Source organism: Miniopterus schreibersii (genome assembly GCF_964146895.1).
Source record: "Miniopterus schreibersii genome assembly, chromosome: 13".
In the NCBI taxonomy this organism is placed as follows: Eukaryota; Metazoa; Chordata; class Mammalia; order Chiroptera; family Miniopteridae; genus Miniopterus; species Miniopterus schreibersii.
Window position 1 is genome coordinate 29,341,874 of NC_138113.1, and position 234,366 is coordinate 29,576,239.

General features: G+C 37.1%; 3 protein-coding genes, 1 long non-coding RNA gene and 1 pseudogene across 8 annotated transcripts; 2 read left to right on the forward strand and 3 right to left on the reverse strand.

Annotated features, from left to right (window-relative positions):
• Positions 1–10,217: 10,217 nt before the first annotated feature.
• LOC308566234 (cytochrome c oxidase subunit 6B1 pseudogene) lies at positions 10,218–10,554 on the reverse strand (annotated as a pseudogene). Its single transcript has one exon. The product of its transcript is annotated as a cytochrome c oxidase subunit 6B1 pseudogene (transcript).
• A 44,698-nt stretch (positions 10,555–55,252) lies between these two features.
• On the forward strand, positions 55,253–72,195 carry CFAP36 (cilia and flagella associated protein 36). Of its 2 annotated transcripts, none has more exons than XM_081156085.1 (10): positions 55,253–55,565; positions 58,885–58,949; positions 59,540–59,641; positions 62,550–62,664; positions 64,240–64,327; positions 65,761–65,812; positions 67,392–67,494; positions 71,051–71,190; positions 71,382–71,531; positions 72,036–72,195. In XM_081156085.1, exons 1-10 carry the CDS (start codon positions 55,451–55,453, stop codon positions 72,135–72,137), a joined length of 1,032 nt encoding a protein of 343 aa, XP_081012211.1. In that variant the 5' UTR covers positions 55,253–55,450; the 3' UTR covers positions 72,138–72,195. The 2 variants fall into 2 exon arrangements, with proteins under 2 accessions (XP_081012211.1, XP_081012210.1); XM_081156084.1 differs by having other exon boundaries at positions 55,286–55,565; positions 71,081–71,190.
• A 2,536-nt stretch (positions 72,196–74,731) lies between these two features.
• PPP4R3B (protein phosphatase 4 regulatory subunit 3B) lies at positions 74,732–121,711 on the reverse strand. Of its 2 annotated transcripts, XM_081156083.1 has the most exons (17): positions 121,650–121,693; positions 121,208–121,464; positions 119,860–119,915; positions 110,664–110,762; positions 107,794–108,417; positions 103,677–103,754; positions 102,483–102,599; positions 100,741–100,857; positions 95,838–95,969; positions 94,383–94,485; positions 92,200–92,241; positions 90,389–90,547; positions 86,041–86,210; positions 83,962–84,101; positions 83,473–83,657; positions 81,520–81,722; positions 74,732–76,389 (listed from the first exon to the last, which is right to left on the reverse strand). In XM_081156083.1, the coding sequence occupies exons 2-17, from the start codon at positions 121,347–121,349 to the stop codon at positions 76,294–76,296; spliced, it is 2,463 nt and encodes an 820-aa protein (XP_081012209.1). In that variant the 5' UTR covers positions 121,350–121,464; positions 121,650–121,693; the 3' UTR covers positions 74,732–76,293. The 2 variants fall into 2 exon arrangements, with proteins under 2 accessions (XP_081012209.1, XP_081012208.1); XM_081156082.1 differs by having other exon boundaries at positions 121,208–121,711.
• A 218-nt stretch (positions 121,712–121,929) lies between these two features.
• LOC308565961 lies at positions 121,930–226,718 on the forward strand. 2 transcript variants are annotated; one of them, XR_014000096.1, is made up of 4 exons: positions 121,994–122,077; positions 123,552–123,660; positions 135,621–135,710; positions 226,604–226,718. It is a non-coding gene; the product is annotated as an uncharacterized lncRNA (long non-coding RNA). The 2 variants fall into 2 exon arrangements; XR_014000095.1 differs by lacking the exon at positions 226,604–226,718 and having other exon boundaries at positions 121,930–122,077; positions 135,621–136,369.
• Positions 129,642–162,857, reverse strand: PNPT1 (polyribonucleotide nucleotidyltransferase 1). Its single transcript, XM_081155828.1, has 28 exons — positions 162,644–162,857; positions 159,505–159,565; positions 158,584–158,658; positions 157,801–157,906; positions 156,105–156,154; positions 154,808–154,871; positions 154,673–154,720; positions 153,637–153,750; positions 151,592–151,778; positions 150,435–150,486; positions 149,994–150,051; positions 149,431–149,527; positions 148,869–148,971; positions 145,491–145,561; positions 144,159–144,195; positions 141,972–142,038; positions 141,789–141,878; positions 140,654–140,707; positions 138,142–138,248; positions 137,624–137,695; positions 137,474–137,537; positions 136,976–137,059; positions 136,379–136,462; positions 135,169–135,275; positions 135,030–135,085; positions 133,833–133,911; positions 131,736–131,783; positions 129,642–130,466 (listed from the first exon to the last, which is right to left on the reverse strand). The coding sequence occupies exons 1-28, from the start codon at positions 162,802–162,804 to the stop codon at positions 130,308–130,310; spliced, it is 2,355 nt and encodes a 784-aa protein (XP_081011954.1). The 5' UTR covers positions 162,805–162,857; the 3' UTR covers positions 129,642–130,307.
• Positions 226,719–234,366: the final 7,648 nt, after the last annotated feature.

Sequence of the window (234,366 nt, forward strand, 5' to 3'; positions counted from 1 at the left end):
CCAGTAACCTTTCCCTTGTCCACTTGATGACTCTCTCTTAATCACAATTCTTGGAAATGCAGACAGAGAGAGAGCAGGCACCAAGAAGGAAGCATTGCTTTCAGGAGCAGCCCAGTGCCTGACATGTTCACTTTTCTTTGTAATCCCTCAGGAAAAGCTTGACTAAACAACATGGAAGTGTTCATGCTTGTACTGCTTCATTCATACACGAAAAATCCATGAAGTATTAATACCAAAGTACAAGAAGTTAGGGGCACTTTGGACAGAAATGACTGAAGGGTTAGCTCAGGACTTGTACATTAACAATAGCATTGTTTATCCAGTTTACACTTAGTAGCTAGCCCTCGCAGAAATCTGGATTCCCCTCTAAAGCCAGATGGCCCCACATGCTTCCTGGTCTATCTTTAGGTTTTACACACACACACACACACACACACACTCAACAAAGAAACATGAGGAGTTAATTGTAAAAACAGGAAGCTTTAGACCAGACTGAGGTCTGGAGTAACTTATTTGAAAACCTACCAATTCACAATTCTCTAGTTTAACAGCAGCCTTAGAAATGCTTTATAATACCTCAAGAGTACAATCAGGAAACTTCTCTGTCTGGCAAGAGAGGGATTGTACATTTACACGATTTAATGGTCTTTGAATTGCAACATCCTGTAAGATTAAATTCAAACGTTTGTTCCAATCCTCCTTTCACTTAGGAAGAGATTTCTCAGCGTTTCTTCAAGGTAGTTTTGTTTTGTACTTTGTAGTCATTTATTTGTCTCGAATTCATAATTTCTTAGAATGTTAAATCCGGCAGGAAAGGACTTTGGAAAAATCATACCCATCTGGTTCGGGGCTAAGTTATTTGCTGTGTTCTTTTCTAATCAGAAGGTAAATGGTAGGAATGGACCATGATGGCCTTTAGGGGTCACAAGAGAAAGACTACACCCCCTCCCTCCATGCATTATAATTGAAGCTCCCCTGCAGGTTACGCATACATAACACTGCCCGTGTACCAAAGGCATGCATGTGTACCTCCGTCTTGATCTACACAATGGAAAGTGATACACTTAGCCGGAACCAGTCTCCTTGGTGATAAATATTTGCAAAGCTAATCACATCCATAAGCTAGTATACTAAAAGCAACAAATACAGCTGCAGAATGGTGCCATTCTTTATGATACCCAAAAAAACTGAAACAACCCAAATGCCCGACTGATAAATTAATAAATAAAATGTGGTATGGCCATACAATGGGATATTATTTGGCAATAAAAAAGAATGAAGTACTAATACATGCTATACCATGAATGAACCTTGAAAACATTATGCTAAGTTAAAGAAGCCAGTCACAAAGAACCATATATTACATGATTCCATTTATATGGAATGTCCAGAAGAGACAAATCTATAAAGACAGAAAGTAGATTAGTGATTGCCTAGGCCTGGGAAGTTTGGGAGGATATTGGGGGTTCATGGCTTAGAGTGTGGGGTTTCTTTTTGAGAAAATGGAAATGTTCTAAAATTGACTGTGGTGATAAATGCATAATTCTATGAACATACTAAAAAAATCATTGAATTGGACACCTTAAACGGCTGAACTGTCAATCATATCTCAAAAAACTTTTAAAAATTGGCACCATTGCCTCATAAATATATATATTTTTAATGCTATCGAAAAATCCAATCTCAGGCCCTGGCTGGGTAGCTCAGTTGGTTAGAGTGTTGACCCGATACACCAAGGTTGTGCGTTCGATGCCCACTCAGGACACATACGAGGATAAACCAATGAATACATAAATAAGTTGAACAACAAATCTCTCTCTCTCTGTCCCTCCCTTCCTCTCTCTCTCTAAAATCCATTTAAAAAATTCAGTCTCTTCATGGTTCCATTCCCAGTGAGGGCACATGTCCGGGATGCCGGCTCGATCCCCAGTCAGGGGTGTGCAGGAGGCAGCTGATCAGTGATGACTCTCTCATCATTGATTCTTTCTCTCTTTCTCTCTCTCCCTCCTCTCTATGAAATCAATAAAGATATATTTTAAAAATAAAAATAAAAAATTCAATCTCTCATGGATTTTTCAAAGGGGTCTCTAAATCCTCTTGATCTAATGAGTAAGGTTTTTAACTCACCTAAAACATAGAACGCATATGTTTTCATTATCCAACATAATTTTAAGAGGAAATATAATACACTGAGACACAGAGAGATTAGGTGTGTTGCTTAACTTCTTTGAGCTTCAGCTGTAAGATGGGCATACTACTAATGTCATTCCCTACTGGACATTTGCTTGGACAGTGGACTTGTAAAGTGCAAGGTATTTGACCTACACTCACAGGTCCCACACAACTATGCTTTGAATTTTTACTTTACTTTGAGTAATTTTTCTATTTTCTCTCTTGGTTCTTGGTTTTTGCCGCTGACAATATCTGTATCGATAGTCCCCATTCTAATTTGCTGCTTCTAATTTACTGTATGCAGGGAATTCACAGATTGTTAAAACAGTCTGAAGGAATTAATAATTTTTGAGTGAGGACCTGATGGCTCTTCTATGAATAAAGTCCATGAATTGGCAATAGGCCTAAAAGTGTCTTTTGGTGTAATGGTTTTGCTTACTGTCAGTTTCTTGGTTTTCTTTAAGTGAGGTGGTGCTACTCTGTTTCTTTAACTAGTTTGCTGTGGTATGAAATGAAATACTCTTATAAATTAATGGTTATTTACCGGGTATTTCCAAGACATGACTGTCCTATCATGTGATCAGTTCCTTGGGTTTGCAAGGTTCCTCCTTCAACTCAAATCTGTGCAATAGGTGGTGACTCGTTCCTATTTACAATGCTGCTGATAGGAAGATACTAAGCAAATGGAAACCTGGTGGTTGGAGGAGAAAATAACAACATGTATAGAAAAGGGCAAATATTATGAAATGGAATTTTAAATGGTGAAAAAAATCACTCTCCCATTCTGACTGTCAGCCTATTCCCAGACTCCACTGTTTCCATCCTGGAGACAGGTATTAGCAATACCTAGTTAAAACAGAACCTCACCTAAGTGAGGACAAATGATGGATCTCTGATAAAGTAGACAAAAATTTCATATGGCAGGCACTATTCTCACAGTGAAGACCACAGAAATATAATTGATATATGATATACTATGATACACAAACTTAAAATCTTCTAATAGAAGAAACACAAGCTGGCTGTTCTTGGGTATAATGATACCATGTTTAGGGCATCATTTGAATTTGCCACACAGCTTTCCCTTTAAGGTAAATCAGCAAATAGTTTTCCACGGAAAGCACCACTTATACTTTTAGGCTACTGAAAATAAATGTGGGCTAGAACAATGAAATATTTCTAATCAAAGAAAAAATGTAGATCTGTTTCCATATCAAAAAATACAAATTACAAATGATAATAAACATTACAAATGGGGAAATATGAAGACATTTTACGTCTTCTGCTGAATAGCAGTAGGGAGATATATTTAAAAATGCGTATTCTGATATAAGACTAAGTATTTGGTGTTCTGCTGTTGAAAATTAAAATTTTCATGACACTTTAAAAAATTTAAGCGTGAATGTTTTTATTTCCTAATTTTCAATCAGCATGTGACAGTTGAATCTTTTCTTAACATATTAGCTTGAGAAGCTTCTCAGCCTCAATTTTATTCTATGAATCTTTAACCTAAAGACCAGTCTTTGGTTTCTTAAACTAAAACAGCAGCATAAAATATTCAGTTATGTGAAACTGAACACATTTCATATTTTTAAAATTATTTTATGTTCTCATTATAAAAATAATATGTGTCATGTCATATCTGGATAAATCAACAATACATAAGAACAGAATATCAAGAGGTTAATATATTGCTGCATTTATTTTATATTATTTTTAAAAACTGTACCACTGTCATAACACATTAGAAAATACAACAATGATTAAAATTTGGACATGCCACTCAGTTTAAATTAATCAATGAATGGACTTCACAGGCATTTTTAATAACAACATTCATCATATATTAAGTGAGTAGAACTACCATATTACCAATTTTTAAAACATCACACTCCAAATTTCCATAACCATATCTAAAATTTTACTAATAAACCTTGCAAAAAAATAAAGGTATAGTTTCTGGATTTTAAGTAAAACTGCAGTTATGAGTTCCATATTTGTCAGTGCATTCTCACTTTCTTCATTAATCAATATTTATTGAGCTACCATATGTGTGATAGAGCATATTGAGCATATAAGACACATAGAAGATTGTATCTAAATGAAACCAAAAGAAATAAAATGGCAAATATATCATTCGATCAATGTGTTCAGAGGTGAGCAAACTTCTGTAAAAGGCCAGATAGTAAATATTCTAGGCTTTGTGTGCCATAAGGTCTTGTTGCGACTGCCACAGTAGCCTAAAGCACCCACTGACTCTACACAAAGAAAGAGGCATTGCTGTGTTGTAGTAAACCTTTATTTGCAAAAAGAGACGGTGGGCCAGTGTTCATTGACCTCTAAGCTAGTATTCAGTATATTTACACTGGATGCAGCAAAACAGAACAGGGCTGAAGTTTTTTCCAGTCAGTTAACTTCATAAACAATTAAAGTAACCATCCATCTACATTGCATAAGTATACAATATGCAGAAGAGTTGGTCCACAAGCAGTTTGGGAATTGATTCTGTTATTCTAGTGTACAAGGGATAGTTAAAATTGTTTTCAGTTTCTCATGTTACCATTGAAAACCTTTCCCCTGGGTAAAAAGCCATTTTGTGGGGAATTCTCTTGTGCTTCTGCAAGAAACAGGGGGCAACTTTGGAGTGTCTAACAAGAGCGTTTAACGAAGGGATGCCTCCAAGAGGTATGAGGAGTTAGGTGAACCCACACAGGGTGGTCTAACACCCAGAGAGGAGTAAAAGTAGGGACTGTTTTCACCCTTAGTCGGGGTGGAAGAGACAAAAGGAGGAAACTGTATTCCGAGAACCCTGAACGCTCCTAGTCTCAGAAGAGGAGCCACTGAGTAGGAGCTGTGTCCGTAGAGAATGGGGCCACTGCCGTCACCGTGATGCAGAAGAAGAACCTGGAGAGGAATGTGCCAATCCCTCTGCCCTTCTCACTTATGCTGCTGGCCAGTGCCCCCCCGCTCCTCCCATGAGCTGCAGAAAGCAAGAGAACACCAACACAAATGATGCAGTCCGCGGGGGCCAGCCCCGGCACAGAGAAAGGCAGAGAGGTCAGAACTCAGAGCCCCCAAAGAAAAAGCACAGGGCTGCATGTGAAAACTGTGGGTAACCCCTAGAATCACTTCTGTGGACTCTCTGACAGTCATACAAGATGGAAATTCTTTTCAAAATGCCATGATGAGACAGAGGAAACTGACATATGTTGACAATAAAGTGCCATAAAATCGTGGCATTTCGTTTGACATATGTGATCTGTTAATGAAGGTATAAATCAGATATATATTTTTTTAATCCTCACCCAAGGACATGTTTTTATTGATTTTAGAGAGAGAGGAAAAGAGAGAGACAAACATCCATGTGAGAGAGAAACATCACTTTGTTGCGTCCCACACACTCCTGGACTGGGGATCCAACCTGAAACCTACGTATGTGCCCTGACTGGAACTAAACCCCAAACCTTTTGATGCAGGGGACGACACTCCAACCAACTGAGCCACCCAGCCAGGGCCCAAATCTTTTTTTTTGTTTACTGACAAATATAAAATATCAGCACCTTACAGTGTCTTGTCAATAGTATTTGCTCTATATTAGTTGAATGAATAAATTTGTGAAAATAATAATTTTTATAACTTTATTTAAAGGACTTGATTTTTAAGTTGTGGGAAATGTAACTTATTAAAAGACATTATTTTTGAAAAATAACAAAAGTAAGTTAACATGACTATGGGGCACTTGTGATTCTCTGATCTGTGTCCCCCACTCATAGCAAAAACTGGAACACCCATTCATGTAACATTTATTTGGAATGTCTCCCCATTCGAAATCAGTCATCACTTTGTTTAATAAAAGCAAAATTGATAACAAATTGGAGTTATGCCCTTTACTTATATTTGAGAAAGTTCTAATAATCTCTTCCAAAATCACTGTGAAATCAACATAGTAGACAGCCATGGTACTGACTGAAATACTGGTAGTAGGTCATACCAACGAGATTGCCCATATTTCACAATACACTAATCATGTGAAGACTTTGACTCTAAAATAAGAAGAAATCTTTATGCATAAATGTGAACTTTCACAAACTCATACACACCCTCTGCGGAATTTACTCACATAAGTCTAAAAAGACAGGTTTTCAAGTCCTGGAGTGGGTATATTATTATCCCAGAAGGCTTTAGATCTCATCTCCCCTCTTTTTGGTTTAAGACATGGTAATAGTACATCAACTATACTGCAGCTACAATTTTCAAGTTTTGGTAATTCTGAATTAGTTACGCAGCTGTCTCTGTCTCTTTTATTTTCTTTTATTTACTATGGCCCTATCTAACTCATACTTGAATTTTTTTGAACAAGGGTCATAAGAACAATGGCCATATTTTTCCTGTAGCTCAATGTGAAAGCACTTTTCTCTCACTCATTTTGCAGGGGCCTATCAAATTACGTGGAATTGGCAAAAATCAACATGATTTTGTGAAGAGCAAATCCTGCCAAACTAATTTCTTTTTCTTTCTTTAACCAACTGCAGACCCTGGCAGATGGTATAGCAATGATCACCTCTGCAAAACATCATCTGTGTCTACTTACTGGTATATATATCATGTGTTTTTAAACAAACTGTGGTGCTCAAGTCAGAGGTAGAATCATGAAAGGAATGTTTCTTCTCCCCTCATTGCACTCTTGAATGCTGATTTCAGCATAAAAGTGTAAATGAGACTGGAATTGGTTACTGAGTGTGCCAAGTACACAGATTGTATCATCCCTGTCTCCAGAGAAACAGGAAAGTGGAATTCCACCTGGCCTAGAAATCAAGGGACCTGGTGCTACCAGGGTTTCTCCAAATTATGAATAACATGCTATTCCTGTACTTTTGCACTAAAGGACCCCCATTTTGACAACTAAAAAAAACTCCTGTATATTTCAAAAACAATCTCTTAGTAATATCTGATGTTTCCTGGACTTGTGAGAAGCACTATCCACATGCCTTGGCTGCAAACGTCAGTCCAAAGTTTTATTGAAGGTGTTTTGTTCAATATGAAGTTCCTGTTTAGTTACTTTCTTTTGTCCATTCAGTGAATACGCATTTTGAGTATTTATTACACACCAGGCATTGGAGTTACAAAGATAAATAAGATGTTTCCTTTCGACACATGAACCCTCAGGGACCTTATGATCAGGTAGGAAATACAGACAAACTGGTTGTTCTCTAACAGGGCAATGCATGATGTGATATTTGAGGGAGGAAAAGGAAAGTCTTAATGGAAAGCCAAGAAAGTCTTCACAGAAATGTGGCTTTTGATCTAGGCCTTGAAGGAAAAGTAGACATTCAATGTGGAGGGGAAGTATAGGGAATTTCAGGCGGAAGATCAACAGAAGCAACACATAAAAGTCCAGAAGAGTGTGATAGGTTTGGGGAGCCATGAATAGCTTTGTGTGGCTAAAGAATAGTTTCTGAAGGTGTGGAAAATGGTGAGAAATGAAAGTTCAAGTCATAATGTGAAGAAACTCAAGTATCATTTTATTCTATAGTCAGCAGGGTTCAATTAAAACCTTCAAAAAAGTCAAGAAAATATCAGATTTTTATTATTATTTTTTAATCTTACCCAAGGACATGTTTCTATTGATTTCAGAGAGAGAGGAAGGGAGAGAGTGAGAAACATCGATGTGAGAGAAAAACATGGATTGGTTGCCTCCCGCACCCACCGTGACTGGGGACCGAACTCACACCCCAGGTATGTGCTCTGACCGCGAACCCACAACCTTCCGGTGCACAGGATGATGCTCCAACCCACTGAACCACCCAGTCAGGGCCACATTGCTCTTTTAAAAAGGAAATTCTAGTGGCACTGTAATGGGGGAATTGGGAGGAGGCGAGACTGCAGGCAGAGAAACCACCCAGGAGTTCCTCCTACTAAAGTTTTATAGATTCAACTTGTGTTGCTTTTGTTTGTTGCAAGTTTAACACTGAGTTCCTCACATTTTGTTGATAGGAGGCTATAAACACTACCATCAACCCAGCAACTTGGTAATTTTGCCCTCTATTGGCAGAAAGGAAAAGAAATTACTGTTTAGAGCATTATTTCACATTTCATTTGTGGGCAGTATTTCAATCTCCCTGAAATAATGTTTGTTATTTTGGTGATGTAAAAAGACATGCCAGCATTATGTTACAAATATATATGTGTTCCACCACTGAGGTTTTAAATCATTCTCTCCACATTATTAAACACAACTACATACAAAATGTACTCCTTCCTTGAAACTCAAGTCAGTCATAAATTTTATTACAACTGTATGCCAGTAACTGTGCAAGAGCAGAGGATGCAGAAAAGACTCTTAAGAAGTTTGCAATATAAGAATAAAATAAAATAAAAATAGCATTAGTGTGGTGGTCTCAATGCATAAGTAATATTAGCATGTGTTATACAAAATATGGTAAATACAGCTAATTCACATCTGTGTCTTGAATACTTATACATCCTAATATATTCAGTAATAAGCACATTAACAAAAACTATAACATATTTATATAAATTAACTTGTAAGAATATGTCGTCACTGCAGGAAAATCAGAATAATGCTTTCTTTCTTCATTCATCTGCTGTCAATGGACACTTAGATTGTTCCCATGTCTTGGCTTTGTGAATAATGCTGTAATGAACATGGGAGTAGAGATACGTCTTCAAGACACTGATTTCATTTCCTCTGGATATATACCAGCAGTGGCATTGTTAAATCACATGGTGGTTCTATTTTTAATTTTTTGAGGAACCTCTACACTGTTTTCCATAATGGCTGCACCGATTTACATGCCCATCAACAGTGAACAAGGGTTTCCCTTTCTCCACAGCCCCACCAACACTTAGATCTTGTCTTTTTAATAACAGCCCGCCCACCTGGCTGGCGTGGTTCAGCGGTAGAGCATTGACCTAGGATCCTGGAGAGCGGGGTTCGATTCCTGGTCAGGGCACATGCCCGGGTTGCAGGCTAGGCAGCTGATCAATGACTCTCTAATCATTGATGTTTCTATCTCTCTCTCTGCCCCCTCCTTTACTCTCTCTGAAATCAATAAAGATATGTTTAAAAAAAAAATAGCCATCTCAACCGGTGTGAGCTTATGTATCACGGAGGTTTTGATTTACATTTACCTGATGATGAGTGATGTTGAGCTGCTTTTAGTGTACCTGTTGGCCATTTGTATGACTTCTTTGGAAATGTTTCTATCCAGATACTTGGTCAATATTTTAATCAAATTGTTTGGCTTTTTCTTTTCCCTCCTTCTCCCTCTCCTCTTCTTCTGCTTCTCCTCCTTGCTGTTGAGTTGAATGACTTTTTGTATTTCAGATATTAACTGCTTATTTCAGATCTATGGTGTGCAAATATGTTCTCCCATTCCATAGGCTGCCTTTTCATTTTGCTGATAATTTCTTTTGCTGTACACTCTTTTAGTTTGATATAGTCCCACTTGTTTATTTTTGCTTTTGTTGCTCTTTTGGTATCATATCCAAAAAACCATTGCCAAGACCAGTGTCAAGGAAATTTTTCCCTATGTTTTCTTCTTGTAGTTTTATAGTTTTAGGTCTTACACTGTAATCTCTAGTCATGCCAGCCAGGCTTCATTTCTGATTTGGATGCTTTTATTTCATTTTCTTAGCTAATTGCTCAGGTTAGGACTTCCACTACTATGTTGAATAAGAGTGATGAGAGCAGGCTCCCCTGTCTTGTTTCTGATCTTGGAAGAAAAGCTTCAAACTTTCCACCACTGACTCTAGTGTTGGCTGTGGACTTGTCCTGTGGGGCCTCTACTATGTTGAGATGTGTTTCTTCTATACCCAATTTGTGGAGAGCTTTCATCATGAAAGGATGTTGAATTGTGTGAAATGCCTTTTCTGCATCTATTGAGATGATCGTAAGATTTTTCTCTCTCACTTTTCCAACAAGTATTTATTATTAGTTAAGCCATGATTCAGGACCTTAGAGTGGGATGTACCCAGGTCCCCCCCTTCACCTCCCTGGGAGAAGGGATGGACTATAGGACAGGTGGGGCGCAGCCAGTTCAGATCTTCCCAGGAAATGTGCCTTCTGCCCGGCGATCAGCCCAGGTCGACACCCAGGATATGGGGCAGAGGGACTTGTACACGTGCCGGTACCATTCACACATGGAGACATCATCCCCTTTAGCAGTCACTGCCTTCTCACAGCGGTGGAAGTCCAGGTAGTTCTGCCAACAGTTCCTGGCCTGGTTCTGGTTGGGAAGCAGCTGTCAAAAGGAGCAGTCCGGTAGTTCTTGATTTGGGTCTTGATGTCTTCTGCCATGTTGCTGACTCCTAAAGCTGCCCCTGAAGCCGCTCGCAGCTCAATGTGACCCTCAGCAAAGACTTCTCTCAAGATTTTTTTAAATCTTTCATTCTATTAATGTGAGAAATCACATTTATTGATTTGCATGTGTTAAACCACCCTTGCATCCCAGGAGTAAATTCCACTTGATCATGGATTTTTAAATGTGGTTTTTAATGTCTTTATTGCGGTAAATAGAAATAATATAAAATTTACCATTTTAACTATTTTTAACTGTACAGTTCAGTGGAATGAAGTACATTCACATTGTTTTACAATCATCACCACTATCCATCTCCAGAAATTTTTCATCATCCTGTTGAGGATAGTGAGAACTGGCACCAGGCGTTAGACCAGAGGAATCAGACCCCACCTGGGTTCAGCAACCTCAGTACTTGAGCCTAGCTAGGAAAGAATTCAGAGCCAAGACTCAAACTGTAAGAGAACACTTATTTGGAAAATCAGAGGTAGAAGTAATTTGTAGAAGAAATGGGCTTAGGAAACAAGTTATAGAGGTAAAGGAAGGGCCCTTGGAGCTTAGAAGTGAGGAAGGTAAAGGTGACATGCCTGGGGGCATGGGGGTGGAGTGGGGGAAGGGAAAGGGAAAGGCACAGAGTGTGCTTCTGGGAGGGAGAGAGTCCTGGGTCCTCTGTCCTAAGGGTTTTAAGGGTGGAGTTTTTAGGGAAGGTCCTAGGGGCAGACCTCAATAGAATATTCAGCTTTCCAGGTGCGTCCTTTCAGGGTAGGGGCCTCCACTGATTGGTGGGTGCCAGCTGATCCTGAGGTCAGCCTTGGCATGGCATTGCTTGTCTGGTTTTGCTGCTTTTCTGGGCCTGGAGCTGAAATATAACTAAGGCCTAGATGCTATCTCTAGGGAGGAAAGGTCAGGGGGTCCAAACCACATACCAGCGATATGCTAGGGGAGGATAGGTCATCCTGAGGACCAGGTCCCACCCTACAATTGTCCTTTGCTAGGCCCCGGGGGTTTTCCACCCTGGTGACCTTCTGTACCTGGCCCTTCGTTCTTGCTCTGCTCATGTCTGTCTAACTCCCTAAGACAATCCCAAACTGAAAACTCTATGTCCATTACACAGTAACTCTCCATTCCTTCCTTCCCCCAGCCACAGGTAACCACTATTCTTTCTGTCTCTATAAAGTTGACTATTCTAGGTACCTCATAAATGAAATCATATAATATTTGTCCTTTTGTGTCTGGCTTATTTCATTTTCCATAAGGTCTTCAAAGTTCATCCATGTTGTAGCATGTATCAGGACTGCACACTAGGAGTATGAAAGCCCAGCTCCCTTGTCTCAATCTGGGACAAACTCTGAGGGGTAACATCTCAAAGTTCCCCGGTGGGATCAGGCCGAAGCTACCCTCGGTGATACTTTGCCTGAAGTCACACCTGTGCTTGGCTTCTTCTCCTTCCTTATCCTGCTTCTCACACTCCCCATTATTTCCTCCTGGGAGTACTTTCTGAAAATCATTCGCACTAGGATACTTATCTCACGGTCTCCTTCCAGAGAATTCAAACTGAGACATCAAGAAACAACTTGGATCTATAACATTTATTTATTTTAAAAGTCCTTCAAAAAATAGAAAAATGCAAGCCATCTAATAGGAAAAATGGCTAAAGATTTAAACAGATACTTTATAAAAGAGCATATCCAAGTGATCAATAAACATAGGAAAAGGTAATGTACTTCATTAGTCTCCGGGGAAACGCAAATTGAAATCACAGTGGTGTAACCACTACGCACCCACCTGAAACACTCAAACGAAATTACCGTGTGTTGCAAACACTTGCGAATGTGAAGCAGACGAGTTCTCACATTGCTGGTGGGAGTGTAAACTGATCCTTTGAGAAACTATTTGGCAGCAGGTACTAAAACTAAATGTGCTTACTCCATAATAGAGTGATTCCACTTATAAGTAAATACGCAACAGGAATGTATGTCTGCATACACCAAAGATATGTGCTGGAACGTTCATGGTGGCTCTATTTGTGGTAGCCCCAAACTGAGAACTACCGAAATGCCCATCAACAGGAAAATTGATACATAAATAGATTACTAGACAGCAAAAAGAATGAATAATCTACACAGGCCAATATAGGTGATTCTCACAATATAATGTTCAGTGAAAGGAGACAGACACAAATGAGTGCATACTGTATAATTCTATTGATATGAAGAACAAAAATAGGAGAAACTATCTTTATTCTTAGTAGGATTGTGGTTAGTTACCATGGGGGTGGGGTAGGGGTAAGTAATAAGAAGGAAGCAGCTCAAGGAGGGCTTTGGGGGCACTAATAATGTTGTTTCTTGACCTGGTTCCTGGTTACCCTCGTGTGTTCAGTTTGTGAAAATTCACTGAGCTGTACACTTTGATATGTGCATATAGTTTGACATGTGCGTACATGTATATTTCTATTAAAATTTTTAAAATATATATATAATTAAAAAAATAGCTCCTGTTAGAATAATAGAATAAACGATTGCACAGCAACACAAAGTCACATCATACAGCTGTAAAAGAGGGTGAGGAAGAGCACTATGAACTAATTTCAAGGGGGGAGAGGAGGGGAGGGGAGGGGAGGGGAGGGGAGGGGAGGGGAGGGGAGGGGAGGGGAGGGGAGGGGAGGGGAGGGGAGGGGAGGGGAGGGGAGGGGAGGGGAGGGGAGGGGAGGGGAGGGGAGGGGAGGGGATAATAAAATGGTTAGCAACCAGGAACCCGGGAAATGCCTTCTCATATCCTGTCCCTGCTTCTCTATTTAATTCTCATTTCTCTGCCTAGCAACTGTCTCTGCTACTCAGTTCACACGTCAGGTTATGGCTGTGGTCCAGCTCTGAAGTTTTTATATTTCCTTCACTCAAGATGTAGCTCAATCTGAACAAGAATCTTACAGACCCGATTTCAAAATCCTGGTAGAAAGAATCCAATAGACCCAATTTTTGTCAGATCTCTACCCATGGTCTGATCATCTGTGACCAAGGAATGAAGTCGTATGTAATAGAGATACAGTTGTTTGGGGCCCATCTTTAAGGAAAAGGAAGTTACAGTTAAGCTAGACCATTGTGAGATGAGCCAACACCCAAAAAAGAGTTGACTACAATTGTTAAGTGGAAACCAAAAAGAATCATGTATAATAAACCCCATTTCTGTAAAAACAGAACAAAACTATTTATATACAAATATATGTCTGTTGCTAATGTATATATTAGAAGAGTCTGGAAAGACTTTAGTGAACAAGAAAAAAACATATTTATATTTTAACTTTTCATTATGAAATAATTTCAGATTTACAGAGTTGCAAAAACAGCACAAAGAATTCCTGTATACCCTTACCTCAACTTCCCCAAATGTTAAATGTTACATAACCACATTAAAATGATCAAGACCAAGGAAATACCACTAACTAATCTATGGGCCATATTCAAGTTTTGCCAACAGTCCCACTAATGTCATCTTTTTCCTTGACAATCAGCATCACATAATGCATTGTTATCATGTCTTCTTAGACTCTTTAATCTGGGATACTTTTTAAATCTTCCTTTGTCTTTCGTGACCTTGACACTTTTTCTTTTTGCCATTAATAAGTATCTTCTATGAAGATACTTTCACCTTACGTAAAAATCCCATTTCTCCAGACTTTAGCCAAACAATTTTAGCATTCATTAATGATTCTTGCCTGAAACAATTTTTACTATAGTGTTTGGCAAATGGTTCTTTTTTTATTATTTTAATATATCCTTATTGATTTCAGAGAGAGGAAAGAAGAGGGAGAGAGAGACAGAAACATCAATGATGAGTGAGTCATTGATCGGCTGCTTCCTGCACGCCCCCCACTGGGGATGGAGCCCGCAACCCGGGGGCATGTGCCCTGACCGGGAATCAAACTGCGCTCTCCTGGATCCTAGGTCGATGCTCAACCGCTGAGCCACGGCCGGCCAGGCGCAAATGGTTATTCTCTATTTCCATTACTTCTTCAACATTTATTACTTGGAATTCTACTATAATTTTATAATTTTTTCCCAACTTCACCGATTATTTCTATAACTGTTTCAATTATTTATTTATTCAATTTTTTATCATGTGGTCTTATGGGCATTGGTTTTATTCCATAGGTTATAATATATTGCTATCATTATCAATTTTGTTGCTTAAATTGTCTCAGATTTGGCCACTGGGATCCCCTTCATATTGGTTTTTATGTTCTTTCAACATTCCCCCATCATTTTTTGACCATTTCTCTTTTGGCATTATAAGATGTTCCAGGCTCCTTTTGTTCTCTCCTTGTTCCAGCCCTGATATCAGCCATTTCTTTAAGGAGCTATGGTTCCTTTTTATTTTTTGTTTTTTGGAATATTGTATTTACAGAACAAAATCTGGGTACTGGGTGTGTTGCTACTGAGGTATCATTGCTTCTAGGCCCTCTCAGCAGAAAGAGCTAAAAACATATGTATATATACATACATTAATATCTATTTATATACACACCTCTATTTCTATTTATCCAAAATCACTAGTTTATGCTGATACTTTTTCCAGTTTTATTGAGGTAAAACTGACAAATAAAATTGTATCTAAATTGAACAACATATTCAATATATGTATACATTGTGAAATGATTACCACAATTAAGTCTATTAACACATACATTACCTGGCATAATTATTTTTTGTGTATGTGCTGAGAATGCTTAAGATCCACTCACTTAGCAAACTTCAAGTATAGAGTATAGTTTTATTAATTATAGTCACCATGTGGTACATTAGATTCCCAGAACTTATGCAAATAAAGTGAAACCATCCTTCTTACCCTCTTCACTGTGTCCATCCTCAGACTGTTTTTTGCTCCAGCGATGTGCTGGAGCTCTACCACTGGACTCCCGGACTCGGGCAAAGGGACTCTCGTCTGTGGGTGGTGGTCAAAATTGATGTTCTGTGGTGGGGCGACAGTAGAAAACTCCTATTCTGCTACCTTGCTCCCCCTACTTTTTATTCCAATTGAACACCACAGGGGTCATTCTAGCCTTGGTCCTTTCCTTATTTGTAATTCCTTTTTCTGATGTTGCAAACTTATTGAGCACTTAGTCTCTATCAGAACTGTGCAAATTGCTTTACATACACATCTCATTTAATCTTCATGAAAACCCTATGGGAGGTAATATTTTTTGCTTGCCTTTAATAGAAAAGTGAAATATTAAGAGGTTGAGTAATATTGCTAATTTTTTATTCGGTGTCAGAGCCAAGATTTGGACCCACGGAGTCTGACTCCAGAATTCATGTTCTTGACCACTATGCACACCCTACTAATAAAACCTGAGGAAGCTAGCATGATACAAACGAATCTCACCCATATAGACAGAAATAGTCTAACCAGAGGGATTTAAAATACATGTGAAATCTCAAATAATAAAACCAGGAGAAAATATATGTGAATATTTATTCAGTCTCAGGATGGGAGAGGACTCTGTGACCTTACAAGTGTCTAGTTTTCATCTGCATCAGTCACTTAGGATATACTCTCTTTCAGCTGTGGCAGTAACCAGGTTAAAAGAGAAATTTTAGCTGTATACTTTTTTTTCTCAGGGGTCATTCTTGGCTTGTCTGCCTTCCTCCCTGTTTGAACTCTCTCTGCCTTGCCTTCTCTGTCAGATCAGCTTTGAATTAGAGCTTCCTCTTTTCACTGTCCTGTCTGAATTTGGCATCCTGACCTTACACTATTGGTCTTGGCACCGCTGACCCAGGAACTCCATAGGAAACTGCCCTGGTAATTATGCTCTTGGCTCCATTTACCGTAGCTTCATGCCCACTTCCAGCCCAGAAACTCAGGGCTCTACCATGCCTCTCAGGCCCCCATATGTCCAAGACAGGAGTTTGTGGTCAAAAAGTAACGGAAAATACACATGCAAACAAAGAAGCAAAGATGGATGGACTTGACTAAAGTGTACAGCTTTCATTTTTCAAGACACACATCCATGCACATATTGCAAGAATTGATTTTTTAATTGCTAACATTCCTTAGTACTTAGTTTTTACCCAATATTATTAATTTTTCTACAAATTTATATTTTGAAAAATTTCAAACTTACAGGAAACTTTAAAGAATAGTACAATGAACACCCACATACACATCACTTATATTTAGCAATCAAGAATTGAATTTTTCCACCAGATCTAAATATTGTCTTGACTGAAAAAAATCTATGTGCATTTTGAATCTTGTTGCATGCAGTATGTTTCAGGGGTCCCATGCCACCCATGTTTGGCAATTTGCTAGAAGGATTTTTAAGACTCAATATTGGGTTATGCTCACGGCTAAGGTTTATTACAGCAAAGGGTACAGAGCAAAAGCAGTAGGAAAAAGATATCATTGGGCAGAATCCAAAGAGATCAGATATAAGCTTTCAAGTCCTTCCCCATTATATGCCACATAGGATGTGCTTTCTCTCTTGCACAGGAAATGTGCAGAATGTCTCCACTCAGGGGAGTTCGAGTCTTAGGGTCCAAGGCGTTTGTGGAGGGCTAATCACATAGGCACATTCGAGCACATGACCATTCATGGCAAGTGAAATTCAGGACCCTAACAATGAAACCAGTGCACATAGGCAATCTTGATGTTTGGGCAAAGCAATTCTGACAAGCTGGTAGAACATGGCCCATTGCTCTAGGTATATAAAATAAAATCATCAAAATTAATAAAACAAATTTTCCAGGGACTACACATGCAGAGGTTGTCAATGGTCAGTCATGGATCCAGGCTTCCTTGGAGATACGCAAGAAGAGGGCTACCAGAACTACTGTATTAACTCCTCACACCATATTTTTCCTTTTGCTGTTTCTGCCACTTGAATTGCCTTTCCCAAAAGCCTAGCTCAAGTTCCACATTTTCTCCAGCACCTGCATGAGGCCCTTCCTGGAGCAGGTACTTCTTAAACATGTGCTCAGTAGAGGAGCCTTGAGTGAAGTCTTCCCAGATCTATTCAACCCAATGATCTCTTCCTTTTCACTGAATTCCCCACCTATTTTTATAAGTAATCATACAATGTTTAGGGATATCTTTTTTCTTATTATCTAACATTGTCATTAAATTTTCAAACTTATAGTTTCTTTTTAACCAGATGTTAAATGATGATCATGTCTTAGGCCACTTGATATTCCACTGCTCCTAGAACAGAGTATTGGTTGTAACATACACTTAATATTTGTTGCTGCTGATTAATCATTGTTTCAAAAAGTACCTTCCAACAATTTCATTTTTAATTAATATCTGAATAGTAAGGAGTGAATTATGTGGCTTTGGCTAGCACATGCTGAAAGGACTTTGTCCTAGTACTAAGTGACGTAAGAAAATTCAAGTCTTCCAGTCTTACGAAAAAATAGTTAAAAGGAAAAATGAACTTTTAAAAAATGTTTTAGAGAAGAAATTCCTTAGTTGTATTAGCTATAGGAGGTAGCATTGTATAGATTATATGGGATTGAGTAACGATAACAGAGTACAGAACTCTAGAAGTGAGAGTGACCTGAAAAGTCCTGTTGATGACTTTAAAGAAATTGATGAGGAATATGAGACTATTTCAACCTACCTAATATGCAGTTTAAAATTTAGGTGAAAGAAGTGATTGCAATACTGGAGGTCTACTAAATTGGTTTATTGCTGCAGGTAGTGACCTAGATGAACAGTCATCGCCTATGTCTACATCATCAGTACAAGTCCTGTCGCTTGGGCAGTTGCATAAGCCACCAGAAGAGCGCTCATGACTATTAGGACGGTGCTTCTCAGGCTTTAAGATGCACCAGAAGCGTGTGGAGGGCTTGTAAAGCACAGATTGCTGGACCAGTTACAAGAATTTCTGATGCAGTAGGCCCAGGGTAGGGCCAAATAATTTACATTTTAAACAAGCTCCCAGCTAATGCTGATGCTGCAGGTCCACATACGAGGTACTATATCATTCATGTACACACAACAGTATATATTTTCATTTTCCTAACTGTAATTCTCAGCAACCAACGAGGTCCCACGTAGCAGAACTTAGACTTTATCGCTCACCATTCCACCTTTGTTTGGGTCTTATCCACTTACCTGAGGCCACTATCTTTCACATATGAATACTAATATATTATTTTTCCTACAATGGCACTCCTCTTCAGAAGATGTTAAATAATAGAATTTAATGCCAGAGAGTTGCTAGTAATTCCATCGAAGTGTTTCTGTTAACACTTAAAATTGCAACTGATGCCATTTGTCCTTTTTTAATCAACACTGCTATTCATTATCATCATACAATGGTCAGATCTCATATCACAATTTATTGTTGTCTGAATAGTGTTCTTGCCATTTGTTCTCTTTGTTCTTCTTTGAAGACTTTTAGTAGCTGAGAGAAGTGGGGAAATAATGGTATCCACATTGTGTGTGGTCACTTTTTGGCCTGGCACTTCATGTCTAACAGACACTACGTGGAGTGAGCTATTACCAGCAATCTGTTCATTCTCCCCTCCAGTAGGCACAGCAAACAGGATGGGTTCCAACTAGGCTGTAGGTCTCTCTGCGTGCTAAATACTACATATGGCATTTGTTGGATCATTTTATTGTCCACAAGACAGAGAGATATTCATCATGAACATCATTCACCTGGAAAGTCCAGGAGCCTCTTACCTATAGACAGTGATTAAATGGGTAAATAGTCTCTTTTTCTTTAGTCCCGGATTCAATTAAGTTCAGCGATGAAGGAAATTGATTTTTGTTATGATCTTCACTGTGATGGCATATTGGCACTTTTTCCCAGATGATCTTAAGGGGTTTTGGGGAGTTAATGGTATTGAAGGGGAGGCTGAAAAACCTGCTTGGAATGAGGTGGTTCCTGTGGGTTTTAATAGCAGGGATCCTATTTGGTCTCAGCTGGGTACTTATGCTGCAATGTGTGGACTCCATGGGCTCTTTCTTTCCTTACGGTACACACTGTAAAATATAAAAACCCTGGCTACGCAACATTGTGGATGTACTTGATGCCATTGAATTGTGCACTTAAAAATGGTTAGAATGGCAAATTTTATGTTATATACATTTTACCACACAAACAAAAAATTAACGATGATCTTGATGTAGTCAAATGCTGAAAATATTCAGGAAAGCAATTTTAGAGCAATGAAACATAAATATAGCTTTTAATCTTTGTAGGAATTAGATGGCATATGATAATACATGGAATTAAATAAATGTGATCAAATTAAGAAGCAGAGAAGCACAGAAGGTGACCAAAGCTGGACATTTCTTCTTTTCTCCAATGAGGAAAATGCTTTTTTCAGGTATTGTCAGTTTCAGTCTTAGGCAATAAAAGGACTTCAGAAAGTATCACTTCTAGCACAAAGCAATATTTTCATCAAACTAACTTCAATTAATCTAATGGCTTATATTAATAATACTGGGGAAATATTCCTTGACATTATATCTCTAAAATATGCTTCAAAAAGACCTGGGGACTAGAGGAAATCACAGGTAGATTGGCCATGAATTGTTCATTGTTGAAAATGAGTTTAGGTTTATGGAGATTCATTACACTATATATTTCCTTCTAATTCTGTGTATGTTTGAATTCTCCACAATAAAAAGATGATTAAATCCTAAAACAAAAAAAGTTCCAAGATAGGGAGTGTAGTTGGTTTAGTTTAGGTCCCATGCCATGCTCAGCCCTTGAATGTACCAGGGAGGTGAGAGGAAAGTCGTTGTGGGGGGAGACCCTCCAAGTGCTCCTTTGGTTTCTCTATCAGAAGACCACCTGGACTTACCATTCTGTCAGTGAAACACAGGAGGGAAGAGGTAATTCCCCCGGTGGACATTGGGATGCATCTAGGAAGAGGGATGATGGCTGAGCGTTCAAATAATGACAAATGTCTACTGCTTTGCATTAACATCGGGCTCTTTATCAACTCTTCTCCCTCATCGCCTGTCACCCCTGCTGCACCCACACTCCAGCCAGGCCAGCCACCGTGTGGTCTTGCTCCCTGCTCTCTCTCGCCTCTGTGCCTTTTCACTTGTTGTTATATCTGCCTGATAGGCCCCTCTGTCCCTTGTCCCCAGTGAAAGTCTACTCGCTCTGCAGACGTCATCTCCTTTGACTTTCCAAACAGGAGGTGGTACATCATGAATGGTTCTAAAATCTTCATCTCACAATAACAGAGCAACGATTCTGCCTCAGAATGAGCTGAGAGCTGGTTACAGTACAGATTGCTGGGCCCTACCCTTCGAGTTTCTGACTCAGTAGATCTGGGTGGGGTCCCAAGAATTTACATTTTTAACAAATTCCCAGGTGATGCTGATGCTCTTAGTCTGGGGACCAGTTTAGAAACTTCTGCTTTAGAGCACCGGTGTCCAAATCTGACAACATATCAGCCTCGCCTATAGAACTGTTAAAAATATGACCTGAGACTGGCACCCAGGAATTGCATTTTTAATAGATTCCGCAGCTGTTATTTCTGAAGTGGTTTGACACATTTTTTTTTTGAATAAGCTTTTGAGGATGATTATAATAGTCTGTGGGCCTGATTGGTCAGCCCACCCCAACTTCCACTTCAGGCAAAGTGACAGAAGAGCCTGGTATATTCTTCCTAATATGACAGAAGCCACCCTGAAAAAAGGGTGCCTTCTTACTGGTTAAAACATTATGTTTGGAAGATTAACAAAATTTCACACAAATATTCACAACACATTCATCCTCATTAGTACTTTTAAATTTTAAATTAACACCAGATCAATTTCTACCTCTTAAATGAGCAAACATTAAACTAATTTAATAGATTAGAGAAAGTGGGGTGAAATGCATACTCTCATTTATTGCTGTTGGCATGGTACATTGATATACTCTCTTTGAAAAGTAATTTGGCAGCTCCATCAAGAGTCAGAAATGTTTGGTTTTGTAATCTTGATTCAGTGACCTTTGATTCAGTAATCTCACTTCTGGGAATCAGTCCAAAGAAAATAATCCATAATATATTAAAACTCATATAAATGAAAATACATATAATAGTAAACACTGGAAACAATTTAAGTGTCTAAAAATAGAGTATTGGTTAAATAAATACAGGCATTTAATGGAATATTTTAAAGCAATTTAAATGCCTGATTATTTATTCATTCATACAAAAATAAAGTAGTTGCCAAGTTGTCCTCAAAGGGTTATATCAAATTGCACTCTTCCCAGCATTGTACCTGTACCTTCAATGACAATGGACATTATCATTTAAAAAAAATCTGTCAATTGTATCTTGTGTTGTTTTATATATTATTTTTATAGTGGAAAAATGCTAAAATTATATTTTAAAAAGATTTTATCAATTAGGGAGGAATGTATATCAGGTGCCATGGTTGAATATCAGTGTTTTTTCTTTCTTTTAGTTCCTGTAATTGTATGTGGCTTAAATTTTAAATTGAGCTCATTCAAGATAGCTTTTGCCCCTAAAAAGAACTACTTATTGAAGGCCTGATGGTATCTTACTGGCTTTCCTCTTATTTAACACCACATATTTGAATCACTTAATCCCAATTACCCATGAAAAATAAATTTCTCGTATGTGTATACTTGTAGCCAACTAAATAAGGAATCATATCTAAAACATATCATGAGGCTTTAAAAATGTTCCAATATTTAGGCCCAGTAATTATATTTCTGAAAATAAATGCTAGGGCTATAACCTAAAATGGTTATAATATTTCAAAATTATCCAATAATAGAGAAAATTTATGAAAACTTTATTTATAAGGTGGTTTAAGAGCATGGGAAAATGTTATAATGTTAAATAGAAAGTATATTATGCTTGCATATTTATTATGATCATAACTATGTAAAATAAACATTTAAAATACTGCAAAACCTCTAAAATGCTAATCTATTTATACTTGAAGCGTAACAGAATATTCTTCTTTTTCTTCCTACTGATCTGTATTTCCAAATTTCATTTACAGTGAGTATGTATTACTTTTATATTTAGAAAAGTAAAATAAATATAAAGACTATTCAGTTGAAATTAACAGAAACACAACTCAAATTAATGTAAGCCGAAAAGTAAGAGTAGGTAAAGGGAGACAGAAGTTCATAGAGGGGTTTGGCTTCAGGCCAGGGTGGAAATTATATCCTCAGTTCTCTTTCACCCTCCCCCAATATCTCAGCTCAGCCTCCTCTGTGGAGTGACCTCATTTCCTTCCATCTTCCAGGCTGCCAGAGAAGTAGGTTGGCCACACCTCTAGGCTACATCATCTGCTTTAGAAATCCCTGTGGGAAGAGACCTCTTTCCCCCAATGTCTATGTATCACTTCCAGGGAAGGACTATTCTAGGTCCTGCTTGGGCCACATGCCCACCTCTAGACTAATCACGTTGGCTGGGGAATGGAGTATTAAAATTGGGTGGGCTAATGACATGATCCAGAAGAGATGAACTGGTACCGGAAGAGAGAAACAGAAATATTGGCCAGCCACATAAATTCAATAAATTTTTAAAAACCTGAAAAAATAAAATACAGAAAGATAATGGGCAGCACAGTGCGCTATCTTAGTTCGCTATTATCATCTACACTCTAGCCTTTTGCAACACAAAATTCCAAAATTTCCCCTACTGGATTTACGGCAACACCTCCCTGTACAGTTCACCTCCCAGAAAAGCAACCCAAAGTCTTGTCCAGTGAGCACATTGTCTTAAAGTCTACAAACTCTGGGCCACACGCTTTCTTCTTGGTCGGATGAAAACAGGGCTCCTCCTGCTTCTGTAATGCGCATATCATCTACATCGCTTCCATTGCCCTGGAGTTCTCTAGTGACTCAGCCTTGCTGCCCCCGTGTCTGTACATGTGAAAAGCAAGCCTCCCTCACCCATCGTATTGCAGAATCGAACCATTTTAGCCACCACCTTCTTGCTGGCCTGATTATGGAGCCTCTGTGTTGCCTTAAGCTTTGGACATTCACAGGCTTGTTTTCAAGCTGGGTTTTCCTGGTAGTATGACTCCCTTCAGATCTCTGCTGGTTTGCTGCCAGATTTGTACCTGGGGATTCCATAAACCAGGCACCAATAGAAATTTCACCCCCTCCTCACAGTTTCTGTCTCTTAGTGCAAATCTCAGCTTTGCTTCGCCTATAAGCTCTCAATCTCCAGCCTCCCGTAATCATTAACCTGCCGCAGGCTGCACTCCGGTGGACAGTGTTTCACCACAGGCAAGGTTTCTAGTTATAGTTGGCAGGGAATAAGCACAATTGTTTAAGAGAAAGCGGCAAGGGACACAGGGTTCCCTAATTTTTATCAAGTCTCTGGTGTGTTTCCTGCCTCCCTCCTTTGTGTTCATTTTAGATTGGAGCATAGTTTGGCTTTTTCAAATCAACAAGGAGAATTATTATTGACCTTCAGTGCTCCTGGATTCCTGGCTAGGGGCAGAAGGGTCTTTCCTGTATGCTGGTGCCTCTGTGCTTCCAGCTTATCCTTTCCTCTCCTCTTAGCAGGGTTTCTTTCTAGCCATTCCATGCTCACATCATCCCAGTTTGTGAGTATGTCTAGAGAAATGAGGTTCCATGTTTGATTGACCTGGGTCATGGGCCCACCGCTGAGGGGCTGGGATTTACTAGAGAAAGCTCCTATTTAACCTTTATCTTTAAAAGAGTTTAGTACTCCATATAAAAAATCATTGAATCTAAAACTGAAAATGTGCAAGTAGAAAAGATTCTTAGGATCACACCCTCATGTTTAAAAATTGCAAGGTGATCTCAAACAGAGTGAGAAAGAGCCAGAACCAGAGAACAAGGAAAACAAGAGAAGACTTTGCCACCCCTTCCTCACACCATCAGAAATGCAAGAGCTGGTCCTGCAAATATTCAGCGGCTTCCTTGGCTTTCGTCAACCTCCAGTTTTACCCACGTTTGACAGGTAGAATCTAAATTTCTTTTATTTTTTACTTATTTTTATTGACTGATTGATCTGAGAGAGAGGAAGGGAGAGAGAGATCAATTTGTTGTTCCACTAATTTATGCATTCATTGGTTGATTCTTGTATGTGCCCTGACCAGGGATCAAATCTTGGCATATTGAGACGGCGCTCTAACCAACTGAACTACGCTGCCAGGGCCTAGAATTTAAATTTCAAAAGTACTTTTAGAAGGTGCTATATCCATTATTTTCATCTACATATATGTTTTGTTTTTCTAACATTATGTGCATCTAAAATCTCATTGCTAAATTTATATTAGCACTTAGTGAATACCAATATTCACAACCTAGAGAACTTCCCCTGCAGTTCTAGAGTTTTCTGCTAGCTTTGGACCTCCTCACTGAGAAGCTCTCTTCGTTTCCAGCCTTTTCAGTTTTGCATCTTGGTTCTGTCTTGTTTTTCCCCATAGCTCCAAATCCAATCCAGATCCCTGGAATTGTGGGCCTGGCCCCCTTATTCATGGAAATAGGTTGGAAAATATAACTTCAACATTTGCCTAAATTGTTTTGAGTTTTAAAAAAATAAACTTTTAATTTCAGAGTAATTTTAGATTTACAGAAAGATTACAAAGATAGTACAGAGTCCCTTCACATCCTTCATCCAATGTCCCCTAATGTTAACATCTTACCTAACTATGAAGCATTTGTCAAAACTAGAAAATCAAATTTGGCACATTACTATCAACTAAGCTTCAGACTTTATATGGATTTTACTAGTTTTCCGCTAATGTTCTTTTTCTATTCCAGGATTCAATCCAGGATAGCACATTGCACTTAATCTGCTAAATTTTAAAACAAATCATTTTTCAAGTCATTTCTAGTTAAGCTTTGATAATTATTGTGAATGTGGCATTTTAATATTTAATATAAACTATTCAGTAGCCAAAACACAAACTGTCAAGATGCCATGTCTGTGATTACGAGTCCTCTGGGGAAGACTATTACTTGTGTGGCACATTTTAGCCACATATAGTTTCATACATTCTCTACAGGATGTAGTTTTCACAGCGGCAAGAGTTAAGAGAAGTACAAGAAAATTCAAAGCATTCTAACTTAGTGGAAAAAAATTTCATTCTTCCTAATGTAGAAGTTAGGATTTTATTCCAGTGACATGCTATAAAGGTGGCAGAAATATAATTTATGAATATATTACAGGTCTGATCTAATTGTCACACTTTAAGCCATAGAAACCACAAAAGACCGGAGAAAGATTCTTGTCCAACTTCTCCAGGGAGAAAGACACTTGCCACCAAAGCCAAGAGTTCTCTCTAGGAAAATAAAGCTCTCTCTAGGAATAATATCTGGAGTCATTTGGGGGATGTGGGAGTGAAAGTTACTTTGCAATTTTAAAGAGATATTTTCAGATCTATAGAGGTTATCTTGATGTAAGACCGATTTTTAAAAAAAGTTTACATTTTAAGAGAACAATATTGTAGGTATTATAACAAAAGAGCTCTAAAGAATTCTATTTGATGTCAATTCAAGGACTTATCCAATCCAAAGGAAATACAGAACTTTACTAAGAATATATATTCCATTTTATTCAATCTAGTTCCTGCCACAATTAATAGTTATCTGTGAGTACTGTCATCAATCACAGGATGAGATGTAAAATTCCTATAGAAGTCTTCCTCTTTCTCCATCCCAGGAAAAAAAAAATCAAGACTTATCATAATTATTTTGTAAAACCCAAACCAAAGAAAACAAAAATAGATGAGAAAAGCAACAAGAAACAACAAAATATTTTGCTAAGCATTAGTATATAAATAAAGAAGGCAAATAAGGATATTTTATGTTTAGATTTTTATTTAACAATTTATTTTCTGGAGGAATAAGAAACATAATAATTTAACTATTTTAAAAAAGAAAGAAAAAACAATATTTACATAGCGCCTTACTGCTTCCTAATTGTTTGCTCATATATAATATATTGAATAGTTAACTGGTGACTATATTTTAGGCACAGCTGCCACGGGTGCTGGCACAAAGTATACAATGCCTAATTGTCCTCTGAAGCCACTTCAAAAATAACCTCCTCTGTGAAGTCTTCTGATTGCTCCCAGCCCCTCTATCACTGAAGAATCTGCGTGCTTTCCTCTGTGTTCTCAAGATACGTGACCAATTTTGCATACTTCCCTGATAGAACTTGTCTCGGTGTCAACACTTTTGAGGATAGCAACTTATTCAACTTTTTATCTTCATAAGTAGGTGGCAGGCAGTGGTGTGGGCTGAATTGTGCCTCCTCCCCCCATTCATATGTTGAAGCCCAACCCCCACTACCTCGAATGTGACTGTATGGAGATCTTTAAAGAGGCCATTGAGCTAACCTGAGGCCACTGGGGTGGGCCCTGTTCCCATCTGACTGGTGTAAGATTGGTCAGAAAAGAAGAAATTTGGACACACAGAGAAAGCCAGGGATGAGCATGCACAGAGAAAAGACCACATGAGGACACAGCAAGAAGGCCACCAACTGAAAGCCCAGGAGAAAGGCCTAAGAAGAAACTGAACCTGCTGACACCTTGATTGGACTCCCAGCCTCCAGAATTGTGAGAAAATTAATTTCTGTTTAAATCATCCTGTGTGTGGTATTTTGTTTTGGCAGCCCTAGCAAACTAATACAGACAGTCACCAGTAAATGACATATAGTGCTTTAAAAATGGTAATTATTATATATAATTGGCAGTTATTATACATCCACTAGACCTCTTGTATATAAATTACACGAGCCCTGGCCGGTGTGGCTTGGTTGGTTGGAGCATCGTCCTGTACACCAAGGGGTGGTGGGTTTGATTCCCGGTCAGGGCATGTACCCAGGTTGTGGGTTCCATCCCCCGTCGGGCACCTGGGAGAGGCAACTGATCGATGTTTCTCTCTCTCTCTCTCTCCCTTTCTCTCTCTCTAAAAAAAAATCAGTAGAAACATATCCTTGGATGAAAAAAATAAAATAAATAAAATAATAAATCATTTACGCTTATGCTTACAAGTTTTAAGAATTGATGTGGTTCTGAATTCATGTCTCTTTTATGATTGTCTTTAGATTCTATGGGTGTCTGTTTCTTTGTGTGTTAGGCAGTTGAGTAAATTATGTTTTTAAAGTTTTGCATTCGACACTGCAAAGGTTTCTACTCACAGTTACCTTGTCTTGAGAATCCTGAATAATCTGGCTCCCCAGAACTACTTTTCCTGGGAGTCACATGACTCACCCTTTCCCCTTCATTCCAATCTCTACTTTAATGTCACCAGATCAGAGAGTCTTTCCTAATCATCCAGCTAAAAAGCATCCCCTGTCATTCTCTATCTCCTTACTTTTTGTTTTTCAGAGCATCTATTAATTACCTGGGCATTGTGTCTTTGAATATCTGCTATTGTCTGGATCCCCTCTACCACATTTTCAGCTCCATGAGGATACAGATAATAGCTTTCAATATTCCTTAATGATATAAGAAATATTGCAATGAAGTGGTCAAATAATGCTGAAAAGACGCATTCCACTATCGTTTGAGTACATTAGGTTGCGCCAGAAATCTCTGTATTTATTTTTTACTGTGTAATTGACCCCTTTCAGAGGTCTGTTCTGCTCAGAACTTTTATCCAGTATCTTGAAACTGCTCCAGGTTCTCAAAAACAGAGGAATGCTGTCCAGTAGAAATATAATGTGCACCACATATGTACTTTAACATCTTCTAGTAGCTATATTTGTAAAAGTAAAAAGAATAGGTAAACTATTTTACTATTTTGTTTAACCCAAGATATCCAAAACATTATCCTTTCAACATGAAATCAATTTAACCTAGATACAATTATTATTATTTTTTATCCTTACCTGAGGATATCATACAATTATTAATGAAATATTTCACATTGTTTCTTTTTTATACTGTCTTAGAAATTTGATGAGCATTTTACACTGGCTGCACATCTTAATTCAGATGGGAAATTGTAACTATTAAAGTGAAATGTAGTTCTACTAAAACAGTAAAGTTATATGTAATGAAAAAATACTTTACACTGTTTCAGTTTTAAATTTTAAATTAGTACCAGTTAAATAAAATGGAAATTCAGCTCCTCGGCGGGACTAGCCACGTTTCAAACGCCGCGCTCGGCCCGCGGGTGGGACGGTTCCAACTGAGGGCACAGGCCTCCGCCTCCGGCCGTAGCTGATTGGAGCCGCAGTAGCCCTCTGACCACAGCTCAGCCAATCAGATTCTTCCTCCCGGGAATTTGAATTTTGAACTGAGACACACGGGGAAGCAAGAAATTTGGCTCCGAGTCATGTGAGTGGCAGAATTCCAGAACGAAGGTCATGAGCAGCTGCTGTCGGGGTCCCCAGAGATTCCTTCCTGTCGTCTGTCGTTCCAGAGGCCTTGCTGGTGGTTCAATTCGCTTTTGAATTCCATGAGAAAGCCTAACATATTTCCAGTAAGCTTTTATTTTCCCTTGAGGCAGCTCAAGCTGGTTTTTGTTACTTGGAATGATGTAAATGAAAAAGTAAAACGAACAAAAAAATCTTAAAAAATTTCTTTTAAAGGAGATGCGTAGGAGAACATAATTATGCAAAAGGATATACATTTATGCATAATTTTCCAGGGTGTTATCAACCCTCAACAGAAAGGAGCAGGTTGTAGATCATTCAAAACAGTAAATTGATACGAAAAGAGCATCTCTTTGATTTTGGAATGCATTTATGTGAGTTGGGGGATGGGGCAGGGCAGAAACAGGATACAGCTTCCTAATTGTTTTACAGAGAATTTAATCAGCATGAATTCTCCGAGAATGACGTTGATCACACAGCAGGTGCTTGATAAATGCATGTTGATTAATTGACTTAGAATACACCAGCTGTCGGTGAAAAAATGTGATCCACAATCAAACCATTTGACAGAAGAAAGCCAGGATGGCTTTTTTTTCTTGTTTCTTTTTTTTTTTTTAGGTTAAATGTGTGCTTGTATTAGCTCCTTCGGAGGGATGAAGCGGGAGGAGCGGGCGGCTCCGAGGCCAGGCCGGCCGTGGGTGATGGAGAACCCACCCAAGTAGAGGCCAGTCATCTCGGGCTTGATCTGCACCCGGCGGGAGGGCCGCCTTCGCCCACGCCCTGCGTGCCGCCCGCCACCTCGGGCAGGAGGGCCCGTCCCGCAGGCGCGCGAGCAGCGAGTGCCGCTTCCCCCGCAGGCCCGGCTCAGACCCGGCTCAGGCCCGGCTCAGGCCCGGCTCAGGCCCGGCTCAGGCCCAGGCTCAGGCTCAGGCTCAGGCTCAGGCCCGGCTCAGACCCGGCTCAGGCCCGGCTCAGGCTCAGGCTCAGGCTCAGGCCCAGGCCCAGGCCCAGGCCCAGGCCCAGGCTCAGGCTCAGGCTCAGGCTCGGGCCGGGCTCGGGCTCAGGCCCAGGCTCAGGCTCAGGCTCAGGCTCAGGCTCGGGCCGGGCTCGGGCTCAGGCTCAGGCTCGGGCTCAGGCTCAGGCTCAGGCCCGGCTCAGACCCGGCTCAGGCCCGGCTCAGGCTCAGGCTCAGGCTCGGGCCGGGCTCGGGCTCAGGCTCAGGCTCGGGCTCAGGCTCAGGCTCAGGCCCGGCTCAGACCCGGCTCAGGCCCGGCTCAGGCTCAGGCTCAGGCTCAGGCTCGGGCCGGGCTTGGGCTCAGGCTCAGGCTCGGGCTCAGGCTCAGGCCCGGCTCAGGCCCAGGCTCAGGCTCAGGCTCAGGCTCAGGCCCGGCTCAGGCCCGGCTCAGGCCCAGGCTCAGGCTCAGGCCCGGCTCGGGCTCAGGCTCAGGCCCGGCTCAGGCTCAGGCTCAGGCTCAGGCCCGGCTCAGGCTCAGGCTCAGGCTCAGGCTCAGGCTCAGGCTCAGGCTCAGGCTCAGGCCCGGCTCAGGCTCAGGCTCAGGCTCAGGCCCGGCTCAGGCTCAGGCTCAGGCTCAGGCTCAGGCCCGGCTCAGGCTCAGGCTCAGGCTCAGGCTCAGGCTCAGGCCCGGCTCAGGCTCAGGCTCAGGCTCAGGCTCAGGCCCGGCTCAGGCTCAGGCTCAGGCCCAGGCTCAGGCTCAGGCTCAGGCTCAGGCTCAGGCTCAGGCTCAGGCTCAGGCTCAGGCCCGGCTCAGGCTCAGGCTCAGGCTCCGCAGCCCAGCCCCGTGCACCCGCCGACCGGGACCCGCGCCGCCGAAGGTGAACTTAGGTCGGCTGCTGCTTCTGCTCCACCCCTGCCATCTTGTCTGTTCCTCCCGGGATGGCTTTTAAAATGAGTAACACTGTGGACTTCTGCATGCAGATAAGGCAGAGACCGTGTCGCTCTTTGGTTTCCTTTCTAGGCGAGGAGCCAATCAGACTCTGCTTTGGGAGGAGGGCACTTGGCAGCGGAGGCTGTAACCCGGGTAAGCACCCCCGGCGCTCCCTCCGAGCTCGCGCCGCGCACCCGGAGAGCCTTTCCCACGCGCGCGCCCGGCGCGGGGAGGCGGCCCGGAGGGGGCAGGGGGCGCGCAGCCGTCAGCGATTCCCTCCTGACCCTGGGAAGCTTTGATGTCTTCCCCTCCTCCTCGAATCAGATCGTCAATATTTAAATTTTACACGGCAGACAAAGAGAAGTCCAGAGAGCTTCGGAACCCCAGGTTTTGATGGGTGGGAGTGGATCTAACGAAGCCTCTAGGGTTATGGCCGCTTTAGAGAAAGGATCCGGTGAAGAATGAACGCAGGGAGGCAACCCGCCAACTCCGATATATGGGAGATTCTACAGAACAAATGACCCAGGGTTTTCAACAGATAATAGATTTTGTAACTATATTATAAAGGGCACGATTCCATTTGGAGGAGAGTGCCCCCCGCGGGACGTGATTTTAAGCTGGTTCCCTCCGCGCGCATCCCGAGCTGCAGAGCTGCGCGCAGGTTACCGGGACGCACCTGCGAGGACGCGAGGAGGGTGCGACTGCACGGTGGGGAGCTGACCCGGCCAGGTTTCAGCTGAGGTCTCCCTGGTCCATCGGGGGTTCTGGAGTGGGGATGACCCTTCAGAGTTTGCCCAAACTGAGGGAAGAGGGCCGAGCTTTGTATTCCTGGTTCCACCAGGCGTGGGACAGGAGCTGCCTCCTACCAGGACGTACAGCCCGAGGAGAGGCACCCACGCCCGTTCCCAGCGGGGCTGCAGCTGTGAGCCACAGCAGTTAACACGCTCAGCTGCGCGGGTCTGAGAGCGTTGACCCCTGATGGAGCACAATGTGGCATTCACTAAAATAATGTAACACAGAATTAAATCCTGAGATTACAGTCACCTGTAGCTATTATTCAACCCATCATTTGCATAATAATGGCTATTTTATTTAAAAAGTCAAAAAGAATATGACTTCACCGTAAAAGTGCTGGCATTTTATATCAATTGATTACTTCAGAGGTTGCATGTATATTTTCTCCTTTCTCTCCCCCCCTCCCTTTTTTTTCTGAAGAATGTGGGCGTGGGCAGTTGTACATTTTGATGCGGGGAAATAAATGTGTTGTACTGACTTGTTAAACATTTTCAGTATACTGCCACTTTTGGAACCCTGGGTGGGGGCCACTTTCTTCACTTGGCCCTCAGGCTGCCATGCGTCCCACTCACTGGCCACTCCTTCGCAGTCCTCTAAGGACCTCCTCATCTATGGCCTCTCGATTTTGGAGTACTTACGGCTTAGTCTTCAGACTTCTTTTTCTCTTGTGAAAATCTAATTTCCTAGATGTGTCCATCCTGACTCATGGCTTTAAATATCATGTATAGCTTCATAATTCTCAGATGTTTATCTCCAGCCAGCTTCTCTTCCCTGAATTCCATTCTTACTCAACATCTCTACTCAGGTATCTACACACATCTCGAGTTTAACCTGTCAAACCAAGCTCACAATTGTCTCCCTCTCCCATCCCTGCAAAACTGCTTCCTCCTGCTGTCTTCAAAAATCTCAGCAAAGAACAGGCCCGCTCTTCCAGTTGCTCAAGCCAAAAAATCTTGGACTTATTCCTGAGTATTTAAAAGAAAATTTTGGACATTATGTCAGTTCACTCCCATATACTTTGTTGGCCATCTCTGACAAGGACTTTCCCCCCCACATCAACACCATGTCTAACAAAATTAACATAATTCTTAAATATCTTTTAATAACCAGTCTATACTCAAACACCCCTAATTGTCTCAAAGGTGTCATTATATAGTTGCCTTGTTCAGATCAGGATTGAAATAAGAGAGAAAATCAATTAACAAATAATTCCAAAATATGTCAGGTAGTAATACTGAAGTGACATTTGAACTGAGATTAGAATGAAATGTTTTAAGGAGAACTTAACCAAATGTGTCATGTGTTACAAATGAAAGGTGAGGACTGAGAATTGATCTTTATGGTAACATGAGGGTCAATGGGTACCTTGAGTAAAGCTGTTTTTGTGGAGTGATGGCGGTAAAAGCCTGGTTGGAACGGATTCAGGAGAGAATAGGAAAGGAAGTGGAATCACCAAGTATTGACAACTCTGTAGAGGAGTTTTGCTTATAGGGAAACTGACAATTGGGATATTGGCTGGAGGAAAACATAGAGTCACTGGATGATTTTTTTTCCTCCACATGGGAGCTGTAATAATATGTTTGATGCTGTTGGGAATGATTCAGTAGAGAGAAAACATTGATGGTGCAGGAGAAAGAACAATTCCTAGAGAGAGTGACTTCAGTATGTGGACAGGGTTGGAATCCAGTGCACAACTGCAGAGGTGGCTTTAGACAGGAGGACTGACAGTATATCCATAGTTATGGGAGAGAAGGCAGAACATGTGGGCACTAATGCTGGTCGGCCAGTAGCCCTGGTGGTAGCTGTGGAAGTTCTCTTCTGAGTGAAGTAGGAAGCAAAGACATCCACAGAGGGAATCAGGAGATGTTGGAGAGTTGGAGAAGAAAAGGAATAAAATTGTGTTCTAGGAGAGTCGGACAGTAAGTGGCTTAGGGAACGTACTGGGACTTTATTAAAGGCCCAGTTGAGGCTGAGGGCCATGAATTTGCAGTGAGTATCTTCTGCATGGTTGTTTGTTTTTCTCCAGTCTCATTTAGCTGCTGGTGTAACAGAGGAAGAGGGTTGGATTTAACTGGGGCTGGAGTTTCACCATAGTGTACAGTTGAGGGAGAGAGGTGGGGTGAAGAATATGACATTCTGTGTAAGAATAATTGTAATGATGGACCATGGCATATGACAAGAGAGAACATGAGGAAGACTAATGAGCAGTGAAAAGCTGACAATGGCCTGTAAACTTTATGGGACTTACAACATAATGAGAGTAAACTGGAAAAATAGGAGGTGATGGTAGGTACAAAGCAGAAATATATAGTCAAAAAATTAGGGAATGGGAAAATAGGCAGTCTTATGCACTGACTGTGGGAATGTAAATCGGTATCATTCTCTTGGGGGGGAACATTGACATATCTACCAAATGTTAAATGCCTTTGAACTGATAATTTTTCTCCCTAGAATTTATCTGACAATTATATTTGCAATTTCTATAAAAGATACCAGGTTTTCTTTGTAGCATTATTTGTAATGGCAAAAGATTAAAAACAATCTAAATGTCCATCAATAGTGGACTTAATAAGTAAATTATGACATAGCTCTAAAGGATGATCTATTAGCAGCCATTTAAAAAATGATTTAAAAAAAAATCATTTTAGGAGGGTAAGGGGGGATAAATGGTGATGGAAGGCGACTTGACTTGGGGTGGTGAACACACAATACAGTGTACAGATGATGTGTTGTGCAACTGTGCACCTGAAACCTGTGTAATTTTGTTAACCAGTGTCATCCCAATAAATTTAATAAAAAGGGAAAAAATCACAATTTTAAAACCTCATGGTAATTGATTTACACATGGGTCATCAGTGGATGCTAAAACTGAAACTGAGGGTCCTTGCAATTCTAATTTGAATTAAACTGTAGTGTTTTTAAAAAAAATATTTTTATTGATTTTTAGAGAGAGAGGAAGGGAGAGGGAAGGAAAGAGAGAAATATCGATGGGAGAATGAAACATCAATCTTGATCGGCTGCCCCCTGCATGCCCCCTGTTGGGGAGCAAGCCGAAAACCCGGGCATGTACCTTGACCAGGAATCAAACTGGCAACCGTTCAGTGCATGGGATGACACTCCGTCAACTGAGCCACACCTGCCAGGGCTAAGCTGGAGTTTTAAAACAATCATTTTTCTTCTCTCACTTCACTGACCTGACCTTACCTAGGTGATTGGTCACCCCTGAAGCAGCGGAAGACAATAACCAGGTTTTGACTAAAGGTCACAAGGTTTAGGCCCAGGCAGCTTAAGATAACATCTTAGTCTAAATTATGTTTCAGCTCCTGAGCCCTAAGGCTGGATGACTCTTTGGCTACCTCTCTTTGAAACAGGTTATGGACAACTGGACTCTTCAAAAATGTCCATGTCATGAAAGACAAAAAAAGTTAAATAAAATCAAAGTAAGGGACAGTAAAGGAGACTAAAGAGATATTTCTATTATAGGCAACAAGTGAGCGTTGATTGAATCCTGGATAGAAAAAAGCTATAAAGGACATTTTTGTGGATAATTGGGGAAATTTGGATATGGGTTATGTCATAGGTATTCTAGAATTGACATTAAATTTCTTGGATCTGATAATGGGATTACGGTTTTGTAGGAAAATATCCTTGTTCTAGGAGAAACATGCAAGTGATGAGTTGTCATGCTGTCTGGAATGTGCTTCCAAATGAGTCAGCAAAAACAAGAGAGAAATAAAGCAAACGCAGCAAATTTTAACGATTGTGTATCTAGATAAAGGGCAGACAGGCACTTATTCTACTATTCTACTTTTTCTGTAGGCTTGACAATTTCTGATTGTTCTGTTGTTGTCATTGGAACCAAGATTCTCTGCATAGTGAAAAGAGATGGAAATATAAAATCAAGCCAGCCAAGTAAAACTCTACGATATTAAATTTGAACAGTTTTTAACATGATCTGTAGAGTCCCTGGGGAGAGGAAAATGAAATCCTAGTATCTAATTTTCCTATCAACAATATTTACATAGTTATAACATATCAGTGATTGTTACTGGTTTTCAACTTTTAGAAGCAGCCTACGAACATGACAGGTAAAACTTATAGTTACTAGAGAAATTATAAATGCAAACCTTTATAATGCGAACGTAAAGGTATAAACACAGAAAGCAGGAGGAAGCTGGAGAAGGTTGGAAAAGAACTTATCTTCTCACCGAATACAGTGATTTACCAAGTAAATCAAGAAACAGCATTGTTGCTTGCGGGGGAGGGGGTCAGTAGGAGGGGGGAAGGCAGACATCTGTAATACTTTCAACCATAAAGATAAATTTTTAAAAAGAAGAAGTTAAATATATATATTTTTAAAAGAAATAGCATTGTTCAGAATTAGGAAAGTAGCCATCAGAAAGCCTTAAAACAGAAACAATTAAACGTGTTTCCTTTTGGGAAATCGAATTAGGGGTGGGAGAGGGTGGAGGAGTAGACTACCGTTTTCAAGATAAGCCCTGTTATATCATTATTTTTTTTCCTGTGTGTGATGATTGCGATAAAATGTTTTAAAATAAGGAAATTTTAATAAGGCAGGGCTTACGATTCCTAATGCCTGTACAAGCACGATAGAAACCTGGTGTTCAAATTACATCAGTTGCAGAGATTCCAGGGTGGGATTGGTATTAGAGGGTCTATCAGCGCGAACAGCAGAGGAGCCTCTCGGAGAGCAGGAGGGAAGGGGGAGGGAGGAAAGGGGGCTCATTAAAATATACGATATGGCTGTCGGAGTAATTTTGAGAATGGTACAGTGTATTAATGATTTTATTCTCTATCCAGTGGTGTCCCAGCAACTAGGAACTTGAGCCAAAGCGCTAGAGGAAGATGGCTATTAATTTAGAAAAGAGTGAAAGCCCTGGAGTGTCCGGCTGTGTGAGATGCACGGAGCAGTCCTGCTGTGCTCTGGAGGTGGCAGGGGACGCTGCTGTCCTCAGCAGGCTAGGAACCCAGGCTGGCCAGGTACCAGGGAGGGCCTCCTGGGCACACGGGCCTCCCTGTGGGAGCACTTGCAGCACCTGGTAAATTTTGAGAGAGAGAAGGGCTTGCATTGCTGTGGGTTTAGGCTAAGCTAGAAAAATAGTTTTCTTAATGTTATTATAACCCATAGTAGCTGCAGCCTGGTGTGGCCTATAAAAACATGATCAGCACAGCTGATTTCATAGCAAAATGCATTAAGGGAGACAAACAGTATTATATTATGAGTTAAGATACATTTAAAAATGGAAACATAAATGCTATAATGGTAAATCCCAGATATAATCCAACAATAAAATGGAGTTTCAAACCAACAGAGACACAAGAATAAAGCTTTCTGGTTGCAGCATTATGGGGGACAACATGGGAGTAGATTATATTACTATTTCCTACTATTTGTTGCCTTGCCTACCACAGGATTTTGTTTACCGCCCATTTGCCATCAAGTTGAGCCTTATGACTTGCTTAGGCCTGTGGAATGTATGCAGAAGTGATGTATGCCCCGCATCGGAGCAGAAGCTTTAGAAGACTCCTGTGGCTCAGCTATGAACCAGAGTGTCTCACACAGAGGCAGCTCCGTCCGTCTACAGCCTGGAACTAAGATCCTGGAGCAGAACTGTAGCCAACATGTGCAGTGAATGAATAATAAACCTCTGCTGTAAGCCCCTGGGATTTGGGGGGCTTGTTTGTTTTACAATATAACCTAGTGAGAGCTAGCTAATATACAATAGAGCATAATCTTCAAGCCCTTTGCTACCAGCACCTAGAAAAGCTAGTTGAATTATAGCAAACAATCTTAAATGCATATTTAAACTCCCTCAGGATCTCTAAATTAACCAAAACAAAGTACGAGTGCTTGAAATGATGCTGCAGCTATAAATAGTAACAAGAAAAAAAAGAAAAATGTAATAAATTAACCTGAAAAAATCTAGAAAAGGAAATGGGTAATGTCTTAAAGGCCAGCAAGAAAAAGGGAAATGTTAAAAATAAAAGCAGAAATGAACAAAGTTGAGTAATAGGAATGTAGAACATTAAATACATGTACCTAATGACTATTTTCATTTAAAAATTATTTCTGGAATGTAGCCTGTCTGTTTTGTGGTCCCTCTCTTTTACTATTAGGCTTAATTTACCAACTCTCATGGGTTTGATGTTCACTTTGAGAAAACTAATACATTTTTGGTATATTAATAAACAACATTAAATAACAAATTAAGGTTAGATACAGAAACTATTTAAATTCTGAACAAATGTTTATGCTTCCTTTTAAAGTGAAACAGAATATATTCTTCACCACAAACTCTATATCTTGACCTACATGATCTGGGTCAGTGTTTTCCAGTTGAGTGTTGCAAGCTACTAGTGAATCATGAAATCACTTTAGTGGGTTGAAATTTAAACTAAAAAATAGAAGAGAATTGAAAATATCAGAGTGCAATACAGGTAGTAAAGATAAGTACAGTTTCATGAGATGTTAGTTTAGTTATATAATGTGTGTGTGTGTGTGTGTGTGTGTGTGTGTGTGTGTGTGTGTGTGTTTCAGGGGGATGTATGTGTGTCCTGGGTTGAAATAAAAATGTATGTCTTTACTGTAGGTGGGTTGGAGTCAAAAAAATTTGAAAGTCACTGATTTAGGTCTCTGTAATGAAATCAAAAGTAATGTTCAAAATATTTCACAACTGGGAAAGCTTGGGCATAGCTCAGTCAGAACTAAAGCTGGTTGCCATTTGGGAGCAGCTGTCCAGGGAACTCTGCTATGTCAGGAGTGATCCTTGTTACTGGTTTGAGAGTCCTAAGGAAGCATAAGTATGATAGAGGGAGGAGTGGGCTTGGGACAGTGGCTTTGCGGGTATATTAGTTTTCTATTGTCGCAGTAACAAATTGCCACAAACATAGTGTCTTAAAATAACGCAAATTTATTATCTTACAGTTCTGAAGGTCAGAAATCAAGCACAGGTCTCACTGACCTGAAATCAAGAGGTTGACACAGCCGTATGCCTTTCCGACGGCTCTAAGGGAGGATGTTTCCCTGCCCTTTTCAACTTCTTGAGGCTGCCCACACTCCTTGACTTGTGGCCCCTTCTCTGTCTTCAAAGCCATCAACATTACACTTCCCTCTCGCCCTCCTTTCACAGTCACATTTTTCTCTGATCCCAGCTCCGGGAGAGTGTGCTTTTAAAGATCCGTGTGATTAGACAGCCTACTGGATATTCTGGAATAACCTCCTCACTTCAAGATCTTAGTTGCATCTGCAAAGTCTTCTGCCATGTAAGGTAACGCTTTACAGGTTCGAGAGGTGTAGAGAATGGGCATCTTGGGGGCCATTATTCTGCCTCCGCAATGGGCATGGAAGCGTTTCATTGCTTGAAAAACAGCACAGCCAAGCCTGTGCTGCCTGAGTGGAACTGAATACAGGTCGTCTGTAAAATGACCCCTCTGGATTCTCTCTGTAGCACCCAGTGAATGTGGCCTGAATGTTCACCCTATAACCCCCAAGAGAAGAAAGGGGAAAGGTTAAGCTACACAAACCAGTGCAACTTAATCTGCTGCTTTTACCTCTCCAGTACTTTCCTAGGGGATTAACTATGAAATGGGCCGACTACTTCAGATCCAGGAGAACTGGAGAAGAATTGTGCGCAAACTTAAGAAAATATCTGACAGTAATTTTCTCCCTTTTACCACATGTGAAAATTTCAAATGCATATATATTTTATTATTTTTATATTTTCATTAGTTCTATAGTGTGCATTTCATGATGACAGCAAGCAGCAGTTTTAAAAAAAATTAAGTTCCAGAAATCCATTCTGACTTTCATAACTGTAAAACATTTCATAACGCTGAATGAAGGCTTTAGCACAGCATTTCAGGGTGATACCCCACAAAATGTAGTCATGAACTTAAGATGCCTACACACACACACACACCCTGGCAAGGAGCAAAGTTCATTTTAAAAACTAATGTTTTAAGTTCATAACGTTTTAAAAATTTAATCTATTTTATTATAGATTAGAACTTTCAAAACAGTCTCTGAAATGATTTCTACATCTTTACTCATAGAGTAATCATTCCTATTCAGCATTGCTCATTGAATGCCAGCTAACAAAATAGGAATTAACAGATTTTTGAGTCATGTAAGCCACAAAGCCCCAACGAACTCTTAACAAAGCATTTTGTGAATTAGAGTGAGGGTGGAGGAAATATAAGGAAATTAAAAAAAATTCCACATCAGTTATCAACTGATGGTGACATGAGCCTTTTACAAATGCTACTATTTATGCCTGGGTGGAATATTAAAGAAAGCTAATTTGGGGACATAACTCTGTTATGCTGTTTCACTCGTCTAAAGGCATTAAACGATGTTAATTTATGTAGCTTTTGTGGTTTTGGTGACTCATTTTTCTTCCCTTGTAAAGAATTTACATATAATTAGTGAGCTAGATTTTTCTTCTGCTTCTGAAATTCACTGGCTCTTGCTCTTCGGACAAAAGGAAAGGGTTTTTATTGCTATTTCCCGTCTCCACCCTCAATTTTAGAGACAAAGTGTTTTATTTTATTATTTATTTATTTGTGTTTTTATTGATTTTAGAAAGAAAGGAAGGGGGAGAGAGAGGGAGAAAGAACTATCAATAGGTTGCCTCTTATATGCACCCTGACCAGGGATCAAACCCACAACCTTTTGGTGTATAGGACGACTGAGCTCCAGACAACTGAGCCACCTGGCCAGGGCTGTTCTATTTTATTGATTTTATAGAAAGAGGACTGGAGAGAGAGAGAGAGAGAGAGAGGGAGAGAGAGAGAGAGGGAGAGAGAGAGAGAGAACCACACTGATTTGTCGTTCCGCTTATTTATGCAGTCACTGGTTGATTCTTGTATGTGCCCTGACTGGGGATTGAACCCACAACCTTGGTGTATTGGGGCAATGCTCTGACCAACTGAGCTACCTGGCCAGGGTGAGACAAAATGTTTTCTAATTGGAAAGATGGAGTGTTTTTCAAAATTCTTTCTGGCTTTTCATCAAGTTAATTACTCATGTGTCTGCTCCTGGACCTGTTGTGTCCTATCTGTCATTCCCTTTCTTGACCATCCCTGGCTTCCTATCTCAGTCTTGCCCTGCCATCTTAAATTCATCAAGATTTCTCAAGAAATGATCGGAAAGAAAGCGATTAGTGCTATACACTTATCCAATCCATTCAAAATAATTTTCTATCAAATGTAATTTATTAAAATGATTAATATCTACCTAATTGCTAACACTATTATGCCAGTTATATTTCTGTTGACGTAATGCCACGCTCGGCCTTCTGTAGTCTATAATTCTAGGGACTGGAAGCCTGGAACTGCATTCCCCAGAATCTTTCACCAACTGGCTTCCAGTCAGGTTTGCACAATGGGAACCACTGGTGGGAGAAGAGAAGAAGCCATTCTGGTCTGGTGCCAGTGGTAGGGGTGTCTCAGTGGGCACTGGCGACGTGGTGCCCTTTCTGTGAAGGGCCAGTTGCTGCACTGGCCACACAGCAAATGCAGCGGGGGCTCCAGCCTGAAAGTGGGTAACATTCCTTCTTTCTCCCCCTTTCGCCTCCAGCCCTCCCAGTACCTTTGTAACCATTTCCCAGGATTAAATCCCTTTCTGTTTGAACTATGTCCAGTGATTTCTGTTTTCCTGACTGGACTGATTGGACTGATTATAGAACAAACTATTTCCTAAACTACCAGAGCTTTGGAAAATCAAGATGTTTGTAAGTGAAAATAGTGTGACATTTCTCTGGAAACTGTCCCTACCCACAAACTATCAGGCGTTTTCTGCAGTTAGTACTAAACCCTCAAGGCCCCACCCAAATGTAATGGATCAGGGAGTGTGACTGAGTCCGGTTTCAGGGGCACAAACGGGATACCCAGTGTGTAATTTGGACACTCTGGAAAGTGCCTATGGGCAACAGTGAAGGTCCTTGGCCTACAGGAAATACAAATATTGTAGCTTGGTTTATGCTGTTTAGAGATACCCTAAGCTGAGGGCTCGGGCTCTGGTACTTCCTTGAAAATTCACTGAGAATATTTAGTAATTTGCAGGTGGAGAAAGCAGTAGGTCAGGCAAGAGAAGGTTGAGGCACCTAACTGAAGGTGGCAAGGTGGCTTAGGTGCTGTCCTACCTGCTTCTTCCCGTTTGACAAATACGCCCAGTAGGGCTCTCTCAAAGTCTATTTCTGTCTTTGTTTCACAGATCAGGGATTTGGGATGGGAACCCAAAGGAAATGGGGTTAATTAAGGATGGTTAAGGTCACATTGGAGAGGATTCCTGGGGGTGCCACCATTTCTGGGCTCCTCAGATTCTCCATTTCAGGACCACATGAATGCATGTATGTGGGTGAGTCTTTATTTAATGCCCGTCTCCCCTTGAGGTCTGTTTCTGCCCAGCACTATATCTTCAAGGCACAAGAAAGTGCTACATATATTCATTCAATCCTTCATTCATTCAATTAATATTACATGCCTATTTTATTGCCAACACCCCAACATTATAACCTCTTCAAAAGTTTTAGAAGTTTATGGCAACAAATCTTCAACACTTTTTTAGGGGCAGAAGGGAGAAAACATTTCAGTGTTGTTTTTTTAAAGGCAGATATTAGTAATATTTAATTAACTATGTATGGGAGTTACTTTGATAAATCAAAAAGTTAAATAATACAATAATAAATAGACATATGTCATATATATAAACCAAAACCATTTACTGAGCACCTACTATTTCTGTGCTAAACAGAGAACTTAAATTACCCAATCTCTTAGCTTCCTTCCATCTCTAAATTTCTTTGTTTTTAATCAATGTCTACTCATTTTAAAAAATATCATAAAAAAAGTTTTAATAACTACCAGTTCCCTGTTATATCCCTATGTTTCTTTTATTTATTTATTTTTAATTTTTTTAAATTACAGTTTACATTCATATTATTTTGTATTAGTTTCAGTTGTACATCATATAACACTCTTAAAGTGACATTTCCTCCAACAAAACCTTCCTTATGCAGTTTTGAATGTCTAAGCAGAAATTGCTATTTCTAAATTGATTTTCAGCGATATGGAGTGTGATGTGCCTGTGTTACCTTAATTCTACTGGCATGAGTCCTTTGTCTATATGATTGCCCAGTGTTCTCAACATCAGTGAGTCTCAAACTTAATGAACATAACATGTTTGAAGTGAGTAGGTATTACTTTTGATTAAGAAAATAAATAACAGCAACAACAAAAAGTAAAAAAAGTAAAAGAAATAGACAACAAAAACAAATTCCATTTTGGGGAGAGGAATATAGAATACTTTTAGAATTTAGTAAGATGCTTGGAAATAAGGTAAATTTATAAAATTGAAACAACATTCAAATGTACCAACAATACTCAAGTTGAAATATATAATTTGAAAGGAATCATAATTTACAATAGCAGCAGATATGAATATGTTAATAACCTTTAATGGAAACTATATTGTCAATATGAAGAAAACTAGAATATTTTCCTGAAAGATGCTAAGTATAAGAAAAGTGGCACCATATTTTAGAAGACTAATGTTTTAATAATGTCATTCTCCCACCAATTAATTAATGTACTTAAAGCAACTAGGCAAAATTCCAATAGAAATATTTCAGAAGAACTTGACAAAATAATTTTGAAATTTATCTGAAAGGATAAACAGGTAAAAATAGCTAATATCCTTAGCCATCATAAAAAGTGAGCTTATGTTTCATTAACTTTTAAAATGAGGTAATCATACAAAAATAAAGGATTCTCTCATGTTTTATATTATTTTTTCAGTTCACATTATTATTTCATTAGCAAAATGTTCTTCTAAGAAACAGTGCAAACGTAAACTCTGAGTTGGTGGGGACCAAGACAATAAGATTATATCTTATCAAGATTCTAGACTAATCTCAGTTAGACTCGGCTGATCTGAGGGAGGTATAGCACCTCGTTTCTGCTTCTTCCTGAAGTTTGAGAGTCACCTCTCTCACCTCCACTGGAATGGCCTCCACCACCAGACCCAGCACCTTTATAACATCCAGCAAGTCCAACATATCAATATTTTCACTATCTGGATTCCATTCACAGATAATTTCATTTAAAATTTTTTTTTTTAAAACTTAGGCAGCTACCGTTATTTGCAACTACTGAAGATTATGACTTGAATGATGATTTATTTTATGAAATGATGAAGCTTTATCTTCAAATGAATGATTGTTCCAACCTCTGTAAAAATGGTACTTTTCAATTTAATAAAAAAATAATTCACTGAAATTATTCCTTGATCCTATTAGGTTATTTGAAACCATAAAGCGTTTCAAGTATACATTCAAATTGCTCCTACAGAAATACAAGGGCAACACATGCAGTATTGTTACAATAGTATAACCTCCAGATCTTAAAATTTTAATAATAATGGAGCTGGATGTGGAGACTCCATGTAAAACTGGTGTAGGCTGAAGTGTATATTTTTAGCAAGTTTAAAGTGTAATTACAGTAATGGATTCAGTAAAATGGCTTCATCTTTGAAAAGCAGTTCCATGATATAGCTGCAATTTCCATACTAAAGTGCCAATTCTATTCTTATAAGTTCACATGATATTTTTTTTTGCAAACACTTCTTGATAATTTTTTACCCATGACCATTTTATTGATATAATTATCTATCATTATACATGGCAAAATGTTCATGTCCAATAATTGAACCAAATTACTTCTTTTTAAAGGAACTAATAAAAATTCAGTAGGTTTGGATGCAAAATTACCAGCACCTAATGGCAGCTAAAGCATGTAAACAACAGGGAACAACAAAAATAGCAAAATGCCAATGACAGGAGGAACAGATACTTCTCAGAATGGCAGAAGAAGGTAGCTCAGACAGGAGGGAAGTATTAAGCCAACTTTTTTGTTTGTTTAATTCTCACCTGAGACATTAAAAGAAAGGAAGGAAGAGAGAGAGAGAAATACCCACTTATTCCTGCATTCATTGGTTGCTTCTTGTATGTGCCCTGACTGGGGATTGAACCCTCAACCAAGTTTTAAAAATGCAAGTATAAATAATTCTGGAGAAGTGAGCAGAGACTAATACTGATTATCAGTTGTCAAAATACTGACAAGTGAAATTTATTTATGCGTAATAAGAAATGTTTAGTGGTGAAAACATTCTGGGTTTTAGTGTATCTGTACTGATCAAATTTTATACTTTAAGCTGTGCTGTCCAACATGATAGCCACTAGCCACATGTGGCTACTTAAGTTTAAATTAATTAAAATTTAAAAAAATGCAGTCTCTCATTTGTACTAGCCACATTTCAACTCCTCAGAGCCACATTGGACACATGGAAACAGGACGTTTCCATCAAAGCAGAAAGTTCTGTTGAATGAAACTCTGATCCATCCTGAGGAGAAGAATCGTAATGAAGCTTTATCAATATTATTCATCTGGAAGTTTACCACAACTATGCCTTTTTATTATCCAAGCCATGAGCTACTTCTAAAGACAAAGATATACAACTAGATAAAGCAAGGGTCAAATGCTTCCCCCTCCCAGAAAGACTTCCTTGGAATATTCTCTACCAGCACCTAAAGAATGCAATAGCTTATTGTGAGAAATATATAGGAAGCAACTTTTGACTTGGTGTAACATTGCAGATGCTGCATCCCTAGGCATAATTTTATTCTCTCCATGACTGAGCAGAGCAGTTGAGTAAAATAAAAGATTTTGTCTGCTTTATGTAATAGTATAACCCACAGCATACCCAGACAGAGATAATCTTTTATAATGTGTTTGGCAAGCATTTCTTTAATATGTTGGTGTAGGAAAAATAACCTTTATTACAGTTCTTTGAATTATAAAACATCTCTACTGTAATATAAGCATTTATTTATTTTCATTTAAAAATTTTAAAAATAGCATTCTTTTCGGAGCTGCCTTAGGAACATAATAATAAAATAGATAAAAATCATTACATATTTATTCTGGAACATGAAACACAAAGTTATTGGATGCTATCCAATTCTTTTATGAGCTAAATATAGCTCTGATACTATAATACAATCAAGATGTGACACACCAAAAACTTATAGACAATGCTTACTTGTGGTTAGAGCATTGGCCTGCTGACTGAAGGGTCCCGGGTTTGATTCCCGTCAAGGGCATGTACCTCTGTTGCAGGCTCGATCCCTTGCCTGTCAGGGCATGTGTGGGAAGCAACCAATTGATGTGTCTCTCTTACATCGATGTTTCTCTCTCTCTCTCTCCCTCTCTCCCTTCCGCTCTCTCTGAAAAACAATGGAAAAAAATTCTCAAGTGAGATTAAAAAAATAATAAAAAATAAAAAAATAAACATGATGAGTATCTATTCCAAATAAAAAGTCTATTAGACATAGTAAGGATATATTATTTGTATTTATCATTATTTTATATTGTTATGTCATTTTTATCCAATTTAATAAAGTATGAAACAGAAATAAGAGAAATAAACAGTGGAAAGACAAACGCAGGAATTTTATGATCTTTTCAGATTATATAATTGCATTGCAAGAAAATTAAAAAGAATACAGAGATTATACATAACTCTGCAAAGATCAATATAGCTCTGTAAAATCATCAAAATCCAGTTTCCATTTAAAAATTTTGAATACCTGTAAAATAAACCCATTCCCAAGTAAAATTCTTAATGAGTGACATCTATGATCTCTATAATGAAAAGTGCAATTCTCACTGAGAAATCTAAAATGAAGACTTAAATAAATGGGGAAAACATGCTCTTTCAATGGAAAAATAAGTATCACAAGGATCTTGATATTTTTCAAGTTAACTTATAAGTTTAATGCAATTCTAATTAAAACATTACTTTGGTAGGCCTTATGGATGAAAATAAATTCATAGGAAAAAACCAAAAATATAAAAGATATTTTATCTAATAACAAAATACATCAGATTATAAACTACATTATCATTAGATCATTAAAATATTACCATGGTTTAAAACAATGCCTTCGACTAAGCTCCCCTTAACACCCCCCACCCCCCCACCCCCAGCCCAATAATAGTAAGAAACCAAGTTCCCTAAGACCCCGGGCCCATCCTGAAGCCGGGTCTGGGCAGGTGTAGATTCTCCGCCTTCTTCTTTCTTCCTGTCGTCTGCCATCTGGTGGCCTGAATCGGCAACTACCTTTCCGCTGTTACAAGGCACCTAGGGTTGGCTGTTGCTCTTTAATTTATGCTTTTCTCTGGTGAGCCAAGGAATTAGAGGTGAGTGTGTGGGTCAAAGGACACTAAATGACATCTTCCAACCTTACTTAAAATGATTCCTATATAAAATGACATGGTGTCTGGATTTGGCAAAAATGTTGATACTTGTTGAAGCATGGTGCTTCTTTTGTGTCTATTTGCAAATTTGTCTAGTAAAAAGCTAAAAATAGAAACAAAAAATCATTGTTCTCATAATGATAAGTGGTCAGTTATTATATGAAAGGATCCTCAATCTCATGAACAATTAAACTTAGGCAAATTAAAATGATTAAATTTTTTTTTACCTTTCAGATGAAAAAGGGATTAAAACACTAATAGTTTTTAGTGCTGAAAAGGTATGAAAAAAATAAACACATAATCTTTTGGTGAGAGTATCAGTTGGTATACTGTCTTTGGAGGGCAATTTAGTAACACTGATGGAAAATTTTATGGTTCCAGAAATGTTTCATATCCTTACACCCAGAATTCCACTTCTCTTTTATGAAATGACTCCAGCAAGAATGCAAAAATAAATGCACACTGATGTTTATTATAACATTGCTTATAAGAGCAAAATATTGAAAAAGGGCATGAATAAGATATTAAATAAAGGTATGTCTATATAATTAAGTACCAGGCATCAATTTAAAAGAACAATTTAGTATTAATATTGAAAGATATCTTTGGAAAATGAGGTAAAAACAAGTTGTATAAATGGATATGAACACATTTTAGTTTAAGAGGATCATATGTGTTAATGCATGCCCAATAATCTGGAGGCCAATAACCACACAATTACAGTGGTTTTCTTTGTTGGTAATAAAAATAGGAGACTTTCACTTTCTTCATTGTGTAGTTCTATGATGCTTGAGTTTCTCACAATGTACATATATTACTTTTCCAATAGAAAAAGCAATAAAGATAAAATTTAAAAGTAAATAGTTAAAGAGTGTTTCCCTGTAATCCTTTAACAAATGTTCCTTTATGAAGCCCAGTTCTCTGCTGCCTCCCACATCAGGATCTTTCCCAGTCGGATGGCTCCCCTCTTCTGAAGGTAGCAGGGGTTTTGTCTTCCTTTTTTGTTCAAGAGTCTTTTATTTTTTTAAAAAAATATATCTTTATTGATTTCAGAGAGAGTAAGGGAGAGAGGGAGAGAGAGAAACATCAATGATGAGAGAGTCATTGATGAGCTGCCTCCTGCAGGCCCCCGACTGGGGATCGAGCCCGCAACCCGGGCATGTGCCCTGACCGGGGATCGAACTCTGATCACCTGGATCCTAGGTGGATGCCCACCTGGGCTTGTTTGAGAGTCTTGATCTCAATGTCCTGGCTCCAAATATGAATCTCAAAATTTTCTTTACTCTTTCTCCCAGAATATTCTTAAAGGAACTGGAGCAAATCAGAGACTCACTGGCTTCCTTACTACGCCAGAGGCCCAAACTGTCAAGATTTTCAAGCCCAAATTAATGGCCTCCATAGTGGGTGTGCAAGATGATTCATATATTAATACTAATACATAAGCTGAAATAGTGTTAGTATTTCAGCCTATATATTTTATCTTATTCTTTGTTAATTTTAAATTTTGAGTTTTGTTTTTTAATTGTATATATGCAATTGTTAATATTCATATATGGATATCTACATGTATGTAGTTCATTAGTAAATATATATTCACATATTAAGGGGAATATTCAAAACTTCTTTTTACTGATGAAGCGTCTGCTCAAAAAAAATTAGAGGCCATTAATCTAGACTATGGCTGCCTTTGAGAGAACTAAAAGCAGATTTAAGGCACATATAAACGTGTTCTACAAGCTAGTCGCCCTCCCCAAAGTCACCAATATAGTAGTGAAAAGGAAAAAACCTAGGAAAATAGGCAAGAAAACATAATGAAAGACAAATAAATGCCAGAGCCAACAGAGTAGGTAATAAAAGGTAGAAGGAAAGAGAAGGAAACAGAAACATTTCTACATATACACAAATGAAACAATTAAAAAAACATAATGGATAAAGGAAGGGAGGTGAAATAAAGAGAAGAAATAATTCACAAGAAGACGCTGAACCTTTAGAGATGAAGTAAGTAAGCGACTTCATACAGCTGGAATTTAGGCTACGCCACGTCCAGAGCTCTTTATGTCAGTGTCTGGCATAATGCTTGGCACATACCAAGCACTCAATGAATAAAGAAATGATTTTAAGCTATGCCATTTTATACCAAATGGTTGTATTTAGTCATGATTTGAAAGGTCTGTATTTTTATTATTTCTTGGCTGCTAATTTAAATCAAGCTGCTAAATATTTTATAAGTTATGAGGAACAGAAAACAAAATACACTGAGAAGAGAATGGAAATTCTGTGATGCCATATCTGCAAATGCAACAAACATCTAAAAATTCATTGGATGCATCCATATTGCATAACCCATGGACACAGACAATAGTGTGGTGGAGGCCTGGGGCTGGGAGTGGAGGTGGGGTGGAATGGGTCCATGGGGGAAAAAAGGGGACATCTGTAATATTTTGAACCATAAAAAAATATATAAATAAAAATTCACTGGAGAGCTTGAAGATATGGCAGGTAATTATTTATTTACCAACCCATGGAAACTTTCTCCATCTCTTTGCTGTTATAGAAACCAAATAATCAAGTAAGAATATTTGCAAAGAACCTATAATTTAGAACTTCTAAACAGTCTTGCTATAACCAGAATAAAAGCAATTTATAGTGACCTTTTTTCTCTCTTTACTTGAAAGCTGACTTTGGAGTAGCAATTAGGTAGTTGATTAGTGATGTTTTATATGCTCTATAAATTACACATGAAAATTACACTTCCATTGCATCAGTATTTTTAGGCCTATTGCTAATAATAACTGTAAGCCATCTGATCTAGAATGCAAACGTGTTTTGTTAAAATGAAAAAACACTCTGCTCTGCCAGTAGTCATACCTTTACTCTCTCCCCAGGGTCAGAAAAGAGAAATGGATTATTTTTAGGCAAATATGAGGCACTATATCCTGAGATCATCATTCACATATTCATCATATATTCATTGTGGGTCTCTTTGTGCCAAGCATTGTGTTTGGCTTTTTAAATACACTTGTGAAATTAAAGGGTCTGCTTCCTGAGGAACTCACACTCACTTCTCTAGTCTTCCTTGATTAAATTAGCAATCTCCAAAGTACCAGAGATATATTTGTGCATGCGTATGGACATGTAGACTCATGGATGTAAAACAATAATAAAAAGGGTAAGAATTACTTAGCATTTACTATGATTATTGCAGAATGCACAAATCTTTCTCTTTAAAAAACTGCATAGGTACAAATGTCTTTAAAAACTGCATACTGTGTAATTTAGCAATTCTACTTTTAGAAAGGATAACGATTAGGTGCAAAGATTTAGTTAAAAGGATGCTCACTGTAAAATTATTTTTTAAATAGTACAAGAAACAGTCTAGATCAATACAGTCTTATTTAAATAAATTGTGTTATGTTCACACAATGGAAAAGTAAGTGCTCTATAAAACTGAATAGTTTGTGTATCCCTAAAATTTATATGTTGAAATCCTAATCCCCAAGGTGCTGGCATTAGGAGGTGGGGCCTTTGGTGGGTGATAGGTCATGAGGGTGGAGCCCTCATAAATGGAGTAAATGCCCTTATAAAAGGGACCCTGGAGAGATTCCTTACACTTTCCACCTCTGAGGACACAGACGATGCCATCTATGAACCACCAGACATTGAATGAATCTGCTGACTCCTCGGTCTTAAATTTCTCAGCCTCCAGAACTGTGAAAATACATTTCTATTGTTCATAAGCCACCTGTCTATGGTATTCATAGCAGCCTGAGCTAAGACACTAGGCAACATTTAAAAGGATCATGTAGAAATGTTTTGATTGACATGGAAAAATTTCTGTGATGTAATATAAAGTGAAAAATGGGAAGTTACTTGTTGCTTAAGTATCAAATACAGGGAAGTACAAACCCTGACTTTGGTCTACTCCTGGGTAAGAAACTTGACCCTCATACAGTCTCAGTTTTCTCATCTGTTATGGGGCTGAATTGTGTCCCCCCAAATTCACATGTCAAAGTACTAACCCCTGGTACCTAAGAGTTTGACTGTATTTGGAGATACGGGCTTTAAAAGGGTAATTAAGTTAAAATGAAGCCTTTAGGGTGGGCTTTAATCCAATACAACTATGTAGGGAAGGAAAAAAAAACATTTCCTCTATCTTCTTAGCCTTAGTAACTAGGGCCTATGAATTAAACTGACAAAAGAAAAATTAACAGGAGAGAAGGCATACAATTTTATTATTTAAAATTTTATGTGTATGGGGCTTTACAAAAAAGAAGTGAAAAAGTCAATGAGCAGACAAACTTGAGGGCTTACATATTATTTTAACAAAGGGTGATAAGTTGTGGAGAAGTAACTAGCAATGGAAAGGGGATTTGGGCTTCAAGAGCTGATAAATTGTGCAAGAGTGACTACGAAATATATGGGGGTGGGTTAAGGTATCTTCCAATGAAAGATAATTTTAGTAAGGTCTGTTCATGCAGACTCATGTCAACATTGACTCCTCTTCTCCAGAGATAAGAGTGCTCTCCTATCCTCTCCTCTTTCTAGTATAGGAACTGTACATTTTTCACATGAAATTTATGCCCTGCTTTCATGCAGATAGCAGAGAGCTCTTTCTGCACCTGCTGTTTCTCATTTGCCTTCAGCTCAAAACAATCAATATGCCAAAGTGGCATATTTGGGGGTGTCATATTCTGATCCCCTTCGACTGATGTCCTTCCGCAAAGAAATTTGGATACGAATGGGTAAAGAGGGAAGACCCTGTGGGCACAGCAAGAAGGCTGCATCTAGAAGCCAAGGAGAGAGGCATTAAAAGAAACCAACCCTGCTGACATGTTGATCTCAGACTTCTCAATTTCCAGAACTGTGAGAAAATAAAATTTTGTTGTTTAACTACCCGGTCTCTGGTAATTTGTTACAGTGGTCCTAATAAAATAATACACCACTTCACTTAGCTCTCAAGTTGCACTGAGTCAAATAGATATAAATCCCTTTGTAAACCATAAAGCACTACAGAAATGTAACTGTTATTCATATGGTAGCTGAAAAACCTGGAGGAATACAGTTATCTTGTTAAGACTGACTTTTTAACACTTTAGTATGGAAAAGGCTCAGTGTCCATACACGAGATTTCAGTAGGACTTCAGGAAAGAACACAAATGACTTGCCAGTGAAAGGAGAGAGGCAGAAAAAAGAGAATGGCCTTTTTATACCCATGCTGTAAGTTGCTAAAAACACAAAACCCCACCTAGATTTTCTATAATGATAACAGCTAACATGTATTGAGCATTTACTAACTACCAAGCATGGCCCTGAGTCCTTTTTATGTGTTCTCTAATTAAACCTCTTATCAACCCTATGATAAAAGTACCGTAGATACGTGTGTGTGTGTGTGTGGGGGGGGTGTAGATAAATGTTTATTTGTCTATGTGTCAAATTTTCAATATGAAAATTTGTTCATATGATAAAAATCAATAAAATTGCCAAAATGAGAATCATGATTTTTCAAGAGATGACTGTTTGCACTACTGCAAAACATGAAAAAACACTACGTGACTGAACACAGTGTCCTATGGTAAAACATACAACACCCACCCACCACCCACCTCATCTCCTTCCCCTTATGACGTGCATTGCTCTGAGTGTAGGCACTGTTCTTTTGGGTTTCTGTTTATTTCATGAAGAGCATATTGAGTATATTATATCAAACCTATATAAGCACCCTGGTTATAAGAATCCTAAATAGTGAATAAAAAGAAAAGCCTTAGGTTTTGAGGAGAAAACTGAAATAATGAAATGTTTTGAAATAAATGAGAGAACTTACAGGCCTGAGGGAATCCACATTACTCACATTCAGGAACCAGGATGAGAGAATAAATTAAAGGAGAGCTGAGCATCCCACTTGTCATCTGCATCCAGTGCAACTGGAAAGCAAGACAAAGACCCTAATGCCAAGGAATGTTGAATGCAGCTGAATAGTACTTGTGGCCTCCAGGCTCAGTAGAAACCATACAAGCAACTTCTTTATGAAAAGAGGAAACTCTCAGAACAAAAGTGGGATTTCTATTTTAGGCTGGTTTAGGAAACAGAAAAACAGAACAATAAGCCAGAGTAATCCAACTCTGGTATCACAATATTTTAGCCTAAGGATGATGATGTCCTTCTTTCCTTTCACCTCTTAGCAGTAATTGAAAAACCACAACACTTTACTACACTGATTTTCAGCAAATGGTGTTTGGAGCACGGCTACCCACTAAGGAAAATAATCAGTGTATTACCTCCCATTTAGAGTAGACATGGAAAATATAAAACTTCTACATGACAAAAGACCAAATGACAAACATGCCATTGTAACATGTGATAAAGGGTTAAATTTTTTATAATAATGTGTTATGAGTTCTTAAAAATCAGTAAGAAAAAAAAGAACATCCCAGTAAGAAGTGATGAACGGATGTGAAAAGATAACACAGGAAGAAACATGAAGTCTAATCAACATGAACCAGTGCTCAATTTCAAATTTAAAAATGCAAATTAAAATTATGCATAATTTTTAACCTAGTAGATTCGCAAAAACTTACTCAAAAAGATTTTAAAAATAGATTCAGCCTTGGCCAGGTGGCTCAGTTGGTTGGAGCATCGTCTTTGGAGCGTTGTCCATATACCAAAAAGGTTGCTGGATGGATCCTGGGTCAGGGCGCCTTCTGCAGGCAACCAATTAATGTCTCTCTCCCCCCCATCCCCCTTCCTTTCTCTCTAAAAATCAATACACTTATCCTTGAAAAAAAAGTTTCAGTAGGTTCAGTAATTCTCCCTGGGGGAGTGAATTTATTCAAAGGAAATGAGACATGGGTTCAAAAACATATGTGCAAATATGTTCATTACAGAATTGTTTATAAGGTTAAAACACCGAAGCAATTTCATCTAGCAATTGAGAATTGGTCAATTAAGTCACAGTAAATACATTTTCATTTAGAAATTCTGCTAGAATCTACTCTTTGGAATAGTCATTTAAAACAACAGTTCATAAAGACACAAAGATTTTTATTTCAGCAGTTTGCAGAAGGTTAAAATGGTACAATACACCCACATCAGGGAAGGAGAGAAGAAAAAAACTGCACACTAATAATCACATTTTTGCACCCATGTAAGATACTGTATATATACATAAGTGAAATAAAAATGGGTTGAATGGTAGTTTCTAGAATACCAGTAAGGTTGTTTGAAGGTATTCTGGGATGCCAAGCACCTTGACCAGGGACACCCATCTAATAGTTGACTTGATGTTGTTAATGCAAGAAACATTCCAACCTGTAAAGAATTTTTTGTGTTTATTTGAACCAAACTGTCGGCAATTGCCGGGAAGCCAAAACCTCAACAGCTTAAGATAATGCTCCGGAGAATGGCAGTTTTGCACTTTGTTTTAAACATTACAATCCAAAGAGATGTAAATGGATTACATGAAGTCCACTGGTGATAGATTAGGGAGGTGGGAGAAAGCAAAGCGGGGAAACCTCTGGGACTGGATAAAAAGTAAAACGATGGACACACTTCTTTTACTTAGGTGGGTGCAGGTTAAGTCAACAATTAACTCTGTAACAATGAAGGGATTCGTGATCTCCCCGAGCCTGCCTGTGCTTTGAGGGGTGGGGGGTGGGGAAGGAAAATTTGACATTCCAAGGATATGTTATTACAGATGCAAAAAGACAATCAACAGGCTTAGTTAAGGTGAAAATTAACCTTTGTTAGGGAAAAATGCGGCCTTAGGACTTGACTACTTACCATAGACTGCTTTGAGTTAAAAAAGGTTTAATTTCAGACCATCCTTGTGGTTACTTCAGGTCTTTGGAGTTTGCAAGGCCGCCATGCAGGCCTTCCCTGAGCTTGTCAAGTTTAGCATGTGGCCCCTTCTTGTCCACAATGTTATTTGACCTAAGATTCAGTTACTTAAACACTTACTTAAATGAATAACAACTTTGATTTTACTCTTGAAAAGCTCCTAATTCTAGTTTCTTTCCCTATCTACGCATGAAAAAAAGACCAGAGGCAAAGACTGCAGAGCCAATCAGCAAGCCTTACAGAGCTATTTTGCTGGGCTTTGTATTTTCAAACAACCCTTTAATTACAGACACACCTGGGCCTGCACGTTTGCAAAAAGTTGGCACTTAGTTGGGTTCAAAGCCTTTGCAGCCCCTTGAGCCGGAGGTCGGGTCTCTGCTGGGACCTCCCAACGCCTTTCCCGAGGCTGGGCTCCCACGCACTCCTCTGGAGAGGGAACGTCCGGCGGCGCGCTAGGACCTCCACCCAATGGCTGCACTTCTACTCTCCGCAGCTACTCCGGACCAATGGGCGGGAGGCTATCTTTTGATACTGTTCTTTTCCAGCCAATAGGAAACGTTCTTCAAATGCCTCTCGCTAAAATGCGCAGGCTCCGGGGAAGCTGGCTTCACTTCCGGGCGGCTCCCCAGAGCGCCGCGGCTGTTGCTATAGCGACCGTTTTACGTTGACTCGTTTGTGGGTTTGCTCCAGGTGGCGGGGCGACTGCTGCGGCAGCTCTAGGCCGATTCGCTCCCGCCTCCCCGCGGCCCAAGGCCTCAGCTGGCTCTGGGGGTCTGGCCCGAGGCTCCGCGGCGCTCCGCCGGTCGGGATGGCTGCGGAAGAAGAGGACGAGGTGGAATGGGTGGTGGAGAGCATCGCGGGATTCCTGCGAGGCCCGGACTGGTCCATCCCCATCTTGGATTTTGTGGAACAGAAATGCGAAGGTAAGAACTAGAGCCCGGACTGACCGTCCTTGCTCGCCTCTCTCACAGCAGCAGTCGGCAGGGAGGTGGTGCCCCCAAACCATCTCCCCCTCCCGGCCTCCACCTCTGTCCGCCGGGCTTAGAGCTGGGTTTGTAGGAGGTTTTGCCGTCGCCGCGCCAGTGTTGGACGGAACTGAAAATGGCATGGCCGCGACTCCCCTCCCTCTGGGCCCAAGCTCCCGTCCGAAAAACATTAGACTTGACTCCCGTGTTTGGTGTCTCCCCGGGTCCTGCACGTGTCCGCGCCGGGCGGTGGCTGTGGGGGCGGCTCCTTCAGCAGCCTCCCCGGCGGCTTGAGGCTCCGGAGCGGCGTCGGTTTGCCTCTGAGTCCGCCGGACCCCAGCAGTTGACCTCAGCGAGGGGCGTGCGGACCCTGCGGGCCAGGAGCCCGCGGCCCCGGCGGCCCGCATTCCCTTCGTTGAGCCTGAAACGGGTGGTGGTGGTCGGGCGCCTCCTGGCAGGTGAGGTGCGTGAACGTGGCGTCATGTTCCCGCCGCCTGGTTCCGACCGGTTCTCCCTGGAGAGTGGTGCGTTCAGCCTTTGGAGACCAATTGGAGCCCATTAGGAGCCAGAACCCCGTCGTACGAATGAACGCCCCCCTGGTTTGCTGCTGGCTTAGCTGGGCGAGACTTTGAGAGCAGTAATGTCCCTTGATCTTGGGAAGTTCGGGCTTATGTTGGAGGGATTAGACTGTTTCCTACGGTTCAGGGGGACGGAGCTGGAGTCGGTGGGTACGAGCGACAGGGAGACATTTCTTTGAAGGCGGCGAATCTGACACAGTGCGTCCCGGGTAGGGGAGCCTGCCCCTGGAGGAAACGAGCTCCCCAGGCTCTAGCAGTGTTCGAATGGACCTGACAGCACGTTAGTGGAAATGTTATCGAGGGGGAACTCAGCTGTCAAATGTTTTTTTTTATCCTGGATGACCTTTTTTTTTTTAAATTCTCACCCGAGGATATTTTTTTCCATTGCTTTTCAGAGAGAGTGGGAGAGAGAGAGAGAAAGAGAGAGAGAGAGAGAGAGAGGGGAGGGGAGAGAAACAGAAACAGGGAAACATTGATGTGAGAGAGACATCAATTGGTTGCCTCCCGCAGGCGCCCTGATTGGGGGGGGGGAGGGAGCGTATGTGCCCTTGGCCGGAATCGAACCCGGGACCCTCGGGCGGACACTAACCACTGCGCCAAACAGGCTAGGGCGATAGGGCCCTAGATGACCTTTTAAGAATCCTTTCAATCCTAATATTCCATGAATATGGTAGAGAAGAAGTTTAGTTTGACCACTGAGTCTTTTCATGACATTCTCATTGCCATAATCAAAATTCAAATAGTATTTATTATATATTGTTTTTACAGGTGATTTTTAAAAAAAATTAAAAATAACTTGTATTTGTGCTCTTTTAAAGAATTTAAAATGCTATTATGAGGCTGGTGAAGCATGTGGAATTCTGACCTTGTTTAGGTGAAAAAGGAAATTTTGTCATCTTTTGATTCCATTTACACTACTGAGACTAAATGCTGAAATGAAAAAAAAATTCAAGCATTGTTCTTCCTTGTTATCCTTATGTTTAAACTGGCTGCATCTCAGTAATAATGCATACAGTTGTGTGATTTTACAAGAAACAGTAATTCTCAGCTTTATAAACATGTAATGTAGTGATTTGGTTTCAGAATTAACATTCCAGTGACTCTTGAAATAACAGTCATTATACTTCCCTGACTTTGGGTTGTCAGTGTGCTTTTCTTCACCTCAGATATTTTAAAGATTAGTTTCGTACAACTTTGTGATATCAGCATTTATTTCAACAAACATTTATTGAGCGTCCTTGGGCCGGAAGCTGGGGATAGAAAGATGAATAAAACAAAATCCTTGTGCTTGAGAAGTTTATAATTTAGTAGGGAAAACAGGCAGATAAATAGAATTTAAATATAGAATGGCAGGTGTTATAGTCTGGCTGGCGTTGCTCAGCGGTTGAGCACCGACCTCCGGAGGCTGAGGTTTGATTCCCGGTCAGGGCACATCCCCTTGTGGGCTCGATCCCCAGTCAGGGGCATGCAGGAGGCAGCCAATCAATGACTCTCTCATCACTGATGTTTCTGTCTCTCTCTATCTCTCCCTTCCTCTCCATGAAATCAATAAAGACATATTTTTAAAAAAATGAAAAAATAGCAGGTGTTCTAATAAATGTAGGCACTTGGTGCTTTATTATAAGGGTTCAAAATGCTATTAGGAAGGTACCTAACCAGCCTGGGAGCTGGGAGTGGGTAGCAGGTCACGAAGAATGTGCCACTTACAATGTCTTGAAGAATGGTTGGGACAAGGGGGCCAGGTAAAGGTGAAAAGATCCAGGACTGGCTTGAGTAAAGGCATGGGGTTTTGAAGCACCGTGTCTATTGTATTTGGTGGTATTCCAAGTAATTGTAAGGAGTGCAAAGATTGGGTGTTGGAGTGGTGGGTGATGAGACTTGGGATCCAGTCCTGGAGGCTTTTGTCTGGCCTTCTAAGGATTTTGTATTTATTCTCTGGGCAAAGAATAGTCATTCAAGAGTTTTAAATTAAAAATTACAGAAGTTAGTTTTGCAGTTTTGAAAGATGGGGGGTGGGTGGGTTTTAAAAAGTTAATTGTTTACAATTCTTGAATTTGTCCTGTTTCCCTAATTAGATTGTTAGCTTCCTGAGGGACTATAGTATATCTTTCTAATCTACATTGTTTCACACATATGATCATTCAGTTAAATATTTGTTTTAGTTTTATTTATTTTTAACTTCACTATTGATTTATATGTAACAAAAATGGCCTAGTCACTTTCAGTAAAATTTTCATCAGCAAAGGTCCAGTACTCTAAAATCTGGAGCCTATTGTGAAAGGAATTAATGTTTAAAAATTATTAACAATAATATTCCATTAAAAGTTTATAAAGAAATTATTTATATTATTGATTGAAAAGTAGGAAATTAGTGTTTATCTTACATATGAAGTAGATTTTAAGTAAGAAAAATAACTTGTTTACAATTAACACTATATATACAGGGTGGGCAAAAGTAGGTTTATAGTTCATAAGGAAAATACAGTAATACAATAAATAACAATACAAGAATAAACTCTCTGTTTCATATACTCACAACTGTAAACCTACTTTTGCTCACCCCTGTATAGTATGCATGTGTAAGTATATGCTTGTAAGTATATATATAAGTACCTATTTGTAAGCTATAAGGAACAGACTTTTATACTAGCATTAATGAAATGATTTATTTTTTATGCAATATTTTTCTTTTGAATTAGTTTTTGATGATGAAGAAGAAAGCAAATTGACCTATACAGAGATTCATCAGGAATACAAAGAACTAGTGAGTATTTTTTCCCCCACTGATTTTTGAAGGTAATTAGAATAATTTTAGCTGTTCTAAATTAAAAAATGGATTTGTCCATCAAAATTCTTTAATTAACAAAAAATTCCATCTACCCTAATAGTACTACCACTTACATCAGGCTCCAAGGGTTCTCTCAGCATCTCATCCTTGTGACTTCTTATGTCTTCTACTCTAGAATTTAAGGATTGGTTTAGGATGACTAGGTTAAGGGATCTTGCATCTCATTTTTAAATTTTATTCTTCTTTTGCTGACTATTAATTTAGTCAGGGTTGTCTTGTGATTTTTAAAAATGACTCTGGTTAGCAGAAGAGTTGTATCTCATCAAACTTCATAATCCCGACTTCAGTTATTTCTAGTAGAGGAAATAAAATTTCATTTGATTCTCTGACTTTTTGTTGTTTGTTTTTTCAATGAAAGACATTGTTACTGCTATGTAATATAATTTTATGTAGATTAATAATTGCAAATAAGCATTTGATTGTACTTTTTACAACTTATACTTAACATGAAACTGTCACTTTGAATTTTTTGTGTAAGTTATAAAAGTTAAACTTTCCCTTTTTAGGTTGAAAAGCTGTTAGAAGGTTACCTCAAAGAAATTGGAATTAATGAAGATCAGTTTCGAGAAGCATGCACTTCTCCTCTTGCAAAGACCCGCACATCACAGGTTTTTGCTCTCATGCTATTCCATCACACAGTTTTGACAAAATGATAAAAATAAGGGTTTCACTTAAGTTTGCTGTCTTTGATTATGAAAGTATAATATTCTTGACATTGTACTTATTCATCACATACGACTTCTTTTTTATAACTGCTGTGAGAAATGATAATTTGAGGCATTAATGAACTGATGCAATTAAAAAAAAACTTTCTGAACTCAGAACTATAATAGATCACTGGCTTAAATGTTACTTCTTAAGGCAGCTTTCCTGCTCCGTCTGGTCTGACTAGTGCTCACTGTGCCTCACTGGGCACTTATGTTTTTGGTACTCTGTCTTGTTTTATAGGTTCTTTCAAGTCTCTTTGCCTTACTAGATTTTAAGTCCTTTGTGCTATTTTCAGTATCTTTTCATTCCCAGCATCTAGCTCAGAGATGAGAACTTAGTTCCTAGTAGGTAGTTCTTAATAAATTATTGTTAACTTAAATTACCTTTTTATTGTGGCTTAGAAGACCTTGCTTTGACTACTGTTTAATCCAGCACTTCCTGCTACAGTTCTCTTTTGCACAACTTTTGCTCACTGAATGATCACCTCTAATTCTAGAGATAGAAAACCTTTAATATAACATGATATTTAAAGAAATATTAAATGCTATTGATATGCCCACACTAATGTAAAAAAACATGATTTTGTTAGTTAATAATTCTACAAAACAAAAGCTGTTTTACAGTTCACCAACAGCTTTTATTCTATATGCACCAGAGTTTTAGTTTAAGGAATAATAATAGATATTATTGTCCTTTTTAGTGGAATAGGAAGAATTTGATTGAAAATTACTGAGTAGTATTTAAATTTCTTTTAAGACATTGGTATTTGTTTTTATTTTCCTTGTTTTTCAGGAATATTTTCTGCTTTGGTAATATTTGTCAGCCTCTTAATTAGGTCATCGTGAATGAGTCTGAATTACTTTGTGAATAAAGATGTTCACAGTAATATTTGACACATCCATCTGTTGTTTTTGTTGTCAGGATAACTTGAAATTATTTGTGAATGAAGATGTCCAGAATTTTAAAATATTGTTTTCAGATCAAGAGTAACACACATTTCTCTTTTGTTCTGTTATACACACCTTTTGATTTATTTGGAGCTGATGGGTACCAGGAAGCAAGTCTTTTGACACAGACAGACGTGGATTTGAGTCATAGATCTTTCGTTTACTAGCTGTAAGACTTCGGACAAAAGTTGTTTTACAGTTTTTCTTTCTTACGCATTCAGATTCTAAATTTCCACACCTATAAAATACGGATAGTATCTGCTTTGAAAGGTTTTTGTGAATTTTAAGAGATAATGTTCATAAAGCATTTAGCACAATACCTGACATACATAAGGTGGTCTATAAATGGAAGCACCTCTTAATTATCAGTAGCTATTTTGGTGGTTGATTAGCACTGTGCTAATCAGGCCAGGGTCATGGGTTCAATCCCTGTGTGGACTAGTTAGCTTTATTCTCTTTTGGAGCAAACTCTTAGCACCAAATACTGAATAGCAACATGACTGAGCCAACCAATGCTGTCACCGTTACCAGAAAAACAGCTCAAAGCATGTTACATATTGCTTTGCAGCAATCATATAATCTTTTTTTTTTAATCCTCCCTCGAGGATATTTTTCCCCAGTGCTTTCCAGAGAGAGTGGAATGGAGAAAGAGAAACATCGATGTGAGAGAGACATCAATTGGTTGCCTCTCGCACGCACCCCGACTGGGCTATGTGCCCTTGGCTGGGATCGAACCCAGGACCCTTAAGTCTGTGGGCCACGCTCTAACCACTGAGCCAAACTGGCTAGGGCTGCCCACAATTATTTTAATACTGAGCTCTAAGTTGCAACTTTCAGTCAAACACAGATGAAGTCTATTTGCCATCTCTGCCCTGGGCCTTTTGAACAGTATATATGGATTTAAGGGAAAAGAAACTTTTTTTCCTACGGTCGACTCCTTATAAATGTCACAGAGAGCTGCATTCGCACTTTACTTTGCTGTCTGCAGGTGTCTAGGATGTGAGCTGGTTGCTGCTGGAAGGGTCCTTCCTCTTTGCTTAGAGCTTTTGTTAAGGTGTCTCTGACATTATTGCTGCCTCCTACCTGGTGAGCAATAACTGCACACCCGTCATGGCCTCTCCACGGTTTTATGTGATCAGCTGTTCCATTAATGTCATGTAAAGCCTGAAATAAGATTTTAGTAAAATGGGTAAGATGGGACAGAGTGTTTTCTTTTGGGTTTTCACACATTTCAAATTTTATTCTACTTATTGGTTATCTCAGGAATTAGTTTGCTCTTTGATATGGCAATAGTTCTCTATAGTTACAGAAATGTCAATTTGGGTATTCTAGGGTAGACACCTTCATTTTTTCTAATTTGTTACACTTCAGTTTTATCCAGAAAATGATTTTACATCTTAATTTCTAACTTTACCTCTCCCATGAAACTTTCTGCATATAGGACAACTACAATTGTGTTTTCACATTACTAATACCTCATTACACTTATTTTCCAGACTCCATGTTTTGGCATTTACTTTTATTTAATTGGGTACTTTTATTAATTAAGGGATAATTTTGTAGTTAATGATTTATCATTAAGCAGTAAATTTCAAGTGACAGAATATAGCCAAATAGATTATTCAGGCTGAAAAACAAACTCAGATACTGTTTTTTTAAGTAAAAAATTTAAGTTTTTAAATTAAAAAATAATGTATTTCTAACATCATCTGAGCCTTCAGTGAGTTATAATCTTTGTGTTGGTAGAAGGTCTTTCCTTGATGTTGAGGAAAACATTATCTAAGGAGTGCAATAAAATGGATAATCACGTACTAGTTTTAAAACTTGAGTCTTCATTTAACCTACAGATTTCTTCCCACAGGCCATTTTGCAACCTGTGTTGGCCGCAGAGGATTTTACTATCTTTAAAGCAATGATGGTCCAGAAAAACATTGAAATGCAGCTGCAAGCCATTCGCGTAATTCAAGAGAGAAATGGTAAAATGTTGAATTTAGAAATCTAAGTGCTAAATACATTTTTTTTGCAGTTTTGACTATTCTGATTCTAACATGGTATATGTAACTGCCTTATATAAATTTATTCCAAGTTTGAAAGTCTATGGCTGACTTAAGAGATCAAGAGTGTAAACTTCCTCATCATTGTGTGTTTGGCATCTCAGAAGCAGACCAGAATTTGATTTAAGTTTCTGCCACAGAATTTGTAATACATGTATTTAAGAATGTTGTTTAACTTAGATCCAGGGCCAAGGACCTTAGAGCAATGTTGATTGTACTCAAAACTGTAGACCATTTGAAAACTGTCTTTGTGGTGAGAAAAATTCAAAAGCTCTCTGGATTCTTTGTTGTACCTTATCAAAGAATTTGGAGGAAATGCAAATCAGAGTGTTATTTTGATGATTTTGAGGAATTGCTTACTGTTACATTATTCTTTCCTTTGTACCTTCATTTTCCTTACAAAGTTTTTTATGAGAATACTAATTGTATCTCTTTTGACTTAGCAAAAATGCACTTAAGATTAATGGGTTGTATAGATGTAGTTTTCTGGTTGTGATACTATACTATAGTTTTGCAAGATGTTACCATTAGGAGAAACTGGGTAATGAGTACATAGTATCACTCTGTATTATTATTGCAATTGGGTGTGAAACTGCAATTATCTCAAAATAAAAATTTTAATTAAAAATGCACTTAAACATCAAGGTGATTAGAATAATAAAGCTGCTTTAATTTAGAGCATATCCAAAATCCCATTTTTATTATGTGGATAAAGAAATAGAAGGTAAAAATTTGAGACATGCTGCTAATGTCATGAGGCTATAATTATAGATATGAACAGAATACTTATTACCAGTTTACCTGCTTATAAGGAAGATATAGGTAATAAAGTAAATTAAATTAATACTTAAAATTACTTGCCATGAATTATTATTTGCTTTGGGCTGAAGTTGGTACTGCCCTGGTTTATAGTTAGTTATTAGTCCAATATCTGCATAGAAGCTTCCAAGGCAGAGATTGTTTTATCCATATTTATATTTCCCCTAAGTGCTTAGCACCAGGTTTTTTTGCATGTTGTAAGCACGGCCCCTTTCAGTAGATTTGTTGTATAAATGAAGACTATCAATGTGCTATTTCAATTAACAAAGTATTTTATATTTTATTTGTAAACTCTTTTCCCATTTAAGGGATACTTTTGAGAGCATAGTTTCATTAGTAGGAGCTTATTGAGTTCAGTGCTATACCCTCTAATAGTTATGATTATGGAAGGTAATAGCTTAAGTTAACTTTTATTGCCATATATAATTGTTGTTTTTAATAGACAATACAAATAAGAGACATTTCTAGGCAAAATTGTGTTTTGTTTTTTTTGGGGGGGGTGCTGATTCCTTAAAACAACAAAAAGTAGAAAAGACCATAGTTAAGAAAACTAATAGCTTAGACTGCTTTTTAAAGTGACAGATATTACTTAATTTGCACTTCTTGAACCAAGATAGTAAGAAATAAGTATTTTCAGTTGAGCTGATATTCTTCCATGTGGTCTTTGGCTTTGAACAGGTGTGTTACCTGACTGCTTAACAGATGGTTCTGATGTGGTCAGTGATCTTGAACAGGAAGAGATGAAAATCCTGAGGGAAGTTCTTAGGTATCCTTCTTTAATTATTTTTTGAATGAATCATTAGAATTATGTAATATGACTTGTATATATGCTTTTTACCTCCAAAATATTATGAACTAGTAAAATATCTAAATTTTCTGCTGAAGACCATGAAAATGATTTATCATTTTATTTGTTTATAACTATGTATGTGCTACATTTCTTAATGACAGAAGAGATTATTTTCAGATGACTCATACCAGATCAACGCAAAAGGGAGTGTCTTCTTCCACTCCCATGGTGGGAATAGGAAGCTAAACCGAAATAAGATGCATTAGATCCAGGCCTGGAAGGGGGTGTAGTGGTCTGAGCTGAAACTCCATGGCTTCTGGATCTCAGTATTAGAGGTGGCTCAAGCCATGTGTCTCACAGTAGGAGGCTGGGCATCCAGACTCCACAGACCAAATAGCTGACTGGGTGGCAGGTAACCCGCAAGGGGAAGAGGGCAGGGGGAGGTGCCTATCCCAGACAACTGTCTTTTCCGTCTCCTTTTTGCCTCAGTTACATGATTCTCAGCCAAATGCCTGACATGGAATGTGTAGCCCACTAAAGGGGCAACTTTTTCCCCTTGGGCCTGTTGTCCCAGACGCCTATGGGAGTTTTGGAAGGGAGGGGCAATTGCAGCACCTACTTTTTAAATCTCCTGTGAGAATGTATAGGTTTAGGGCAAAAGGATACCTGCAGCCACTGTGTCACCTGTAGAATGGGGCCTTGGCCTCTAGCTGTAACCACAAATCTAGCATCTGTTGTCCCTCCACTTACTCCCTTTGTCCCCAACTCCAAAGCAGAAGGGAGGATAGGCTGGTTGGTGGTAAGGAGCTCTAGGATTCACTGCTTAACTTGAGGGGATTTGAGTGTTGTGGGGAGGGAGGCAGGTGTGCAAGTGAACCGAGCCTTTTCCTGCCAGATCCTACATTCCATGGCAGGGACAAATGGGAGCCAAGACAGCACAGAAAGCTTTGAGTTTACAGTGTTGAAGAGGTAAGGATATTTGGTGACAGGTTTAGAAGACTGGTAAAGTTTTGACTTACACTGGTTGCTTCTGTTAATTGGTTGGTGGTTTTATCAGAAGGGCTGTAACTAAAGGAGGGGGTCAAAGTCTATATTAATGGGTTTTGCCATTCAAACTTGGGTTTAGGGTTTCAAAACTGCCGATCTTTGCTTAGGAGGGGTTCTTCACATTTCCAGAAGGAGTGGGAGCACCTGTGTTTATATTACTAACTCTGTTGTGCTGTGCATGCCTGTGTCTGTCTTTCTCAGTGAATGGTAAGCGGATTTAAGCGAAGCCTGATTATTTTCATCTTTGTTTCCAAAATTCCATGCACATACTGTAAGATTAGGGTAGCAAGTTACTTGTTGCATATTTTTTTCTTTAACCAAAAAAGAACACTTCCTTTTCTACCTTACTTTATATATTTCAGAAAATCAAAAGAGGAGTATGACCAGGAGGAAGAGAGGAAGAGGAAACAGCAGGTGCCCGCGGAGCATTCTAGGATAGCCCGTGTTTCATTGTCGTTGCCCCCAGGTTTTGTTGTTAAAATCTAGGCTTACGGAACTGCACAATTCCTCAGAGCATTCATATTATCTTGGCAATTCTAAGCATTTATATTTAACTTTATAATTTTATTCACTTTATAATCCATCCAGCAACCTACCTTTACATTTCCAATAAAGAATGAGATTATTAACTCCAAAAAACTGTAATACCATTTATATTTGGGGGTAATCCTTTTAAAAATTCCCCTTTTATGAATAAAATAAGAGTAAGAAAAATATTTTCCTTTCCCAATCTCCTTGATTTCTTTACTGTTTGAAACAGCAAGTGCAGTTACTACTGAGGGTGGTCTGCAGCGTTAATGTGACTGTCGGCCTGAAGCAGAGTCAGGGTCGCATTTCCTGGCCTACTGTGTTAGGAGCTAGTTCCATAAAGTGCCTAATCTTTCCTAAGGATAAATTAGGCATGTATCTGGCTGAGGTGAGGGAAGATAATACATATTTTTCCCCCCTCTTCTCCCTTCCCACATCTCCCTGAAGGGAAAGGGAATCTAATATAAACTCTCTCAATCACTTGCAAGTTATTTCCCTTTTTCCTTCAATCACTATAGTGTGTACTTGTATCACTCACTGTCTTGGAAAAACCTGTTTTACTCTGAGGCCCCCGATGAAGAGCAGACGAAAGATGTTTTAGCTTTAAAAGGTGGTGTATGTAGCTTTGAGGTAAATCTCCTTTTAGTAGATGAAGGTAAAATTCATAGATATTAATACTTTTTAAAATGTAAGGGTATACAACAGAAACCATTTCAAAACTGCTATCAGAAGATACTAGTATTTACTCTGATTTATAAGCAGTCTGTTAGGCTTCTTGAATAATATTACTTTTTTAGGCGCATTGGTTTTTTTAAGACTTTTTGTTATGGAAAATTTTAAACACATAGAAGTAGAGCTGATGATAATAATGAATCTTTATGTATCCATCACCAAGCATGTAGGGGCTTATGATTTAGATATCCGTGAGTTACCTAATAAGCTGCATGTGATTGGATTGTCCTCTGTTTTTAAGGAAAAATAAATGATCAGTTTACTTAGTTCTTTCCAAGATTTAAATGATTTCTTGGTTTAAATATGCTATCCCATTTTAGAAATGGAAATAAACCAATTTGTGACTTCTTCAGGTACATCATAGTAGAGTTATACAGGTTATCTTAAGTAGAAATGCATCTTATAATTCAGTGGTTTTATTTTTCTTAGAGTATTTCTTGGTGTCTTGCTCAAGGTCACATGAATAGTAAAGTAAAGCCTGAGTTTGAATCCACTTCTTGCTAAGTCCAAAGTCCTAATCGTACTAGTTTTTTAATCTTAACACCACATGATTTGAAATGAGAGTGTTTGTGTACTTCAGAAAGTGGAAGATAAACATTAATGTAAACATCTTAAAAACTGGAAAAATAGAACAGTAATTTTTTTAAAACTAATGTTTTTAGATCTCTTAAGTAGTGAATTAGTCAAAATTAATCTAAAATGTCTTTTTTAATTGTATTATGGATTCCTGAAGTTATCAGAGGCTAAAACAGAAGAGCCCCCAGTGCATGCTAATGAAACTGCAAAAATGAATAATTCCCAAGGGGATGGTGAACATGTTACACACCCGCCCTTAGGTAAGCTTGAAGTGTTACTAAACTTTCTCTAATAATATGAATATATAAACATTGTAAAATGTGTTTAACTTTCTCTGACATACTTAACCTTCAAAAACCCTGGGAGGGAGCGGAGCATTGAATGGCCATTGATATTAAAGTTCTTTGTGAATTTAGCTAAAGAAGTTGCAGGTAGGAAAAACCCAGCTGACAGAAACAATGTAGTCTCCAAATTTCTAAGTGAAGCCTGGAACCCAGGACAGTGAGGGAGCCACACCAGCCTTTGGTACCACAGCTGTAGCATCCAAGATGTATTCACATAACATTTGGTATTTTCACCCTTGACCACAATTATATGGTCAGTAAGAAGCTGAACTTGGAATGATAATATTATTTTCCCAGTGAATGAAAGCACATCTAAAAAATAAGAAGGAACTAATTTGTCCAGATATTTAGTCAGAAACTATTGTTGAAAGCAAAATCAGTGAGAATCCTTGTGGGAAATGTTAGCAGATGAAATTGTTAAATATGCAGCAAAATCGCTTTCAATATATTCTGATTTCCTTTATATGAAAACCAATAATTCTGAAATAGAAATTGAATTATGATCATGAATTCAGTTCATTTTATCATGGATTTCTATGGTTTTAAAGAAATATCCTTTTCTCAGTTAAAAACAAACAAAATAAGTCTGTTAGATATTATGGTCTGTCAGTTAGATATTATGATCTTTCTTTTTTTTTTTTTTTAACAAGAAATTCAGGGAAAGTGAATGACTTGTCCAAAATCACTAAACTATTAAGTGGAGAAACTGTGACTTACCTAGGTCTTCTCATTTCAGATCTTGTTTTCTTCTACACTTAAGTTTAGAAGAACTTTTATAATTGAGATAAGATAGGTTTGATGTTTACCCATTGATTTTAAGGCACTATATTCTTAAACTGATCAAATAATGGGGCATATGAAACAGGAGCAGGTTTATGAAGTTTCCTTGCTTCCTTCTTCCTAGCAAATGTAACCTTTTCTTTTTCTTTTTTTCAAATTCTGCAGATTCTGAGTAGAATAACCTCATTTGAATTCCACCTATGAAAAGCACCTGCTTTAGATTTGTCTGAGCTTTTTTTTAATTTGCTGGCCCAAATTTAACTTTCTGTTTTATACAGACCCACACATATTACTGTTTAAATCTTGTGTCCGACATAATTTGAATAAACTTGCTTTGCCTAGTTCCTTATCTATTAAGTGAAGCTATAGAAAACTTAATCTCAATCCATACTTAACTCAGTTATGCAGATTAGTGGCACAAAATAGCAGATAATTTCAAAACTAATGATTTTAATTTTCAAAAATGTTCTATTTTTTAAAAAAATGAGTATTTCTGATTTTATAGGCAGCCCAATTGTGAAAGCCCAATTTAGGAGGAATCAGCCCTTTGCTCTTTTTTCCCTGGTAGAAATGGGTAGTATCTGTTCTCAGATTCACACAGTTGCCAGAGATGAGACGATCTTTCTTTAAACTTGCTGGCTTTCTGATTCTCCATTCCTAGAATTCAGAGAAGCTAAGTATTTTGATCTCAGGTACTTTCCTCTCTAGGTCTGAGTTAGAAATAAAAGATGTTCATAACCAACTAACTCAAGGCAACAACTATCCAGAGCAAATACATGAATTTAACATAAAGGCTTATGTGCCTGGAATCCTCCACCTTAGAAATGAATTGAGCTGTCCCTTCTCCAGCTCTGTGGTTCCATACTGGGAGCTAAGCCTACCTCTGCTTAAGGTCACCCTCAGTAAGAACAGCATGTTTGATGGTGTCTACATACTATGACCAACTTGTTTAAGCTCATCTTTATTTCTGTTGAAGATAGTTCTGTAGCTCTCTGTTTAGGTTGGTTGGAGTGTTAGCTCCAGGCTCCTCTCTTCCCTGGAGACTTCCCGTATTGCCCAAGTCTGAAGAGCTTTTCTTCTTCCAACCTCCCTGGCACTGTAGTTAGCCCACTCACCTCATGCTAGAGCACTGGTCCTTTGGCAAGCTTCTTGCTCATATAAAGTTCTGTTTCTGGTTTTACTATGCTGGCAAGATTTTTAATCATTTGGAGACATGTATATCATGTTCTCCCATTATGCTTTTAGTTCCTGGGTTCATTTTTATGTGAATCTTTGTTTATCTCATTCTGCTTTTTTTTTTTTTAAATATATCTTTTATTGATTTCAGAGAGAGGAAAGGAGAGGGAGAGAGAGAGATAGAAACATCAATGATGAGAGAATCATTGATCAGCTGCCTCCTGCATGCCCCTGACTGGGGATCAAGCCCGCAACCCGGGCATGTGCCCTGACCGGGAATCGAACCCTGATCGCCTGCATCCCAGGTCGACGCTCAGCCACTGAGCCACGCCCTGCTGGGCTCATTCCGCTATCTTTTATAGTCCATGTACTTACACTGAAAATGTGTTCTCTTAAAAAAATCACCTTGCCTTGGATGAGTAGCCCAGTTGGTTAGAGTGTCATTCCAGTGTGCCAAGGTTGTGGGTTGATCCCTGGTAAGGACACATGCCAGGCCTGGTCAGGCATGGCTCAGTGGTTGAGCGTCGACCTAGGATCCAGGCGATCGGGGTTCGATTCCCGGTCAGGGCACATGCCCAGGTTGTGGGCTTGATCAATGACTCTCATGCCCAGGTTGTGGGCTTGATCAATGACTCTCTTATCATTGATATTTCTCTCTCTCTCTCTCCCTCTCCCTCTCCTTTCCTCTCTCTGAAATCAATAAAGATATATTTTAAAAAAGAAAAAAAAAGGACACATGCCAGAATCAACCAATGAATGCATAAATAAGTGGAACAACAAATGATGTTTCTCTGTCTCTCTCGCTTTCTGTCTTTCTCTAAAATCAATAAAAAAAAATAAAAAAAGTATCACCTTATAACAGAAAGTGGCCCAGAAAAGCAATTAGCATATAATCCTGTCTCATGGCACAGTCACCAAATAACTGGAAAGTGCTGAGTGTTCATGTTATATCTGCTTCCAAGTTCTACTTACTTTAAAATCTTTACATTTTCTTAATGCTTTGTAGGTTCATGGTTATCTGCAATATGTAGTACAAACAAAAATTATTGATATTACTGGCACTTACTCTTCTGCTACAAAAAATTATAGTGTTACATTAATGATTCTGAAAATACAGGTTCACTTACAGTTTTTACCTGCAAGCAAAAGTTCAGAAACCAGTTACATTATTGGTAGGAGATTTTAGTACTATTTGGCTTATGTGGCAACCTTGTATTACATTATAGTGGAGTTCTAATCTTTAGATAAGAATTATATCTTTTTGTAGCTATAGGAGCAAACAGCAGGAGTTTGGTATTTGTTGAAATGTCATTGTTTGTAAGAAACTGAGGTCCTTGAGGACAAAGACCATGTTTATTGTTCTCACCCAGTGCCCGCCACAGTGTAAGCACTGAGTCAGTGTGTGTTGATTGAATGAATGTGAGCAAAAACGTATTAATACTAGCTCATTTTGATGAACCTAGCCTAATACTTAATATTATAATATTCTGCTTGATCTCTACCTAATTACTGCCAGAAGTGAAAGTGCATTTTGCTAATTCGTCAGTGCAACCTTTGGCAAGAAAGCTGGAAGTGTTGCCTGAAACTTCCTCCCTCCCACAAAAAGGCCTGAAGATTCCTGGCTTTGAACTTGCAAGCACTGAAGGACCAATAGCAGTAAGTAAAGAAACATTACTTTTTAAGAACTATGAGCAAAAGGACAAAGTACTAGGAGCAAGCAATGTAAATAGTCATATCCTTAGCTTTTGTTATGATCTTGAACTCAAACTTCTAATTTTCAGTCAGGTGTCTATGCCACTTATTATATGGACTTCACTTGAAAATAGTTCTGTATTTTTTTGACCCAGAATTTATCAACACTTGGAACGGAAGAGCTCCGGCAACGAGAGCACTACCTCAAGCAGAAGAGAGATAAGTTGATGTCCATGAGAAAGGATTTGAGGGCGAAGCAGATGCAAAATGCGGAGCAGAAGGGAAAGCCCGCCGGGGAGGCCGAGGTAGGCTGATGGCGGGATGTCAGCGTTTGTAAGTCTGGAGGTGGACGGCTCAGGATCAGGGTACCTGGAAGAAAGCCTCCTGGGGAACTTGCTCGGACCCGTTCATACTGACCTCGGCTAGTGCGGTGCCTGCCCAGGCTCCGGGAAGTGAGGTGCTTGTGCAATGAGGATTTCGTGAGGGAGCAATGACGGCAGCGTCGTCACACCTTTTATTTCTTTACTTGCCCTATTCTGAGTGCTTCAGGGTCAGCAACCTGTTTTACCCGAGCCTTTTGAAACAGTTTATCACACAGCAGCATCAGTATCCCAGCCACCACCTCTAAGAGGCTTCCTCAAGAAGAGATTTTCACAAAGAGGAGATTTAGGGAACTCAGTCCACGTGTGACTTTTAAAACAAATTTATTCACTAAAAATGCTCTTTGTTCAAAGCAGTATGCTGGGAATTTCAGACAAATGAACCCATCTTATACTGTAGCCAATTTTTTCTTTTTCTGTTTTTTTAAGGAAATGACAGAGAAACCAGAAATGACAGCAGAGGAGAAGCAAACATTACTAAAGAGGAGATTGCTTGCAGAGAAACTTAAAGAAGAAGTTATTAATAAGTAAATTTAAAACCAATTTAGCAGAAATCAAATTTTCTTAAAAATAAATTATTTAATCCTTATACTGAGCCTGTTAGTTTCAAATACTTGTGCTTGTAAATGCAAATATAAACTCATTATTACTGTTTTATTAAACATTTTCAGGAAAAGGCAGCTACTTATGCTGACCAGTTTAAGATAAATTTCTGAATATTTATTGGAGAGAGAAGGTATAGAAAACTGATTCATTCATTCGAACTTGGTTACCTGTTGTTTCTGCTGAGCATTGTGCTAAGTATTAAAGATACAGTAGTCAACTAGATCCATAGTGTCTCTGCCTTTATAGGGCTAGTGAAGGCCCAAAGAGCAAAATGTTAGGCGGAAAAAGTGCAGTTGTAAGTAGGGCTGGCCATGCCTCCTTGAGAAAGCAATGTTTAAGCTGATTGGAAGGCTAATTGCAGGGAGAAAGGGGAAGCCCCCCCAACAGTCAGATCCTGTGGCAGGAAATAATAAAGCACATACTAAGGAGTCATCGGTATGGTTGGAGTATATATAAAATGAGGGGAGAGGGTTAACATGAAATTGGAGATAGGTTGGGGAACTGATTTGCAGGCTCTTATAGACAATGGGAGGATTTTAAATTTTACGGCACTGGGAAGTCACTGAAAAGTTTTAAAGCAGAGAAGTTACATGATCATAATGTTCATTTAAAACAAGATGTGTGGCTGCTGTGTGGATCCTGTGGGCGAGTGGGATATTAGAGTAGGTGTGGGTATAGCAGGTGTAAGGTAATTCAGTGGTAAGAGGAGTTACCTTGGACAGTGGTAAAATAGAGTTCAGCACTTTGCATTCGAGGCGGGAGCAAACAGGACTTGGAAAATGGATGGGTGGGGGGTGTCAAAAATACTCTTTCTAGAAAAGCTATTAAAACACATAACAGGAACAATCAGCTGAGCCTGTTAAGGGGAATGCTGCCTTGAGTGTAGGTCTTTTGCATGTGAAAGGATTCTGGATGGTTTTCTGTAGTCTGTTTGCTTAAGATAACCGGAAAACAGATGCTCCTTTACTTACACTGGGGTTACATCCTGATAAACCCCATTGAAAATGCATCTAATATACCTAACTACTGAACATCATAGCTTAGCCCTGCCTACCTTGCATGTGCTCAGAACACTTAGACTAGCCTACAGTTGGGCAGTTATCTTAAGTATCATCTAGAGTAATTGCCTTCCTCTGCTTCCCATTAAAAGCAGGAGACACAGATGGGTGTTTTGTAGAGGTGTGAAAACAAAATACAGTATCAAAAACCACTGGCAACACAGTACACTTTACGGTACTGGCTGTTCATCCTTGCGATGTGGCTGATGGAGCCGCAGCTCACTGCAGCAGCATGAGACTATCATCCCGTCTGTACTAGCCCAGGGAGAGATGGAAATTCAAAATTCGAAATAAGGTTTGTACTAAAAGCTTATCGGTTCTGCACCATCATAAAGTCAAAAAATTGTTAGGTGAAACCATCATCAGTTGGAGACTGTAGTAAAGAGAGACTTTTCTTTCAGAAATTTCCCGTGTTGTGTCATTCCAAAAGCACCTCCTTTCTCTAGTTATGGACCACTCGAGGTTTAACCTATAATTCCATTTTACTTCCTTAAATGTACAGTTATAAACTTTTTAAAAAAGGGATACCAAAATTAGTTTAGTTCCAAATCTTCAACCTGCAGAGAAAACCAGTATTACTTTTACATTTGTTACATTTTTATCACTTAGTGGACATGAGGAAAAACTAGTGATTAAAACACAGAAATCTGTTTCATGTAACTTTTTATTAAAAATAGTTTTTATATTGGATACATGTTTACAGATATAATTTTAAGAGAACCTCTCAGGCTGTGTATACAAATGTGGACTCTGGCTTGCTTCAGTGAATGAAGGTAAAGATTTAAAAATCCTGATCTGCCTGAGGGTAGTCACTTAAGAGCAGCTAACATGTAGAATCTTGTTATTCTTTTAAGGGCTATTTTAAGTCCTGTTATCATATCACTGTGGATGAGCCTGTGTACCAAGTGTTATTCTGTAATTGAAAAAAAAGTTCAATTTGTGCTATAAGAAAAGGTTCCTATGACAACGATGATTTAAATGTCTAAGACTCATGGCAGTTCTTCAGAAAGGAAAATTAAAGAAACTCTTAAAGGCACTACTTCCTACTGGAACTTAAAATTAACCAGGAAAAGTCAAGAGTAAACTTGTTTGAAAGAAAATGTATTCATATGGTAATGTTACTGATCTTGGTTTAAGTGATCTTAAGTCACTTATTTTATGAGGTGGAAAGTCTTTTTCATTATATGTACCTGTAATCAAAGAGGTGGTGATAGCCCCATGTCATGATGCTTTGGTGCTGGGACTTTGCCAGAGGCGCACCTTCTAAAAGTAAAGCCGGTGATATTTAAAGTGCAGTTGACCCTCATTTGTTTAGAATTCTTTCATTCAGATTGGTGTATGACCTAGTAGTTCATAATAAATATGGATAATTTATTGGCTTTTAAAGGATAAGTGTAAAATGGACATATCTCAAATGGAGTTAACTTATATTTACAACAAACCAAACAAAAACAACAATCATAGAATTACAGGGTCACATTTTAATTCCTGAATTTTACAGTTCAGCATTAATATCACCACATGTATACAAATGGTGTAAAACAAGTACAGTGGTATTTTTAATACAAAATAAACATCTGTTTTATGGAAAAACTATACTTCATATCTACACAAACAGCCCATCTTTTCCAAATAATAACCAAAATTAAAATTAACTACAAAATCTCCAAAACAGGGAAAACTGCTTTAGTTTATGCTATTCCAAGAAAAATGGACCCATAACACATTACAAGGGTGATCTGAAGATTATAGCTGGAATTACTATTTTTTTATTTTTTTCCCAATGCATTAAACTGTAGTTTGGGGGATGTTTTTTATCAGCATTATCTCAGATCACAGATGAGCAAACTAGCATTAAAATATTTACAGTTAACTTGCTTGTTCTAAAAATAAAACCTCTTGTTTGCCTCAACTTATTATTTTAAGTTCATTGACGTACATGGAATGTGCTTTTACTCTTAAAAAAAAAAAAAAAAAAAAAAAAAGCAGCTTTCGTATTACTTATACCCTTGTTTGTTTATGGAAAAGCTTCATGTGCTGCATACTGACAATGAAATAACTTCTTGGATCAAAATGGCCTCTACATATTAAATTCCGCTGAATTCAGCACTATTCTTTGTATGTTAGTCTTTATAAATTATACTTTAAAAATTGCCTGCAACTCTGGAGACAGAAATTTCCTAACAAAGCAGAAAGTAACTTCAAAGTATCTTCCACAAAAGATTGTACTGATAGGCAGCTGAAAACATTCTGTTCAATCTACTTCCGTTTCTACAGAAAATCATTTTGGAATACTATTGTACTGATTCTTGGCATCTGTTATCTCCAAAAGTGCTGATTTTAAAGTTACATGAACAAAACTGTCCATTTTGAATCCAGCTTGTTTGTTTTCATCAAAATACATATGAAAATTCCTGGTGTAGAAAACGCAACATGTGCTGAAATACAGGGTGTACTTCCCTCCAACTATATAGAAAGGTTGAATTTCTGTTAAATCTTCAAAGAAATGGTCTCAACAGCTTGACTTCTTTTTTTATGATAATTGAACCTGTTTTCTGTAAAAATTTCTTTTAAAAAGAGGCAACTGATTAAAAGAACAACATGGCCAGCACCATTAGACAAGTATTGGGTTTTCAACTGAAGTTTTATAACTGCTTCTACATCGACACCCCCCTGGAGCAACCCTGCATTAATATTATTTTATCAACCTTGTCCCGCCCCTAAAACCGTCCCCAAACCTGAGAGCTTCCTTGCTGAGAAGCTGTCTCCCAGGTTCTGGTTACTAACCTTTTTTTTTTGACAGCCTGTAAGGCAAACCCTTTAATTACTAGCAAGCGATCAAGTTCCTGGGAAGCCTGTTTTTTACAGAAGCAAACGCTCCTAGCTGAAACACCGAGTGTCTTTTGCTACTCCTTGTATATTTGTAAGTTCAAGTGAGAAAGCTTTCAGATTCAGATTTTCAGCTCATTGAACAGCTGCAGCATTTTAGTGAGACCACATGTGGAGGGTCCCCAGTAAAGGTTTTATGAGCCAAGGCGAGGTCTTTTCCTGGGAGATGTTTCTTCTTCTTCATCTTCCTCTTCATCATCTGGATAATCCACTAAACCAACCAAACTTCCCTGTTGAAGAATAAGTTTTTTTAAAAAAAACCATGTTACTTAAATAGAGATACCTGAATCTGATAAAGGAATTGCCTGAAATTACGAACACTTAGTAAAAACTGGTGGCACTCTTAGCTACCCTCAACTTCTCCATTTCTTTAGGATTTTTAATGATATCTCACAATTCAATTCAGCAAAATTTCACTGTGGAAAAATAATTATTTCCAAACAGTAGGGCTGACAAGGAATCATGACATTTGGAACTGTAAGGACCTTGGAGATGAACTAGTTCATTTCTCTAATTTGAAAGTAGAGACTAGCCAGTCAGTGACAGGAAGTCTCTTCTGAGTCTCTTTCTCATGTATGTATTTCAGACTGCAATTATATTGACCCTTGTACAGCTGTGTTCACTTAAAAACACATAGTTGCCCTGGCCAGTGTGGCTCTCTGGTTAGAGCATCGGCTCAGGCACTGAAGGGTCCCAGGTATGATTCCTGGTCAAAGGCATGCAGGGCTTTGGATTTGCTCCCCGCCCCCAGTTGGGGTGCATGTGGGAGGCAACCAGTCCATGTGTCTCTCTCACATCGATGTCTCTCTCCTCCTCCCTCCCTCCTTTCCATTCTCTCTGAAAAAGCAGTGGGAAAAATATCCTAATGTGAGGATTAACAAAAGAAAACCAACAACAAAAATCCACACACATTACAGAAAACATTTTATGTTAGTAGACAAAGTTCTATTTCATTCTTTTAAACCCTAGTATTCCATGGTATGAATATACCATCATATAGTTAAATTCCCTGTTGGACATTTTGATTGCTTCCCCAAGGTATTATATTCTCTTAAAAAAACTGTGTTTCTGACAATAGCTTTTCTCATCTATTAATGAAATTGATTGAGAATCATCTTTGTATATGGAATACCATATGGATATGTTAAATTGTTAAAGATTTATGCATTTGTATTCATAAATAAAATTCATCTACTTTTTTTTCTTTCTTAGTGCTAACTTTTAAAAAGTATTACATTTGTATAATTGGAGGAGAGGTCGAGCTTACTAAGTTGCTGGAAGACTGATAAATACGTTTACTTCCATTGTCTCCTGAAAGCTCATGAAAATCAAAGTAAAGAAATTTTAAAAGGACAAAAATATAGTATTGACACACATACACACAAAGAAATTTTAAAAAGTATATTTTAACAAAGACGAAATAGGAAAGGAGAAAACAAATGAAAGCAGTCAAGGCATTTTTGGAAAAGAGAAATCAGAGGCAAGAGCTAGTAACTCATTTTTAACAGAGAAGAGTGTCAAGAATGAACTGATTTGACTTAACCCAAGAAAGAAGTAGGAAGTAAAGGCACCAAAATACTGGGGAAAGCAGGGAAGACAGTTAAGTCATGTCAGTAAAACAGACAACTGAGTCCTCAATTCTACAATCCATTCCCCCACCTGCAAGCCCCTCCTCCAGGAGATTCCTGCTCTTCCATAACCACCAACTATAAAGAAAATGAACCAGAAAGGTTCTGTTCTGCAGGCACAGTAAAGGGCAAGAATAAAGTACCAGGTTGAAAATGGAAGAATAAATTTAAATTCTGTACAGGGCACTGTTAGAGGATATGCTCTACCCAAATGATAGGGGAATTCAAGAAAGAGAACAGAGCAATGAGGTCCAGAAATAATCAATACAAGAAAAGGAGAGAGGTAAATGGAAGTATTAGGGTGATGAGAGAGGCAGCCTTAAAACCAGCTGTGCAGCAAGTCTAGAGAGCAACCAATCAAGGCTGGAACAGGATGGGAGACTTCAAGAGAGATGTCTCCAAGGGGGAAGCTATGCGGGAACTAATCTTAGAGGTAGTGAAAAAATTATCGATAGGCATATAACTATGGCAACAAATGAAAGAACTGACATTTTATTTATTGTAGAAAAGAAAAACAGTATAGAAAAAAAGAGCAGGAAAAAATGAGTAAAGAATATATTGTCAATACAGCTAGGAAATACGACAAACCTACAGCCAGCATCATACTCAGTGGTCAAAAACTAAAACCATTTCCCTTAAAAACAGGAACAAGACAGGGTTGTCTGCTTTCACCACTCGGATCAACATAGTACTGGAAGTCCTAGCCACAAACATCAGACAGGAAGAAAACATAAAAGGTATCCAAATTGGAAAGGAGGGAGTAAAACTGTCATCATTTGCAGATGACATGATACTGTACAGAGAAAACCCTAAAGACTCCACCAAAGTACTACTAGATTTGATAAGTGAATTTGGCAAGGTAGCTGGATACAAAATTAACATCTGAAAATTGAAGGCATTTTTATACACCAACAATGAACTCTCAGAAAGAGACACTAAAAAAAATACCATTTATCATTGCAACTAAAAAAATAAGATACCTTGGAATAAACTTAACCAAGGATGTAAAAGACCTGTACTCGGAAAACTACTGGACACTGAAAAAGGAAATAGAGGAAGATATAAACAAGTGGAAGAATATACCGTGTTCATGGATTGGAAGAATTAATATCATTAAAATGTCCATACTACCCAAAGCAATCTATAGATTCAATGCAATTCCCATTAAAATACCAACAGTATATTTCACAAGAGCTAGAACAAATATTCCAAAATTTTATCTGGAACCAAAAGAGACCCCGAGTAGCGGTAGCAATCTTGAGAAAGAAGAATAGAGTTGGAGGGACCGCTTTACAGGGTGTCAAACTATTACAAAGCCACTGTAATCAAAACAGCCTGGTATTGGTACAACAACAGACATATAGATCAATGGAACAGAACAGAGACCCCAGAAATAGACCCACGCCATTATGGTCAATCAATATTTGACAAAGGAGGCAAGCGCATACAATGGAGTAAAGACAGTCTCTTCAATAAATGGTGTTGGGAAAATTGTACAGATACATGTAAAAAAATGAAACGATCACCAACATAGTCCATACAGAAGAATAAATTCAGAATGGATAAAAGACTTAAATGTAAGTCATGAAACCATAAAAATCCTGGAAGAAAACTTAAGCAGTAAAGTCACAGATATCTCGTGTAGTGGAATTTTCACTGATACATCACCTAGGGCAAGAGAAACAAAAGAAAAAATAAACAAATGGGACTACATCAAATTGAAAAGCTTCTGCACAGCAAAAGAAATCAGCCTCAAAATGCAAAGGAACCCCACGGTATGGGAGAATATATTTGCCAAGGATGCATCTGATAAGGGGCTAATTTCCAAAATGTATAAAGAACTCATACAACTCCGCAAGAGGAAGACAAACAATCCCATTAAAAAATGGGCAAAGGACCTGAATAGACACTTCTCCAAAGAGGACATACAGATGGCCAAGAGACATGAAAAAATGCTCAACAGTGATAATCATCAGAGAGATGCAAATTAAAACCACAAAGAGGTATCACTTCACACCTGTCAGAATGGCTGCCATAAACAAATCAACAAACGACACGTGCTGGCGAGGGTGTGGAGAAAGGGGAACCCTGGTACACTGCTGGTGGGAATGCAGACTGGGGCAGCCACTATGGAAAACAGTATGGAGGTCCCTTAAAAAATTAAAAATGGAACTGTCTTTTGACCCAGTGATCCCACTTCTAGGAATATATCCTAAGAATCCTGAAACACTAATCAGAAAGAATATATCCACCCCAATGTTCATAGCAGCACAATTTACAATGGCTAAGATCTGGAAATAGCCCAAATGCCCATCAGTAGATGAGTGGATAAAAAGCTGTGGTACATTTACACCATGGAATACCATGCAGCCGTAAAGAAGGATCTCGTACCCTTTGGGACAGTATGGATGGACCTGGAGAATATTATGCTAAGCAAAATAAACCAGGCAGAGAAAGACAAATATCACATGATTTCACATATATGTGCAATCTAAAGAACTTAATAAACTGATGAACAAAATAGATTCAGTGACATGGAAGCATGGATCAGACTGATGAATCTCAGAGGGAAGGTGGGGGTGGGTGGGTGGGGAGAGATTAACCAAGGAATCTATATGCATATATGCATAACCCATGGACACACAATAGTGTGGTGAAGGCCTGGGGAGGGGAGTGGGTGTGGGGTGGAAGGGGTCAATGGGGGAAAAAAGGGACATCTCTAATATTTTGAATAAAAAAAAAGAAAAAAAAGAAGCTAACTTTTAAAAGGCAAGACTGGCCAGCTAGTTTGGCTCAGTGGTTAGAGCGTTGGCCTGCGGAATAAAGGGTCCCAGGTTCAGTTCCACCAAGGGCATGTACCTTGGTTGCAGGCTCAATCCCTGGCCCTGGTCTGGGACCCGTGGGGGAGACAACCAATTGATGTGTCTCTCTCACATCGATGCCTCTCTCTCTCCCCCTTCCACTCTCTCTGAAAAAGCAATGGAAAAATATCCTCTGGTGAGGATAAAAATAAAAAAATAAATAAATAATAATAAAAAATAAAAGGCAAGACTATGAACAGATTAACTTACAGAAGAGCAAATTCAAAAGGCTAACATTCAACCTAACTACTAACAAAGGACACAGGACTGGGAATAAGATATATACTGTCTCCTCTCCCTGACTGGCAAAGGTTAAAAATAATGATAGCAACACTGGCAAAGCTGCAGTGAGCCAAGCACACTCATATGATGCCTGCTGTAACATAAATCAGCATAGACTTTCAGGAGAGGAATTTGACACTATGTATGAAAACATTCTACTCATTTATCCAAGAAAATAATTTAAAATGCAACAACACTAGTAGTCATATCAGTAAAATATCAGAATCAACTTATATGTTCCAAAATATTACTGGGGGGGAGGGGACACTTACAAATATCATGATATAGCTAAATAAAATGAAATTCTACAGTCACCAACAATGTTTTAGTAACATAAAAATTCTTACAATAAATAAATAAAAGCAGGATACGAAACTGTTTATAGAAAGACCTCAATTATGTGTCAGATAAAGAAACCCACATACCTAAAGAAAAATCAATCAAATGTTAGCAGTCTCATATTCTCTGATGACGTGCGTTTTCTTCTTTTAAATCATTATTATCCAAATTTACTCCAGTAAACATAAAATAATTTCAAAGATTGGAAAAAAAAGCAAAGTTTATTTATGTGTAGAGCAGTTTCACATACCTTGGTGGCTGTTACTGATGTAGCCAAGTTTGTAGTTTTAGAAGAGGATCCATTAGAACTTGCTGGTGGTGTCTGCGCCACTACGGATTTACTGTTTGTACTGTTTGCTCCATTAGCAGCACTGGTGGAGTGGGAGAAAGTAAATTTGAAGCCACCAGAAGATGTCCTTTTGGGAAGGTTTTCCTTGTCTTCACTTTCTTTTGCTAAAGCGAAAGTAAAATTTTGAACCTATATCAGTAAATATTGCTAAGTCAAAGTATCTGAAAAGAAAAACTTATAAAACATTGTCTTTGCTTTATAAGAGCTAAAAGAGTAGAGAAGCATGACGTGTACAGTGATATGTCTTTATTAGTTGGAATCTTAGAAATCTCAGCATTAAAAAGGAACTTTAGAATCAAATAACAAGCCCTGGCTGGTGTGGCTCAGTTGAAAGGTTGCTGGTTCGAATCCCTGTCCGGGCACATACCCAGGTTGCAGGTTTGATCTCGGGTTAGGGTGCTTCTGGGAGGCAACCGATCAGTTTCTCTCTCACACCGATGTCTCTCTCTCTCTTACTCTCAAATCAATAAAACCATTAAAAAAAATAATCACATAACAAATCAGCCACCCTATGCTAGAATTCTACACTGCTGTATCTAGGACACTTACAAGGACACTTTAGTTGCTTCTTTCTTTGTCTCCCTGCAGCTTTCACCCACTGACTCTATACTTCTATGGTCCTATAAACACCTAATAATCCCCCACAAGCTAATATTTCAAATTCCTAAAGACAATGATATCAATCTTATTTCCTGAATATTCCATGTTCCTGTGTGGACATCTTTTATGAGACAGGTGTCTACCATCCTTTGACATCTGGTTGCTACTATTTTTTTTGTATTTGATTTTTAATTGGATACAGTAAGTTTGGCCTCACTGCCTCTTTCGAGAGTAGTCAGTCAGCACAGTGCCTGCAATGAGTAAAGGTAGACGAATATGGCTACTAAAAGGTGCCTATTCCTTAGGACATTTTAATAGGCTATTCGCTCCTGTAGGCTAAAATAAATGGAACTTAGGGCACTAATGAGTGGAAAATGAGTGAAGCTGAAAATAACAGTTTCAGGGAAAATACAATAACTAATGAAACACTAACTAATAAGAAATACCTTTAGAAATCTCACATTCAAAATAAAAAACTTATATATAAGTCCAGGAAGTGCTTTTTCCTTTCAAGATACACATTTTTATTAAACATTTGGATGAGTACTCTAATATTGGTAATTACTCAGACCATAGAATTAAAGTGATTAGTTCTCTGGAAAGATGGGAAATTTTACTTTTATTTCTCTTGATATTATCTTTATAAAACTTTTGGGTGGGGGGATGTAGAAGGGAGTAAAGGAGGAATAGATGGTGATGGAAGCAGACTTGACCTGGGGTAGTGAATACACAATATAGTGTACAGATGATGAATTATAGAATTATACACCTGAAACCTATATAATTTTATTAACCAATGTCACCCCAATAAATTCAATAAAAAAAAATAAAATAAAAAATTTTACAATGATTTTAAAATTTCAAAGAGCAAAGTTACTTTGCACTTAGTTTCCTGAGCAGTAAATGGCAGAGTGCTCTGGAACATGTCTACGGATCTGTATGTTATCTGTTATTACTGCAGATTTCAGAATAGAAAAGAAGCCACAGCTGTTCATAGAAGGCAAAGTGTAAGCAGACAATGCAATTTCTAAATAGCAAGGGAAGACGACTGTAAAATAGCAAGCTTCAGGAAAAACATGAAAATAAATGCCAAACAAATTTAGAAAAAGTGCAAAATATAAAAATTATGATTCAGCATAAAAATAACGTCTTTCATGCTTTTTATAAACAATGACCAGATCTTTACAAGGAAATGAATAATCTCTGTAAGAATTATAATAGGATGCACTATTCAAAAATGCAAACTTGCAATACCTTTCTTAGTTTCCATGAACTTCTCATAGCTGTCTGGGAAGTCATCTTCCGGCTTAGGCTTCTCCCCGGGCGCCGCGGCCGCCTTCCCTTCCTCCTCGTCGTCCTCGGTGAACCACATCTCCTCCTCCTCCTCCACGGCCTTGGCGTCCCTGCGGAACCTGTTGCTGCGCAGGATGGATGGCACGCTGTAAGGGAGGACGGCGGACACTGAGCGGCTGCAGTCAGTTCAAGGTGAAGTCTGAGAATAATTACTATACCCGAGGGGAGCTGAAACGATTTTACTGGGTAACATTTATATACTAAAAATTTATCTTGGAGTTTAGTTTTTCATATAAAACAATTTAGGGTAGGGAGGGTATCCCACCCTCTTACATATAATGCTGTCCTATCTAGTGATGGAAAGGAAATGCCTGGTAAATTTCAGCTCCAACTACGGACAATTTTGGACATGAATTTATAGGCTATAAATGCAATATACTTAAACAATACCTGTTCAGTTTCTGATTTTGTCTGTCTTTTTCTTGCTCATATTTAGTCTTCAATCCTTTGAATGTCTGAACATATTCAATCGATTCAAGTGCTTTATAAAAGTTTTCAACTATATGTGCAGTAAGAGACTTGATATCTTCCTGTATAAGCACAAAATTTAGATTTCAAATATAATACAATGCTTGTTAGGAGGGAAAACTTAAAAATAATTCCAAAACTGATCAAAAAAGGTTTTTCAAAATCACCTTCCAAAAATAAATGTTCTAGTTTCTTTATACATGAGCCAGGACTCCACAGAAAACTTGGAAAAAAGGAGAAGCAATTCACTGGAGCCCTTTTGGGGGATTATAAAGAACATTTTGAAAGTAAGTGGATGTAGTTTATGCCTTCTGTCTATTTTTACACTTACACAGCACATCACAATTTAAAAAGCATTTTCACGTACAATTTCACTTGATCCTCCTAATTATTATACTGATTTTACAGAGAAGGAAAACTGAGGCTCTGAGAGAAGTTGGATGGCCTGATCAAGAGCACAAGGCAAATTAGAAAGCGGATTTTGAAATTATATTTTAATAAACGTTAGGTACTACTTAATGACTTCTCATTTAACATGACATCCTATCTATCAAAATGGAATAAATTTTACCTAAAATATAAACATAGATTCCTCATACTATATTACATATACAGATCAGATAAACTATTAACTGGAATACTACTTGCTTATTCCCGTCTTCTAATGGTATAATCTTTGTGAAATAAACTGGTAGTAACAACTTCTCAATTCTAAATGAACCATTCTAAATGATCACTGCAATACAGGGGTACAAAGCAGGCTCATTATTAAAAATAATTGAAGTTGCGATTCAGGACTTTAATACTAGTAAGAAATATACAGGCCACTTCTTTTAAAGATCCACCATAATCTGACCGCATAAAGGATTTTAAGTCTTTAAGTGAGTTTCCCTGGACATCTCAATTAAAAAAAAAAAAAAATGCAGAGAAGGAAAATTAGAAATCTAGGTAAAATGGTCTAAAAGAAAAGTTAACCTTTGAGATTCAATGTACAATTATCAACCATTTCTATTTTCAGAAAAACAAACTCAATCACAGCAATAGGTAGGGGTTTGTGAACCCTATGACTTACTTTATTAGTATATCATCAAAAATTTTAAAGGAAAAAATGTAAAAGTTAATCTCTGATTCATCAGGACAGTGTACTGTGAATCTGGGTTGACACTTGGTGAGCTTGAGCTAGTTAACTACATTTCCTCTTTTCTAAGGCTAAGGACAGTACTTCTATCCTCTTCATTCTTTTGACTATCATACTCTTGGCAAGTGACCAATATTAGAAAAACAACCCAGCTGCTCAAATAATCTCCATATGAGAACAGTATGTCATCACTAGAAATCTGATTTGTAAGAAACATAAATAGAAAATGTATTTCTAGCTTTGACTTTCTTTTTTCAAGTTCTTTCTAACCATGTGGCTAGTTTCCCTGGTGGAATGATTTCGGTGTGTGAGAGAGGGCAAATTTATTCTATCAGTTCTACAGTTACGTCTTACCCGTTATTCATTTAGAGCTCTCTCCAGGTCTTTTTCTGACAAATCTTTTGTTGCCTGAAATTGAGCTGTAACATACTTCAAACCCTGACTGTGCTCCTAACCAAATAAATGTATGCTCTTGAATAGGTCATTTAATCACTTGGGTATCTCAAGTCCCTCACCTGTAAAATAAGGCAGAGTAGTCCATCTAACTCCCTGATCTCAACTTAAAATTCCATGACATACTATTTTTATGCATTGCATATCAATGTCTAACAAAAGAATTATTTTCAACCTTTCTCTTCATTTTTAACACTACCCCTACAATCAATCAAAGACATCACATGAATGATATGCTTGACTGAAATGGCCACATATGACAAATTTGATCCTGAAACACTTGGCCAATAAATGGAAGATTACAGAATAAATATGGGTTAAAAGGATATGCTAAATTTCACAATTTAATATTAACATCACTAAACATACAATTATTTTACTTTACTAAGAATCCTTTAATATAAACTTACCACTCTTATAAATTCAAATAACTCAATAACAGCTGAATTTAACAGATTGTACCGAGTTCCATTATCCAGAAGAGCATTTATAACCGGCTCAAAAAGATTTCCCTTGGTGATGTAACGATTGTAAAATTCATCTTTAAGGCCAATTATCCGCCTCATAAAACGAAGAGCACCTAATTAAAAATAATTCCGGGAATAAGTCAATGATCTTACTAATTTAATCATTATACAGATATTTTTACATAAAACAATGTACATGTTCTTCTAGAATAAAAACCAAAACTGTGCACTAAAAGGTTTTGAGAAAAATACAGGGGAAGAACACTTAAAACCTGTACAACTTTAGTAGCCAGAGCTAACAAAAAAACTCAGTAAATGGCAATTTGGAGATCTATCTAGGCAGGTTAGGTCCAGAACAAAGATTAAAAAATACACAAAAATCTCAAAACACAAATGTTGGTCATACTTAGAGCAGTGTGGGTGGATATGGAGACAATGAAGTGAAAGGCAGCTCAGAATTAGTAGGGGGCTGTCATTAAGGTGGGCACAGGAGTGGTACAAACTGTCAAGAGCCAAGATAGCCTGCCTCTCTGGGGAAGGGAACTGTGGAGGGAGGTGCTGCTTTAAAATTTTCTGAAAACATAGCCAAAGGGGTCCCTTGCTGGGTTTTAACAGAGGGCTAAATGATTTTTACTTTTCACTATTTCAACTCTCTTTGCCTTGGAAAAATCAATACCACTTCCACATTATAACATCATTCTCTTGTTTACCGATTGCTTATGAACTATTTTACCTTCAGACTATGTTTGTAAAAAAACAATAGAGTAACAAATAAAATAGTACAATTTGGCTTTTCACATTTTATAATACTGAAAAAAAATTTTCCTTTTAACTAGTCTTTTCCCTAGCTAAATAAAGCTAAACAAATTTTACAATGTTACTGCTAACATTACTAAAGACTGTATTTTAATCCCTTATTATTATTTTTATGTCTCTACTGATTTTTAGAGAGAGGAAGGGAGAGGGAGAGACAGACAGAAACATCAATGATGAGAGAGAATCATTGATCTGCTGCCTTCCCCATGCTCCCCACCAGGGATAGAGCCCACAATCCATCTCCTGGTTCACGGGTCAATGCTTAACCACTGAGCTACACTGGCCAGGCTAATCCCTTATTTTTATGTTTGTTCATTCTTTAACTTGTAACCTTTCCTCTAAGTAGTTTAAATTAATCTATTGATGCCAGTAACCAAATCTTTAAAAATATAAGATTTCCAATTTTATAAGTCATCTTTCATTTCAACCCTCTGTTGATGGATGGAAGTCATTAAAAGAAGTTGTGTGACTATTGAAAGAGGTTCTAAATATTATCTGAGAATAAAACAGAAACAGGACATATAAGGTAAAAACTTATGGTACCTGTAACACTAAACAAGTGTGGAGAGAAGTGCTAGACTTATCACATCACCTCTTTTTGTGGTGGGATAAGAAATAGTTTACTTAAGATGAAAAAGAATGAAGTATTAGCAAAGATGTGAGCAAATGGGCACTCTCATATACTGCTTGCTGGTGAATGAACTGACATGCAAGCAAAGCTATAGTTAAAAACCACAATGCTTTTAACAGTAGAAATCTTGAAGCAATATAAACATTTAAATACTGGAGATTCGTTCAATTATAATATATCCATAGAAATTGAACTATTCTACAGTAATGAAAAAGGACTAGTTATAGAAAACTAGACAGAAAAGCCTACCAGGAGAACCCTTCTTAAATTAATAAAAAATTTATATAAACGGAATCAGAATGAACTAGATTAATTTTTTAAGGTACTGTGAAAGAAAAAAATGTCCAAGAAGCAAGAACATTACAAATAAGAAAAGTGAGGGAGACCCTGGCTGGGTGGCTCAGTTGGTCGGAGTGTTGTCCCACACATCAAAGGGTTGAGGGATGGTCAGGGCGCATATGGAAGGCAATGAATGGACTGATTTCTCTCTCACATTGATGTCTCTCTTGCGCACTCTCCCCCTTCCTCTCTCTCAAATCAATAGACATACCCTTTGGTGAGGAAAAAATAAATAAATAAATAAATAAATAAATAAATAAATAAATAAATAAATAAAAAAAAATAAAAGGTGAGGGGCACTTCGCAGATATTAAACTTTACAGCAGAGAGAGACTATAACGGCACAAAAATAAACATCCCCTTTATTTCACCTGGTGAAATAAAAGAATAGACGGCCCAGAAATAAGACACAAGTATATATGATAACTTAGTGTATAACAAAAGCGATTATTTTAATTCAGTAAAGAAACTAGTTCATTTAATAAAGATGTTTGCACAACTGGCTATCCATTTAGAAGAGAACAAAGATAGATGCAAAAAAAAAAATTCAGATGTATTACATATATAAATGTAAAACATAAAAATATTATTGAGAATTGAGGAAATTGAGAATATTTGTATAATCTTAGGACATAGGAGACTTTCCTAAGAAAGACAAAAAACCCAAAAGCCATAAAAAGAAGAGATATATAAGAATTTTAAAATAATTATATGGAAAACAATACCATGAATAAAGATCAAAACAAAAGACAAATGAGACAGACAGTTTCCCCAAAATGTGATAAAGTGGTAGTATCTCTAATATAAAAAGAGCTCTAAGAAAAAGATAACAGTTAATTCGTAACAGATAAAATACAAAAGCACTAAAATAAAAAAAAAATGTTGTCAAGAAAAATGTAAATTAAAACACAAAGGAAATGGCACATTTTCCATCATCAGCTTGATAATATTTTTAAAAAAACCAGTAACACTCAGTGCTAGAAGAATGTCAAGTGCTTTAATCTTTTGGGAAAGAAATCCAGAGGCTATATATAAATATTTTGTCCTGGCAATCCCATTATTGGGAATCTACCCTACGGAAAAAATCAACTAGTACATAAAAGATTTATAAACTAGACTACTTACTACAGTGTTGTTTGGAGTGGCAAAATACCAAAACAATTTTGTAACCCATGTATTAAAGAATGGTAAAGTAAATGTGGAAGAGCCACTCTAGGAAATGTTACTCAACTATGTTTAGGAAACAAAAATTGGTCCACACCATATCCAATGACCTAGAGTACTATTATGGGACTGAGAAGTGTGTTAGTATAATCCTGTTTTTGTAAAAATAAAAAAATGTGTGTGTGAATATGTTTATGTAAATTTGTACAAGTATGGAAAAACGAATAGACAAGAAATAGTGCAGGCAGTTAACAGTGGCTACTTTAAGGCCTTAAAAATAAAGGAAGTAGCAGGGAGATTAACCTTTTCTCTACACATTAAGTTAATGCTTAAATTTAACTATAATTTTTATGCTAAGAAAAAAAGCCACAAAACTCTTTTTGTTTGGAAGGAGAAGGGAGCTTATCTATCTCTATTTGCAGGTGAAATTTTGAAGAGGAAAGAAAAACACATAGTTTGCCAAAAGTCAAAATTATTGCAAATATTTCTTACAAGTTCAATAAATAACCTGAGTTATACAAAAACATATCAAGGCCCCTATCTCAAAATATAAAGAGAGTCACTACTAAATGGCAGTTTGATGAAGCAGAGGTAAAAGATAGCAGGACTGGGTCTATTAGTGAAATGTTATCACTGCACAGGGTATTATCTCAGTTAAGCTAATTGAATCTAAATGTGAGCAAATGTGTGTGTATGGGTGAGGAAGCACTACGACCTATTCCTCTTATCCTTTAAATAAAAGATCAGTGCCTTGCCAGTGTGGCTCAGTGGTTGAGCATGGACCCATGAACCATGAGGTCACGGTTTGATTCCCAGTCAGGGCACATGCCTGGATTGCGGGCTCGATCCCCACTGTGTGTGTGTGGGGGGGAGGGGGGTGCAGGAGGCAGCTGATCAATGACTCTCATCATTGATGTTTCTATCTCTTCCTTCCTCTCTCTGAAATAAATGAAAACATATTTAGAAAATAAACATAAAAGATCAGTATTTCTCACAGTCATCTTTTTTTGAAAAATATATATATATTTATTAATTTCAGAGAGAGGAAAGGAAAGGGGGAGAGAGAAATAGAAACATCAATGATGAGAGAGTCATTGATCGGCTGCCTAGCCCGTGCAACCCGGGCATGTCCCCTGACCAGGAATTAAACCCCAATCGCCTGGATCCTAGGTCGACGCTCAATTGCTGAGCCATGCCCGGCCAGGCTCTCATAGTCATCTCTTTCACAGCATATATACTGCTAAAAAATAAATTCACATGGGTAACTTTGGCTTTTATCTCTATAAAAAATGTTGTTCCTTTAAACATTTTAGTAGACTGTTCACTTAAATTGCTACTTACACAATGCCAGGAAAGTGTGCTTTGAATTCATCAAGACCAAGACTCTTCTTAGCAAATCCTTGTTCATAATATAGTTTTTTATGTGATATGTGTGATGCTCCACACAAAATGTGAGTAGTTCCAAAATTAAGGCAAGCAGCTGTGCTGTTTGGTAATTATCTGCAAAGAAAGTCATCACATGAAAATCAAATATTGCAATACATTTGAATAAAGCTTTTATCCCAGATTTTAGAGCAAAAGTAAAATTTTATTTCCTTCTCATTTTTATATCAATTAAAGAAGCTATATACATTTTTACTTTTTCATTAGGCAGACTCTCCAGAAGCACTGTCAGTTTCACCTACTAACTAGATACTTTTCTAAGGCTCCTGTATAAAATATTTAATAACTTTAAGAGGAAAAAAGAAACCTCAATAAAGATATACCAACATGATAATAAAACCCTCAATGTACTGAGATTTTCTTTAAGACATGCTTTAATGATTAATATTAATAAATCTATAAAAGGGCCCACAATAAAGATGAAGTACCTCAAACTTTTTGCCTAAAGTGGTGCAATGCAAAATTCCCAAGAAAAAATAATATGCTTTCTTTAAAGATATCTTTAAGGAAAGGATATTTTTGGCTACTTGAATATCAAGTGAAAACTGTTATATGAGGATTTTTTTTTTAAAACACTAATCTTTTTAACATCCAACCATAATATCCCTGAGAGGTCTACTGAAACGCACTAGCTTTATTCTCAAGTCTTTGGTTTATACATTCGTGGAATGATTTCAAGCTGCTTCCTGAGCATCAAAATTGAATATAATTGAAGAGCTAATATAGGTAATTACCTACACCTATTATAAATGTTTTAGATTAGGAAATATTAAACTGTGAGCAATTTATGGAATCACAGTCCTATAGAATAGAAAAAAATAACTGACATCATGTAGTACAACTATTTTATTTTTCAAGAAGATGATACACAAATATTTTGTGGAACTATGTTTCTATTAGGAATAAATTAACATTCTTTTTAATAACAGAACAACCATTAAATATACAAAATACAATTCTGGTATTTCAAAGATCTTTTCTACTTTAAATCAAGTAAAGAGTTTTAGTTGCTCCAGACAGATTACAGCAAACACTTGAACTAGTCCCTTACAAATAAAAACAAACTCATTTAATTTCTCAATTCTAAAATTTTATATATAAAAGATTTTGCAACAATGACCTACAGTGTTAATTAAATGTCTTATTTTCACTTTCCCAAGTTAGGACATGAAATTAGTTATTCAATATCTGAACTGTCTCCTTATTTGAAACTGGTTTTCCTAGAGCTTTGATGAACCCAGTTGAAGAGAAAGGATGCTGGGTACACAAAGGCATATTTTCTATACTACCACGCCCATGCCTGGTATACATGTTACAAGTAAAAACAACACTTTACACTCAAATTCACAAATAAAACTTAAACATAAGACTGTATGAATGCTAATTCCTAACTAATTGGTCTTAGTTTACTAAATTTCAAAACAAGCATGAACTAAATCATCAATGTTCAGACGCTTCTCAAAAAATATCAGAAAATAAGTTCTAAATCTACAGAAAAAACACAAAAACAAAATTCAAAATAGTTTTCCAGTTTTTACATTGGAGAAAGTGGACTATTTTCTTTGTAATAAAGAAAAAAGTGAACGTATTTTTGTATTCTGTTTTTGTTGAAAATATGCCTTTCTTAACCTTGTACAAATGTATTGTACCCTGAGTAGAAAAAAGTTTACTATTTGCATTAGGTTCATAAAATAAAAATTTATACTTACCAGGACAAATCGTGCTGTTTTTGTTAGATCCAACTATATTATCTAATAAAAAAAAAATTAAAATCAGTTACTTCAGTAATAATATCCCATATTTCCCTGACATTACAATATATAAAGCACATCTTTGATCATAATTTCATTTTACCCACATAATAACCACCAAGAATTAGTTGCTTCAGTCAAATATCATACTTCTATCTGCCATCTTTTACAGAATTTGGTACAGATGACAAGTTATTAAAAGGCAATATCATAAATGTTCTGATAAAAAATGAGATTACAACCAGAGAAGACTGATATATCATCGTTTATCTTCACTCAGTCATCCTCCACCAATCTAAATATGTCTCTCCATATAGATAATTCTTAAATTTTATAACAACACAAATGGTAACAATAGATGCTTCATGCTTTGAATTTTTTAAAAGACAAAATAAGTGGAACATTTTAAGTAAGTTCCAATTTCTTGGCACACATCATAGGGCATATTTGTGTAGAGAAATATAAGGATGTATATTGCAGCACTGTTTGTAACAGCAAAAAGCTAGAAACAAATGTACATTAGAAGCAGAATGGCTGAATTACAGCATACTCATACAAGAGAATACTATATAAGAATTAAAAATAAATAAGAACTCTAGGAATCAATAAAGAGAGTTCTCAAAAAAAGCAGTGGGGCCCTGGCAGGTGGCTCGGGCACACCAAAAATGTTGTGGGCTCAATTCCTGGTCAGGGCACAAACCTAAAGTTTCAGGTTCAATCCCAGGTTGGGGTGTGTACAGGAGGCAACCGACTGATGTTTCTCTCTCTCTCCTCCTTCCTCTCTCTCTCTAATGCATTATACATATTACAATAAAATAAAGGAACATAGGGGTGATAAATTCCAAATTCAGCATTCTTTGAGGGATGGAGGTGGGTAGGGTGGAATGAGAATGGGAGAGCTAATAGGAAATATATGGACGTCTGTTAAACTATTATCTAAGTATTTCTGTATGCTAGAGTGTTTTAAATTAAATGTTAAAACTGCATTTATTTTCATTTATATACATGGAACCATTCTGCAATAAAATGTTTTATGATGTTTTACCCATTCAGCTTTACATTTCTGAGAACTAGTCAGATGACAGATCAATATTCAATTACTCTAACAGCTATATAGTATTCCATAATATGCATATGCCACACTTTAACTTTCCTACCATGAATAATGCAACAACATTCTTGTACTTGTCATGCTTATGCACAAACCCTCCCTAGGATATATACTCAGAAAGAGAGTTGAGATATTATGTGGGTGTGCCCATTCTACAACTTTATTAGTTTAGTATACATTCTCTTAAGTGACTCAATAAATTAACCAACAGTCGCAGAGAATATGTCCTACACATATCTCCCTTCACAAGTTGAGTTTTATTCTGATCAGAGTCAATTCTTTGTTTATGCTAGTTATATTTGGTAGCATGATTACATTCTTTAAATATTGCAGACTGATGAAATACAGATTTACAAAATACAGAAAGATAATACAGGAACTACCTAAAACTATATAGTAAGATTCTATACTCAGACTGTTTAAAAAATATCTTTAGGTTTTCACTCTAATAAACTGAAACCAGAAATATTAGCTGATGAATTATGGGTATAGTTTATACAAGAAAGACAGTATGGAAACACAATAAAAAACACATTGGAAAAAAAAGGCCTTGAGCTTGTACAAAAAAAAATTGGCAAATAAGTTAACATTTAGAGTAAAATGCTTATAAAGAATTTATTTTCATTTGCTCTCTGCTTTAATCACATCAGCTCGATTAACCCATCAGCTTCTGATCCTTACGTTGTGAAATCAGAAAACTTACTGTGCTGCCAAAATGATGGTATCCTTGACTTTTCAAATATAGGCAATAATCTGTCTGCTCTTATTCTAGAGATCAACTCTAACAACTTTGGGAACAATTTCCGTTTTCTACTAAGTGTTTACATCTCTTCCTCAAGGTGTAATACTTTTTGCCACATTTCTGCCACAGACAGAAATAAGGAAAATCATGATTTTATACTGCAGTTTAGATCTTTCAGTAGTAATTTCCCTGTCATATAAATAACTAAGTAAACCGCCTGTTAGTTATAATACTTATTTCACTCTTTATAAAAACAGAAATCATAGGCTGATAAGTAAGAGACCCTACCCTTTTCACATTTGTCTTCTGAAGTATTGGTCAAAAGCGGTGCTGTGAGGACATGCATACAATGGTTGTAGAAGAAATTCAGAAATTCACTTTTTTCAGTTTTCTGAAACATACAGAATTTAAAAAGTACTTTATTACCTTTATAATTAATAAGACATCGTCCAGAATTAGCAGTGTAAAGAAAAAAAAGAATTAGCAATGTGGGTCATACACAAACAACAGATACTTTAAGATACTGTGAAAGAACCAAAAAACCAATTATATTCATCTTAATCTTACTTGTGCAGAATTTAAAAATCAAATCTGTTTAATATTACAAATAAAAATGAAAGGGATAAAAAGATCAGATAGTATGAAAAAGTTGTTTTTAGGAAATTATTCAGAGCAATTCTTTTCAGATATGCTATGATCTGAAATGCAATGAAGAATCTATCAGGCAGTGTAAGAGCAACTAAACTGCTTAAAAGTGATACCCAGATTTCACAATGTATCCAAATTTGAAAACCCAACAAATTGATTTATCCATCCATTAGAAACAGAATATAATTTAGATCTATTTTTAAAATGAAAAAAAATCTTATTATTTAGAAATTTGGAAAATAATGCCTTTTGAGTTTATGGGCTACTACTTTTTTATACAACTGGTTCTATATATTTGTATATAATTTAAAAATAATATACATGTTCTCTAAATATGAGGGAATTTTATAAAGAAAAACTATCCCACTATTAATATTTGGGGATAGTTCCTTAAATCAATTTTTTAATGACTTCCTTTACTAGGTAGTTGAGACCATTCAGTACATATTTTTTCCTTTTTTATTATAATAAAAAAAAAAAAGCTTACCATTTAACCATTATTGTTTACAGTTCAATAGTGTTAAGTATATTCACACTGTTGTATATTAATTTTTAAGAAGTTAGCCCTGGCTGATGTGGCTCAGCAGTCAGACCATTGGCCTGTGCACCAAAGGGTCTTGGGTTTGATACCTGGTTAAGGGCACATACCTGGGTTGCAGGTTTGATCCCCAGTCCTGGTTGGGTGCATGCAGGAGGCAACCAATTGATGTGGTTTTTTTCCTCTCTCTCTTGCACTCCCTTTCCCCCTTCCTCTCTCTCTAAAAATCAATGGAAAAAAATATCCTTTGGTGAGGATTAACAGAAAAACAAAAAAAGAAGTTAACTTAGTTAACTTACAGGAGCCAAGGGTCATAAACAGAAGTGCTAACATTTCACTAAGATTTTACAGATTACAAGATTGTATTTTGCTCCAAGTGAACTGCTATAGGAATACCACTGCTACTTGAATACCAAGTATACAAATACTTAAGTATTTATTGTTTTTCAAAATTGTACACATTTTCAAAAATTTTATATTTACATATAATTTATATAAAAAACATCTACAACTGACTAGATCAAAACTTTTTTTTTAACCTCACAGCAATTTCTTACATTAGTTGTAGCCAGCATGTTCTCTGGATCAATCAGAGTACGAAGAAGTCCCATTAACTGAACAGCACCTCCTAGCTCAGGATCAGTATCACAGATCATTTGTTCAATTACTACATTAATGAGAAGGATATCCTGAAAGAAAATGTTTCCATTAGACCTGGTTTAGAAATATGACAAATATACCAGCTGAAAGAACAAAATCAGAATCACAAAGAAAACCCCCCAAAGAATATATTAACTTATTTAAGCTCTTTTCTTCCTAATCTTTTTCAAAGTTCTATAAACACAATAGAGGAAAAAAAAATCCACTTAAAAAGAAAAGTAGAGCATGCTACAGCTTACAATACCATTAGTATAGGGAAGCGGAAAATAAAATCATTTACCAGTGATTCTTGTTGAGTGGAGGTTCTAACGGATTCTCATTCTAGATTTCAGTGTCAAGTATGAATTTAGAAGTTGATTAAACAAGCAATATTGCACATCACATGAACCCCCAAAACACAATTTGTCTCAGCTTCTAACTGGAAGATCCTTTCTAGCAAAATAATGAGAAAAAAATAACCCAGTACACAGTTCTCCAAAGGAGGTGAGTGTACCCATATGTGTTATATAATGATCTAAGGCCAAATAGAGTTTCTGGTATATTAGCAACATGCTCTTGGGTCTTAATTAATATACCGAGCTACAAAGTGGCTTGTAGTTACAAAATTTGTCTTCTGCTTATATTTTTAAAGTAGAAATCTTGAGCATTAAATTAGGATACAAAATGATTATTCATATCAAAAAGTTCTGACATCAATTCAGTGGATTTGAAAATATGTTTATTACTGAGGGAAGAAAGGTAGTTCTGAAGATGAAAAAAGGGTATTGTATGGAATGAAGACAGATATCTTAAATTGGGAGAATTCTGGAAAGTAATAAAGAGAAAGCTTCAGTATAAAGCACTTTTTGTTATTATTTTGTTTTGCTAGCCCTTCACAAACAATACACTGTTATCCAAAAATAATATATCCCTGTGAATTGTTTGCTTGTGAACTTAATGCAATAAAAGAACCAACAAAACCAAATCATAGCAACATAACTGCTTAAAATTAGAATACTATCCTCTACCATGTTTCAAATAGCAACATTTGAGTGAGTTTAACTACAGTTTCTAGGAGGTATTTCAATGCTTTAGTTACTTCTAAATCAAGGTTTTAGAGAAATGATATTCCTACTGGTTTTATCACACTCAAACCTCATACTATTCTTAGAAGCAAATACTTTTGTTTTAAAAGTATATTTAAGTGGGCTTAAGAATTTTGTTATATTGTGAAAAATAATTAGCAACAAAGGGGAAGTTCTGGGTACCTACACATGGAGTTCGGAGATTATCCAGGTTAAGAGCTGGTATCTCTATTTTCTGATTGGGAAAGATAGAGAACATACTTTATTTCATTGCTTCTGAGACAGATTTCTTAAAAATTTTAACTTCTTAATATTGAGATACATTTTCTAATCTATGGAATTAGACAGTTACTATTAGCCCAGTGGCAATCATGCATGATAAAGTTATATGAAAAAATTTTCACTGACACTTTCTAGTAAGATCAAGAAAACATTAGCATTCTGTATATCTTAGATTCCATAAATGTAGAAAGTAAGAGAAAGAAAGAATGGCAAGGGCAGGAAGAATATTCTGAAGTAGAATAAAAATAGCTGTTGATGTTGGGGAAACATTTCCAATTTTTGTTTTTTTTTTAAAAATAGAAGTGTAATAATTTAAAAAAAAAGGTCATGCACATGAAATTTACTCTGCAGCAACTTGAATGAAGGCTACAAATATTATAGAATAGTTCTTCCAATCCATTCTCACAAGTTAGAAGAAAGCAACAATAGTTCCTCAAATTTGACAGAACTTTAATGGTCCAATTCCTCACATTTGTGAAATGGCAAAATGGCCCAGACAAAGAAATCTGAAACTCTTTTTTTAAAGTTGATGGAATTTCTTGATACAGTGCATTGAAGGAAATGTTACTTCTGTACTATTCCTGAGACAAAGAAATAACCTAAAGTGAATCATGAGGAAACATCAGACAAATCCAAATTGTTGACACTAGACCAGAAACGTTTCATTTTTGTCTAGGCTAAAGAGGGCATTATTGGGACAGCTGACAAAATCTGAAATTAGGACTGTAGTTAAATAAAGTAAAAATGTTAATTTCCTAATTTTGATAATTATAGTGTGGTTATGTATGTAGAGTTTTTAGTTGACACTGAAGTAAATATGGGTAAATGGATATTGTGCCATCATTTCTGTACCTTCTTCTTCAATGGTTCAGAAAAAAAATATATATGTAAAAGTGTATGTACAAATACCGAGCAAAGAAAGAGAATGATAAAGCAAATGGGAGACAAAATGGTAATAATTGGGGAATCTGGGTGAAGTGTATGTGGGAGTTCTTTGTACTATTATAACTTTTCCGTTAATTTAAAATTACCTCAAAATAAAAAGTTAAAAAAAAGGATGCAGTTTTAAGAAATAAAATGTGACATTGTTCAATACAAATGAATTTATTCCTAAGTGAGAAATACACTGAAAATACTTGCCAAAATAAGCAGTTCAGTAATAGCTGTATTACTTATCCAGTCAGATTCTAAAATAAGTTTTACTGGATGTTTCAAAGGCCATTAGCATAAAAATCTGTGAAATCTGTGGCATAACAAAAAAGACAGCAATTACTGCTAAATCTACCCTTACAGCTTGGATAGAAATAATGACTACAGTAAAAAATGTTAATATTTCCTACTGTCCCAAAACACGTTAATATCGCTATCAATGATCCTAAAATCAACTCTGTTCCATACTGTTAGAAAGAACTTGAGTCTGAATGCTGTGCATTTATTTTAAAAGAACATCAAAATATCAACTGCCCACTGAATACCCATGGAAGTTATTTCTTTTTTCTTTTTAAAGGTTGCCACCAACCCAATATAGAATTCAGCATGTAGGATCCTTTATTTTGAAAATTAAAAAAAATTATTTATCCTCTTTTACTGGCTAAGAATTATTTTGAGGCAACAAAAAATTCAAATTATAAAATTGTTAAATATCAGAAAACTCAAGGAAATGAAAGGCTTTGAAGACTGTGATTGTAAGAAAAAGAAAAACTGTAGTTAAAAATCAGTAACTGCTTCTCTAAGTTTCATGCATCAGTTAAATGTAAACAAGAAAATAATTCTACAAACTAAATGAACAAACAAAATTGAGACAGAATCACAGATACAGAGAATAGACTGATATGGTTGCCAGGGAGGGGTTGGGGGACTGGTTGAAAAGGTGAAGGGGTTAAGAAGTACAAATTGGTAGTTACAATACTCACAGGGATGTCAAGTATAGCACAGGGAACATAGTCAATAATATTGCAGTAACTATGCATGGTGCCAGGTGGGTACTGGAAATAGTGGGGGAATACTATGGAAAGTATATGACTGTCTAGCCACTATACTGCACAAATGAAACTAATGCAAAATAATACTGAACGTAAACTGTAATTGAAAAATTAAAAAACAAAATAGTTCTAATGAAAACAGAAAGTTAAAATTCTTCTTTTGTTTCTTTATTAATCTGTTCCTGAGGATATTTTTTCCATTGATTTCTTGAGAGAGTGGAAGGGAGGGGAAGAGGGACGGGGAGAGGAAGGGGGAGGGAGAGAAAGAGAAAGAGAGAAACATCAATGTGAGAGAGACACATCAATTGGTTGCCTCCAGCACACCCCCAACTAGGGCCAGGGATTGTACCTGTGACCCAGGTAGGTGCCCTTGACCTAGAATTGAACCCCAGATCCTTTAGTCCAAGGGCTGACACTCTAACCACTGAGCAAAACCAGCCAAGGGTGAAAGTTAAGAATTCTTAAAGTTAGTTGCTTACTCTTCTTATGGTCTGAGAGATTTTTAGGATGAATACCTTTAGTCATACTCATCACAAAGGATGGAACACTGAGTATTAATTTCAAAATTACCTTTTATAAAGGATGTCACTAAGATAATATCAACAATGAGATAAACTCGGCGTTTATTTCTTTAATGTCAGATTAGCATTACTTGGGTTAAAAAAAATCTTAAAATACTTAACACAAAATATGTCTTCTATTTCTTTTCTACCATTTAAACTATACCATTACCCCACACTGATTCTAAATAAAATTGCTTTAAAAAGAAACTGGAAATATCTATGAAAAACAGACATAAAAATCTAAGCTAAGAGATCAAAACATATAAAACAGCTGTAGTTTAATTTAATAATAACTCATACAAGGGTCAAATTAACATTGGAATTAAAAACCTTTAAGAAAGGACATCATAATATTTTAGTTATTTTTCCACTTAACACTAAAATACATTTAATATAAGAAAGTATTTAAAATGATAGCTATATGTTTATTTTATCTTAAAAGTAGTATAAGGGGAAAGTGTAAATATTTCTGTAGTGGGGAAACACAACATTGCTCTCATTATTAAACATTCATCCCCACTTAAAAAAAAAATACACATCTGAACATAGTGAAAGTAACTTATTAGTTATACTAGGTAAGTGCCTGACCTCTGAGGCTTGAAATTATATTTCATTAGCACTTGAAACATTTAAGACCGGCATGTAAGAATCTGATTCTATGAAAATCTATTTATCTCAATCTCAATACTAGCTTGAGTATCTTTTTTTTTCAAACAGTCAATCCAATTGCCAACTGAATACAATGCAAATCAATTGGTACATATTCTGGGCCTTCCAAAGACACAAATTATCAGAAATCTATTATTTTGCTTCATAAAATATTAAGATAATGGCCATACTTTTTCTCTCAATAGTTTGCAAACACTACTCTACAGGTAATTCACATAGAACCAGAGCATTATTACTTACATCATCACTCTGCTGGGCTTCTTGCATTACAAACTCCCGGACCATGGATGGACTAAACTCTACTAGGTAAGAAAATATATCTGTAGCAGCTGATCTGACTTGCAAATCATCCATGCCCTGATAAAAGGAAAATTAGGTTACTTAGAGACTGTTAACAAATGCTATGCTTGTGTTTTTCTTTTTCCCAAATCTATGTACACCCTCAACTTTTCGGATTTAATTGTACAGGAATCAAAATATATAACCTCTCTATCCTTTTCTTCCTTTCCTTTTACAAACATTAAAAACTTTTAGGCAGCTCAATGATTAGTTTCTGCCAGTTTTTACCACCACAAAAATAAATACTTAGAGAATTTAAATACAAGAATTACCACAGGGCTATAAAGCAATGCTTTACAAATGCTGTAACAAAATGTTGGGTTCTTTTGGAGGGGAGTTGAGGGGAAGAATTCTTGATTTAAACATATTCAAAATTGTGAATGATGTCTCCCACTGAAGTCTTTAAAACCTTCCAGAACCTGTCTTTGGCCCTGGATTTGCCAGTTACTTTACACCTTAGTAACTGATTCTCTCTTATGATTCTCCTAATAGAGGATGCTTTGGAAAACACTTTGGGTATTTTTACTCTTTTTCACAACTTAGTTTTCTAAGGTAGTGATTCTGAAGGCTTTTCCCCTTTCAATACAGGAAGAATACATGATTCGTAACTTACAAAATCTTTAGGTTATTCTGAAAACATCCTATGACTCAGCAGTTCTCAAAGTGTGGTCCAGGGAATTTTGGCAAGGAGTCTCAGACTCTTTTCAGGAAGTGCAAGAGATTAAAACTACTTTCATAATAATAAATAATACTTGGGCATTTAATGGCCTTTTTCACTCTCAGTCTATCATAAATATAGTTGGTTTTTCAAGAGGCTACATGACATGTGATATCACAACAAATTAAATGCAGAAGCTGCTATGAGACTCAAGCTATTTTCTACTAAGCCAGACATTAAAAGGATTGGCAAAAAATATGAAACAGGCTCTGGCCAGGCAGCTCCGTTGGTTAGAGCGTTGTCTGGATAAGCCAAGATCAGGGCACATACAAGAATCAACCAATGAATGCATATTAAGTGGAACAACAAATCAGTGTTTCTCTGCCTCTGTCTGTCTCTTTCTCTTTTAAATAAATCAATAAATTTTAAAAATTGTTTAAAAAATATGAAATAATGCCATTCTTTCCACTAACTATTGTTTTGCTTTGGAAAAATTATTTTTTTCATAAAAGTTATATAAATACTTTAAAATTTTCTCAATTTTAATCTTTCATATAATAAATACCACTAGATAAAATTCATAAACAAAAGCATGAAAACCACTGCCCTAATACCGTATTTCAGCATGAGCCCCTTTGATTCAGCCTGCCCTCACTCTATCACTGGTCTAAAAAGGAAAGACGTTCTATTAGCTTCTATGAAATATCCTTAATATTGTTACAGAACATACAGTCTTATAAAGACATGCGGGATTTTTATTCATCTGAAGCCATTTTATATGCAAGTGATTACATATTAATATTATAAATTTAAGTTAATAAAAATTTGAAGATTGAAAACACTCTTGTATAACTCACTATCAAGAGAATCATAACTTAAATTATAAAATTCAATATGCATTACTATAATAAATACTTTGTATCCATGATATAAATTTATTATAAATTCACAATTTTAAAAACATGAAGAAAAGCTATACAATTACCATTACAATTTCAAGAGCAGGAAGAATCCCCAATTTTGCCAAAGTTTTGAAAAATGCATCCCTGTTTTGAGGTTGTAATGTCTGAGAAAATGTGCAAAATTCCTTGAAAAAATTCACCTGTAATGTTAGAAAGTACAGTGAGACATTGACACACATAGAAGTAAATTTAAAGCACACCATAATGTGATCAACAACAGTGTGGCATTCACCCTTCTGAAGAACCTTGACTTTTCAGGGTATCCTGACTCCTTAAAACTTACATCAAAGAACATATTAGAAGCTAAAATCCCATTAAAAGTAAACCTTGCATTCAGCAATTACCTCTCTAAAGACATTATGGTGTACACGTTATACATGGAGCCTCAGAGGGCATGCATATACTTATATATGTTATTCTCTATTTCTGATTAAGTTGTAAAAATGCCATGTAAGACAGATATTTTGAATTAGAGCACACATTTTCACAGAAGCCATGCTATAATAAACAGTGGACAGGTTTCTAGGGAGCCCTCAAAAGTATGACTCAGGTTTTAAGAATTGGAAAGGACACTACAGATTCCCTAGTCTAAAGGGCTAGAAAATTGGGTAGGCTATTAATAACTGCACCAAAAGTGACTTGGCTGATTTTAAGTCAGCAATCTTTCATTACTTCTTAAAACCCAAATATCTAATTATAATGTTTGAAAAATTGATAAACTGCTGATAAACAGCAATCACTACTCTCTTCCCCCAAGGCAAAGTTTATATATCAAAAAAGTGATTATAATAAACACATTCGTAAGAAAAAAAAATTTCCAAGAAGCAATTATCTAATTCATTTATTTAAGAAGCATTCTCCTTACTATTTCTTTAAAAAGAAAAGCATTTCCATAATGTATCTACAACCAAGAAAATGTGTGAGTTTGTAGTTCTGTCTTAACATAAACCACCTATCTGACTCTGGGATTTATAAGGAACACAATTTCCCTTACGGAAGGGGGACACATCAAAATTTCTTAAGAAATTTCTAAAATATATAAAACAATAACTTTAAGAAACAGAATAATTACTTATAGTGTAATTTCACATCTTTCATCTCATACTCTAATTGTAAAAAATTCTCTTTTAAGTTAACAAATTCAATATTAAAATCCTGTATGCCAAATGAGTAAGTGCTCTTTTTAAGGGTTTAAATTTCAAGAATAAATAACTTACCAATTCACGCCGTTTGTCATCATCTGTAGCCTCATCTGTTAATTGTGCAAATACTTCAGACAAAAACTTCTCATCTTCCTACATGAGAAAAAAATGTTAATTTTTAAATTAACATTAATTACTATGAAATATTAAAGGCATAAATTATACTCATTTTTATGATATAATAATTCCAGGATATATTCATGTTATAATTTTCAAAACTTGACTATACCATTCATTATTAGTTATATATACATTTAACCAGAAACTTCAATTATAAAGAACTCTTTGGAAAACAAAAATATTCTAGAAGTCATCCATAAACACTCATTTGCTTTAACTCAGAACCTCTTTAGCTCCCCCTCAGGGTGTATTTACTCTTTAATTTAAACATAATTCAGGTAAGTTTAAAGATTTCATTGTCAGTCCATAGCAGATTAAACAATATAGTTTTTTGGTGTGCTGCAGAATTTTAGTAATTAGTTTATATGTGCCATGAGATGAAAGAGACTGAAAATTGCTGGTGTAGAGTCTCACATGTTCCATGGTCCCCAAGGATACCACTAAACAAGGAAACACTACAATAACTGCTTTTCATACTGATGAGATGAAAAATATTGAAAATCACTGGTGGAATCTTACAACTAAATGACAAAACATTACAATAAATGCTTTGCATAGTGAACCCATTCACCATTTTTAGAATTAGATCAGGCTTTAAGAGATTACCTAGAGACTGCCTAGTCCAATTTTAAATTTCGTAAGAATGAGTTCCAAAGAGTGGACTTACCTGAGGCTAGCTAGTGACAGAGATAGATTTATAATCCAAGTCTCTTGCATAATGAGGTTTTCGTCACTCCTACCCAATAAAATGAACTACAGAATAGATCCCTAAGTAGTTCAAAGTTATGAAATAAACGAAAGCAACACACATACATACACACACACACTAGAATGGGACAAATCTAATAAGATAACATTTAATATGTTCTGTGTTTTTTTAAAATATATCTTTATTGATTTCAGAGAGAGAAAGGGAGAGGGAGAGAAATATCAATGACAAGAGAGTCCTCACTGATAGGCTGCCCCCGACTGGGGATCGAGCCTGCAACACAGGCATGTGCCCTGACAGTCAATCGAACCTCATCTCCTGGATCCTAGGCCGATGCAAAACCGCTGAGCCACACCTGGCCGGGCATAAGATAACATTTAATATTGTAAATCCTATACTTGAGGCCAACGCCTCTAAAACAAAATGAAGAACCATATGTTTACCATTAGTCGTTTTCACAAAGATTTTACATATTTAATTAGTAATCGGAATGAATGGCTAAACATTTCTTTTTCACTGCTGAAATCTTGATATATGCAAAATATGTCAAAAAGAACTAAATCGCTGATCTTACTGGATTTGTTTTTAGCTCAACTCTTATCTATGGAACAGTGGAATTACATGTAATATGTTTAAAATGTCAACATTTAAGAGACCTGTCCTCCATCATTTCTAGAGAAGGAAGAAGTTACAACTTCTTGTTCTGAAAAAGATCTTAATCTGTAGCTGTTCACGTGGACATAACTTCATTTTATTGGCTTTTAGGAATTTAATTTGCAAACATTTTAAGGTATATTTCTCAATTCTGGGAACAAGGGATTTTGAACTTCAATTAGCTAGAAAAGTTCAGGTCAACAAAAATCTATGCCTCTATCATGCTAAAGGCAATCTCAACATATATTAGAGTATATTCTAGGAGCCAGTGACCACACTAAATAATTTCTCCGTTACTTAACCTAAGTTAATCTAGGAGTTATGTACTTTTACACTACCTCATTTTGGCCCAGTTAGCTAAAATTCTTACATTCACTTGCCTTGTGTAACTCATGTAACAGCAGGTTAATACTCATTTAAGAAGCTACAGATATGTATACTAATTAGCCAGAAGGGTTATCTGGAAACACCGAATACCTAGCCACAAAATTTTTACATGGAAATCTTAGAGTTGAGTTGTAGGAAATGAGACTTTAGAGGTCAACAGCCATAAGCTTAATTATTTTCTTCTCATACACTGTTGGAAGCAGAATTCTGCATCATGGCTGGTACATAAGAGATAAGTGGTAAGCCCTAAACAACAGGTAATTTACAGTATCTGGCTATTTTATTAAATGCATCTCATGGACCAGAAATGAAGATTTTCCTTTTTTAAAGCTATACTTGATTTATATAATTATAGCCTTCACAAACAAACCTGTGAAAACATATATAAAATGACAAAGTGTTACAAATATTTATAAATTAGTTTGTGTAATTTATTTTTTTAAATCATAAAAGAGCATTGACTTACGGTTTTGGCAAACCTTCTGAAGTCAAAAGCAGTCATTTGAAATTCACAGTGCAGCTTCTGTCACTGGGTTCTTTTACGTAAACTATATTGACTGTGGGCCCATTTCCTGACTTTTTTTTCTGTCAGGAAGTGAAATGGGAACCTGAATTGTACAGTATGATTTTTAAAAAGCAGGTCCCATAAATTGTAAATGAAATGTAATGTATAGGTCTAACTTCCCTCACACTTTTACGGTAGAACAACGAAAAACTGCTGGGTGAAAGAATGATCTGGAGAATGAAATACTATATGAAAAGTAAAGTAACAATAATAGAAAGTTGAATAATGGTTGGAAGTGTCATAAAATGGAATCTTATAACTAAATACTAAGTCAGAGATTCTCAATTTTTTGGTCTCAGGACCCCTTTAAACTCTTAAAACTTACTGAGGGGCCCAAAGAGCTTTTATTATGTGGGTTATGTTTATCAATTCTTACCATACTTAAAACCAAGACATTCAAAAATATTTATTAATTCATTTAAAAAGTATTATGTTTATATAAATATTTTTATGAGAGATAACTATATGATTCCAAATTTTAAAAATTTAGAAACAAGACTGGCTCTGTTTTACATTCTGGCAAATCTTGTTAATGACTGGCTTAACAGAGGACAGCCAGATTCTCGTTATCTTCTTCAGCAGTCTGTTGTGGTGTGTTATTTGGGTTGAAATATAGTGAAGAAAATACAGCCTTACACTGAAATGAAGCTGGAAAAGGGAAAACGTCAAAGACCTCTCTGAAAGGGTTCCAGGGACCACCAGCGGTCCACAGACCATATTTGAGAACCCACTACACTAAGTATACAGTAGTTGCTCAATAAACTTAGTGACTCATATGGAAATAGCAAAGAGTTACATAGGATACTGTGCATATACTATACTATCACCATAAGTAAAGCAAACTCTTCAAAATCATTTTTACTACACAGGGTATAAAAGATTAACAGGATAAACATGGTGCAAAACTCCTATTTTACAACTCAAAGAGACAGAATAAAATCAACCCCACACAGCAAATAATGTGACTAATTATCATTTCCTGAAAATTAATATTTCTCAATCCTGGCTGCACATTTTAATTATTTGGGCAGCTATAAGCACTCATATTTATACATATCCCAATAATAACTAAATCTCACAAAACGGAATAAACGGTGATTTAAAAACAGCCGGCGTGGCTCAGTGGCTGACCGTCGGCCTATGATCCAGGAGGTGATGGTTTGGTTCCCAGTGAGGGCACATGCCCAGGTTGCAGGCTCGATCCCCAGTGAGAGGTGTACAGGAGGCAGCCGATCAATGACTCTCATCATTGATGTTTCTACCTCTCTCTCCCTCTCCTTTCCTCTCTCTGAAATCAATAAAAAACACACACAAAAAAAACCAGAACAAAACAAAAGAAAAACAAACAATAAAAATCCAGCTGCTCTTGTTTGGGATGATAAAAAAATTCTGAAAATGGACAGAGGTGAATGTACTTAATGTTACAAATCCTACACTTAATGGTTAAAATGGTGAATTTTATGTCATGTATATTCTACCACCATTTTTATAAAGGAAAAAAAAGGTTAAATAAAACCCAGCTACATGATAGGACAATTAAAACTATAAAAGGTCACATTAAGAAATTATTCTCCTTCAGAAAGCCAAGAGATAAAGAAAATAAATCTTTCAAAAAGAAGGAATGAACAGCAGCTTGAACTATTATTAAAACTAAACATCTGAAAACAAAATTGTGAAGAACATCTTAGTTTACTTACCTGCAACATGCTGACTATCTCAACTTTGTTGAAGAAAATAAAAGATGTAAGAGTAGAGAGAAAATTCTCCTCAAAAACAGATGGTGTAGGCAAAATGATGTCCTGAATGTACTGTACCCTGTAAGTCTGATGTATTTTTTGCCTTAGTTCAGAGTCTGTTATTGGTATAACTTCCTTAAACTTTGCAGTTTTGGTCAGGAATTCTCTATGCCTTTTTGGCTGAGACAAAGCAGGGTCATATTCAAGGCATCCCACGACATCCATGATACACTCGTCAGAAAACATTACCTCAAACAGAGTTGCCTTATTTAGGAATAAGATTCCCCTAATAATTTCATACAAATGGTGTAAGCCTTCAGTGTTTTCTAGGTTCTCACAAGCTTGGAACAGCTGCAGTAGTTTTTTAATGTAGCCTTCATTTTCCAAGGCCAGAGCCAGCTTTTCCCTACGGATAGGTGAGGAGAGAACTGAGGTAACTAAGTCAGCAATCTCTTCAAGTTTATTGAGTTCACATGTGGGCAGGTCAATCAGATGACTGGTTTCAGGCATTTCTTCAAATCGTTCTTCTTCTGATTCATCAATGAGGTCCTGTGTGACTTCCACTGATGGATCCTTACCTTGAACCTGAAAATATCCAAGTATAGCTGGTTACCTTAAAATATAAATGAATTCCATTTTCTGGAAATCAAATTATTGACCATTGAGCTTAAGTAAAAATAACTTGCAAAAAATCAGTACTAGTAATATAGTCATTGTTAATTAAAAGTGAAGTCTAGAGGAGGAAAATACACCCAGTTTAGAGTCAATTATTTGATCTAAGTTACTAACCACATCATTTCACCTCTAAATTATGACTTACTTTACAGAAAACTTTGCAAACATAAAATTCAATCTTAATTCTTGGCGAGCACATGAAGGGGAAAAAAGGGGAAAAATTAGGACCTTCTTGCCATCAGCACGAAAGTTCCAAGTTAAAAATAGACAAAACCAAAGGCAAAATAAAAAAAGCTATTTGGATTATAGTCTATGTATATTGTACAAATTAAAGCAAAATCATATTTACTAGTGTTTTCAATTGTATGTAACTGGAATTCTTCTATTTAATAATGTATACTAATAATGCTCCAGCAATACATGATGGTAAGAAAAAAAGAAACCATTTACTCCCAGTTAAGTTTAGTGATTTAGAGCTATATGTCAAATAAGCTTTATATCAAATCAGAAGATTCACACTACACTTTCTTAGGCCACTTTATTACACTGTGTGCAACTATTACTGGGAAGACCTAGAGAAAAAAATGATTGAAGTCAAATGCATAAAACTACTCAAGAACCTTCAGTGGTAAGAATCACTAGAGGGAAAAGCTGATATAAGTGAAAATGACAATAGTAAAACACTATATGTAATAGGATATCAGAGTAGGCAACCACTGAAACAGTGATTTCTATTTACAGAAAATGGTAGTTAAAATGAATGTTATGATTAAAAATGTTATGATTTAAAATTCCAGAAACTGCCACAGCAAAGACTTACCGAAGGAGACATAACTATTAAATGTAGTGTGGGTACAGCCACTGTGGAAAGGAGTATGGAGTTATCTCAAAAAATTAAAAATTGAACTGCTTTATTACCCAGCAATTCCACTTTTGGGAACATATCTGGAGAAACCTGAAACACTGATTCGAAAGAATATATGCACCTCTATGTTCATTGCAGCATTATTTACAATAGTCAAAATCTGAAACAGCCCTAGTGTCCATCAGTGAATGAGTGGGTAAAAAAGCTGTGGTACATTTACACAATGGACTACTACTCAGTGGTAAAAAAGAAGGAACTCTTACCCTTTGTGACAGCATGGATGGACTTGGAGAGCATTATGCTAAGTGAAATAAGCCAGTCAGAGAAAGACAAGTACAGTGTAATTTCATTCATATGTGGAATCTAGTGAACAAAATAAACTAAACAAAACAGAAACAGACTCATAGAGAATGGACTGACAGCTGTCAGAAGGGAGGGGAGTTGCAGGGTTGGGTGAAAAAGGTGAAGGGATCAAGCAAGCAAGCATGCAAACAAACAAAACACCCACATAGACACAGACAACAGTATGGTGATTACCAGAAGGAATGGAGAGTGGAGGGAAATGGAGGAGGGTACTGGGGGTTAAATGGTGATGGAAGGAGACTTGACTTGGGGGTGGTAAACATACAATATACACATGATGTATTATAGAACTGTACACCTGAAACCTATATAATTTTAGTAAGCAATGTCACCCCAATAAATTCAATGAAAAAGAAAAATAAATAAATAAATGTAATATGTAACCCTGAATGGGATCCCGTAGCAAAGAAAGGACACTGGGTTTTAAGCTGAGGATATCTAAATAAAGAATCGGCTTTAGCTAATAACAGTATATGAATAATAAAAACAAATAATAATAAATGTTTAGTTCATTAACTGTGATAAGTATATCATACTAATGTAAGAACTAATTCCAGTTATCTGAGTTACCACTTATATAAGTTATTCATGAATTAAAGTCATGAGCACTTTCAATCATCAGTGTCTCTCGCACATAGTATTCATGAACATTAGGAAAATGGATAAATAAAAAAAATCTAAAAGTCTTAGAACATAGTTACTTATTGTTTTGTTTTTTGAAAGATCCTGCCATTTTACAGGGTATTAAAATCTAAAATGATTAACAAAATTATAATTTAAAAAAAATTTGGTGTAAAATATAAAAGGAATTTCCAGGTTAGGTTACCAAAATCTCACATGAAGACATTTTAATACACATCTTTTAGGTTAAAAAAAAATTCAAGAATGCATACAACTGTTAAGTTAAATATTATTCAAAGACCCTTACCTGACAAATTTTTTCCCAGATCTCATCACAGCCAGCTTTTTCCTGAAAACTTAGAGCCAGATCATAGTTTTCAGCTTCTGACCAAACAATTAATGTATCCTGTTTGAAAACAAAAATTTCTAGATCATCACATTTGAAAAGAAACAATTACAAAGCATAAAAAAAAAATCAAAAGGACAGAAACCAGCACAGCAATGACAAATGCCCTCTCAATTAATGTACACTTAATTGACATCATATAACTCTATTTTGATACCCTTTAAAACTTTAGTAACATACTGGCAATGAAATAGTAGCTTTGGCACTAAAAATGACATTGAATAATTTTCTAAAACAAAAAAGACTAAAGTAGGTTAGCAGGTTCTGGCTGATGTTACCAAGATAATGTTTAATGTAAAGTCTAGCCATTCTTGGCTAAACTGTAAGTAGACAATCTAATCATCTACTTTCTATTGTTTCCATAAAGTCAGCTGTTCCACTCACTAACCACCTACAAGTTTATTTTCCCCTTTTAGCCAGTTGTAACTGGCTGCAAATAGGCTAATAGCTGAAAATATCTTAAGGTTTAACCCTTTCTATTTTTGCCTTTTTTAACCTGGAAAAGCCTTCAGAATATTAAGAAATGTAAAACAATGGTGAAATGAAGATAACTTGCTTTATCTGTATTACCAATAGCACTTAGTTCAGCAGCTTAGGTTGTATAAAAATTAAGAACCCCACGTTCAGGTAAGTACTTTCTCAGAATGTCCTTAATCATATCTCCACCAAAAGGTTGGTTATCTGTTTAGGAAAAAGTTGTCAACCCATTTATTAAAAATTAAGGTTTGGGTTTAAACTAAAACACACATACACATTTAAACACTAAAAGCACTAAAACACTCAAATAAAATGAAATTTTTTTTTTTAGGATACATAATGAAAGTTTAATATGGCTAAAACTTTGATTTTCAAAATATGTATATTTGAATTTATACCTTAATTAGTAAAAATATAATCCATAAAAACACCTTATTTACTCATTGTTCATCTGACCTCTTATTAAAAAATATAAAACTGAAAGTAAGCTCCAGATTAATAAATACAAAGTCTTCAAAATAAAAACATTTCAATATTTTGGTAGGTCTAACCAATACTCAAATAAAAAATATGCTTTAAATGATCCAGGCCTCGGATTACTACTTTTTTGCTGGGTAACCAGGTAAAAAAACAGCTAGAAATCAGTTTTCTAGCTTCTGCTTGGTCATGCTTCTAGTAAGGGAAATTTACCACCAGGTATTCTAAAATTTTATCAGGCCACTCTTGCATTTAAAAACTTTAAGTAGTTCCCCCATTTACAGAAGAGATTTTGAAATCTTAAAAAACCAAACAAAATCTAGCAGAGTTCTTTTTACAAACAAAATTTACTAAAATTCTCCGTGTTAAAAAAAAAAAAAAAAGATAGAAACAATGCTACTTAGGTTAAAGCACTAAGACACCCACTCAGGCTCTGTGTTTCCTCAGTCCTGAGCTGTGTTAGATACCTCCTCAAAACAGTTTCATGAACAGTGATCTCCAAAACATTTTTAACTGTGTCTCAAATTACTTATATATTATATACAGGAATATAATATTAATACAGCAATACTTTTAAAAACATACACTGAAATAGACATAAAAAGGTTTACATAAGGATAAAATAAACAGTACCTTAAAGTGTTGGAATTATAATGTCTCCATACCATTAGCATTTTAAGATGCAATATATACTCAGGGCACAGTATACCCACAAATGACAGTACACACAAATCCATATGTAATGTCATTGTTTTAATAATTCTAAATTTTTGAGGAGGGGCAACTTCTTGTAAGATCACAATTGGTTCTTTGTGACCTGGTTGATAGAACAATTACACTAGGAGTATAAATGTCAGTTTAACCATTACCTTGTTCATTTGCACTTATTGTTACCAACCATTTTTAAGGCATTTATTTATTTTGTTAGGGTTACAGGTAGCTTAAATTGAAAAATATCTGTGAACAGTTAACTGTACAGATAGTCTATAATAATTCACCATAAGTGGGAACTCTTTTCATGGAAATGCTACTTTTCTCTCAGAATACCATACCTGTTTTTGACTCTTGATCACCTGACTTCATTAAATATTAGCAAAACTCAACTTCTGAAAATGGGTTTCTTCTCAAATCCCAGTGCTTCATACTGTGCATTCCACTTTGGAGATCACTAGTACAAGAGAATGAAATCCAAAACCCTTACTCCAGGCATCCAAGGCCTTTTCAATTTTGGTTCCAATCTACCTTCTAAGTCTACATAAGCAGCAGCCTGAATTAAGGTAACGGAGTCCTCTTCTTCATCATCATTTTCTTTTGTTCTTTCCTCCCCCATTCCTAAAGGAAACTTTTCCCCAAGCCAGTCAAAATCCCAGAAACTAAATGGAATTTATAAACAGAATTGTTTTTTAATGCAAAGAAGATTGACTTTGGGAGATGGTTAAAATACAGATTCCTCCTCTTTGGGGGCAGATCTGGAGTGAAGCCCAAGAATCCTTATTTTTAACAAGGGTCCCAGGTTATTCTTTTGATAAGTCAAATTTGAGAACCTGACTTAAGTGTATCTCTGGTTGACAGAGGATAGGGAAGTGCCATCAGAGTAGGCACCTTTCGGCTGTAGGTATCTACTCCAAATGGGTGACCCACCCCATCCTTCCTTCTCCACACCATTGCCTCAGTTGAAAAAAATACTGGGAAGAAGCACTCCTTAAAATTGCTTATTCCAAGGGTTAGCATAAAAGCTCCTACTGAGCACAGAGTTGGCACAAGAACATGTAAAACATAATGAGAAGTGTAAAGTGGCAGGGTTTCCTGCATATGAAAATGCCTAGATAGAGCCAAGCTTAATTTTTCATGGTAAGGTCTGTTTTCTATCACTGTGCTTTGTGATATATTTTTTGCACATTTGTGTGCCACACATATCTTTGGGATGTTATTAATGCCTTCTCTAAAACCAAGAGAAGCTGAGAGGTTTTCCCCCCAACTCTACTAACTAAAACATTTAATCACCACTATGTCCCTGTGGAAATCAGATTTAAAATGAGCCTGCAGGGAGAATAGAAAAAGGCAGTTATGTATGGTCTGGTAGTTTAAAAAAATAGGAAAGGTGATTATGTCCAAGTCCATGATGGGAATAAGACATGAGCTAGAGAAGCTTGACAATTTAATCTTTACCAAATCAGGTGTTCACAATGTAGTATTATTATAAGGAATTGTTATTTTCAATCTTATATATTAAATAGATTATTAAGCCATATACTGTTTAAATGAGAGGTTCTTAATACAGAGTCTAAATGATACCTTAAAACTATATCACATCTCTTTTGGGTAAAGGGTTGGATTTTTAATATCATATTCACAAAGGCACCTGTGACACATTTAAAAGGATCTAACAAACTAATGGATTGTCTGTTTCAGTTTTCTGGTACTGATCCACTTCATTAACATAAATAAATGCAGAGTCATGAAATAGATCTGAGACATTATAGTTTGCCAGATCACCCTATACCTGCCCCTTATTGACTCTGACAAAATTCAATACAGAGAGAGCTGAAGTTTTCAAAAAGGAGTATTTTTTTTTTTAAAAAGGAAAATAAAAAATATCAGCAGGTTTACAGAATTTAATTGGAAGATCAAAATCAATTTAAAAGTCTGAAAATGAGTGAGTTTAACCAGATAAATAATGCAGCATCTAACTCTCTAGTAGTCCCTAATAGTTAACCTAGTTTTTCTGAGATGGATTTTTAAAATATAGTATGGTAAAACATAGAGTCCAAGAAAGACATGATGACACTTATAAACAGTAGTAATATCTATCTTCCCAAAATCATTGATATATTTGGATGCAAAAATAATAATTCTCAGCTAGAATTACGACCTGAGTACAACTCAAAGTTTCACTGTCCCCTATTTCTGTGAATTTCATCAGAGTATTTCACCTCTTTGATCTTTTTTCATTGGAAGAGAGGAAAATGCTGCCTACATTGGGATTATTTTAAGATTATTATGAATATAGTTCTCTTACTGAACTTATGTGTCAGGTACTGTGCTAAAGCATTTCTCATACATTAATTCACAACTATTCTACAACGTAGGTTGTATCTCCATTTAAAAGATGAGATTCAGAGAAAATTTGCTCAAAATCACACAGCTAGAAATATGAAGTTAAATCCACATTACTACTATGCCACATAATAAACGTGAACAAATTCTAAAAACCCCCACAAAGTTCTTTAAAACTTTGCTTTCCAAGCTTCTCCCTGTGGCATTATGTTTATCTAGGCATCTCCCTAAACACTTAAATAAGAAAAATCTGTCTCCATCTGATTCCCAAAGATCTCTCCTTGGTCGCATTCCAAGCCATCACCCAGAACACATCTCCAACCATCACCTCACCCAATCTTTCAAAGCTAATCATTCATATCCTCTACTCATGCACCTGCTCAATAGTTCAAAGTGCAGAGTGAACTCTACTCACTACAAATTCATGCTGTGATTTTAAAGTAGCATTCAAAATTGTAGAAATCTCATTCTCCCTGTATACTCATTAGTCCATTCTCCACAATGACTCTCAGGCTAAATCCCAACATCCTTAATGGTATTGGAGTTTTTGCCAATTAAGAGGTAAATACAATAAATGTATGATCAATCTCAGTGGACATTCTACTAACCAGAACCTAGAATATTCTCAATCTTTCTCTTGCAGGATATGGAACAGCCATTTGCTGATTGAATGGCTGTCCTTTCCTTACCAAAATTCTGCTCTCCCTTAGTTTGAAGACATTTTCCTGATTCTCTACTTTTTCCAATTGCTTAATCTTCCTCTTTACTGAATCTTCATTCTTCCTGATTACCAAACACCTAATCTAGCAGCATGCCCTGTCAATTCTATCTCCAATATATATTTCAAACCCATCCATCCATGTCCGTCTCCACTGCTATCACTGCTAACCCAATCCAACATTATCTCTTGCTTGGACTATGCTGTGATCTCTCCATTAGTATCCCACCCCAGTTATTGGCGCTCTTCAATTCCATAAATTCATGTCACTATTTTGGATCATGTCATTCCTCTAATGAAACGTTTCAGAAACTTTCAAATGCACTTCAAAAAATCCAAACTAAAGATAGTGGCCAACCCATAAGCATCACTCAACCAAGTATTACTGGATGAATGAATTAATGTGGAGAATTCAACAAAGCTCAGTCTTAAGCTCTGTTCTTTTCTCAATTTGTATCTGCTTTCTCAAAGGAGGTCCTTCTTACAGCTAAAAATATTAATGATTCTCAAATTAGAATCTCCTACAACAAATTCTTACTGTATTTTTGGTCCCAGGTGTTCATTATAAGACCTTTCCATTTATTTTACAATCGCTTTGGAGCCTGAATGAAAAAAAGCAAGGCACAGAACAGTATATGGTGTGCTACATTTATGCCAATAAGAGAAATATCTGCGACTGAGGGCATATTTGTTTATATATGCATAAAACCTCTAGGAAGATAACAAGAAACTAGTAACATTGGTAGCTTCTAGCAAGGGAAACTGTATGGACTGAGTCCAGGATGGAAGAGAGACTTTACCAAATACTGTCTGAATTTTTAACAATGTGAATGTATTACCCATTTAAAATAAGCCTCGAACCAAATTATTAATGTAAATACGCTTTCTTCTTAACTTCCCAGTTTCCTAAGGGAACCATCATTTCCCTGGCCCCAAGATTCAAAAACACTACCAGTAACTTGATTTTTCTCTGACATATAATCATTCACTAAATCTTCCAGCACTTTCTTAAAAATATACTGGAGCTCTGTTCCTTCTTTCTAATTCCATTTACTACACTGAAACAGACTTTCACTTTCTTGTATCTGAATTATTACAAAAGATCTTGCTACCTACAGCTCGTTTCCCTCCCCACCCTCAATTCATTATTGATGACTGCCACACTCACTTCCTAAACAGAGTATCACTTTCACCATGTCAGGTCCCTAAAGAACCTATAAATTGTTCCCTTTTGTTTAGGAAACCAAGCTCTCAATTAAGAAACCTAGGCTGAAAATAGGCATACCACCTTTTGTATTAGGTGTACTATTTCCTTCCTTATCAGTTCAGTTCCTTTAGCATATACTACACCCAGGAGTGTGTTTTTCTTAATGATTCTGGTTGAAGTCAATGTCTCCCTTCTCTAATTTTCTACTGCCCAAGTCTGTAGAAGTTGCTTTTTATAAATAATATTTAGTGTTGGCATATACCTGCTGTATAGTCTTAGTCATGAAACGTAAACCTTCTGTGCCTTAGTTACCTTATCTGTGATATTCTTTCATGGCCTTTCAATGAAGACTGAGTTAAAACACTCCATCGGCTATTTTATCATCGTTCTGTGATTGTTTCACCTTTTAGTTCTTATCCCCCAATAAAACCAAGGCCGAGAACGTCTTTATACTTCCTTCCTAAACCCAATGAACACAAACTGTGTTACATATAAAAGGTACACATCCCAATGACACTTTCATCAGCAGGGCTGAGTTTACGTAACTTAAAATTTTGGCATATGTATCAGGCACTTTATTTCATGTTCCACTGTATAGTCATTCTCTTCCCTTCCCAATGTGGATACTGGCTCCTTTAGGGTAAGTGTACCTTTTCCTTCCCAGTAACTACTTCAGTATTGCCCACAATATGCAAGAAAATTGATGTGAATAATGATAACCTACTGATATTGAACATGACATTCAACTCAACTCTAACTTATTTTGAAAACACAGTTCATTACTTAGCTCATTTTAGAACTGTAATGTTGAAAAGAATATTGAATATTCCTCTCTGAATTTATTCAATGTATTGTAATACAGTAAAATATCCTATAAACTATGGATGTCTCATTCATTCATTTTTTAAAATTAAAATCCACTAATGATCAATATACTTCATATACTGATATAAAGTATATTGACTTATATTTCATATACATTTTGGAAATAATTATTTAGACTAATTTACTGAATAACTTAAATGAAATTCTAAAAAAGGTAATTCTAATGAACATAGAAAAATAGCAATGTGTTTGGAAATCCCAATTTGTGTAACTTGGTATAAACTTTAATGTTATTTAGTAAAAGTACCTCAACTTGAAAAAAATAAAAAGAGCCCAATAGTATATTATTTGAATGTGATTAATTACAGAAAACATTTTCCCAATAGCATAAAAACTTTTTTTTTAATTAAGATTTCCCCCCCCCTCCAATGCTTTAATTTTCTAGCAAAGTAACATTACAAACAAAACTACATCCCAAAGTTTCTAAATACCACCGTGTATTTTTGGACTAATATTGGGGGACTATTTTTTATACAAACCTCTGCCATAATGTGATCTTTCCAATAGTAACAATAGCCAAAAGATCTTGTACACAATCAGAAGAATCCATATTACAACTAATTTGTAGGGAGTCACATGTAAGACCACAGTTCCTGAGAATTTTATATTCACACAGATAGAAAAAAATACAATCACAAAATATTAGTATTTCTTTCCCCACAAACAAGCAAGCAAACAAACAGGAAAAACAAAACCATAAGTGGCTATCTGGCAAAATTCTGTGCAAAGAGAGAGCAACTACCTGTCTGGCTGACTGAGAAATTAAATTTACTTAAATGTTCTATACCTTAAAATGTCTAAGGTATAGGAAACATCTTCAGGTGTTCAAAACAGGACAAATGTTTAATTTGATTCTCTGTCAGAAAGGACACAGTATTTTCTAAATAGAGAAAAAAGACCTACAAATTGAATACTGAAAATTAAAAAATATTTCAAGGGACTGATTAAGAATATATTGCATACACAAAACAATTGTTTAACAGTAAAGCTTTTACTAATAACGCATTGTGCAACAGACACAGTTTCATTCCTCCAACAGGAAGTATTTGTTTCTGGGTATTCAAATTTTCATTGGCCTTGAAGAAAATAGGCATTGATGATGCAAATATCTTAACATAATTTATATTTTCCTTCAAAAATCTCTGCCATATTCACTTTACACACCACACACACAAAAATAAAACTGGAAGTAATCCAAATGTCTAACAGGTGTATATCATACATCAGAATACTGTACAGTATTTTTTTAAAAAAACTAGATCTACATTGTTAACATGAACAAATCTCCAAAATAATGTTGAGTGAATAACGAAAGTTGTAGAATACATGTAAGAGTACGAGATCAATTGTATAAAGTTTAAAAACACACAAAAGACTACATATTATTCATGGATACATACATATGTAGAAAAGGTATAAAAGCATGTACAGAAATAATACACATCAACTTCAGAATAGTGATTACCTATAGGGAAGATAGAGAATGGAGAGAATGAGATGGGTACAAAGGGGGCTTTAACTCTACCCACAATGTTCAAAATTACAAAAAAGATTTGAAACAAATACGGTATGTTAACATTGTTCAATCCAGTGGTGTTACACAGAAACTCATCATATTATTCTCTGTACTTTTCAATTTTGAAATCTTTCATAATAAAAACATTCACAGAATAAAGAAAAGGTTGAATCACTGCTGCCATTTCCAGATTAAATAATTTAGTACGCTAAAACACAACACAGGTTTTCTTTTCTCAAATGAGACAATAAATATTAACAGAAAACATTACATAATTTTGTACACTTTTGTAAAGTATCATTGATTAAAAATATACAACAATTAAAGAACAGGAATTAAATGCTCGTACTTCAAAACTCTACTTTTGCTTAAGTCAAAGGATCTAATTTCACACCACAAACAGGCTTTCCTTGCTCTAAAGAGTACCCTTTTGAATTTTCTTGTATGCCATTTCCTTTAAAAGTGGTTGAGAATAAAAGGCTTAGTGTACAGGGTATAGCAAGACCTGGCTAAATGTAAGTTAAATAAGACTAATGAATACATTGTATTCTACTATAAACTAACAGTGGCTAAACTCAAAGATAATACATAAACTTTCACTTTTTCAGTTTGAAACTTTTAACCTGCAAGGGAAATATAGATGGTCTATTACTTTATCAAACATGTTTTTCTTGTCAGGAAAGCTTTCCCATCTTTGTCAGATTAATATTTCCTTGATCACAGATGAAGTCTTTCAAATTAAAGATAAACAACTACTTGCCTGTTGTTTCTGATATGCAGTGTTTGGATTTATCTTTGATTCCAAGAGTAGTGATCCTGAAAGATAAAAAATAATATCTGTAAGTTTCCATTTATAAAAACCTGAATTAAAAAATCAGACTCCACATTAAAAAAATTCATGTTCTCTTCACTCAGCTAGACACCTGAAGTACTCTAATCCACACTTTTCTCTCCAGATCTGAACTTCATATTTAATTTAGAACATATCATCCTATCCCCAGAAGCCTTTTAATGGAAAAAAAAAAAATCCATCTAAGACAAACATTCAGACCAAGAATATAAGTAGACTTGATGACTATTAGAGTTTTATTGAAATGAAATTTTAAGGTCTAAATGACCACTTGAAGCCAAACTCTTTTTAACAGTTATTTTATTGCATTTCCAGTTTAACAAATAAAACAAATTACAAAGGACCACAATAGGGATCTATGCACATAAATTACAGAACTGCTTTATCGTTTTCTCCTTAGAACAAAAGGAAGAACACTGCATGTAGAAATAAACGTCCATGTCTATTTAAAATAAAAGGAAAAGTACAAGAGTACAAAACACATCAGGAACAAATCTAAGATAGTTATTTTTCTATTATCTGCACAGAGTTTCAGATTACAACGAGAAAGGTGTTTTAATTACAGCTCTACATTTCATGATTTAAAAATATTTCCCATGACTGGTACAATAAGTTAATGAATACATGTTTACTATCCGCTTTGGTGTCCTAACTTGTTTAGGTTGTGAAGAGTCCACAGCACCCCTATACAAAGGCAGCCGGACGGATCTCAGACTGGAGATGTGCTTGTGCGTGCGGGTATCGTGGCAACGGTCTGGAATAACCCCAGGCTTTAAAAGGTGCCTTTTGCTTTTCCTCAGCACCTGTCGGCTGTGGCAACTGGGGCTCGTTGGTAAAATCGGTTTAAAAAAAAGACTCGGAAAGAAAAGTTCCACTGAACCATCTGTACCAGACATATAACAGATGAACTAAAAAGAGGAGGGAGGCTCGGCTCCCTAGGCCGAGTAGATATCAGTACCTTGTCTCTCTCTAGCTTCATCCCTTCTCTTTCACACGCTCCCCTCTTCAAAGGAAAAGAGACTGGAGAGGAAGGGGTCAAATCCTTAACAGGGATAGGAGGCGGAGGAACAAAAATAGGCTTCTGACTGAGGGTGAATCCGGAGAAAGTAGTTTGTTTTTACCCTAAAGAAGTGCAGGAACAAAACCGAGGCGCTGTATCAAGAGGTGGTAGTCACAGAACCCCGCCTACGGCCTAAGCCCCACGGCTGTGCCCATCCTGGAAGCATTATTCCCTGTCCTACCGTGCCAATAACCTTACCGTCGGACTCCGCCCGAACCAGCAGCGACATCCCCTTCAGCTCCTCCACATAAGTGGAAGAGACGTGCCCGGTGCCTCGGTCGTCCCATTGCCGGTCTTCATTCAGGGTATAGACCTTCACTCGCCGCCGCGTATCCGACATCGTGGCTGCTGTTCCCACCACTTCAGACGCCGCCTCCACGTTCACCTCGTCCGCGCCCCTCACTCTTGAGAGACGGTAGCGGCGGCGGCGGCGGCGGCGACGGTGGCGGCGGCGGCTTCGGAGAGGCCCAAGTTCACCATGGCTCCCAATGTTTAGCCGCGGGAAGGGGCAACAAGAGCCACCGAAACCTCTCTGGCTGGAGTCCCGGTTACCTCTCACTTCACCCCTACACACCCCCACCCTCCCCTCCCTTTGCCCCCCAGAGCTCGCTCGCTCTACCGCCGCCGCCGCCGCCGCCGCTGTTAACTACTACACATCCGCCATCTTGTAACCCGATTCTCTCTGCCTTTCTCTTCCTCCTCCAGCAGGCTCGCACGGGCTGCCCTAGCAGGGGCTACGGAGGCCGACGAGGCTGACGCACCGCGTCTCAGCCTCTGCTCGCGCTACCGGGGCCGGCAGTACTCGGCGTTCTCGCGAGGCGGGGTGGTAAACTGAGGTGGGAGGGCCTAAGTGCGAGTTTTTCCTCTCTTGGCCACGCCCACCGGCGCGGGATTTTTACCGAGCTGGTGGTTCTCGCGATCTCCCCGTCCCTGCTGGTGACGCGAGACCTTCCTGAGTAGGCTGTGAGAACTGAGTCGTGGAAGCTGTTTCTTCCGGTTGCTGGCTGCGCCCGGCTTGTGACGAGTCGTGCAGCCCGGCTCTGAGGAAAAGCAGAGCAAACCTGGGAGGTACGCATCCTTGGACGGGACTAACCCTGAGCAAGAAAGAAAGGAGATGTGCTCGCATTCCGTAGTGGGAGCTCGCTCTGTCAGCTATGGGAGAAAAATAGTTTAAACCTCTTTCCGTGAAGACGTAGTCTAAAACTCGTTTTGGAGTCTGTTATAGTTAAGCATTTCCTCGGGAAGTGTTCTCGGAATCTCCTGACGATTATAACGCCGTACCAGAAAAAGTGTGTTGACAATTTCGTATTTCCCGCCAAAGCGTTTTACCGTTAGGTTTTTGGTAGCTGGCCATTGAAAAGCAGCCTTTCCGCTTCATGAAAATACAGTGCCCTTATTGTGGTTGTAACCTCGGGAAGTAAGTCTTCAGATAAGTTTAGGGACCTGGTGGGGAGCTACCTTTCTAACACATCCAAGAGCATTGTTCTGGTATTTTTGAGTTTCTCTTGTGGGCATTGCTTGCGTGATCTGTCGGGAGGTCTTGTGCACTGAATAAGCGAAGGAGGAATTCTCTCGGCATTCACGTTAGTTGTCAAACATTGCGTGGTGGATGCAAGTCATGCACTGGGCAGTCGTTTATTTTCCTCTCCTTTCGTTTTTGGTAGAATCCTTTTATTTTTTCTTTAAAACAGTCTCGGCTTGTTCAGCCGCCAGGTTTTTACTACGCGTTAGCTTGAAAGGTGAAAATCAGGCGAGATGCGTCTGTTGACCCTGCAGGGCATCTTGGGAATTGTAGTCGTCACTCAGTGGTCTTGTCAAAACGTGCTTTTGTTTTGACCAGCTCTTACGTGCGGACTCCCTTCCTTCAGTGGTACCCTAAAACGAGGGACAATATTTTACACAGAGAAGGCGCCTGATAAAAAAATAAATTCTAATTTCAAAATCTGGATACACAGAATTTTTTTTTTAATTTAAAGAGGACCTCAGAAAATTTACTTGAATTAAGTTATGCATAACAATAGAACCCGTTAATTGCTATGATTGACATGGGAAAAATGCATTTTGAGCGCAGAGAAAATAACATATCTGGTTTGGGTCAGAGCAAGCTTCACACAGATTACTGTGAGCCTGATGTTAGAGGATCCCTGAGTGGGAGGTTAGCTTGCAAAGGTGTTCAAGGCTGAGGGGACAGGGTAAACAAAGTGATTTGTTACAGGCCTAAAATAATATATAAATTATATATAAGTTAAAGGAATGAGAACTATACAGAAGTCACTTTAACACTATGTTTTAAGAGGTTAGTATCTTACAAAAAATCTAACGGGGTATTTTGAAGGGCCTGGAGAGTTTTGAACTAAGGGGTGAAATGATCTAATGTTTCCAAGCAACTCTCCCATCTTCTCTTCAGAATCTTTTTTCTGATATAGCCCCTGAGACCTGGTGACTCAGAGAAATAAGGGAGCAGATTAAACCCCTAGGACTCATCTCTGCCCCTTGCTAGATCCTCAGGCACAAGTTCTTTCTTGTTTTTTTCTTCTACTAGGTCAGAGGGATTCATTCTCACTGCTTCTACTGCATCAGGCCCATCTAACATTTGTAGAAATGGACATTTGCAAGGCCAGGGCAAGCATACAAATGGAAAACAGTATACTGTAAGTCTAAATATTTGTAAGTTTTAAATCAAGCTAACAAACTGTTGAAATATATTTTCTCCAACCTTTGGTATACTTTGACAAATATATTTTCATAATGACCTGGAAGCCAGAGTCAAATCTAGAATTCTTGAATTCCTCAGTTCCGGAGCCTCCTTCTGGCTCCCAATGCCCTTAGTCTGCCTTCCTTTTCTCACACCTCAGCTATGTCCTGCAGTTTGACAGCCCTTAACTGTACATATAGGATACCCCAGCCTTTTGTCCAAGCTCTGTCTACACTCCCTGAATATAGTCAGCCCCTCTTGGCCACTCCTCAGGATAGAACTTGGGAAGAGGATTGTGTAGCCCCTGGAAGCAGGTTTGGTCTTTGGGGTGGACACATCTCTTGGTTCCATGACTTATCACCAAGAAGCATAGACAGAAAGCCAGAGCAGATCCCTCTAAAACACAGGGCCCAGCGTTTACTTGGGTCTGAGGGCAGTGCTGCACTATGACAATGTGTTTTTCCCGGCAAAGGTTCTTTTCTTCAGACAGTTATCAAAGTTCTACTCCAAGGATTGAGATATATAATTTACATATATTTATATAATATTTATACTACCACCTCTTTTAAAAAACATGAATAATGGAATACTATACAACACTGTTGTACAGATGAACCCTAGTTTATTTAAGCCATCTGCTGTTTATGTATATGTGTGTCATTTCCAATAGTGTGTAATTTCAAACAATAAATTGTACAGAAGTTATTTCATGTGTGCCAATATATTTGTAGGTTAAATTCCTAGAGCAGGTTTTTTAAACCTTGGCACCACTGACATTTTGGGCTGGATAATTCTTTGTTGTGAAAGGCTATCCTGTGCATTACAGGATGTTTAGCAGCATCACAGGCTTCTACCCACCAGATGCCAATAGTATCGTACCCTCTCCTCCAGTTGTGAATACCAAAATTATCTCCCATCATTGCAAAATGTCCCTTGAGGACACATTCCACTTTTTAAAAATTCTTGAGGATTTAAAAATATTGTTAATCTCTATAGGGTAAACTGGATTCTCATTGACTCATGTCCTTGAAATGTGAGGCTTTCTATTTTTACCCTTCCCAATTCTGTTAGGCATTTTTATGAAATAACTTTTTTTTTTTAAAGATTTAAAATATATATCTTTATTGATTTCAGAGAGAGAAAGAGAGAGGGAGGAAGATAGAAACATCAATGATGAGAGAGTCATTGATTGGCTGCCTCCTGCACATCCTCGACTGGGGATCGAGCCTGCAACCCGGGCATGTGCCCTGACCGGGAATCGAACCTTGATCTCCTGGATCCTAGGTCGATGTTCAACCGCTGAGCCACGCCTGGCCAGACTGAAATAACTTTTATGAAAGTTTTTTGCTATATTCACTCATTTTTTCCTGAAGATGATTAATCTAAAAAGAATAGCTGACCTCCAGGCAGCACTGCATCCTGCTTACACATGAACTTTCTGGACCATTGCCCATAACCAGCCCATAAAGTAACAAGTAGTTTTTCCTTACTGACTATTCACCTATCCCAGAACTTTCCCCACTTCACCTTTTCCACCCCACCTTATCTATAACCAATGTAAATTCATTCAAAACCACTTATATCTTCTCCAAACTCATTATGTAGAAGAGCTCCATCAATCCTAGGATGGCAGACATGTTGTGTACTCCATCTAGCCCTGCTGCTGGTGGTTTTGATTGCGTGCCCCAGGACCTGGTCCTTTCTCTGGCAAACATATGGCTCAATAAACTCTTTGGACAACTTTCAGTTTTGAAAATTTTTGTCTAACAACCAGGCTTATCAATAACATAATCAATCCATTAATATATTTTGTATGTTATGTTTTATTTACTGTATTTTTACAATAAAGTAAGCTAAATAAAATGTTAAGAAAAATCATAAGAGAAAATACATTTACAGTATTTATTGAAAAAAAATACTTGTATTAAGTGGACCTGTGCAATTTAAAACCTGTAATCAATTCTAAACTTATCACTGAGTGGTATTTGTGAAAAAAACTTGATCATATTCTTTTAACATCTTTCAATAGTTTCTGATTTCTTGTGGGATAAAGTTCTTTAGGATTGCATGCTAAGCTCTTCATGATTTGGCCCCTACCAAATCCTGACTCTTTAGTCTCAAGAGCAAGGCTATGGACTGCAGGCCTTGTCTGCGGTGATTTTCTTATTCAATCATAGCTCTTCTTGCACCCCTTACCAATGTTTTTAGAAGTCTTCTCGGGGGGAATATAGTTCCTCCAGGTATTCCACCCATATCCAGCCTGGGTAAAGGCAGAGGAAGGAGGTTAGAGATCCAACTCTTTGGTATTCAGGCTTTCACTTTATCCCCACTTTTAACCCTGTCTACTGTGACAAGTATCCCCAAGTCAAAACTCTCATTTCAGAAAATAAATCTCGTCTCCTGATGTGGTAGAGGCAGTGTTATAAGAGGGTGAATTGGGTGTGTGTGTGTGTCTGGGCGCGCAGATGTTAGTCCTTTGATTATGTAGGATTGGGGAGTAAACCCAGGCATTTAGCCCCTCTCTATATAGACTTTCACCATGCCCTCAAATTCTGAGCCCTGATTCTTTATTTTTTGTGGATATAAATTTTCATTTTTTCTTCCCTTATCACCCCTGTATTCATATAGGTTGTAACTGCTAAGTCTACCACTGCCCTTCCATCTGTTTGTCATGCAGTTGACATTTGTTACAATCTTGTCTGCTGTTGTCTTATTTTGTTTGCTGTTTGGACTCTCCCCTTTTAAAAAAGTAACTTTCGAAGATGGGATACTTGTGTATGGTTAATTTTCCATGTTTAATCCAGGTATTCTAATGTGTTTTTAGTTTTTTTAATGTTTAGTTTTCTAAACCACTTGGAATTTTTTGTATATATGAAGTATGATGCTAAACTTTTTCCTCAAAAAGGAGTCAATTTTCGACATTTATAGATGAAATAACTTGAAGTGCTATTTTAATCATATTCTTTACTAAATTCACAAACACAGGCACACACATATCTGGATGAGTCTCAGTTTGGTTCTCTGTTTCTTTATTTGGTCAACTCTAGTATGACAGTTTTAATTGCTATAGTTTTATAGCTTGTTTTGATATTTGGTTGGTGTAGATGCCATATAAGTGAACTACTCAGATCTCCTTCAAGAGAACCTATTTTGAGGAACATAGTTGGCTGACAGCCAGCTGCCACCCCTTTTCAATTCACCATTGTATTTGTGCTGAAGCAATAAATATCTGGAGCTGGTCCCAGCTAGTGACTGAGCACAGTAGGGAAACTAAACTTGCCTTTTCCTCCCATCAGGTTTGACACCTTTCCCAAGCTAAGCCTATAATTTTCTACTCCATGAGAACTAGAACTCAGAGCCAGGTAGCTTCCTGTGGGACAGCCATCTTTTGCCCCATGCTTTGAAAATGTTTGCATAGAAGAAAAAAACTGTTGTGTGGAAAGAAGCACAAATGAGGGGCCATGAGACTCCACAGGTAGGTAGAGAGGGAGAACTACCTTAGTTCCTGATGACACTCCTGGTTCCAGTATACCACAGGGCTTGTAACTTGGCTTCTGTGAAGTAAATTCATGGCCCTATGAAAATTTTCCCCTTTGCTTAGGTTAACTTAGGTTGGTTTCTATCTCTTGATACCAAGACACATTCTCTGTTTTCCATTTTCACTACCTACCACCCTAGTCTCAACTCTTATGAGCCTGGAATTTTGTATAAGCCTGTTAAACTTTCACATAATCTTGGTGTTTACCTTGTCCTTGCAAGTAACCGAGCATATTTGTGCCTGACTAAATGCTTTGAAAATAACACCTTGCACTGGCCATCTCCTCTTGTCTTATATTTTAAATAAAATTTGCTTTCTACTTCTGGTGAACAGGCACTAGATTAAAGAGTAAAAGACTATGTGAAATTGGTTTATAAAATGAAAAGGCTGCTCTATATTCTAAACATAAAATACCAAGTGAAAACGAAGTTGTTAGTCTCTATCTGGAATTCTTTCCCAAGTAGCTGCCCATTTTCCTCCATTTCATTCTGGTCTCTGCTCAAATGTTAACTACTCAGAGAGGGCATTCTGGATTATTTTATCTTACTACTCTATTTCCTTATCCAGTTTTTTCTTAAACACCCCCCCCCCCCCCCCCCAGCTATCAGAAATAGGAGCAACTGGCCCGGCTGGGCATGGCTCAGGGGTTGAGCATCGACCTGGGATCCAGGTGATCGGGGTTCAATTCCCAGTCAGGGCACATGCCCGGGTTGCGGGCTCGATCAATGACTCTCTCTCTCATCATTGATGTTTCTGTCTCTCTCTCTCCCTCTCCTTTCCTCTCCCTGAAGTCAATATATATTTAAAAAAAAAAGAAAAAAAAAGAAATAGGAGCAACTGGGGAAAAGGTCTTTCTGCAAGGAGGTGGGGAGTGTTACCACTTACTAGGAGGTATGAGCCACTTCTGTAAGCCCTGAGGGTCCAAGGCGTCTAAGAGCCCAAATTCTCAAGGACACCCATCCCAGGTTTTAAAGCTTCAGGCTTTCCCAACCAAGGCCCTAACTGCATAGCAGACTCCCTTAGGCTGAGCATTCAAATACCTTTAGAGCTCTGTAGCCATCAAATCCTGTCTGTTTTCCCACTGTAGGAAGTAAGAGCCTCTCTGAAGCTCCTATCACTACATGACATTTTATATACTTATTTACTGTCAGTTCCCTCTCACTAGAATGTGAGCATTGGAACTTAGGTTTTGTTTACTGATGCATCCCCTGTGCACATTATAGTGCCTGGCACAGAGTAAGTGTTGAATAAATGAATGCTATGATTGAACTGAACTAAGAAAGATACTGGTATTCATACTACTATTTTAGATCCAAAAATTCAAGATATTCTATAAGGGAAAGAAAATGATTGTATAAGTACTGTAATTTATGGGCCTGGCGGTGTCAATAGCAAAGAATATAAAGGAAAATGTCTTGTAAGTACCTGTTTGCACTAACTGCCAAAGATGGGCATTCCATTTGATTTGAGACATTATAAATTAGAGTTTTTAGAATGTAATAGCCCTCATAGAAAAACTCTATTAGAAAATAGGGAAAACTACCAAGATTTGAATGAAGATAAAAAGAAAAGTTCAGACATTAGTGTAGGCTCTTGGTTTAAGTGGAAATAGGATCCTTTTGGTGGTCTGTGATTAGTAACTAAATAATATTGTAACTGTGGTACTAGTGGTCTCTAGAGTTTAAGCACTAGCTTCATTTTTTCCATATTATTAGCAGTTGGGAGTTGCTTTGAAAAGGAAAATAGAAAACTTAAAAACATAAGTTTTAATTTTGAAATTCTATCATTAAGGATTATGTCTTAAACAGAAGGCAAAGAGAATAAAATTTTTTTCAGTATTTTAAAATAGAACAATCAGGTGTACAAAGCATGTAATTTAAATTTAATCTTTCATTTTTCAGTTAACCCTCAATATTGTAGAAAGTGTATGAGTACTGCCTAACATGCTATTTTATACACTACAGATATATAATCAATGTTTACTGACTTACATATTCACATTTTAAAAATCTTTGGCCAGTTAAATTTTTAATATTTTACAAACTAATTAGCCCTGAGTCCTGAATTTACAAATTTTATCAGATTTATAAAAGTATTACATATTGTAAATTATGACTTCCATGAGCCATTTACTTTGTGGAATTATGATGTGATATATTAAATGATGGGAATGAACAACTTACATTTGTTACTAATAATTATATCAACAGCCTCTATATATGATTGTTTCAAGCATTAACTAAAAATCATGATTCCTCCACCTCTTATACCTAGAACATCCATACATACACAATCAAAGTATGACCTAGTCTATTTTATGAGTAAATGCTTTTTCTATATTTCCTAAATATTTTCTAAATTTGAAAAACATACTACCGCATTCTAGTTAGGATCCCATTTATATTTACTTCACTACGTTTATGGTTTTGTGGCCAGTTTGAAAGGCAGTATATTATTAAAAACACATCAAATTAGCTCCCTCAACTCCTTACTATGTTTGGTAACTGTACTAAAGAAATAGGCACTACCTTTGAATATTGCAAGTTCTAGTTTGTGAAATAGTTGTAGCCAAATAAAGTTGGGCAAAGAGGTGAGCCATAAGATGACCAAGAGTAAATATGTAGGAAGATATCCATTATAGTTGCAAATGTGATCTATTATTTCTAAGTTTTTCAGATATTCCAGAATTACAGGAAATAGAGGTTAGTAGTATTTTCTAAGATGTATGTATAAATGGTTTACTTTTATTAAAATTGATTTTTAGAGAGAGGAAGGGGGACAGAGAGAGAGAGAGAAACATCCATTGGTTGCCTCCTGCACGAGTCCTGACTGGGAATCGAACCTGCAACCTTTTGGTGTATGGGACAACGCTCCAAGCAACTGAGCCACGCAGCCAGGGCTACTATAATTATTGGAATAAAAAAAATGGCACATGTAAAATGAACATTTTAATATAAATCATTAGAATATATTTATAGTATATATAACTTACACATTAGAAGATACTACTGAAATTTTGCTCTACAAATCATCACTCTAGAATGAATTCTCTTTTAAAAAGTATATTATGGGGAAGAATTAGAAGATGACTGTGAAACAGATTCTCCCATTACAATACTGCTTCTGTCATTTAGAGTTTTGACAACAGTTGTAGCTGGAGATTGCAGCACTTTCCGAGAAAGCCTCATTCTTCCATCAGCTGGATCACGTCCAAAGTATTTCACCTGTGTTAAAGAAACAAATTTACTTTTAAAGTTATTGCATATTGATTGACATCCAAAGTTAAAGATTTAGACTTCCATTGTCCAAATAAGGCACTGATTAATGTTTTTCCTTGTTCACTGAAACCATAGCTCAGTGAGAGTATATGCTAATAAATATAATTTGGTTAAGTAGTGACTATAAAAAAGGAGAAGAAATGGAATATAATCTTTTTGCCTAATTACAATCTTCTGTTAGACTCATCTGTGCCTTCTTATTCTCTCCCTATAGCATAAGAGGCCAGGTCCCTATACCCGAAGAACAGTGAAAGTCATGGTGAATGATTCTAGACAAGGGCTTTTGAGCCTAATTGTGCTATAAATTATACAGGATTATGCTTAGGTCACTGAGACTACTGCTCAAAGGACTATCACAATGAAGGTTATTTGGATTGACCTTAGACAATGAAAGTCGGGGAAATGTGGCAGTATTTAAGTCCCTTATGATATAAAAAAAAAATCTTATACAGAGATATTATGTCTTAGTTCTCATCTTTCTCCAGAGGCTACTTGAACAATGGGTTTATAGACTGGGAATAAATTAGAAGCCATAGTTACTCAGATCATGGGTATTAGGTGTAACTGGAACAGAATGTGGTGTGGCCCAAAAAACCCAGGCTGGCAATAAGTTCTTTCATCTACTCATAAAGGACTATAAAAAAGGCAAATTTTGTTACCAATTCTAGAACTGAACAATATGGCTTTATCAAACTCAAAAAGTTTTAGCCTCAAGCAACATATTGGAGTCTCAACTCTTTAAATATGACATTCAAGACCCTCAACAAAGTTACATTTATCAGGGTTCTCAGGTCCTGTCACCAAATCAGACTCCACATAGCCATCCCTGACCTCAGGTAAATTTTAAAAGCTCTAAAGGGGACTATTATTCTAACTAACTAAACTATAAACTCCTTGAGGGAAAGAATTGTCTTAAATCCTTAATGAGTCTGTTTAAGCAACCCTAAGGTAAAAAAAGAAGCATAGCATATAAATAATGCAAGTCACAAATGTTGCCCTGGCCAGGTGGCTCTCAGTTGGTTAGAGCTTTGTCCTCATACGCCAAGGTTGTGGGTTTGATCTCCGGTCAGGGCACATACGAGAAGCAACAGTGCACGCATAAACAAGTGGAGCAACAATTGTTGATTCAATTCTTTCAGCTTACTTTTTGAAACAAATAATTGAAACTTCAAGTACAATTTACAATTCTAAGGCTAAAAGGTTGAATACAGGTACCTGAATTTCTTGGCCAACCTCTAATCCTAAGGCAGTGGGATGTTGAATCTGGAAGAGAACATGTTAACCTATTAGTTGTCATGCATAATTACTTAATATCTTTGGTAGTACACATTTTTTCCCCAAGTAGAAAATAGCTTAATTGGGTTTTCTGGTTATAAAATCATAATTATAAAGATTTAAAGTAATACAGAAGTATTCAGATAATAGTAAAAATCATCTGAAACCCTTTTACTTGTGCCCTAGCCGGTCTGGCTCAGTGGTTAGATAACTGGCCTGTGGACTGAAGGGTCCCAGGTTCAATTCCTGTACCTGGGTTGCAGGCTTGATCCCGGCTCTCGCCGGGATGCATGCGGGAGGCAACCAATTGATGTGTCTCTCTCACATTGTTGCTTTCTCTCTCTCAAAAAGCAATGGAAAAAATATCCTCAAGTGAGGATTAAAAAATAAATAAGTAAATAAATAAAACCCTTCTACCTATAAACTATTGTGAACACTCCAATGAGTATCTCTTTAAATGTTTCCCTATTTAGTGTGTGTATTAATTTATAAAAATGGACCTTCCTGAACTTGTTTCATTCAATATGTTGAAGACATCTTGTCATATCAATAAATGAAATATTACAGTTGAGTATTCAAATGATATAATTTGTATAACCAATCCCCTATATATGGTCATTTGTTTTAAATTCCAGTGCTGCAAATGTTAATGGGTGAATATAGGTGAAAGGCATATGGGTGTCCAGTGTATTCTCCAAAATAAGAAGTTGAGAAAAAATAAATTGCAGCGTTACAATGATTATGTATTCAACTACTCTAATTATCTTCTCAAAACAAAGACCTATGTGGAACTCCTAGGTCCAAAGGTACTCATATACATTTACCAAATACTTTCCAAAAAGTTTGCACCAATTTACATTCCTATCAACGTTGTATGAGAATGTCCATTGCTTCTCTACATTCTTATCCACACTGGGAATTTTCAACTATCTGAAAGCTGAAAAATGGTAACTTTTTATTTGCTTTAAAAAAAATTGCTATAGATATTGAATATCTTGGTTGGCTTTAAAGAATGATTTGTCTGTCATGTTCTCTGCTCATTTTCCTATTGATATTCATCTTTCTTACTGATCTATACAAGACCTTTGTATATCGAAACCTCTGTCATATGTTAAAAGCATTTTTTCTTTAAGTTGTTGCTTGTCTTTCAACCTTATTGTAATTTTGCCATATAATTAAAAAAAATTATGTGGTCTAATTTTATCAATTTATTTACATTTTGGCTGTGATATCATGCTGAGAAATATTTACCCAGTCCCAAGATTATTAAAATATTCTGGTCCTTCCTCAACAGCTTCCCATGCCCCAATTTGGTTTTCTTCTTTCGCCACCTTAAATTTTTTATTTTTACAATTAGCTCCTTGATCCAGATGGGATTTTGGTATTAAAAGAGTAGCGATCCTGCTTTATTATGATAACCAGCTGTACCAATACAATTTATTGAATAATCTTTGATTCTTCCTTGACTGAAAAATACAATGTTTAGCATGTATTATAGTCCCATGTACATAACTGGGTTTATTTCTGGTCTTTTTTCCCGTTTCATAGATTGTCTATTCTGGGCCAGTAATACACTGTTTTATTTTCTACAGCTTTATATTTTAATATATGGTAAAAACAGACACTCCTATTATTCCTCTACCCCTATCGTTTTCTTGAATATTTTCATATTCTGCCTATGAACTATATAACAAAGATTAAATAAATTTAAAAACATCCCAAGAATTATCTTGCCATGACTGGTTGGTCAAGAAAATTGGGAAAACAGGGTTATAGCTATTTTAAGTAACTGCTGTGTGTTAACTCTAGATGTTATTCCACCTCAAAACATTCAAGAGTGTTTCTATTTCATCATGGAAGGAGAAACAAATATCTGTGGTAAACAATGTTAAACCTTTTGTCAGCAGCATCTCTATCACTTTTGGTTGTCTATATTAGGCCAGTAGTGGCCAAAGTGTATAGTTTTCATCAGTCCAGGAAATTTCACTATCATTATTTTAAGGCAGTTTTAAAAATCAAATTTCTTTTCTTTTTTACCTTTCGTTGATCAAGTTGTGAGTTATGAAGTAGTACTGCAGTCATATTGGGATATAGTTTAACCATTACTCCAGTGTCTCTACAAGAAAGGAAATAGGCCTGGTTAAAACATTAAGTATCTACGGTGTCTACTGATAATCAAACTATGATTATGTTTTCATATGAGAACAAAATAAAAAAAAAAAGAAATCCCTCTAGTACAGGTTTTTCTCCCGTTTTATTGAGATATAACTGACATGTAACATTGTATAAGTTTAAGGTATACAACATAATGAATCAGTATATGCTTTTATGACTATAAAAAGTGTGACTATCTAAAAGGGATACTTAATTTTTTAAATTTAAAATACACTCTATATTAAAATACTTGTGTATCAAAGGACAAAGAAAAGATAACAGAAAAATGTTCAGTGAAAAGATTTTAGAGTATATATTCTTTTTCTGTATTTCTTTTCATAGTATTTTCCAAAAATTTTTGAAATGACATTAAATATTTTAAGAATTACCGTCAACCTAACAGTGGTTTAAGGAAGGGGGTAGGATAAACTGGGATACTTATTTTATTAAAAAATTTCTCTTATTTTCTGTAGTCTAAAATAAGCCATCCCATTCCTTAGTTTTCACCTGTAATATTAAATTATCCCATTGCCTTTTATTGTTATTCATTTCAAATTGCTTTGAACATTCATGCTACATCTGATAATTTCTTTTTTTCTTAGAAAGGGATTTTTCTGATCCCTAAAATCCAATCTTGTTATCTGGTTAAAAAAAAAAACAAAAAAGCACTACATAGGCATTAAATACTACTTATTTTTAAAATAAACCAACAAGAAACTACCAGGAACCCCCCCCCCCCCAAAAAACCAGAAAAAGCAGAAAGAAAGAAAAAGGAAATATTGCTAAGTTTATTTTGGGCTTGTTAAACTGTTCACTGGGAAAATTTAAAAGATGGGAAATTTGGTTAAATAATTTAGTTAGAAGACTCTTAATATAATTATTACAGAACCATGTTACCGAAAGTCTACAAACTGGTGTAGAAAATAAAATTATACCTTAAAATAATTAATGATTATATGGTAACTGACAGATAACCTAAACATAATTTCAAAGGAAATAAAGCAAACATACATGAAGTTAACATGGGCTTATAATATAAACCTTATTAAAAAACTAGCATAGCATATTACTTGGTATTACCTGATTTCAGTTATTGTGGCGGTATATACTGCTCCAAATTCTAATTGCTGCTCTTGCTGTAAGTGCAAAATAAGCCATTAAGATTCATTAAGAAAACAGCAACAAAAAGAAAAAAATAACTTACAAGAGCTATACTTACGTCATCTTTACAGATTTCCGTAATGTAGTCTCTTGCTTCATGCATAGCACTGGGTATTGGTGCAAATATAGAAAATGTTTCTTCATCTACCTGACTAATGGTTACACCTTTTAAAAAGATAATTTAGCATATTAAAGTTAACTTGCTCATTTCTGTGGAGACTAGACTTAAAAGTAGATATGAGCGGAAGCGAGCCACCTGAAAGTAGCTGGGCAGGGTTGTGCTCTGTTTAATCAATGCTTTAGGAAATTTATTCAACAAATACAAACTGCACCCCTGCTAAATATCCAACACTGTGCTAGCCAATGTCCTTTCTTGCAGCCCATAATTTGGTGGGATAAAGCATCTAAGTTCTAATTTTGGAGGGTTTAGTTTTGTTCTCTTAATTATGAATAGGGACTATCCTAGAAATCTTCCCTTAACTTTTCTTCTTTTTCCCTCTTATCGTTTAGAGTGAAAGATGGATGAAAAACAAAATCATGTCAATTTCTCAATCTTAACTGCCTAAGGTGACTCTCCTCACTCTCCTTACCTCAAAGCTGGTAAGTACTAGGTAACTCAAACGTTGCTTCCACAAAAAAACATATCAAAGCATACTATACTCCTACACATATTCTTTAAATAAGGGTAACACTATGTGAAAAACGGCAGAAGTAATCATAAGAGAAAATTAAAGCAGAACTCCTCTAAAGTGAAAAACTAAACATTTTTCTAAATGTTGATATTATATTATTGTAAAAAAACCTGAGGAATTCTAGGTCATTCTTCTTGAATATAGTTAAGGATGATTATTTGCTAATTAATTTTTTTAAATTAAAAAGTTTTTATTGATTTTAAAGAGAGAGGAAAAGAGAGAGAGAGAAACATCGATGAGAGAGAAACATCAACATTGAATGGCTGCCTCCTACATGCCCCATACTGGGGATAGAGCCCACAACCTGGGCATGTGCCCTGACCAGGAATCGAACCAGTGACCTCATGGTGCATGGGCTGACGCTCAACCAGTGAGTCACACTGGCTGGGCATTTGCTAATTTATTAATAGGCATACAGAAAACTTATAGTGAAGACATATCTATGTTATATCCTTTTCTCTTGGTCTTTCTCTCATTTACCAAACATATGTTTTTGGAGCAACACCATAGGAATGAAATGGCAAACTTACATGGCCCAGCATTAAATAAAAAACTCAAACTTCGTACAACACTTACCTGTTTCAGCCTGAAGTTTTTTTAAATGGTATCCACCTGGTCCAACAAATTTTGCTCGTTTTGATAATGGAACCTGAACAGTTTCTGAAATGTAGTATAGACAAAAATATAATTAAAATACATATATGAATCAAAAACATGTCCTGGTCATTGAAGTTTTTTTTTTTGGCCTAGACACATGTAAAAATATTTCAGTATGAAACAGAAACACAATTTGTTACTTGACTAAAATTATTGAAAGTTCGAATGTCAAGAATGTGGTGGTTGCCAGAGGGAGGGGGGTGGGAGGTGAAGGGGGTCTTAATACATGGTGAAGGGAGAAGATATGACTTTGGGTGGTGGGCACACAGAGCAATATACAGATCTTGTAACATAGAAACCCACACCTGAAACCTATATGTTCATATTAACCATTGTCACCCCAGTAAATTTAATTAAAAAAAGAATATTCCCCCAAATTTAAAGCATTTAAATTATAAAAGTATTTAAAATAGTTTTGTTTTGTGTATGGAGTTAAAAATATTGAAAAATGACAATATACTTTCAGATACTAATGTTTACCTTATCATGAAATCAGTAATAATTTTAATGTATTACCTACAACAGGTCCATTTTCTTTTCTAGATGCCCGAGGTTTTGAAATAGTTTTGTTCATAATCTGTAGTATCTCCTTCTTTGCCACTAGGAAAGATTAAAAACATAATAAAAGTGACAACTACATAAAGTACGATCAGATATAGTAGCAGTATTCCTAGTTTTTATGGCATAAAATTCAAACTCTTTAGCCTTAATAATCAAAGCCCTTCACACCCCAGTTACTACCTTGACAATTCTCCTCACATTTCCTTCTCTATAAATCCTGTCTTACAGAGTTAATTTGTAAAAATTAAATTTTCAGTGGTCTCCCACTTTGGTGGTTAGTTACATACCTAACAACTTAATACTTCTTGACCTAGGGTGTTACATGAAATTTCATTTTCTAAAGCAACACTTTATAATAAGCCTAATGTTTATAATAAGCCTACTGGGAACTATAGTTCCATTAACAAACTAGACAATGATGAAAGGAGAATGAGGCACACTGGCTTGGCTTACCTGTGGCTTGTTGAATGGCCTCCATTACAATTTTTAATGGTATTCCAGGTAATTTAATATCAGCCTGATAATGAAAAGCCAAAAAACTTATAAATATTGATTTATGACATTTAATATTATAAAAATGAAACAAAATGGGTTTAAAAATACCTGTAATGCAGTTATTCCCTTATTTGTGCCAGCTATTTTGAAATCCATGTCACCATTGTAATCTTCAATTCCCTTAAGGAATTTAAGAAATTATGATATAGTTTTAAACAAAAACAAAATTCATCGTTGAGCAATTTTAAAAAATAGCTTTAGAAGTAAACTGTGTCCTCTAAGATGACACACAAAGACATAGTTTCTACATTAACAGCTGCTTCCAATTTGTGACTCTTTAAGTTACAAATATTTAATCAGAAAAAACACTATTTTTAGATTATGTTTTCCCCCTAAATGCATAAGGATTAATTTACAATCATCCTAAAGTGAGCTATAGTATGGATACTTATATGTAATACATATTTTTAACTCACATCCTATAAAATCCAAGGAGAATATGTAGAGGAGGAAAGCAAGTACAAGGACCTGTACTTCTTGAGTCCTAGTATTCTTCTAAGCATAGGCTGCTTATAAAGTATGTATAATTTTTACCATGAAACACTGGAAAAAGTGAATATACTTGCCAGAATATCTGTTAGCAAACGATAATCTTCTATTTCATCCTTATCAGGATTGTTTTTGGTGACCAATCCTATTGCCACACCCGCGACAGCAGATGAAATAGGAACCCCTATAATTGAGAGAGGGAACTTCTGTGTGATGTTGTACTTCAGCCTAAAACATGTATTTATCATTCTGTTGACACTTATTTTAATGTGAGTGGCATTCTAAATTGCCAAAACTAAGTGGGAAAGGTCTTTTTTTTAAAGATTTTTAATTGAGCCCGCCCAGGAGTGGCTCAGCAGTTGAGCGTCGACCTAGGATCCAGGAGATCAGGGTTTGATACCCACTCAGGGCACATGTCCAATGTGTGGGCTCGATCAATGACTCTCTCATCATTGATGTTTCTCTCTCTCTCTCTCCCTCTCCTTTCCTCTCTCTGAAATCAATAAAGATATATTAAAACAAAAAAAGATTTTTAATTGATATTTTTAGAGGGAGAAGAATGGAGAGGGAGAGAGAGAACTATTGATGTGAGAGTGAAACATGATCAGCTGCCTCCTGCAGCCTCCTACCAGAGATTGAGCCCACAACCCGGGCACATGACCTGACCAGGAATCAAACCGGCAACCTTTCAGTGCATGGGACAAGGTCTTAATAAATCATCTACCTACCTCATTTTTTCTTAAACATATAATAAAATCCCCTTAAAACAATTCTAATAGGTACTACCTGTTCTCAGCACAAACCTCTCTAATAATAGTAAACTCTTTTATTTATTGATTGATTTTATTTATTGATTGAGAGGAAGACAGACAGACAGACATCAATTGTGGAACATCAAATAAGTGGAACATCAATTGGTAGTTCCATTTATTTGTGTATTCATTGGTTGCAATCAGTATCCTTTTTTTTGGCAGGCCTGTGCTCTCGGTCAATTCACACACAAAGACAATGAAAAGGACAAGGGTTAGGATGACACATCCTGAAGTATTTCACTTGAGACCTCTCTCCTACTGACCAATCAGATTAACAAGTCCCCTTTGCTCATCCTTCAGCCAGTTATGAAAGGTGCACCTATCATTCAGTTTCAATTTCTGCATCATTTATACAAAGACCATAAACTGCCAAGGCTGAACTCTAGACACACTGCATAAGTTAGTCCTCACTCACTCCAAACCTAGTAATATTTTTGAAAACAAAAAATTAGTTTACTATGGCATGACTTATTTTGAGTCCCTCTGGTTCCTTCTCTCCACAGCCCTCTTCCCTTATAAAACCCTTATAAACCATTCTTTTTATAGTGTATTTAAGGGTCTTGCCAAGGGTCACTTTCAGGTTCACTGGGTTATACTTTACAGAAAATACCTTTCTTATCTTTCAGAAGAATTTTTTGTCCTTGGTATACTAACTAGTCTCTGTGATTTCTCAAACACTAGTTACCTCATCCTGAAGTTCTCGTTATTACTTAGGATGGATTTTTGTCTAGATCAAAAGATCTGATTTCATTTAAAACAGAAAAAAATTTTACAATCTCCTTTCAGTTGACCTTTTTCAGGATTTGTTCTGTGTTTTCCAATTTGAGATTAAAAGACTGATGAATGCAAGCTCCACAAGGACAGGGACTTTGTTTTGTATCTTAAAAGCTTAAATCAGGGCTTGGTACAGAGTAAAGATTTGTTGAATGAATTTATGAAGGTGAAAATAGGCATAGTATTTTACCAGTTACCTTAAATATCAGATTATGTTTCCCTTCCACTGAACACAACTAGAAAATTACCTTTAACTGCTGTTAGCTTTTTTCCTTTGGCTTAAGTTTTAATCTTCCTAGATGATATTATATAGTCACACTATTCTTTTATTTCATCTTTGGTTAGGCTGTCTTATCTTTCATACTTTTACTGTAAATGTATAAATTATAGGGAACTCCTTGTGTGGCCTCTTGAGTGACTTTAGGTTTCTTTTCTCTTTTTTTGAATAGCACCATTGGTGATTATTTGGCAATAGTTATCAGAGCCTCTTAACTTTCTCTTTCCCTTTTGGCGTTTCAGACCCAGAGATTATATATTGAACGAATTGCAGTCTTCCTTCCTAAAATTCTGTGTACACTCTATGAGTGGCATTGTTCTTCTCATGGCTTATATAAAGCGACTAGAAAATTACATGGTTATTTTCCCTAATCGGTCCTAATACTTCTGCTTGCTAATCCAAACTTCTTTGGTGAATGGAATCAACTGTGGAGCTCTCCACCTTTTGGAAGGTGAGAAAGCTCACTGGGTCACCAAGGGCAAGTGAATAATTTCAGTGTATTGCTTTTAACCAAAAAATAGGAATTCCAGCAGATGTCTATAGAGTTGAAGCTGTACTTTGTAATTATTTTGCTTCTGGCCTGGTTTGGTCTATAATCTGACTTCTTCAAATCTTACTTGGAATTAATTGGAATTAAATATCTAATATTAAAAAAACCTTATATTTTATACTAATCAAGTACTGTATATATAAAACATTGGAAGTTTTGAGATATAATTCTTTTACCTGCATCCATTAATGCTAAACTTCCACAACATGCAGATGCCATAGAAGATGATCCTACAGAAAGAAATAAAAATACTTGCTTTATAATATACTGATTTATTTTTTCTTTTTAATCCTCACCTTAGGATATTTTTTCCATTGCTTTTCAGAGAATGGGGGGGAGAGGAGAGGAGGGAGGGAGAAACATCGATGTGAGAGAGACATTGATTGGTATAATATACTGATTTTAGAAAAACATACAAAATTATTAGTATTGGTTATTTCTTTACAAATATTCAATTATAATATTAAATTTAATATTCTTTCCTTCTTTTTAAAAGCACTTAAGGCAAGCTCTCCCAAACAATGAACTATAGAGTTGTATGTTCCAATATGATAGCCATTAGCCACCATATGTGGCTACTAAATTTAAACTGAAGTAAATTCAGTCCCTCAGTGGATAGCACAGAGATTGAAAACCCATCATCAAAGAGAGCACTGCTAGAGATTCTGATTCTAAGAATCCTCCCAGAAGAACCTCTTTTGTTGCTTAATCAGAAGCAGTTAAAGATACAGGGCTTTGGTTTATCATACTCAGTAAAGAACAGAAAGTCTCTAGTTCAAATTCTGAGCTTACCTTATTTTACTTTTAAAAAAAATATCTATGACCACCTGATCTGTGCCTGCTACATCTTTGAGAACTCTGTACCCTTTCTGCCTTTAATGATGGTACCTTGCCTTGACATGTGATTTTTTAAAATTTTAACTTGACCTTTTAACCTAGCCTCTCTCTGTGGTGTCTACTTATATCTGTGATACATGACAGGTGTCCCCGGCCTAATGGATCACTCTATTTTGGCCCTTCCTCTCTTCAGGGTGTCCTTGCTCTATGGTTTGTGAAAATAAAGAAACAACCCAAACTGGATCTATTATAACAGATACATAACGAGAAATATTTGTTTTATATTGCTTTCAAAACATCTAATTAGACAATAACAGAGATGCAGACAAGTATATGATTAACTAAACACATTTTTCTCTTGCAGTGGGTTTGGGTACTGTAGTAATAAACAATGTAATATTAGTTCTGAAAAGTTAAGAATATAACAGGGAATCTGGTATTTTTGACTAGGAAAAATATATTTCAATGCCATACCATTTGACTCCAGGACTTCAGAAGTCACTCTTATGGTGAAAGGAAAATCTTTGGGAATAACAGGATATAAAGCTTTCTCGGCAAGAGCACCTAAATTAGAATAAAAAATAATGAGCAAAAAATGTACTAATGCATTTTTAGTTTCTGTAAGAATACCACATAAGTTTATAGATTTGTACTCACCATGCCCAAGTTCTCTTCTATTTACACCAGTGACTTTGCCAATTTCATTTGTTGCATAAGGAGGAAACTTTAAAAAAACAACAACACATACACAAAGAATTGACATGGAAAGATATCCAAGATATATTATCTAAATAATAAAACAAGTTACAAAACTCTAGAATTACATTTTGTTAAAATTAAAAAAAAAAGGATACACATACACACACAGAAAATAACTGGATATCTAAAATATATACCAAATTGCTAAAAGTAGGTATTTCTAGTGTATATGTGAATCAGGGTGGGAAGTGGATGGTTATCGGGATTTATACCATAAATTTCTATAATGTTTAAATTACTAACAATAACAAGATATATATCTATATATTTTTTCCTCACCTGAGGATATGTTTTCATACTTATTTTTTATTCGGAGAGAAAGGGAGAGGGAGAGACAGAGAGAGAGACATAGATTGGTTGCCTCCCTTATGTGCCTGGCTGGGGATCGAACACATGACCCCTCCATGCATGGGACAATGCTCCAACCAAGTGAGTCACACCAGCCAGGGCAAGATATATTTTACTAATAAGAAAAAAATATATACATGTTTAAAAAAAAAAATCTACATTGAGGAAATAGATCTTTTCCAGTAACTGTTTTACTTTAGACAGAGCTTGCAAACTCTTATTTGACTAATACATTGTCTTAAAGAAATATGAATTAGTGTGATCATTTAAAAAACTTGGAAAATTTCCCATAAAAATCTGGAATTCCAGTTTTTTTTAATAAAATATTTTTAAGGAGTAATGGATTATGAATCTGAACAAGTTCTGGATCTAGCAGTCAATCTGTAGGAGATAGAAAAACAGAGGAAATGCCTAAACTGCACCATGACTGCAGCACCACCCAGACTGTGGTGAACTCTATAGTTCAAATGGCTCTGGGGCTTCAAACAGTTTATAAGGAAATGAATGTAATGAAGGATAAATCTATGGGTTAAAAGAGACTTAAAGAAATATCAAAATTTTTTAAATGGGTAAGCCTAAACTATAGTAGCTAGGGATGTACACTAGAAACACAAGGAAGTGATTACTATAATACTTAGGAGAGTAGTTACTTTTAGGGGAAGAAGGGCGTTGAGACCAGGTTGAAAAACATGGAGTGGCTTCTGGGGTGACTGGCAACATTCTATTCTCTTACTTGGGTGGTGGTTACATGGATGTCTGCCGTATAAAAACTCTAAGCCACATTTTGGTTTATATTGGTTTCATTATCTGTGTTTTAACGATAAAAGATTTAAAAAAATGTGATGATACAACATAGCCCATATGTCCTACGCCCTCTCCTACCTCTTTTCCCAATATCAGCTAGAGCTACATTTTTCAGAGCTGCCCTTTTAAAAAAGACTGCTATGTGCTCTTTGGCTCACGATAGAGGACGTGCTTCTGTAGCACCTGGGTATATCCAGAATAGGATATTTATAAGGGACTCCAGATCTGTGAGAATCACCAGGTTTATGGTTATTGTCTAGTATATATTATATGAAATGTTCTCTATTAATTATAGGAGGTTCACCAAAATTGAGATACTGGGATTTGGGGCAGCCAACAATGGTCGAAAGGTGAAGTGACTTGCTACTTTACACTAGCATCCCAGTGTGTATGCTTTAAATACTAAAATAAGTATTATATGTCTTGTCTGGTCCTTTACAATTAGTCGTGAATAAAGTCAATCATAAACTCAATTACATATAAAAATTACATATAAAGTGTTTTAATATTAAATACCTCAGCTTTCTGACTACTAATCAACTAAGTAAAATATGAACATATAAATGAACTAAAAGAGAGAAAGTAATTTGCTACTTGAGGCATCTGAAAAGCCCCATTGTTGTTTGACGTACATGAATAAGTACAGCTCTTTCGTGACTAAAACAATATTGTCTACTATACTTTAATGTATGACTCCGAACAGGAAGTTGCTGATTAGACAGCTACTTATTTTTCTAAATCCCTTCTGTATGCAATAAAATAACAGCCCCCAAATCTACCTTAACAGATATATCATAAAACTAGCACAGTAAAATGTTAATGGAAGAACCTAGGTAGGTATAAAGGTATTCATTGTAAAATTCTTTCAACTTGGCTGTATCCTGAATATTTTTCATAATAAAATGTTTTCATAAAAAAAAAAATTCACCTTACCTCATAGTGCAGCATGAAATTTTTATCTTTTATCCCACTACAAACAAAAAGGATAATATTCAAAACACCAGACAGATACAGATTTGTTTCAATAAACAATTAAAAGAGATCTAAAGGGATTTAAAAAAACATAATTGGGTATCAAAGAATTGGTCTGAAACTGAAACTCAGAAGAATTAGAAGGATGTCAGAGACAGTATTTTTTCTGGGGCTTATGACTGAATTCTACACAGATTTGGAAAACAATTTTGCACTTAAATATCCAGATTTGAATACTAAGACCATAGATATACATATATATTTTTTAAGTATTAATAACTATTGGGAGAATCATAAATGTTATAAACTCATCAGTTAAGTCTCAGTTACGATCTTTTTCCCAGTCAACATGTGAAATGATCAGTAACTGAAATGATATAGCTGAGAGCAATCAGAAGATCTGACAGTCAAAGATCTTTTTAGGGTTTGAAGCAGTGTTGCCTCCTAGAAGAGAAAAGGAGTCAGTGTGAAGAAGGGCAGGGCAAACAAGTTTTGGCCCAGATGAGAATTTATAATATAAAGTTTAAGAGCTTCCCCCAAAAGGATTATGATTACAGTGAACATTCCAATCTTATACAAACAGTTTCACTGTCAGTTTTATTAGAGACATGATAAACAATAAGCGATACTATCGTGAAGATACAGGGGATTATCCTCATCAGTTGGGCAGTAGGAAGAGAGAGGCAGTCCTATAGTCTTCTGAGACGCTTAACCAGAGAAATGGAAGCAACCTTGTTAGGTACTGAGAAAAGAAAGAGCTATGGTGGCCTTGAGTCCTAGAACTTTGATGCAGTAATGCTGGTGGGGATTATAATATAGATTTTTACTGTATAAAATTGATCAACAGCATTTTATTGCTGACATTTTAGGAACAGAGGAGAGCTAAGTAATTATGAACACAAATTCATATGTGCCTTGTAATCAGACAAGGTATTTTCATTTAGTAACAAAAGCCTCCAGATTTGTTTCAACAACTGGATTCCTGCTTATTTATTTGCTCCCTTCTTTGTAATAGAATAATCGATCGATTCAAGATTACCCAGGAAATCTGTCCTGAGGAATGGTTCCAGAGACAGAATAAACTAAATATACCCATATCAAAGAATTAAATTCTTTACCAATATTTGTTTCAACCAATGAGTTAAAAGGCATTAAAAAATCCCTTGAAATTATAATTATGTAAACAGAAAAAAGAAGTATAGAGGTACAGGTTTTTAAAAGTAATAATGAATAATAATATACCATGAACTTCAATTATACACTGGAACATCACAACCAAAAAACATAACTTACTTTATAGCCGTTATAATTCGGTCCTGCTTAATACTGGATTCTAATGAATCAAATGTGACAGTACAAAACACCTAAAGAAGAAGAAACAAAATTTGTTAGGCTTTAATTTACTAACAAAGATGAAAATGAGAAATATTTGAAGAACCGAATTAGCTCTTAAAGAAAAAGGATAAGTATAATCTATGGAAATCTATACATGGTGCTTAATACAATAATCAATAATCCAAAGGTCTAACATCATATAGACTACATATATAAAGCACTGTACTAGAAGTGCTAGGGGAGGAGGAAAGAATATTAATAAAATCTGACCATAAAGAAAGCCTGAATAAAGGTTCAGTCAATAAAACTGCCTTTAAAAAAATTAGTCTTTGAAGGAACTGAACATAATCCAGAGACTCTACAATGTATCATTCAAAACACTGAGGATACAACCTACAAAAAACCAGGAAATAGGGCCCATTCTCAAGAGAAAAAGACAATGAATAGAGATTGACCCTGAGCTAATTCAGATGTTAGATTAACAGACAAGGATTTTCAAAATCTATTACACTTAAGGACATAAAAAAGAACCCAAATGGAAATTCTAGAGCTGAAACATATATTACCTCATAATGAAAGGAGATGACAAGAGTCAGTGAACATGAAAACAGATTAATAGAAACTGCCCAATCTAAAGAATAGAAAGGAGTAGGGGGAGAACATAGTCTCAGGGACCTGTGGGACACTATCAGGAGGATTAACACATGTACTTGCAATCCCAGAAGGAGAGAAAAGAGAGAATGAGATACAAAAATATTTGAAGGAATTATGGCTGAAATTTCTCAAGTTAGATGAAAGACAATTTACAGGTTCAAGCTCAGGAAACGGTTAGCAGGATAAATACAGAGAGAACCACTTTTCATAGTCAGACTGCTGAAAACCAAAGACAATATCCTGAAAGCACCCAGAAGAAAACAACACAAGGAGCAATGATTTGAATGAGTCCTGACTTTTCATCAGATGAAAATGGAGGAAAAAACTCAGTGGAACAGTTTTACGTGCCAAAAAAACAAAATAAAACCAAAACCCCCACAGCAACCCAGAATCTTTATCCAGAAAAAAGATTCTTTGCGTTTAAAGGCAAAATAAAGACATTTCAAGTAAATGAAAAATAGGAATTTGTTGTCAGAAGACACACAGGACAATACTAAAGGAAGTCTTGTCAGATTGAAGGGAAATATTAACTGGATACAAGGATCTTCAGGAAGAAATGAAAAGTATCAGAAGTGGTAAATATGTGGGTCAGTATATATAAAAAAATCTTTCCCTCTTGCCTTCTTTAAAATACATCTATGACTGTTTGAAATAAAAGTTATAACATAACCTTGTGGAGTTTATAACACATGTAAATGTAACTCATAAGACAACCACAGTATAAAGAATGGAAGAAGGGATAAATGGACCTAAATGGTTGTGAACTTTCCTAATTTTATGTGAAGTAGTACAAAATTAACTCTAGAAAGACTAAAAAATTAATGATGTATATTGTATTCCCTATGGTAAGCACTGGAAAATGCAGAGGTATAGCTAAAACGCAAGTAGACAAATTAAAATGGAATTCCAAAATAACTATTTGGTTAATCCAAAAAGAAGGCAGAAAGAACAGAAAATCAAAAACAGAGGGGCTAAACAAAAACTCATAATAAAATGACAGACCTAAGTTCAATTACATCACTAATTAAATTGAACATTAATGGACTAAACACTCCAATTAAAAGGCAGAGATTGTCAGAATGGCTAACAAAAAAGTATGTATAATATCTTAATGGAGTTACTTTAAAAACTTATTAAGAGGCATAGAAAACCTAAATGAAAAGTGAGAGAGACTATATTCATTGTAAAGACTGATTTAAATTGTAAAAATATCATTTCTCAAATGAATTCATACATTCAGTGAAATACCAATTTAAATCCTAGATTTTTTTCAGAACTTGATATAATAGTAAAATTCAAATGAAAGAACAAATGTAACATATACCTAAGACAATAATTGGGGGAGAGGGTAGAATAAAAAAGGATTTGCTTTTTATATATTAAGACATACTTCAAAACCATATTAAAACAGTTTGACAATGGTCAAGGAGGCTCACAGAAAAATGAAGAATATATTTCAAAATATATTTGTAAACTCTGAATATAAGGTGATATTGCAAATCAACAGGAAAAAATGAATTACTAATAAATAGTGTTGTAAAACTGGCTCACTCTGGAAGTTTCCACCTCACAGTATGCGTAGGAATAAACTCCAAGATAGATTAATGGTCTAAATTTGACAGCTAAAACTAGAATGTTAATAGAAAAAAAAGTGCATATTTTTGTGACTCTGGGGTAAGGAAGGATTTCCTAAATAAGACTTTAAAAACACAATCCACAAAAGTTAAACAGGGAAGGATTAACTACATCAAAACTAAAGATTTCAGGTTCACTGCATACATAATAGTAGGCTACCACAAGCAAAGTTAAAAGGCATATGACACCTGGGGCAGGGAGTGGGTACGGGGTGGAAGGGGTTAATGGGGGAAAAAGGGGACATCCATAATATTTTCAACAATAAAGATAAATTAAAAAAAAAAAAAAGGCATATGACCAAGAGGGAGAGGATACATACAAATTCTGGTTACTGAAAAAGTAATATTTAAGTCACATAAGAAATCACTGAAAAACAGCAGAAAAAAGACAGTTAACCATACTAAAAAAGGAAAGATAACTGGCTAAAAGATATGAACAGATGAGTCACCAAAGAGCAAACCTGAACCAGTGCTACCACTTTGCACACAGTTCCAGGGACACTGTGAAAATAGGGCCCTTAGAGGTGTGCAACCCCCCAGGGTATGGTTTAATACTGTGACCATGTTGACTGGCTATTATATAAAGACACCTTAGTCATAACTAGGGCAATACAAATGAAAAAAATGACATACCACTTTGTACTCATTAGATTGGCAAAGTTAAAGTAGGGATTAATAAAAGAAAAAGGAGGAGGTATAAAGCATAATATCATACACAAAACAATAGATACACGTATGTGTTAAATATAAGAGAATGGGTGCCTATGTAAGGGAAAAGAATAGGACTGAGGTACAGACTAAATGGGGAAAACAAACTGAGGGTTTTGAATAGAGCAACAATGACAAAATCCCATAAACTAAGGAATATGAGCGATTAATTTTGTGTACCTCAAAAAAGCTTTTAAAAATATTTTTAAAAAACCAGATGTTAATCTGGTTAATACATTCCATATGATAAAAACCTATAGCATCTACATAATGTGCTTCTATTAGATCTAATTAAGCAATCCTGATTCAGCAAATAATTGTAGCTTTTTACATATATTACCTGTGTTTGTCCCCTTTGAAACAATGCTGATCCATGAAGAATTTTAAACATATCTACCTCACAATTTATATTCCTAAGTGAAGTCAAATCTCGACCATCACACCTATAGTAATAAAGGAAATAAGTGTATAAAGCAGTGTTGGAAATCAGAAATCATATATTATTACTTTATCCCTACCAGGAAGGTCTGAACCCCAGCTGCATATCCTTTTACCTGTTGAACTTTAAGAAGTTTACTTGGGCCTCACCCTAAGATCCACTGAATCAGAATCTTACGGATTGTGACCCATACACCTGTATTGTTAAAAAGCTCTGCAGGTAATTCCTTACATGCAGTCAGGGCTGTAAAGCACTGCTCTATACACAAGGCCCACAGAGAAACAGTCAAATACATCCACAAAATTCACACACTCTTCAACAGGTACTCATTTATAAAATAAATATGATAATTCTTTCCTGTTCACTTTAAAGAATAGCTCCTTGCTTTGAGAAAGTTGCCACTTTCAAGGCAACTTGCAGAGATAGTGCATGCTTCAATTCCAGCAAAAAAGGATATGTTTACCTTTTGTATTCATTCAAAATAATACTTCTAAAAACATCCTTTGCAACAACATTGAAAGATTCTATTATTTCATATGAATCGGCCTCTGGAAATTTTTCTACAGAAGAAAGACAAAATAAAGGTTTTCTTTTTTTGGAAGACAGGATTTTACTTAAGTTCACAGTATCAAATCAATTAACTATGAGAGTAAAACAAGGGAGTTAACTCTGAACATTTAAGTCCTCAGGCAAAAAAAGTAGATAAAACAAATGTTCTCAAGTAGGAGATACGCAACAACTATTATACCTTAAATGTACTGTTATTGGGTACTTAGTTTGCTTTGTACCAGAACAGTGCTTTGAAATCAGCTCTCTGTTGCATTATGTTACCTGACAAATCCAGTCAACTATATTATGAAAATAGTCTAACACTTTTAAGAGTAATTTGGGATGTATCATTATCACAACTTTCCTGAAGATAAAACTAAGGAGCAGTAAGAACTGATTTCTTCAAGGTTTCACATCCAAAAATTTAAAAATCTGTTCCTTTAAATACTTTCTTAAATTTAAAAAACACACCACTACCTTTTAGTTGTTCCTCTGTATCTAATCTTATCTTGTTAACAGCTTCATCTCTGGAAATCTAAAAGAAAGTAGAAGTTCAGTTCTTACACATACATGGCAATGTTCAACATTTCTATTTCAAAATTATTTTACAATTAACACATTGTAACAGTACTTAGATTTCTCTAATGGTGGTATTCTTTAAAAGATTAGAACTGGTTATTGATTTGTAAGAGATATTACCTGTTTATGAATTCATTCAAATATTTTTACACATGTCCCTAAAACTTGTATTAATCAGCAAAAGGACAATGTAGAAGCACATAGCTAGGCTTTTATTTATACTTTCTGCTTAGAGATTTTTTATAAAAATAAGACTGATACTTATATACAATTTATGTGAATTACAACAAAAAAGAATTCCCAGAACAATTATTTAAAATAAAATCCAGGTATACTTACTTTATCATGTTCATAATCTGTAAAAACTGCATAGAGTCTTTCCATGGCCAGTCTATTTTAAGACAAGATAAACATCAGTATAGTATTTGGAAACACAAGGCAGTGTCTATTACAAAACTGAAACACTTAATAAGCTAAAATATTGAAACATTTCATTAAGAATTTAAAAATGTATTTACTGCTCTTTAACACTGTTAATCTGTTTGCTACTTATAATGCAATACAGAACACACATTTCTTTCCCCTTACCTCTCAGGGGAATTACTCACACATGGTATTACACCCTGTATTCTTAATTGTTTAATTTATTTCACCTTAAATTTTTCTTACACTTACTCTTTATTTTTTCCTTCTACCCATTCTGGCTGTTATTGCAGGCAACTCTTTTGCTGGGGACCGTTTATATAACTCATTAATGTGCAGGCATTGTTCTAAGCATTGGGCATATAGTGATGGTTATACTTGATTTCTTTTTGAGAACCTCAACAGCTTCCTTACTCAAATATCTTATACTCTATTCTTTTTCCTTGACTCAGAGAGATATGCGAATTATCTGAATCTTGACCAATGAACTCACTTCCCCTTTCCTTTGAAATTCAAACTTAGGACACTGAAGATGTGGGTTTATCCTTGTTAAAGCATTAGACTAGTATTTATGCTGCCCTGGATGGTGTTGCTCAGTGGTTAGTGTCAGCCCATGTACCAAAGGGTTGTGGGTTCAATTCCTGGTCAACAGCATGTACCTGGGTTGCAGGTTTGATCCCCGGCCCTGGTCAGTGTGAGTGCAGGAGGCAACCAATTGGTGTTTCTCTCCCTTTTCCCCCCTCCCACTCTAAAGTAATATCCTCAGGTAAGGATTAACAAAACAAAAAACAGAGGGGTGCTATTTGAAAAGTAATACATGGACAGTGCTTCCATATGAAATATTTTTCTGAGAGATTAAACCTGGTGAAAATTTCATAGTTTCTTTTATTTTTTTTTGGTAAAGAGATTCTTAGAGAGAGAGAGAGAAAAGAGAGAAACATCAATCGGTCGCCTCTTGTATTCGCCCTGCCTGGAGATCGAACCCACAACTTTCTGGTGTATGGGACAGTGCTCCTGGAACCAACTGAGCCACTGGCCAGAGGTTTCAGTTTCTTTTGAATAGATGTTCTTACTTATGAGTGTGCTTCACAATCTCTGGTGAAGGGGTAAATAACTTCTGAGGTGTCCTCTTGGTAACACCAATTTCTTTTACCAGTTGCTGGATGCCCTGAATTATTTGTTGTGTATATTTTACTCCCACTTTGATAGCATGGCAAAAGTCCTGCTGTAAAATGTTCTCTGCAGAGGCCTCCAACATGACTAAAGAAGAAAAAAAAGATAGCTATTGAACATATTGCCAATATAGTATTTTCAAATAGCATGATATGACATAAATTGAACAGATCAACTTTATTAATGGAATGTATATCCACTTTTTTGATTTATCGTCTTAGAATCAACATACTTCCAAAATGTAAACAGCATTAAATAAATAAAGAAAACTTGATATCTGAAGTTAGGTTTATATTCTTAAATTTAACGAGGGGCTCAAATTTTAAGGCAGATAGAGGCTAAATGACCATTTAGAAACAAGTTTATTTTTGTGTCTTAATGATAATAGCAGGTATTAACTGAATGCCTACTAGATACTAGGTATTATACTGGGCACTTTACAAACCTTAACTCTAATCTTCACCACAACCCTGTAAAGTAGCCAGATCAATTTATTAACTGATACTGTAACTTTAAGCAAAAAGAAAAAATAATAAAAAATTTTTTTTTCAGGTGTAGACCAAGTAAACTTTAAACAGTAAACTAATGTTTTGCTCAAGGCCCTTTCTGAGATGCTCACATAAGATGGGGTCATGTGTTATTTATGGCTCCCCCAAATCTTTGGAATACCCTCTCTACATTGTGCTAGTTCTCTATAGTATGAACCCTACCTTCTACAGAAGAATCCAAAAACTATCTCTTTGCCTCCATGGTAGTCAAGGATGCAGTCACGTGTCACAGTTCTGCCCAATGAGATCTAAGTAGAAACTGCTATGTGGGGACTTATGAGAAGGCTCCTTAAAAGGGAGGGTAACTCATTCAGCTGACACACACCTTTTTGCTATTTTCCCCTCTTTTCTCTTCCTTCTGCCCCTAAGTCCAATAAGTTGGTCAGAGCTCTGGTAGCCAGTTCATCAAGCATGAAGATGAGGGCCACACCTTGAGAATAGCAGAGCAATAAGCTAGAAGGAATCTAGATTTCTTAAGCTGCGGTAACTATCCTGGACTCACCTACCTTTGAATTTCTTTTACCTGAGAGAAAAATAAATTTCCATCTTAAGCCTTGTTATTTAGTTTAACAATACAATCCCTAACTCTTATGTAGATAATATACAACTGTTACAAGTGTTCTATCATATAGTACCTAATCCTAATTCCATTACTGACCAATAACCCAAAAGAAGGTAGAAATGAGCTGTTTCACACGTTAATTGTACCAAAAAACACTGAAAGTTTAATTTACATTTCATCAAAATGTTTCCACATCAGAAGGTCCTATGCCAAAAAGTCTCAGACATCAAATATCATAAGTAGAATAAACTGAGAAGAAACCTTAATTAATTTGTCCAACATAGCATGGCTAAAGTATAACAGATGTTGGGTTTCAAACCCAGCCCATTCTATTAAAGCCCATTCTCCTTCAGTAGAACCAGGCTCTGATTTTCATTCAAGCATTTATGACATTTTTGTTACAAGGCGTGAAGATGACCCAAGGCATTTCTTCTATTTTATTACTAGTTTTCCACCTCAAAAATAGGTCACCTCCGTCTCAGAGGACATCAAACAGGCTAGAAATGACTGAATTAGCTAAATTAACATATTTAAATTAATAAAACAATTTATTACCAGATTTAGAATTTTAATTTTTAGACTGGCTTATCAATTTAAAAATAATTACTAAAATTATCTTGTTTAAGAGTTTTGTATATTTCAATAGAAGCTGTGTAACATTCTATAATTTTAGGTATTGTCTGATGAGGCAAGAGCACTACCAAAATAAGGCAACAATAAAACAAAACAAAAATCCTTTATGACTGACAAAATACACATACAAAAAAAAGAGTTTAAATGCATTTTTAAGAAGGCAGAACTCATAAGTAAAACCCAGAACAAATTTAGTACTTACCAATTTGACTTTTAGGTGCTCCAGCAACTACTAAATTTAAAGTACTGGAAGACATTTCTTTTCGTGTTGGGTTAACAACACATTCTCCATCAATCATTCCTATTCGTACTGCCCCTATAAGTATATTAAAATATTGGCAGTTAATAAAAACTCTCAGTTTTCAAGAAATTATTCCAATAATGGCTTTAACCCCTATCTTTGATTGTGACCATAATAAAGTCCATATTTCTAATATGGTATTTAAGGCCCAAAGAGTATCCTACTCACCCCATCCCACCTTCCTGCCTCACTGTATCACTTTGAGTTGCTCAAATATACAATTTCTTCCACACCTCTGTGATTAGGCTCATGCTCTTCTCCTAGTTCTAGACTGTACTTTCTCCAAGGCAAATGTTTATCATCTGATCCAACTAAGGTTCAGCTTAAATGTTAATTACTTTGAGAAGACCCTCGACAGACTTACAAGACTAAACCCACTCTTCTATTATTTTCTTAGCGCTTTGACTTCACCTTTATAATACTGTTTATAAATAATTATTTGTGTTTCCCAAGAACTGCCTCATTTGTTTTTGAATTGCTGGTGCCTAGTCTGCCTTTGTTCCTTAAGTTCTTAGCTCAGTACCTGGCATTTAGGACACTTAATAATTACTCCATGAAATCATTTTTATATTGCATGATTAAAACTTATAAGAACTGTAAATTACAAACATGTTTGTTTTTATCTTGTAAAGTATGTACTCTGACAATGTTGCAGTAAAAAAAAAAAAAGGTCCTCAAACAGGAGAAGCAACTAAGAAATCAAAGTTTCTAGGGAGACAAAATCTCTAACACCATAACACTGCTATCAGAAACAAAGGCCAAGGCAAGGATGAAAATGTTGCAAAGAGCTGAAATAAGTCTTAGAATGTCATCTAATTCAAGATAATAATAATAGATAATAAATTGGAGCCAATAAATCTAGGTACTTGCTAATAGCATGCTCACTAGTATTTCCTGAAAAATCATAAGTGTTTCTTATTTTCAAATCCTAACTTACCAATAGGTCCATTCCAAGGAATATCTGATAACGAGAGGGCTACAGAAGCTTAAAAAAATAAAAAAATAAGAGCTGAAATAAAAATATTTCATTGCTTTAAAAAACATTAATTTTAATCTCTATTTTTATACTTACCACCATTAATTGCTAGGACATCAGGTTCATTAACACCATCTACTGCTAACAAATTACAAAGGACCTGATACAAAGGAAAAAATTCAAAGCACTTAACAAAACATACTTGATTTGGGAGAATTATCATTTCGGTTAACATCTTGGCCTAAAATATAGGAGCACTACATGGTTAAAAGCATGGGCTGTGTAGTCAGACCCCTTAATTCTTACTATCACTTAACTACATGCTTGACCATGGGAAAATTACTTAAAGTAAACCTCAAAAGTTTCCTCATCTTTGAAAGGAAAAATAATAGCATCTTCCTAAAAGGTTCTGATTAATCTATTACATAAAAATATTGTTACCTCATTTATAAGCACAGACAAAACAAACCAGTAAGTTATTTTACACTGCAATAATATGCCTATATCTTATGCTTAAAATAATTTGAGGCAGTGACATCCTTGCAAAGGCATATTTACAAGGCATATTTATTTTTATCAAATAAATAAAATACTTGTAGTATATGGGTCACTCTGAAAGAAAAGATTCAGAAAGTATTAAAATATAATGAAGGTCTATGCCTGGCTGGGTGTGGCTCAGAGGTTGAGTGTCGAACTAGGATCCAGGTGACCGGGGTTCAATTCCTGGTCAGGGCACATGCCCGGGTTGCGAGCTCGATCCCCAGTTGGGGGCGTGCAGGAGGCAGCCGATCAATGCCTCTCATCATTGATGTTTCTCTCTCTCTCCCTCCCTCTCCTTTCCTCTCTCTAAAATCAATAAAGATATATTTAAAAAAAAAAAAAAAAGTATATGATTATCTAACCACTATGCTATACACCTGAAAACAATACAAAATAAAATTAAAAAAAATATATAATGGTTTAGAGGACCCAGTAATAAAAATAATTAATAAAGATTAGTTGTGTTGATTGTCCAGCCTGTTACTAGTGTGACCTACAAATCCGAAACTGATCTGCCCTCACTGATCTCAATCCCTTGAAACTTTCAAATTCATCAATTTCTTTTTTGCTTTAGGGCTTTTGTGCTTCCCATTCCATCTTCCTGGAATGCTTCCCCCACACTCTTGGGTTGGCTAACTCCTACTCATAATTCAGGTATCAGCTCAAATTGACATTGAATAAATATTAGCTTTATAAAATTATGTTTTAAAAAAAATTTAATGGAAAATGTAGTAGCATCACCAAAAATTCTCATTTTGTATTCTTTTTATAATGTTTAGCCAATAAGTATTACAGGGATTCATTAAATAATTTTTGATTGTTCTGGAAACAAATAACCTAAAGGAAACCCTACCTGTGTATCATAAAAGTAGCCTGCTGGAAAAAGAGGTCTAATTGAACGATCTGCCAATAAAAAAAGAGAAAAGATATTAAATAGTACTGACAGTTCAAAATGTTTTCCCTATTAAACACCGGGCTAAAAAATAATATAGCTAGCTGTTCAATATGTCAAAAGAAAAACATCCCCTTGGACTGATTTACTGAAAAGGACAAAGATAAATATAAATGTCAGTGCTTCAGTTAATACACACCATGCCCTAACAACAAAAATTAGCAAAGCAGGAACACACGTCTAAAATTAGCAGCTTTTCATTCTGGTTTCACAGGTGTCAGTTACTAATATAAGCATAGGAAAGAGACTTAAGACCAATAGCAGACCAAAAAAAAATCCTACCTTAGTATTGTGTCTGACAAATGTATATAAATATACACAAACTAGCAATTTCTGGATAGAAGAACTATAAAATACAAGCGATCCTACAATATTTAAAGATGTCAAAGATTTCTGCCTTAAGGGAGAGGAAGGGGTTTCAGTACTCCAGGTGAGAGTTGAAGGAGGCTTGGACCAGGGTATGGCCGCAGAAGTGGAAGATTAGAAAGATTTAGGATAATTAATTGGATTTGGTTGAGGGTGTGGTCAAGGATGAGTCTCAGGTTTTTGGCTTGTGTTATATAGGTAACACAGAAGAAATGATGAACTTCATTAGTTTATTTTCTATTTTTTATTACAATCTGTTATACATGCATAAAGTATTATTTTGTATATATGCAATTTAAAGAATAATTAAAACTTATCTACCCTTATGTCACTTGAGAAAAAGTATATACTAATACATTTGAAGCCTCTGAGCTTCCCTCTATGATCTCATGCCCCCATCCTTCTCCAGAGGTAACCGCTATCCTGAATTTTGTTTAATCTTGCCTTTGCTTGTCTTTGTTGTTTTTCCCCCATATATGTATCTATTCTTAAGCAATACAGTGATTGGTTTAATATGGTTTTGAACTTTATGTTTATTCTGTTTGGGGTTCATTGAGCTTCTTCAGTCCAAAGGCTTACAGTCTTTTTGTGCCTGGCCAGCATGGCTCAGAGGTTGAGCATCGACCTATGATCCAGGAGATCACGGTTTGATTCCCAAGCAGGGCACATGTCCAGACTGCGGGCTAGATTCCCAGTGGATTGGCTGCAGGATGCAGCTGTGATCAGTGACTCTCTCATCATTGATGTTTCTCTCTCTTTCTCTCTCACCCTTCCTCTCTCTGAAATTTATAAAGATATATTAAAAAAAAAATTTGGAGGATAAAAGGATGTCAAAGATTTGAAAGATTACAGACATATTTCAGTAGCTGATGAATAGAATGCTTTTAGGAATTACTATGCTAAACATAAAAATGAAAATTACTAGGGATAGGTTCAACAGAGTAGAGACATGAGCAATGGAATTTATGTACTCAATAGAGATTCACTCATTTAGTCAACAAATATTTATTGAATGCCTATTTTGTGCCAGGCAGTGTACCAGGTCCCAGAGGTTCAGTAGTGACCAAAGAATTTTTTTCCTCTAATGAAGTCCATATTTGAGTGAGAGGATACAGAAGGTAAATAATCTTAAGCTGTATAATGTAATGAAAGAAAACTTAGAGATATTGTAGAACACAGATGAAAGAGAGAGGTGCTAAAACAGGCCTAACAGAGAGGGTTAATATCTTACCTATTACTCTACTTGTAAGAATTTCTTTATCAGAAGATCCAATCTCTCTTCTTAGATAGTTTGTGGGAATTCTACCTGCTGCAGCAGCCTTCTGTCTATAGTCAACCTGAAGTAGCAATGAAAAAAATGAGTTCACTTGACTGCTTTTTTGTAGTAACAAACTATTCCCTAAGAACTATTATGATGATGCTTATTCTCCTGAGGTTGCAAACAACATATTCCAGACTAGAAGTGGAGAATATTTTATTTACTTGTAGAGTTTTGTATCACTTAGGAAAGGAGAGGTGATAGAAATGTTTCAGCAAATTCATTTTTAAAAAGCCTTCCACTACTCCCCACAGTAGCTTATTCTGGTCAAGTCAAACATTTTCTTTTTTGTGTCAACACTGTTAGATATAACTGCATCCCTCCTTTTCATAAGAGAGGGAAGCCATAAAATCCTAATGAATTTTTTTACTCTTCAGCAAACATCTACTTGCAGACTCATACTGACGGGAAACCTATGAAAACAATGCATTTGCTGTTTATTCAACATCAAAGTACTTATGTACTTCCACTGTTCTTGTTAACTTTTGATCATGGACATTCTAAAGTATGCTAACACTAATACAAGAATTGATTATGAAGCAATCAGTTTAAAGTCTTTCAAGTAGTATCAAACAACTAGGGAAAATCCTTTGTTGTTGGATGTTTACATTTTGCACTTACTAGACATGACAAAAGTATTACAAATTCTACATTTATGCTATATATACAGGTTCAGGTAAATCAGCAAATACTTACCACCAAAGGCATGAACTGGGAAGGTGAAGGTTTTGTTTTACTGACCGCTGTGACCATCACTGCAGTGTCACCTAACTTAGTTAAAAATAAACAACACTGGTAAATTCCTTTAAAATCAGATATTAACATATAAGTTGTGACTGAATGAATCCTCACTCCAATAAATCCAAGTAAAGAGAACTGTTATCCTATGACATAATGACAGTGAAAAGAAGTATTCACAAGTAGTCCAATCTTGATCCTCCCTGCATGATCATGTTGTGTATTAGAACAGTCACTGAGATTTCAAAAGCAATATAACTAAAAGGAAAAAGACTCATTCAATTATATTTTCTACTCCTTATGAGGAAATTTAGGCTATACATAAAGAAATATGTCCCAAGTACTACTATTGAAGAAACCAGTAAAATCATTTTCTCTAGAAAAGCATTATAGAATTTACTTACAGAATAAAATAGAAACCCAAGTTTGGAAGAGATCTTAAAAGTCATTTAATATATCCAGCCCTCTGACTCTCTGATTATCTGGAACGGTTCTGACACTAGGAATGGTCTGAATTAATTTCCAGTGCTACAATTTAAAAAGGTGTATGATGGTATAAAAATATTTAGTAACATCTCCATATCCAATTTTAAGATGAAAATGTAGCCCTGGCTGGTGTGGTTCAGTTGATTGGAGTGTAGTCCCATGCACTGAAGGGTCTCGGGTTCGATTCCTGGTCAGGGCACATACCCAGGTTATAGGTTCAATCCTTGGTCGGAGCATGTGCAGGAGGCAACCAATGGATGTTTCTCTCACACTGATGTTTCTCTCTCTCCCTCTACTCCTCTTCCTTCCTCTCTCTCTAAAATCAATAAAAAAACATATCCTCTGGTAAAGATTAAAAAAAAAAGATGAAATGTAAAAAACTGGACTTTTTACCTGTACTACAGCAGAGCCATCTGCAAATCTGGCCAATTTTCCAGAAGACATTTCCAATTTTCTGTTTAAAAAATAAAAATTCAATACAAAAGGACTTAAGTCATCAGCTTAGTATAAAATAATCAAAGATTCTAACTGACGAACTAAAGGTTACCAAGCCCCACAGGACACCCCACCCAGCAAACAAACAAAAAAGGGATAAATTCATAATAATTATTAAAAATACAAAGGGAATTTAAGAGCTCTGTAAGGAAAAATACAGAAACCAAGGCACTGGAGTAATCTGAGTGAAAGTATTTGGGGGGTACAGAAGTTCTCTTCCTAAATGCTAATTTCCATTTACTAACTTAGTTTAGTTTCTTTTCATTCCTTGCCTTGTTGACTAAAGCAGCCTTTTAACACAGACTAGATCATTTCCCACTTAAAATCCTTTAGAATTTTCCCACTGCTTTCAGGACAATATGTACTCCAAAAATTGCCCACAGAAACCTTTAAGTTCAACAGTGCTGCCAAAACAAGTTAATGGGGGAAAGAATAGTCGTTTCAGCCAATGGTTCTGGACAACTGGATATCCATATGCAAAAAAGTTAATAAAGTTGGACCTCCCTTTCTCATACTACAAATAAAAATTAATTCAAAATGGACCACAGACCTAAGTATGAGAGCTAAAACTATAAAACTCTTAGGAAAAATCATAGGAGTAAGTCCTCACAAACTTCTAAGTCTTCTTATATATGACATCCAAAGCACAAGTGACAGAAGAAAAAATAGATAAATTGGATTTCATCAAAAGTAAAAACTCTCATGCTTCATAGGATATCGTCAAGAAAATAAAAGGTGGGAGTTGATAATGGGGGAGACTATGCATGTGGTGGGCCGGGAGTAAATGGGAAATTTCTGTACCTTCTCTCGATTTTGCTGTGAAAGTAATACTGCTCTAAAAAATAAAGTCTATTTAAAAAAAAAGTGAAAGAAAACCCAGAGGCAATATCTGCAAATCATATATCTGATAAGAGACTTGTATCTAGGATACACAAAGAATTCTCACAACTCAACAATAAAAAGACAACCCAATTTTAAAAATTGGCAAAGGATTTGGATAGATGTCTCTCCAAAGATCTATAAATGGCCAATAAGTACATGACATTATGCTCAAATCATTGGCCCTCAGGGAAATGCAAATTAAAACCAAAAAGAGATACCACTTCACCACAATGAGATACTACTTCATATCTACTAGGATTATGTGTTGGCGAAGATATGGAGAAACTGGAACCCTCATATACTGCTGATGGAAATGTAAAATGGTACACCTGCTTTGGGAAATAATCTGGCAATTCTTCAAAAGGTTAATCTCAGAAGTACCATATGACCCAGCAACTCTACTCCTAGGTATATACCGCAAAGAAATGAAACATAAGTCCGTGTGAAAACTTGCATATGAATGTTCATACCAGCATTATTCATAATAGCTTCAAAATGGAAACAGCCCATTGTCTATCAATTGACGAATGAATAAGCAAAACATGGTATAATCCATATAATGGAATATTATTCAGCAGTTAAAAAAATGAAGTACTGATACATGTTGCAATATGTATAAGCCTTGGAAACATTATGCTAAGTGAAAGAAGGTAGTCACAAATGACCACATTATCATTTGATTTCATTTATAAGAAATGCCCAGAATACACAAATCCATTGGGATTGAGTGTAGATTAGTGATTGCCTGGGGCTGTAGGATCTGGGGACAAATGTGAAGTTACTGCTAATGAATAAGAGGTTTCTTTTTTAGGTGATGAAAGTTCTAAAATTGATTATGGTGATAGTCGCAAATCTCTATGAATATACTAAAAACCATTGAATTGTACATTCTAAATGGGTAAATTGTATGGTACTGAATTATATCTTAATAAAGCTATGTTATATATGTATATGAAATAGGCAGCATTGTCAGCCTTATTTCCCAGTTTCTGCAGAGAGTACAAAAAGAGGTCACTGAGGGCTTGAAACAGACCAGCAAAACTTGTCAGAGCCCGTAATTCATGAAAGTACTGTGAAAGCAACCAACTCAGTGACTCCTGAAGGTACTTAGGGAGATGTTCAGACCCATGAGCTCGGATTTAGAAACACTCTATCATAGTCCAGTGCTGAAAGATACACAAGCAAACACAAACACACACACACTCAAGTATGTGACAGACAGTATGCAGTCCACAAAGTCTAAAATAGTTACTATTTGAACCCTTACAGAAAAAGTTTGATCTAGTCCAGTCTTCTCATTATATGAAATAAAAAAGTGGCGAAGTAATTTGTTCAAGATCAGTTATTCAGTAAGTTAAGGAGGAAGGCCTGGATTCAAAGCCAGATGTTTTGGCTTTTTATACAAACAAGGGTAAATTTTTTTTTAAAAAGCACATGTAAAAAATATGTACACACATACATATGTAAAGTAAACATTAGCAGTTTCATTTTTTTCAAGTGATTCAAATACAATTCTTTAAAAGTGATTTTAGGCGTGAATTCTGGCAAAAGGACCCCTGGAAAAAGTAGGTGGCTTTGTAACAGAGAAATTACAAGTTCAAAATCCACTTAGTTTCACAGTACTACCCTTGGAAAGTTAACCATTTTTGAACCTGTTTTCTTAACTATAAAAATGGGAGTAATAGTCCCTTTACTACAAGTTTTAAAAGAGTGTATCATATAATTGGTGCTCAATAAACTGACGTTTTCCTTCCCTTCATACACAGGGTCATACTGACCAGCTTTTAGGAATAAATAGGAATAAATAAGCATCCAGTCAGCTCATTATCCTGAGGTGGAATGTTTCATATTTCAGAGTCCAAGAGTCCCCAAAATTAAAGAGAATGAAAGTCAGGTAGTCAGACTCAGCTGAAGAAAGGAAGCCAGGAACGGGGCAAGAGGGAGGAAAGAAGCAAAGGACGCGAGGCTGAGACAGGGAGGGAAGAGCGCAGGTGCCGGGAGATCGACCCCACACCCAGGGAGGGACACTTGTAATTCAGGCTGGGAGTAAACGAGGGTAGAGAGACCCGAATGCCAGACTCCTGTCCCGGGAGATGAGTGTACTCACGCCGGCCAGACCGCACTGAGAGGGCAGAGAACGCACGGCGCTCCTTACCTGCTGCCTAAGTCCACGGCCACGGCCCGGGCGCCCGCGCCACCCCACAGTGCTCGCACCTGCAGCCGCGTGAGCGCCCGATCCCGCCCTGGCAGCCGCAGGGGACTGTGACCCAGCGGCCGGAGCCGGAGGCGTGAGCAGCAGCGCCTGCAGGCAGCCATGGCGCCCGGCACGCGATCGCCCGGGCTGCGCCGCGGTTGGCTCGCTGTGCAGACGGCGGGCGGAGCCTGCTCCAGTTTCGGTTCCGCCGTGCGGGGAAAACGTCGGGGCGGGGACACCGAGGCCACTTCCTACGAGGACCAGAGAGGGTCAAACCTGTCTGAACGCGACTGTGACGGCCGTCTTTCTAATCAGTATCTGCAGATGAAGGCAATTAGAAAAACAATGCTTGGTGTGTTGTTTTGCTATCGCAGTTTAAAAGAAAGTCCAGAAGGGACCGGAGGAGGGCAAGAGAGAAATGTAAAGATCAGGACTAATGTGGCACAAGAGTGACAAGGAGAAAGGGTGGACAGATTTGGAATGTATTTTATTGTTGGAACTGTAGGATGTGTTGATGAATTGGACACTGGGAGAGAGGAATTAACAGATGCCCTGGCCAGGTAGCTCAGTTGGTTAGAGCATTGTCTTGATATGCCAAGGTTGCTGGTTCGATCCCCAGTCAGGGCACATGCAACAATTTGATGTTTTTCTCTTTCTGTCTCACTCTCATTCAAATCAATAATTGAAAAAACAAACCCTGCCCGGCCAGGGTGGCTCAGTAGTTGAGCATCGACCTATGATCCAGGAGAATGCAGTTCGATTCCCAGTCAGGCCACATGCCCAACTTGTGGATTTGATCCCCAGTAGGGGGTGTGCAGGGGGCAGCCAATCAATGACTCTCTTATCATCGATGTTTCTGGCTCTCCCTGAAATCAGTTAAAACAACAACAACAAAAAAACAAAGTAAGGGCTGAGGATGAGGGAGGAGGACTCTGGGATGACTGAAAGGTTTGGAGCATGAGAGAAGATAATACTAGTTTTGGTCATGCAAAGTTTGAGGTGTTTATCCACCCATGTGGATTTGTCCTGTAACACAAGGTTGAAAATAATGGCACAGAGGAAGTAGAAATGAAACTCAGGTGAGCAGAAATAATTTATAGTTTTCAGAATCAGAAAAGAAGGTGGTGTTTGATCGAGGCTTTGAAGGATTGGTAAGATTTGGATGTAGGAATGTGATAGGAAGGAAATGTCCAAGTGAAGGCATGGACACCCTCACAATATTGTTTGAGAACAACTGAGATTTCCTGTTTGTGACTACAGTAAAGAGTTTGCTAAGCTGGATGTGGGAGATGTGGCTGAAGTGGTAGGTTGGAGCTGGGTTGTGAAAGGCCTTGGGGTCCTGTGTGTTATGGCATTGAGCTTTGTACTGGGCAATGATCCAAACAGAGCCACAGATTGGGAAGAATAATCTCAGGTGTTACATAAAACAACAGGCATAGAAAGATTGAAGGCAGAGAAGAGTCAAAATGCTGTACCAGAATGCTAGACACAGGAATAGAGAGGAAGGGATCAGTGATGTAAGATTGGACAATTCACTGCATTTTAGAGTGGGGCTCAGGTCAAAGGTTGCAGATGATTGGACTGTAGGGATTGAGAAGATGGTACTGCCTCTATAGAACTAAAGGAGTCTAACAGAGAAACAGGTTCAGAAGGATAATGTTTGGTTAAAGTACCAGGAACACCTTCAAATTGAAGACTACCTATGTCCCCACTTGTCTTTTCCTTTGTTTCAGGCAAAGAGATTTAAAACAATGAAAGTGGAAGTAGTGTGCCATACTGGTCAAGAGTTTAGTTAAGAATTCTTGGATTTAATTCTTAACTGGCTGTGTGCACTTGGGTGAGCATTCTAACTACTGTAAGTTTGAGTTTCCTGATCTGTAACATGAAAACAGCAAGAATGCTCATCATGTAAGGTTGTCCTGAATAGCATATAGCATTCAATAAATGCTAGCAGCTACTGTTAATATTCTAAAAGGAAGGAAATACTGCAAAATATAAGTCTAATTCAGTTACTACATTAAAAAATAGAATTCATTCAAGGTTTCCTCAGCTCTTTTGATGGATTGAAGGGTTGGTAAGAAAATACCAATATCATGTTATAACCCAGGTAGTGGTTACTAGCAACCATGCAAGTGCTAGAAATTACCTGTTGGACTTAATATTTTGAAGATGTCCTGAGCTAAATCCCTTAAGCCTGGCTCTAAACCTATAGGTATGTGCTATGAATCCAGAGAGATCCATGCTGTGGGTCAAGACACTTTATAAAAATGCATAAGATAGCTTTATAAAATGTCAAGTACATGGAAACAAGGCTGGTGGCTTCAACAGACATCATTGGCATTTTCAAGTGAGACCAGCAGTATATTCATAATTTAAGATAATTTCAAGAGTTTACCAGAATCCTAGTTTTGTGTATTAATATGTTATTGCAGTGCTTTGGAATCTATAATTCAAATAAAAATATTTTATTTCATCATAATAATTGACTTAGGCAAGAATTATCAATGAAGCAAAAACTAGTGGGTAAAAGTGTGAGGAGTAACAGATTTGATTTAGATCAATATCTGATCTAAAAGTTATCTTTCATTTTAATAAAGTGATCTCCAAAATACCTTTCCTCTCATCAATATATTTTTAATATTTTTTTCTCAACACACAAACATTCATCAAATTCAAAGGGTTTAAAAAATAATGGTAATCTCATTTATGGTTGAGCATGGGAAATAGTTGGACAATGGAGAAGTCAGTTCCCACCAGAGGGCGCTCGGGTGTTACTTAAGTCACCTCAGATTTCGGGACCTCCTTTGTAACTTAAAATGCAAAATGAAATCTTCGTATTTGTAGGTGCACTTCAGGATTTTGGGGTCAGTATAACTCCATGTTTTAAAGCTTGAGTATATCTTGTTTTTCCTTTCAGATTAAAAATAATTACCCAAATGACATAGGAACTCCTTATCAAAAAGAAAAAAAAAGCACCGGTCATACAGGATAAAAAAAAACACAAACATTCAAACTTCCACCACCCAAAAATCATTGTGTTTTTTTTTATTTTTTTTATTTTATTATTGTTTAAAATATTACAGATGCCCCTTTTTCTCCCCAATGACCCGTACCACCCTGTCCCATCCCCCTCCCAGTCCCTCTCCCCACTGTTGTCCATGTCCTTGGGTTGTGCATGTATGCATATAAATTCTTTGGTTACTCTCTCCCCCTCCACCCACCCACCCTCCTCCATCCCTCTGACATTCGTCAGTCTCATCTATGCTTCCATGTCATTGAATCTATTCTGTTTATCAGTTTATTAAGTTCTTTAGATTCCACGTATGTTTTTGTTTTTCAGCAGACACTTCCTGTTCTGGTTTATTCCAGGTTCGAGAACCACTGTTACTTCTCTATCTCAGCCACCCACTCTGGAACCAGGTTACTGAGGGTGGGTTGGGGCCAGATGAAAGGAACACTCGGTTTCAGGGCTTGGGTGCCAGGTGCTGGCACTTGTGTGAGTCCTGCTTCCTAGTACAGTCCTGTCTCCTGTTAGGCTATGCCAGCGGTTCTCAAAGTGCCCCCACCAGCAGCAGCAGCACCTGGGAACTTGTTAGAATGCCAATTCTTGGGCCCCACCTCAAATCTACTGGATCAGAATTTCTGTGTGTGGGGCCCAGCAGTCTGTTTTAACAAATTCTCTGGGTGATTCTGATGTACAGTACATTACAGTTTGAGAACCACTAGGCTAGACACTTTGTTTTTATAAGGCAATCTGCTTTGAGCAACCAGAGCCTCAGTATTATTGTCTAGTCCCCCTCTCCGAGAATCAGGAGCAGACTTGTTTGCCAAGTAGGTCTCAGACTCTTAGGCAAATGGCAGACAGCGTCAGAGTAGTTTTCTATCTGCTTCAAGCTTCTAAAGGAACTTGTCTTCCACTGGTCTAAGCAGGGCCACCAGCCGGTGGAAAGAAGTTTTAGAAATAGATCACTTATGTTTAGATGGGACCAAGAGAGTCAGTTAAGGGTTTAGGAATGAAGTATAGCTTGCTGGCTAGGCCTACAGATTCTGGATTCACTCGCCTGCTTCAAATAACGGCTCAGTGTGGTATTGGCAAGTTGTTTTACCTTTCTGTAACTCAGTTTCCTTATCTGCAAACTGGGGATAATGATAATAATACTATCTTACAGGGTTGTTCTGAGGATTAAATTAGACAAGATTTTTAATTCCACTTAGAACAATCTCTGGCACTATATAAGTGTTTAAAAATACTATGCTTTGCACAGGTCTTCTATCATCCTGTCAGCACAATCCTACCTTCTTTGGACAGCAACAAAACAACCATAATCATACCTTTTCCCAATTCTTATGGAAAAATCTTAATACAAACAATCCCTATGACATTTACACAGGAGACAGGAGTCTTAGGAGCTTCTTAAGAGTCATACAGACCTTTTCTTTTAATCCCAACTCTCCCCTAAGAGAAATCTGACTTTAAGCAAATTACTTGACCTCTCTTTAAATTTCACTTTTTTTCCTCATTTGTAAAATGGGGATTACTATCTAGCAGGGTTAGTGTGAAAGAAAGGAATACAGTCAGAGAGAAAATTGTGGAAATATAGCACAGTTATCTTATTTTACTGTTCCAAGAAATGCAATAAAGAGTGTAAGATAGTGCTTGGCACATAAGAGGGCTCAATGCACATTAGTTCCGTTTCATTCATAGCTTTATACAGTTTAAGTATTCAGGGGCCTTTTAAATCACCAAAGTTAATTATGCTCTTGTACCGTTTACTTTCGGCTTCACACTCCAGCTCCTGGATTTCTGGCCTGGAGTGACTGGGAGAGTTGTGTTTTCCCTCCTCACACAGGAACCTTTTAGTCCAGATTTTCTAGTCAGCTCTTTCCCTTCTTTTTAGGCTGACTCTCCTCTCCCCGCCCAAGATCAATAAACTTATATTTTTAATTGTAGAAAATTTGGAACATTCAATAAAGCATAAATAACAAAATGAACATCGCTAATTCCTCTCCAAAAGAAAACATCATTAATATTTTTGTGTATTTTCAGTTAGGTTTACCTCTTCACTTAAATAAAATTGCTATCAAAAAGCATGTTCAATTACCCTTCCTACCTCAGAGCTTCTATAGGTGTGACCCTCTGGCCTGGCATATCTTTTTGTGGCCTGGGATGCTCTTTATTTCCCCACCTCTTCCTCCTATCCCAGCCATCCCTGATGTTTCAGATGAAGCTAGGTCTCTCTCTTAGACACTTTTAAAGTGTGCTGTGCTCACTCTGGACAGCATTTTCCCAGTTCATACTGATATATTTACTCATGTGATTTTGTGAGTAGAATATATCTCCATGACTAAATTGTAAGCTCCAGGACAGTAGGAACCCTGTCTGGTTTACTCACAACTGCATTCCAAGTGTCAGCACAATGCTGGGCACATAGTGTGCCCACAACAAGTGATTTTCCATACTAGATATGATCCTTTTGAATGGCTGATTTTAACTGTCATGATTTTAATTTGTTGATGGCAGGGTGATAGGTGACATGTTCTCTCAGGACCTCAGAGGTCTCTGGGTTTCTGAAGCAGTCTGTTATGGTTGCAGGATCCCTGGGATGGGCAACAAGGGAACTGCACTCATCTTTCTGCTCTGCCAGTCCCTGCGAACAAGTCACTGACCTTCACTGAGCCACATTTTCCTTATATGCTCTGCCTCTCTCCCAGAGAATTTTACATATTACATAAAGCAATGCATATGAAAATACTTCTCAAATTGCAAAGGACTATATAAATATGGCAGACGTTTCAGAAGATATTTTGCTGGATTTGATAAATAATGCCACTTGCAAAGTTGCACAGAGGCTCCAACTTTCAAACTTGAAATAGATTCTGTTCCCAAGAGAATCTTCTGTTTCAGAGTTTAATAATTAGAAATAATTGTGAGTCTGAATGTCTTACATAGCAAGAATACATTAACTACTATTTTATTCTTTAAAGCAGACATAGTAAAATTTGTTTCAATTGTATGGTAAGTTGTAACGACAGAAACTTAGATTTATACTTCTTCTAAATTTCAACTGGCTGATGCAAGATATTTGTGACTGACTTGCCAATGAATGTAAATTAAATAGATTATTTTTAAAAACACTTAGTTTTTGAATATACTTTCTACCTTATTCAACAGGCAAGAAATATAAAAAGATTTGGAATTTCCACAATTAATGTTCACATTTGAAGGCAGGATGGAAGAAAGAAAACTTCCCACCAGCATCTCAGATGTCAGGAGTCGAAATGAGTAACCTCTATGACTAGATTTTATTGGCTGATTTTTTGGTAGTTTTCCATTGTATTTTAAGTAATTTCCATATGTTTTAAGCTATGTGAGGGTGTGCTTGAAATGTACACACTGAGAAGGTAAACATTTTGGAGAATAGCTAAGAATTGAAAGTATGATAAAAGGGAAGACCAGCCTTTTACACTCTGTGGAAATTGTGAGTTCATGGATAGAATGAGGCAGCGTTTGCCGCTTTCACTTACTAATGACTACAACACATCCTATTAAAAAAGAACAATTTATTCTTTCTTCATAATACTACATAGTAAATGCATAGCATTTTAGAAACGGGAAGTACTTTAAAAGTCCTTGTTTCATAGATAATTCTAACATTTCCAAAGAAATTTACAGTTGCTTCCAGACAACATGATTTCATAGAATCTTCAGAACTCTGTTATTATCTTCAGTTAAAAATGAGGAAATGGAGACTCAGAGAGATCAAATGACTTGTCTAAGGTCACAGGGATAATAATAATAATGATGGATAATACTAATTGAGCACTTACTTTATCCAAGGCCTCTCATGCATGATCACATTTAATTCTCATGATAGTCCTATTACTTCATACATAATATGTGAGAAGTTGGGATCATATATCAGTGCTAAGAAACTGGTATAACTGATTTATTTTTTCATTGAATGCCCTTCTATAGACACAACCCAAATATTGAATAAAATTAATGTGATTCTATATTCTTAGCCTGTGTATGGATGAAGCCAATTGATCAAGTGAATAGTATTCTCATTTTACAGATGAGAAAATATGGAGAAATAAGACTACTGTAATAGTATTTTTTTTAAATTTTATTTTTGTTTAAAATATTACAGATGTCCCTTTTTCTCCCCAATGACCCGTTCTACCCCGTCCCTTCTCCCCCCCTCCCCCAGTCCCTCTTCCCACCATTGTCCGTGTCCTTGGGCTGTGCATATATGCATATAAATTCTTTGGTTACTCTTTCCCCCTCCACCCACCCGCCTTCCTCCATCCCTCTGACATTTGTCAGTCTCATCTATGCTTCCATGTCATTGAATCTATTCTGTTTATCAGTTTATTAAGTTCTTTAGATTCCACATATACGCGAGATCATGTGATATTTGTCTTTTGCTGCCTGGCTTATTTCACTTAGCATAATATTCTCCAGGTCCATCCATACTGTCCCAAAGGGTCCGAGATTCTTCTTTACAGCTGTGTAGTATTCCATGGTGTAAATGTCCCACAGCTTTTTTATCCACTCATCTACTGATGGGCACATGGGCTGTTTGTAATAGTATTTTAAGAGCTAATGCTGAGAAGTGGAGGCAAGGATCCAATTCTTCTAAATAGACCAGGTTCTTTTTCTCTGCCACATGTACCAGAGTGTTGGGTTGGCAATTGGCAACTAGGAGCCAAAACTAGGGATAAAGAGGTACCGAGTGAGTACTCCATATACTGAATGTTGGAGACCAGGCATCTCCAGCAGGATTTAATGAGAGTCAGAGAAACATACTCTGCATCCCCCTGCACTGCCCCTCCATACCCCACCATCATCTGAGACTGAACCACTCCTCATGCCCACTCCACTTCAACTTTTGACTACACTAGGGGAGATGGATGTGTTGTTAGAGTCGTGAGTCTTGACCAAATGGAAAGTACTGTGGCTCCCTCTTTTTTCTCTTTAGAATGTTTTTTAAAAAATATGTCTTTATTGATTTCAGGGAGAGGAAATGAAAGGGAGACAGAGAAATAGAAACATCAATAATGAGTCATTGGTCAGCTGCCTCCTGCACACCCCGTACTGGGGACCTAGCCCACAACCCTAGCATGTGCCCTGACTGGGAATCAAACTGCTATCTCCTGGATCATAGGTCGATGCTCAATCACTGAGCCATGCCAGCCGGGCTGTGGCTCCCTCTTGAAACCAGAGTGAGTGCTCTGAGGACCATTAAGGAGATTGGGATTAAAAGGGGAGAGTCATATTTTATTTCTTAGTCATCACACCAGTGCCTGTGTGAGTAAGGGAACAGAAAACTGAAGTGTGATAATGGAGCAGAGAGAAGTGAGGCAGTGGAGCAGCCTGTCCCCCCTTTGTGGCATGGCAGCAATGTGTGGGTTTCTCAGGGGTCAAGAAGCCCCCATAGAAAGTAGCCAGATGTGAGCTGACTTGCCAGTACCTTATTCAAGAGGCTGTAGGGATGATGCCAGGGCTAGCAACTGAGGAGGTATTAAAAGGGCCTCCCTGGGGCCCTTCTAATCTCTAAAGAACTCTCACACTCATACCCCAGTGTTGAGATCTCTGACAGAGGCCAATAAGCAACATTAGCCGAGAGAAGGCCACAGTGCAGCACTGAAGTAGACATTTGTCCCTGTTTCTATCTCTGCTTCTACTATATGCCAGGACCCCCAAACCCACCACTCAGGAGGGAGAGGAGGAGGAACGAAGGAGACAAAGCAAAGCCTCTTCCCCATTTTAGGTCCTGGCCACAAATGCCTGAGATACAAGGGGGAGGAGCTGAAAATGAAGTTTTACATTGGACTGGACTTCTTACTAATGTAGCCATTTCAAAGCTGTGGGAGCTGCCCAGAATGTCATGAAGAATGGGAAAGGAAGATTCAGCAGAGCAGGATTAAAGTAGTAATGGGGGCGGGGGGGGGGGGGGAAGACATTTTAGTTTGTACTCTACTGAGTTCAGGATGTTTAGAATGAATATTATATAGGCTTCAAAAATATATTTAATAACCACAGCTTCCCTGGAGAGCTTTGCCTCCTTTTCAAATATACAGAATGTTTTAAGGGATGATGTTGTCAGCAACCAAGTAGCATCTTTAAAATTCTCCATTATTGCACGTCCAAGGATGAAGTCAAAAAAATAGGGACCAGCAAAAAAAGCAACCCCTTCCTTTCTTCTGATTTTTCCTTTTGCCACAGCCAGTATCTTGGCATCTAACCTGCCAGAATGAAGAGCTGTGGTTCCAAGGCAGGTAGTTCATTTTTGCATAAGAAATCTGACTGATAGATTCAGTCAACATTTAATGAGTGCCTTTTATGATAAATACCATAGGGATTAAAAGTATATAAAAATGTTTCAAGAATGTTACCATCTTGATAAACAAATACTCATCAAAGATAGGACAGTGTATGACAAGTGCCAAATGAATAGAAGTGATAGCTAAAGAACTATATGAATTTAGATTACCTAGATACCCTCTTGCAATGGTTATCAGATCAGAAAAGGTGAGGCTTGAACAGTACCATGAAGGATGAATAAGAGAAAAGTGGGCAGAGACTAAAGGGCTGCTGCAGGAGCAAGGGGCAGAGATCAGGAAAGTGTGGAAGTCACATTTGGTGGCATTGTGTCCCCCCAAACAAATTCTGCATTGGCCTACTTTTTTTTGTAAGTACTGGAAAACCTAATTAAAATGGCTTAAAAAAAATAAAGGAAATCTATTTTTTGGCTTATGTAACTGATAAAAACCAGAGGTAGAGTGAACTTTAGAGGTGAATTAATTACGACTGTAGCTCCATTTCTCCGCGATCATCATAGCCCTCTCTTTACCTTCAGTCTGGTGTTTGTAGTTGTAAGGTGATTCTTCAGGCGTATGAGTTATCTATTGCTGCATAACAAATTACCCCCAAACTTAGTGTATCAGCAGTAAACATTTATTATCTCAGTTTCTGAGTGACAGGACTCTCAGCAGAGCTTAGTTAAGTGGCTCTGTCTCAGAGTCTCTCACAAGGCTGTGGTCATCTGAGGCTTCACTGGGTCTGGACAGTCCACTTCCAAGTTCACTTATGTGGCTGTTGGCTGGAGGCTTCAGTTCCTTGTCATGTGGATCTCTCTATGGATTTCTCATGATATGGCAGTTGGCTTCCCTCAGAAGTGATGAGAGAGAGAGAGAGAAGTAGAGAGAGAGGGAGAAGAGAAATCAGTATGTTATAATGTAATTTCAGAAATGATGTACCATCACTTCTGCCCTAACCTGTTGGTCATACAGACCAACCCTGGTACAAAGATATGACTGCCAGGAGGCTGGAATCATTGGGTACCATCTTAGAGTCTGGCTACCACATGTAGTCTATATGACTCCTTGTTTATATCCAGGAGAAGAGAGTTGTCATTTTTTTAACCACTGAAGGAAAGTTCTCAGATTTGCTCTGATTGTACTATATTTAAACCAATCATGGTGGTTGGGAGAATAACAGGTACTGAATGACGTAGGTCGGGGATAGGATGAAATGATTGGCTTAGACAAATTAGGGTCCACTTAAAGCTGGAGATTTGGTTTGCTGCTAATCAAGCAGCATCGTTGCTGTACAGAGAAGAGTGGATAATATGTTGGGGAGGCATCCACAGGGTCCTTAGTCTATCTCTGGCCACTCAGTATCCATATATTTTTTCCTTCTTACCCACACATGGTTATATTTAAAACCTCTCTCCAAAGGAAGACAATCCAAAGTATAATTTGAGCTCCAAGTTCAGGATCTCTGGGTAGTGTCCCCTCCTCTTCATCAGCTGTGAATACAACTCTTCACAGTCTTGTAATTTAAGGGGTCCACTTCCAATACAGCCAATGTGGAGTTGTGGAGGGAAAAACAGTATAACTTCAATAAAACTCCCAGTAGAAAAGGGAAGCTCAAATACAATACCTAGCTTTTCCTGGTGCATAGGATGCGTCATATCCCACTGGATAGGAATGATAAGTTCTCCTTGCTCTGGTTGGGAGAGAGAGTCTGGGTAGAGAGGGTAGAAAGTGAGGTCCCAGGCACTAATTGCTACCAGATTGTTGAGAGCCTTTTAGGACTTTAGCCTGTAGGCAATGAAGAAAGAAAGAGGATCATTGAGGGGTTTTGAGTAGGGTAGTGACATGATCAAAATTGCTTTGGTAAAATTAATTTAGAGGTGCTATGCAGTATAAATTTATAAATCCCCTTAATATAATGCCCTGGGGATAAGTTTCCTCACATAAACTGAAAGTGATGTTTGAAAAAGAAATGCTAACAGATTCCACAGCAAAAGTCCATGTATAACCCAGGCTTGTCTCTTTCCAAATAGAAATTGTAAGTTGTTTCTAGGCATCTTTGTGGAGCAAACAGAGTGGTTCATGTGTCACTTCCCTGGCATTAGTTCCAAACTAGAATGAATGAGCTTTTAAGACACTTTCAAAAAGGTTTGTAATAGAAGGTGGACTTGGCAGGTAGAGAATGACAGAGGTAAGTTTAACTTGCAAAAGTGAGGAAAATGTTAGTAGGAAAAGCATTTTTAGATAATAATAACTCTTCATTTACCTGTACGCAGTGGAGGAAATGATAAAAATTACTATTTAAATTATTTTACTACTGTAAGTCCTATATAAGTTAGCTGGTTAAAAGTTTGTAAAGGCTGTGAAGCATTTGTATTTTTAAAAAGAATGAAGGCCCTGGCCAGGTCACTCAGTCGTTGGAGCATTGTCCCGTACACCAAAAAGTTGCGGGCTCTATCCCTGGTTGGGGCTCGTACAGGAGGCAACCAATCAATGTTTCTCTCTCTCCCTTCCTCTCTCTCTAAAATAAATAAAAATATATCCTCGGGTGAGGATTAAAAATAAAAATAAAAATAATCAAAGTTGGGGGTAAGTAAAGCTGCGAGACTAAAGCACGACCTGCTGTTGTGAGGGAGGAGCCTTTACTAGTTCAGGATATGGAGGAATATCCTCTTCATAGTGATAAAGCCTATGGGATTTATCCCCTGAGATGGCCTGGAAGGAATCCAAGGTGAAAGTGGTGGGAAATTGATTATTCCTGGTTGAAACTTCAGGTATTAGGACTGAATCTGTATTTGACTCATTCCTGAGGAACATATGGTGGAAGTACCCCCACAACCAAGTTGGTTTTCTCCCTAGTCTACACACTTGTGTGAGTATGGGTGAGTAAAATGGATAAAATAAAACATTTTTTTGAGGTAGGAATAGTTTCATCATTGAGTTTCCCTGCCAAATTCAGAATTAGATAGTGGAAAAATTCTATTTATTTTGAGTTTGTGAATCTGCCAGCAAACTGTTGGGAAAAATAAGGACAAGCCAGATGATCACTTGGGTTACGGAATGAACCATAGATGACATATGACTGAAATTTTTAAAAGAAGAATATAGTTCTTCTTACTTTTATTTCCCAACTTTAGTTTGGAGTCTTTAATAACTTTGATTTGCAGCTTTTCTATTGTACTAAACTATAGCAGCAAAATGGAAAACATGGAATATTGCAGTGTTGAAATCAACCTTAAGGGTCAGGAAATTGAAAATATCAAGTTTCCATAGTAACACGAATTTAGTCAGATCACACATGTTGTTCCTGAGCCATTAGTTTACTCTTATGATGTTAAAAGAACATAATATTTATTTTGTAATGTGGTTAAGTTAATGTTACAATGCAAAGCAATTTCATATTGTCTGCCTGCACATCTTAAATCATTTTATTATGATAGGATTGACATTTGATTGCTTGTACTATTTTGCAAAATGTGAAAACATTGTTTTTTAACTTTCTGAAGATAATGACACAGGAAATCATGAACATATCACAACTTAGGAAGATGATAAGATAAAGATAAACTGGATTTTGAAAGTTTGCACCAGGATATTTTGCTGAATTTCTGAGAATTCATTTGGTCTTCCAACTGGGTAGATTTGACATGATCTGATTTCAGTTTTCACAGTTATCACATTCTATCTGGTATGTCCTTGATATCTACTAGGGATTTGTCCCAAGTTCTTTTTGAATTCCCAAATTTCATGAATACTACGATAGCTCTGTCTGTTGGTTGACTTTTTGGGCCCACTTTTCCACAAAGAAGCTTTTTCCTCACAACTTTATAGGAGTTACTACAAATATAATGATCTAGAAAAGGGAAACTCTGCCTTCTCAGTGGGTACCCTCCTGGTGCACACACCAAGCACATCTTCACAACTGGCCCTCACATACTGGTCTTGCATGTGGTTCACCTTTGCTTCTTAGTAAAATGACAAATACTACATGTCATATCTTCAAGGCCACTCATGATTATTACATTGATTTCCAGCTATTATATAGCCTTACTTTCCTATGAGAGATCCTACTTCACCCCATAGTGTATACTTCTTTTTGTATGTTGCTGGAGTTGGTTGGCTAGTATTTTGTTGAGGATATTCACAATTATATTCATAAGTGATGCTGATCTGTAGCTTTATCTTCTGGTGGCATTTGTAAATATTGGAGCATACACTATCTACCCAAGTTCCCATTCAGTTCACTCAACTTCATAAAAACAAGTTAATTCAATGAAAAATGACAGTCATGCTTTTTGATAGATATTGTGAAGATGGATACAATTTATTTGGTTAACTGGACTGTTCACTTCTTGCCCTAGTATAAGTAATGCTAGAAATGCAATTCAATTCAATTCAATTCAATTCAATTCAATTCAATTCAATTCAATTCAATTCAATTCAATTCAATTCAAGAAGTATTTATTGAATGTCTACTATGCTAAGCATTGTGCTAAGTACTGGGGATATATTGACGAATAATGAATGATAGTGGCAGTAATAGTAGTGCAGTAGTAATAAGTTGCATAGTGGCTAGGAGTACTTGGATTTGACTCCTGCCTTTACCACTTCTTAACGGATAGACCATGGGAAAATTACTTTGCCTCAGTTTCTCCATGTGTGAAATGTGGCTCTATGTAGTTCGTAGAATTGCTGTGAGTATTAAATTAAGTAATAAATGTAAACAGTACTGGCAGTTGGTAATCACTAGATACTGTTTAGCTACTATTACTGTTTGTTTTTTATTTGCCAGAACTTACATTACTTCATTTAATTTTCGTAACAACCGTGTTTGAGGAGGTTGGTATTATCTCCATTTTTATAGCTGAGAAACAAGACTTATAGAGGTTGAGTAAGATGTCTGAGATTATTGATGTGTTGATTGGTAGAAGCAGAATTTACACCCAGAATAGGCTGACTGCCAGGCCAGTGTTCAAATACTTTACACAGCCTGTCCCTGGCTTAAAGGAGCTCTCACCTAGTTTTTCCAGGAAGCCTTGTCCAATAACTAGCTTAGATTCTTCAAAGTTTCCAGAGGAGGTCTTTTGGTGCCATATTCCAGTAACTTGTTCCCCTAAAGCTTGTTAGGAAAAAGAAAAAAGTTTAACATAAATCTCATCTATCGCACTAGAACTCTATGTCTTCCTTAGTATAGAGAAGAAAACACCTACCCTGTGGCAACCTAAAGTAAATCCAGCTCAGTGTTTTCTCTTACTTTTACTTAGATAATTCATTGTTCAATGTGGAAAAAAATCACAAGTTATATATGAAAACTTTGATTTCTGCATTTCTCTGTAATGTTGAAAAGCTCAGTTATGGAACTGAATCTTTTTTTGTCTGTTTGGATGCTCTTTCTTCCCTTGACTTTGATCCTGTTTCAACATTATTTTCCAGGGTTTTCTGACTGCCTGCTCGTGGGTTAGGTTCCCACTTTGTTGTAGTTTTTAAATGCTCTCAGTTTTCACACTACGTGATAAGCATAGGAGGTTATGGGAAGGTGGAAATAGGTCAATAAGTTATGTGAAGGCACAGGTATAAACATTTAGGGCCAAATTGAGTGCACAACTTCTCTTGTGTAGAAATAGTTTATCTGTGGTAAAAAGGGAAAGCTATCAGCTTTGGGGAGAGATGACAGAACTTTGGATGTGGAGGCATCAAGGGGAGGAATTTAAGTGGACTGAGACAAAAGAAAGATGCAGAATGAAGGTAAGGTGACTATCGTGATTCTACGAAGAGACATCCCAGAACTTAACAGTAGTCTTATATGCCTTTCAGGGTAAATGACATAGAAAACCAACCTTCTTCTTGAATAAATTATTCAACATTTCCTTTCTTTCTTCCTATCTGACTCTTATAGGTAATAATTTTAAACCCTACATCAAAGGAATGGGCTAATGTTTCCCCTAAATATAAAAAGTCTTATGACCAATATACTTAGAATTGAAGTTCTTTCTGAAAGGAAAAAAAAGGCTTTATTTTAAAGGAAGAAAATTCCAGTGCATATCAAGTATGACACAAAGCTGATACCCACCCAGTGGCCAGATATGTTTCCCTGAGGGATTTTGTTGTGTTTATTTCTCTAACATTTTTTCATTCCTGACTTTTGGGGTGGCCCTTCTGTGAAGAGTTTTCTCATCCCAGCTGTTATGATGTTTAATCTAGAGTTGCCAACTTCTGATCTGGCGGTTCCAAGACACAGGGTGAGGAAAACAAAGCTTTTCAGTATTTCTGAATGCTGTCCCCCACCCGCATTGGGATCAGTGCTTTTATCTCTGGTCAACCCTAAATTGTTTTCAACCTCGGCTTCATCTCCTCTCTCCCCCGGAATAGCAGAGCAATTACTAATGGTAAAGATCCATGTCCATGTCCAGAGTTCAAATTACTTATGCCCCACGCAAACCTTAATTTATTTCTCTTTTCCTTTCCTATCCCTCTCCTCTCCTCCACCCAAATAAATTATGGTGGTTTTCTTTTCGGGAAATATTTGCTTGAAAGAGCTTTTTTTTTTTTTTCCTTCAAGATAAAAATTAGGTTTTTGGTTTTTAAAGTAACTAGGGTGTATTTTTTTCTTAGGAAAAACAGGGTAATCTTTAAACAGGATAATCATCTGGTTTTGATCCTAGTATTAGTCCATGGGATGGCTTGACACTTCCAATCAGGGAAGTTGTGGTATTTCATTTTAGAAATACACAAGGATAGCTCCTTCCCGCTCCCTCCTGCCCTTGGCCTGAATTGTTTAATGTTAAAGTGGAGTGGTCCTGACTGGTCTTGTGTTTTATGCTTGGCCTGCTGCAGGACTAGGCAGATAAGGAATTAAGGGCAGGCAGAATTAATACTTAAAGGCAGAAAGCAGGGCATAGATACAGATGAAGAAACAGCCCCTTTTACCAAACGTGTAAAGCCATAAATCTTACACTACTATCCCATGTTGCTTTCTTCTGGTACATTTAATGTGCTGCTATACTGTGAGTGAATCTACCTCTGGCAATGGAAAATATTTAGGAGATCAAATGGTGAAGTAGGAAAATGTGGTTCTCTGGTGGTCCTACTATCCTCCCCAAGTGGCTGGTACAACATGGCTGTTCCCACATGGCTTTGTCTCAGAGCCCCCACAGATTTGCTTTTAAGCAGTACTCCATGCTCTGAATCTTGTCCTCGCCCTTACTTCACTGACCTGAAATAATTTAGTGTCCCCTTGCCTTATACACATCTGCTTCCAGCTATGTGTAGCTAGCTAGCTGATTGGAAAAATATTAGCATTAATATATTTTACATTAACAATAGGAATCTTTCAGAATTAATTCCTTATCCCTAAAGAAACTCTGCTACTGTAACAAATTAGTGGAAATTTTGGATAATGACAGGCTACTTGGATAGGTGTCTGGAGCAGGCAGGATAGGATTTTATGCGTAAGGTCAAAGCTGCCTTTGAAGCTCCTCTTGTTTGCTATTGAGAAAAACCCCTGTTACGTACATCAAAAAGCAATAATGAAAGCTTGAAGGAAAAAATGCAGATTTGTGTAAAAAAAAAAAAAAAGGAAGGATGGGCACTTTTTTTAAAGCTGCTTTAACAAAAAATTTACGAAGATTAAATGGTGTCCCCAATATTTCATAGCAGTCTAGATGACAAAAACACAGATTTATATATATATATTTGCTATATTATTCTAGAAACTTTTGCATTCTTTTTGTATTCTAGGACTTTTGACAACTCTTGTTCATGTGTCCTCTTTTTCCTCTTTCTGTCTCACTTGTATTATTTATATGTTTGTTTCCATATACAAAAAAGTTCCTTCCAAATAGTTGAAATGCCTATGAAAGGTTTGTTTTGTTTATTTAATTATTAAATATGAACGTAGGAATCTATCTTTGGCAGAATGGAAACTGTTTAGGAGATTCGAGTCACAATTACACTATTATTGGTATTTACACTGTATATGGCTCATCCCTGAAATAACAAATATGGTGGAAACCTTTTGTGAATAAAGCTTGTGTTGAGTGGATTCGTGTATCTGACTTACACACTAGGCATGACTTCTTTGGAATTTTAATGTTTATGAAAATATACTTTGTATACTATACACCTGAATTTATATAATAACTCACTTTTGCAGAATTTAAGAAAATAATTCCTTCCTGTTTAATCATTAAAATGTGCTTTTTGATGGATAACCAAAAAAAAAAAAAAATAAGCCATATCTAATTATGATTTTTTCCTAGAGTATATATTCAGTTTGCTGTTCTGCAAATTAGAAGATAATTAACAATAGAAACTGATCATTTTCAAATTAGTACCACAGTTTTATAAACAGATTGCTTCCATTAATTTCTCATTTTAAAATAAACTGATTAGCTTCATTTGGCTATTTTACCGATATTAACATTTTACTATTCTTTGGATTGATTAAAATGTGGTAGAAGACTAATGAAGTGTTTTCCTACCCTTTCATTCTTGTCATAAACTGACACTTAAACTTCTTTTCATTTTTTAGGACAGCTTAATAATGACTTGAAATTATAAAGAGATTTAGAAATTTTCAATATTTTAATAACTTTTATGATATACTAAGTACACTTAATAGTTCCTCAGATTAATTTGTCTCACTATAAATAAGCTCTTGATTAAATTTAGAAATTAGAAAGCTATTGGTAATATTTTTTTAAATGCCAGTTTAATATAAAATTCTACACTATTGGATAACTTTTTATTCTAAATTTGTCTCTATAATACTTCTAATTTATTTCAAGAATTAAAAAAAAGTACATCGTTATGATGTACATGCTACAAGTGTAAATTCCATGGCTGTTAGGTTCATTTGTTATTTATGCTGCCTAAATATTTTGTCCTTTTTTTCTCATTCTTTTATTATTTATCGAGAGAGGTATATTAAGTCTCTGAGCATAATTGTGGGTTGTTTATTTTGCCTTGTACTTCAGTTTTTGCTTTACGTATTTAAAGTCATGCTATCAGGTGTGTACAATTCTAAAATTGTCTTTCTGGTAATTGAAAGGCAATTGATGATAAATTCTTCTCATCATGTTTGACACATTTGGTCTACATTTTTTTCTCTGCTTGTTTGCTTTTTTCCAAATTGACCAAATATATATATATATATTTAGAGAGAGAGGAAGGGGAGAGAGTGAGAGAGAGAGGAACATCGACGTGAGAGTGAAACGCTGATTGGTTGCCTCCAGCATGAGACCTTTCAGTGCACAGGACGACACTCCAACCAGCTGAGCCACATGGGCCAGGGCTGACCGAGTATATTTTTAAAAAATCATTTGATTTTTTCCCCCTCCATTAGCTTGGTAGTTATATACTTTAGTTTCATTCATTTAGTGATTAACCTATACATTATAACTTACATAATTTACTTATCAAAGTCTAAATTAATACAATCTATAGCCTTATTCCAGATATTACAAGCAATTTAGTATTTCATTTCCCCTATCCCCAACTTTATTTTTTCTCTGATTTTGACTTTTTGGGTAATTTCAAATCTATTACTCCACAGAAATGGAGAAAGCAATTTTGGAAGAAATAATAATTTAATATTATTAGATACAATGCTTACAACAGTTTTAACTAGAAATTCCAAATTTAATTACATGTGTATTCCATTGATTTTCAGAGCTGCTAAGGAACATTTTAGTCAGTGTATGAATTCTTATGTTTAGACTTCTAAAAATTTAAAAAATAAATAGTACATTCTAAAGGTGGATTTTTTTTTTAACCTTAGCATCTTTATTGCAATGAAACAATTCCAGGACAAATATATCCATTTATCCTGTGTAGTACTTGGTGGGCACTTCTAATCCGAAGATTCCTGTATGTCTTTTATTTTGGAAAAGTTTATGCCGTTTCCTCAGTGTTCTCTTTGTGGCTCTCCCATTAGATATATTTTGGAGACTCCCCATTAGATACATGTTGGAGACTCCTCATTAGATACATGTTGGAGACTCCCCATTACATACATGTTGGAGACTCCCCATTAGATACGTGTTGGAGACTCCCCATTACATACGTGTTGGAGACTCCCCATTACATACGTGTTGGAGACTCCTAATTGATTCTCCATATTGTTTAACTGCTTTTTCATAATCATGTTTTTACCCCTATCACTCTTTAATAGGTTCTAGGTAAATTTATCAGTACTTTTCCTTTTTATTAATTCTCTCACCACCATATCACCTATTAAAGTTTTAACTCTATTTTTTTAATTTCCAGGATTTCTGTCTTTTAAGTGCCTATTCTTGTTCCTGCTTGTTTTATTTCATAATTTCTTGGGTTTTTCCCTCACATAAAAGTCTTATTCCTTTATCTCTTTGAGTATCCTAACGTCATGTCGTGATTCCTCTTTTCATTTTGTTGCTTAGTTTTCTTCATGTGTTATAAAATTTCAATTTGTACTCATCTTGAAGGCAAGTTTTTTTTCCTTTGTTTTCGCTTGTCTATACACAGCCCCCTTGGGCTCCTGTTCAGAATCAGGTCATAGGGACAGCTCAGGGCATTTATTATCATTGGTGATTTGAATAGCACAGATCCAATCACTTAGCCAGTGGCGGCTCATCCCAGCCCTGACTGTCAGGATAACTGCTTTGTCTCATGTGGATGAGTACCTGGCTTTATACGTGCCCTAGCCTCAGGCAGCAGTCAGTTATAGCTCTTTCCAGCCTTCTTTCTATCCCAATCTCTTATTTCAGGCTGTCACACTGACTCTTGTCTTCTGCCTCAGAAAGGGCATTTTACTCTCCATCACCCATAATAATATACGTCCCTGGCTGTTTTTGCCTGCTGCATCCATCTGTTAGAGTTTTTTTCTCTTGGATTGTAAGTTTCATAAGGACAGAGACTGTTCTTTTTAGTGCAGTATCCTGTGTCTAAAACAATGTCTATCACATAGTAGGTGTGGAATTACAACTTGTTAAATGAATGAATTAATAAATGAATGAATGAATATTTGGTTACTGGCCCATCGTGATGTTTGGCTTTTTGTAAACTTGGCTACATTTTTTTAGATTTTCAGCTTTTACATTTTATCTTTCATTGCTATACACTTATTTGGGGTGCAGATTGGCTCAAAGCATGAAATTACAACATTATTTTGATCTGAAGTTGTGGCCAAATATATACATATACATACACACACACACATGCGCACACACACACACACACACACACACACACACACACACACACGGTTATTTGCCTAATAGGGATGGATAGTACCTGCTGCAGTTATTAGTACTTAATTTGTCTCACACAGCCTTAAAATGCTTTAAAGTTTTAAGAATTTCAGTTCCAGAAACTCAAACTAATTTCCTAAGCACATCTTGATTTAATTTTCCTACATGCCCTAATGGTGGACAACATTAAAAATTTCACATTATATTGAGCTTGGTGGAAACCTGCCAAAAATAGTCATTGAAGACAGCTTGTCTAATTAACCTTTTTCCGTATGATTGTAATTGTGAATGTGGTAGAATGTTCTGCAGAATATAACATGCCCAGAGAATTAATTAGAAACATGCCACCAAGGAGGATTTTGGCATATGTATTAGTTTCTCTTGCTGCTGTAACAAATTGCCATAAATGTAGCAGATTACAACATACATTTGTTATCTAATAGATCTGTAGAACTAAAGTCTATCATGGCATAGCTTAGCGATTTTCAACCGGTGTGCCGCAAAATTTTTTACAACAGTAATATTTATTTAGTCAGGGGCACTGACTGACCTCTTTCCCCTTAGATTGCCAAATAAAAAATGACAACAGTGGTTGCCTGGTGTGATTGAACAAAAATTATACCTTTTTTTTGGTCAGGTCAGGAAAAATATATTTTTTGGTGTGGTGCAGAATCTTAGTAATTAGTTTATGTGTGCCATGAGATGAAAAAGGGTGACAATGGCTAGCATAGCTGGATTCTCTACTCAGGGTCTCACAAAGCCAAAATCAAGGTGTAGGCATGGCTGCATTCCTTTTGGGCTGTTATTGGGAAGAATCCTATTTAAGCTGCATTAATTATGCCTTTTAATTTCTGTATTTCTGTTGCTTTGACATCTGGGACCTTGCTGACTCAGGAGAGACTGCCCATCTGGGCCAATTTCTTTCTTTCTTTCTTTTTCTTTTTTTTTTAAGTATATCTTTATTGATTTCAGAGAGAGGAAAGAAGAGGGAGAGAGAAAAATAGAAATATCAATGATAAGAGAGTCGTTGATCGGCTGCCTCCTGCACGCCCCCGACTGGGGATCTAGCCCGCAACTCGGGCCTGTGCCCTGACCGGGAATCAACGCCAATCGCTTGGATCCTAGGCCAACGCTCAACCCCTGAGCAACGCCTGGCTGGGCTCTGCCAATTTCGAGAGATAGTAAATGACTTACGTGCACATGTACCTTTCATATGCAAACTAAGTAATCCAGAGCCCTGGTCCTAATCACCTCAGGGCCAGGTACTAGGCAACTAAGGACAACCCCTAGGCTCTGAGTCTACATAAATTATTCAAACTGATCAATCCTAAACTCGTTTGCTCTGCCTTGGCCATTCCTTCCCACAGAAATCACAATAAAAGCAACTGCCCACATTTTCCCCTGGCTTCTTCTGCCTCCTAACCAGCCTTGGTGCCTTGTATAGTGTGGTGTGCCCCTCCTCTTGGCAACTGTAACAAACTATCTTTTTGATGGCAATTGTCTCTTGATTTGCTGATCTCACCCTATCTTAATAATAATCAAACCTACATTTTAAAACACAAAATTATTTTCATGTCTTCCATATGACCCTCCACCTTCAAGCCAGCAATGGTACATCAGGTTGTTTTCGTTCTTTGAATCCATTTGGCATCCTCTTCTGCCACATCTCTCTGGATCCCTCTTCTCCTTTTAACGGCTCATGTGATTAGATTGGGTCCACTTGGATAATCCAAAATAATCTCCCTATATTAAGGTCAGATGATTTGTAACCTTAATTACATCTGCAACATCCTTTTACCATGCAATATAACATAACCATAGGAGTAATACCAGGGAACAAAGGTCATAGAGGCTAAAATTCTGCCTAGCCCAGGGTTTTAGAAGTTAAATAGGAAAATTGGCTTCAAAATTCGCTTTGGGAGAACATTATGAGAAGTTATAATATGTTCTTAACTATTGACCTTGCTGGTTGCAGTCTCTGAATTTACCTGTTTAGAACTTTTATGACTAAGCTAGCTTTAGATAATTGTACGACTGAAAGAATTACACTGTAAAGAATTACTCAGGTACTAGTTTTGCACCTGTCATGCATAAGGTCAACATACTAAGCTTGCTTGACACTTAGACTATATTCTCTATTTGAAATTTCTTATATTTCTCTAAGGGGTTTCTTAGGTATTTCTGTGTCCCTTCATGCACATTTACCCCACACAGAACTCTTTAATGCACATCATATTTATCTACCAGTGTACCTTTATATTGACTTTGTCCACTTTCTTATACAGTCAGTGGGGAAAAAATTCTGAGGCATAATTGTACATCAATAGTTTAAAAGGTCTGACTTCCACTGCCTAGTATACAGTTAAAAATACTCCACAGTTAACACAGGACTAAACAATGCAAATGTAAAACATTTCAGAAGCAAACATTTTCCAAGATCATCTTACCCCGTTACCCAGGGGCTTTTTGAGATAGTCACAAGTGTGTTCTTCTTGCCCTGTGAATGACTGTTCTTACTTCCTCTGACCTGCTTTACTATGCCCCTTTCTATTTTTTCCTCCTTTTATTACCAGAGAGGAGAGGTCCTCACCTGTTGCTAGTGAGAGTGGAATTCTTGCAATATCCCAAGAAATAGAATTTTCCAAGACACACGGGAGGATGAGATATCATAGAAAGCTTTATTTCTATGGAATTAAATCCCTGAGTTTCCAAGGTCCCATTTCCCTTCGTCCCTCTGCCCCCCCCCCCCCCAAAGAAAAAGTGTAGCTGGGACTTCAGCAGAGCTAAAATCAGAGCCAATGTCCAGAGTTTGAGTTCCATGTTGGAATAGTCCAATACAGCATCAGGTTAGCTTAGTTTGTGTTCCCCGCTGCAGTCCATCTGTCCATTGCATGTGGGGTTTGAAGGGCCATGTGGCCATGGAGGAAACACAGGTGAATGCAAAGAAGCAGGAACAAGAGAGCCTCATGAGCCAAAAACCTAGAGTAATAAGAGGGCTTGATCTCCTTTGTTACGGGGATTATGTATTCCCAAATTTTCGAGGGCTTGCAATGGCTCACCCTTTCTGGCGTATGATCTCTGTCCTGAGGTTTGACTGACAGCAAGCACCTTCCCTACATCATTCCAACAGTGCGCAAGCATCTATCTCCCCTTCGTTGGACCCCTTCCCCCAGTGATCTGCAGGGAATGGGATGGTGGTTCCCTGAGGAGCATGAAATTGTAGCTTCCTGGTGAAGCTGCCCAAATGACCATGCTTATTATGTTTGGCCTTCCCTTTGCTCCTTTCCTATTATTAATAACTAGCTAATTACAACAATTTAACTTTCTTCATAATTATCTTTCTTTACTTATGTCTACTTCTTGCTTTCCCCTTTCTTCCATTTTCTATTTTTTTCCTCATGTGTACATCCTCATCCTGCTTTATGGATTTCACCACTGTACGAGTTCATCACTCACTTTATCCTAGTTTTTCAATATCTTTGTATTACCCTCTTACTTTTTCCACCCTCCCCCCTCCCCAACAAGCATTGTTGTCTTTCATCCTTTGTTTCTCAAACACAGTATATTCCCTCAAAGCAGACTATGAAATCATTTTTTTTTTCTTTTTTGCAAATACATCTATAGTATCTGCTGAAGATTATTGCTAGGTGAGGTAAGAGAAATAAAATTAATGATAAATAATTGACAATGTGAACTTAGATTTAGGTATAGGGTCTTTCTTACCCAGAGTGACTAATCACATTTTCTTAAGCTTTACCTTTAATTTTCTAACTTCAGAATATTACAGATTAGAATAACATGATGAGGACAGATAACCAGTTGGAGTTTAAGCGTTTTTCATTTTCTTGCCAAAACAGGAGGGCATGGCAGCCTTATGAGTTGGCTCAGGTTCAGAGACATGCTTCTCATGTTTTTCATGCCTTTATAAAAGAAGTTCAGAGTTGCTCCAGCTCTCACATCTCATATGCCAAGAGTTCTGAATTTATCCCCTTAGGGTACACTGCGGTTAGTACACTATGTGCTTAATGAGTCTCTGTTTGGGGATAAAGCTTAACTCTGAACTGTCATTATTTTCTCAATGTAAGTAGGTTTACTGTAGCCTTGCCACTTGGTTGGTATGCTGCTATGCTGCTGCTTTAATTCCTGAAAGATTGGTAGAATTTTCTTTTGGCTGTGGTAGTTTCAACAAAATCAGACTTGGCCTTTGCAAAATCATTTTGCTTTTAAGAAGTCATGCCCGGCCTTGAAAACCCTTAGTATCTTTTGCAAGGCTTTTAAGAAAATTATTTTGTGAGAATCAAATCCAGTGTTTTTTTTTCTTTTTAAATGGCCACTATTATGGGAAAGCTGGGAAGATGAATCAATTCCATGTTTTCAGACTTAAAGCAATGTTATACATAATGTAATGGGTAGTATTTTGCCTGTGTTAGAATCCTACCATTTTTATTCTGCTACAAATATAAGAACAAACAAGACCTTATTTTCCTATTAAAACAAATGATTCAGGTCACTTCTCTTTGTCTCTTGGTCATTCAGAGTAAAATCTTTTATTGCAGCTGCAGAAATGGACTTCTCTCACTGTGTATTCATGATACTTGGGTGGGACAACTGATGTGATAGAATGAGGTTACCATAATGTTGGTGTTTGAGAGAAAATTTTTCTGTAATAGTTATATGGTAGTACCATTCTGTCTACACTAAGCTAACGATAAAAAATATTAACTTGATGTAGGCTTCATATTTGGATTTTCTCCTTTTCACAGTCTAAAATTTACAGTGCATGGAGGCACTGAAGATTTTATATATGTATAAAAATCTATCATCTATCTATATCTATCATCTATCTATCTATCTATCTATCTATCTATCTATCTATCTATCATCTATCTATCTATCTATCTATCTATCTATCTATCTATCTATATCTATCTATCATCTATCTATCATCTAATCAATCATCTATCATCTATCTATCTATCTATCTATCTATCTATCTATCTATCTATCTATCTATCTATCTATCATCTATCTATCTATCTATCTATCTATCTATCTATCTATCTATCTATCTATCTATCATCTAATCTTCCACAGTGTGAGAAGAACTACAGGATAAAATGTAGCAGGAAAGATTTAAGGTCAACATATGGGAGAATTTCTTGAATCCTGAGATTAAGGGATTTAGCATTGATTGAGAGTCCACTATCTACCTACACTTTACATATGTCATTTTATTTAATTCTGCTAACTACCACATAAGGGAGGTATTATAATCATATGATAAATAAAACCCATTTAAAACCCACTCATAATTAGAAGCATTTAAGGTAACTGAGAGTGGGGAAACCAGGATTCAATACCTGGTCTGTCTTTCCCTAAGGTTTATGCTCTTTTCAGGTCTCCCGTCCTGAAAAGTCTTTATATTCTTATTCACACAGTCCAGGATTATTTAATTGAAGTCTGGAGGTGAAGATAATGGAGAGAGAGCTCTCCCAGGTGTCAGAGATCTGGGTTCTAGAGCTAGCCCTAGTTTTCATGTGCGAAATTAGAGATACAGCTGCTGGCTTTGCCTGGACTTTGTCAGTTGTAAAGCACTATTTACAGGCATGGTGTTATTACTGAATAAAAAAGTCAGTCCTGGTTTTATTGTGGGGTAGAAAGAACACAATTTAGGATTTTCCCACTGCCACTCACATTACTTAATCATCTACTCTTGGTGGAAAGTGGTTACCATTAAAATTCACAATTGCATGAATGAAGAAGACATGGATAGTCAGCATTACCCATGTCTTCTCCCTTGATTAGGGTGTTATGGAACTGAAACAAGGAAAGAATATAAATGACTGCTCTTCTGTGGCAAGAAAGCAAAAAGTGTCATAACTTATGGAGCCAATCCAGTATCACAGGTCTTATTGCTAGACAAGTCCTCATGAAGAGATCTGGCTCAGTCCTACTTTTGGGCAGGCTAGGTTTGATTCCTATTTTATAAGTAAGACAGAAACTGAGAGGCTATACAATTTGCCCAAGGTCACAGAGGGGTGTCACCGAGAGGAAGGAGAGAGTAGAACCACTTCTGAGTACAGTGATCTTCCTACTGCAAAATACCAAAGCAAGTTCTGATTTTGGAGATGTCTCTTTTCTGTAGGAGCACTTGGTTTTTCATTCCACAACCAGGGAATGATCTCTCCTCTGGCTTTCTAAATTAACTACTGTGTTCAATCTAAAACGATAACTAAAGCTTTCTGAAGGAAAAGGCTGTTGCATAACAGTTCTCTCTAACAGATGTTAAAACATCTGCATTGCAGCTGCTGGCCCCAGATCACCACATCCAGAACACTTGGATAAATCCTCTGGTTTCAGAACCAGGTTGTTTATTGCTTTTCAACAAAAGTTCCTTCAGCAGCCACTATTTTCATTTCAGGTGTTTAGGGCCTGCTATCTTATTTATCATTCAATAAACTAAAATGTGAAAACGATTTGCAAGTCTCTGATTATACGTGGTGTATGTATGTGCCACGCCAACACTCAGTGTTGCTTTGTGCTAGAATGGTCGTCATCACTGCAAATTCCTGACAGGCACGAGTCAGGGAAGCCGTGGAGGGATCCATGCATTGGATTAAGACTTAGATGAATTTTTGGATCCTGTGAGGCTATGATTTTGTGATATTAAAGTTGGTTAGTTGAGAGAAGTGGGTAACCACTTGCCAGTGATAGTGATCGATGTGGACAGCCACTGTAAATTAATATGTGTGTGAGTGTACTATTGGGTATTGGTACAGAGGCCTGAGGGATAAGAATAGGATACATTTGTCAGTTTCACTGCTTGGCTCTAACCACGTTCCCCTTTATTTTATCTTCATCTTCATGGTCTGATTAGTGTTCTACAATTTGGTTAATATCAAACTATTCCTGCAAAAGCCAGATAGTAAATCCTTCAGGCTTTCCAGGTCATGTAAGGTCTCTGTTGCACATTCTTTTCCCCCCTATCTTTTTCTGCTTTCTCCTCAGTCCTCTAAAACTGTAAAAACCATTTTTAGCTTGCAAGCAGCACAAAAATAGGCTGAGACTGCATGTGGCCCAGGGTCTTACAGATGGCAAACTCTTGATCTATGCTATAATTTAAAAAACACACACAACCAAATAGTTATCTATTAATTGACAGGTTGTTTGGATTTTTCACAATTTCAAGCACTGCTGCAGTGAAAAATTCTACTGCTCATTCTTTGCTCGTGTGTGCCAATTGAATTCTAGAAGTGAATCCATGGTTAAAGGATATTTGCATTTAACATTGGGACAGATATTGCCAAATTATCCTTTGCAAAGGTTGTACCATTTTTACTTCAACTAATAATGCATGACAGTGCTATTTTCTATATCCTTGTAAAAACTCAGTATTAATTATTGCTGATCTGGTGGATAAAAAAAATCATGTCTCACTTTTTAAAATTCTATTTTCTTTATTCTTAGTGATGTCAGGAGTCTTTTCATATATTTTTAGGCATTTAAATATATTTTTCTATGAATTTCCTATTCATTTTCCTTTTTTGTTGTTGTTATAATTTGTAGGAACTCTCATTAATCCTTTCTGTTTTATGTGTTGCAAAATTTCCACCCAGTTCATCACTTGTCTTTTAACTCTGTTTAGAAATTTCATATTTTCATTTTAGACAAACTAAAAATATTTTACTTTGTGGCCTCTAGGGGTGTTGTATCTTGCTTTGGATGCTTCCACTGTTAGATTAGAAGTATATCCTTTTTGATAGTACATTTGATTACATTTCTATCAGAATCTGACATAAGGAAAATAATGGTTTCTCTCAAACAACATCTATGCTTTTTTTGCCTTGTCAGGGAACAGCTAAACCTATGGTTCAAATGTGATAACTAGCCTACTTTCTAGGCTATGCAAGAGTTCCTTTGAGCTGGCAGTGCTCAAATGGTAGCTATAAACCTGAAAATAGAGGCTAGGGGATTAACTGGGCAAGTTTGAAAGCCTAGCCCCTGAATTGGAATCCAAGGCAGAAAAAAGGTCATTAGGAGGCAGCTCTGACAATCTGAGCTTGTGGGACACATTTGATCAGCAGTATGAGGGAGTTGCATGATGGCCTGGAAACAGGGATGGATGCATAAAATCTAGGGGAATATATAGCTACAGGTTCTGATCCTGTGAATTTGCAACTTCTACAGGCTCACAATCCCTTCCCCACAATTATGAAAGCCAAAACACTCTAAAGACTCAGACTTAAGAAAAAAATTGATGTTAAAACCCGACCTAAATAGATATGAGACTATTTAAAATCTTCATCCCACTTTGAAAATTCATACATTTTGCTGCATATATAACAGTGTGGTTGATTTTAGGTTGTTTCTCACACAATACTAGAGGACATGTGTCATATCTGGTGTATGGACCTCCTTACCTTTCTAAAATAAAAATAAAAATCTGAATTTCGAAACATATCTGGCCTCAAGGGTTTCTGTTAAGGGATTGTGGACTTGTAATAAATATCTTACCCAAAGGCTCAGACAGAATTAGCTCCCTTCTTGCTTCTTTATGGTTTCTTGTTTCACTTCCTAGCATTATTTTTCATAATCTTATTGCATATGTACTTTTAGTATAAGCTCTCAATTTTTTTGGCAACAGGGTTGTGGAAGCCAGCCTCCAAGAGGATCCAAAAATCCATGCTTTGTGTAATGTCCTCCTATATTAAATCACAGCTGCTTTGCTCTGTTGTTCTTTTAACCACTAAGCTTTTGGGTAATTTGGTATGCAGAAATGGATAACTAATGCAATGAATGAAAGTTAATAAATAATTAATTAATTAATTAATTCTAAAACAGCACTTACTGTTTGGAAACTTTTTCTGCAGGGTCCCAAACCAATAAATAGATTTTAATGTATTATTCGATTTCTGCATTGCATTTCCTGCATAATTTCCATATTGACAAAATCTAGGGTTTTAACATTTATAGTATATAATATTTAATTTTTTCTCTCTCTTCTTTTCCTTTCTCCCTCTGACAGAATTGCTGACATAATCTCATTTTCATGAATAATATGTTCATTCAAATAAGGAGTTTTATGGAACTACTTATTGTGTGACTATCCTGATTCTGGTCCAGAAATAGTTTTCTATCAACTGTGTATTGTTGCATAACAAACCACCCCCAAACTCAGTGTTTTAAAACAATGACAATTTACTGTTTCTCATGATTCTGTGGGCTGGCTGGGCAGTTCTTCTCCTGGTCTTACTCAGACCCCCTCATGGTAGGTCTGTTGGAGCAGGAGAGTCTAGACGGTCTCATCTTCATGTTGGGGACCTTGGCAGGGATAGTTGGAAAGCTGGAATATCTTTCTTCACATTGTCTCATATCAGTATTCAAACCCAAGCTCATTTCCATGGTGGCTGAGTCCTAAGAGAGCAAACATGTAAGGCACAACAAAATATTGATATCTAAGCTCTGGAACTTTCAAAATGTCACTTCTGTCATATCCCAAAGGTCAAAGCAAGTCACGGGGCCAGCCCAGATTCAAAGGGAGAAAAAAGAGCCACCACCTTTTTATTGGAGAACCAACAATATCATATTGCAAAAGAGGCATAAGCACAGGAGGAAGTGACTCCTTGGGAAGCATTGTTATAATGATTTACCACATTAGGAGAAATTATAAATAAATGTTAATTTATAAGATTCCAGCAGCCTGCATTCCTGAACTACAGAACTGGAAGATCCAGAATGAATTATTCATCAAACATACATAGGTTGAGAATCTACTATATGCTGGCCCAAGTAATCAAAACATAGAATCTCTTATTGAAGCAAGAAACATACTTTATTATTTCTTTGTCTTCATATTTAGCCCTTTAGGATTATGAAATGAGTGTTCTACATAAATAAACAAAGCAATAGATATTTCTTGACTGCCTTCTGTGCTTGGAATTCTGCTATTTATCCCTGAGGTGCTTTGCTAGGAGATAAATGTGACAGCCTCTGTGAGTTATTGATGTTCTCTGCAGATGTGCCTATGGATCCCACACTCTTGGCCTCGGCCATAACATCTGCCCTCAGGGTGTTTGATAGGGCATCTGAGTCCTGTTTGGCTCCACCTGCCTTTCCTGTTACACACTTTACCAGATGGCAAAGATGCCAGGAGTGAACCCTTATGTCTTAAAATAATTGGAGTAGGTGTCAGAGGGAGGTTATGGAATTGTCTGTCTGTACTTTATGTGCACAACAAAGTATTGAGCATTAGGTTACAGAAACCTGAATAAGATATAAGACATAGAATCATAGAGTAGGAAGGGAAAATACAAATCATCTGGCCATCCCTCTCACTTGAGAGATAAGAGCATTGAGACTCAGATTTTAAGTGACATGCTCATGTTAACATACCTACTTAAGCAAAGAACTGCACCTACAACCTAGGAATTTTGACTTGCTGTCTCATGTTCTTTCCACTGGTGCCTGCCATGCCATGTTAACACCTTATGTCCTTAAGGAAAGAAATAATAATATCTAAAATTTATTGAGAGTTAATTGAGTGCATGTCAAACAGTGTGCTAAATGTGGAGTTTCCTTAATGAATCCTCATAACAGCTGGAGGAATGGGTATTGTTAGTACTCCCATTTATAGAGGATGAGAGCTTAAGTAACTTTCCCAAGCTTCCAAGATTAAAAATTTCAGAGACAGGTTCTCACCCAGGAGTTTGTACTCCAGAGACTGTGCTCTTAATAATTGTGTTAGTCCTAGTATGTGAATGAGGGTGACAGTACTGAAAAGGCCATAGGAGGCTGGGAGCCTGCTGAGGTTTCATGGATAATCTTCAGGTCTTGAGTGGGGAACTACGCTGGAGATAGAGGACATGCACCTCTCGGGGGTAGAACAGAGAGCCTGGCTCATGGTAGAAGCCTAGGCTGAGTCTATTGAATGAATGTCCAAATATTTCATCTTGGTGAACAGAGTAGACATTATTATTAGAATTTCTCTCTTGCACTGCAGACATTGCTAATGATAGTCTGGTCATGAATGAATTAAATCTAGCCATCCTATGGTATGGATAATATATTCTCTTTTCACATTCCACTTCAGAAATGATTAGATTTGTGGAACATTCATTCATTCATCATTTCATTCAAGAAACTGAACACCAGCTATGTGCAAAAAAAGATATTGCATTAGGTACTGAGCCATTTCAGGGCTACCTTTGGAAGTGGTCTCTACCTTTCTTTTAGCTTTGATGATGTCATTCTATTTATCATGGCTCATGGTCCTCCCCTCCCCTCCCCTCCCCTCCCCTCCCCTCCCCTCCCCTCCCCTCCCCTCCCCTCCCCTCCCCTCCCCTCCCCTCCCCTCCCCTCCCCTCCCTTCCCTTCCCTTCCCTTCCCTTCCCTCCTCTCCCCCTTCCTTCCTTCCTTCCTTCCTTCCTTCCTTCCTTCCTTCCTTCCTTCCTTCCTTCCTTCTCTTCTTCTTCCCTTCTTCTCCTTCTTCTCCTTCTCCTTCTCCTTCTCCTTCTCCTTCTCCTTCTCCTTCTCCTTCTCCTTCTCCTTCTCCTTCTTCTTCTCTCTCTCTCTCTCTCTCTCTGTTGTTGTTGAAGTAACAACAGAGGTTTGCATTCTTCTTTAAGTTCATGGCGCAAGTAAGATTAGAAAGTTACTTATCTCACATAATTTTTGATCTGGTATTTTTTTAGGGGATCTCAGAAAGAATAAACACAAATTCGTTCTTGGTCACTTTGAATGAAAAATTATTGTTGTATTAGGTAAATTATAGCTAACTGGTAAAAAGCCACCAAGATATTTAATGGCTAAAACATGAAATAAGTTTGTTTCTTGCTCATGTAAAAGCCCAAATGAGTATTTCTGGGAAATAGGTGGTTCCACTTTGAGTGGTAATTCAGACACTTAGTTCTTCTCAACGTAGTCACACACGTCTGCATCAGGCTGGCAGAGAGTATTATGGGTGTTACACTCACTAGGTGTTTATTGGCTAGAAATGGAAGTGTCATCTATCCTCCTGCTAACATTCCTTTGACTGAACTCAGTTACATGGTCAAAACCTAACTATGAGGGAGCCTGGGAAATGCACACTTCTGTATGTCCAGAAAAAAGAGGAATAGTTGAAATCCTCCGACCTATTTTACTTCCCTCTTAATTCATTAACCCTTCTTTAAATCTACTCATTTTCTTGACTTTCATATAAATATTTATAAAGTTTTTCATTTCATAAAATTAAAAAGTTATATTGTCAAAGTTTTTTGAAGTCATGTTCAACTCTTCTGCTTACAGATGAGAATATGAGGTCCAGAGAGGTTAAATAACTTGGTCTCACAGCCTGTTGGCAACAGAGCTAAGACTATATCTCGGAGGTTTCTTGATTTTATCCTTTATTTTAATTTGAAATAATATCAATAATATCTGCCCATTATCTTCCCATTATTATCTGCTTTATATTTTAGCCTCACACAGAACAGTTTTATTGAATTCATTTTGTAAAGATCCTGATACGAATATTATTTATTAAAAAAAAAATTAATTTTTTGGTCAAAGAGGTTCTCACTATAGCCTTTAGATGGCACAAGTTAGCTAATCCAAGGCTGTTTTGTAGCTAGAGTAATTATAGAATGTTCAAGAAAAGTTTATGGAAAATGGGAGCATTGAATAATAATTTAAACAAAGTAGACGTTACCAGCAAAGTCTCCCTGCATTTAGAATCAGTCTTCTAAATGAGTTTTTATGAACACGAGGCAAATGTTTAGAAGTTTTTCCAGCAGTTCTCTAATTCTGTCAGGGTCAAGAGTCACTAGGAATAAATGGCTGCTGGGATGGATTTGGGAGTAAGAACTGGAATTGGAGGAAGTTTTCCAAAGTGGATGGAATATAAATCTGGGAGATAGGAGGCCTCAGTTTTCCACAAATCCTCAAATATTCAGGACAAATTTTGTCTTTATTAACTTTGCTACTTGTGGATCCTCATGGCATTTGCTAATTATTTACCTTACCAGAGTGTCCTGAAGACCTTATGATGATGTTTGGAAAGGATTGTAGGATGGTGCTACAAAAAGGTGCTAACTATGCTTTGCCCTTGTTAGGTCTACAGCAATTGTTTGCGGAATTGAAGTTTTCCCTTTGGTTTCCTTTTCCTCATTCTTACTCCTAGAGAGGTTGCAAACTCTTTTCCTAAGGTGTCAAGGAAAAGTAGTAGTACTCCTATAGCCAGTGTGAAGAATCCTAGGCAAATCTGCTCTCTCCTGATGTCTAATTTAGCTCTGAAGACAATAGCTAAGAAAAAAACTCACATATGGAAGGAGCAAGATAAAACCAAAACACTGAGTGATTATGTGAATAATTAGCCCTCCTGTCGTGAGCATGTGCAGACAACTGTTATATCTACCAAACAGAGGAAAATGTGTTGAACTGAGGAAGGAGATGGTGAAAATGCTGCTCTGGTACTCACTTAGGGTGTACTCTCTGGCTTCACAGTCTCTCATTTTCAAAATCCATTGATTTTGGAAAGAGTATTGGAATCTGAATTAAAGTTTGAATATGGTCACTTCATTTTTTCTGACAATGTCAGTTTCCAGGCTTACATAGTAATATGAAATTGTCAAGGCTAATTGTTGGTGTTCCTGGACCCAGCATGGTGGGTTCTTTCTCATGTTGGGTGGTATTTTCACCCTTAGCTCAGTCCCAGTAGTGAAAGTTGTCTTGTTCACTGACAAAACCCATTTTCTCAATCTTTATAGTAAAGCATATGTGACTGATGCTGGCCTCATGCATTCCTGGTCTCCACCAGGTGTTCTTTAAATAGTCTCAACCACCTTCTAAGCCAAAGATACAAAGTTAAAGAGATGTACTGTTTTTGTAAAAATCTACACACAATCATTACAAAAATTAAAATGGTATAGATAAATACATCCCAAATTCCATCTCCCAAAGATAACTACAAACACCTTGGTGAAAATTTTTTCTTATGCACGTATACATGTAAATATATGCACAAAAATGGGATAAGAGTTGTTTTAATGAAATTGAAGCCTTCTAACAAGAAGCCTATTCCAACAGCTATGTAATTTGCTTTGCCTACCAGTAAGACACCTTGCATAACAGGTTTAGTAACTTAAAATGCCTTGTGTCCAATTATCCTCTGTGATTAAATGATATATTTGTCTTATAAATATTCTGAAGTGCCAAGGGTTATTTCTGATGATTCTCATATTGGAAAATAATTTAAGTTATGTCTAGAAATCCGTGTCTATTGTGGTACATCTTATGGTACAGATTTTGGTAGGAGAGAACAGACACCTAGTTTTTTGCCCTTAGTTCCCCATTAAGAGAGATAGCAAGTATGATTCCTCTTGACTACGTCACAGGAAAGGGTTAGGAAACATTGGGTATGATTCAGTGAAGTGACTAGAAACATGTATGATTCTAGTTTATTGGTTCAGTCACTATAATGTCTTCTAAAACAGAGTTTTATATCATGAAACTATATTATGGCTTCACTATCTCTTATTAAATTTCAAAATCTTATTTTTATATGAAAATGTCTTCTGTAGAACATAGACTTCTGACTTCTTGAATACTTTTTTCTCACTCAAAATACCTGCAATCACTTTTGGTATTTCAGGTGTAGATTCGTCCTCTCTCTTGTCCTTATAATCTGGACCCACATTTTTTTCTTCTTTCCATTCTGAACAGTAGGGCTTTTCATCCAAGCTAATTATTTAAGCAATTAAGCTAATTAATAATGTGCCTAGTACACTGCCAGGCACTGTGAAGGTTATGAGAAGAGGTAGTGCTGCTTAGTAGTCTAGCACTTGGATTTTGGACTCAGTCTGCCTGGGTTTCTATACCTGTCCTATTAGCTGTGTGTACATGGGCAATTTCACCTCTGTAAAGTGAAGATGACAATAAAAGTATTGTTGATATAATTAATTGAGATAATCTATGTAAACCACTAAGCATAGTACTTGATACATAAGTAGTCAATAGCTATTATTTATTTATAATTCTTATTCTTCATTATTATTAAAGAGCATTAAACATGAAGCCTATCCTAAGGAAATTAACAGTTCAGCTGAATTAATATTCATATACAAAACCACAAAGAACAGAGTAAATAACAAAATTGAGTAATGTAGATTGTGATATTGGCAATAAAAGCTATAACTAAGGAGGAATTCCTGGTGGATGAAAGAATTTAGCTGAACCTTGAAAGGTGGGTAAATTTTAGGTCTGTAAAGAAAGATGAACAAGATTCCCTTGTGTAGACAATATGTGTTAAGGTTAGGGTGGTTTTTTAATTTTGAGGATCAAGAGACTTGGGATCCTTCCATCTTTTATGGATAAGCTGCTTCTAGGGCTAGGTTCTGGCAAGACGAGGAACACCGTGGCTTCAGGGTCTCAGGTTTTGATGAATTTGTTCTTTGGGGATTAATAGAGTAGATGAATGAGTAACAGAAATGGTAATTAAGCAATAGGATAGGACAGACTATGGCATAACAATGATTAATGGGATGCCTCAGGTGAGCACCAAGGCACAAGGCAGAACTGAGAGCTCTTGGTGTACCAGAGAAGTGTCATTAATCAGCATTACATCATGCTTGAGAGTAGTTTATTGAAATTATAAAATAGGTACTTAAAATAACATTAAAAGCACAATTTTAAACATGCACAACTGATTCTAGTGAAGTACTATGCCAGAAATAAATTCCAGCCTTCCAGAGGACTATACCCCAAGAAAAAGAAAAAAAGCTGTGCCCCTCAAAGCTGAAAGTAGCCCATTGACACAGTGTGGGCCTGCCAAATTTACCTTCTTAAAACTGTTCTTTTCATTGGAAACCACAGTAGAGACCAGCAAAAACAGAAATGAAATCTTGGCAGTGCTTCTTCCTGCCTCATGTGCCTTGTAATGCTGACCAAGCTGTCAGCCAAGGCTGGCTGTTTCTTCCACACTAGATCGCCAGGGAGCGTGTAAAGGAAGGCGTTCTGGACAATGCACAAGCATCTATTGAATTTGGGACAATCTACTGCATTTATATATCAAAGAGAAAACATGGGGTTTGAGGGTTGGTAGGGAAAGGGATCAGGTCTTTCATCTTGAGTTGCTATAGTGGATTCATTGCAGTGGGGGTAGTGTTAAGCGTCAAGCACTGAAAGTGTTTGGACAAGAGGTCAACATCTAGAGCAGATTTTCATTGTTATTTGGGTATCTCAGGATCTAGAGAAAAGCTCAAGGTTTGGAAAAGGCTTCTCCAAACTGCTTTTGGAGAGATGAAGGCGGGGAAGCAATGTAGTACAGAGCTCATACATCCAACAGGTCCCAAAGAGCTGCCTAGAAAACCTGGTAAGGCCTCCTCTGTCTCCTACCCACTTCCGTGGAAGGCCTCCTTCCCTTTACTTGAGGACCGCCCCCCCCCCCCCCCACCAAGGAACTCTGATACTGATTCATCAGAATTAATTAAATAATTTGGCACTTATTTTTTTCTCTTTACTTTGTCTATTCAGAAAAAAAAAAAAAAATCAGAGCTGTGACCTCATGCTAAAACAAAACAAAATAACTTCCCCCTCTTCCCCTAGGTATACAACTGTAATCCCAGCCCTCAAGAGGTTTCAGACTAGTGAAGTCAGGAGAAGACTGGCAGGGAGCAAGGATCAAACAAATAAATATATTTTTCCAACCTATGATAGATTTCTGTGATAAGAAGTAACAGGAGGGACCTACTTAAAGGGGAAAGGAGTGAAAAGTAATGCAGGTAGAGGAAGCTACCTGTAATACACCTGTAGAGGCAAATATTTGTTGAATGGGTTTTTAAAAGAGGAAATGCACTAGCAAACAAACTCCCAACTTTTAGTAAGTCAACCCATTGCAAAGAGTGCATTACTTAAATTGTTTTTCTATTAAACTGTATTGCTTCGTACATTCACTAGTCTCCAGTGCTTTTGTGCCTACTGTTGTAGGCCCAGAAAGGAGAAAGTTTACTGGAGTCACGGGATTTGTTGCTTTCAGAAATACTTTTATGTTCCTTCCTAGCACCAGTATGTTGGTTAATAAATAGAAGATAGCTCTCTAATAAATATGACTGGCTGTTGACTAATAAAATAGGAGATGCTGAGATCATTCTTGAACACATTCTAGCAAACAGGTCTCCAATTTGTTATTATTCAGAGATCTTTATACGCTAAAGACTTCTGTCCCCAGATAGTTTCATCTTCCTTTCAACATGAGAACTTTGGGTACTTTCAGTGCTACTTGAGGGAGGAGATCTCACAAAGCCAGTTCTTCCCTCTTTGTAAAGTCAAAGTTAGAAATAATCATTGCTTTATGCCTAGTGTCAGGTGACTTGGTGGCATAGCTCTACCCATGCTATAGTCCAGCTCCATTATGCATTAAGTAGGATTTTTTGGCTGATCTGGAAACCTAATAGCCCTTCATGACATTGTTTTAAAGGAGGAATGCAATCAGAGTGCCAGATAATAAACCTTTAAGGAAAACTTAAGAACTTAATTCACCCCAAAAGTAAGACTGAATTTCACTTTTTTAGTTCTCTAGAGAGAATCAGGAAACAAGTTTTTGGAGTTACTGGACCAATTTCTAACACTTAGCCAAGAATATTTGATTTTTATATTTTCTGAATTTTCTATAATGAAAAAATTATTCTTAGAAGAAAGACATGCAGGGAATACAATGGCATAAGTACAATAAATGACATAAGGACCCATCGTGGCAGAGGTGAGGGCAGAGAATATACACACTGCGGGGAATCACTCACAGTGATTCTGGCAATCTTTGGAGCCACTCTCAGCCTGAGCCTGAAGAAGAATGGACCTGAGTGAGCAGGTTCAAAACCAGAGCTTACACTGATGTGATCTCTCTAGCCTCAGCTTTGGTTTTTCCTTTGGAAGATGGTTCTAACTCTTGAAAGCATGTTCTGTTCTTAGTTGGACGGTGCAGAGGGTGGCCAGAGAATGCATTTGCAGTCAGGATTGGAACCTTCAGATTGTTATGTAAAAGCCAACCTTGACCCACTTTTTTCTCCTCATTTCTCTTCTGCCCTTGGGTCTGCGGAAGTACAGATACTGCCATTTTGCACTAGACTTCCCTCTTTCTATCATTTATGCTAGATATTCAGAAGAGGATTAAGTGAGTCACATAAAATACTCTTCTGGGGAACCCACTGCTTTATAAATGAAAAAGAATAAAAAAACACCATTAATGGTATGCATATGTGTGGCACTTTATAATCTACCAAATATTTTCTTTTCAAAAAATTAAAAATATTAAATGTGGTAAATACACAGAACATAAACCTTACCATTCTAACCATTTTAGGTGTATCACTCAGTAATAATAAGTTTATTAACATGGTTGTGCAACCATCACCATCATCCACCTCTATAACTCCTCTCATTGTGCAACACTAAAACTCTAGATCCATTAATAATAATATATTATGCTTCTCATACATTATTTCATACCTCAGGTTCTTCTCTATCGTCCTAAAAGTAGAAGGGAAGGTACTATGAGCTCAGCAGAGCACAGTGGTTAATGAAGCAGGCTCCGGAATAAGGCTCTCTGGTTTAACTGTTGCTCATCAGGTATTGTTAATAACAGAACCTGCTTTGTGAAGTTGTGAGGATTACACGAGGTCATTCATAAAGTGTATAGAACATCATAAACACAGAATACGGCTGTGATCATCCCCATTTTGCAGATAAGAAAAGTAAGACAGACAGAACTTAAGCAATTTGCCAAAACCCATGGAATTCCTAAATGGCAAGTGGAAACCTGAGCTGTGGTTGGCTCAATGTTCTTTCCTTTATGCCAGTCAAGAATTATTCAAGTCTCAGCTCATTACCGACAGAGACAGGCTAACCAAAGGAGGTGATAGCACTTGAGCCTTCTTTTACATTTTGACTTCAGAGTCAAGGCCTTGCCAACTTCCTTATTAGCCCTGGAATCCCATTGGAGGTGCCACACAGCCTGACCTTAAGACATGTTGGGAACCCGGGAGAGTAAGAGCTAGGATAAGGAAGCTAGAGAAAAGGTGAATGAAGGTCAAACAGGAGTAAGATAAATGTAGTCCAGTTCTAACCTAGCACTGGAGGCCCAAAGGGAGCTTCTTGTGGGGGCACTGGCATAGGAGGTGACTTTAAACTACAGAATAGCAATGATGAAGGAACCAGGCAAAGCAGGGTTATGCTAGGAAACCTGTCTCAAAGTAAGTTGGGGAATAGGATACATTCCAGACCCAAGTCATAAGTGTGTGTGTGTGTGTGTGTGTGTGTGTGTGTGTGTGTGCACTCCTGATCAGGTACCTGGGATATAAGGCAGGATTCTCTCCTACCAGAAATTTCTAATTGAATGTCTGCCATATACCTCAAAGTCAATATTTTTGGAACTGAATTCATGATCTCTTTACTCAACCTGCCTTTCCTGTGTGCCCTTAGCTCAGTGAATGGTACCTACCATGCACCCAGTTGTCCAAGCCAAAAACCTAGAGTGGTTTCATTCCTTGTTCTTCCTCTTCTCTCACATCTAATAAGTTGTGAAATCCTACCAATTCTACCTCCTAAATAGCTCTCAGATCCATCTCTTTTTCTCTAACTCCACTGTCATCATCTAAGTCCAGGCCACCATCGTCTCTTCCTCCATTATGACAGTGGCCTCCTCATTACTATCCTTGGCTGCTGGGCTTCCTCAACCTTTCTGCCTATCTTCATTCTGCTTAGCATGGACAACTTCTAGTCATCTCTCCAGTTCCACTCAATGTCACTTCCTTTAGGAAACTTTCCTGACTAAGCCCTCCCCACCCTGAGCCCTAGGATATGTTGAGTGTGTCTATTATATGTGTTCCAAGCATTTAAATCATCCTATTATAATTGCTTATTTAATTGCTTAATAGTCCAACTAACCCACTAGATTGTAAATTCTGTTTTGTACTGCTGTATTTTTAGCACCTAGCTCAGAGCCTAGGGCACATAGTACAGAGTAGTACATAGCACATAGTAAGTAGGGACTCAGCAAATATTCATTGAATAAATCAGTGAAAAGAATCTATAAACTGAAGAAGCACCATTTTGTAGTTCATCTAAAAATAAACAAGTTCAGTAGCTTAGCAAAGAAATCTATGGTGTGTGTATAAACCTCCCACTCTCAGTTCATGTGGTTGCTGAACCTCAATTATGTAAGTGAAACCTTATTTTCCAAATAAAAATATTCAGTGTGGATTGCAGTGTCATAACTTCTTTGCTCATGGCAACAAGTAGTTGCAACAAACAAATTAACAAAGAAGCAAAGGTAACAAAACCTCATTTATCCATCCAAATCTTTTTTGTTTAACTCTGCAGTCTTAACAGTTCAATAATTCAACTGCAAATTTGTTAAGATTCATTGCTTTCCAAGTCCATCACATGCTCAGGCCTATTTGTGTGTCTTTTTCTTCTGGGAAACTATTTGTCTGTGGAGTGGCCCAGAAAACAACTTTTTCAATGTTAATTACTCAAAGATTAAGAAAGGTAAAATAAAAGTTATGTAACAGAGGGTTTGTTTTGCTTCTGGATTACTGGATAGAGATCATGCATACTCATCCTTGGGAATGCTTATGATGATGCTATTTTATGAATGGCTTTTTTTCTTGTATCCTTATGAATAAGATACTATACTAATTTTTATCTCCTATCCCCATCAATGAAATAGCTTTGTATAAACCCTCCTGTCCCTGAAATTAAAACTTTGGATTATTTATTGTGTATCCTGCAGTGTGAGAATTGCCAAAGCAGTAGGAGATATGACCTAGGTCCTCAATCCCTTTGGGAACGTGCGGTTGAATCATGAAGCATATGGAATAAGGTGTGAGGAAGTAATTGTAACTAAAACCTCATTGACCAGGGTTCCTTCCTACCAACCACCAACCACTGTTTTTGGACTTAATATTACCACTTGGGTTGAACTTGAATACATTAAAAATGAGAGTGAGTTTTTTATTAATTGAAAAGCTGGGAGCAGTTGCTTTCTAGAGTTGCAGTACCTTCAACAATTGTTGTATAAATATTTTTATAATGCTACAGTTTGTATATGTCTATTTTAAGTGTAAAACTTCATTCTTTTCTCTCTCCCTTCTACCTATTATTATTATTTTTTTAAATTTATCTTTATTGTTGAGTGTATTATAGGTGTCCCATTTTTCCCCCCAGTTGACCCCCTCCACCTCGCTCCCACCCCTCCCCAGGCCTTCACCCCGTTATTGACTGTACCCATGGGTTATGCATATATGCATATAACTTCTTTGGTTAGTCTCTTCCCACCCTCCACCCCCCTTCCCCCTTTCCTCTGAAATATGATCATCTGTTGCATGCGTCAATGTCTCTGGATCTATTTAGTTTTTCAGATTCTTTTGTTCATTAGCTTCTTCTTAAAGAAGACCCTTCAACTTTTCCTGTAGTGTTGATCTGGTGGTGATGAACTCCTTTAGCTTTTTCTTATCTGTGAAGCTCCTTATCTGACCATCAGTTCTAAATGATAGCTTTGCTGAGTAGAGCAATCTTGGTTGTAGTTCCATGTTTTTCATCACTTCGAATATTTCTTGCCACTCCCTTCTGGCCTGCAAAGTTTCTGTTGAGAAATCAGCTGACAGTCATATGGGTGCTCCCTTGTAGGTAACTAATTGCTTTTCTCTTACTGCTTTTAAGATTCTCTCTTTGTCTAACCTTTGGCATTTTAATTATGATGTGTCTTGCTGTGGGCCTCTTTGGGTTCCTCTTGTTTGGGACCCTCTGTGCTTCCTGGACTTGTAAGTCTATTTTTTTCCCCAGGTAGGGGAAGTTTTCTGTAATTATTTTTTCAAATAGGTTTTCAATTTCTTGCTCTCTCTCCTTCTCCTTCTGGCACCCCAATAATATGAATGTTGGGCCACTTGAAGTTGCACCAGAGGCTCCTTATACTATCTTCATATTTCTGGATTCTTTTTTCTTTTTGCTCTCCTGGTTGGGTGTTTTTTGTTTCCTCATGTTCCAAATTGCTGATTTGATTCTCAGCATCCTCTACTCTACTGTTGATTCCCTGTAACTTATTCTTCATTTCAGTTCCTGTAGCCTTCATTTCAAATTGGTACTTTATTATGTCATCGATGGTCTCAGTTGTTTTCATAATACTCTTACTAATATGGTTGAGCATCCTTATAAACAAAATTCTGAACTCTGTATCTGTTAGTTTGCTTGGATCTATTTCATTTAATTCCTCTTCTAGAGATTTCTTTTGTTCTTTCCTTTGTGACATGTTTCTTTGCCTCCACATTTTGGCTGCTTCCAGGTGTTTGTTTCTATGTATTAGGTAGAGCTGCTATGTCTCCTGGAATTTGTAGAGTGGCTTTGTGTAGTACGTGTCCTATAGGGTCCAGTGGCTCAGCCTCCCCAGTCACCTGAGCTGGGCCTTCTAGGTGTTCCCCTGTGTGGGCTGTGTGCACTGTACTGTTGTAGTTGAGCCTTGGTTGCTGTTGGCATTGCTGGGAGGAATTAACCCCCCGACCACTTATCAAGATGTATGGGGAATGCTGCTGCTTGTTTGAGAGATTTTAGGAAAGTCCTAAGCATAAGGCTCGAGAGGCCACTTGCACAGAAAAGCCCCTGGAAATGGCCCGGATGAGCTGCAGGTGGGGAGGGGCGGGGCCTCCGGGAATCACCGGGGCGGGGCCAAAGGTGTGTCAGGTGCTGGAGATTCAAATATGGCGCCTGCCTGAGGGTTCTGTGCGGGGAGGGCTCACCAAAGGAACAATGGCCTCTGCCAGCTCTTCTGCCTGGGAGAAAGCTGCCCTTCTACCTCTTGGCCCAATTTCAGGCAGGTTAGTTCCTCCCTGAGTGTCCCAGGTCCTTTCAAGCTTCTGCCCGGCGCTGGGCTCAGAGGGAGCGCATCTGAGTGAATCTGTGTTTGGGCCCTTTAAGAGGAAAGTCTAGGACTCCCGCAGTCTCCACAACCCTCAGAGACCGTCCCCGCTGGTTTCACAGCCCAAAGTTGTGGGGACGTCTCTTCCCGGCCCTGGAGCCCTGGGCTGGGGGCCCAATATGGGGCTGGGACCCCTTACTCCTCCAGGAAAGCTCCACCGCCGAGATGTCCTCCCGGGTTTAACCCACGGCACCGGGTGTGGGCCTGCGGCAGCGTCTCCGCAATTCAGCTCCGATCCGCTCGCGTCTCCGCCCGTCCTCCCTGTCTCGGTGCCTCTTCAGCTCCCTGGTTGCAGGGCTTCTGTTCAGCCAGACTTCAGGAGGCTCCGAGTGACGGTGGTTCTGTATTTTAGTTGTAATTTTGATGTGGCTGCGGGAGGCGGCGGGTGCAGCTGTTACCTACACCGCCATCTTGTTTCCTCCTCTACCTATTATTTTATAAAAAGTTAATATTTTTCTTTTTTCATCAAAGTAATTTGAGCACACAGTTTTAAAGTCAAATAATGGTAAGGGGCTTAGGCAAAAACCATTATTCTCTTAATTTCTGCACCCTACAGTGCCTCTCTGCTCCTGCCTTTCTGAGGTAACCATTTTCAAAACCTTCAGCTATTTATCCAGGATAGGTATTGACTTCTCATATGAAAATACTACGCATATGCTGCTATTGTTTGAGTCAATGTTTTTAGACATTATTTATTTTGACTTACAACCCCTTTCCCCATTCCATTCCTTCCAGAATAGTAGAGTCACAATTTTTGCTTGAATCATTATTTAGTGATTTATTACACCTATTATGTAATCATATATATATATATAAAATGTATATATGTGATATACATATAGTTTATACTATATATGTATAATCATACAGTTACACTATATATACTATGTATATAGTTTATACTATATATACACTATATTATTTATTCAAATACATCTAAATAGTTTATAATATATAGATTATACTAGAAACTATATTTTATGTACTGTATAGAGTGTATGTATACTATATAAAGTTTAAACATACTAAAACATACATGTATATAGTGTGTGTATATATAGTTTATACTATAATTGACTTTCTAATACAATTTCTAAGTTTCTTTGGAGCTAATAATTTTACATTTTCATTTGCTTCCTTTTTATATATTTTGAATTGTTACTGATTCTTTCCTATAAAGTGACTCTCAATGCAGTGTTCCACATGATAAAATCTGTAAGGTAATCTGCAGTTTTATATTTTTTCTGTCCTAGGGAAATCTATACTGTCACCTTTTACCTTTCCTTTTCATTCAGGATCTGTTGCTTTTGAAACCTAGTATACTGTTTACTAGGATTCAATTTGACACCACCTTGAGAATTCCTTCTCAAAGAATTCTCTCTCAGTGATGCTGAATCTTCTTTTCTTGGTTTACTCCAGCATTTTAGTGGAGCACATTCCTCAATACCTTCCAAAGAAAGGGTGCCTAGGAGTTTGCATGAGACTTTGTGTGTCTGGAAATGACTTTGTTTTACCCTCACATAGTTTGATGTTGAAAATTTTTCCTCAGAATTTGTCTTGGTCTCTTTTTTTATTAGAATTTTTCTTCAAATATCTGTCATTTGGGGGCTATTTATTTATCTTTAAGAGTAAGACATTAAGAAGAGTTCAGTGGTTGTGGTACCTTGTTTTGATTGGGGCAGGAGACAATGAGGCTGATGAGGTGACTGGAGAGGGGTCAGGAAAGGCTGTTTACAAGCAGCCAACTATTGGTCTTTTCAATCCTGTTCTTTTTCAATTTTATTTGCCTCTTTGAGATTTTGAAATTTTTTTAAAAAAAATTTAAGTTTGTTTCTTCTCTAAATCTCTTGAAAGAAAGTACACAAACCTGAACTAATGTTTAATTTTTAAATATGACTGATACCTCACATTCATTATCATTCCCTTGGTCATTTATTTCTTAATTTTCTAAAAAATAATAATTTATTTGACTATTTGTAAAATTAGCTATAATTATATTTCAATTTCTTCTTGCTTTTTTGGTCAAATTTTCTTTTATATATACTTTTGCTATGCAGTTTCAGATACATGTAGTATTACTAGGTCTCATTGTTAGTCTGTATATTCACTATATGGTAACCATATTTATTTCTATTAATAATGTGTACTAAGAAATCACCATTATTGACTACTAGAATAATAAGCTATATTTCTCTTATGTCATACAGACATGACAGGCTTTGACCATTTGGTAACTTATAGTTGAAAGGTTTTTATTCCAGCCTATAGATATCTGGAATTGTATTCCAAATATTTCTATATATGCCTTAATGCATTTCCCACCTTAACCCAAAGGATCCTTAATCTAACTCTCAAATACATAAGGACCATAATGAATGTAACTTGGATATAAGTATTTCTCTTACAGACAACAATTCCAAATAAAACAACAACAATAAAAAAACTAAAAAGTAAATCTTATCTTTTAATATAGCTAGTGGTCTTGGGAGTTAAGGCCATTGTGATCATACTTTATGTTCTTTTTATTTTATTTCTATGAACTAACTAATGTTCTTTCTTTCTAAGTTTATTTATATTTACTTTGACAATTCAAATTGGTTTATAAAAATAGGCCAGTTTGAGATACAGGAAAAAGATCTGGATCACACTAATTTTACAGCTATATTTTTCAAAAAATGTCAAAGTTTTCTATATATAAATACACATACAAATATATATACACACAAATACACATATATGAATATATTAACAAATGTGTATATACCTATAAATACACAATACACATGTATATGTATATATATACACATATATAATATAATATTTTTCAGCTCTAGTGGAATGTAAGATCTTAAATGAATAATTGATTAGTTATGACCAATGCATATACCTGTGTAACCCACACCCAAATTAGAATGTTTTCATGATCCCAGAAAGAACCTTTAGTTTAAAAGCTTTTAAAAACAGAGTTGGAAGATCGTTTTAACCAAACATTTCAGATACATGTATTTTTTCAGGTAGAAATTTAAGAAAAATGTTCTTCAAATATCTCACCAATGTTGGCCTTTCTGGTTTTCTTCAATATACCATTTTTCTTGCAGGTTAGAGCTTATGGTTCCATTTCTCAGGCACGTTTAGTCTTGTGCATTGTTTCTATCACTTGTCTGAGCCGATTATCTTGTTTGGTGCAGCATTCCCTTGGCATCACTGATTCTTTGCTGTGCTCTTTTACGTTTGCTCTTTTAAGATCCTTCACTTGAAAAAGAAGTTTCTCTAGTTTAAATCAATGATGCTCAACTGGGGGTGGTTTTGCCTTCCAGGGAACATTTGGCCATGTCTAGAGCATTTTTGGTTGTCACACTGGTGGTGGTGGTGATGGGGGCTCTGCTAATGGCATCTAGTAGGTTGAGGCCAGAGTTGCTGCTTTATCCTACTACGCACAGGACAGCCCATGATGGCAAATAATTCTACGGTCCAAAATGTCAATTAATAAATTCTACAATTAACTAAATAAACATAAATACTTTACAGAAGAGATATGGCATTATGTGTTATTTAGCCTTAAGTTTGAGAAATCCTGGTTTAGATAATTTTTAAAGTATAGGGTAGTCACTTCCTTTACTTGAGTAATATTTTTAGCATTAGGCATCTCGTATAGATCCCTATCAGAGATTCATTTTGAAGCCCTTCTTTCAGTTTCCCCCAGAGACTCTCCAAAATTACAACTGACACTTGTTTTTTCATTTGATAGTAAACAAAATACAGCAGCTCCCTTTATAGTTGCAGGTGTTTACTTTGGCACTTAAAACAAAGTTCTCACTTGAAGCATTTCCAATAGTACATTATTTATAAACCTTAACTATCATCTCCCCTGTTTACTCAAGGGACTTCATAAATCAGTGAATAAAGGAAGGTGATTGCATTTATAAAGCTAACATAATAAGCCTTCATTTTAACTTGGATTTTTTCCCTAAATGTTATTGAATGAAAAATATATTCTGAGCAAAGTCTTTTTAAGATTTGACCATTTTAAAGGGATTCTCAGCATGAACACACCATGGCATTTGCTCAAGAAGTGATTTAGCATGTGTGCTGAGAACTCTCATGTTGGGAAGCTGAACTAGATCAATTTTTCATTCTTTCTGATTGAACTTCATGTACTAATAAACACTATAGCATGGAAACATGAGGATATTTTGGGTTTGGGGCTTGGTCTGTAGTCTTGGTGAAAAGTTGTTTGTTTTGTTATTTTATTTACTTATTTATTGTGTTTAGGGTTTGGACAAAGATACAAAAGGAAGTAGGAGACTTGATACTTTGCTCTGAAGTTTTAAAAAGAGCAAAGGAAGGATTTGTGCCTGCTCTGTACTTGCTGATTAGTGAATCTTAAACCCGAGCCAGGCAGATGACTTCCAGACTTCCTGAAAAGAAATGGGGTTGCTGTAACCTTCTCATGGTTTCCTATACACATGGCCTTCAGAACATTGGAGCACATTTTATTGTTATTTAAATAAAATATTTATTGTCTACATAGTTTGTTAGCTGTGGGGAATACAGAGAGTTATAAGATGTAGTGCTTACAAATAAGGGATGCATACATTAAAATATTAACAGCTTTTTCAAATTAGAATCTGCTAACTGCAGAAAGAATGGCACTGGCAGTTCCTGCTACTGCTGTTCCCTTTCTCTTCTCACGCAGCCAGCCCTCCCTTGAACTAGCTATGGGACAAAGTCTGCTCTCCTAGGGATTTGCTTATTATGACCCTCTTGCTTCTAGTGTGCTGAGTCCAGCACATCCTGGCTGTTGGATATCCCATGGACATTGGGTTTCCTGTCTGTGGGTAGGCCTCGTTGGCTGGGTGATTGATTCACAGGCAGCCTTGTCTGGATTACTGACCTCGGTGCTGTCTCTCCCCTCTGCAGCCTGTCTTGGTTGTTTTACTTAGCAGCTTCTGGGAAGTGACAACTTACACTGGCCCTACAGCACTCCTACCAATGTTGAGCAGCTGACACCTCCTGCCACTCCTTTCTCCCATCCTAGTCAGGTTTCTCCTCCTGCCAGGGAAGATATCAGACTTCATGGAGGAGGTGGGACTTCAACTGAACCTTGTGCAAAACTTTTGAAAAGATTAATCTGAGAAGGGCATGAACATTGCAGTGGAAACAGGAAATCTTCATGGAAGTTTTACAGTGGTCCAGGAACAGGGGATAAAGTCCAAGCAGGTGGCAATAAAAAAAAGAGGAGATTGATGCTGGGGATGTTACTAAGAAAGAATTACCTAGATTGCTTGGGCAGAAGGAGAAAAGGAGAAGGAGCCTTTGAATTCTTAGAAATGCTAAATCTAAAAATAAAAAGTTTTGCTTAGAAAGTAAAGGCGACCACCTGGAGGAAAATATGAGAAACCATTGAGAGATCATCTCCCACTAGTATCCCGATTTGCATAGGACTGAGAAGATTCCCTGGATGTGAAAGTTTGGGTTTCGAAACAGGATGGTCCTCAGCAAGTCAACTAGTACCAACATTATATAGTGTGGTGTTGAATGAGAGCTTTTATCTTCTTTTTGGTGGGGGGGCTCTTTTGATGCTTAAAGTCAACTTTGCTTGGGTTATCTTGGACAGGCATCTCAAATTGTTGTTGGGATTTTAGTCAAAAAGGTTGAGATTTTATAACTGGGGGAGATCACTATAAATAAGAGTGGCAGGTGCCTGTGAGAGTATAGCCAAAGTTCCTGCTTCCATTTTGATGAGAAGCAAATTTAAAAAGTAAAATCTTTCATTTCGATGTATTTTTTTCATTCTTCTCTCACCAATCACTTAATCTCTGCCCCCTGAAATCAGAGTTCAGTTTGCATAGATTAAAAGACTTGTCGGGGGATCACTTCATAAGTTATATAAATGTTTAACTGCTATGCTGAAACTAATATGATATTGAATGCCAACTATAATTGAAAAATTAAAAAAAAAGAAAAAGAAAAAGGTTTTGCTCTTTCTGCTAGGATTTCTTTCCTTATACTGGATGATTTAATGATTATTAAAATGGCTCAAAGCAGAAATCAGAGGAATGAAGAGAAGACAAGAACAAGAAGATAGGAGAACTCTTAGAGTGAACAAATTGACTTGCAGATTGCTGAGATTGACTGTACTATACCCCAGAAGAAGCATCTGGTAATCCCTCTTTTGTGAGATACAGATGGAGAGCTGATGAAGAGCTCGAAGGGCTTTGAGCAACCAGAATAGGTGTGGCACATTCACACATGGATGCTTATGCACTTAGATCAGGCGACTAAGCTACAGAATATAACCCAGAGCTGATTTAGGTTAATTGTACATGTTGTTCAACAATCTTATTTGGGTTTACAGCCATCTGAAAACTGAAAGCAATAAGCCTAAAGTGTGCTTCTAGGGGCTGACATGAAAATCAGTGCAAAGTGACCACTGATAATTTGATCGTTTGGAAAGAGATAGAAACAAAAATAAAAATTTGCCAAAGTAACCAAGAAAGGATAGTGGTCTAGTTAATGTAGGGGCAAATAATTCCATGCATGTGTTATTGTTTTATAGCCCAATGTAATAACTGATAGTTTAAAGAGGACCCTAAATCAAGAAAAAGTCAAATACATTTAGCATACCTGTTTGAGACCCAAAAGATCTAATTAACATTTTGGAAAGTTTCTGTCAAACTATTGCATTAAAAAGTCTTCAGCCTTGTCTGGTTTTCTCAGTGGTTAGAGCATCAGCCATGAACCAAAGGGTTGCAGGCTTGATCCCTGGCCCCTGCCATGGCGCATGCGGGAGGCAACCAATCCATGTGTCTCTGTAACATTAGTATTTTGCTCCCTCTCTCTTTCCTTCTCTCTCTCCCCCCCTTCCTCCCACCCACTCTCTCTAAAAATATCAATGGAAAAGAATATCCTCAGGTGAGGATTTAAAAAAAAAAAAGTCTTCAGTTATCTGAAAAATCGACTTCTGTGGAATACTTTGTCCCAGGAATCATTGATTATGGAAATGTTCAAGCATGTTTAAAACAAACAAAAGAGAGGAACCTATGTGAGCTTTGGGCCTCTATGTTAGAATACTAGGGGCCCTGCAATTCTGAGAAAATTAACTTGCAATTTCCCTATTCAGCTGGGGCTGCACAGTGGATGCCGACTGTAGGACAAAGCCTGATCTTGTAGACATTCTGTTGCCCTGACTGCCGGCAGAGAGCCATCACAAGCTTTCATGCAGTCCCAAGGGGCGCATATATTAAAGAAAAAACAAGAGCCATGCTCCAAAATGGCTTATTTAAAATGCAAAGGGTAACAAGAGAGCTACATTTGGGGAAAACCCAGCTCTCAGAAACAGGAAAGTAATACCGAATCTTGGTTAAAGTTGCTTGCTCTTGAACTAATTAGCTGGGGATTAAATTCAGCATAAGAAGTCAGAATGTGGGTTAAGAGTGAAGGAAAATGTTATTTTTCCTCTTAGGTACCAGCCTGGCACTTTAGAATGTAGTAGCAGGCAGCACATGAGATTCAGCCAGTTTGGCGAAATCGCAGAATTGTGAAAAACACTACAGCTGAATGTAAAGCGGTTCCAGAGATATAATTTAGGTCAGATGCATGATAAAATATATTTTTATCTTCTTAGGTGGTAGCCTCTTTGTAATAAGATATGGGCAGATTTCTCATTAAAGAAAAGAAGAAGAATGAATAATACACAATCCAGTGGAACAGCAAATAATACATTCCCTACCTTTTGAAATACTACTCCTACCTAGCATTGATCTGCTATTGTTTTCTTTCAAATCCCTTTTCTTGTTTTTCTAAGATGTGAAATTTGTGGAAAAAGCATACTTTTATAAAAGAAGGAAGACAAGTTCTCCTGCTTTTGTTTTACTTGTGAACCTTTAAGAACAGGGTAGAACTTATAATAAAGTCATATGACCCATAGATGGCATCCCTCACTGGATATGTGCCCTTGACAGAACATGCCTGCATTTAACAAGATTTTCTTAACAGGCCTGTGCTAGACTCAAAATTTTCATGCCTAATTAGCAGTGTAAACAAATTTGGAATTTAGGGAATTTTCTATGTCACAAGGGAGTGAAGGTTTATTTTCTATTTTGAAGATGGGTTCCCTTCCCCCACCTCCAATTTGTAGAGTCTATACTATCTGGAATCCATGCTATTCTCCATGGGCTCCCTTGGACTCTTACATTGTGTATTCTATGTTAATTTGGTTGTGGCCTCTGCATTCAGAAGTGTTCAGAGCCAGAACCAAGGATAGACCACCTCAGGGAGAGTTACACTGCCCACAAAGTGCAGGGCACATTTCAGCAGAAGGCACCCAGCCCTTTAGTCCTGCCCTGCCAAAGCCCAACAGTTATGTAATGTTCCCGTGCCCAGGCCTCTGCCAAAATTGGGGTTTCTGTGAATTTCTTGTTAGTCCATTGCAGAATGAAAGGAGAGGCAGGTAGAGACTATACCAAATCGAGAGTTAGGGGAGAAGTGGACTAATTGGGCATGGCCATCTATTGGCAGAGAGCACCCACCTTAGCATCAGCTGGTCAGGAATCCATGGGGAAGCCAAGGGTCATAGTACAGGTCACCTGCAGGTGGCTTTATCTTCTATGACTGACATTTAAATGTCAGAACTCACTTGAAGCTGTTCCAGGCTTGCTGCTGGGTGTTTCTAATCGTGTGTTTTAATTAATGTTTTTATTGTACTTGGGCCCAGAGGCTGTTTCAACAGACCAGCATATATTTAGAAGTCTCCGAATAAATAAATTTAAAATAAGGGAAAAATGACTCTGCTAGAATAATGAGAGTGATTGTTTCTAAAAAGATAGATTAAAGCTTCAGATTTTTTTTGCTTGAGATGAACTCCTCTGCAATAGCCTGCCACCTAAACACACTTTTTGGGTGTAATAGAGCATGGCTTCGGGGTCTTATCCAGGATCTGGCTTTAGAAGTCTATACTCTCAATCTTGAGGCAGTTGGGGACACTGTAGAATTGTGTTAATTTTAACTTTAAGAAAACAATTTAACAAAGAAATAGGGCTGTTAGGTTGGTAGTAGTAGCAAACTTGTGAGGCAACATTTATTGGGACCAGTGTAGACCTCTTCCCACTGCTGGAGAGAAGAGGTAATTGGAATGGTGAATTCCTTTGTCTCCCATTACTGTTGTCTCTTGAATTTTTGCTCTTCCTTTTAAAAGGGACTTATTTTTCATACATTTTAAGTTAGTAGGACTTTGAGGCAATAGACTTAATTCAATTTAGCCAATATTTACTGAGCACCCCAACGCAGGATTTAGACTTGATAGGGGAATGAGAAGTTAAAGGAATTGCATTTGTAAGATACATACTGCTTCTAAACATGCTGAATTTTGGTGTAGATGAAAGCATCTTCCTTTTCTTTTTGTCAGGATCCATTATTAGTTAAATTCTCTGGTTGTGATTTTCTCCGGGCCCCAGAGAGCTTGTGAAAGTTACTCAAGAGCTATAATGCTGGAGTGTTAGCAAATTGTCTGGCAATAGTAACAAGGTCTGGTGCTGGGAAGAAGAGTGAGGTTTTGAAGCTTATCTGGTTATCTGCCATCACTGTTTTGCATATCTATCCTAATAGCGGCACCTCTTTTTTCCTCTTTTCTCCATCTTCAGGGGTCCAAATTCTTCAAGGTGCCCTAAATTAGTGGTTTTTGACCCTGGGTATAAAGAGCATAAAAAAACAAAACCCCCCCACTGTTTTTGTTCTTTTTTTAGCAAGTGCTTCCATTTATTTCCACCTCCCATGTTTCTTTTCTTTCTAACTTTTTTATGGCTGAATTTGGCCTTCTGTGGTCTTCTTAGACCACAGCAACTTAGTATTTTGTCAGGAGATGTTGTGCCCAAACCACTGCAGTGATTCTGTTGTACAGTTAGGGTTGAGACTATGGTGCCCCCTGTCCACATTCAACCATTCCCCTCCCTGTGCATTTTGGTAAGTTTGCCCTCAGGAAAATACTTGTTTAAACTACCCTAGTTCCTAGATTGCAGATGCTATCAGTTCTAAGATAGGCTATAGACTTAATAACAGCTTGATTAAAAAACAAAACAAAATAAGAAAAAAATCACCACATTAAAAGCACACCTTAATTTTAGGTCATGACATGGTTTCAGAAATATTAAAATTTGAAAATTATATAAACCTTAGACTAAAGAGATATAGTTCTTAATAAAATATTGACTGAGAGCAAAACTTTACCTATAATTTTTTGAGGATTATTTGCATTACGAAAGAGGGTACTTTCTAAACCAAAATATTGCATTTTTAATGATAAATTTTTACATTGGATTCTGGGATAGGGAAGGGTTTCTCAGTTTTGGCACTATTGACATTTTGGACTAGACAGGTCTTTGTGGTGGTGGTAGGGCTGTCCTATGCATGGTAGAATGTTTAACAGCATCTCTGCTCTCTATTCACTAGATGCCAATAGTACCCAGCCTCCTCCCATTCCAGTAGTGACAACCAAAAATGTTTCCAGACATTGCCATGTGTCCTGTGGGCAGGGGGAAAAATTAGCCCCAGTTGAGAACCATTAGGCTAGTGAAATATATATTTTGGGAGCCACAGCTTGTATCAGTTAGTGTTCAGTTGCAGAGAACAGACCCCACTCTAGCTGGCTTAAGCTGAAATGTGTTAACGACAGAGTATTCACTGGTATACAGAACTGGTTTGTGGGCTGAAGAAACAGATTCTAGGCTGGTAAGCTTCCAAAAATGAATCCTGAAGCCACACCACAACTGAGCCATCAAAGGAACTGTGTGCTTGCCTTGATCTGTACACTGCCTGTCAGTTGGAGAAGCTGTGGTCAGGAAGCCACTTCTGCTGAACTAGGGAGTCAACACTTCATCTACAGCAGCAGAATGATGCCTCATGTCCAGTCTTCCTCCCTGTTTCACTCAGTCCGAATTCACGTTCTGAAAGTGAATGTGACGATGGAGCAGACATCATGCCCAGAACCCTATTTAGAAGGAATTGTGGTAAAAGCAGTTTTTAGTTTACCAGCCTCTGTAATACACAGGAAGGCATTCCAGAAGGAGGTTGGAATAGGTGTTGAATGAGCTCATCTTCAGTATCTTCCATAGGGCTCTTCCCAGAGATCCTTAACTCACACGGCTGGGTAACCACCTATTCTAGGCAATTGAGGTTGGTCCAAATGTCCTCTTTGCTCCCCATTTACATTTTTTAATATCAATTTTCTTTTACTCCGCTTTGCTCCCTATTTTCTCATTGATAATCACTATTTTCACACTTCTTCCCTTTCCCTGATGCTAAGTATAGATTTTCTGAGATCTTGAAGAGTATATATTTCACACTTGGCCATGTCAATAGACATGAACATGTGAAAGGTTTGTGTTGGTAGGATGTGAACAGAGGCCTAGGATACTCAACTAATACCACCGGTATCTCTTGCCACTCAAGACACAGTGGGAACAGATATTCTGGGACAGAGAATTGTATCTTTGAATCATATTTTCTCCATCTAGAAGAATCGAACAATTAACATGAACAATCATATTGTCTGATTTGAAGTAAATGTTGATCAGTAACCTTAAGTTCAAGTGGCTAAGAATCAAGCTATGATTTCTGTCTCTGAGTTACAGTCTTTTGCAATTTATTATTATTATTATCATTTTATTGATTTATTTTAGATAGTCTTTTGCAACTTAAAAAAAGGTGATGCCCCAGCCAGGTGGCTCACTTGGTTGGAGCATCATTCTGCACACACACACACACACACACACACACACACACACACACACACACACACAAAAGGTTGCTGGTTTGATTTTTCAGTTAGGGCACATACCTAGGTTTTGGGTTCAATCTCCTGTTGGGGCGTGTTCGGGAAGCAACCAATTGATGTTTCTTTCTCATGTTGACGTTTCTCTCTCTCTCTCTCTCTCTCTCTCTCTCTCTCTCTCTCTCTCTCTCTCTCAAATCAATACAAACTTATCCTTGGGTGAGGATTAAAAAAACAGGGTGACTCCTATGGCTAAGCATAATAAGTGATTGCTTACCTGATATATTTTTCTTCTAGTTTGTTGCTAAAATCTCCTAATTATTTATTTGATTTATAACTTAGATCCTAAGTTAAATACATTAGGAGAGTTAAAAACATCATAAGTCATTTACTCTTTAGTATAGGATTACCGTGCAAAATATAAGACAACCAGTTAAATTTGAATTTCAAATAAACAATTACTAATGTTAGTATTAGTATGTCCCAAATGTTGCACAGGACATAGTTATACTGAAAAGTAACTTGCCATTTATCTGAAATTCAAATTTAAGTGGATATCCTGTATTTTTATTTGCTAAGTCTGGTGTGAATGAACTGATCAAATTATTTCTTGAGAATCCATTTGTTGAGAGGGACAGAGGACTGAAAAAACATGAGGGAAATGGACTCTTGAGAAAAATAAAGATGAGTAAGTTGGGCTATCTGTAGAAAGGAAGAGGGAAAACTAAAAACAAACAGGCACCAAACAGGTCCTGGTTATCATCGACCACTTCCTAGACATGCATGCAAATAAAGCCCTGATGTGAAGTTAAATCTCTGTTCCTTTTCTGCAACTGTAGCCACTTTCCTCAAGTATTTGGATCTGGTCCCAATGCAGGATTCTGTTGCCCAGGCTGGACAAGCCAAGCTTCGAGGTAAGCGGAAGAGATGAGCAGTGCAGGCACTGGATACCTTGGAGCCTTGTAATCTCGCTTGCACAACCTCCAGATTGCATGGTTCTTGGCTTCAGTGCAGCTGGGCACAATTTCAAAGCACATCTATGGAGACCATGTCACAACAACAAAACAAACCAATGTAGCTGTGAGTTACATTAATAGTTTGAAAAAAAAACAAGTCAACAGACTTGAAGACTGCTCTGGGAGCCCCTCCCAGAGAGTCAGACTTTGGCAGAAAGGGAGTTACTGTGCCTCCTATTTGACATTTTTAAAGCTAAGATTATTCTATATGATCTGCAGCTTGTCCCTTCCAAAGAGTTTTTGTTTGTTTGTTTGTTTGTTTGGAGCCCTTATTTGCTGTATTGTTGATCAGCACTGGATCTTCCTGAGGTGTGGAATGTCTTGTACGGCATGCAAGTTTCTTGACCTAAGAGATAGTTTCCCTGCTACAGATGTCATACTACATATAGTGGTACATCCTTTCCTAAGCTCTTACATTGCTGTTGGTCACAAATACATTGATCCAGATTTTCCAAATCTTCTGATACTTCAGTCACAGTCTGGTAGCAAATTGGTAGTTGGGAGGAGTGTACACATTTTGCAGCAATATCTCATATGACAATTCTGAAGTAATTCGCTCCCTATAGAGAGTGCATTAGTATACTTTAAATTAAGTCTGGTACCAGCTTCCCCATTACTGAACTAAGAACAAACTGGCTTCTTTATGTTAGTGGATTAGCAGATGATGTATTATAGAATTGTACACCTGAAACCTGTATAATTTTATTAACCAATGTTGCCCCAATAAATTCAATTAAAAAATGTTAGTGGATTAGGCCCAGTAGTATATGTGGATGGGAGTCTTGCCAATATCAGGAACCTCCTGTGCTCACACATTTTTTATTTCTGATTTTTATGGAAGGTTTGATTTATGTCACTAACATCAGGATGTGTGGGTAAGTTACACTGTGAGGAAGCTGGTGAAGAGAAGGAAAATTAAACATTTTGGAACGGATCTTCTTAGCTGCTCAATGTGATTTCTTTAAAAACAAATGTAAGCTATGCTTTATTTTGCATCTTGAATATTTTCATCTGATTTGCATATATTGTAAGACTACCATATATTACCTCAAAAGTGCCATTCCCTACACACACAGTACATTATAACAGCTCTAACTTTTGCCTCATTTAGTAACTGTGAGAGAACAACAGTGACAAACATAGCAAAGCCGTTCTCATTTTCCTGATTTTTCTTTGGTTGTCTTCAAATTTTTATTTTATTTTATTTTTTTACCAAGCCTCTCCTGACTCATATCCTGGGCGATTTCAATCTGTGCATGTTTCCAGAATTTTTTTTTTTTTTCATTTTCACTATTTTCCCTAGTTTTTCTGTTTCCTGTTTTTTTATTTTCCAACTCCTGTTTCCACATATACCCCCTTCATCATCTCTTTCTGTTTCTCTAGACCTTCATGGAGAGATACAACCTTTTTTGCTCTTTTATCATAGAACTTTCATGAGGCTCTTCCAAATCCCCTTAATTATATACAACAAATTGCCCTAGCTCAAGGAGACACTCCAGTGAGAGGCATGAAATGGCTTGGAATAGGGGTGTGAAAGGGGATGGGCTATGATCCCTCGCAGGTCCATTCTACCCTTGCAAATCAGTCTCATGCATGCTGTTTCTGGTCAGGTATACTAAGCCTACATCTAGGCAGTGTAATGTAGTGGCTAAGATGGCAGCCTCTGGAGCCTGACAGCTAAGGTTCAAATCCTTGCTTTCTCATTTATCAGCTATAGGACCCATGAACAAGTGGGAAAATTACTTAACCTCTTCATGCCCTGGTTTTCTCACTTCTAAAACGGGGATGATAGTAATAGTCCTACTTTATAGACTTGTTGCCAAGACTAGATGTATAATGCATCTAAAATATTCTAATCATTATTATTATTATTACTATCTACAGGAGATAATTTTCTGGTCTAATTCAAATAAGCTTCTTCTCAATTTAATATATAGTTGGTGTTTGGTGAATGTTCTTTTCTACATAAATCATTCTTAACCTCTATATCCATGTTCTTCCTGAAGGCCTCCTAAATAGCTGTGGACTCTGTGTGTGTCATTGGGGTTATTCAGATTATAAAATGCAGCATACCATTATATTGTGATATGAATCTAATATTGCAGGTATTAAAACAGTAAGGACACACAGAAAATAAAACTAACTTTGAGAAGATACTTATAACTGTGTGACCTTGGTAAAGTACTTTCCCTCTGATCTTGGCTTGTTTAAAGTTTTTTAAATCACATAAGATGCTGGCATTGGAATAAATCCCTAATTTTCTTCCTAAGCATCAGATTTATAGCACCCTTCCTCCTGTCTGACATGCTCTCCTTGTACAGCTGGTCCCAATTTAATGAGGCCATTCATTTTTGGACATCTGTATGATGATGGATCAGTGTAAGGTGGATCATCTGTTTTTAACCCACTCAGGGTTGTCGGTGGAAACCACAGGAGAAGCGGTAAAGGCACCTGGGAGTGAAGTATGCATTATTATATGCAATATTGTCATGGAGGCAGTGCTGAATGACAAAATGATGTGATGAAAAGAAGGGTCACCTGAACGCCTGCAGTGTTTAATGTTATAGGCATTTACTAACATCTTACTGAGCTAAAATTTCTTTAGGCAACATAGTCTAGATAGAAGCTGCTGCGAATTTTTGCCTTTAACTTTCACCTTCACTATTCTGTCCTCTTACTGTTTATAAAAAGCTACATCTTACAGGGCTGCGTGTTACCGGTGTTGAGTGTCACCACCATCAAGGACCCACCATTTTTAAGGTACTCTTCTGGGTGTTGAGTAAATATTTGCAAATGTTCTAAATGCCAGGGCCTCTTGAGAACTTAAGAGGAATGTTGCTTAGGCAGGGACGGGGTAGGGCAGAATAATTTCTGGCTCTGCAGTTCTGCAGTGAATTCTGGAAGTCTGGGCTGAATGTCTCAAAAAAAATGTACCACATTTCTACCGCTTTAACTGTTACTGTGTTGGTGGCTGCATCTCCCTCAAACTCCCTGGAAATATTCTTTCATGTTGACATTTTGGGGAGCAAGAATTCTCCTCTTCTCTTTTGAGTTTTGATCTGTGTTTGAAAAGGGAATTATGGAAATGTTGGTCTGCAAAGGCATGACAAGGCAAGACATCAACCTCACCATGAAGTCTCAGCAAGTTGCTTCATGTTTTCCATTTATAGCCACCTCTTCTCTGTCAGTTCTTTTGAAGCACCCATAAAACAAAATAGGCTCATTAAATATGAAGGGATAAGTGAAGTTGGCAGTTGCACCTATTCAAATAGGCCTTTTTTTTTTTTTTTTTTTTTCAGATGTTCACACTCTAGAAGAAAGAACAGTCAGAAGATGAATGCCTCTTTATCAGTAGCTGCTCATGACCTGTCTTTTGGGGTGAGTGAGATCAGTCAGGGTTGGGAACATGTGGGCATTTTGCTGTATATCTAGCACTAAACTGGTCATTGAGGTTAATATCCACAGTGAAAAGGCAGGATGGCCTCATCACTGTTATTTCACTCACCAAGTTTGTATATAAGGGTGAGGACTGACTGTCTCAGTGTTCCTTCCTAAACAATCAAGGGCATTTTTTCATGACTCTCCCCACACGGACATGGGCTTGTCTTAGTTGCGGCATCTTGCTGACAGGCACAAGCAATAGTTCTGGTCTGTGGACCGGCTCTTCCTAGCTGTAGATTCTCTTCTTTTATGAATCGTTTTCTGCAAGTTTGGCTCCTTTTCTGAACCTATAACATCCACATTTTAATGATTGGGGAGGATACCAAGATACATGAGATGTTTTTAACCCTCGAAATCTATAGTCAGCAAATGAGGGAACAGTTGATGGTGTTTAGTAAATCACTAAGCAAATGTGAAGCAATTTGAATGGATCCTTGAAGATGAAAAAGTTTCTGTGGTTTCTCATTATGGAATAATTTGCGCAAAGGCACAGCAGTGTTTATAACCAGTGGATACTCTTTTTGGTCCTTATTTTATTTTGTCTGAACAATATATGACACTGTTGACCACTTGCTTCATCTTGAAGGATTGTCTTGGCTTCTGTGCCACCACATTTCCCTGGGTTTCCTCCTGTTTTTCTGACAGCTTTTTTTTTCAACCTTACCCTCAGGTTTCTATGACCAGGTAGATGCTGATGATGCCTGGCCTGTGCCTCTAGCCAGGCTGCTCTCTTAAAGGTCAGACCCATGTATCTATCTGCTGTTCACATTCACATATCCAATTCTTACTTAGGTACCTTAAGTCCAGCATGTCCAAAACTGAACTCATCATCTTTCTCCCCAGTTCTGCATCTTCCTCAGTGTTTCTTATCTTAGTGAACAATGTACATCCAGTTATTCAAGTCAGAAACATGGTATAATCTTTGATTCCCCCCCCCCCATCCATATAATAAACCATCATGCCCTTTATATTGTAGTTTCTTCATATCTCCTGAATCTGTTCAGGTCTCTCCATTTCCATTACCACCTCTGTTGGCCATCACTCCATCATCTTTTGCTTGATGACGGCAGTAGCCAGCTACCTTAGATCTTTCCTCTAGCTAAGTCTTATTTTTAAAAAATTTTAAAAAATATATCTTTATTGATTTCAGAGACAGGAAGGGAAAGGGGAAGAGAGAGAGATAGAAACATCAACGATGAGAGGGTTGTCATTGATCGGCTGCCTCCTGCATGCCCCTGACCAGGGATCGAACTGCGATCTCCTGGATCCTAGAACACTCAACCGCTGAGCCACGCCCAGCCAGGCCCTCTAGCTAATTTTTTCTTTACATACTAGTCAAGTGAATCTTTCTAAAACACAAATATGATTATTGTGTTGTTTCTTTCCTTAAAGCCCTCTAATAGTTCGCCTTTGTCCTAGGGATAGTATCCAGACCCCTAATTAAGGCTACTTACCTTTCTTGTTTTGATCCTGCTGACCTCTCTTGCCTCATCTCTTGCCACCACCACTCAAACTCCCTGAATTCCAGCCCTTCTGCATTTGCAGTCCACTGACTCACCAGGTGAGTTTTCATATCTTTGGGACTTTGTGCATGCTGTTCCCTGTCTAGGACACTCTTTTCCCTCACTCTTTCTGTCGTCTCAGCTGGAAAATCACTGTTCATACTGTATTCTGATAGTGTGTTTACTTGTCTATATCCCGTTAGGTCAGTCAATACCTCGTATACAGCCGGGAATCATTTTAGATATTCAGTGGAAAATTTTTTTGGACGTATGAGTTAGTGGTAATGCATGAGGTATCTTTAAGGAATGGCAGATAACTCAGTTTAACTGGAATGTGGGCTATATGAAGGATAGGAGTGAAAGATATGAAAGGAAGACAGGCGTCAGGTTGGGTTCCGTGAACACAAATTCTGAGATAAAGATTCAGTGCAGGAAGTTTATTAGGGAATGCTCTTGGATCCACTCTTGTAAGGGATTTAAGGAGGCAGGATGTGGCAGACAGAGAAGTTGAACTGAAACAAAGTTGCAATGGGGGCTCTCAGATAATTCCACATGGCATTCAGAAGGTAGCACAACCCCACAAAGTTGTCCTGAATTGAGACAAGAGGGCTGGGTCATTGTATACCCATAGCAATAAGTCATTGGATGTGGGCTGACTTTGGAGAGGGAGCAAAACTTGGGCCAAACAGCTCCTTTTGGCCAGAGCAATTTCTGGGGAGGGATTTAACTATGACCTGTCAGAAGCCACCTGCGACATCTGGGGAAATGAATGACTTGGTACCAAAGGGGGATCTGGGTGGCATACCAAACCATCCACAACACTAGGCATACTTCTTGCCAGATTGAGGAATTTATACTTTATTTGGTAGGTCTTAGGATGCCATTAAAGGTGTTCACATAGAGAAATATTGTGATTCAGATCTGTATTTAGGAAGATTAATCTGGCTGAGGTGTTTAGGTTGACTTGAAGGTAGAGAAACTGGAAATAGACAGGAATGTGGGACACTTTGGAAATAATCCAGGTAAGGAAATAAAGACCTGAGCAAGGGTGTTAGCAGTGGAAATAGAAAGGGCAGGAGATTGGTTGCAAGAGATATGACAATGCTAGAATTCACAGGCCCTGGCCACTGATCAAATATGGGAAATATGAAAGAGGAAGAAGACTCTAAGGTGATTCCAAGGTTTTGAGCCTGGCTGAAATATAGGCGTGTCCCCCCATATGTATACACACACTTTGAATAATTATAAAGGCAGTGTTTATTAAAGTACATTTCATTTTCAAAATTGATCTATTAGCTGTTATAGTGTGTATACTTCTTTTGGGACACCCTGTATCAAAATGGTGGTACTGCTAATAGAAATTTAAGAAAAATATAGGCTTGTTGGTAGACTTGTTGAATTTGCAGGATGGCAACCACTCAAATAGAAGTGACCTACAGATGGCTGGAAAGTTTTTCAGGAGGTAAAAATACACATAAATAAACATATATATAAATAGTTAATGCTAAGAGAAGTCAGAGAAGAAAGAAATCACTGGCCGAGAAGTCTTCATGGAGGAGGTGGCTTTTGAGTGGGGTCTAAATGGAGGTGTGGGATCTATGTTTGGGAAGGAGAGATAGGGAGGGAGGAATGATGACATTCTAAGTGAGGGGCAATGTTTGAGCAGAGGCAGAGAAGTAGGAATACAAGCCACATGTTCAGGGACCATGAGAAGAGCAATTTGGCTAGAAGAGAGGATTCACTGAAGGAAATTTTGGTTTTAAAAGTTGGAAAATTTATTGTGCAGGGATTTGAATGACAGAGCAAATGACAGAACTTGGGAGATTTCTTGTAAAACTTTGGCTTTGTTTCTAAAGTTTGATCCTATCTACCACCTGAATGTGGGTCTATAGTTCTGATGTAGAAGACTACTGGTTGTTGGCATTCTTTTTCATAGAAATTATATGAAGACATTAAAGGAAAGTTCAGCCTGCATGTGTTTCTGAGGCTTTTATATTCACAGTCTTTGCTTAAGTTTCATGAGGCATGAGGAATCTGCAGCCTAATTGGGCAGCTGGTTTACAGGCTCACCCTGAAAAGTAAATACTGTGTATCTGCAAGTGGAAAGGCAGTATGTGTAATCTAGCTCCCTAGTCACACCTGCCCCAATGCTGTTGAAAACTCTGACCAAGGGCTATAAAACTGTCAAGAGCTGGGGCCCAAGCAAGCTCCCACATTAAATAGCTCATTATTGAAGCTATTGGGAAGATAACAGGACATGCATTTGACTTGCTGGGATCCCTGTTTCCTACAGAAGCATCTGGCAGGGCTAAGTAGCTTTGTATTACATTATTTTTCATTTCTTGTTTTTTTAATTATACTCTATTTAGATTCGTTTGACATCAAAGCTTGCCACAGCCTCTTCAAAATACTACACTCATAGGATAGAAAGGGTATCAAGGCAGTAACTTTAAAATGGAATCTTCAAATTGGTACTCAGGCCGTTAAAAACAACAACAAAAAACAAATTACCATGGTGTCTTTGAGCAGATGTTTAATTTCACCCTCCTCCAAAGTGATCATGGGCTGCTATGAGATTAACTCACTGCCAATTTTTAACATTTGCAGCATCACTTTCTATTTTCTTTGCATAATAATTATATCACAGAGAGTTGGAAACATCTCTTCGGAAAGGATTAGAACTGCTACTGAAGAGACTTTTTTTTAACAGGAGGAGGTGAATGATATGTGCTGAAACTCCATGGTTACTTTTGGAATGGCCTGCTAGCTTTAGGACCAGCGATAGAGAGTATGCAATTGATGAGCTATGAAGTTACTTCTGTCAAGGTAAAGTGACCCAGCCATGTCTGTAGCTTTCTACATAGCTAATTGCATGAACTTTCACTCAACAGAAGAAAACATGTCAACTTTTGAATCATTAACAAAAAAAGCACCTGAACATGTGATTAAGTTGCAATTGATATGTAACAGCTCTACATTGATTTCTAAGAAGCAAATAAAGGAGTATTTACACTTTTTATCCATTGTTTAACTTTGCACAATTGAGTTTATTTTTTAGTCCATAGAAATGCTTACAGCACTATAAAGTTTTTAAAAAATATATATTATACATAAAATGTCCTTTGCATGTTTGGTCTAAAGTGGGTATGTGTCAGTGATCCAAAGAAGAATCACAGAAGGGTTGTGAGTTGTGTTTTCAGTGTTAATTAGAAATCATAATTGCTTAATGCCTTACTTACTCCACTTGGATTCTTCCTGAATCCAGTCAAATTTTTGCAGCTGCCTTATACATCCCTAGTATAAACTTCATTTTCTCCATAATTACCTTGGCTAGAGAGGAAAAAGAGTCATATCCAGACCCCATGGTGTGATGTTAAGGGTGCTGAGAAGACGTCCTTATTTCCCAAAGTAACTCTCATAAATAGTTTTTTTATTGAGGTATAATTGACATATAACATTATATTAGTTTCAGGTGTAAACATAATGATTCGATATTTGTATATATTGCAAAATGATCACCACAGTAAGTGTAATTAGCACCCATCACTATATATAATTACAAAATTTTTTTCTTGTGAAGAGAACTTTTGAGATCTAGTCTCTTCACAACTTACAAATATGCAATAATCTTTTATTAGTAATACTCCTTTAACAGGCATCAAATATCTTAATGCATTTTACTTACCCATGGTATCCACTAGCCTTATCCCTGGTAGATGGGGTTTTTGGTTTAATGACATGTTTTTTAAAAGAAGCACAGGTAAAATAAATGGTCACATAGAATTAGTCACTGACCAGAAATGAGGTGATTAGGACTAAAGGCTTTGGAGTCAAACTGACCTGGATTACAGATGTGGTTCCACTACTTCCTACCTGTGTGACTTGGGCTGTGTATTTCTCAGAGGTTCAGTCTCTTCATCTTTCAAATGGAATGGAAATTCCCATGCCATAAAGTGAGGTAATCTTTGTAAAGCACATCAAGTGTTCAGCATAGTGTGAGCCCAGTGCATGGCATATAATAGGTGCTCAGTAAATGTAATTCTCATTATTATTATTTAAATATCTAGGCATTAAAAATGCCTTTCTTGGAAAAGGTACTGTAAGCTATACTTTAATGCATGCTTTAGATTTTCAACTGAGGCACTAGCCTAAATTCCATTTTAGGAGATAAATGTGAACTGCCCAACACCTAAATCCTATCTCTTGAACCTCACATAACATATCTGAATCCAACCTGCTCCTGCAGCCTTTGCCTCTTGCATCTACTGTTTGATGTCTGGCACCTCTTGTCTCTGCTTCTCTGGCAGCCAAAGCCTGACCTCTCTCCCTGGTTCTCTGTCACCAGGAGGTTTGGCTTTGTTGCACCACCTCATCTACCCAAGCTGACCCTCTGGACCCAGTTCTGTGTTTTGGCTTTGCCTAGCCAGATCAGCAATGATGGATCCATCCCGTGGGCTGCAGATGGGACTGGTGAACTCTGTATCAAAACACTACTGAACAGGCATTCACATGGGAGATCCTGGTGATTCATTCCCAGATTTTGAACTCAGCCTTCAATTTTGGTTTAATGCCCATTTTGCCTAGGAAGCTTAACATGGCCTGGCTGTGCTTACCTGTCACATTTCCAAGTCTCCTATGGATTCCTTGAGTTATTCCCTGAATTTTATAAAACAGAACTTTTTAATCTGATATGAAACTCATTGTAAAAAAGAGTAAGTTGCAGATATAGGAAAATAAAGAGAATACACTGTCCTTTTAATACTATCCCAGAAATAACTACAGTTAACATTTGGAGTACTTTTTTATTTCTGTGCATATATTTATGTAATTGAGATAGCACCGCCTGCATTTTCTGCTTAACACTGTATCATAAACAGTCCATAAAAACTCTCTTTATAAACATTTTAATCACTGCATAATATTCTATTATGTAGATGTAACATAGTTTTAATTATTGAACATTTAAACTGGTTTTGTTTGGTGATTAGAAATAACACTAAAGTAATCATAGCTGTGCATAAACATTTTTCTTACAAATTTAAAACCCAGTTCTAATACCCCTTTTATTTTGAGTAAAATAATAATTTTTTGTTTTTTTTTGTTTTTCTGCCATCCTTGCAGAAGGAGTAAACAACTAGGCTGAGGCAATTGTAGACACTTAAATATCTATTGAATGAATAAATAAGTATTTAAAAAATGATGTGCCCTCATTGAAAGTGAATACATGGAAGTGTGAAACTAAGTAAGGATTCTATTACCCTTGAATACAAGAACTGCATTAAAGAGAAGGGATATAGAGAAAAATAAGAGAAATTAAAAATAAGTCTAGGAATTAGAAAGCTGTTCTCGACTGCAATGGAATACTTCCACTCCCAGAATAAAGAATATACTAATTTCCTAGCTTCCCCATGGGGACTAAGACTGCTGGCTAGTGACCAAACCTGTTTGCTCTTCTTCCTGGACACACAGCTAGACTCCATTTCCCAGCCTTCCTCACGAATGTGGCCAAAGCAAGATGAGCAGAGTGATGTAAGCCACATCCAGGCCCACCTCATGAAAAGTTGTCACATTCCATCTGTCATTGATCCGCCTCTTAATGTAGATGAGCACAGTGACCTTGGAAATCATTGGTTGAAGATGGTAGAGCCCGTAAATGGCAAAGCTTGGGTTTCTGAATCTGTGCTTAGAAACAGTTGCCTGCCTATCGGGTTATGGGAGAAAGAAACCCAGGGTCATTTCCGACATATTCTTCTCCCTCACTCTCTACATCCAACCCATTCTTAAGTCCTTTATTTTGTCTTCCATATATATTGAACCTGTTTCTTTCTCTTCATACTTTCCACCAACACTTTTGTCCAAGTCGACATATCATCTTTCCTTTCGAACGTGCATCCATTCTGCAACCCTCGCCCACCCCCACCCTTCTAGTCTATAAAAACTTGTGTTTCCTCTACTACCTACTCTGGTGCTGGATGCTGCAGGACATATTATATTGTGATAGGACCCCTAGCCTTGAACCTTTGTGCATGCTGACAGGTAAGGTCAACACTAAGGGTGGTAGGAATATTTGTAGAAGCTGTTCCTATACCAGATAGGAACTAAAATTAACCATACATAGAAGTGACTGTGAATCACATAGATATATCCCACTAAACGTACCTTTTTTTTTTTTTTTTTAATATATCTTTATTGATTTCAGAGAGAGGAAAGGAGAGGGAGAGAGAGAGATGGAAACATCAATGATGAGAGTCATTGATCGGCTGCCTCCTGCATGCCCCCAACTGGGGATCGAGCCCACAACCCGGGCCCGGGCATGTGTCCTGACCGGGAATCGAACCCCAATTGCCTGGATCCTAGGTCGACACTCAACCACTGAGCCACGCCCTGCCGGGCAAGTGTACCTTCTTAACTCAACTTCCCTGGGCTGGATTTCCAAAAGTACTGTGACCACTTCAGTGCCACCCAGCATAAGTGTGATGTGACAAGGGAGGAAGGGCAAGAAGGGATCTAAGAGGAAAGAGCAATTCTAACCAATTATGCAAATTTTACAAAAATAACATGACCATGTGACATATTGCTAGGGTTCCTTCAGGGCCTTTTGAAACAATTGGTGCAAGGGAAGTGCCTGAGGACTTTCTTCAGTGCCAGAGAGCTTACTCCCTGCAGACAGTTATGGGGTGGGGGGGGGCTAGTGTTAGTGCCTCTGGGGCAACCATCACTACAAGGATGGACATTGGCAGATAAATGGATTAGCCTATGCAGCTTCTGTGGGATGCTTTTGAGGTGAATTCTATACAATTTCCCAGAGGATTCCCAGAGAAACTGAGTGCCAGTTGCCCACAGAAGTGACCAATTCATTAACTCACTCATTTATTGGCATCTCTCCCTTTCCTGACAAATTTTCCCAACTTTCTCTCCTGTGCTTCCTGAGTTAACCTCTCAAACTACCCACACTCAATTCTTGTGTCAGGGTTTGCTTTTGGGGCAACACAAACCAAGACACCTGGTTTAAGTAAGTAATTTGCCATTTAAACGAACATAATCTAAATATTAAAATATAAAAACATAGAATACAGTTTTTAAAGAAAATAAATAATTTGGGGATACCCCGAAAACTCAACAAAATATTTGTTTGTGTTATATGCATTTGTTTAAAAATAATGTTGAGATTCTGAAAAAAGTAATTTAGTTTCTATGGGAAGATTTAAAAAAGGAACTGGATTATTGCATTCAGGCCTTTAAAATTCTCTTGCATTTATATTCCAACTCTGGCTTATTAAAGGGCTCTGTGCTCCATTAACATATACATGTGCTTACAATATAAACAGCTTAACTAGACATCTGTGTTGACTGCATATAAGAGGCAGTTAACTTTTTGCCTTGTTTCTGTGCAATGATCCTGATATTTTAATCTGCTGGCCAGATGAAACAAGATTGGTTTTTTGGTACCAGATGTGTCACAGTTTGGGTCTGTATTTTGCAGGTGCTCCCCCCAGCTGGGAAGATGGAAACTTGCCATCTTTTTGAGATGATGATTCAGGATAGAAATATAAGTGTGCTAAAAAAATAATTCAACATATTAATGAAGGGCTTTGTCTCTTGTGGGTTTCTTATGCATAACATAAGAGCAGACTAGCAGCTGCTCTATATTTTAAAAGAAGACTTAGAAAGTTAGAAACTTTCATGGCTATTCAAAACATAAGCAACTGCTTGGAGTCATGGAAACAAGATTCAACAATAAACTTGTATTCATGAAGCTTCTCCCAAAATAATAATCCCGGTGGGCTGTGTTCAGGTGGTATTAGGGTATTGAACAATCTTTCTATTTCTATCATTTGGATTCATTAAAAATATTTTTGTAGAGGCAGAGCAGTGGAAATGACTACATTGATTAGATATGGGGATTGGTTTCTAGCTGATTTTTACCTTCTGATATTTATATTTTTAAATCAAATTTTAAAAAAATCTCTACTTATATTTGCTATTTTTCACTTAAACATATTGTGAAAGAGCTGAGAGTCCCATTGAGAACTGAGGTGTATATTATTTTATTCCAGGCCTCTAAAACAAGAATCCTTTAGGTGATGATGTTCATTGTTTGTTCTTTCAAAAATCACCTGATGAATATTAACCAATGTCAAGGAATGCCAGTAATCTTTACATTAACCCCTTACCTTACACTAAGCCCTTTGGCCCCACTTCTGAACCAGGAGAGTGTTAGCCCCACACCATCTTTACCACTGTGACTCTCATATTTTCCCCATGCCAACAGCTCCATTTGGATCTTTAGTGATGGGGTTTTTTGGGTTTTTTTGTGTTTTTTTTTTAATTTTTCTTTTGGAAATTGCTGTTCTCTGAAGTATAGTGAGGTCTGCATTACTGGTTCTTGAGTTTCAATTTCTAGAGTTCAGGAGTAATTGTATAATACAATTACTTCTGGGATCTGGAGTTTTTAAAGAGAAAAAATCAACTAAAGTTTAAGAGAGTAAATCAGAATCAGGTTGGTATCTGTTATTTCAACCTCCCTGCATGTAAGTAACAGCAGTGGTGACAACTGGTCATGGCGACCAGCAAGGCTGGTCCATGATCTGGGGTGGACACTGTGCAGGAAGAAGCTTGGAAGGAAAGGGATGTCTTGATGTTAAATTTGGAGTATGGACAATGAAGAGCCCTAATCTAAGTCATAAGACCTTCATTCTAGGCACAATGTTCTTGCTCAACAAACTGTACCCTTGAGCAAGTCTTAAAAATAAGATGGTTTGATGAGGTGGGATTTAAGTTTAGAATCCTGTTATTATTTTTAAAAAGTGTATATAATAACATAATTTATGTTTGGAGGGGATAAATTTGCAAGTGGTCAATGAAACTAGTTAAGAGGGAAATTTGGCAGTGGAAGGGAAGTTATACTCCTTTTAAGAAATCTTGACAACCAAGAGGGCTTTCCTAACTGTTGTCAGAAAATAACTCTGTCCAGTCAAAGAGCATAGAAGATCCAGAGTCCAGGTATAGCATCAGAATGGTGAAGAGATGGAAATGACTAGTTCAGTTCTCATTACTAAGGACATATCTATTTCCCCAGAAGCATGTTTGAAGTGTGGGAACCCATGGCTCACTTTTTTCATTGGTGAAGCAAGATAGAATGACTTTCAGTTTAACATGAGAAATCATATTTCAGTTAGTATCAGTGGAAAGGAGCAAAAATATGCATAATTTAACACAGTGAATACTAAACATTTTTTATTTGAATTGGAATTTGAAAATTTTATACCTAAATTGGGTTATTTCTCATGCCCTTGGCCCCAATAGTGAAATTACATTGTGAAGACCTGCTTTGGGGAGGGAACTATTAGTTTTCTCTTCACCAATGTCCAGTGCTTTCCAATGTCCAGTGCATGCAAAGAACATTTAGATGCTGAGGAAAAATTGGCAAGTAGAACCATATTTTCCCTCAGTGCATCACTGAGATGGGAATTAGTTATACTTTATAAAGCTGAAAAAACACCCTGTTTTAATAGCCCAGTTTTATGGATAAGGAGACCAAGGCCCCACAAAGCGAATTCCCACAACTGATTAATGTTAGATCTGAGACTAGAACCTCTGTTCTCCTATACCACATCATCCTGTTAGATGTTGGAAGGGGTTACCATAGAAGTTGCTCAATAAATGTTTCCTGCTGAGTAATAATGACTCTAATGATGAATTATTCTCCCAATTCCCACTTCTGGGAGCTGGTTTAAATCAGTGATTCTCATGGAGGAAGGGAGTCATGTGTATTTTGAAAACAAAGCAGGGCTTTTTCTTACTGCTTTGATTTGTTTTTAATAATGATATTGAATTTCAGATTACATTAAAAGCATGAGATTGTTGTGTTTACTGAGAATGGTTGTACCTGTAAGGGAACCCATGTGTTACTTTTCAAAGTTCTTTCTGGGATTTTGCTTCTGTGAATGAAGAAAAAAGACTGTTTAAAACTTCCTATTTTTTTTTTTAACTCTTAAACTTTTTTATTGATTTGAGAAAGAGTGGAAGGAAGAGAGAGAAACATCCATGTGAGAGAGAAACATCGATTGGTTGCCTCCACACTCGCCTCAACTGGGGATCTAACTCGCAACCTGGGAATGTGCCCTGACTGGGAATCAAACCTGCCTCCTCTTGGTGTATGGGACAATGCTCCAACCAACTGAGCCACACTGGCCAGGGCTAAACTTGCTATTCTTTTTAGTTGAAAATGAAACTAAAAATCGGTGATGTAGGCTGTGAAATTGACACTCAAGATAAAAAGGAATTGCAGGTAGAAACAGCCTATCAACTGATGTTCATCAACTGATGAATGGTTGAACAAATGTAGTGTCTACACAATGGAATGTTATTCAGTCATAAAAAAGGATGGAGGAGTGATGCATGCTGCAACATGGATGCACCTTGTAAACATTCTGATAAGTTTGATTGTTTGATTGTATGATTCTATTTATA

What these genes read in the sequence shown, in the direction of transcription:
- PPP4R3B (XM_081156082.1), bottom strand. Translation starts at nt 121,349, where the DNA reads ATGTCGGATACGCGGCGGCGAGTGAAGGTCTATACCCTGAATGAAGAC. An exon ending in TCTGGGAAAAAATTTGTCAG is followed by an intron (nt 108,418 to 110,663) that starts GTAAGGGTCTTT and finishes GGATATTTTCAG; the next exon opens with GTTCAAGGTAAGGATCCATC. An exon ending in GCACACTTTCCTGGCATTGT is followed by an intron (nt 86,211 to 90,388) that starts GTAAGTAGCAAT and finishes ATTTTTAATTAG; the next exon opens with GTGCTCTTCGTTTTATGAGG.
- CFAP36 (XM_081156085.1), top strand. Translation starts at nt 55,451, where the DNA reads ATGGCTGCGGAAGAAGAGGACGAGGTGGAATGGGTGGTGGAGAGCATC. An exon ending in AGAGGAAGAGGAAACAGCAG is followed by an intron (nt 65,813 to 67,391) that starts GTGCCCGCGGAG and finishes GGATTCCTGAAG; the next exon opens with TTATCAGAGGCTAAAACAGA. An exon ending in AGCCCGCCGGGGAGGCCGAG is followed by an intron (nt 71,532 to 72,035) that starts GTAGGCTGATGG and finishes TGTTTTTTTAAG; the next exon opens with GAAATGACAGAGAAACCAGA.
- PNPT1 (XM_081155828.1), bottom strand. Translation starts at nt 162,804, where the DNA reads ATGGCTGCCTGCAGGCGCTGCTGCTCACGCCTCCGGCTCCGGCCGCTG. An exon ending in CGGAAATCTGTAAAGATGAC is followed by an intron (nt 135,086 to 135,168) that starts GTAAGTATAGCT and finishes TTGCACTTACAG; the next exon opens with CAAGAGCAGCAATTAGAATT. An exon ending in GCCACAATAACTGAAATCAG is followed by an intron (nt 133,912 to 135,029) that starts GTAATACCAAGT and finishes CCTTTCTTGTAG; the next exon opens with AGACACTGGAGTAATGGTTA.